General features: G+C 39.6%; 2 protein-coding genes across 4 annotated transcripts; both read left to right on the forward strand.

The window, feature by feature from the left end:
* The first annotated feature begins 68,380 nt into the window (after positions 1-68,380).
* Positions 68,381-212,654, forward strand: CARMIL1 (capping protein regulator and myosin 1 linker 1). 3 transcript variants are annotated; one of them, XM_083359139.1, is made up of 37 exons: positions 68,387-69,246; positions 76,934-77,031; positions 124,307-124,357; positions 139,895-139,954; positions 141,812-141,933; positions 145,487-145,584; positions 145,950-146,020; positions 146,186-146,259; positions 147,390-147,465; positions 150,295-150,383; positions 151,638-151,732; positions 155,535-155,621; positions 160,643-160,746; positions 161,314-161,391; positions 161,485-161,561; positions 162,905-163,009; positions 164,018-164,087; positions 167,299-167,380; positions 168,008-168,107; positions 168,199-168,253; positions 170,966-171,138; positions 176,056-176,124; positions 178,415-178,508; positions 179,496-179,594; positions 180,079-180,207; positions 180,397-180,528; positions 182,187-182,362; positions 183,444-183,531; positions 184,856-185,005; positions 193,531-193,597; positions 193,841-194,037; positions 194,637-194,743; positions 200,237-200,666; positions 202,566-202,632; positions 203,726-203,959; positions 206,681-206,821; positions 211,435-212,654. In XM_083359139.1, exons 1-37 carry the CDS (start codon positions 69,207-69,209, stop codon positions 211,569-211,571), a joined length of 4,122 nt encoding a protein of 1,373 aa, XP_083215265.1. In that variant the 5' UTR covers positions 68,387-69,206; the 3' UTR covers positions 211,572-212,654. The 3 variants fall into 3 exon arrangements, with proteins under 3 accessions (XP_083215266.1, XP_083215265.1, XP_083215267.1); XM_083359140.1 differs by lacking the exons at positions 206,681-206,821; positions 211,435-212,654 and adding an exon at positions 204,777-204,921 and having other exon boundaries at positions 68,381-69,246; XM_083359141.1 differs by lacking the exons at positions 68,387-69,246; positions 145,487-145,584 and having other exon boundaries at positions 76,941-77,031; positions 211,435-212,653.
* Positions 212,655-224,716: 12,062 nt separating this feature from the next.
* Positions 224,717-252,977, forward strand: SCGN (secretagogin, EF-hand calcium binding protein; the record flags this gene model as incomplete). Its single annotated transcript, XM_083360394.1, has 11 exons — positions 224,717-224,789; positions 225,587-225,657; positions 238,348-238,440; positions 239,019-239,108; positions 242,211-242,267; positions 242,743-242,820; positions 249,327-249,382; positions 249,676-249,721; positions 249,813-249,872; positions 251,788-251,856; positions 252,849-252,977. The coding sequence occupies 11 exons, from the start codon at positions 224,717-224,719 to the stop codon at positions 252,975-252,977; spliced, it is 822 nt and encodes a 273-aa protein (XP_083216520.1).
* Positions 252,978-288,358: the final 35,381 nt, after the last annotated feature.

The raw sequence follows: 288,358 nt of genomic DNA on the forward strand, positions 1-288,358 counted from the left end.
CTGTTCAAATTTATGACAGTTCTGAACAAATGTTTGATAAAACTGGACCTTGTACTTCTGGTCCTCGCAGCATCCAGCAGTCACAATTGCAATTTGCAACTTTCCCTGCTGGTTTTCCACAAGCAAAGTCAACGAGGAAGCTGGCAGGAAATTAGAAGACATGGGCACATGAGGTCCTTGCTTAATCACCTATGTGATCCTTATTTAATGAGGACAACCAGTACTGCCAGAACTGCTGTCATTAAGTGGTGTAGTCATGTGCTTTTTCGACTTAGAACCAGGTTGCTTAATAATGACGTTTATGATACTGATTAGCACAGTAAAACGAGGACTATATATAATATTATTTGGTTCGGAGCCTCTTCATTTTTTTAATTTTGAGGCTCACAAGTAGGCTATGAAGGCAATTAATTTTGTTTTATCAATAATCAAAATCTGATATATGGAGATATGATCTGTCACTTTAGTTAGTTTTGCCAACCAACTAGTCGAAAAGTTTTCTCCAATACTGTCTTCAGCTGTTTTTTCCCCACTTCTAAACTGACTGAAAATAAGATGATTTAAGAAACTGCTTCCCAAATTACAACCTCTTCCTATGTTTTGGCTACAGTGTTCGCTTGATGTTCTCTCCAGATTATGTTTATGAAGGGTAGATTTTCATCTTTCATATTCCCTCAAGACCACACAGGCTAACAAAACTGATCCATCTTCTCATTATTATATCAATGAACTCACAAAAATGAAAACCAAGCACAGGCCATACTTTAACTGTTCTAGCAGTGAATCTGACGAAGGAGAAGAGGAAAAGATGATGGCGCCAGATTTTTATCATTCCTCTGGTAAACTTGTTAAAAACATAGCCATGGAGAACAGCAACCAGTAATTGAATGGGAGAAACCATGCACATTAACCAATTAGAATGAGGCTGTTCACCAACAATGAAACACATGCTAGCATGTGTGAGAAAGCCCCTATATTTGACATGTAGTAGAGGTTGTTTTCCTGGTGGGCTGGTTTGGGGTAAAAGATATCATTATGTATTCCTTTCCACATGAAATAATCAGTAGTATATATCATTCTGGAGCAAATGATCACAAGAATCAACTCTGTTAAACTGACTATTAATGATTTAATATATTTTCTAAATTAAGCTGGACTTCTACATTAAACTGGCTGAATACTAGTTATCAATAGAAAAAACTCAGTAGGTCAGGAAAAAACAGGAGTCATCTACAACATACAGTGTATCAACTATAGCACGGCTTTTCAACCAGTGGTATGCATACCACCTGTGGTACATTGGCACCTGGCAGGTGGTACACGACCATCCTAGAAAAGTGGTAGTGGGGGAGGGGAATGAGCTGAACCTGTGGCAGCACCGCACAAGCCTGAGCGAGAGATGGCTGAAGCTGCAGGTCTGTCAGGGCTCAGCAGAAGCACCAGGATCAGCTCTTCTTTGGGGCTGTCAGGGCTCAGCGGAAGCACCAGGATCAGCACCAGGCTCCAGCTGGAGCTCGGTACTTGATCCTGGCGCTTCTGAGCCCAGAAGAAGCGCCAGTCAGCTGGAATGTTGTAGCATCTCCAGGGTCTTGTGATTTACATTCAGATGTTTGGCAACTGATTCATATTTATGATGGTCAGTGTCCCAGGGTCATGTGAAGTGACCAAAACCTGCTGCAACCACCCAGTAGACGGGGGGAATAAAAACCAAACACGCCCCCACCCCACCCCCGCTGCCAACCCTCAACAGAAATGCTCACAACAATGAAAACCTCAGATTGGAGGAAAGAGGGCCGTCGGGCAGGCAGGTGTCTTGCTTGGCTGTGGCTTGGGGGGCTCTTTTTTCAGTGCCATTGTAACTTCGAACAGTCACTAAGCGAACTGTTGTAAGTCGAGGACTACCTGTACATCACTTCCCCTTTTTTTGGTCATCAAGTTTTTGACACCTTGCTAGGCGACTGGTGGTACTCGGATGTTGCCATATCCTAATCGTGGTACAATGGGTGAAAAGGTTGAAACGCCCTGGAGTATAGCACCCATTATGTAGGACAGGCAGAAAATTAGCACAGTATATCCATGAACACCAACTGTCAGAAGACACAATGAAAATTCCTTAATTTCAAAACACAGAGACAAACATAACCATACTTTCAACTGGAAAACTGTGAAGATCCCAAAAAGTTAGTGAGTTCCTAAATGTCTATGGAGATTCTCAGTCATCCAGGTCATGGTTGTCCCAAAGGTACTTTTTTCAGGAGGTAACTGGACTTTCTTGTTTTTCTTGAAGATGTTTCGGTTCTTATCCAACAATGGGGATTTCTCACCATTCAGACAGAGCTGAAGAAGCTTCTTGGATGAGAAGCAAAATGTCTTCAAGAAAAACAAGAAAGTCCAGTTGCCTCCTGAAAAACACACCTTTGGGACTAGGGAGTTCCTAGAAATTTGGCACTCAAATAAATCAGCCATCAACAGGCACGTAGAGATAAACCACATTTACACATCATGCAAAGAGATAATAAAAAAAGCTAAGAAGGAAACAAAAAGACAAGAACACCTCTTCAATAGGGATTAATACCAGACACACAATCAAGCAGTAAACAATACCCTAATGAAGGAACTATCAATTCAGACAAACAAGCAGTAGACAACAGCCTAATCAAAGAACTATCAAGGAGAAAAACACACAGGATGCTGGAGGCAGCCATTTCTTGGCTGTCAGCCTCGCAGCTCTGTAGAGCCACCGAAAACAGCGCTGATCAGCTGTTCGGCGGCTCGGAAGCCCCCACCTCGGGAGAAGAGGAGGGGGTGAGCGTCCAGGTAGGGGTAGAGCTCTCCGGGGCTGCCAGAACTTATAGTTTTGGCGGCAGAAGGATTGAGCCCCCCCGAAGCCTGGGCATGCTCCGGACTGCGAGGCGCCTCTGCTCCAGGTTTTTTTGGAGCAGAACAGGGCGTTCGCAACCATCCCTGCTAGCAAGGAAGAGCTTTTGAGAACGAGGACACAGGCAGAGCGATGCAGGAGATTTTGGTGAAGATGATGCTTTGATCTTTAACTCAATGGACTTTGCTGAATCTGCATGTGAAAGTGCGTAGTTAACAATAGAGGGTGAAAATGGCGGCTATATCTTCTAAAGCTCCTGTCCTGAGGCAGCAGTCTTCGGTGAAAACTTCATTGTCCTCTGCATCTGAATCTGTATTAGCTTTTACAGCAAAAGATTTGCAGAGTCTTTTGCACGAAACTATGGAAAAGCAAATGCAGCAATTTGTTGAGATAATGGAGAAAAAGTTGGAGGAGAAGTTTACAGAGAAATTAAAAGAAATGAGAGCAGACATCACATCTGCAATAGAGGGCATGGTTAAAAGTATTGAGATTTTGGATGACAGAGTGGAAGATCTTGCTCAAAATGATATTAGATTGGAAGCCAAAATGATAGAAACTGAAAATGTAATAGAGAAAATGAATTATGATTTGATTTCGACACAATATTCTCAGATGGAGTTTGCTTTAAGAATCAGAGGCCTAATAGAAAATCCTAAGGAAAATTTGGAGAAAATGGTTTCTGAGGCGACCAGCAGATGAAATAATGCAAGATATAGATAAAATCTTCCGTGTTAATTCGTGGATCGCAAGACAAAAGAAACTACCTAGAGATGTGGTGGTTTATTTTACAAAGAGAATGATTAGAAATGAAGTTATCCAGGCCTCCTACAACATTGATTTTGTAATTGCTGAGCAAAAAGTTCTGATTTTAAAAGAGATCCCTGCAAAGATTTTAAGGAAAAGGAAGGAATTTGCTTTTTTGACACAAGAATTGAGACGACGTGATATTAAGTTTAGACGGCAAATACCAGTGGGTATGGTGGTGACCTATGAAGGTACAAGGTACTGTTTTACCACGGAGATTCAGGCACGTGATTTCTACAGTAATGTTTTAAAAGCAGTCCCCATACCATCTTTGGAATCTACAAAGAAAAAAGATGAGAGAGAGTCTCAACGTTCCAGAGAGAACCTGCAAGTTGCTGAAGGGTTAACGCAGGCAGATGTGAAAGATACAGGAGTGGGTCAAATTTCATTATCACTGGAGAAGGCCAGAAATTGGAAGAGGCGTGTTACTTCTGGACGAATGAATCAAGCCTGAAGATTTAGTCACATACCGGTAACTGTAAGAGACAATAATGTAATAAGGATTATGGGAATTGGAATTGCTAGAAGGACTAAATATTTGGGGATATATTTTTTACCCTTATAAAATAATTATGTAATATTTCGTGTTGCTTTAGTTCTAAGATGATTATGGAAAGTTAATTGGGAAGATTTGTAGTAGTGTTTATTGATATTCTGTAGGTTATGATTTGTTATTTGGATGAAAAATTTTAAGCTTTTAGTTGGATAGAAGAATAGTTTTATAAAATTGATATAAATTGGTTTTTTTGTGATTGAAGTTAATTTGTAATATTTTTATGGGTAATATTGGAATAGGTAATAGAATATAAGAATATAAGAATGATGTGATTATATAAAAATTTCTTAAGTTTGGAAAGTAATCTATGGTATTTTAAGTTGTATAACACATTAGGATAATGTGAATTTAAAGCTTAGTTGGAATGAGGAATAGTTTTAGACAATTGTTATAAATTGGTTTATTTGAGATTGTTTTTATTGGGTATCAGATTGGAAGGTATTATTTTGTATTTGAATAATCATTGATATGATATATATATGTATGTTTGGAATTTACCTATATGAGTTAAAGTCTGATAGTTTGAATAGTTTAGGATTGTTTGCGTAAGTTAGATCATGATTGTTTGTATTTTTATACCCTATGTTTTGGTATTAGATTGGAAAGTATTATTTTGTATTTGTATAATTATTGATATGATATATATATATATATGTGTGTTTGGAGTTTTCTTATATGAGTTAAAGTTCGGTAGTTTAAATAGTTTAGGATTGTTTGCGTAAGTTAGATTATGATTGTTTGTATTTTTATACCCTGTATTTTGCTCTGGGAAGCGGGGGGGGGGGGGAAGGGGAAAGGGAGGGAGGGGTTGGGGAGGGTTGGGGAGGGGGAAGAGGGTGGGGGGAGGGGGTTGGGAGGGTTTTTTTTCTTTTTTTGGTTGGTTAAAAATAAAATGTATTGTAAAACTTTTTAATAAAAAAGAAAAAAGAAAAACACACACACACACCTACAATGACAGCAAGCTATTCTATATAAACAGAGAGCAAACACCTCTCCCTTCTAGCATCGAAGATGTTACCTAGTCAGGTAATGAAAAGCTTATAAGCAAATAACCAGGACATCTATTGAGCTGTGATTAGTCACCTACTGAATGAATCCTGGTTGAATGGATTCATATAACAAGTTATATAATACAGTTTAAAACTACTCACGGCTGGGTTAGTGCAACAAGTTAGACTAAAAGCAAAACAGCCACATTATGTCATAGCATGGCATAGAAAAGTCCAGAGGCATTTAAAATTCTAGATGACTTCCAGTATCCTCCTTTTGAAATATATTTTCTTCAAATTTTAGCTTTTGTATTTCTGATTTAATTTTTAAATTTGACTTCTTTGTTCTGTTGCAGAACAGAAATCACCATGCATCATGTTCAAATACAGCACAGAAGTGTTTACACATTTTACATTGTTCTTAAAATGTTAAAGAATGAATTAAGTCTTGGAAGTTCTTTCCTTATTATACTAGTTCTCCCTTGGATTTGGACCAGTTTTCTATGTACACCCCTTTCAAAGCACCAGAGATCTATTCTCTTGACAGCCCCTGTTGCTATTTTTTTGCAACTTAAAAAAGCATCAAAAGGTTGTTTTCTTTAGGGAAAACAACTGTCACCTACATGAACACACACAGCCCTGATGACGAATGTCCTGACTCAAGTTCTTTATTCAAAAAGCCCTTAAGAAGTCTCTCTATTCCAGACATGTCAAACTTGTGATGTCACGTAACATCGCGCAACGTATCAGAGCCTTTTCGCCATTGCCGGCAATGTGGTGGATGCGGCTTCTGGATGATGCGTTCGGCCCGTAGGCCGGCAGTTTGACACCCCTGCTCTATTCCTTTCTTAAATAGCGACCTTATCTACAATATAGGAAACCTCTCTCTCTCTCTCTCTCTCTCTCTCTCTCTCTCGCACGCACACACACACACACACACACAAAGACACGAAAAGAGGACAGAGGCAGAGAATATGAGATGACATTGTGGACAAAAATGTTTCACAATTGTAATTATCTGCAGATTGTTTAAATCTGTCTCTTTCCTTGAACTGTTCATTTTCTTAGTGGTTCTAACCAGAATAGCTGTAGATTTCTCTTTTATATGCTGCTCTAAGATTTTCCTGGTTTCAAGCTGTTGCAATTCTTTTATACCTTAAATGAAATGAAATAATGTGCATCATATAAGAATTGACTGATGAATATATCTAAGTAAGCAAAAATAGATTTTATATGAAAATAGAGCTGGGAAGTTACAAGCATGTAAAATAGAGATGGTCAGCAAGGTATATGGAAAGACTTTCTTTTTTATTAATATTAAGTTCTTTTTGTATTGTTTGTTGTTAATACTCTGTCCACCTCCCAGAGTTCCTGTCATGAGATGGATGGCTATATAAATAGTTTAAATAAATCAGATTGTGGGATGGAGAATGATTACCTATCATAATGTATCATTTACAATTTCTTAAAATCATAGCAATTTGTAGAAGGGTGCCTTGAAATTTATTGTTGATCCTTCTCTTAGTATCACACAACTTGCATAATGGAAATGAGCATATATACATTTCTTAAAAACCAAACAAAGTTTCTATTTAAGAAAAAACGTGTTTCAAATTAACTGGCACTTTCCCCTACTATTGTTTTATGCATACTCTGGTTGAAAAGGGGAAACTGCCTCACTTTTTTTTTGTGGTACATTTTAAGAAGTTACATAAGATATAAGCAATACCTGCACTACAGCTATTAGGCCAAGCCTTAAAATCTTAATCTTCTTTTTTTTTATTGAAAAGTTTTAAAATACATTTTATCTTTAACAATCCCCCCTCCCCCTCCCCTACCTATCCCTCCCTACCCCTCCCCCCCTCTCCCCCCTCACCCCGACTTCCCAGAGCTAAGTACAGGGTATAAAAACAAAAAACAATCATAAACATCCATATGCTACCAACAACAAATTCTTAAATCTATCACTCTCTAGCTCATATAAAATAACTACAAACAATAATAATATTTCATATAGAAAAAAAAAGAAAATAGAAAGGAAGACTTATTCAAATGCTAAATGAAACTTTTTAGTCCCATATTTCTTCTGGATATATTCAATCCATTTTTTCCACTCCATAATATAGCGTTCTTGCGAGTGATCTTTCAAATAAGCCGAGATCTTTGCCATCTCTGCCAGGTCAGAAACCTTTAAAGTCCATTCTTCTATAGTCGGCAATTCCTCCTTCTTCCAATACTGACCTATTAAAAGTCTTGCTGCTGTAATTAAATTCAACATCAACTTAGTGTCCACAACAGTAGCTTCTGTAATTATACCCAACAAAAAGAATTGCAGACAAAACTTTATCTTTTGCTTGAAGATCTTCTGCATATTCCACCAAATTTTTATCCAAAAAGCCTTAACCTTTTTACAAGTCCACCATATGTGAAAATATGTTGCATCTTCGTCCCCGCACCTCCAGCATTTGGGCTGATAATTCGGATACATACTTGCAAGCTTTTTAGGATCTAAATGCCATCTATAAAACATTTTATAAAAGTTCTCTCTTAAATTTTGAGCTTGTGTAAATTTTACGTTCCTCACCCAAATCTTTTCCCACGTGTCCATTGTAATAACTTCTTGGATATTTTGGGCCCATTTTATCATACAATCTTTAACAAGTTCTGTTTCTGAGTCAATTTCTATCAATGCAAGATATATCCGTTTGCGATATATCTTAATCTTCTTAAACAGTATTTTTTTCTCTATGTAATGCCTAGGTAAATGGAAATTTTCACATGCACATTTCCCTAAATCTTTGAAGTAGTTCCATTACTTCCATGACAGTAACTTGGGAATAAATGTTTTAAACACTTTCATTAGTATTTGTATCAAACTTCAAAATGGTTGTGGTGCAAAATGTCCTTTCCCTTTACCAATGATTGCTACATCAAATGTCCACAGAAACTTCTGAATAATTTCAACAGCGCTGTTGTTTCCTTTTTTCATGAACCACAAAATAAGGAGTACACATGAGAACGGAACCTGTGGTAAGGGAACCCAACCACAAGTAATGCCCCCCCCCGCTCAATTTCCATTCTGACCAAAAGAAAAAGAAAAAAGAAACCTCTGAATGTAACAAATGTGCAGAAAAAGAAACTCTAATTTCAGGGACTACTGCAATCCTAAAGCTGGATTGCTTCAGACTCAAGAGGTTGAACAGCAAAACTGATTCTTACATTATATATTTGGAAATGTGAAGCAGAAGAAATTTTATACATATGTTGTCATAGATCAGTGTCTCTCAACCTTGGCAACTTTAAGATGTGTTGACTTCCAATCCCAGAATTCCCCAGCCAGCATCTTAAGGTTGCCAAGCTTAAGCTTGAGATACATTGCCATCGATAAAAGATAACAGTGGGGGAATCCATGTTTAATTAGGCTCCGTTTAATTCCAAGGGGTAAGCACTTTAAATTATGCCAAAGTGATATAAACAGAGACTGAGACTGATTTAAAAGGAAGATTACAATACCTAGGCATAACCTAGCCTAGTTGGACCAGTCAATTAATGGGTTGTAGGGCTTTACATATCATGTTATTCACAAACCACAGCTTGCTACTCACACATTATGTAGCTGTTTTCACAATTTATACTAAGTGAAAACATACAAATCTTATTATGGCTTAACATGACGTATTAACATAACGATAGCTTCTCTAATAAGATTTGCTGTACCTTGTTATTATATATACTGTACCTTTCATCCAAAGACATGTGAAAATTAAGATGTGTATATAAGAATACTAGAAAAAACATTTTTCTACAAATGTGAGCAGCATTTTTATGAACTGTGCTTAAACAGAATGAGGAATAAAACTGTTACATCATATCTGGAAAAGGTCTACTTGCATATAAGTCCAAGTACCACACTGTAGCGCCCTTCGCCCCGCTGCCTTCTGCACTTCTAAAATTGGCTCAAATAGTGGTAATGTCAGAATCCATTTATATCACATTCATAAATGTATGTTTAAAACATTATTCCCCCCCCCATACGGATTCTGCCATCTCGCGAGGAAGGAGGAGCATATGTGGATTCAGCCTGCCTTAGGTTATTTCAAAGACCAAGGAAACCTTTTGAACTAGGGGGATCAAAAGGGAGGGGGAGAGGAAGAAGGCAATAACCATAAAGATTCGAAGTTCCTTTTTTTTCTTTTTCCCCCCACAAAAGGGTTGACACGAAGTAGAAGGATGGGGGCTGACCAAATGGGGTTGAGGGAAGGGGGGTTGAACTGGGTACCCTTTATAAAATTTCAATTTGTAAAACAATACTAAGTCCTGTCTTGTATTCCCACAACCAAGCATGTCCTAGTAAAGATTCCTTTTGGACTAGAACTGACTCCAAGAGTTTTTGTCTTCCTAAGACGTGGTTTGGGGTGGGTCCTGACAGGTAAATTTGTTCAGATATCTATTCAATTCTTATACCAGCAAGCTCACAGGTGTTCAATTTAGGTTGCCTTTTTAAGGGTTATGTTGACAGAAAAAAAATAGAAGGAAAATGCATCCATAACCAGTTACTCTAAAATATTGAAATGTTTGTACAGAAAGCAAAATGGTAGTTTTATTTATTAAATTCAAAGTAATATTAAATAACAAACAGCAATAACTAATAATCCATTCCCCCCACCAAGCATTAAAACAATAATAGCAGCACTGTAAGAATTAACTACGGTAACTTTCTGAAGTGAAGGGTTCAGTAGGCACAGAAACCTTTTACAGAAAGGGCATTCAACAATAAAGAAGTGTTTGATGCCAGCATGAGTACTTTGAGGATGGTCCATAGGACATTTGGAAGACTATAAAGCTTACCTAGCCTCTACACAGAGCATAGCATTTAGCATAGAGCATTTTTGATTAATAGGTACTTTGAGTATGGGGTTAGGAGCTCTATGCTCACATAACTGTGGCCAATTTCTTGAAGTCACCTCTTGGCCTTGAAAAAGACATGTTTGGTTTAAAGAGCTTGAGGAAGTTGTATGCAAATGCCACCACTGAGCATCTGCTGATCCCCCCACATCCTTGGAAGGATCTCATCAATGTCCTCTGCCCCTCCTCCCTTTTACCCCCCCCCCCGCTTTTTAACACAGATAGTAAAATGTAGCTATCATTTTTATTGCTCTAAAAAAATCAATACAAAGAAGTAATAAAATATTAATGGATACAAAGCAGAAGAGACACTATTTGTAGAGAGTGAAATCTATGGGATCTGCCATTCTTTTAGAAGATGGAATCCATCTTCTAAAAGAAAGGCACCCACAGATTCTTTTCCCCTTGCAGTACCTTCAAAATGTAATCTCAAATATTTTATAACTAGTGTTCCCTTCCTGAACCACTTTTATGCTTGTCTTAAATAGCTATTTTTAATAGTTATATGATTACTTGTATTGTTATTTATTGACTGATTTTAACATTATTAGGTTTCTTGCATATTATTTATTTACGATAGGTCTATTTGTTTTATGCCACCTTATTATGCAATAATGTAAAATGCAAGGGCTGGCTTTGCCAGGAGCATGTGGATACAAATCTGAAACTAAATACAGTGAAAACAAAATACAGTATAATGTTTTGTGCTTCACTTTCCATGAACTGCAGCCAGAAGGCCAATAGCAAGAAATTTTGTGAGTGGAGTCCAAAACCTCAGGACAGCAATGGTTTTGGAAATATTACCAACTGATTAAATAATTCTGGAGACAACTTCAAATAGAAGAACTGTTTCTTCTATGACATGCTACAATCTTAGGAACAATGCTCATGATATAATTGGAATTGCAAAACTGTTTCCAGTGAAGTCTGGATCTCTGAGAATATACTAAAGCATTGAAATGATAAAAATATTTTAATCATTTTTTTAAACTGTTAATTTTTAAAACTGATAGATTTGCAAGTTGACATGTATGTGTATATTGTATAGATTTTATAGTAGGAGCTCAATTGACAATACAATTTCTTCTTTTCCAATGGCAATCAGGCATCCAAACATTTTCTTATCTACCCCAAATTCAACGGCTTTGTATGCATATGTTTATCTCTCAAATGTTTTCCTGTGATGCATTCTTCTATATGATGATTACAGTCCCAATAAATATCAGCTATCATGGCCTCTGGTTCATATAAAGCAATGAGACTAGGAACATGTGGTTTAGAAATGCTTATAACTCTTGGGAGTCAAAGCAATTTTGAACCATACAGTCCAATTTGAAATCTTATGCAGGAACAAAATATTCTAGTTATAGTTTATTGTACATATCCTCTAGCCATGTTATCTGTTTTTAGAACACACACATATAAGATAGGAGGAGGAGGGGATTAAACATAAACAATGCCTAATTTTCTTATGAAATATTTTGGTCTGTAAAACTGAAAAATATACTTTATTCAGACAATAATTATACATTGATTCAATTTACTTAAAATGTTTTCAGTGGAGTTAAAAACAGCCAGATTCAAGGGATGCAATAATTCCTGTCTAGGAGAAACAAGTAGACAAAAAGTTAACACCTTATTGACAAAGATTGGGGCAATAAAGTACTATATATAGGACATATAGACTCTGATTAGACAACATAAATTAACTCACCATATTTTATCAATGTGTTGGATTAAACCTAACTATAAGACTGTTTATGTCCAATTCTTTGTGACCCCATGGATCATAGCACATTAGGCCCTCGTCTTGAGTTTAATCATCTCATCCTCTGCCATCCCCTTCTCCTTTTGCCTTCACTCTTCCCCAACATCAGTCTTTTCCAATGGGTTTATACAAATACTCTGCTTAATTATCATTTGTTCAGTGATTGTTCCAAGTTACAGCGGCACTGAAATGACAGTTATGACCCATCCTTGAAGTTCCAGCCATTGCAGTTCCCCATCACGATCAAATTTCAGGATTCCCATTTTTCTGAGCACACTGCACACTTTGACTTGATCGACACAATCTAAGGTGTTTTTTTTCTAATCAATAACGCACATACTGACTTCTGTTTGGTATTTTTTGACTTTCTCAAATTTGTTAAAACAATAAATAAAACCACGAGAATGAGGATCTTCAACTGAAAAATTTAAAATATACTAGTTTTATTCTATTTATATAAAATATTTAGATATAAATCATAAATCATACATAAAGAACAAAAGCTGATGTGAAACTACAGCACAGCAACTTTTGTTTCCCTCAGGAATCTGAAACTCTTAGGCTCCCACACATATGCTGCATATAGCACAGCTAAAAACTGCCAAAGGTTTATAAGAATGGAAGCTGAAATGTCAAACCATCAACTTAGAATGTAAGGTATTTCTACCCTTGAAAAAAATGGAAATATCAACTTCAGATATTCATTGTATATATTCATTGTATATATATATATATATTCCAAAAAATACAACAGGTTCTTTTAGAAATATGCAATGCAGCAAATTCCAAATTCTGTAATTGACAATTTACCTTGAAGCAGAAAATAAAACTGTTAACCATTGTTAGTGCAAAAATATTGTAATGTGGTAATTTAACTAGTATAAATAACAGTAAGTTATTAGTGTGAAACACCTAGGGGGCTTGTGTCTTCAAGTCCATGCTGACTGAGGTGACTGCCTAGATCAGGGCTTTTCAACCTTTTCACCCATTGTACCACTTTTAGGATAAGGCAATGTCCGAGTACCACCAGTCGCCCAGCAAGGTGTCAAAAACTTGACCAAAAACAAAAAAAGAAAAAACAATTCGCTTAGTGACTGTTCAGTTACGATGGCACTGGAAAAAGTGACTTATGACCATTTTTCACACCTATGACCACTGCAGCATCCCCAGGGTCATGTGATTTACATTCGGATGCTTGGCAACTGATTCATATTTATGATGGTCACATTGTTCCAGGGTCATGTGATCGCCTTTTGCAACCTTGTGACAAGCACTTAACCACGTTACTAATTTAATCTCTCTCCCTCTCTCTCTCCCTCTTTTTTTCTCTCTCTCCCTATTTCTCTCTCCCTCCCTCTTTCTCTCCTTCTTTCTCTCTCCCTCCTTCTCCCTTTCTCTCTTTCTCTCCTTTTTCTCTCTCCCTCCCTCTCTCTCCCTCTCCCTCTATTTCTCCCTCTCCCTCTCTCTATTTCTCTCCCTCTCTCCCATTCTCCCTTCCTTCTTTCCTTCCTTTCTTCCTTCCCTCCCTTTGTCCTTTCCTCCCTCCCTCCCATTGTCATTTATTTCCTTCCTTCCTTCCTTCCTTCCTTCCTTCCTTCCTTCCTTCCTTCCTTCCTTCCTTCCTAATCCATTTTTACCAAGAAACCTGATGCCCACTTAACTCTTTATGAAGCACCCGAGGAAAGTTACGGAAGATCTATCAACGATACTCAGAGGTTGCTAGCTCATTTAATAAGCTTTATTCCAGCAACAGAAACACCTTGCATTTGCTCACAGTCAATCTATGCACGCCAACAATGCTGCTGTGGACCACGGGGCAGGAAGGCGCCCTTCACACAGGATGGATGGAAGACACGCCAAAGCGCCCTTCGCCCCGCTGCCTTCTGCAGACGCAGCTGGAGTCCCGGGTGGGGGGAGATCCGGGGCTGAGGCACACTCAGGGAAGCACACAGTGGCAAATCACAACCAGCTGCTCTTGGACGGAGGCACAAAGCCGGCCAAACAGGGCTCGGAGTGGTTGACCGTCCCGGACCACAACTGTGCTTCCACCTTTCCCAAGGCGGCCCCCGCAGACAGAGCGCAACACAGGGAAGACGCGCCAAAGCTTGTCCCGGAGTCTCCCACTGATGGAAGCCTGCGGCAGGGCTTGCAAAAAGTGGGGTGGGCGGCGGCAGCTGCTCATGGCGCCACCCAAAAGCAAGCAGGGCAAAAGCAAGCAGGCGGAGCCTCCCGCTGCTGGAAGCCTGCTTGCAAAAAGTGGGGCAGGCAGCAGCAGCTGCTCATAGCGCCACCCAAAAGCAAGCAGGGCAAAAGCAAGCAGGCGGAGCCTCCTGCGGCTGGAAGCCTGCTTGCAAAAAGTGGGCTGGGCGGTGGCAGCTGCTCACAGCGCCACCCAAAAGCAAGCAGGGCAAGGCCGCTATCAAGCCCCGGGCTCAACAATCAACTGGGGGTGTGTGTGTGTGTGGGGGGGAATCTGCGCAGCAAACCAGTTGGTCGGCAGAGCAATGAGCAGCTGGCTTTGATGCGTCTTCCCTGCACTGTGCTCTATCAGCGGCTCAAATCCAGAGTCTCAGCTTCCCAGCTGATCGGCGGAGCAATGATTGCGGATTGCAGGGGTGGGGTGGGGAGGAGGCGGGGGTGGGAGGAAGGCGACACCGCGTACCACCAGCCAGGTGCTCGCGTACCACTAATGGTACGCGTACCACCGGTTGAAAAGCCATGGCCTAGATTAATCCCTGAAATTATTTTGGAAAGGTTTTTCAGAAGTGGTTTGTCATTGCCTTTCTATGTCTGAGAGAGAAAGGCTGGCCCAAAGTCAACCAGCTGGCTTTGTGCCTAAGGCGGGACTAAGATTCCGGCCCAATGCCTTAACTATTAAAGCTAATTGGCTCAGTGTAAAACACAGAACTGTGTAAAATATATTTTCCAGGCAAAACATTCATTTCCCCAATAAATTATCCAAGGCAGAAAGAGAAGAACCTCTGGCTTTTCTAACTAGAACTCTCTTCTGCTGCTGAAGGGAACTATCACAATGGATTTTTAACAATATTCACTTCACCAAAGAAATGTGATTAATTTGTTTGTAATAGCAACTAGAGCTGAAATAACAAAGGGAACTAATTAAGATGACCCAGATTTAGTATACACAATATATTTTCACTAGAAAATGCTAAATGTAAACAACCAAAACATCTTTCACTATGTCTTGCTTTTATAAATATATTATAAAGCAAAAACATTTCTAAATGCTTAGTATCATAACCATTTCTATCTGGATCAACTGCCTTTACAGATATTATATCAAACAGGCAAACCACAGAGGGTTGTTTTGTTTTTTTTTACTTTGGGGACTGAAACTCACGGTTGGTTAAACTGCTTCCTCCATATGTCAACTTGGTTCACACATAACATTTCCCAATGACATGATATTCCTATATTGTGTTGAGATCAGAAGAATGCTGGTTAGATTGACACCTAATTAGTGTGAAATGGAAAACAAAGGATCTCTAATGATAGCGATTTCTAAGTATCTAGTGTTTCATTCCAGGAGTCTTTAGCTTGGAAAGCATATCTTAACACAGGTTCATTAATTGCTTGTCTTAGAGTAAGGGGGTCATTCTTGGTTTGTGCTTAAATTGTAAGCCGCCCTGAGTCTTCGGAGAAGGGCGGGATATAAATGGGATTAAAATAAATAAAAATAAAAAATTCTTCTTTCTTTTTTTACTGAAAGTTATGAGTTAATAATCTCCCACTTTTAAATGATTTCAGAGTATCACACAGCTTCTGTATGGAGCAAGGGGCTGAGTATGAAATAACAAATAGTTACTCACTTAAGAATAGCTCAGAATAATTTTCTTAAGAAAATTCTTGTTCTTCCACAGGATACTCCTGTGGAGCACTTAAGAATAGAAGTGGAGCTCTAATCAGAGACCCCTTTAATTATTTTCAAAAACTTAATGCATTTCTCAAAGGTTTATAAAATCTTGCTATTGTTAGTATTGAATCATCAGGTGAATGTATTCTCACACATATTCCTCTTTGGACACATTCGCATGTTCAGCGCACTACTGCTGATGTACCCCATATTAAGTGTCCAGTGGATTGGTCTTTCTCAAATCTTCTCCCAAGTACCAGGAACAAGTTACCCATTTTCATCACAATTCTCAATTTCTGACTATGATCCAGTGGACATCATCTTGCCAGGATTAACTGTTACTAACTGCTACTTTGAGTCTTTTACGTTCATACCGTTTTCTTTATTTTACATGTTTTCAGCACTGAAATTCTACCAGCATGTTCATTTCATTCTGTAATCCAGCTATAGCTAACCTAGGAAAGGAAATGTCAGTCTGTGGGTATGTTTACCTGGCAGATTTATCACCAACCCACAGGTTAGTTACAAATACACCTGGTGACTGCTTCCACAAGTGACATGGCTACAAGCCATCCACCAATAATCACTTGGGATTCACACCATAATATTAAAACAAAATGCAAAACTATTAATTCATGACCTACAAATTAGAATGCTTGGATTCAGAGTTTACTTTTAATAAAAATGACATTATGGACTCAGTAAATAAGGTAGTTAATCAATAGGAGAGGGATAAGAATGCAATCTAGTCATCTGATGATAAGAATGTAATCTAATTCCTTAAGATACATTAATACAATGGGGGTGTGGCACTTTGGAGGTGCTTAATGGAGTAGGTAACAGCCCACCTCCTTGTGGAGTGCATACTTTGCTCCCTTCCTCTCCACCCTGGTTAGTTTTATTTTAATTGAATTTTAAGTTTATGATCCTTATTTATGGTTTTAATATTTTATAGTACATTTTAATTGGGTGTCTGTAAGCCACCTAGTTACCTCTGGCAAGATGGGCAACATACAAGTTTAATAAATAAGTAAAATTCAGAAGCATAAAATTCCCTTAAACTTAAGGTAATGGGTGCTAGTCGTTTCCAACTCTAGGGGCCGGTGCTCATCTCCAAAAAGGCCAAAAAAAGTAAATGCATCGATTTAAGTTTCCAATATGTGTGTAAATTTCCCTGATCTATTGTGAATGATGATCATCATCACCACGTTTGTTGTGATTACAAACATGCCATTTTTATATTTGACTCCATTGCTGAACACACGAGATTAAATGTTGCAGAACTATTCCTGAAGCTGTGCAAAAAATATGTGAAAGTACCCTTAGAGCAAGTATGCGTTAGTCCTCCTTACTCTGCCCTATTGTGCGTTTTTTCCTTATTTCTTTTATTAAACTAATGAAAAGGAAGTGTTCGGGATACTTAATTTCAGAGTACAATTATGTGTAAAATGCTAAGGAGAAAGGGCAGCTGCACTGGGTGTGTTAAAAAACTTTGAACAAGGGTTACAGCGAACCATCATTACTAGTCTATCCCTTCCTTTTTAGTTTTTGCATCTTTTATAATGGATAGATGGAAGGAAATCAATTTTTGGCAGTCTGCCACTTGATAAAAAGACTATAGATTTTAAAAATCAGGTTAATATTTCATTCATACTTCACATCTTATTTAATGCAATAATTTATATAAGAAATCACACAGGCTCCAAAGAAATCTAACACTGTGACAGAAACTATTAAAATTATGTTATAACTGTAGTACAATCTATTGTACTATTACCGGTATGTTAATAGTACAATCTATTTAAAATCACAATGCACTTGCACATGTGACTTTTCTATGACTAAATTTATCCAGGATGATGATAACGATGATAATGATGATAATACTCACTTCATCAGCTTATAATGAAAACTGCTAGGTGGGCAAGAGCTGGGGAAAGAACAGGACTCACCCCATCTCATGGTGCTTTGTCTTGAATTGCTAACGTTCTGGTCCACAAGTCCAGCATCTTAACTGCACCACGCCCCCTCCCATTTACCACAGATGAAGAATATCCAGAATGCAGATATCAAGTTTAGTAGTGGAGGAAATGGAGAGTGTGGAAACCGGACCACTTCCTGAGGGACAGCATTTTCTCTCAGCCACTCACTCATTCAACTCAGAGCATGTAAGATTGAGCATCATCTATTGAGGTTGTTGAGAACCATTCATTCATCATTCTTCCCACGCCGATTTCGAAAAGGAAACCTGATGGCCCACCAAACAGGAACAAGGTGAAGGACATATCTATCCCCACTACAATGTTGATCACAGATAACAACTACAGCAAGCTTGCATCTCCCTCTTCCCCCCACCCCAATTGCCTAGGTTCTATAAACGTGAAATAGGCAAATGGTGTTTATCAGATATGTTCAGTTCTATACTGCAGTCATTGGCGAATAAAAGTAAAAATCTATAGCTTCAAATATCCAGAAACAACGAAGTTCTTTATCCATGTTCTTGACTAGAGAAACTTAAGCCCATTCCTTGTAAAGTGCCACATACATTTCAAGAAATATAAATATTTTTTTTTATTTTAATCTCATTTATATTCCGCCCTTCTCCGAAGACTCAGGGCGGCTTAAAATTTAAGCACAAACCAATGTGCTTAGCAATAGCCTTCATTCTATGTATATGCCTGCTTATTAGGGCTTTCGCCCCCCCCCAAGTGGCATTATTACAAAGTCAGCTTATTGCCCCCAACAATCTGGGTCCAGATTGCCTCTCTGCATGATTATTTTTGTTCTAAAACACTCAGTTTGGTTTGTATAAAGCAGGGGTGTCAAACTCAATTTCATTGAGGGCCGCATCAGCATTGTGGTTGCCCTTAGGGAGCCGGGTGGGTATGGCCAGGGTGGGTGTGGCCTACTGGGTGGGTGTGGCTAGAGTGCGTATGGCCTACTGGGTGGGCATGGCCAGCTCCACATCATTCACATCAAGGGTGCCTATGGGGGCCTGGGCAGGAGTGGGACAGATCTGAGGATCTCTAGCAGGAGGAGGTTCTCTGGGCCAGGGCCAAGGCAGTGGGGGCCGTTCCCTCACTGTTTCCAGGATGGCTTCGTGGGCCACATGAAACCACTTCACGGGCCGGATCCGCCCCCCCCGGGCCTTGTGTTTGACATGTCTGGTATAAAGCCTCAGAATATGTGATTTCAAGGTTGATGCACCGTAGGGACATATTACTTTTATGCTCTGTGTGCCAGAATATAATTGTTACAGGTTATTCTATCATATGATCCCTGACCTCCTTCTGCACATCATTAATATGGGGAGAAGACACTGTCAATAAACTTAACACGGTCTTTGTGAGACTATTAGGTGATGTTATATCTTATTTCAAACTGAGTTACTTTTGCACTGATGTTTCTGGTTGAATTATAGGATATATATATATACATTATCCAGATGCTTATTGTTACAGATAAACTGGGCAAAGGATTGTCCTTTTAGAATTTTAATTCAATGGACAACTTTGTTATTAATCTCTGCTTAATATATCTAAATATCTGATATATGTACTGCATATTCAGTCATCCTTTTATAGATGTTTCAATGCATATTATGTAATATGCATATCAATAAAACTTGTGCCACTGCTTTTTAGAGTTATACAACTATAAAATTAGAGATGGTTTTATACGTATATATTTATATATATCAACGACTTTACATACACTTTTATGACTGAATTTTTCAGCAACAAGAAAGGTCAGACTATATCTAGCTGACAGGTTTAGAGAGCAATTTATATCTACTGTTTTTATTTGAAACTATATGATAATGAATTAGCAATATTTTTTTCACTTTGAGCTGAGGCTTTATTCACAGGTAAATTAAAAAATATCTGCCTAGAATTTCGAAATACTGTGAAAATCTAGCATTCCGTATTAGTCAGATACTTTAATTTATAAACTAATTTTAAGGGAAAAGCTTTACTAATATACAGATGCATTAAGAAATACTAACTGTAATTTCTATTTCATTTACTATGTATGTGCATACATCATACACACACTCCTACAAACACATGCATATACATAATAACATTTGATAACACAAACAATTTAAACTAAGGTACAAGTATTTAAATACCGGTACCATCAAATTTTTGAATTCAAAAATTATTCCCAGAGTTTGATACATTTTCTTTTCCTATCTTCTCATTTCATCTACAACATTCCTATGCAATGTCTCTAAATCCAAATTCAAATACTGTTTTGTAACTCTAGTTCATCTTGTTTTCATTTGATACCAATACTATAATAATGCCCTTTCTGCTTCTCTGTTTAAATCTGAGGAGTTAGATGCTATTTTACCACAATAGCCAGTCTGTTTGGTCACCTCACTTCATATCAAATTTAATAATGAAAAAAGAGAGAAGAGGGTACCCAATCAGATGTCTCGTCCCTTATGTATGCCACCTAGCATAGCCCTATGGTGAAGTAAGTGGCAAACAAATTTTAACAAATAAATAATGCTAACTTGTAATGCAGTTTGATCATCTGTGATCTGGATCAATGTGTGAATCTAAATATGAACATTGAAAACCATAGATCTCTGGGAATATTTAGACGCAATACATTGAAAAAGGAACCAAAATAGAGAAAGCATCTTTAGCATTTCAAGCATGGCAAACCTTTTCCAGTCATAAAATGGCTGAAAATCCAGAGGTACCAAAGATCAAATCTGGAATCTCTTGCATGCAAATTATATCCTCTACCACTGAGCTGTTCTATAATAAGATTTCTTTAAACTTATTATATCCTGCAGTTTCTTTGAAGTGAATATTGGAAGTGATTATAGTACAGTAAATTTACAAAACAGTTTCATATCACCAATAGTCTTAACAGGTTCAGATTAGAAAATATACCAACAAAAAGATTTTCCAAGTAAGTATTTAAAGCCAATAGACCAAAAACTTTAAATGCAGCAAAAGTCCAAGAAGGAAAATGAAAACAAAAGCAAAATATTCCATATAGCTGAACAGATGCTAAATAGTGGTCCTCTGGCACCACCTTTGGGCCTATCCCTCCAAGCTTCTTCCTGACAACTTCAAGATTAGTGATAGAACATATTATGGATTAAAACAAATATATATTCTGCTTGCTGTTCAGCCCAGACCTTACCTTCTTTTTGGAATTCCAGCTCTGATCCCTTCCAAGGCAGGAAATAAGCACAACATGTCAAAGCCTTATACAATAACCTCCCCCTGCCCCGCCCTCGTTCTCTCTCAATTGAACAATTGAACTTTTCTCATTCACTATTTTCTTTCTCTGACTCAGCACTACAATTAGAAAAACATCAGGGGAGCAACATGTTTGAAAAATATGTATCTGCCTTACCCAGCACATAGGCAGGTGTATGAGAAATAAAAAACAAGCAATTGAAAAAAGGAAGCTGCTATGAGAAGAGAAAGACATTGAAAAGATTCTACTATAATTTAGCTTGCAACGTTTGTCCATATATTTCTCCTACATGTCTATTAAATGAATATTCTTTTAGAGAAGCTTAAGCTATGTTGGTGGAAGAAAGTTATTGTGTGGCTGCTTTTGCAAATGAGTTTCTTTTTAGATACACACGCATTCATCCTATTAGCCACCCAAGGATTGGTGAGAACAGTTAGACTGAGCTACCATAGCAACTAGCATATGCAATCCTTTGAGGTACATGGCAATCCAGAACAAAGCCTGTCAATGAATATAAGTAGCTTTGTTAAGAATGGAATGTTTCTGCAGAAAAAACTATAATGGAACAGAGGGCATCTCAATGTTGGGTCTTTGCTCCAAAAACTCTCCCCACCTTCCTGATCTCCCACTGTCATCTATATTTGGCAAATAAGTGGTGTTTTTAGAATACGGTAACTGCAAAGGCAATTTTTCCATTTTCAAAACTGAAACTCTGCAGAGTTTGTGGGCAGGTCATCTTCTATTGATGGGAAATCTAACTGGATTCCGCTTCCTAACTTTATAGATAGTAAGGGAGTTGACCTTGACAGAGATATGCAAGGTTGTTGCTAGAACAATGAAGGATGAAAAATATTTTAAGTTCACAACAAACTAATAACATTCAGAATTGACTCAGATACATTCCTCCCTCATTCACTAGTGTATAAAAGGGGGATTTGCTATAGGAACAATCAAGACTTGCAAAATTCTATTATTATAGCCAAGGTTTACAAGATCCCAAAGTCTTTTTAACACTGTATTTAATCACACATAAACAGGTAGATGCCAATATTTTCTGCAATATCAAGGATTAAATCTGGAATCTTCTGCAACCACAAATAACCTCTACCATTGAACTGTTCTACAATATTTCTTTAATCTACCATTCATTTGAAGTAAATATTGGGAGGAAGTTGGTATTCATTTACTGTAACTGTTGAACCTGCCTATGTTATGGGGAGTAATAATATATTTCTTGTAATACTTTAGTTCTTTTTTTGTTCCAGGTCAGAATTGAGATCAGGTAGTCCACTTCTTGTGTCATTGTCCCCTTACAGATGAACAGTACAGCTCTCACATTAAATGCTTCTCTTGTTAGCTTTTCTGTATTAATTTCTAGTTCTATGATAAACCAAATGTTCATGACATAAATTCTGCTACTCTAAGCACAATCTCTCTTTAATGAAAACTTGTCTCATTAACTAATTTTGCATGAAGACTGAAAATCAGTCTTTAACTATTCTAAGAGTCAACCTTTTATATTAAAATGCATTTTCAACCTATCTGCATATTCTCCTTTGCCATAGGGAACAAAATAGGTCATTCGTTCAGTGACTGCTCACAGTTACAAAGGTCCTGAACAAGGGGACCTACAATGGATCCTCATAAATGCAGCCACCATAACATCGCTTTGGCAAACGGACCACCATCATAATGGTGCAGTATCCCATGACATTTGTGACCTTCACTGCTGGTTTCCAACAAGCAAAATCAATGAGGAAGCTGGCAGGAGGTTGCACATAGTAATCACATGACCACCAGATGCTGAAGTTCTGCAGGATTCACCTAATGATGGCAACTGGAACTGCCAGAACTTCCATTGTAACTTCAACATGATCATGTGACACCATGCCTTTTAACAGTGTCATTTAATGACAGAATTCCCAGTCCCAAATACTATTAGTAAGTAAAGACAACCTGCATATATATGGTACATTAAACAGCTTTCTACTCTTGATCCATGCAAGGCCTCCAAGACTGCACTGCCAAAAATCAGCAAAACTAATACTTCATCAAAAATTGAGAATGTAAGATTCCAATTTTAAGCAGAAATCTAAAAGAAGCTGTTGCATTAAGCCTCTAATAAATTTAACCCTATTTTAAAATATTAATCCACCTTAAAAGCTCTGTAGAGGCTGAAAATCTAGCATGCCCCCCTCATGTAACATCATTGCCCTACATCATCTGCTTGCTAAAAAAGTAATTTTAAAACCCTGCTGCTCCCCCCTTTTCTTTAAAAAACAGGTGCACAGGCAGCCTCTATGAGGGGAGGGAGCAAACTGATATTTTCCTAAACCCTTTTTTGATGCCTCTAGTCTCATATGTCCTTGAGGAGAAAATAAAAAGCAAAACACAGACAAGATTGTCTTACAAAAGGCTTCCTATTTTCCTTTTTTATCTCTACTGTACTTTGTACTATTTTCTATCAAGATTAATGAGTGCTTAACATAAGCTACCCTTTAGTCTAAATTCTGATGACATCTGGAATTAAAAACACAATATTTGCCTTTAAACTATTTAAACGTAAAGTACCTTAATTATAATCTAAAACCATTTATTTCAGTTGTCCGGTTTAGCAAATTAAAACATTGTGAGATGTGGACCACTTCACTTTCCAAGAAACACTCTGTGTACACTCCTTTTTGATCAGTGCCCAATAGCAATTTCTGTGCAACTGGTTTCCTGACCAGAGAAAAATAAATGAGACTCCAGTATAACCAATCTTTCAAACTGTGTGTAACTCCTATTGATCTAAAATTTAATCTGACTAATGGGTTAAATTATCTGATTTGGGCAAACGGGTTTATTCTGATCACTTGTATTATACATAATGCTACATCGTAGCATATAGTAATATAGCAACCAAAGAGACTATGCAGATGAGCAAACTAAGAGCAGAGATCAGCTACAAGAAATAGTTTCTACTGTACCTCTCATGCATCTGCATTATTCACTAAAGTTTGATGTCTGTCTGTACCTCATGCAATCAAAACTACCCAACTACATTTTAACCTGTGCAGTATGAACCCAGACCACATGATGAATATATAGTTCAATTAATTGTGTAATTACAGATTTTATATTAAATTATAAAATCAAATCATGCAGATATAAACAATATGATTTGTAAATTACAGTTTAGTGTGGCATTATCAACAACTTCATTGCTTAGTGCCATGTATGAATCCAACTTTTCTTCTGTAAGTAATGCAGCAAATTATTCTTAACTATTGCATTGCCCAAGAGGAAATTACAAGTGATTAAAGAAATATCACAGCCACAAGATGCTTCCAACATTTTGCCTATGTTTACCCAATGCATCTAAGTCAACAATTACAGTTAACTAACATGCATTGCCAACTTACTGCCTTTTCCTTGGGCTATTTACTCAAAGTCCTAGTTTACTAGGATATAAACTCAAAGCAGCTGCCATTTGAAATTTACAGTAAGCAGAGCTTGCAAAGATTATCATATTATTAAGAGCCTTGGTGGAGCAGTGGGGTAATGCCTCCTTAAGTAACACCAGCTGCCTGCAATTAGTGCAGGTTTGAGTCCTACCAGGCTCAAGGTTGACTCAGCCTTCCAATCCTTCCGAGGTAGGTAAAATGAGGACCCAGATTGTTGGGGGCAATTAAGCTGACTTTGTAATAATGCCGCTTGGGGGGTGTGTGTGAAAGCCCTAATAAGCAGGCATATACATAGAATGAAGGCTACTGCTAAGCTTGTAAGCCACCCTGAGTCTTTGGAGAAGGGCGGGATATAAATGGAATTAAAATAAAAATAAATAGAAATATTTGAAATATCAAGACACTTTTGACTGTTGTGGGATATAAATGTGATACACCTAAATTCATGGCTACTCTGGGTTTAAAGGGCATTATGCTTAAAAAAGCTCATATAACAGAAAGAGCATCATGCAACTTTGTTAACCTGACTTTTTAGATTAATGGGTTGTACAAGCACAATGTGGTATCTTTGGCTGCTGGACTGGTTCACTACGTTTTTCAGAAGCCAGTACTGACTAACCACAGTTGCAGTGCAAGCATAGCTGGTATCAAATAGGTTGGGCTTTCTTTCCATAGACTCAGTCAGCATGGCCAATGGCAAGGATAGTGGGAGTTATAGGTTAGTAGGTTGCTTATCCATCAAGGTGCTAAGATTGCATAGAGCAAAGGTGCTTTTTCCAAAAGGCAACTGGACTTTGTTTTTTTGTTTTTTTAAAAAAAGTTTTCCTCCTCATCGAAGAACCTTTTTCATTAAAACACCTTTGGAACAACCACAACCTGGAACCTCAATAGACATTTGAACAGACCAGTGTTTCTCAACCTTGGCAACTTTAATCTGTTGACTTCAGCTCCCAGAATTCTCCACATAGAAACAGTGGAATCGGTATTATCCTAAGGCCCGCCTTTGTGTGTCAACAACTTCTCTCTACCAAACATTAGATTAGCTAATAGCTCCAGTTTCAACCACTGCATCCCCTTCTCAACCACAGGAGAGAAACGAAAAGGTAGCTTACCATGAGGTAAGATAGGCGGCTTATAAATTTTACAAGTAAATAAGGCGGCCATGGGAACGGAGGCTGGGCACAAAGCCACACCTCTCTACTATCTCTTTACAGATAAGTAGCACAGGAGAGTAATCGGAAGTAAGGGCTCCTATGGGTGCCATGTCTGTTTCAAAGGAGGAACCCACTATCCCTCCACCTTTGTGCTGCGCTCTTCTTTTAAATTACTTTAAACCTCTGAGGAGCCTTAATGTGGCTTAAATTAGGCGGCCGTGTAAGGCGAGGCTACATTTCTCTTCACAACCGCACTGAGGGGCGAAAGCCACCTTTCCCAAAAGGTCGCCACCGGCCTTAAGGAGGAAAGGAAAAGCCATTTCCCGCCTTCTTGCGAGAGGCAGCAAAATGCCCGCCTCAGGGGCCACTTACTGCAGAAACGCCGGCGCTCAGTTCTGCGCCTCCGAAGTCTGTTCCTCAGAAGGCAGCGACAGCGTTGGCCGGGCCGGAGCTCCATGGGCAGAAACGCGGAGGGTCTAAAGCGGCGGCGGCGCCAAAAGTCGCGCGGAAGTCGCGGCGAGGAGGCACGTGCGGAGGAGGAAGAGGAGGAAGAGGCCGGCGCCCAGCGAGAAGCTTTGGCCCCCAGCTTTCTCCTCGGATATGGCGGAGCGCACGGCTCGCCACCGACAGCTCCAGGGAAACGCCAAGAGCGATCCGTGCCGGTTAGCTGGCTCTGCTCTCTGGGAGCCTAGCTTCCACCGCCTCCGGCGCCATGTTTTATGCATGAGGGCGAGAGGCGCGTAATTTCATCCCATCTTCAGAAGCCCGGCCCGCGAGCGCACTTTTCAGGTTTCGCCCGGTGGGTTACACCAGCGCAATCTGAAAGAGGCCGCCCTTTCAAAAGAAAACGTTTCTGAGGGAAAGGGGTGGTGTTTCGTTTCGTTTTGTTTTTTTTTCCCCTTCTCCCGGGCTTCTGAAACGGACTCTTTGAAAGTCCTTCCAAAGAGAGCGGCTTTTTCTCCTCTTGCGAATGACGGGCGCGATTTTTTTTTATTTTAATTCCATTTATATCCCGCCCTTCTCCGAAGACTCAGGGCGGCTTACAAGCTTAGCAGTAGCCTTCATTCTATGTATATGCCTGCTTGTTAGGGCTTTCACACACACCCCCAAGCGGCATTATTACAAAGTCAGCTTAATTGCCCCCAACAATCTGCGATAGAGCAGCCGCCTAAGCACATCTTGCTGGGTAGTTGCCGTTTGCATGGGACTTGTCCCCGGGTGGTAAACTGCGAGCCGTGTTTTGGAAATGGTCGTTAAAATGGGCTTTTAAAACAGCAGCAGTTTAAATCCCGGTCGAGGATTAGGATTTATTAAATTTATATGCCGCCCTTCTCCCTAAGAACCGGATGATCGAGCCCCAAAGTCAGATCTCAAGGTTTCTCTGGTGAGCTGAGACAAAATGATTTACTCAAGACAGCGGCCCTAGAAGAGGCCATGGCATCTGGCCTTTCGAGACTGATACTGATTTATTTTGTTAAGAGCATCTTCCCTGTCCTTTTTTTCCGTTGCATCGTAATTTGCAATGGCGTGGTTACAAATGCGCCTTATTATTTGCGTATATCCGTTTCTGCAAGAAAAAAAGTACATATGCAATTAAATACGTTTAGTGTCAGAGCAAAAGAAACATTTAATTGTGTGTCCCCTCCCATTAACGGGCCCTAAAAGGAACAACTAACCATCCCCTCCTCACTCTACTGTTTCAGGAGTTTTGGATTGGGAACGGCTTGGGGTTATTGTGCTGTGCCTTTTAAAAAAAGACTTCTCAGCTGGTGAAAAGAGCCTATTACTGCCTGGCCCACTTCCTTTTTCTTTTTGCAAAGATTGAATGAAATGAGGGAGGAAAAATGCCAGAGGAAAGTAGTGGAGAGACTGGAAGACAAAATAGCGATGAAGTTAGAGCACATACAGTTCTTCAGAGCACATTCTGCTTTCCCTAGTGCCAGGATGGCCCCCAGCTGTCTCTTGAAGATCAGAATGCAGGAAAATTTAATAAATACTTGATAACACAAAGCAATCTCCACTTTTTTTTTCTTGTTCCACATCAAAAGCAACTCTCTGCTTCTGTGCGATTGGCCTGTGCCAGTTATTTACTGTGTGCTGTGCTCCTTCCCTCCAGTCAATAGTCACTTGCAAGTACAATGGTACAAAGTCGGTATTGTTGATACAGTGTGATCCTCACACTGCTCTTTGTAGCCATTTTTGTGATGGGCTAGCTGGACCCACACTTTTTACAAGTTCACCAGTGTAGCTCTAGAAAAGCTGTGAGTTGGGAGGGTTGTTTTGAGGTTTTCCCCCAGTTCGCTTGTAGAACAGGCAAGGTTGGTGGAATTATCAAGAAATCAGTTTTCCCTTCTAAATCAAGCAACAAGAAGACTGGTAAAACTTTTTGCTTTTCAGGACTCCACTAATGGATGGGAATATACCACATACATAGGGCTTAGGTCTTTGAGGACATGTGGTGTCCTCAAAGATTGAGAGAAAAGTGATTGGTGCTTGGGTAAGTAAATCATGAGAGAATCTACCAATTGGAGTGTTTGGGAAGCCCTCTTTAGACAGGACAGCTCATCAGCATTATTGCCAGAGCTGAATGGTTTTAGTGTTGGAGACCAGCAGTTTAAGGCTGTCATATAGAATTATTCAAAGAGAAATTGTGTTTGTAGGATCATCCTTCACCTTTTTAGGAGTTCATCTCTAGGAGGCAAAGTCAGCAGTCACCTTATGGAAATTTACTTTGGGCTGGTTTGGAGATCAATGTAATCATGCTAGTTAGCTGACTAGGTAAATTAATCTATTTTTGGAATTCATACAGTCTACTAACCCTGATCCATCTCTACTAATTCAGGGAATAAAGTCATTGTGCTGAAACAGTTTAAATACGTTCAAAGTGTGAACAGGATATAGCATATTCAGAATTTTCTTAAATCAAGTGAGAATCAATCTATTCATTTAAAGCTAATTTGATGGCTCTAATCCCTGTGTTAGTTGTGCAATTTGGAATTGGAAGTTCATCAGGACAGAAGTATATACTTTTACCTTAGTTGGCATGATAAGGAATGATCTGCATTTCATCAGATATGTAATAGTTGGCCTTGCTTTCACAAATAGTCTTATTTCCAGCTAGTCAAGGTTTGTATTTTGAAGGAGTTGAGCTTTGGGGAAATCAATATATGTGTCATGCCTATTGAACAGGATACTCCAAATATTTCTTCAGCTGCCCCAGATGTTCAATGAATAGAACATTGTTTTTATTTCCACATCTTATCTGCAAGCGTTTTACTTGTATTTTTTTATCAACAAGTATAGGTTTTGATATATTGAATGCCCTTTTCTTTAACAAAACATAATTTAAATGCCCTTGAGAATTTTCTTCTTTGGTATCTAATTTATAGATATCAATGAAGAAAATTCTCAAGACCATTTACTATAAAGTTTTCACAGTCTTCTGTTTTGCTGTCATTTAAAACTGTTTTGCTGAGCAGAATGTTTCTGATGAAACTTGAGAACATCACAGACTCTTACTGGGTACAGTTTTCATTTCAAGAATCTAATACCTGGTTCATTAAAAGATCCATTGTCTTACTGCTGTTTCTGTGTTTAAATGAGCATGTTTTATTTTGAACCAAATGATATGGCAAGATTTTATTTTTTAAATTAATTTATTTAAATGACCTACTTAGCTCCCCATCTCTCAACAATGGCTCCGGGCAGCATACAGTCCAACACCAAGAAAATATAACTTGTAATGCCAACTTAAAAACAACTTCAAATCAAGATGATCACGTCACCAGCAGAATTGGCTAGCCCAAATGCTGCAGGTTAAGAGCTCTATTCCACCTTTTCTTTAACTCAGTGGTAAAATGTGTCTGTTGTGTATATCACCAGATTGGAAGAAGCATTGAGGTGTTGCTTGCTGCATTGGCAAGATTGAGCTAAATGGATACAAATTGATATATTTCCTGCATTCTGGAGAATCTAGTTCCACAATAAACATCTGCTTCCTATGTAAGAAGATTCCAGCTTCGGTCCTTGGCATCTACAATCAGTGCAATTTGAAACCCGGGAAGCCTGTTAACAGTATCACTAAGGCAGAGGTCCCAACCTTTTGAGCATCAGGGACTGGTTAAGTGGAGAGAGGTTTTTTTTGTGGACTGGAGGGGGTGTGGTTTTGTGTGCTGCCTTCATCCCATGGATGGGGCTGTTTGTGCAGACTAGTTGCTAGCATGCCGTGGCCCGGTATTGGTCCACAGGGACCCCTGCTCTAAGGGACTTTACAAGAATTCAGGCCAATGCACAAATTTTGATTTTAGTCATTTAAACTAGTTTATATTTGAATTTGAATTTGAATTTATTAAATTTATATGCCACCCTTCTCCCTAAGGACTCAGGGCGGCTCACAACAATAAAAAGTTAAAAAACATAAAATACAAAATTCAAAAAAGAATTAAACAAAATATAATAAATACATAACAATTAACCCAATAAAGCCAAATTTAAAACTATAGTCAGTCCAGGCCCAATTGTTGGAACATCCATGTCTTCAGGTCACGGTGGAAGGACCGAAGGTCAGTGGCCATCCGCAGCTTCGGAGGCAACTCATTCCAGAGGGTCGGTGCACCCACAGAGAAGGCTCTCCCTATGGGGGTCACCAGCCAGCATTGCTTAGCCAACGGAACCCTGAGGAGGTCAACTCTGTGGGAGCGAACCGGGCGATGGGAGGTTGACAATGGCAGCAGGTGGTCTCGCAAGTACCCGGGGCCTAAGCCATGTAGGGCTTTAAAGGTAATTACCAGCACCTTGAATCGCACCCAGAGGGCAACCAGAAGCCAATGCAGCTCACGCAGGAGTGGTGTAACATGGGAGTACTGAGAAACTCCCATAAGCACCCGCGCGGCCGCATTTTGCACCAGCTGAAGCCTCTGGGTGCACTTCAAGGGCAGCCCCATGTAGAGAGCATTGCAGTAATCCAGGTGAGAAGTGATAAGGGCGTGGGTGACCGTGCATAGGGCATCTTGGTCCAAAAAAGGGCGCAACTGAATTCAGATGAATGAATGCTATAACTAGCTATTTTTATATAGAAGCAAAGCTTATTACAAGTCATCCTCAATTTATGACTGGTCAACTAATGACTGTTCAGAGTTATAACAGATTTAAAAAGCTGTGCTGACTGTAGATGCCAAGGACTGAAACTGGAATTTGCTACATGGGAAGCAGATTTTTACCATGGAACTAGAGTTTGGGTGGTAGGGAAGCAGCCGTAACTTCAAGGATGGTCTGTAAGTAGCTAGAAAGCAGCCCACAGCCCATAATTTCCCAGTATGCACATGTGTTTCATACATATATGGAACATGAGAGAACCTAAACACATATTTAACTTGGGTGAGTGTTAATGTGTTTAATGTTGTAAGCTGCCCAGAATCACCTTGTGGCGAGATGGGCAATAAACAGATTTAATAAATATTATTTTGTCACACTGAAGAAATAATGTGGGCATTACTGCTAAAGCATTTTTTAAAAATCCAGAGGTCAAGCTCTAAAGGCTTCCTCTCCCATGTTTATTTAGATCTTTAAAATGTTATGCAATTGATAGCTTTACATAAATAGCAACTTTTATTAGTATGTGACTGAGATTTACGATAGCTCATTCATCTTTTTCAGCAGTTTTAATCTGAGATCTAGATGTTAAGCAAACATAACAGACCCCTCACTTTATTAATGAAGTCCCACTTATCTATGGTAACAAGAACTGGGCATCCGCTGTTTCTTTCACTTTTCACAGGTTTGGGGGTTTTTTCCCCAGAATACAACATTTGCATTAATAAGATGCAACAGCAGGTCTGTGTGAGTTGGGATTAAAAAAGAATCTTTAATTAGATTTGTTGACAGGAACGATTTCTTTCTTTTCTCATATTATCATAATATTTTTATCAAATCATGGGAAGGAAGAAAAACAGTGACAAACATACGTTGGTTGGCTTGCGCATTTATCTTAAATTATATCTCAAGATTCCAGTTACCCTGTTCATAGAGTACAGGAGTCTTTTCCAATCTCATCAGTCAGACGTGATATCAAATGCTAACTGAGGAACTGTAAGAACAACAGTGCATCAAGAGGGCATTGAATTTTGGGATTAAATTAAAAATAACTCTAGCACCGCCCTATTGTTTTCTTTCTAAATTGCACCTCACCGTTATCTCTCTTCATTCTTAATTTCTGTTTATTTTTTTTCAACCTTAATACACCTATACAGTACGTGTCCTTTGTTGTAGTGTTTTTATTCATTTCCATTTCCTCACTAAATCTTTAGGTTTGTCAACCTCCAGCTCCAATATCCAAATATTCCATTGTTTCATTCTTTGGCTCACCCATATCTATGTTTTTCTTTGCCTTCCTGCCAGTTTTAGTTTCATCTTAAATTTATTTACAGTGTTCACATTTTGATCCCATTTGTCTTTCTTGCCAACATTTCTAATGATCTTGTTGACTCCTAGCCTTTGCAGTTGTTTTCAAACAGTGTTTGAAAATAACGTTTTAACACGTACGTATATGACCATTAATTCCTCAGTCTCATTATTTTGCTCTCTTATCTCTTCTTCTTTTTCTTCGGTGTCTCTTTTGATGCTGGAGGCTGTGCAGATGTGGATGGTAAGGAACTGTATTTGATTTAATTTAATCCTACCAAGATTGCCCCCCCCCTCCAGATCTGGGGAAATTCCACTTTCTCTCTCAAAAATGGTGAGCATCTGAGGGTCTTCCTGGATTCAAAGTCTTTGCTCAATGAACAGATGGAAAGGCCTTCCTGTCCACAACTTCACGTGTGCCAACTGCAGTCTTCTAAATCAGAAGGCAATCATGCCCTGGTTATCTTGTGGCTTAACTCCTGCAGTGCAATTTCCATATGGCTGCCCTTGAAGACCACCTGGAAGATTCAATTGGTCCAGAGCGTAGTGGCACAGGCTGTCACTGCCGTTTTTTTAGTTTTGCCAGCAGCTCATTTCTATCTGTACATTTTCCCCTGCTCTCTGCACCTGTGTGACTATCTTATCATGTAACCATAGTGAATCTCACATGTCCAGCCATGTTATGGTTTCAAACTTTTTTTGTGCGCATGCCTAGAAAAAGTTTCTCACAGTTACTCTGTTACTTTTCTTTCTCTTCTGCCTGACAAGTGATGTAGTCAGCTAGGTTTTGCTTTCTTTTCTCATTAAAGGTTTTACAGTAGAATATGCCTCGAATTTCTTTCTTTGATGTTCACCATGCGAATGAACCACAGTCCATCCTCCTCTGATAGGAGGATTACATCTTCCGTGACACAGGCTGTGATAGCCATGCCTTGGCATGCCTCTACTCCACAACTGCATTGATTCCTAATTTGGTTCCAAGTGCGATTCAAGGTGTTAGTTGCTACCTATAAAGCCTATGTAGTAGTATAGGACCTGGCTATTTGAGGAACTACCTACTGTATCTCCCATAACATTTGCCTAGCTGATTTGATCCAGCAGCGTTGATGCAGTCTAGTTTCCTTTGATTAAATAATGCCAACTATCAGGACACTGGAATTGTGACTTCTCTTCTGCACAGCCTGCGCTCTGGATTGAGGTTGCCCCCAGGATCCAGATGGCCCCACTCTGCTAGTTTTTTGAAGGGCCTTAAGGACTTAGCTCTTCTCCCAGGTCTTTGGCAAAAGTAATTGAAGCCCCCTCCTTCATGCCATTTGTCTCCTTTTTTGGCAACTTTTAAAAACTCTGTTTTCAATGTTATATTATTTTATTGTTCTCTGTGATTTTATCTGTGAAGCACCCAGAATTTATTTATTTTATTTATTTATTTTATTGGATTTGTATACCGCCCTATTCCCATAGGACTCAGGGCGGTTTACAGGGCAGTTAAAACCATGAATACAAAAAATTAAAAACAATTAAAACAATTAAATTAAATTTAAGCCCCGAGTAAATCTAAAACCCAGTTAAATTAACAACCCCACAGTCTGGACCAAACAGATCGAAGAGCCAAGTTTTCAGGTTCCAGCAAAATGAGCAAAGGTCGGGGCAGTCCTAAGTTCTGTGGGTAGTTGGTTCCATAGGGCAGGCGCACCCACAGAGAACGCCCTTCCCCTGGGAATAACCCGCCGGCATTCATTAACCGGCGGTACCCTGAGAAGGCCCTCCGTGTGGGGGTGCACAGGACGATGGGAAGATGATGCCGGCAGCAGGTGTTCCCTTAGATAGTCCGGACCCAAGCCATTTAGGGCTTTATAGGTCATTACCAGCACCTTGAATCTCACCCAAATTGATGTTCAGAATGAACCTGAACTGGAAAAAAAATCAATGTTTGTGAAATCATTTCCACTCGTAGTAGATGAGATGAGAGAGGATGCCAATTCCTACATATACTTCCCAGCTTTAACGGCACAAAACCAATTTTACAATAGATGAGAAAACTAAAGCAAAAGTACATACTTTTCAATGCTATAGTTATACCAGCAGAGATCTATGGCTATGAAGTATGTAACCTAAGTAAATCAGAAGATGGAGAAATCGGAAGGAGAAGCTTTCAATCGCAGCACGCAATGCAGAGATGAGTACTTAGTCTTGCTCGGAGAGTGAATCTAATGCAGAAAAGTGCCATAGAACCAATATGGAAGAAGTTATTGAAGTAGTAAAACTAGCATATATGAATGTGCAAGACATATCATAGACATGCTTGTCCATGTATTAAAACAGATGGACCCACTACTAGGTGACATAATGCTGGCCCCATAACTTTGTTTTGTAGCAACACAAAAAACATTTACCTATGAGATGGAAAGAGTAAATACGGACACTTGGATAGCAATAGCAATACCAATAGCACTTAGATTTATATACCTCTTCATAGTGCTCAAGTGGTTTACAGAGTTAGCATATTGCCCTCAACAATCTGGGTCCCCATTTTACTGACTTTGGAAGGATGGAAGGCCTGGAGCCACTCAGGATCGAACTGCTGGCAGTCGGCAGAATTAGAATTTGACATGCACCAAACACTGTTTTTAATCATCCCTTTGGGCAATAAATCTATCTTAATGACAGGTTTAAGCTTAGTTTGGACATAGCTTTAGGTGGAAAGATTACTCCCCTCACATTACTAAATTAAATGGAATAGTTAGACGTAGTACTGTGTAGGGATTTGGACGAGGAAAACCTCCAAGGTCTCCTCCAATTCTGTTATTCTGTTATTGTATGAGGCAGTTTTGTATGATCCTTGTATTCTAAAAAGTCAAAATATACAGCTATCCTTCCAGTCTTAAGCTTTTGAAATTTTGCAAATATTTTCATAAGCAGGGTAAATCTGAAGTTCTGTGTGACGTTTTGGAAAGAATTCTCCTTTGTACTAATGAAAATGATCCTTTGAGTATGGAGTGATATTCGTAACATTTGTAAGGAGTAATTCTTGTAACATTTAAAGTAAATTTATTCATAATCATTACCTAATTTACATATTTCTCCAGTGCTTACAGTAATTTCACACTTAAAAAAAAACTTGTTAACAATCACCAGATAGGTAATCTTGTTAATCTTGCCACATTAACTCATGGTGTTAAGGCTTAGTGTTAGCATCATATAAAAAAGCTGTGCTCCTATTTAAAGGAATTGTAGACACATAGTTTTACATAACTGCTATTTGCATCTGTAGAGCATCTTAATCCATACCTTCAGCTCATATGTGCCCAATTCCTATGCTAGTCTATGATTGTATTAAAGGTTGTTTGACATTACAAATTAGCTTAGTAATATTGCCCATTTGTATTATTTATTTATTTATTTTATTTTATTTTAATTCCATTTATATCCCGCCCTTCTCCGAAGACTCAGGGCGGCTTACTAGCTTATAGTTGAAAACATAGCTTTTTAAAAAAATGATGAACACATTACACTATCTGCTGAACTGATATTTTGGGATGCAGATGTTTCATGCAAATTTGCCCAATAAAGTGTCTGGTACAATATCATAAAAATACTTGGTATTTTTCAATGAAATTATTTCACTTATAACATTTACAATTTTTCATGATTTATCAGAAAGGAGTCCCCTTGTTCTATAATTAATTTCTTTTTTTTAAAAAAAGTGGTGAATGTTTAATGGAGAATGGCTATTAGGTTTGGACTGAGTTCCTTTAGTGGGGAAAAGAGAATTGGACAAAATTTTGTTCCAAGGAACCCACACAGTTCACTTTGATTTCCTGTTGTCAATTACTTCTTGTCTTATATCAACCAAAATAATTTTTGTATGACCCTGTTTTTTGAAACTGCGTTAAAGTTATTTTGGAACTGCATTTTTCTCTGTAATTCTACATTTCCCCAATAAGTGTTCATTTGTTTTTTGGTGCACATATTCTTGAAAGCCCTGGACACTGTAGAACAGACATGTGAAACACAAGGCCCGGGGGCCGGATCCGGCCCGCGAAGTGGTTTCATATGGTCCTTCACTGGAAACAGTGAAGGAACGGCCGCCACTGCCTTGGCCCTGGCCCAGAGACCCTCCTTCTGCCAGAGACCCTCAGATCTGTCCCACTCCTGCCCAGGCCCCCATAGGCACCCTTGATGCGAATGATGTAGAGCTGGCCATGCCCACCCAGTCGGCCATAAGTACTCTAGCTACGCCCAGCCAGTAGGCCACGCCCACCCGGCCCCCTGAGGGCAACTGCAATGCTGATGCGGCCCTCAATGAAATTGAGTTTGACACCCCTGCTGTAGAATAAGGATAATAAATTATTTCACTATCTACTAAGACCCCAAATCAGAAGGGAACAGACAAACTCTCCAACAAATTTCACAGTCACACTGAGTAAAAATTATAGAGAATACATGCATGTGTATTGATGTATATCTCTTTTTGCAGCTTGCAAAAAGATTTTCTTGGTAACTGTTTTGGTTGTTCTCTATTTTTGTTTTTGTAATAGATGTTAATCATGCTGAGGAATATTTAGTTTTGTGTAGGCAGAAGTTACTCATTCTATACATAATTGACTCTAAGCCATATTTTTTCATGTAAAATATTTGATGCACGTTGTATTAAATATTTAAGTTCCAGATTGAAAAGGCAATTTCAGAAAAGCTTAATTACAGTATATCATTCCATTTTTTTTACTTCTACCAACTCGCTTTTCCATAATAAAATGTAAAGAGAAGAAAAGGTTAGAAATACCATTGTGTTCACTTACTATAGTTTTACTTTTAAATATGTGCCAAATGAGACTTTTAGTCACTGAGTGAAAATTCAAACTGCTGAGCCAAGTTACACCATCTAGATTATTGTGAAACTTAAGTAAGCATTAGAAAACCGAATAATCTCAATAGTGGTGCTTTTCAAGCTGGCCAGCTGCTAAAAATTTTATCACATTGAAAGGTCTATCAGAAAAAAATAGCAAGTAAAACAGTTACTGCTTACACACATATGAACTAATTCTGCCTTGTACTGCGTGTTATCTTCATATCTTTTCCTTTTTAAAATACCATACATTTGAGTCAGTAATGGGCAGAAGGAATAACCTTGAGAAACAGGTGGAAGAGCCGCAACCAAGACAATGTTCTCACCAAAGAAATCTAAGTCCAGGCCAGAGCTGTAACATGAGAAAGCATCTCAGACAAAACCCTATTGGGGGGAGGGAAGGGGGAACGTGCATTCAGACTTTCAAGATTGAGTTTAATCTTTCACGGTAAACCAGGCTAGGAAACCGAAATTATGCCTGCTAATGCTACTTTTATGATGATGTTATAATAACAGAATTTTGGGGGGAAGGGTCTGTCTAAGATGCTACTTCTGCGAATTATATCTTGATATCCATTAAGGGACACGGTGGCTCAGTGGGTTAGGATGCTGAGCTTGTCGATCAGATGGTCGGCAGTTTGGCGGGTCGAATCCCGAGTGCCGCTTAACAGAGTGAGCGCCTGTTACTCGTCCCAGCTTCTGCCAACCTAGCAGTTCGAAAGCACGTAAAAATGCAAGTAGAAAAATAGGGACCACTACGGTGGGAAGGTAAGAGCGTTCCGTGCGCCTTTGGCGTCTAGTCATGCCGGCCACATGACCACGGAGACGTCCTCGAACAAGCGCTGGTTCTTCGGCTTTGAAACGGAGATGAGCACCGGCCCCTAGAGTCGGAAACGACTAGCACACATGTGCGGGGCAACCTTTACCTTTACCTTTATCCATTTATTCCTGCCTTATGTGCCGGATCCGGCCCCCGGGCCTTGTGTTTGACATGTCTGCTTTATACACTCAAATAATGTCCAGTCATGGCAGGCAGTAAACAAAACAGAAAAGTGGAATTTGTCTTGCTGCTAAAGCTGTTGCTGCTGGACTTGCTAACAGTGAGATCCAGTATCCCACCAGTTGTGAAGAATTGCAGGAGGCTCTAAGACCACACCTTCTCAGACTCTCCACTAGCAGTGGAGTGGTAGCATGGTTGGGTGCTTCCCAATCTGGCAAGCAGGGTAGGACATCTTCTCTGTGACCTTCAGTGATGGATGCCTAAGCAGAAGGCACAACTATCTATCAGCAGTCAGCTGGAAACAACCTGTCAACCAACAAACATGCTCTGATCTGATATCTGATTAAGTAAGGTTGGAGGGGGAAAGTTAAAATAACAGCAGAAGGATTCCAATGCTTATTGTTACTTTCAAATGTGAACGTCATATATGGGGATAAGTAAACCGTGGGGTGACGCAGTGTATCAATCCTAAGGAGTTCTGAAGATCTTTTCTTCAGCTTTCCCCCCATTCTATCGCTTGCTTTCATCACGGACAGAAAACAGTTTGCCTAAGACAGGGGTAGGCAACCTCGGCTCTTTTATGACTCATGGACTTCAACTCCCAGAATTCCTGAGTCAGCTAACTCAGGAATTCTGGGAGTTGAAGTCCATGAGTCATAAAAGAGCCGAGGTTGCCTACCCCTGGCCTAAGAAGCAGCATAGCACTTTTTCTTCCTTCACCCTTTTCCCCTCCTTTACTTTGAAAAAAAACCTCTGATTCTGATGAAGATGGCCAACTACATACACACCCAGGGAGGAATCTCTGAAGAGTTTTTCCCTGGGCTGTAACTCTTCAACTATTAACTGAAGAGACTGGTAATTCCTTCAGTTTTTATGATCCACCTGGATCAGGGAGAATCTAAGAATTACCCTTCAAGAGCCTCCGAGGCCTGCTTAGTGTTAAACAATGAAGAAGGCTGCTAAGGCAAGCCAAAATGAAGTATAGAGCAAAGGAAAAAAAAAAAAGAAAAGCTGATGGAGAAATATCAAGACTGAAAGCTGTGGTTTTAGTTTATTATTGTAATAACTTGTAGCTTGGTCTGCTTCGCTGTGGCTGGCTAAAACTTTCTGACTTTTATGATTCCTGAGCTGCTAGTAATTCCTAAGTGACTTAACAAAAAAAATAAAAGCTATCCTTTTACCAAAGAGGGAGTCAAGATGGAGGAGCAAATTATTAGAGATACATTTGAAAATTCTCTAAATAAAATCCCTCAAGGCTAATAAGGCACCTGGTGCTAACAATGTCCTGCCAGAAATAATAAAAAATAATGCCAGTTGGCGGGCTCCACTTTTAGCGTCTCTGTTTACATTTATAGATAGAACTGTTATGTATGCAGGCATCTGCATAGCAACAGCCATCAGGGGGCGTGGCCTGGACAGTTTCGGCGGGAAACCTAGGGCCAACCCCATTGGCTGTTAGCTCACCTGGCCAGGTATATAAGGAGGCCAGGTAGCCCTCATTCCTCAGTTCACTTCCCCTTCCAATAAAGAGCTGAACTCACACACCGGCTGGCGTCTCTCTTGCGTTGGACCCACTACACAATAGTGGCGACGAGGATGGGATTGCTGCCGACCAAGAGCTGAAGTCACTGGGGAAACGCTCCGCGAGCTGAAGGGAAAGGCATTTTTCCTTCTTCCCCTCACGACCGCCAGCCGAACCGGCAATGCCAAGCGCCACATCCACGACCAACTGCCGCCATGGCTAGAGCCGGACAACCCCGCGAATTCGAGACCCGCCGCCCCGAAACCTGGACCCGTTACCTGGCTCACGTTGAACTGTACATGAGGTTCAATCAGATATCGGAGGACGGTGCAAAGGCGGCCGCCCTGCTCTGCCTTGGGGGACCAGCGCTGCTGGAAGTCGCCGCGAATATGTTCCCCCAGGAGGCCATCAACACCGTCGCGTACCGAGACCTCATGGCCAGGCTCAACGCACATTTCAGGCCCCGGCGCTCCAAGGTGGCCGCACGGTCACAATTCGAGAAAAGGGACCAGCGCCCCGACGAGACCGGCGCCGACTTCCTCGCCGCCCTACGGGAAGCTGCTGTTGCTTGCAGGTTCACAAATTTGAAGGAGCGACTACGGGACCGGCTGATTTGCGGCCTATGCGACAGGCGGTTGCAGGAGCGCCTGTTCGAAAGAGAGGAGGTCTCTCTCCAGGAAGCCGAGGACGCCATCCTAGCCCACGAAGCGGCCTGCGGGGCCGTCCAAGCCTGCCAGGGAACTCGGCCCGGCAACCAGGCAACCAGCGTCCACCGGCAAGGGGCCACAGAGGAGGACGACCTGAGCATCGACCTCCTCCAGCGGAAGTCGACCCCCGACCAGTGAGCCAGACGCCCAGACAGGCCCAGGCCTCCCAGCAACACTGCCGTTCCCCAGAGGTGCGCAGGTTGTGGTGGGAACCACATGCGCAGCCTCTGCAAGTTCCAGTCCGCCACGTGCCGGGCCTGCAAGAAAACAGGCCACATAGCCGCCGTCTGCCGTAGCCGCCGCCCCCGAGAGGAGATCCACGAGCTGCAGCCGGAGGAACCGCCGTTCGAAGGTACTGGGGCCCCCACCAAAACAAAAATTGGCTATGTCAAGAGCCGGCTGGCCATTAACCACACGGGCAGCCGCCGGCTGCTCAAACCCAAAATTAGATTAACAATCCGTTTGCAAGGTGTCCCTTGCAGCATGGAGTTTGACTCCGGATCAGCGGTCTCGATTATTTCAGACGAGACCCTTAACCACATAATTAGCCGGAGCAAGCAACGGATTAAATTACGGCCTACTAAATTAACCCTGACCGATTTTCAGAATTCGCTGGTCAAGGTGAAGGGGGAGGCCACCATTTCAGTGGGGTTTAAGGGTCGCGAAGGGCACCTGGACGTTGTAGTGGTAGAGGGCCGCAGAGCCAGCCTGGTCGGGCTGGACTGGTTTGAGGCCCTGGGAATCTCAGTATCCGGGATCCATCGGATCCAGGGGGACTCCGTTGAGGCCGTTTGCCGGGAGTTCGCCGACGTCTTCGACGGGTCATTAGGCAAGTACACCGGGGCCCCCATATCGTTCAAGCTTAACTCGAACGTCTCCCCCGTTAGGGTCCGGCCGCGGCGAGTCCCGTTTGTGCTCAAACACAAAATCAAGCGCGAACTAGACAAGTTGGTGGCCCAGGGAATCTTAGAGCCCGTAGATGGAGGGGAGTGGGAAACCCCCATCGTGACCCCCCTCAAATCCAACGGGGAAATAAGGATCTGCGCCGACTATAAGTGCTCGGTGAACCGCGCCCTAAACCCGCACGCTTACCCGGTTCCTGCGGTCAGCCACGTTCTCGCTTCCCTCCAAGGCGGCGCCATTTTTGCAAGGCTCGATCTTGCACAGGCGTACCAGCAACTCACGGTCACTAGGGAAACAGCTGACATCCAAACCATAGTAACCCATAGGGGGGCGTTCCGGGTGAACAGGCTGCAGTTTGGAGTCAGCGTTGCTCCCGGCATTTTCCAGGAGGTTATGGAAAAGACACTCAAGGGCATTCCAGGAGTCTGCCCCTATTTTGATGACATCCTGATCGCAGGAGCATCAGCAGAGGAACTGGCAGGGAGGCTTAGGGAAGTGCTGGCAAGGCTGCGCACAGCTGGCCTCAAACTCAAAAAGGAAAAATGCAGCATAGGCGTTCCTTCCACAGAATTTTTGGGGTTCAGAGTAGACGCCAGGGGAATCCACCCCACAGAATCCAAGGTGAGGGCCATCAAACTAGCACCCACACCCAAGAACAAAGCAGAGCTTCAGGCATTCCTGGGTCTGCTGAATTTCTACCATACATTCCTCCCACACAAGGCAGCCATCGCTGAACCGCTCCACAGGCTGCTAGACAAACAGGCAACATGGGCCTGGACGGCCACCCATGATCAGAGCTTCAAGGCCCTGAAGGCATTGCTGTCGGACAAGTCCACAGTAACCCATTTCATCGAGTCCAAGCCCATTTGTATCGCCTGTGATGCATCCCCTTATGGTGTGGGCGCTGTCCTAAGCCACCTTGAGCCCAACGGGGCACAAGTCCCCATAGCATACTATTCTAGGACACTGTCTGGAGCAGAAAGAAACTACCGTACGCCCAAATAGACAAAGAAGCCCTGGCAATCGTGGCAGGAATCAAGAAATTCCACGATTACTTATATGGAAGGGAGTTCACTATCTTCACGGACCACAAACCACTCCTGGGCCTGTTCACCACAGACAGGCAAACCCCCCAGATTCTGTCCCCCAGGATGCTCCGGTGGTCCATCTTCCTTGCAGCATACAATTGCAAGCTGGTACACAAGCCAGGGAAGGAGATGGGCCACGCAGACGGTCTAAGTAGGCTCCCCCTAGACACACACGACCCAGACCCAGCACCAGCCACACAGATCCTAGCCCTGCAGGAACTACCCGAGTGCCCAGTTCTTGCCAAGGACATTGCCAGCCACACAGCCACAGACAACATCATGGGCAGGGTGCACTCATGGGTTTGCACAGGGTGGCAGGACAAATCCCCGGGACCAGAGTTTCAGGCCTATTTCATTAGACGCGATGAAATCTCCACACACAAAGGGTGCCTCCTTTGGGGTAGCAGGGTCATCATCCCACCCGCACTACGCGCCAGGGTATTGGACTCCTTACACGAAGGGCACCCGGGGGTGGTCAGGATGAAGGCACTGGCTAGGAGCTACCTCTGGTGGCCCGGGTTGGACAAGGAGGTTGAGGATCGGGTCAAGGCCTGTTATACGTGCCAGAGATCCAGGCCAGAAGTGCCACATGCACCAGTACACCGGTGGGAGGCCACACACACGCCATGGTCCCGCATTCACATTGACTATGCGGGGCCATTCCAGGGTCAACTATTTTTAGTAGTGGTGGACAGTCACTCCAAGTGGTTAGAGGTAGTCCCTGTCCCCAACATGACCTCGGGGAGGACAATCCAGGTGCTCAGAGCTCTCTTTGCCACACACAGCCTCCCCGACGTAATTGTGTCTGATAATGGGCCTCAGTTTACTGCTGCTGATTTCCAGGCGTTCTTGAAGGCGAACTGGATTAGGCACGCCACCTCTGTGCCTTTCCATCCATCTACCAACGGGCAGGCCGAACGGATGGTAAGGACAACCAAAGACGCACTCCGGCGCATCATCAGCGGGGACTGGCACCACAGACTGGCCAAATTTTTACTAGCCCAACACACAACACCATGCGTGGCTACCGGCAAGAGCCCAGCAGAACTGCGATGGGGACGGCGCCTCATCACCAAGCTGGACCGCCTACACCCAGACCGGGTAGCAGCCGAAACCGGTAGGGCATCATCACCATCATCACCATCACCACCAGCATCACTACCATCACCATTGCCATCATCACCCACACACAGGGTCCTCAATCTGGGGGACCTGGTCTGGGCAAGGAACTATGGGGCTGGACATCCTTGGGTTCCGGGGACAGTGGTCGAAAAAACAGGACCCCTTTCGTACATTGTAGGGGTGGAGGGGGACAGACGCATAAGGCGACACATCGATCAGCTCAGAGGAAGAGTCCCTGAGCACGTCACACACGCCCCTGAGCGCGTCACACACGTCCCTGAACTCAACACACACGATCAACAGGAGGACCACACTCCAGGAGGGGTCAACCCAGCTGAGGACGTCACAGGGCAGGGACCAGAGGAGGAGGACTTCCTGATGCCGGCTCCTTGCAGCCCTGCACAAAGGCCTCAGGAACCCACGGTCAAAGCCCAGGGGCCAAGCACACCCAGACGATCCACCCGTCCACACAGGACACCAGCCTACCTGTCGGACTATGTGTGCAAGTGACCCTCACACAAGGACACCACTGTTTTTTATATATATATACTTTTAGTTATAGTAGTTGCATGTTGTTGTTGTTATGTGGGTCTTCTCTAAGGGGGGTGTTATGTATGCAGGCATCTGCATAGCAACAGCCATCAGGGGGCGTGGCCTGGACAGTTTCGGCGGGAAACCTAGGGCCAACCCCATTGGCTGTTAGCTCACCTGGCCAGGTATATAAGGAGGCCAGGTAGCCCTCATTCCTCAGTTCACTTCCCCTTCCAATAAAGAGCTGAACTCACACACCGGCTGGCGTCTCTCTTGCGTCGGACCCACTACACAATAGAACGGGCCATATGCCAAGAGATTGGGGATTAGCAATTATCATACCAATTTATAAAAAAGGTAGTAGAAATGACCCAGGCAATTATCAACCCATTAGTTTTCTGAGTGTTATTAGTAAACTGTATGCCAAACACCTAAACTATAAACTGCAGGATTGGCTAATTTCAGGGGGGGGGGGGATAATCAAAATGAACAAGCCGGTTTTAGAGAAGGAAGATCTATGGTGGATCATATCTTGGTACTTCACCATCTAGTACAAAAATACATGTATAAAAAAAATCCTCCCTTTTCGTGGCCTTCCTTGATTTTAAGCAGGCCTTCGATTCAATATCTAGGAACACCCTCTGGGAGAAATTAAAATACACTACTATCGATAAATGCCTCCTTTTCCTCGTACAAAAATTGTATGCCAATTCCACCTTGAAAGTGAGGTGTAATCCCCATGGGACTTTAACCGGCCCAGTAAGGGTATAAAAAGGGGTACACAGGGTTGCATCCTGTCCACCTCCCTTTTTAACTTCTATATCAACCCCCTGATTGATCTTTTACAGAACCCTGATCTGCATCCGCCTAACCTAGCACAATGCAAAATCCTGATTCTCCTATATGCCGACGATGCTGCTATTATCTCACAAACTCCTGTAGGACTGAAGAAAGCAATTAGGCTATTGCAGACAGAAGTTGGTCCTTAACTTTGATAAATCAAAAATTTTAGTTTTTGCTAAAAGACCCAGGCAATACTCCTGGCATGCCTCAAATTCAGGTAAGAGCCTGGAAAATGATGATCATTCATTGGCTTAAAATGCATTTCTTTCCAGAGGGACTGTCCCCGCTAGTGTTGACTGACAATATCCCCTCCCCCTGGAAACAGGCGAAAGATCACAGGCTGGGCTATTATGGGCTCTCATCGGTATTCTTAATGTCCCTAGGCTTTGACCAAGCAAAGCAAGTAGTAATCAATAGAATGAAGGACATGGAATTCCAAGAAGAACTAAATAGGTTGCCTCTCCACAGTAGGGATAGAATCAAACATGGGAATTGGCAAGATATCTAAATGATCTGACTTTACCAAAACAAAGAATAGCTTTCTTCAGAGCCAGATTTAACATTCTCCCCTCAGCACTCCTCCAGGGCAGGTATAAGAGAACACCAATAGCAGAACGGGTATGTATATGTGGTAAAGGAGAAGTCGAAGATATCTCACATGTTTTATTGTACTGTGAATTATACAGAGTTTATAGGTCAGCATATACTCTCCCTTTATTAAAGAGATTGCCAGGGAGGGCAGATAATTTTTATGTAGGCTTTCTCCTCCAGGACTGAAACCCTTCTACCACGCATGCAGTGGCAAAATTCTGTGTTGCTGCAATGTCCACAAGAAAAAATATGGTTACAGAATTATAGCTGTCAGTTTGTGCCAAATTTTTTGGAGATATCTCTAACAATTTTTGGAACATTATATTTACTCACATACTTATCGGCTTTTCACTCATGTAAACCAGGGAGTGACCCTAACATTTTGAGAACATTTTCTTAACAGATGTTATTATTTACTATTAATGTCAGAACTATTTTTTAATATATTGTAAAAAGTGACACTGGTCTACGACCATAATAAAGTTATTCTTCTTATTCTTCTTCTTCCCAAAGACGGAGTCAAGATGGAGGAGCAAATGATTAGAGATATATTTGAAAATTCTTTAAATAAAATCCATCAGTTTGTTGACCAGCTATGCTCCAATGATGATTAAAAAACCTGGTTAATAAAAATGGTGATAGTTCACAAAGATTATTAGGTGCAAATAGAAATACACACTATTTCCATAGCAAGGAAGATAAAGCAGGAATGGTAAAATTGACCATTTTGTTCAAAGAGGAGAATATATTTAAGTACGTTTTTCACTTGGATATCACTTCTGGATTTTGTGCTTGTGATGAAAAAAATAATAAAATTTTGACTTTGGTTTTGTCAGTTAGATTTGTCATTATAGAAATGGCTAGTTATATTGTTGTTGTTAGTTGCGAAGTCGTGTCCGACCCATTGCGACCCTATGGACAATGTTCCTCCAGGCCTTCCTGTCCTCTGCCATCTTCTGGAGTCCATTTAAGCTCACGCCTACTGCTTCAGTGACTCCATCCAGCCACCTCATTCTCTGTCGTCCCCTTCTTCTATTGCCCTCAATCTTTCCCAGCATTAGGCTCTTCTCCAGTGAGTCTTTCCTTCTCATTAGGTGGCCAAAGTATTGGAGTTTTAGCTTCAAGATCTGGCCTTCTAAAGAACAGTCAGGGTTGATCTCCTCTAGGACTGACCGGTTTGATCGCCTTGCAGTCCAAGGGACTCGCAGGAGTCTTCTCCAGCACCACAGTTCAAAGGCCTCAATTCTTTGGCGCTCAGCCTTTTTTATGGTCCAACTTTCACTGCCATACATTGCAACTGGGAAGACCATAGCCTTGACTATACGCACTTTTGTTGACAGGGTGATGTCTCTATTTTTTAGTGTGCTGTCTAGATTTGCCATGGCTTTCCCCCGAGAGCAAGCATCTTTTAATTTCTTGGCTACAGTCCCCATCTGCAGTGATCTTGGAGCCCAGGAAAATAAAATCTGTCACTACCTCCATTTCTTCCCCATCTATTTGCCAGGAATTGAGAGGGCCGGATGCCATGATCTTGGTTTTCTTAATGTTAAGTTTCAACCCAACTTTTGCACTCTCCTTCTTCACCCGCAGCAAGAGGCTCTTTAGTTCTTCTTCACTTTTTGCCATTAGAGTGGTATCATCTGCATATCTTAGGTTGTTGATATTTCTTCCGGCAATCTTAATTCCAACTTTTGATTCATCTAACCCTGCCTTTCTCATGATGTGCTCTGCATATAAGTTAAATAGGCAGGGCGACAGTATACAGCCTTGCCGGACTCCTTTCCCAATTTTGAACCAATCAGTGGTTCTGTGTCCAGTTCTCACTGTCGCTTCTTGGCCCACATATAGGTTTCTCAAGAGACAAATAAGATGGTCTGGTACGCCCATCTCTTTAAGAACGTGCCACAGTTTGTTATGATCCACACAATCAAAGGCTTTAGCATAGTCAATGAAGCAGAAGTAGATGTTTTTCTGGAACTCTCTAGCTTTCTCCATGATCCAGCGTATGTTGGCAATTTGATCTCTAGTTCCTCTGCCTCTTCAAAATCCTGCCTGTACTTCTGGTAGTTCTCGATCTACATACTGCTGGAGTCTAGCTTGTAGGATTTTTTTTTTTAATTGAAAAGTTTTAAAATACAATTTTCCTTTGAAAAACCCCCCTTCCCCCTCCCTCCTCCCCTCCCTACCTCCCCCCCTCCCCCTCTCCCTCCTCCCTCCCCTGCCTCCCCCCCCTCTACTTCCCCTCCTCCCCCCCTCCCCCCCCGACTTCCCAGAGCAAAATACAAGGTATATATCTAAAAAGCAATCATAAACAATCATATACTAACAATTATAAACTCTAAAATCCATCACTCTCTAGCTTATATAGAGTAAACCAATCCTTAACAATACTAAATATGTATAAAGAACTAAAATAAAAGAAAACTAGCATCATTCCCATCTATGTTCTTCCACAATTCACTATTACCTAAACATATTCTCACTTACACATCACAAGCACCTATCCCTATTAACCTCTCTAGCCAAAATAGTCTATAATAGCTAGTTCTTAGACAAATTAACCCGCATTAACCCACAAAAGTTTCTTCCTCTTCCTCTGTAGTAAATTGTCCATTAATTCCAAATTAAAAATTCTGTTACCATACATATCATCCCAAAACTCTTAAAAACACAACTACCACTTAACTATAAGTATATTGTGGAAGTTCCATAGATTTCTACTGGTCTTATTTTTTTATCTTTTTTGAGCGTTTTAAGGCAGCACGCGTCACCCTCTGTTCTCTAGGATCATCCAAAAGAGTTGCAGCTTGATCTCCTCCTGTACCCTTCTCGTCTATCTGTCCATCTTCATCCTCTTGATGTTCTCCTTCTCCAGATCCCTCTGCAGCTTCCAGAAGTGTTGATGGGGTTGCTTTTAAAACATTGTTGTAAAAATCATGCGCTTGCTTCACAGTACCCAAACAGTACCTTTTGCCATCATACATGAAGCTCAACCCAGCTGGGATCTCCCATCTGAACCTTATATCTCTTAGCTTGAGCTCTTGCACAAGAAATATAAAGTCCTTCCTTCTCTTGTAGGATTTTAAGTATAACTTTACTAGCATGAGAAATGAGTGCAATGGTGCGATAGTTTGAACATTCTTTAGCACTGCCTTTCTTTGGAATTGGAATGTAAACTGATCTTTTCCAATCCTGTGGCCACTGTTGAGTTTTCCAAATTTGCTGGCAAATTGAGTGTAGCACTTTTACTGCATCGTCTTTTAAGATTTTGAATAGCTCAGCTGGAATACTGTCACCTCCACTAGCTTTGTTGTTGCTCAGCTTTTCTAAGGCCCACTTCACTTCACATTCTAGGACGTCTGGCTCGAGGTCAGTGACCACCTCATTGTGGTTATCAGGGACGTTAAGCTGATTCTTGTATAGTTCTTCTGTGCAATTTTGCCACCTCTTCTTAATCTCTTCTGCCTCTGTTAGGTCCCTGCCATTTTGGCCCTTTATCATGCCCATTTTTGCATTAAACGTTCTCTTCATCTCTCCAATTTTCTTGAAAAGATCTCTGGTCCTCCCTATTCTATATTGTTTTGTTCTATTTCTTTGTACTGTTCATTTAAGAAGGCATTCTTATCTCTTCTAGCTATTCTCGAATTCTGCATTCAGTTGGGTGGGCTGGTTTGCTGAAGGCAACCGCTTGGATAGTTCGTGTTTCTTAAAGCTCCGGTTTCTTGGTTCGTGTCTTGTTTGTTTTTGTTTTTGTAGCTATAAATTTGGCAGGCGTAATTCCAGCCTCTTGCCTTATTGTAAAAGGGGTTGTCCCTGCCTTTTCTGCAGGGCCGGTAGCAGGCTGGTACAGAACACAGTCAGCTCCTGGTCTTGTTTTTACTGACTGTATAGAGCTTCTCCATCTTTGGCTGCAGAGCATATAGTCAATCTGATTTCTGTGTTGACCGTCTGGTGATGTCCATGTGTAGAGCCGTCTCTTGGGTTGTTGGAAAAGAGTGTTTGCTATGACCATCGTATTCTCTTGACAAAATTCTATCAGCCTGTGCCCTGCTTCATTTTGTACTCTTAAGGCCAAATTTGCCTGTTATTCCGGTTATCTTTTGGCTTCCTACTTTAGCATTCCAATCCCCCATGATGATAAGGACATCATTTTTTGGTGTTAGTTCTATAAGGTGCTGTAGGGCTTCATAGAACCGGTTAATTTCATTCTCTTCAGCACCGGTGGTTGAGGCATAGACTTGGACTACTGTGATATTGAATGGTTTGCCTTGGATTCGAACTGAGATCATTCTATCATTTTGAGGATTGTATCCCAGTATTGCTTTTCCTACTCTTTTATTGACTATGAAGGCTACTCCATTTCTTCTGAGGGATTCTTGCCCGCAGTAGTATACCTGATGGTTATCTGAATTAAATTCACCCATTCCTGTCCATTTTAGTTCGCTGATACCTAAGATGTCGATATTCAGTCTTGTCATCTCTTGTTTGACCATGTCCAGCTTTCCTTGATTCATGGATCTTACATTCCAGGTTCCTATGGAGAAAGAATCTTTACAGCATCGGACTTTCCTTTCACCACCAGACACATGCACAGCTGAGCGTCCTTTCGGCTTTGGCCCAGTCGCTTCATTCTTTCTGGCGCTACTAGTACTAGCCCTCTGCTCTTCCCCAGTAGCATATTGGACGCCTTCCGACCTGAGGGGCTCATCTTCCAGCGTCATATCGTATTGCCTTTTGGTATTGTCCATAGGGTTTTCATGGCAAAGATACTGGAGTGGGTTGCCATTTCCTTCTCCAGTGGATCATGTTTTGTCAGAACTCTCTGCTATGACCTTTCCATCTTGGGTGGCCCTGCACGGCATAGCTCATAGCTTCACTGAATTATGCAAGACCCTTCGCCACGACAAGGCAGTAATCCATGAAGGGGGGCTAGTTATATACTAATGTGTAAAAGCAAAAAGTTGAGGCTGGAGTGTTTATATGTTGTACTGTGCTAAAAAGAAAAATGCCTTTTCTTTTTTCCCGTGTACCTCACATTTCATTTTTCCCCTTTCTTTTTCCTTCCCCTAATTTCTTATTTCTATTTTTCTTTGTATTTTATATATTAAATAAATAAACATTAAAAAGGGGGGGAAAGAAAAGAACTTCTTTGACAGCAAAAGTCTGTTTTTTATCTTTTCTCTCTAAAGCAGACATGTCAAACACAAGGCCCGGGGGCCGGATCCGGCCCACGAAGTGGTTTCATGCGGCCCGCAAAGCCATCCTGGAAACAGTGAGGGAACGGTCCCCGCTGCTGTGGCCCTGGCCTAGAGACCCTCCTTCTGCCAGAGACCCTCAGATCTGTCCCACTCCTGCCCAGGCCCCCAAAGGCACCCTTGATGTGAATGATGTAGAGCTGGCCACACCCACCCAGTAGGCCACACCTACTCTAGCCACACCCACCCAGTAGGCCACACCCACCATGGCCATACCCACCCGGCCCCCTGAGGGCAACCACAATGCTCATGCGGCCCTCAATGAAATTGAGTTTGACACCCCTGCTCTAAAGGCTGGTTAAGCATAGTAATATATATAGTGACTTCAAGCTAAAAAATCTCAAAGTTAAAAGCTAAGGAGAAGGGGGAGTAGAAATAGCAAAACCACCATAAAATATTGTATGGTATAGAAATGCAAAATAACATTTTGAATGTGAGGTGTCTGACATGTAAAATAACATAATACCTAAAATAAATTAATACAACTTTGAAACAAGTCAGATGTCTCTTGACATGGATTTTATCTAACCATACTATGGTATTCTTTTGCCACCTAGTGACCAGTTTCTATATTGTTGCTACCATGTTAAAACTCCATTAATATTAACCTTTTTGCAATGATATTATTATACGTTTGTATAATATTATATATTAAACAATAATCATTATTATTAAATTTATTTGCTGCCCATCTCATGGTTTGAGGCAATTCTGAGTGGATATCATAAATAAATCAGTACACCACTTCAACTTGAATTTTAGTCTAAAATAATCCTAATTATTGCTTATTTTAAAAATAAACTCATGTTTGATATCAAGCACATAAATAAAGTATCTTGAGGTTTAGAAAATGACAGTGTCCAAGATAGGTTGTGTTATTATCAATTTGTCATTATCAAACAATTCCAATGACTGACACTCTCTATATATTAATAGAAGTCAAAGAAGTGCCTATTACATGAATCATTCTTAGCTTGGATGCATAAAAAATGTAATTACTTGCCAACCTTCATTTTTATAAATACAGGAGCAAAAGGAATGATCTGTAGCTCACAATACTTTGTACAATTAACCCAGCAGCAGAGAACTGGCAAATGACATAGTTGAATTCAATTAGCTAGCTGGTATTTGTAGGTGTAGATATGGAGGTAGATGCTTAGATGTGAAACTAAGGCAACCATTACAATCACCAAATGCTAATGAGTTAAATTTCTTGAGCCTTTTTCTAAGATACTAGTCTTCAAAGATTCATATTTTATTTTCTTGCCTTTTCTATGTATATATTCAGTAACCAATCTCTATGAGGAAATTTAAAGTACTGTAGGAACATCTCAAATTCTTCCACATGGTAGTCAAATGTTCAAAAACCTGCAAAGTTTTTAAATGAATGGTTTTCAAGCTCATCTTTTTTTTAATTCCCAATGATATCCTGCCCTTCTCTGAAGACTCAGGGCGGCTTACAATCTAAAGCACAAATCAATGTGCTTAGCAATAGCCTTCATTCTATGCATATGCCTGCTTATTAGGGCTTTTGCCCCCCCCCACAGCGGCATTATTACAAAGTCAGCTTATTGCCCCCAACAATCTGGGTCCTCATTATTTGCTTCAGACTTGTTCTTCATGCAGGAGAACCATTCATTATTTGCACTAGTTATGTTTCATTTTCCATAATTCCATGCAGTAGTGTTTATGTTTTGATTTTACTAACACTTTTTTTTATAACTCATCACCTTCTATATTATTGGAACTTGATTGCGTGGAGTTAGTTACTACCATATTAGATTTAACAGAAACCAAATATTTATCTTCTGTTTACAGAAATTCTTGAGATAGTTTTTATGTTTAAATATTGTGTTCTGATTTATACCACTTTGGCATCCAGCATAGTTATCAGTCCCTATATTTATTTTATTTGTTCAACTTACTCAGTTTCCTGCCTTTGATTGAATATATGTCAATTGTGGTAAAGGGAGGTGAGAGCTCACAGTGTACAATATAATACTATTTTGTGCAATAATCCTATTGACTTTTGCATTTAGTTGAACGCTACGTACCATTTCGGTGAGTATTAAAATATGTTGATATACTTTCTTAATTTTGTACCATGTAACTTGTATGAAAATAAGGAACTCATTTTTACAACTACTGTACAGCTATAAAAAATAATGTATGTTTTATAAAATGTGAGTTATTAATTACTAATATAAGACCAAAAGATTTTTTAATGCTCATAGAGCAAGATAGAAATTATTTGCTTGCTTAATTTATATACTGCTTTTATCCAGGAGTTCAAGGCAGCGTGCACGGTATTCCCTCAGATTTTCTCACAAATCCTGTGAGATACGTTTGGCTAACAGAAAGTAGTTGGATGAAAATCATCCAATAAGCTTCTATGGCTGAATACATCAATATGTACAATTATTACATATTATAATCTTATAATCATTTATTGTTAAAGCAAATTGTAAGCAGTAGGGTCATGGGAATAAAACATGGATTGTCTAGATTTAGGGCATACAATGTGATTACTAAGAAAACAAGGTTTATTTTATTTTATTTTCAACTCCTGGTGAATACCTGGACAGGTCCCTGGCAAGATTTAAGAAGTGGTTTGCCATTGACTAGGACTAAGAGTGACTGGCCCAAGGTCACCCAGCTGGCTTTGTGCCTAAAACGGAATTAGAATTCATGGTGTTCTGTTTTCTAGCCTTCTGCTTTAACCACTACAACAAACTGATTTTAAAAAAAACAACAGAATAAATTCATCCCACAAAGCTATCCAAGGCACAGGCATTTCAAAGCTGAAGTGAACTATTTCCTCTTTCCGTGAGGCCATTATCAGCATCCTGCAAGAATAACCATTTATATGTCAGGCAGAAAAAATGGGTTTAGAGAAACGAAAAGATTAAGAAATTTAGAGCTGAATGAAAGCTGATGAGACCATAGCAAGGAGAGAAGTACAATAAGAAGCTTAAAGAACTAAAAAAATAAAAGAAGTCATTTGCATACTTCAGCATGTAGCATGAAGTCAACAAAATTTTAAATTGTATGTAGAGAGACTTATTGTCACATTACTGAAAAACTGATGATCTCTTCTAATATTTTTAAATCAGAAGGGGTTTCGTTTTTAAGATCTCATGATAAGAGAACGATAATGATCATTAGTTATCATTCTCTTTGCAGCGTATTCACCAAATGACAGCTGTCATAGGCCACTCCACGTGGCCGCACTGACAGCTGTCAAAAGAATCGCGCACGCGCAGTCACATTCCACAGACTGTCAAAATCTCCCTACACGGCCGTTTGACAGCTGTCAAACGGCCGCGCATGTGCTCCAGCCCGCAAGCTGTCAAAACAACAGAAGCCGCGAACTGTCAAAACGGCGGCAGCCAAAATGACGCATGCGCCTAGGCCGCACATTCTGACAGGCACTAGCTGTCAAAGTACCGACTGCTCGGGCAGCCAGCTGACAGGATTTCCCCAGCCAACGCGCACGCGCTGTCACTGGGGAAATGACAAAAGCTGCCAGCTGACTATTGGCACAGGGTCCCTCGGCGGGAAAACACCCACCCCTGATTCGTCAAGTTGTTTTTCTGTCGCCTATATAAGGCCGTTGTAATCCCCCCGATTTTGTCCGGGCTATGTTAAATAAACTGTTGAACTGAAGACGCCGACTCCCTCGTCCTTGCCTACGCTAAACCACTCTTGGTATTTGAGAATGTCCTAGAGCAGGGGTCGGCAACCTTAAACACTCAAAGAGCCACTTGGACCCGTTTCCCAGAGAAAAAAACACTGGGAGCCGCAAAACTCACACACGCGCACGCAAGCACGCGAGTAGGGGAATTTGATTGAAGAGTTTAATTAAAAAGTAATAGAAGCTGCTGTGCATGAGTTTTCTCCCTCTCTCCCTCTCCCTCTCCCTCCCTCTCTCCGATCTTCTGCTCACCTGGCAAGCTGGCTTCACGCGGTTCTGGACAAGCTGACACACATTCTTATTGGGCTGGCTCTCCTGCCCTTGAGAGCTGCTGCTTTTTACTGCTTCCTGCTTCCTGTGGAGATGCAGCAAAGGCAGGAGCCCCGCCCAATAAGCTTGTCAGCTTCTCTCAGAGCAGTGTTTTATACACACACACACACACAGAGAGAGAGAGAGAGAGAGAGAGAGAGAGAGAGAGAGAGAGAGAGAGAAGGGAAGTGCAAGTGCCTCTCTCTGTCACTGTCTCTCTGTCTGCAAATGGCTGGGAGCCGCAGAAGGCTGAAAGAGCCGCGGGTTGCCAACCCATGTCCTAGAGGGACAGGGGAAGACATGTTGCCTAGGAAACAATCAGACAAGGGAGGGAGGAGGCCGCAGTGGCTTAACCTTCAGAGGAAGAAACCTAGGAAGGCCCCACCTTGATTGATTAGGCAATTAAAAGTGGTAGCGGGAGATTTGTATCTTCAGGCTTGCAAAGTTCCATTAATGTAACCTTACAATAAAATAGAATTAGCTCATTTAGTCAGGTTTCCTGTCTGATTTACCAAGGAAGACTGAAAATTCAAGTCAATATATGTTGGTTAATTTTTTAAATTGACATGCTACTCTTCAAAGCCAAGATTTCCCAGAGCACCTTACAACAAGAGAATAAATTAAATAAAACATTACATCAACTAAAATAGACAACAAAACACTAAATCCATAACAATAGAATAAAAGCAGCAGCTTGGATGAAAACATTTCTACAACCCAATATATTAAAATTCAGTGTACAAATTGATTAAAGTGCATGGAGAAATTAAAGCATCTGTCTTTGGTGCTGAAAAGACAATACAATCTAACTAGGTAGACACCAGGTTGACCTCACCAGACTATTCCAATGCACTACAAGTGGAATTCACTTGCAGTTAAGAAACTCTTTCATCCTTTCAGCAAATGATATCATTTTCTTATTTAATTATGTAATACATGTTCATAAAGTTTCAAAGAGTATCTAGGCTATCTGTTGGCAAATAATTTTCTCCTACTGAAAAGGTTCATTCAGAATTCTTGCTTCTGTGATAATGTAGGAGAGCATTTAGGGTAAGAATTCATCAAAAGAGCTCTGGATATGGCTATAGTTAGTCTTCATTTTCTGATAAAAATTGGGACCAGCAATCTGATTGTTAAGTGAAGCAGTTGCTAGGTGAAACTGTGGCTATGCTTATGATCTTACTTTGCTTTAGAGGCATGCAAAGACTGTCAATGTGAGGATTGGTTGTAAAGCCAGTTTTCCATCATTGTCAAAAATGCAAACGGTCCCTAAGCAAGGCAATCATTAAGATTACATATATGACAAAGAAGCATTTCTCCTTCTCCAAACTGAAGAGAACTTTATAGCATCTGCTGACACTGTAAACTGCTTAGAGAAGGCTGTAAAGCTCTGTGAAGTGGTATATAAGTCTAAGTGCTATTGCTATCTTGAAATGTAACCAGAAAGGAATTGGGATGCAATGAAGATAAATTTCAGAATTCAAACTCATAAATAACAATAAATCACATATTTCTAGATAGTATAATTCAGTTCTCAACAAGACTTGGTAAGAGTCCCAGATACTGCTTGAGTAGTTTAGAATCTTTATTGCAGAGAAAAATGTAGCCTTAAGTGTAGCAATTGAAGTGTTGCTTCAAAATAATAGAAATGCACCAGAAACACCACCAGACTTTTGAGACAGCGTAATAATCCCTTTCAGAAAGTTAAATGACACTCACCTTACCTGATAAACCACATACCATCTCTCTTATCTGTAGTTTGCTTTCCCTTACCTAGACCATTATCGTAGTCATATCATGATTCAACCACATGAAAAGGAGAGACAGTTGCATACTAGTTACACTTTAATTCTCTGAATGATCTCAGTACTTTCATGTAAATGTTAAACTACACAGGGAGCTCAATGGAGCTGCAGCATAACTGCTCCAACTGCCAGTTATCTACTGCAGAGTTGATTCACTTGCACTTAGCTAATCTTTCCAGAAAGATAAGATGGACAGAAAGTTACTGAGAAGTCCAAGAAAAATCAACACATCACACTGTCTCTCTTGGCCAAGATCATTCCACTCAAGGAAGTTTCAGTGCCCTACCCAGGTCTAAAGGATGAAGACAGTTAATATTTGGCAAAAGCTTAAACCTTTTCTTTCGTTTATACATTACCTTCAAAATACCAAGTCTAGTAGTCACATATCTCTGTGTGGTCAATAAAATGTTTTAATTCAGAAAATACAGAAATTTGAAATCATTTGGATAAGCTCTCTTTAAAGACCACAGTGGGTGGGAGAGAAGGGTTTTTAGTCATTAAAAGAGGTGATCACATGGCACCTCAGTTAATGACCACCAATTGTAATTGTAAGTTGAGGACTACCTGTGTATAATTAGCTTCACACTAGTACAAGTCTAGTACCAAGGATAATTAATGCCTGATAGCATGATTATATGTACATATAATGTACATAGAGCCAATTTGGTGTGGTGCTTAAGGAACCAGGCTAGAAAGAAGGACACCGTGAGTTCAGGTCTGGCCTTAGCCATGAAAGCCAGCTGGGTGACTTTGGGCCAGTCACTCTCTCTCAGCCCAACTCACCTCACGATGTGGGGAAAATAGGAGGAAGGTGTGTTGGATATGTTCACCACCTTGAGTTATTTGTAAAAAATAATAAAGGTGGGATATAAATAATAAATCTCCTTCCAATAGATTTGCAGAATGGGAATTCTGTAAATTGGAGACCAACTCATCTGAAGAAGAGTTGCCTATAAAATAGGGCTAGATCAGGGGTAGGCAACCTCGGCTCTTTTATGACTCATGGACTTCAACTCCCAGAATTCCTCAGTCAGCATAGCTGAGGTTGCCTACCCCTGAGGTCCATGAGTCATAAAAGAGCCAAGGTTGCCTACCCCTGGGCTAGATCAACACAAAGGCTATTTTATCATAACATTAGGCCTACTTAGGAGAAATACGGTTTTCCCTCAGGTGGTCACTTCAGTATAGAAGTAGAGCTCCCTTAGACACTGACTAATATACACAGTACAGTATCTAGTAAGATATACAGCTACCTGCTGTTTCAAGCAGGGGCATCATTTAGATTTCCTCAGTGATTAATCACTGGAATTCATTTCTTAATCTTTTATTCAATAATAAGTTTATTAATTCAGTAACTGCCAATATGATTAGTACTAATTAAAAAGAACTGGACTACATATCCTATAAAGTAGAATGTTACATCTGTTAATTAGTATCACAATTATCTTATTAATAATGATTCCACAGAAGTTTTTAAAAGCACAACATGTATTCATTTTTCTTCTTGAAAGCAATCTATGGGGTTGTCAATCATTCTGCATTGCTCATAGAATTTTATTGGAAGTGGGAGGTCTAAGACATTGTAATTCCTCTGTAACACTCCTTTTTTCCCCAGTTCTTTGATTTTTATATTTACAAAATTATATAATAATGATGGAAAAAAGGAATAATTATGTGGTGTCTTTGATTGGTAAGGGACACGGTGGCTCAGTGGGTTAGGATGCTGAGTTTGTCGATCAAATGGTCAGCAGTCTGGTGGGTCGAATCCTGAGTGCCACATAACAGAGTGAGCGCCTGTTACTCGTCCCAGCTTCTGCCAACCTAGCAGTTCGAAAGCACGTAAAAATGCAAATAGAAAAATGGGGACCACTACAGTTGGAAGGTAACAGCGTTCCGTGCGCGTTTGGCATCTTGTCATGCTGGCCACATGACCACGGAGACGTCCTTGGACAAGCGCTGGCTCTTTGGCTTTGAAATGGAGATGAGCACCGGCCCCTAGAGTTGGAAATGACTAGCACTCAAGTGCGGGGAACTTTTACCTTTTACCTTGATTGGTATCTTTAAAAATAGGCTAGACAAATTTACTGCTCAATAAAGTGCATACAAATACAAGTAAAGGATACTAACATTATTGTACATTATACATCCTATTTACATTAGATATATATTTTCATAATTTATACATACTTCTGTAAACTTCAAAAAATGCGGCAAAATATAGGGTACAATACAAATGCTGTCAACACAGCAGTCTCCTACATAGGTCCTTGCAATGTCATTAGCAGGTTTAGAGGAAATCTCTAAAACTCAATATGTTTGGGAATATGCAGCAGGAAAAAAGGAAGACAAACTCCCATGGATGGCAAATTCTATATAGACAACAAAAAGAACATTGTATCATTTTGGTTAATTGTTTAATGAAAAGTTTCTTATAAAAATAAAGCATAACATATCTTTATTTACATTGCAGCACTGTATGTAAGTACGCAGGAGCAATTCTCATTGGATTATATAGTAGAAATCAATCTCATTGATCTTCAGACCCTTCAAAATTTCAAGACCGAAACATATATTACTTAAAGGTGAAATAGAAAACATTACATCAAATGCAGTAGCTAATTTTGAATGATCAATATAATATTATACACCTACACTTTAAAAGATAATGTTCTAAATATTAAAACTAGGAGCAATATTTTTTAAAATCCATTTTAAATGTTTCCCAATCAATAAACTACATGCATAGACAGATTACATTTTTCTTTCTTTTGACACTGTTAGACCACTAGATGTCAATCCTTCCTTAATATTCCATTTGTTTCCTTCTCAGAAAAGAATATGTTTAAAAATCAGACAACATAATACCAACTGTTGCCAAAAAAAGGTTGGAAAATAAAAAAATATTTATAGCCCAAGCCTGCAAGAGAGATAATGTTGTAACTTCCAACTGTCCCCAAACTATGGGTCTCCAGATCAGCTTAAAGTGCAATTGTTGGGAATTACTTGAAGTTCTAATACCAACATATTTGGAAAGCATTTCAGTATAGTTTATATTACATAAGGTAGTCTTTATTGATCAGGTGGTATATGAATAATTTGTACCCTTAGCACAGATCTTCTTTTCTAATAGTTCAACATTAAGGTCTATCATCTTTCAGGAAATGCAGATTAAATTAGCCATGCTAAGCTGTTGTCTTGGTTAGATTCATAAGACTGCATGGCTAGTCAGTTTTGTTTTTGTTTTTAAGTATCCAGGGTAAGGACAGTGACAAATAGCTTCTGTTCTACATCTATTGACAAGAAAGATACCTGGTTCTATCTATTAAGTCAATCACACTCAACTTGAAGACTTTATTGTCTAATGAAATAGATTTAATCACAGTCTAGTACTTTATGCTACTATAACTGTTTTTGTCAATTGTCCCTTGATAATAGGACTGTCATTGCTTGACTTTCTGTGATCCATTTCCTCTGACCCTACTATAACCATACCCAAAATTTCCAAACTACTATACATGTACTTATAGGTAAATCTGATAAGGTAGGCTAGATTGTGCTCCATTATACCTTATTCACTATTTTATTGTGAGCCTTTAAGACTCCTGTCAAGATCTTATCAGGCTGTCCTCATGTCTCCTTCTCATCCTTCCACTTCCCAGCAACATAGCTGAATACTTAAGAAACGTCTGCTGCTGGGTCCATTTGATTGGCCACCTCTCTAATGCTTTCTCCTCCTCCATTTTGCATGTGTATAAAGAACTAATGGAATTTTCATACATGTGCAAAATGGATGCTGATTCAATAGGCATTTGGATTGAACAAACACCCCTCCTTCCAATGTCCATTAAATTGAGGTTTTGCTATAATATCCTACAATCAAAATTTTGTCTATCCCAAATTAAAATATATTCCTTAAAAATCAGTTCTGCTGGGATACATAAACCTGGTATCTCTAAACGTTTAAAGTGGAAGTATCACTCAAGGGTTAACTATGATGGGAGCTGAAATCCCACATATCTAGTCCAACCCCTCCCTATTTTAGAAAGAATATGTTTCCTAATACCTCCAACTGCATCCCAAAAGATGGCTGCTCCTTAAGCAGTGCAAAATGATGAATATTTATATTTGCTTGAATGTAACCTTTTATCAAATTCTGAATCCATTTTAGTTATTTTAATGGATTTGTCAGGTGTGCTTCGTTCTCTGAAAATTGAAAACTCAAGGAAGGCATTTTTTCTTTTCTCTTCTCTTGTAATTATAGCCAAGAAATTTTTAAAAGCCTTTCCCCCCCCCCACCGCCCCTTGAACAATCCAACCAGCATTGCTGATAAAATACTAATGAGCTTTGTCAAGAGTCTAATTGTATTCCTGCTCATCGTGAGCTTACCACCTGCCTCAGTTTGATATTGGGGGGGAAAAATCCACAAATCTCTATAAAATTCAGTGGTATCCCAAGTTACAGTATTAGTAAACAGTACCATGTTAAGAAAGATTGGCCAGCAAAATTTGACATATTGAGAGCACACTGTGGGTGTTCTCACAGAATGACAGCCAGGGGAAGATATTTTGTCACAAAATAGCTGCCTGGGAAAGGGTATGTCAGGAAGGCTGTGGTATTGCTGAATTGTTATGTGATTTTTGTGTTGTTATTTTTTGTTCTCTGAGGCCTAGGCAAATGAAGGGTGGAAACTTTCCTATTTCCCCCATTAAGTCTCCCGGCTCAAACTCTGCAAACTCAAACTCTTTGACATGACATAATAAAGATTCTTATCTAGCTGTGCATTAGGATTAAGCCAGTTGAAACAGTTGATCGCCCTCTGTCAAAATGGAGACCCTTTTTTTATATGTGTGTCAGTTTAATTACACTTTTTATTTTGCCATGAGTTAATGAAGTTAGCTTTATGCTTTAGCCTAGGACAGGGGTAGGCAACCTTGGCTTTTTTATGACTCGTGGACTTCAACTCCCAGAATTCCTGAGCCAGCATGGCTCAGCTTGGAAACCACTCCCTTTCCCCTCAGCGTAGCTGGCTGAGGAATTCTGGGAGTTGAAGTCCACGAGTCAGAAAAGAGCCAAGGTTGCCTACCCCTGGCCTAGGAGGTAGGTGATAGTTAACTACCTTTTCCCCCCTGAATAATTCTAACTTTTAATGCAACTCCCATATGCAGTGTAATGATGGGTAGGTAGGTATGAATTGAATGTCAGTCTATATGAAATATTAATTAGCATTGTTTGTTTATAAGAAATAAAAAGAGTTGAAGATAGAAAAGCAAAAGCTTATAAAAAGATATAGAATGGATGTATTTATTCATTTATTAAATTTGTATGCCACCATCTACCCATAAGGCGACTCCGGGCGAGATACAAGTTATAAAATAAGTAAAAAATAATAATTAAAACATTCAAACTACACAAATTATCTTAGGGAGCACCTGCTGCCAGCATCAACTTCCCATCGTCCTGTGCGCTCCCATAGAGAGGGCCTCCTTAGGGTGCCGCCGGTTAGGGAGTGCCGGTGGGTGATCCCCAGAGGGAGGGCATTTTCTGTGGGCGCGCCTGCCCTTTGGAATGATTTACCTGTGGAACTCCGGACCGCCCCCGATCTGCGTTCATTTCGCCGGGACCTGAAAACCTGGCTTTCGATCTATCAGACCTGGACTGAAGGGATTTTAGCTTTTTAATATTTTATTTTTTTTATTTTTTTATTTTAATTCCATTTATATCCCACCCTTCTCCGAAGACTCAGGGCGGCTTACAAGCTTAGCAATAGCCTTCATTCTATGTATATGCCTGCTTATTAGGGCTTTCACACACACCCCAAGCGGCATTATTACAAAGTCCGCTTAATTGCCCCCAACAATCTGTCCTCATTTTACCTACCTCGGAAGGATGGAAGGCTGAGTTAACCTTGAGCCTGGTGGGATGTGAACCTGCACTAATTGCAGGCAGCTGGTGTTACTTAAGGAGGCATTAGCCCACTGCTCCACCAAGGCTCTTATATTGTTTTAATTGTTGGGCTTTAATTAATTTAATTCATTTTAATTTTATATTATCTTTTTATATTGTCTTTTATACGCTGCCCTGTAAACCGCCCTGAGTCCTTCGGGAATAGGGCGGTATAGAAAACTAATTAAATAAATAAATAAATTGTAATTATAAACTATACTAAAAACTGAATCAAAAAAATGGATGGGACAGGGATGTGGACTTCTTAGCCTGTCAGCCACCTCCAGTGGTGAGCACCCCATTGGGCCCCAGGCCAAGCAGCAAAGGTAAGTTTTGATATCCTTCCAGAAGGTCAAAAGGATGGGAACAGTTCTCACCCCCAGTGGTAGAGAGTTCCACAGGGGAAAAGGCTCTTTTTGAACCTACCTGCTGGAATTCCTTAGCACACAGGATCCGTAGGAGACCTCTTCCACTGGTGTCAGGGGGATGGCTTCCATTAGGGAGAAGAAGACTCCTCAGATATTTTAGTTTGTGCTATTACCATGCACTGAAAAATAATATATTTTGTTCATACCACATTGTAAACAACACTACATTCTATTCAAATACATTATGAATGCAGTGGTTCCTTGCTCCTGGCATTTCTTCTCCAAAGTATTAGTTTTATTGTACACATCTTAACAAATTGGGGCAAAAAAACTTATGGAAAATACTTAGAAAAATATTATAAATTGTAACAGATGATAAAACAAATAAATGATAAAAATTATCTGACTTTTCTAAACAGATAAGTTTTTGAGCTTAAAGAATTTTTTTTGTAAAAACAAAACAGAATAAACTACTAAGCAATTTTTGGTTTTCCAGTTCTAAATGTTTTTATAATTTGCTGTTGCTATTGTATTCTAGAATATTATAATGGAAGTATTATATATCATCACCTTAAAACTAAGTAGATATGAATAGACACTTGTATATTCTAAATTGAATTAATATTTTCATTCCAAATTTTATTGATAGCATTCACACACACACTCATAAAATGTAGGTTCTTCAGAAAACTGTTCAGGTTTATGCACACTTACTTAGAATGCGTTTTGAACTGAATAGAACTTTTACTTACAGATAAATATACAAAGGATTGTCCCGAAAAAAACAACTCAAAAAATTCCTATTAACTATCTTTAAGCATGTAACATACCCCAAAATAGCTAGCCAAAGAAAATTCACTAAAACTTTGTCATATAGTGTGATTGAGGTATTTAAGAACAGCTGCATGTTAGCATGACCTCTTTTTATGGAGTGTATACAACCTAATGATGCAGATACAGTTGTACATGAGAGAAATAGAGTTGACAGTGATTAAGTAAAATTGAAACTGTTTAAAAGGCTTTGAGTGATTCAGGTAAAATTTTCTTAACCAGCTTTAAAGTTAGTGTGTGTATTTCTAGCTGGATCACAAATGTCAGACTTCATTGCCTAGTGAAAAGATTGATCTGTTTATATCTATTTGTATTTCACACATTGCTAAAAAAAGTCTCTCTGCTGTGCTAATCTTGCTGGCAGTCCAAATATCTGACATCAGAAAATAAATGAATTTCCTAGAGTAGAAAATTCAACAGGACATTGCAAAATCATTTTGATCTCCTGCAAAGAACTTGTGCCAATGTCTGCTATCAGTAAAGAACTCTTAATGCATTGAAAATTTAATGATGCTTCCTTGACAGCGGTGCAAATGAATTAGTGCCAGAAAGAGAGAACTGTCATTGTTTATTGAAAACCTTATAATTTTGCTGTCAGTGGAACAGCTTAGAATTGTGCCCTTAGTTGATTATGCATGGGAGAGGGGGAAAATGAAGAATAAAGTTGCAAAGGAAAGGCAAATGATAGATAGGTGCAGCCAAGAAAGATAGGAATGGAAGAATAAAATACAGCTAGCTGTTTTATGATCAGTAATATAAACTTGATCCTGGCAGAAACCAATTGAGGATAAAGTAGGCACTTTGTTCATGGATTAGTCATCTATTTAACCAAGATATCAATTAAAATGGTGGAGGAAAAAATCTTCAGAGGTATAGCAACAGATAATAAATATAAAATATGCCTCTTTAGATTAATATGTTCCTTTCCAGTATTACATACTTGAACAAACAGCCACAAGAAACAGCTGATGGGAACACTCAGATTCAGAATGTTACGATAATGATCCACTTCATTTTTCAATGACTTTAATCAAATAAAATGTGGCAGATATATCTGCCACAAATAACACAAGCTGCTAATTTCAATTCAGTTTGCCAGTTCCTCCTCCAAATGTAGCTTAGTCCCACCAATACATACTTACCTTCCTATAGTATTATAGGATAACTAATACATTGAAAATAGATTGAAATATATTGAAAATAAAAACTCTAGCTGAGATGAGCAGCATATAAGTTTACTAAATAAATAATGAAACTTGATTTATCCAATTTTCTTCCAACCCATGTCTTGAAGTTAGAAGAGATAACAAGCAGAATCAGATCGAGAAGCCAATATTCTGTGAGGCAAATTATTCAGGATAAAACAAAGTGCTATATGAAAAATTCAAGTTGGTCTAGGAAATCATGCAGCTGAGATTTATCTGAGAATAAGCCGTAATAACTTAATTATGGTGTATATCTAAGTAGACATGAGTAGTTCTTCTGTTAGTGTCTTTTGTTGAGTGCTTTAAGCTTGTAATATGCAGTAAGAGGACCCCCAGGTTGCAGTCTTCTTCTTTTGTTCAATTTTTTAAAAACTTCACGTGCAGTCTGTTCCAGCTTTCACAGACTGGAAAATTTTTCTGCATCTTTGACAGGAATTGCTGTCTATTCATTTAGACACACATTTTGGCCTAAATGGACTAATACAAAATTGTAAATCATAGGATTATTATTCACTAATCACATTAATACATTATTACATTATAAATGTAATCATTTACAACAAAAAAGCATAAATCAGCAACTTGTTAAAAACAAAGGTTTTGATAAGGTTGATAATACTGACTAATAAAATAAAAAAACTACATACATACAGAAACAGATGATGTAATATTATAATAGTGATCTGGTATATATGTAGAGTAGGTATTTTTTCAGATAATAGGGGAGCAGATTAATCTTCAAAGGTTGAACTAAGAAAAAAGAACACAAATATGATGCCTAATTTATGGATTCAAATGTTTTGGCAAAGTTATCTAGTTTGGTAATGAAATGTTTATAAGAAGAAAAGTGCAGCAAACATCAAGCTCTCAGTGTAGACTGAGATCATCACAGAAGAGATTACAATAAATATGAAGGTTTATAAAGTATGCTTATATATTTCAAGTTCCTTCACACAATCATTTAATCTTATTTCATACTCAGATTGGGTTCCACAAAAGTCAGGAATTGTACAACACACCTGGAGACAGTCCAAGATTGGAGAAAACTCTTCAAGATGTATTGGGAAACAGAGATGCTCTGAGTCTCATAGGTAACCTGATGATAGGTCCCAAGTAGTGTGATTTCTCCGTCATGGAACGTGTCTTGTAGAACAACCTCCCCAAGATACAGACACCCCAAACCTTTTGGCTTCTGGAAGCTGATTATGATCTATGACACAGCTTTTCCAGCAGACACTGGTGCCAGGATGTGGAGTTCTGCTGCGACTGCCATTTTATTTATATGTTGATAATATGTTGGGAGGAAAGCAATGGCAAACCTAGACGGCATATTAAAAAAAAGCAGAGACATCACCTTGCTGGCAAAGATCTGTATAGTCAAAGTTATGGCTTTCACAGTAGTAGTGCATGGCTGTGAAGAGTTGGACCGTAAGGAAGGCTGATCTCCAAAGAATTCTTTCAAATGGTGGTGTGGGAGAAGACTCAAGAGTCCCTTGGACTTCGAGGATGTGAAATCAGTCAACCCTAAAGGAAATCAACCCTGATTGTTTTTTAGAAGGACAGATACCGAAGCTGATGGCTCAGATACTTTGGCCACCTAATGAGAAGAGAGGACTCTTTGGAAAAGACCCTGAGGTTGGAAAACATTGAAGGCAAAAGGCTAAGGGGATATCAGAGGATAAGATGATGAAATAGTGTCACTGGCACAATGAATGTGAATTTGGGCAAACCCTAGGGCAGGGCTTTTCAACCTTTTCACCCATTGTACCACTTTTAGGATATGGCAACATCCGAGTACCACCAGTTGCCTAGCAAGGTGTCAAAAACTTGACCAAAAGAAAAAAAAGAAAAAAAAGGAAAAAAGTGATGAAGTACCGGTAGTCCTTGACTTACAACAGTTCGCTTAGTGACTGTTTGAAGTTACAATGGCACTGGAAAAAGTGCCCACCAATCCACAGCCGAGCAAGACACCTGCCTGCCCGTCTGGTGGCGCTCTTCCTCCTGTCCGAGCATTTCTGTTGAGAATTGGCAGTGGGGGTGGGGGGGTGTTTGGTTTTTATTCCCCCCCTCTGCTGGGTGGTTTCAGCAGGTTTTGGTTACTTCACATGACCCTGGGACACTGTGACCGTCATAAATATGAATCAGTTACCACGCATCTGCATGTAAATCACAAGACCCTGGACATGCTGCAACATTCCAGCTGATCGGCACTTCTTCTGGGCTCAGCAGAAGCGCCAGGATCAGTGCCGAGCTCCAGCTGGAGCCTGGCACTGATCCTGGCGCTTCCGCTGAGCCCTGCAGCTCTAGCCATCTCTCGCTCAGGCTTGTGCGGTGCTGCCACCGGTTCAGCTCATTCCCCTCCCCTGCTACCATTTTTCTAGGATGGTTGCATACCACCTGCCAGGTGCCAATGTACCACAGGTGGTACCCATACCACTTGTTGAAAAGCCCTGCTTTAGGGGACAGTGGAGGACAGGGGGAGCCTGGCGTGCTGTGGTCCATTGGATTGAGGAGAGTCAGACACAATTTAGCGGATGAACTACAACAAATGTAATTTGATCCAGTTTTCTTTTATACCAGTTTTTAGTGTTTTTATTTCTCTATGCCATCTATAGCTCCCCTGGGTAGATGAGCAGTTATATACATTCATTAAATTAAAAAATATATAATCCCAAATAAAACCCCACTCCTTAGCATAATTTAAAAATCCTGTTACAAATTGACCTGTTGCTAACAACTAAAGCTATAGATTTTAGGGAAGCAACTGATACTCCTTGCCTTCAAAAATTCTAAACGGAAAGGTTAAAGTCCAAATTTGGCACGGCTAGAATTTCACCCAAATTCATAAAATATTTTCTAAGGTGTATCAGTGATATCATAGCGCATCATACCTGGAGGACACCAAATGAAGGCAAGCTTATAAAAAGCTTTAGTAAAGCATTTCAAGTGTCAGCAATGGGCAAGGAAATGAAGGTATTTGCTAAGTCTTAAATTACCAACTATCACCAAATTGCTACTTGTATGTCTGTGAAAATAGTATTTACAAGCTACTTCTGAATCAGCCAAAAGCAGCAGAAGAGTTTCACTACCAACATAAAAAAAGCAATTCAATAAATTCATTTCATGTTTCCTAATGAAACTAAGATACAGAATAAATCTGAAAGTGCACCACTGTGTTTGAGGCAATTCTTTCAAACTCCATATTGCTAACAATACTTCAGGAAAGCTTGAGATTAAAACAGTGCTTCGTTGAAGAATACTGGTACAAAGTTAGTGCCTCCCAAGTTCCTGGAACTGGTCCTATTTTATTAATGCATTTCCCCCCCTATAAGAATCCGAGCCCATTCTTTAAGGCAGTCTCAGATATCTGCATGGAATCACATTTAACAAAGCCTTTTTCTTCTGTAGACGACAGCTCCAGCTGGGTAAGTTGTAAACATCTCGTCAAGAGTACTCAAATGAACTGGAGTTGGGTTGTGAACGTGGCTAAATGAAATAAAACCGCATTACAAAACGACCATTCGGGTAATCCGGATCCAACCTCGCTTGATGGCTCGGGGCTCCTTTTCAACAAGCGCGAATAACCTTAAAAAGAAGCTTTTCTTTTTTTTTTAAAAAAAAAAAGAAAAGATGGTGGGAAGCACAAGGGAAGGGAGGGATCTTTTTTTCCCTCCCCAGGCTTAGTAAATCTGAAACCGGTAGATGGCTCCCGATCTCTCTCCGTAGTTGTCGTTTTGGCCGCTACGGTAAGATTCTGCAATTCGTGGGAACGAAGGAGGGACCAAAGGGAGAGCCGCCAGGGTCCTTTATATGTTACGCTCCAGCTTCCCTGCCTGGTTGCGCGCATGGAATCCGTGAGCTAACGCAGGGGCTGGTGAAGGGTAAAAAAAAAAATTCCCTTCTGCCCAGACGAGCTTTCTCGCCCAAAACTCGGGCATTTCTCGGGCAGCCGTTCAGACCGCGGCCGGCTCTCACGAGGGGGAAGAGGAGGCCGCCGCTTGGCCGGAGCGGGCTGTGTGTGTGTGCGCGCCTGAAGGGAAGCCCCCGGCCAGGCTGGGGTCCGCTGGAGCCAGGAATGCCGCCAGCGCCGCCTCCACCCACGCCTTCCGCTTGCACCTCAGGCCGGGAGGTGGCTGCGTGAGGCTGGAGGGGAGCCGGGCAGAAGAGAGCCGAGCTCGTCCGAGGCCAGGAAGGAGGAAAGAGGAAAAAAGCGAAAGCGAGGAGCGCAGACGCGGCAGGGGGAAGGCGAGGCGAGCCGGGCGAAAGACGGTCTGGGCTGCGGTTTTTTCCCTCGCGGAGCCCGCCTGCCTGCAGCTGAGATGAAGAGGCGTCGCCTGTGGCAATAATCTCCTAACTCTCCTTCGGTTTTCCAATCTTTTTCAATCCTCCCCTCCCCACTCCTCCTACTCCGAAAGCGGCAAGGAGACCAGCCCCGGCGGGATTGCGTGGCCTTTTTTTTTTTTCCTTTCCTTTCCTTTCCTTCCCCTAAACAGCTGATTGGCATTCATTCGCGTCGCCCCGAGGGGGGCACCTAAGAAGGTGAGGGCGGAGAGCGGGGAAAGGCGAGTTAATTGCCGCCGGCAAGCGACGCCTCCGCCTCCTCGCTCGCGCTCCAGAGAGGGAAGGCAAAAGCGCCGGCAAGGATGACCGAAGAGAGCGCGGACGTTCCCAAAGAGTTGCTGGGTAAGCATGTGCGCTTCCTTCTCTTTTCGGCGCCCCCCCCCTTCGGGTGAATGGTGGACACTGGAGCGCGGGAGATTGGAAGGTGGGGGGGGGGTGGAGGAGGAGGAGCCGTTTCCCCGACAGCGATGCGGAGGTGTGGGATGAAATGGCCCCCTCCCCCCCGGTAGTCCCGCAGTCTCTTAGCCTTTGCGTGAAATGCTCTATGGGGGGGGGGGGAAGGGGAAGGAAGGCGTGGCGGGAAAGATAAGGGACGGCCGAAGCTCTCGCTCGCCCTTTGGCTCCTCTGTTCCTGGAAGAGATTTAACTTGTGGACGGGAGGGGGAGATGCGGGGCAAAGGGAGATTGCGCAGCCTTTGCAAAGCCTCGGTGATAAGAGGCCAGTGTTTTTCAACCTTGGCCACTTTAAGATGGGTGGACTTCAACTCCCAGAATTCCCCAGCCAGCGTTGCTGGCTGGGGAATTCTGGGAGTTGGAGTCCACCCATCTTAAAGTGGCCAAGGTTGAAAAGCATTGTAATAGGCAAATGGAGCGGAACGCTTGGCGTCTGTAGGAAAACTTCAGTCTAAAAACGCTGTTAACCCCTCGAGGCGGTTGCTTGAACGCGGCTTGCTCCTTCGGGCCAAGAGTTCCTTTTCTTTCACGTCGGAATGGCGACCGGTCAGAGGGAGAAAACTTAACAGCTTTCCATCGCCTCCAAGTGCTGGTGTGGTATCTTCCTTTCCCGCCTCAGTTGGATGCCTTGGGGAGCTTTTCTCCACGGAAGACGCGGGCAGAGGTTTTCCTTAACTTAGGAATCCTGGGTGTACTTCTCCCGCTTGGCAAATCGTGATTTAGGGCAAATGGTTGCCAGTGCTTCAGGGGGTGTAAAAGCCAAGAAGGAAGATTGTCAAAGCATCTGTTGCTGGTCCCACTGTGGAGGGGGGGGGTCATCTTTGCCTACATCTTGTTATGAAAAGGAATTGCCGATGGACAGATCCGGTGTTCTTGGCTCTTTCAATCTTGTTTAATTAAAGAAATGTTTCCTCTGTTATTATTTAAAAAGGATCTGCTGCATTAAAACCTTTTGAAGAACACACAGTTTGCTTATTGTAGGCTTGCATATGCTTTCCTGTAGTCCAAAATCAGGGCAGCTGGTGAATATATAATGCTGACAAAATAATTAAGTATGCATCATGTCTTTTCCTGTACTGATTACTGTAATTTACTTTCATATTGTTTGTTGCTCCTCTTATTATGCCAAATTCTGAGAATGCTCGTTGAACAGATTAAAACCATATTAAATTCTGAGTCATAAAAATACCCTTTTTTGCATAGTCCACTCATATATGTGTACAGGCTAAATATTTGGAGAAGGGTGTTCTGGATTGCCTTATTCATTTCTATGTTTACTTGGAAGAAATCTCACTCAGTGGAGCTTTCACACAAGCAAATATGTACAGTATAGGAGGTTTTCAGACATTGTGAAAGGACGGCTGTTCACCTTCCAAAAATACAGCATATTATTTTGCCCAGCTATGTACTATTTTTCTTCCTTTTCCACTTTTGCAATACTCGTGCTAATAGATGTAGAAGGGCTGTTTCTTGAATTAGGTGGGCTTAACAAGCTGTCCAAGTAGATTTACTTGCAAATGTTAAATTTTAGTCCGACTGTTACAATAAAAGCTTTTGAAATATGTTTATATAAAGAAACATGGTAGTAGTGCAAAGGCACAGTTTAATTTATTCCAGTTCAGAACAGTAAACGGAACACTGCCCAGGAAATGGACTGAATTTTGATTGTGCAGGCATGCATGCAGAACTTGGGGGAAATTTTCTTAGCTTCTAGCTGTGTGGCAGTGTGTAGTGTGGTCCATTTACCTCTTGGTAGAACTCGGTGGAATCTAGCATAATGTAAAAACTGAGCTTGTCATATATCTGTGTTATTGAACAATATACTGGTAAATGATTCTGTAAGCAGATTTGCTGATACGGAAACACTCAAAATATCTCAAGAACACTGAATGAGTAAATGATGCTTCACTGAAAATCTGGTAATACATATGTAGTTAAATACACAATAAATGGATCAGATGGGAAAATGTGCTCTTTTTATAAATGTATCAGTTGGGGAAAAAACCATTTCCAAGTGAATGTGTGAGCTTGCTCTAAATATTGTAGAAAAGTTTATATATATATATGTATGATATAAACTCATTCAGAATAATTGACTATTGAAGAACTTGTAGTAGAAATTAATTATATATTTATTAGATTTTTAGACCATTGTAATCATGTGCATGTCAGTTTACAAAGGAAAACATCTACACTACAATAATGTAAAGATAAATACAGTGGCAACAGTTATTTAATTGTCTTAAAGCTGGACAATAGAAACAATTTCTGTGGTGCTATCTTAAGTAATTAAAAAGATCCTTTAGATGAATTCTGGTAGAAACTGCTTCTGGGAGGCCAGTAAGTTCAAAGCAAGCATGACCTCCAGTAAATAGCTATTTCACAATATGGAAGTTATAATGAACAAGCAATTTGTAGTCACAGTCTCTAATCTTTCAGGAGGAGGAGTTACTATCAACAATTTCCCCTAAATTACATGATCAAATGGATTGATCCTAGATAAAAAGAGATGCAGATACCTTGACACCAAGCCAAATAGAATCATTTTGATTAAAATTAGCACTTTATATAATTTATTTTAAGCCATCAACATACTTCAGTTATGCTCTGGGCAACTTCTAGAGAGAGATAAACTTACGATACAAATTAATATACAATAAAGCATTAGTATATTGCATATTCTGAATAAATTTGAATTATCTAATGTTGGAAGCATCAGTTAATTGCTTTGAAGTTTATATTAACCTTAATATTTAGAGTTAAAGCTTAATAGTATATCTGTGGGTGATTTGGAGGTCATTCTGTATTTTTAGAACTGAGCAAATTTCCCTTTAGTTTTGCTTTCAGTGGCCACCTCCATCATTTGTGTAGATCAATTTGCAGATAGGATTTCTTTGCTAGTCTTTGTACTCCATAAGTTAATGCATTGTAAAGACCTAATATAAAGATGCATTAATTATGGATGGTCTCCCCCAGTAGGAAACAGGCACCTTATATTAGAGCATTGGAACTGAAATAAGAGCAGAGATGTATTATCAAACTTTTATTATATGACAGTCTTAGACTTGTTAAAATAAAGTACAGCATGCAATATAAAATATAACACAGCATGTATGATAAAAAGGCCTGTAAAGATGCTTAGTCTAATTTGTAAGAAGACCTGATACTTCATTGCCCTTCTTATTCCCACAATGTACACCCAAATATGAGTTGTAATTTATTTCAGTTCCAATATATTCATTTCCTGCTTTTGTTTACTGGCACCTGAAGAGTTGCTCTTCATTAAATCTAGCAGCACCCCACAACTGACAAACAGAGTTGCAATTTCACAGGTGGCATTCACATCCAGCTGTTGGCCATTTCTTTGTTCGAGAATTTCACCAAGCAATTGACCTGCCTGCCATATTGATGTGTGGCCCAGTTTGGTAATGAAACATTTGCAAGAAAACCACCAAGCTCGGAGAACACCCTCATAATTATACTTCAGTCTATCTAGAGCAGACATGTCAAACACAAGGCCCGGGGGCCAGATCTGGCCCGTGAAGTGGTTTCATGCGGCCCGCGAAGCCATCCTGGAAACAGTGAGGGAATGGCCCCCACTGCCTTGGCCCTGGCCCAGAGACCCTCCTTCTGCCAGAGACCCTCAGATCTGTCCCACTCCTGCCCAGGCCCCCATAGGCAGCCTTGCTGCGAACGAGGTAGAGCTGGCCACGCCCACCCAGTAGGCCATATGCACTCTAGCCACGCCCACCCAGTAGGCCACACCCACACAGGCCACACCCACCCAGCCCCCTGAGGGCAATTGCAATGCTGATGCGGCCCTCAATGAAATTGAGTTTGACACCCCTGATCTAGAGGCATGAATAGCTGGGGGTGAAGGAATTGTTTTAATCTGGCCTATTATCCTACGTGGGTAATAAGGCTTGTATGAACCAGGCAGTGATCAGATCATGGCAAAGGACTAATAACAGTGTTCTTCATCTTCAGATCACAAGCCAAATGCTCTGCTGTAAAAAAACATAAGGTTTAATGAGTGACCACCAGCATGAGTCAAACCCAAGATTTTCTGGGAACAGGTTAATGAACTCCTCCTCCCCTCCTAAACTTCCTCTTCCCAGCACCAGAAGTCAAGGAGATTTCACTGTCAGCTTGACCCCAGGATTGGACTCGCAAAAGGAAAATCTGTTAGGTTCAAATGCAAGGGACTTGCAACCCCCAGCTTACAAAGTCAAACCAAAATACCAGCCTCTGTGCAGCCAGCCATTGAATTAAAACTATTAAAGGATCTGACACTCCTTCATTTCAGTCTTGCAAGTGCTTCTTTCCATCATTTCATTTTTATGAAATAGGGATGGGCCTGTCTGATATGTTTGCCCAATTTAAATTTCTTGGAATGGGCTCAAGCCACACGTATCTGAGCATTGTCTTGATAGTAGCTGTTCCTTTTGTTTCAAAGCCATTCCTTATTGCTTGTACACTACCACATCTGCTGACTCATCAACAATGAAGTTGTGAATGAATGTGACCTTAAGAAGCTGTTGTTCTTATGGAACAGTGGAATAATGATTTGAGGCAGTCGCCATTCCCCATAATTGCTAACCCAATCAATGTCTTTGCAATTTGCCATCACCACTAGCCCCAATTCAGCTGCTTACCACTTGCCCTGTCTGCTAACACATACATTCCAAAATAGTTCTGTCTTTGTATGTACTCACGTCTTTTCTGCATTCTCCTTTAATCCTTATTCCTTTCTCCATAACCCTTCCAAAGTTCCATAATCCCATCTCATCTCTATTTTTTCCATTTCTCCTCTTTGCTATTCCCAACTTCACTTTCTTGCACAATCCTCCACAATTCCAATCCCTATTCTACCCATCTGTCTTTTTCTCCATGTCCTTTTTTGCCTCTTTCTGTTCTCCTTCATGACCTTCATAGCCTCTTATCCTGCCATCTAGACTTCAGGGAATCCTCTGTTCTGCTGTACCTTCTTCCACATTTATTCACATATCCCTCTGCTTCTTCTAGCTTCCAGCTTCCCAATCTAAGAGAACCACACTGGCTAGGACGGATGGAACTTTTCTCGTATCTCTTCCTCTCCCAGCATTTCCCCATCTTCTTGTAGGTCATCCATTACCTCTATTCACTATTCTTGCCAGCCTGCAACCACCTTTCCTCTCCTCCAGATTAATAGAAACTGCCAGGCCATCACTGCTTTTGTTTCTCTTTTTCTTCTCCCCAGGAAAGCCTGTAAACGCCACACAACCACACACCCTATCTGTATAACAAAAGCAAATCCAAAGCTGCTTGCTTTCCATTGCACAAAAATCCTAAAAAAATTCCCCTAGACAGTCAGACCACCAGACTCCATCTTTTTTAAAAAAAATCTTAAGTTTACTTGTTTAAATTTTTTTAATCTCGCGTTTATTATTTTCATAAATAACTCAAGGTGGCAAACATACCTAATAATCCTTCCTCCTCCTATTTCCCCCCCAACAACAACCTGAGTTGGGCTGAGAGAGAATTATTGGCTCAAAGTCACCCAGCCATCTTTCATTCATAAGACAGGACTAGAATAATTTCCTGGTTTTTAGCCTGGTTCCTTATCCACTAGACCAGGGGTCCCCAAGCTGGTACTGGGCTGTGGCATGCCAGCAACCGGTCCACACAAACAAGCAAGGCCCCATCCGCGGGATACAGGCAACACACAAAACCACATCCCCTCTGGTCTGCGGAAAAACCTCTCTCCACATAACCGGTCCCTGGTGGCCAAAATGTTGGGGACCTCTGCATTAGACCAAATCAGTTCCATTAGAATAATAGTTAGGGCTGGTTTTGGTATTTTGCTATGCTATTATTTTACTATTGTATTTTATTTGTTTATTTCATTTTATTTATATCTTCTTTCATGAGTTATGTATTTACTTATTTGTTTGTTTATTAAATTTCTGTGCAGCCCATCTCTCCTGCAAGGTGACTGGGCAGCTTACAAATTAGCACATGTGATTTATCCTTGTATAAGATGACAAACGTATTAGTATAGATCTGACCGTAGGCACTTTCATGGCATTGTAAATAGGAGGGGGGAAAATGAAATGCTTCAGGGCAGGCCGAGTACAACACTATTGCACAAGTGAAGATGAATGATGTAACCTCTTTCATCTGCTAAAGAGCTAGCTAGCCTGTGCAAGAAATCCCCTTTCCCTAAGTCTGAGTTTTAAATATAGTTCTGCCTATGACCTCTAGTCTACTTCTTATGCAGAGAGAGAGCAAGAAAGAAAGAAAGAAAAACAACGCATGAAAAGTCTTTGAGAAGGAAGTTGTTTGTGACCTGTGACAGATGGTATTAGAATTGAATGAAAATTTGGCATCAAACTATGACAGCAGTTTGAGTAACAGTTCTGTGAAGCCCATTTTGGAATGGCAGCTTTTCATGTTCTTGGCTCAGTATTTTGGTATTAAACTGGAATACCTAGAATACAAAAATATTACAGGAGAAAATTATTGTGCTTAGAGTCCACCACTGTAATCTGTTTTGTGCATAGTTCAAGGACAACTATGTTGATAGGCCATAAGTCAGAGATTTGATTGCTAGAGGGAGTGTCATTATATATTTTGGAGATCCCATTTTAATTCTGTCGGAGAAAAATATTTGGAACTATTGTGGTATTCCGATGTGTGGATGGGAGGGACAGTGATGGTCATTTTTCAAAAATTATATTTACGTATAGAGTGAAAATGGCTGTTATGTAGAATATCTTAGTATAAATAAAATCAAGCATTTAGTTATATAAAAAGTACACCTCATTTAAAGTTTTTTAAAACAGATATGGGCATATTAATATTTTCTAGACAGTGGAATCATTGATGTCTAATTGTTTGATAATCTTTTGAAATTCATTCCCAGACTTATAGGTGTTTATAACCTTTCTGAGGGTTGTAGACACCTGTAAGCAATTTCAGTCTAGAAATGGTGATACCATGCATTTCAGCAACAACGAACAAATCAAACCAAAAGTCTGATAGGTTCCTCCCAGATCCTCCCTAACAATATTCTAAACATTTACATCTGATCTGATTCTAATTTTAGGTTATCTGAGGTAATGGTTTATATAAGTATGTACTTACATTTTCATATTCCAAATTTGCATTGATATTTAAATTACATAGTGGACTACAAAATGAAAATGATGTGTGGTATTTGATATATCCCTCTATCTGTAGTGTTGAAATGAAAATAAAATTATGTTGAAATGTGTTGAAACAGGAAAAGATTTAAATGGGGTATACTTATTTTTCACATGACAGTAAGGGGGGCCAAGTATGTTATAAGGAGTAATTTTGTTTTGGTTTACCATTCCTTAGTCTTTACAGTCAACCCATAAACACGGGAGATTTTTAAAACGGAGTTCATGTAATATTTCACTTTGGAGCTGTTAATAAGAGAGGAAGAATGTTATTTGTTTATTATTTACTTTGATGAATTTTTACTTGGGGGGATAAAATAATAGTATAAATATATAGATTTTTTTTCAGATCCTGGATACTTGAAAGTATTTTATGCTCTCTACTATTTCAGAAAGCGTCAAGGATGTGATTGGAAGGAAGATAAAGATTTCTGTGAAAAAGAAAGTCAAACTTGAAGTCAAGAGCGATAAAGTAGATAATAAAATATTGGTAAGCACATTCCATTTTTTCTTCAAAAAATTTATTTCTTGATTTAATCTCTCCCCTCCCCAATAAATGAAAATACTTTAATTTAAATACTTGTTGTCTTCTAAATCTTGTTCCTCTTATACAAGAAAGTTTGCATAAGCATTTCTGGATATAATATTAGCGTGACTGGGTGAAAAATTAAATATGGAATGTATCCAAGTAAGAAACTTGATTTGTCTAATCAAGTGAAGAAACATTATCATACAAACGTTATCCAAAAGAGGCAGTTATTATAGGTTTCTTAGGATAAAAATATAATTACAGTGCTTGCAGACACCAATAATATCACAGTGTATTTGAGATGTTATTTTTATAAAATATGAGAGCGGTTGTTTTGTATTTTACATCCATAAATTTTGTAGAATAAGACCTTTTGAGTGAGCCATAATTTGTTGTTCTACATGTGTCTGTGAATGTGGGGGAAGAAAGGGAGATAAGATCTAAAACAGTGCTGGAATTTAAAGCAAGCAGAAACTATCAGTCTCTGGCCTTAATAATACCTGTTTCTAGAGCTCAGCACTGTAATTTTCAAAAACCTTTCTTCTATTCTGCTTTGGCAGCGGGGAGGGGGAAGAGACAGCAAAGCAGATGTTATGCTTGTAGTCCTTGACTTACAACCATTTGTTTAGCAACCGTTCAAAGTTACAGTGACAGTAAAAATAATGACTTAACAACTGGTTCTTGCTCTTACAACCATCACAGCATCTCCATGGTCTCGGGATCAAAATTTAGGCACTTGGAAACTATGGTTGCAGCATTTTGTAGCTGTGTAATTGCCATTTGTGACCTTCGCAGCCAGCTTCTGACAAGCAAAGTCAGTGGGAGAAGCCAAATGAACTAAACAACCGCATGACTCATTCAACCACAGTGATTCTCTTAACAATCATAGCAAAATGGTCGTAAAATCAGGCCCGACTCATTTAACAACCACCAGGTTTAGCAACAGAAATTCTGGCCCCAGTTGTGGTTATAAGTCAAGGACTGCCTGTAGTATTACAGTATTATGAGTAATTGTTCTTGTTGGAGTAATCATGGTTGACTGAATTTATCACTATTGCTACATTTAATAGAAACAAAGCCATAAAAACGGTTTGCAAATGAAGATGATTTCATGTCTTGTTTTACTGTGGCTAAGTGTTATATTGTGGGTTAATCAACAAATCATGGTCGAATGAAGCATGACTTAACATGAGAAATGAACCCATTTTACTTGCTTGAGAAAAATTGAACAGTTGCCTCATCTGCAAATCTGTAACTGTTTTGATTTTTGTTTTGGACATTTAAGGTAATTGTTGAGTAGCAATAGTAACTACAAACAAGTTCATTGAGTCATCAATTATTACTTTTCTTAAGGATCTATGAAATATTTGCTTGGATTACAATGCAACTTTCTCTGTCACTGATGTTTGTTTATTCATTCTATTTCTGTGGCTGCTCAACTCAGTTGACTCTCAAGCCTTCATATAAAGTAAAATACTTAATTACCACAAGGCATAATCACTTAACAGTCTAATCTAGTGTAATCCAATTATTTAAGATTGCTGACATACTTAGAAACGTTAGCTTTCTTATGGCTTGATACAAATGAGTATAATTTAATAGAGTTCAATTTGAGATGAAGGTGACAATAATATGTTCTATTTAAAATCCAAATCTAGAAGATAGTTCTCCCAATTCGTAATTTATTTTAAAATAATAATCCATATAAGTAAGACCAGTATTACTAATGAACAAACTGGTCATAGGGAGTTGGCTATTGTAGTGCTATTGATATGATAGGGTGAACATCTCCATAAAACAGTTAAACTTGATTTGAGATTGTAATATAATGCAGGCCAAGCAGCTTTAACACAGTCTTCCCCTTTTTATGGCATCTAGAACCTGGCAAAAACCACTGCCATGCTCTCCCCATCAATTACCTAAAAACAAATGTATGAAACCAGTAGTATAAGCACCCAAACCTTTAAAATATCTCCAGCCCAGGACCAAAAAATCTTGAAAAATCCCAGCTCCACTTCATATAACTTATTTGGTTTACATCATAGTCACCTCTTCTGGGCTCTAAGCCCCACTTAATGTTTCAAATAATTTCTGCAGTTTTAGCAATACCGTAAAAAAGACCAAAAAAAAAGGAAAAATAATGTTATTTAAACTAATAAATGCTCATTACTTTATCCTCCATCTGTTTTCTTAACCTTCCAGTCAGAATAATTTGAAATTACTTGTTAACTTGCAGTGCTTTATTGTGAAAAATTCAAGAATGGCTGAATGATAAGCATTTTAAACTGCAGGCCACAAACATTATAGCAATATATCTATATGCTTCAACCTGAATGTGGCTAGTAATCTGTGAAGTGTTTAGAGGCCAGTTTAATTTGAAGGGTAAAAAAATAATATGAATGCAAAGGTGTGTATGTCTCTGTCCTTTCTTTATCATCCAGCCTTTGATACATGAAGCCTGTATGCTTAGATGATGGGAGCAGGGTTGTGTGAGTAAAAGCCAGGTGCTGTGTCCTAGACTTAGATGCAGTGTATGTTTAAAGACAGGTGCCTGCTGATATTTGATATAGAGCACTACATTCTTTGTTATGAATGTTCTTTTATGCTGACATGATTTATTTATTTAAACAATTTATATATGATAGAAGACAGGGGTCCCCAACCCCCTGTCCGTGGACCGGTACTGGGCCGCAGCATGCCAGTAACTGGTCCACACAAACAAGCAAAGTCCCATCTGTGGGATGCAGGCAGGACACGAAACCATGTACTGGTCCCTGTTGCCCAAAAGGTTGGGGACCTCTGTTCTAAGAGGTATAATACATTTTTTTCAAATTAAGTATACTTTATTCATGACATCCTGCCTACAGTATTTAATGCAGCACAATTTCCTATAATTTTTTTATGGTTGTCATTTTGCAGTTAATGAAGTTAGTAAAATATTGTATCCATTTTTATCCTTCTTGTATACCTTGATATTTTGGGACTTTGAAATTAAGGATAGTGAGGTTAGGTTTTTAATTTTTTTTTTTTAAAAAAGTTGCACATCTAAATCTTGGAAACATTGCTGCGTTATGGGTTGGCCTAGTAGTATTTTTTTAAATGTAGAAGGAGAAGAATTTTTACTTTTTAGAGTGTCTTGCTTTTTATATTACGTTCTCAGGAATAGCTGGAAAAGTGTGCTACGACATTTTTCATAGATTATATCCTAGCATCAGTTTTGAATAACTGAGGTTTATGCCTGATTTAAGTTTGAAATACACTTAGACATTGTAAAGAAACTATTGGGCTTTTCCAATACACTAGTTTTGATTATTCATGTAGGAGGGAGCTACAGTTTTATTTTTATGGCATTCAGAGTTTCAGGATTACACTATTGAAATTCAGCAGCAAAACAGTGATATTTTTCCTTTTTTTCTTTTATACAATATGATCCAAAATACACATGAAATCCAGAGATGTTTTACCTTTAATTTAGGCTCTGACCCTTATAGATTCTTATTTTAAAAGTGAGGCCTGGTGTTTGTTGGTAAAGTGAGGTGTTTGTTGGTAATATTCAAAGATATGTTCTTCGGTCTGCAGATCAAGAGGTAAAATATAAGAGTGAAAGAAGGAGTAGATAAATACTGTTTACCATCCTGAGATATGATCCTCCAGACATAGAAGCTGTACTTTCAGTTGATAAACTGATGCTGGGAAAGAGCTGGGAGAAAATTAAAGTTTTTTTATGCATGCACAGAGTGTCTTGTTAAGGAGCTTGCAAGGACAGAGAGAGTTATTGTTGGAATCAAAGGAGGAGGAGGAGGGGAGGAGAAAATGGCTAGTAAGGAAACATGGCATTAAACAAATTCAAACTACAGAATAGATCTGGATTCAGGGAGGATTCAAGATCACCAAAGAGGAGACAGCATAGAGATCACTGAGTAGAGATGAAGATAGTCTGGCATTGGATGATGGCTATTTGATGCAGATTCCAGACAGGGAGAAGGTTTGAAAATTTATTTATTTATTTATTTATTGATGGGATTTATATCCCGCCCTATCTCCTGAAGGACTCAGGGCGGCTCACAATAAAACATATAATAAGTACATAAATCAAGATAAAATGAAAATTGAGAACATCAGTGCAATAAAAATTAGAGAATTTTAAAATGAATTAAAAATACTAAATATAAATTAATTGAAATGCCTGTCAGTCTAGGTCAGCTTGGTGGAACAGGTGTGTTTTGAGGCCGCGGCGAAAGGATTGGAGGTTTTGGGCTATCCGAAGCTCAGGGGGGAGCTGATTCCATAGGGTTGGTGCTCCCACAGAGAAGGCCCTCCCCCTGGGGGTCGCCAGCCGACATTGCCTAGCTGACGGTACCCTGAGGAGGCCTTCTCTGTGTGAGCGTACTGGACGATGGGAATTTGTTCCCGGCAGCAGATGGTCCTGCAAGTATCCCGGACCTAAGCCATGTAGGGCTTTAAAGGTAAGTACCAGCACCTTAAATCTCACCCGGAGGGCAACTGGTAGCCAATGCAGCTCACGCAGGAGGGGTGTAATATGGGAGTATCGGGAAGCTCCCATCACAACCCGTGCAGCTGCATTCTGCACCAGCTGAAGCCTCCGGGTGGTCTTCAAGGGCAGCCCCATGTAGAGAGCATTACAGTAATCAATACGGGAGGTAACGAGTGCGTGGGTGACTGTACGTAGGGCATCTCGGTCCAAAAAGGGGCGCAATTGGTATATAAGACGAATCTGGGCAAATGCCCCCCTAGCCACGGTTCCAATGTGATCTTCAAAACTGAGTCGTGAATCTAGGAGGACGCCCAGATTGCGTGCTTTATCAATGGGAGGTAACATCTCTCCTCCTATAGTCAGAGATGGAACCTCTTGGACTAAACGAGATGACGGTATGTACAGCCACTCAGTCTTGGCCGGGTTGAGTCGAAGCCTGTTTTCTCCCATCCAAATCTGTACCGCTTCCAGACAACGGGACATCACATCAAGGGCATCACTGGGTTGGTTCGGGGTGGAGATGAATAGCTGAAAATTAACATTCTGGTAGCTGAGAGCGGTAGCTCCCTAAGTTTAATTAAAGCTCTTAATTAATTTCCCCATAAACAACAGCTTACTTACAATTTACATAGATCAAAAATCAGTTTGGTGCATTCTACTGTCTTCTAAAATGAAAAATAGGAAAGAGAATGGATTTATTTGCTTTAGCTGGTACTGTTTTCTATCAGTTAAAATAGAGCTGATGCTACCATGTTTCCCCAAAATAAGACCGGGTCTTATATTCATTTTTGCTCCAAAAGATGCATTAGGGCTTATTTTCTGGTTAGGGCTTATTTTCAGGGAAATACGGTACTAAATTCATGATGATTCACTGAGGATCTTAACTGGGGCTTATTTTTGGTGGAGCTTATATTACGAGCGTCCTGAAAAAAATCATTCTAGGGCTTATTTTCTGGTTGGGTCTTATTTTCAAGGAAACACGGTATCTAGTGAAGGACTCTGATTCTTAGAGAAATCAATCCTTTTCTATCTTACACTGTTACAAATAAAGAAAAAATATTGAACTGGGTCAAAGAATCTTTGGACATACATTGCTATCCACTCTTGAAAGCTCTCACAATATCCTGTGACAAGATAGAAACAGACAAATAGAAGATTTTTGTGAAACATGAAAATATCAAGATATGGCAAGCATACATTTATTTGTTCTTTTGCGTCTGTCAGGATGTCACACCAACATATTCTCATTAAGAGACTTGATTAATATAAAATTGATTGTACAGAGCATGTACTATGAAATCCTGAGACCTCTGCTTATTTAGATTTTTTTTTCTGTAAAAGGCCATATTTTCTTAGGATTGATATCCATTGCTTTGCTCTTTCTTCCCTCCCTCTGTCTTACAACAATTTCCAATAAAGGGATAAAGTGCTCTTCTCAAAGGATCTCTTGCAATTGATTTTTTAAAATTAAGGTGAGAGTTACATAAAATTCAACTGAGGCCTATGTGTTGCCATAAAAGTTTGCTACTCTGATTCGTAAATTCAAATAAAAATATTAATGTCTTAAAATTAAGGCATATTAAAACCAAAGTTGCACAACAAAATGCTTTCATTTCTCTCTCTAACCTTTGGAGTCCTGCTTAAATTTGTGCTATGTTACAGAAAGTGCTTTGTAGAGATATGCAAAATATTGTGTGCATGAACTGTACATGGAATTGCTTGTTTTGGGTGATCTGCGCCTGTCTGGGATCTTTGGACCCATGCATGGAATAAAATGATAGGAGTGGAGTTGTGATGGTGGGAGCATGGAAGAAGCTAAGAACCTCAATCTCTGAGAGATGGAAGGAAGGGAAGGGGTGATCAAGATCTAGTGATCTAGACAGCCCAGTTAGCTAGACCACTCTGGGAAATTAATGGTCACTGGGAAGTTTGTGGAACAGGTGACCATTGGATATATCATAGTGAGGGACTGGTGATAGCTAAAGAATATAGGGCATTATGAAGACTTTAAGGCACATGGGCCAGTGGGTTATGCTGCACTTGAAAAAAACAGAGGGGAATGGTGGGGGGGACAGTCTACATCACCCTAACTCTACTTTCTCCTCTGGGTTTTGTTTTACCTTAAAGTGTGGTTAACTGAAAATGGTTTCTCAGAACCTTTGGAACACTGGATTGTTTTTTGGGTTCAAAGCAAAAAATTTTCCCCATTCCTGACTGCATGAGTATATGTTTTTATATGTTTGTTTTTTAAATACAAATTTACAAAAAAAAGAAGAAAAGGATTTGGAAAAAATCAAAGAAAGAAAAAAGTAAAAATTAAGGGGAGAGGGAGGGAGGGAGGGAGGAAGGAGAAAAATAGAAAAAATGATTTCTGACTTTTTGGTACAGATGTAAGTAAAAAAAATTACATCACACCTTATTCTAAATTTAACATTAGTTTACATTATTTCCAAAAACCAATATAATTCTATCATCAAATCCCAAAATTAACTTTCCATTTCTTTTACTTTCTTGCAAAAAGTCCAAAAAAAGTTTCCAAGTAGAAATAAAATTTATCAGTCTTCTTTTTCATCAAGGCTTTCAATTTCATCATCTCCATCAATCATATCAACTTTATTATTTGTAAGTCTTTTCACCTTAGAGCATATACAGGTAGTCCTCATCTTACAACAGTTCATTTAGTGATCATTCAAAGTTACATCGGCACTGAACAAAGACCGTTTTTCACACTTATGACCTTTGTAGCATCCCCATGATCATGTGATCAAAATTCAGATGCTTGGTAACTGATCCATACTTATGACATTGCTGTGTCCCAAGGTCATGTGATCACCTTTTGAAAACTTGACAAGCAAAGTCAATTGGGAACCCAGATTCCATTAACAATTGTGTTACTTACTTATCAACTGCGGTGATTCACTTAACAGTGTGGTAAGAGAGGTCGTAAAATGGGTAAAATTCACTTAACAGATGTCTCACTTAACAACTGGCCTCAACTGTGGTTCTAAGATGAGGATTACCTGTAAAGTCTTTCGGCTGTTAGCATATATAAAAGTAAAGTTCCATAAGATGTCTCCATTTGTTTGTTCATTAAGTCCCTCAAAAAAGTTTCTGATGTCAATGGTACATTCACTTTTAAATTTTCTATATCAAAACACATATTTCATCTCAACATTTTCTAGTTTTGTTACATGTCCACCAAAGATGGGGGGGGAAAATCACCCAAAACTGGGAGACTTCATGACCTAGTTGTATAATTCCTGTGCTTTGTTTGGACACTCTTGAGGTCTGTCATTATCATAAGGAAATGCTAAACAGGAGATGGAATTTTAAATATGTGTCGGAAAATGTTTGTCTCCTTTGCTTTATCTTTGTCTTGTAGCTTTATATCCCAACTTTTACTGTCCCTTTTCCATATTTTGAATGTGATGGTTAATTTTTTGTTATCTCTATCCTACATCCCCCCCCCCTTCGCAACTTTGCAGTATCAGAGTCTTAGTAGCATTTTTTTTTTGGTCTGTTTTGGGTATTCAGGAAATGACTAGTACAAAGCCAATCTAAATGTTCTTGAAACTTTATATCTTGTTTTGTTGAGTCTCTTTGCATAGTCTGTTAGCTTTTCACTCTATTCTGATATTCAGACCCAATGTATTTTTCATTGCTATTGTCTACGTGTAGTAAATACAAATGGTCTGCTACCATGACTGGCAACTACATAAACTTGGCACAACTACTGATAACTACTTTGGTTCTATTAGGCCAGGGGTCAGCAACCCAAAACAGCAAGAGTCACTCAGAACCGGTTCCGTCATACACACAAAAAAGTGGGAGCCGCAAAATGTGCGCGCGCATGTAGGCATGCATGTGGGCACTCACACGCATGCGCAGAACAAGCAAAAACATACACCACCCCTACACCCGCACCACATCCTGAGCCGCATGCACCTGTCGCTGCCCAGTGCCGCCAGCTTACACGGGGGGGGGTGGGGGGAGGGACGGACTCGCAGGCGACGGGCACTGGGTTGCTGCGGCACCTTCAGCCCGGGCGCCGCCGGAGCCACCTGAATGCCTTGCCCCTCTCCTGGGACCTCCAAACCTCTGATGAATGCAGCAGCTCTCCAAACCGCCGCCGCCCCATTTGCAGAGCTGCTGCATTCCTCCGTGTTTGAAAGAAACTGAAAGAAACACGGACGAACGCAGCAGCTGTGCAAAGAGGATGGTAGCAGCTTGGAGAGGTGCGCGTGCACTCTCCAAACCGCTGCCATCCCGTTCGGAGGTCTGCCACGCTCATCAAACATGAACGAATGCGGCAGCTGTGCAAACGGGACAGCGGCGGTTTGGAGAGTGTGCGCGCACTCTCTCTTTCTCTCTCTTCCCGTCAGCCGGCTCTGGTGGGGTTGCCTGCCATCCTCTCTTTGCTCGGCTCCGCTCTGCCCAGCTCGCCTCTGCCTCCCTCGCCCGCCATTACCTCAGGCAACATCCTCGCTAGTCTGGAGGCGGCCACTGGAGCGGGGGTTTTAACGCCTCGCCCCCTCCCTTATCCTTCTCTCTCTCTTCCCCGCCGCCGCCAAAGAGAGAAAGAGACAGAGAACTTCAATCTACATGTGCCACTTCTTTCCCATCCCGCCAAAAGCACCCGAGCAGAGTGACAGCACTCCGTCCCAACCACCCCAGGACTAGCGCTGGCGGAGATTCCCGCAGCGCCTCGCTTGCTCTTCCGTAGACTGAGGAGGGCCTGACTAGGCGCTCCCTGCCCAGAGCGGAGTGGAGGTGGCCATGGCGGGGATTTTAGCGCATGGGTCCAAGCAGTCCCACACTGGTCCAAACAGCAAAGGGAGAGGCGAGACGTGGCAGCAGCAGCCCCGGCAAGCTCCTGCTGCCTCCCCTCATAGGAAGGGGAGGGCAAATCGCCCCTTCTCCCTGCCGGGGCTGCTAACCACAGCAGGGAGAAGGAAGGGGGGGACGCGCCTTCTTTCTCACTGGGGCTGCTAGCCACGGCGAGGAGAAGGAAGGGGGGGAAATCGCCCTTTCCTTCTCCCTGCCGAGGCTGCTATCCGCGGCAAGAAGGGGGGGGAAACGCGCCTTCTCCCACAGCGAGGAGAAGGAAGGGGGGGAAGGCGCCTTCTCCCCGCCGGGGCTGCTAGCCTCGGCGAGGAGAAGGGGGCAACCTTAACCCTAACCTCCCCCACCGCAAACGAAGGGGTGGCGAAGGCAGCAGATTTGCAAGCCTCCACCCCCCCCCTCTGCTCACCTTTTTACTTCTTCCTCTCTTCCTCCACTCTGCCAAGTACAGTTAAAAACAGAGGTTTGTGGGCGGTCCCACAAACCAACCAATCAATTTAAACTTTTCAAGTTTTTTGTGAGAAGTTTAAATTGATTTTTTTTTTGAAAAGTAAACATGGCAGAGGGAGGAGGCCTGGGAGCCGCAGGTTGCCGACCTGTGTATTAGGCATTCATCCAGCTGCTAACAATGAGGTCAATCTGTTGTAAAGCCCAGAAGTTAAAGGATACAAAGAGAAAGATTATGGGAGGAAGGTCTCAGGTTATTTAAAGCTTCAAGAAAGGTAGAACCGTACAATTCAGCCCGATTTTCACATTTTCTGCAAAAGATTGGCTCAAAGCCTTAGTAAGAGCAGCTTTTGGCCGCCAAATGAGAGGAGGGGATGTCAGAAAGAAAACCGATGATACCGTTTATGTTTTGCCCTGGCTTTATGCATTACATGCCTGTGAAACCTGTTTTGTTCGGTAGAAAATTATGTTGTTATAATCTCACAATAGATAGGAGAATCTGTGTTACCTTATAATTTGACGCAGTATTATGTTTGTTTGAGAATGAGCTAAGGATTTAATAAGTAGTTTTAGAAAGAGAAAAGGATGGTTTTCACAAAATGCTGCAACAACTTCTTTCTGTTTTTAATCAGTGATCCGTGCACTGATCTGAAGCATAATGCCAAATATACAAACCTCTGGTAGTGCCGTACTAAATGCCAATATAATGTAAAATGCGGTAAGTTCACATATACTATCAAAGAGATTTGATATATGTATTTCTGTGTACTTCAGCCATTTGTTTACATGCAATATCATATTGGAGGATGAGATCAAGCAAATCTGTTGCATATATTACACACGCCAAATAACAGATTTGTCCAAAATTAGGAGTTTTATTTGTTTGTTTTGTATGACATAAAGTGACTGGGTTTGCAATAATTCATTAAAACCTACCAAATTTTCACAGTTCAGTGGGTGGGGTTATTTATGTAGAAAGCTATATGAATATAGGTTTGGAGTTGAATGAAATTGAAGAAGTAGAAACTTAAGACAAGACACCTCTTGTAGCTAGTTAAATTAATATGGATGGAGATTTACAATAGAACCTCAAATTACTATGGTAGCCAGCAAGCTTACTTTAGGAGCCTCTGTTGCTATGCCCATTGATGATAAAGTTTGCTTTAGTGATTTATTGTATGTACTATACTAACATCCAGTCAGGCTTCAAAGACATTTGAAAACTTAACGCTGCAGTTGGGATGTGGTTCTATAAATTCTTTATTTAAAAGCCATATATTTTTACCTTACGATTTAAGATCTTTCCATTTCTACTCGTCATGCATCAAAAGGCCAACAAACTGGAATTTAAGTACTTAAAACTGCAGAATTTAAACTATAAAGACTTTGTTGCAGTTTATATAATATGGGTTTCTGTTGCATTTCAGTTCCAAGTTTCAGCTGTGCAAGTTAGTGCTAGCTGAAGGGGACATCTATTTGTAGAGGTAGTCCTCGACCTACGACCACAATTGAGCCCAAAATTTCTGTTGCTAAGCAAGACAGTGGTTAAGTGAATTTTGTCACATTTTGCAACCTTTCTTGCCATCGTTGTTAAGTGAATCACTGCAGTTGTTAAATTAGCCAGATGGTTGTTAAGTGAATCTGGCTTCCCCGTTGACTTTGCTTGTCAGAAGGTCACAAAAGACGATCACGTGACCCTGGGACGCTTGAAACGTCATAAATATGAATCAGTTGCCAAAGAACTGAATTCTGATCACGTGATTATGGGGGTGTTGCAATGGTTGTTTGAAAAACGGTCATAAGCCACTATTTTCAGTGCTGCTGTAACTTCAAACGGTCACTAAATGAATCGTTGTAAGTCAAAGACTATATTTAACTTTTCCTCGCTTTTTATTGCTCATGCTGCCTGAAGCAGAGTCCTGGGATTGTCCATTAAAGTTTCTGCTGCCCACTGGGTCAAAAGTAAAGAAAGGCAGTTGTCACCATTTTCTTCCCTTTTTTTTTTGAAAAGATGGTGATAGTGGCAGCTGTTCAAGCCCCCTATGTAGCATACACAGATGGTGGCACTACAGGAGCTTCTTCAGATATTTAGCTTGCTGAGTTTGTGGCTTTTAGAAATGTTTATTTTTACATTAATTTCCTTCTAAGATACATAAGTAGTTGCTAATGTGAGAAAGGGAAATACATTTTTTTTCAAATAAGAGGAGATTTTGGGGCTGTTAATAGTGGTGAGAAAACTTTTAGAATTTCTTTTTCCCCCAAAGATTCTGGACTTTTCTTTACATATCAAAAAGATGGCTTTTTAAAACCTTATCTGTGTATGATTTTTACAATTATTGATAATGGCTACTCTGTATTTGTTGAAAGCTTCATTGATAATTATTTTAAAATATTACCTGTAACTTTAAATTAGCATGATACAGCACGATACAGATAGACAATGGTGTTTCCTTCCACTAGCTATGTTTCCAAAACGATCCTGGACAATAATTTCCCACATAAAAAATGATTTATTTATTAAATGTATTTGCTGTCCATCTTGCTGTGAAGCAACTCTGATCACGACATATGCGTTATTAATTCACTTAGGGCATTTTAATTTTCTAATACATTTAAATAATAAGACACTGTCTACTCTTCTGCTTAGCTTATTCGGTATTTCTGTTTTCCTTAGTTTTTATTTAGAAGGATCAAAGAAAACTAAGAAAACTCAGCTAAAATAGTATGGCAGGTAAAAGAAAATAAATGTTGTCATTCCTGAATAACAAGTTCTGACATTCTTTGCTTTGTTTTAGAAGGTGCTCATTTAATAGAGAAAGAAAAGTACTTTCTTACATTTTTGAAGGGCTACTCTATTGGGACTTTTTAAAAGGAGAATAAAAAGCGAAAAGTGGTTTAGGCTTTGTCAGATATCTGACAGAAATGAACAATAGCCTTAGCAATACATAGATTTTGCTCTGTACTTTTTTTTAAATTGGAATTTTATAAGGCCTAGATGTCCAGTAATAAGAGAAAAGCATTTAAACAACATGGATTAAAATTAAATATTTATTTTAATATTAATAGTGTCTGAATGTATTCAGCACAATCATTATATAGGAATAAATTCAGTTTCTTGAAAACATACTACTAAAATTGCCAATTTATTATACTTACATTGTGGTCTTGAATTTGAAACAACAATATTATCCAACAAATCTTGGATGCCATTTAGAAAATCTAATTTTTTTGCATATTGAGAAAATTTCCATCAGTCGATTACAAAAAGTCATAATGCTTGGATCAGCACATATGCTTTGCCTATAGGTTATGACATGGGTGTCAAACTCGATCACATTATGTGATGTATCGTGACATTTTTTCCCCTTTGCAGAGCTGGGTTGGGCGTGGCCTGCGCATGATGCATCCGGCCTGCAGGCCACCAGTTTGATACCCCTGCATTATGACATCCTAGGTTCCTGAGAAGAGCTTGATGTGTATGAGGGCCAGCACCAATTAAAGAACTGTGACTTCACACTGCTGTGTGTAAGACCAAACTTGATAGGTGGGAAAAAAGGCAAATCCAATCTAAACTGTCTGACTGTGCCACCAACCATAATAATACAGCTTTCCTTGGAACAGCTTACATCTGCAACAATATCTTTGACATCATCAGTCAACAACATCTGCCTATCCCAGGTCCTTTGGTGGATAAAAATGCCAAATGTCTGGCTGACTATGCCAGGGCTTTTCAACCTTTTCACCAATTGTACCACAAAAAAGAGGAAAAAAATGAAGTACAGGTAGTCCTTGACTTACAACAGTTCACTTACTGACTGTTCGAAGTTACAATGGCACTGAAAAAAGTGCCCCGCAAGCCACAGCCGAGGAAGACACCAGTCTGCCTGCCCGGCAGCACTCTTCCTCCTGTCCGAGGTTTTTATTGTTGTGAGCATTTCCGTTGAGGATTGGCAGCAGGGGTGGGGTAGGGGGGTGTTTGGTTTTTATCCCATCCCCCCCCCCCTGCTGGGTGGTTTCAGCAGGTTTTGGTCACTTCACATGACTCCGGGACACTGTGACCATCATAAATATGAATCAGTTGCCAAGCATCTGAATGTAAATCACAAGACCCTGGAGATGCTGCAACATTCCAGCTGATCGGCGCTTCTTCTGGGCTCAGCAGAAGTTCCAGGATCAGCACTGAGGTGCAGTTGGAGCCTGGCGCTGATCCTGGTGCTTCTACTGAGCCCTTACAGCCCTGAAGAAGCATTGATCTTGGCGCTTTTGCTGAGCCCTGCAGCTCCAGCCATCTCTTGCTCAGGTTTGTGCGATGCTGCCACCGGTTCAGTTCATTTCCCTCCCCCGCTACCACTTTTCTAGGATGATCGCGTGCCATCTGCCAGGTGCCAGTGTACCACAGGTGGTACCCATACCACTGGTTGAAAAGCCCTGGGCTATGCAACCAACCATAATAATTGATTACAAGAAGGCATTTGACTCCTTGCCACATGATACGGTTTCCTGAAAATGTCAGAAGCTTTGTGCAAAGATCAATTGGATAATGAAAAGCATAGTTGTTGGTCACAGGTGATAGCCTCGGAGAGGTCAATATCTTACAAGGAGATTCACTATCACCATTACAGTTCGTCATTGCATTGATTCCTCTGTCAACAATACTGAAGAAGTCAGGTCATGTCTATCAAACACCAAAAGCATCTGCCAGGCTATTCCCACCTCCTTTATATGGCAACTTTATGAAAAAAAAGCACCAGCTGAAATGGATTTGCTACTCTGTCCAAATATACGGCCCAGATACTGCAAATGTGCTACCCATTTCATCGACAGGGAAAAATATTGAAATCTGAAAGAATCAAACTGCCCTATGGAAATAACATCTGGAGTCTAAATAAAGATCACTACAAATACTTGAGCATCTTTCAGACTGACAACATTAAGCACGCTGAAAGAAAGAAGATTAGTAGTGAATAAATCAGAATGAAGAAGATCTTAAAAAGTTCAAACTCAGTGGTGGAAACGCTTATCAAGATGATTAATACCTAGGCAATTCCAGTCACTAGATATACAGCATGCATTCTGCTCTCAAACCTCCTATTGTTTCTCAAAAATTACCTGGCTCACCTCTGTTTGAGGGATTGATTGAATCCTCCACCTCCTGGAGAAGACTTCTAAGTCTCTGCTGCTCCATTAGAAGTGCAGAGGACCTCCCTTATTGAGGATTCAGAAATATATAATAAGGCTGGCTTACCCAGCTGCAACTACAGCAAAATTAAAAAAGGGCCGAAGATGCTGTTGCCCTCCTAATTTTTCCAGACTTAGCTTTAGGATAGTGTTCTGCTGTTTCTGCCCCTGCTTCCTGATGTATTCATTGCGGTCTTTCCTCACTTGTTTCTCTTCAAGTACAAAACTTTTTTTTATTTATCTGTTATGCACGATTATCAAGATATACAAAACAACCACTGTAATAAATCATTTACAAAATTCCACCCAATAAAATTTCATAATTTAACAGCCTAAACTAGATTAATTTTAATAAATAAGTAAAATCAAATCAAACATACATATTTAAAGCAACCTGTGATATGACCAAGCACGTATCGTACATAATTAAAACTATAATCCTGGGAATACACAAGAATATTGATAGCAGGGTGGAATAATCAGTCTCTACATTCATTCATTCATTCATCATATAAAAAGATTTTTAACTTCTTTTAATGGCCATCAGACTTTCACTTAGATAAAGGGAAGGAGGGAGCTGATTCTAGAGTTATAAAGGTAGGTCTATGAAAGCTCAAAAGAGACACCGGGAAGAAGAAAGAAGGCCTATTCAGGGGAATGTGAAGGCAGAAGAGGATTGTAGTGAGAAATAAGGGCAAAAATCATGTAAATTTATGTATAAGGATTATAAACTGGGAAATGATGCTGTAAGTAGTGATAGTGCTGCACATAAAAATATTTATTTAAAAGATTTGCATGGCTGCCTATTTAAAAACAATAATAAAACTCAGAATTATAAAAATCATGAAACATAAAATCAGAACAAAACCTGGGGCCTTAGTCATCTTGGGATACCCCACAACAACTCCAGACACCCTCATTTTAACCGTGAACATGGGTAAAAACTCCAGGTCTTGATGGCCTTCTGAAAGCCTAAAAGTGTATCAAATATATTGTGGGCTCCATTTTTTTAAATGCTGCTGTGTGGCACAGTTGGTAATTTGGAAATATAAAAGTTCAGGCTTCAGAATGCTAGTTATGTTGATTCAAGAAGAGCCAAGGTAAAGACAGACTGATAAAAGTTTGGACTGAGTGTTCTTCATGTATAATAAAACAAGTCCGCATACCTTGGAAATACTAACATTTTGATAACTAGCATTAAGATAAACATTTTCAGATCAGATAGTTTTAGATTAGAATGTCTCTAAATAATGTGTTGGTACTTTTCATCCATAGTTTTAAAAATGCAAATATGAAAATAACAGAAAGATAGGCTGCTATCAAGCTAGCTAGGAATGGAAGAGAATTTCCAAATTTCTGCAGGAATTTAAAAAAACCCTCTTGGAATTGGAAAATTCTTGTCACTTGCTCATACTTTTCAGTATTATCTTTAAGTGAAAATTGCCCCAAGTAGAATATTTTCAAGTTAAAGTTGTAATATGCTTATGATCAAGCAATTAAACTGACTCTTCCCAATGAATACTGATGCACCAGATTGCATAAGCAGGTTTTCATAACTGTGTTTTTGGTTGCAGAATACTTGGGGAATGGTTGTCCATACAATGTTCTTGAAAAAACTTTGCTCTATGGTGAGATGTCCTAAATATGAAATAATTTCTAGGATAATTATATAGTGCTGAACTTGTGTATTAAGTTTAATTTTATATAATCTTAAACCTAACACTAAAGATTAAGTAGCCTCATATAATTTACCTTCACAACAGGAAATGGGATTCCTTCAAGATAAACAATAATTCTCTTAAATCAAAACAAGATAATCTAGGAGTCACAGGTGAGAATTGCAAATAATGTTCTTGTGAGGTAAACTCAACAATTTAAGTTTAATCGCCCTGAATCATACACCTGCACACTTACAAAACTTCTGTATGTGTTGGCATTGATGCGTTTGGCACAAAGATTTTATTGTGCAGTACAGCATGTCATTCCAATGATATTCAAAATATAAAAGAATAAATAATTGGTGCTGAGCACCTTACTGTTAAGTTTTGAGTGAGGGTAGCTTCCCCGCCGTCTTGAAAGAGGCGGTGGTGAGGCCTCTCCTCAAGAAGGAGGTTGTTGAGAGTGTGGTGGCGCATCAGCTCCCTCTGGTCCTGGATGAAGCGGATTATCTAGACCCGTACCAATCGGGTTTCAGGCCCGGGCACAGCACGGAGACGGCATTGGTCGCGCTGGTGAATGATCTCTGGAGGGCTCGGGACAGGGGATATTCCTCTGTTCTAGTCCTATTAGACCTCTCGGCGGCTTTCGATACCATCGACCATGGTATCTTGCTGCGGCGTCTCAGGGGACTGGGAGTGGGAGGCACAGTTTTACAGTGGTTCTCCTCCTATCTCCAGGGACGTTCGCAGTCGGTGTTGGCAGGAGGGCAGAGGTCGACCGCGAGGTCTCTCATTTGTGGAGTTCCTCAGGGGTCGGTCCTCTCGCCTCTCCTGTTCAACATCTACATGAAACCGCTGGGTGAGATCATTCGTGGCTTTGGAGTTGGGTATCATCAGTATGCTGATGATACCCAACTTTTCCTTTCGACCCCAAACCACCCCAGTGATGCCCTCAACGTGATGTCCCGGTGCCTGGAGGCGGTTCGGGTCTGGATGGGGAGGAACAGACTTCAACTCAACCCCGACAAGACTGAGTGGCTTTGCATACCTTCATCCCGGGTTTATTCGGATATTCCACCTCTGGTTATGGGGGGTGAACTATTACCCCCCATAGATAGGGCTCGCAACTTGGGAGTCCTCCTAGATTCACGGCTCACCTTGGAAGACCATGTAGGAGCTGTGACTAGGGGGGCCTTCGCCCAGGTTCGCCTGGTGCGCCAGTTGCGGCCCTATCTTAGCCGGGATGATTTGTGCACGGTCACTCATGCGCTCGTGTCCTCTCGTCTGGACTACTGCAACGCTCTCTACATGGGGCTGCCCTTGAGGACCACCCGGAAGCTCCAACTGGTACAGAATGCAGCCGCGAGAGTTGTGTTGGGAGTCTCCCGATACTCCCACGTTACACCGCTGCTCCGTGAGCTGCATTGGTTGCCAGTTGTCTTCCGGGTGAGATTCAAGGTACTGGTAACGGTGTTCAAAGCCCTCCATGGCATGGGGCCGGAGTACCTTAGGGTACATCTGCTGCCGGCATCAAGCTCCCTGCGCCCTGTGCGTTCCCACAGAGAGGGCCTCTTCAGGGTGCCACCGATCAGAGAATGTCGATTGGTGGCCCCCAGGGGGAGATCCTTCTCTGTGGGCGCTCCGGAGCTGTGGAATCAGCTACCGGTAGAGCTCCGGATGGCGCCCGATCTTCGCTCCTTTCGTCGCGATCTCAAGACGTTTCTGTTTGTACAAGCCGGCCTAGCCTGATGGGGATTGGTGGGGTTTTTTATTGTCTTAACTTGGTGTTTTAGAATTTTATTTCAACTGTTTTAACATGGGCAATTATTTAATCTCTTTTTAATGTTTGTATTTAGTATTTTATTCTGCCCTGTGAACCGCCCTGAGTCCTCAGGGAGAAGGGCGGTATATAAATATTATTAAATTAAATTAAAATTAAATAATGGATAGATAAACAAAAGACTAAGGGAGAGAGAAAAAACAATGAAAAGTTTAATCTTCTAAAAAAACTGTCAAGCCGGAACTCACAATCCAAAATTGTTTGGCATCAGAATTCTGATGTTCAACTATAATTAACCAGATTTGTTTGTTGGGGTGGGGTGTACTTTGGTGTTTAAATCAGTCCTGTGGGATTTTTTTTGCCATATTTTCCATTTAGTTGTGTCATATTGTGCAGCCCAGAAGTTTCAGAGTACTAGAGTCTTTTTGTCAGGGAATTCATGCCCATACATTCATCACTTGTGAATATGGGATTTCTACTCTCATTCCTTCTCTTAAGATGCTTTAGTTCAGGGGTCTTCAAACTCGGCCCTTTTATGACTCATGGACTTCAACTCCCAGAATTCCTCAGCCAGTGTGCCTGGCTGAGGAACTCTGGGAGTTGAAGTCCATGAGTCATAAAAGGGCTGAGTTTGAAGACCCCTGCTTTAGTTGAAAAGGAGACTGATTGACTTTCACGAAGGCTGTTTACAAAGAAGCTGTGCAGTATCAAGAGCAAGGAGTATAATCTTTATAAACTATCTGTTAAGGGTTTGTGACTATCTTGAGCCCATTAAAATAAGCGAAGAGAAACTTCACAAAAAAATTTTTTAGTGGCGTTTACACTCGAATACTTCACAGGTGATTTTTTTTTGTAAACTTACTTAACAGGGAGGCTTACCTCCGTGTGCTGAATGAAGATTTTAATACAACCACTTTATGGAAATAACACGTTTCTGACCTTATTTAGATTCTAATTTAGCTGGAGGAATGTGTTTTTGCCACAAATTTGTTTTGGGAAAAGATTTTAACAGGGAAAAACAAATCTAATTAAGATCACGCATCACCAAAATATTTTGCCACATTGCTATCTTTCTAACCTTGTAAACCAACCAACCTTGCTTGCAGCACACTGAATATATTATTTTATACACTTGCCTTTTGTTCTTTAAACCTTTCACCCTTTTTTAATGATTCATCAGCTTTATCTCTGACTTCCTGAGTTTTCCAGTTTCTCTAGACTCATTTGTTCTTCCTGCTGTAATTTGATTCTCATTCATTCACTTTATATAACCAAACCTCCTCAATGTATACTTTTTATACTAATTATTCACTTTCATAATTCAGTCCATATTCACTCAGCATTCATTCATCGTAATTGTATAGTTCCTGGTACTTATATTTCTGATATAGATATTCACAGCTTAACTCCTTCCTTGTTTATTCTCCTGTAGATTTAGGGCAGGGGTAAGCAACCTTGGCTCTTTTATGACTCGTGGACTTCAACTCCCAGAATTCCTGAGCCAGCATATCTTTTAAAAACAATAGTAATCAGTATTAAGCTGAATATTAATTTCAGATATATAAATTCTTTGTCAGATGTACTTTTAAATTGCCATGTTATTTTAGTCTGTGTTGAGGCATACTCCCACAACTTAGTCCTTCTCCCACAAAAGGGACCAAATATTCTTTCTGATGAGAAGCTAGGGAATCCTTGCAGAAATCAGCATATACAATGGTAGTTCAAAGAACCCTTTGTCCTATTAATTGTCAAATTTTATAATCTGTACAGTTATCTCTCCACTAAGCAAAATTCTTTGTGTTTTCCTTTTTATAAAAATAAACATTTAAGAGCAAAGCAAGAGGAGATAACCTGATCTGGTTTTTTCCTGTTTATATCCCAGAATTTCAGTGTACTATTTATTATTGCATAATCTCTTATAAACTGCTTGGTTTTATTTGTATAAATCCAGAGTTATTTATGCAGACCATCTGGAAGTCCTTATCCCTCCATAGAGATAGCTGAGCAATAAGTGTGTGTACGCCAAGTTGGGAAACCACTTTAGCAATAAATTTAAAATTTGGAGCTGGCAATTCATCTTGCTAAATCTTGGTAGAATATTTTTTTTAACAACTGCAGTTCCTCTAACTGAGAGAATTTCAGATTTCTCCATCTTGAAGATCTATTATATATTACAAATCTATGAATAGTTATTTTTAGAAAGATCATCATTATGTTTTCCCAAATTAATTCCAAGATTGACTGAGAACCGCATTTTTACACATAAATGTCACTTATCTGCCTATATCAGTTTCCATCTCAGCATTTGTCTTTATTGAACTGAATAATAATAATAATTTAATTTCTAGACCGCCCTTCTCCCGAAGGACTCAGGGCGGTGTACAGGGCAATACAATAAAATACAATAGAATACCTGACAAAAAGCCAAGCTTCTGTTTATATTGTATTAACATCAACTGAATAAGTGTGACATAATCACCATATTATTTCAATTTATTGTACTGATTTGCTAGTTCGATTCTTGAAATTTTACTTTCTTGATGTACTTTCATTGCTAGCAGCTCAGTCTTTTTTATTTGGATTGTGTAACATCATTTAAGAGCTATAATACAGTCTACATTTCTGGCCAGTGATACTTACAAATATCAAAGATTCTTAGGATTCTTTTTTAAGCTGTCAATATTGGAAGACAGCTGGCCATAAGTTAGTTAAAAAGTCTGTTAATTATTAATTAAATTGGAAAACAAAAGGATAAGGAAATAGTTTTTATTATGCCTATTAGCAATAAATGAAATGAGTGGCATTTCCTGCCAGCATTGAATCATTTCATTGAGCAGATCCTGCCGGCCACTTCCTTGTTTTTTTTCCTGAAGTTTGCTCAGGAAACGGAGAACTCAACCAATAATTTTAATACAGCATGAAAGATTACATTAGTTTGAAGTTCCTGGCAGTCCCTAATGGGGAATTTGAGTTTGATAATTAGGTTGTTGACTAATTTATCCCATAAGGTTATGACTTTCCTCCTGCGCTGTTCAATACCTATATGAAATTACTAGGGAAGGTAATTTGGAGCCTTACAACGACTCTGTAAATAATCTTACAATTGAGTAGTCTTTGTTTTACCTCTCTTCATCGCCTGATTCTAAGGGAGGGATCTGTACCTTGAACCTAATGAATTTATTGATGGAGAACAAGCTGAAATTATATCTGGACAAAAAAATAGAACCTCTCAAAAAATAGAGCCCATCAACATGACTGGCTGAGGAATTTTGGGATGTCCACAAGTCTTAAGTTGCCAAGTTTGGAGACCCTTGCTGTAGGTAGGTTGAAAATTATACTTCCCCAGAAAGAGCTAGTTCACAGTTTACGGGTTTTTCCTCCTGGTCTTCCTTCTTGTCCCAGAGCTTCCACTCCACAAGTGGTGTCATCTCCAACAGGATATTCTGCAACATCTGAAATATCATAGTTTCCCTTTCTTTTCCTCACTCTTTTTAGATTTTATATCTGAGGTATATGCATGCATTTTACAGATGCACTTGAGACTTTTCTGGGTTGTTTTTTTTTGGGGGGGTGGCTCTTGGTCTTGTGCTAAGTCATCAGCCTTCCCTAAAAAAAAATCCATAACCTTGGCATGGACCCAACTATTTTCCTGCAGTCACGGGCTAAATGCAGCCCTTTCTTACTTGCTCAGATTAATTGATTGTTAGCGCTCTTTAATTACAATTTGTCTTAACCACTTCAATGCACATTATATGCACTTACAAATTTCCAGAAGTTGTAACTGAGGCAAAATAACAAGCAGCTAACCAACACAAGTCCATATCATTGGCATTGGCTATCAATTGCCTATGGGAAACAATTTAAAATTTATTATTGCCTGAGGTATACTTTTTGTGAGGATCTCCTCTGCTTTTCTAGGATGTGTTAGACATTACATCAAGACAAAAGATCAAGACATATTTCTCTTGTTCAATTGTTCAGAATATGGCATAATATGAAGGGCAGATTCTAGTTGAATAGAAGAAGAGCATAGAATAGATGTGTTCTGGGTTTGTCTCCGAGCCTGGTTGTTTTCAATTTTAAGGTAGGTAATATCATCAATGCATAGTTTTTGATGACTAGGATATTGTTTTTTGCTTCATTATTTATCTGGTGCTGTTTTCTTTTTATTGGCATGCTGGCTATTAGAGAGGATGTAGTCTGAGCCATTTGTTTCCTTCCTTGACTTTTGGCTAAATGATACGCAGATTGGAATTAACCCTGTGTGTCTGTTGATGGCTGATTTGTCAGAATGACAAGCTTCCAGGAATTCTGTAGCATTTTTGGATTTGGTTCAGTCTAAAATATCAACAGTTTCTCAAGTGAAATTGTAACTGAATTTTTTTTTATGTGTTGAGAGGTTAAAAATTTTTCACCCTGTCTTCTTGACTGCCAGTTGATGCTCATGAATGAGTTCTGCCAATCTGTTCTTACATAGTAGCTATTATAATCCTTAACTGTATGTTGTAAATGACTCTTATTTTTTCTTCTGTGGTCTTTAGGTCACTTAAGATATTTTGAAGAGATTTTGTTGATCTGCATACTACAGTGACAACAAAAAACTGTAGTAATATGTTGGTTATTTCATAATTAAAGTAGCTCAGTCCAGTGAAAGTCTTTATACTGGGGAGGGCTGAAAATCAAATAAATAACCAAATACAGAGAGATGTGCTGAATTTTCTTTACTATTTCAAAGAAAAGCTGGACAGCCATCCTTATGCAGAGGCTGGCCTTAAATGACCCTTTCTATCTTTATGAGATATCCTTATTTAATGCTTACACAACAGCACATAAGCTGTTTCTTTTTGTAGCAAACTGTGTTACTATCACTAGGAATGGTTTTTAGTAGTATCCAAAATCATAATTTGTTGTTATGTTAATGTAAGTGTAATAATGACAAGCTTTATATCAATTCATCATGAATGAGCTAGATGACAATAACAACAATAACAACAACAATAATAATAAGAGTTGGAAGGGACCTTGAAGATCTTCTAGTCTAGAGGTCTCCAACCTTTCCTGGCTCACAGCCCGGAAGGAAGGAGAGCAGCTTCCAAATTGGCACCATGTGTGCCGGCGCGACACTAGCATGTGCAAATGGGCCGCACGCACACACACTGCGCAAGTAGCCCTGTTCACGCCCGCATACATGCGCAAACAGGGCTGCGGGCACTAGCACAACTGGGGGAGTGTGCGTGCACCTGTGCTGCGCCAGTCAGCCATTTCCGCAGCCTGCTGGCCAAGAGGCCATGGCCGGTAGTGGGCCACGGCCCATAGGTTGGGGACCCCTGTTCTAGTCCAACACCCTGCTCAGGCAGGAAACTGTATACCATTTCAGACAAATGGTTGTACAGTCTCGTCTTAAAAACTTCCAGTGTTGGAGCATTCACAATTTCTGGAGGAAAGTTGTTCCACAGATTAATTCTTCTAACTGTCAGGAAATTTCTCCTGAGTTCTAGGTTGCTTCTCTCTCTTTGATTAGTTTCCATCTATTGCTTCTTGCCCTGCCTTCAGGTGCTTTGGAGAATAGCTTGACTCCCTCTTCCTTGTGGCAACCTCTGAGATACTGGAACACTGCTATCATGTCACCCCTTGTCCTTCTCTTCATTAAACTAAACATACCCAATTCCAGCAACCGTTCTTTATATGTCCCCTGATCATCTTTGTTGCTTTTCTCTGTACTCTTTCTAGACACTTTCTGACACTAAAGGTTAGTAGTAGGGAAACAGCCTGTGTTCATTTATGTATAACGTTCATTCTCCTTTCTTGCACATTAAATGATAATTTCAGCTGTTTTCCCTACATATGGCAATTTTAAGAACTAGTAATCCTTTTGTCATACATTGATGCAGCAGCTTATTGTAACAACTGGTTGAATAACCCCCCACATCAGATAATAAAAAGCTGCATGCCTTTTGTCCATATTTAAACAATGTTATCTATTTCTAATTACAGCAGCAGTCCAGGAAAGGAGCAAAGCAGGAAAAAATGGGACAGTACATCAACTTCTAGTGGTATCACAGCATAGCTCTGATTGTTACAAGTGTGATAACGAGGCTACTTGGCATGCAAATAGAATTGTGTAGAACATTCCCCTACAGTTATTATTTGTTAAAAGATAGATCAGTATTATTATCCAAATGTTGCAAATAAAAATAGAATAAAGCTGTCAGAATAACTTATCCAAAGCTCCTTAATAGGAAACTGGCAAAGCAAATCATTGAGATAAGGATTTACGGGATAGAGAGAGAGAGAGAGACAGACAGACAGACAGACAGACAGACAGACAGACAGACAGACAGACAGACAGTCTTGTATTCTCAGGTATGTTGGGAATACTAGCTAGGAATATATATCAGTAAACATTCTCTAAGTCTGTATTCTCATGTATATTGGGAATATACACAGACACACACAGACACAGACACAGACACACACACACACACACACACACACACACACACACACAGAGAGAGACAGTGTTTCTTTTGTAAGAAAAAAGGTGCCGTAACTCACATCTTGTTTATCTTTTATTTAAAAAATTATATATTCAGTCTTTAACATAAATTTACCTTTCGCACGTAGTCAATCACTTTATACACACCCACACACATCAGTTGTTTAACGAAACATAACGGTCACCGCCCGCAGTAAGCACTCAGTGTGTGACCACACAACCAATCAAAGCCGAACAGTGCCACAAGCCGAGCAGCACCATCACAATCAGTGCAGATGAAGTACGCATGTATCGGACTTGACAAACAAGCAGCCCGCATGCACCATTTTGCCGCCGACCTGCTACGCTCGACAGGGTGATTCAGGTCCATGTGAACCAAACATCAAATTTTCAAAAGTTACTTTTAAAACTTGGAAAATCCGTCAAAAAAAGGGGCCGGAACTCTGTTCCAGTGCATTCTATGACAAAAAAGCACTGTAAATCAATCTATCTATCTATCTATCTATCTATCTATCTATCTATCTATCTATCTATCTATCTATCTATCTATCTATCTATCTATCTATCTATCTATCTATCCATCCCAATAGATAGATAGATAGATAGATAGATAGAGAGAGAGAGAGAGAGAGAGAGAGAGAGAGAGAGAGAGAGAGAGAGAGAGAAAGAGATAGACAGGTAGATACATACATTTCTAGCTAGTATTCCCAATATACCTGAGAATACCAGACTTAGAGAATGTTTATTGATTGATTACTTTTTCAATGGAAGACTTGTTAACAGATTGTCATAAAGCAAATACCCAGACTGTCAGGTCCTAACCCATTCAGGCCTTTTAAAGCTTTGTATCTCCAACCAGTAAATTTGATGGATTTTTAAAAGCAAGGCTATTTTTTTCTTACCAAATGTGCCCATGTCATCACAACGTAAATAATAGGAACATTTTATGCATAGTGCTTTTGTTCTGCCTCCCAGTGCATTCAGCTAGATAGAAGTTGCTGGCTTGTTCATTTTTGCATCGTCCAGCAAGCATCATGGAATATTGGAGCCTGGCTTTTAAAGTATTCTGAAATTGAATTCAAATAGAAGAAAAGTAGAACTGCAAAAATTGGCAACCTGTCATACTATAATATAAATAGGATTTAATTTCTATGGAAGTTTGACTGACATTCTCAGTGGCAAAGTATTTATTTAAAATGTCCATCCTACTTTTTTTAAGTTTGCAAAAATAATAGTTTATCATACAAATGAAGTGCATAATGCATTTTTGTTCTTTTGTCTGACCCATTCAACTATTACAGCCAGTTGATTTTCAAAATGGGGGATCTTCTATAAGGAAGCTTAGTACTTGTCATTCTACTAGTGATTTTAAATATATATTCATAATATCATTTATAATATTGCATTGTTGTATCTACAAAATCTAGTTATGCTCTGGTTTTGGGGATATTCAGGCGGTTCCTGTGCTTTAAAGTCTGTGAATGTTGACTTCTCAATGAAATGTTGTATATTGTGTTTTGAATTTGCTTTAAATAGCCTTTGCAAGATGAAGCCTGAGTGGAAATTGGGTCTGGTAAATATATAGCTTTGATAAGCAGACACAAAAGGAAATCTATTGCTCAGAATCAAATAGTTCTAGAAGATAGAATGATTTGGGGGGGGGGAATCCACTTCGTTCTCTTGATCACTGGGTACTGTTGAGGAGAGAGAGAGATAACAGAGCTCATATAACAGGATCCAATCTGGGTCAGTCACCGGGACCAGAGGTTTTTGTCTTCCAAGCTTTTGGACTCATGCTGGAGCCCATCGTCAGGAAACCTGTCTCTAGCAGAGTGTGTGCTGTTCTGGGTGTGGTATTTATATGGTGCCTGTTATATGTGGCTTTTTTAGATGTTGATTAGGATGTATTGATGGCTGTCTATTAAGTCGTTGGCTGTCATTTGTTTTGCTGCCTAGCCCTCACCTTCTAAGTCAGTGATGGCAAACCTTTTAGAGACCGAGTGCCCAAACTTCAACCCCAAACCCACTTATGTATCGTCGGGTGCCAGGTGGGTGTGGCCCATTGGCTGGGTGTGGCCCATTGGCTGGGTGTGGCCAATTGGGTGGGCGTGGCCCATTGGTTGGGCGTGGCTGTGGTGGTAACAGCAGACTGGGAGGGACTAAAGTTCAATCAATCAATTCCAACTTTGTGACATCTTTTTTTCCCCCCGCAAGACATTGAAATTGATTGATTCATTGAACTTTTTTTTTTTTGCACACAGTGGCGGAGGCCTAAAGTGAAAAACTTTTATAAAACCCAGCTGGGGGCTGGGCGGCATCACGCTTCTCTTCGTATTCACGCCACCCGGCTCAGCCTCTCAGCACTGTGAGCAGAGCGCCCCGCTGCCTGCCAAAACCGGACAGGCTGGGGGCTGTGTGTCACCGTGCTTCTTTTTCGATTTGCACCACCCTATTGCTAAGGAAGCTTTGGATACAAAGCCAGGTCTCCTCCCGTGGAGAGGGAATGGGCCTCCCTCTGACTTTGCCCTTGTACCCATCATGAGCAACCTGGCTAAGGAGAGCAAGCACAACAGCAGCAGCCTTGAGGAGGAGGTAAGTGCAGCTGGGCACTCCCTTGGGGAAGTGGGGCTGGGCTTGGTGCTGTGGATGCCTGAGGGCCGGGCTGGGCATTTGACCTCTGCTGCCTAGGGCTCCGGGCACCATCCAGCCCCCCTCCCCCCGCATGGCCTGAGAGGAACATTGAGGCTCCTCCACTGGACCATGTCTAGGCACTTGCCCTAGTCCCACCCCCTTTTGCCAGAGACCCTCAGATCTGTCCCACTCCTGCCCAGGCCCCCACAAGCACCCTTGATGCGAATGATGTAGAACTGGCCATGCCCACCCAGGAGGCCACACCCACTCCAGCTACGCCCACCCAGGAGGCCACGCCCTCCCTGGTCACACCCACCTAGCCCTCCGAGGGTAACTACAATGCTGATGCGGCCCTCAATGAAATTGAATTTGACATCCCTGTTTTACCAGAATAGAAGAGCAGACTAATTTGGCATGATAAATCTATATGTCGGCTCCTGCAAAATAGTGTCTTTTTTTCCTAACTGCTCACAACTCATTCCTTAATCAGCTATTCCAAAGTTTTGCCCACTGTTAATGTGTAGTTACTTGAGTCTCTATTTTGAAGATAAGGCATTTGCCCTTCTCCAATTCTCTGGCATTATATTCAACTCAAAGGTCACAGAAAAGGCTTTGAGATAGTACAGCCACAAATTCCTTCAAGTCTCATGGATGTAATTAGTCTAGTCTGGAACTTCATTAATGGTAGCCAGATACTCACTAACCATTGCTTTACTTGAGTTTCCACTTTCTGCTTGTATCAATTAGAAGTAGTCCTCAACTTACGACTGGTCACTTAGTGTCTATTTGAAATTGCAACAGATCCCAAAATAGATTCAAAGTTCCAATGGTTCACATTTACAGCATCCCATGTTCACATGACTGTGATTAACAATGCTTTTGCCATAAACCGGCATCTACTTCCGTTTTTTTGGCAGTGCGAACAATGGGTTTGCTTTATGGTCATTATATCTGCTTAACAACCACTGCAAAAAATGGTAAAACGAGGCACAATCATGTGTTGTCCTGTTTAATTACCGTCACATTGTCACAATTGCGGCCTCAATTACAATCATACATCGAGGATTAACTATATTCAGTTTAGTTCCATCTGAACACATTTCATTGTAAGATATGCCTTAAAAATATGTTGGCACTTCAACTTGTGCAAAATTTAAGGTATTAGTTTGATTGACTTACCTAGATGAAAACATGTTTTTTAATAAATGAATTATCTTTCTAGCTGCAATCAAATCATCTCATCTTTATAGCTCTTAATTATATGAGGTTCAGTTATCTAAAGGAGTATCTCCTCTTAGGTATTCCTACTCATATGTTAAAACCTTCAGAGAAGTTCTTTTAAGCAACATGGAGAAAAAGTTCTCTGTGCTAACATCTTTATTTAGAAATGCCCTCTAAGGAAAAGGCGATAGGTGTAGATTTTACTTGCACTCATTTTTTCCCAATGTATTCCAAAACTTTTCAATTATTTTTGTATTGTTTGATAATTTTTATGCCTGTTTGAATTTTTATACAATACCTAGTTTTGTAACAATAATTACAACAATCCTGAGATCTTGTGGATGAAAGGTGTTTTTTTTAAAGAATTTTTTTAAAAAAAACTATAAAGCAAATGGAACACTTTGGACCTGTTGTTGACAATACAGTAGTCTAATTGAACTAGTACAATGCAATATGTATGGGACAGCTTTATAAATAATTTGACACTGCATTTGGCCTAAGATAGGACTACAAGTATTTACTGGAATTTGACACTTTGATTTATTATCAAATCAAAGCTGCACTGACTTCCAGTCCTTTTCAGGTCCAATTTAAAATACAGGCTAACTCTGTTTCAAACTCTCTGAATTTGCTTTTCATGTTGTTGTTTTGTATTTATTATATTCTAATATAATGTTTTTTATTAATTTTTGAATTTGCATTTCAAGAATTATTTTTTGCAACTTGGGTAAGTAATGGAGTTTCTTACAATATTCATAATAAAATAAAATTCTCTAAAGTTTAAAACTTGTTTCTGGACTACACCAAAATAAATAATGAGGAGAATCACATAATGGTCCACCACACCAGGAAAAAATCCTGCATATAGATCACCATAACGTTCTTTCTCACTTAATCACTGTATGTTGGGATTTTTAATGACATTTTATATGATGGTACATTTTGTGCCCGTATGTGATTAAATCAAAATATTATATTGTTGCTAACAGAGCAGGCATTCCCTTTAACAGCAGAAATGTTTTAGAAAAATTTGAATTGTGAAATTATGAAAATAAAATGAGTAATGTTCTCTATCAGTCTTTTTCTTGGATAATTGATGTGCTTTAAAGAGATAATTCATGTAATAATTTCAAGACAGCAAAACTTAATCTCATAATGTTATGATTAGTAAGGCCTTTGTATGAGCCACATTAGTTTATTTAGACTACTGCGTTTTACTGGAAAGAAACAGGGAGTGAAATATGTTGCTACATATCAGTTTGGTTTAAAAATCTTTACATTTGAGCATATTATAAATGTGATCTTTTTTTAAAATGCATACATGTGTTCAATGTCACATTACTCAATTATTGTTTACAGGTGTGTCTTATAGTTTCTTCCATTGGGTGGAACAGAGGTTTATTTCCTGTCTTTTGTTTATTTTGAAATGGTCATGATCTTTTCCACTTCCTTTGCTTCCCTCTAATTATTTTTATGCCACTCTCTATTACCCAGGTAATTGCGTCCCATTTGGAGTAATAGGCAATGTTTCCAATTCGTGAGAAAATATCAGAAACGGGAGGCAGCGCAGCCCTGTTCTCTCTTTTTATCTCATTGTACTAACTTTTTGCAACATGAAGGGGAGCAGGGGTGGGGGGAGAGCTAGAATTTGGTGGGAAAATGGCAAAGCTGCTCTTCTATTCAGCAGGGAAGTGTGGAAAAAGCCAAGGCACCAGAGTGCTTTAGCTTCTGGAGATATGGAGAAATTCCAGAAGCAGGAAATGTATTGTGATAGACTTTCCATTGCTGAATTACACTTCCAAAGGAAATACTCTGTTGAGACACTGTCACTGCAGCATTTATTCTGGATCAGGATTAATTGGGCAGTTTCCTACAATGACCAGAAATCCCACAGCTTCCGAGGTTGGTAAAATTAGGACCCAGATTTTGGGGACAATATTGTGACTCCATAAACTGCTTAGAGAGGGCTGTAAAGGAGGGGTCCCCAAACTTTCTGGGTTAGTGGACCAGTGGGAGAGGGAGGGGCAGGCACCTTTATGCATGCACGTGCACACACGCAAATGTGGCTGTGCACACATGTGCATGAACAGGGCTGCGAGAATGCGCTCTACAAATGGGACTGCTAGCACAGGAATGATGTTTGCAGCGAGGCTAGTGCCGGCATGAGGGTCATTGCAAGGCTAGTGCCGGCATGGGAATCACAGCTCATAGCAAGGCTAGCACTGCTGCAAGAGGAGGTGAGTGCATGTACACTGGTCAGCCACTCACGCGGCCTGGTGGCCCAGAGGCCATGTCCCAGTAGTGGACCGCAGCCCATAGGTTGGGGACCTCTGCTGTAAAGCACTATGAAGCAGTGTATAAGTCTAAGTGCTAAGGAGCCGTGGTGGCGAAGTGGTTTGAATTCAGTATTGCAGGCTAATTCTGCTGGCTTCCAGGGGTTCGATTCTCATCGGCTCAAGGTTGACTCAGCCTTCCATCCTTCCAAAATTGGTAAAATGAGGACCCAGATTGTTGGGGGCAATATGCTGACTCTGTAAAACTCTTAGAGAGGATGATAAAGCACTGTGAAACTGTATATAATTCTACTATTAGGATATACGAAGGTAATTCCCAATCTCAGATTGATCTATTATTATTATTATTTTTGTAAGTGCGAGGCAGTCTCTGATGTGCAGAGAGTTGTTTTGACCTCAATAACTAGAGTTTACCCCCATGGAAGTTTCTTTAGTTATGTTGTGATTCAGGGTCAGCCTGTGGGTTCGGCAGTTGGGTCGGACGACTCAGAGGAGGAGGGGGGTGTTGAAGAGCTTGCTGAGGGGATTGGACAGCTTGATGAGAGCCCTCAGCCAGGCCCCTCTCATCTGGTCACGACGCAGACCCAGCTGTGTGAGCCTGACAGCGTGGATGAAGATGACCCACAGCTGGCCCTGTTCAAGGACGCCCGATGCAGGAGGAAGTCAATCAGGAGTAAACAGAGGAAGGCAATGGGGCTCCTCGGAAGGAGGCAGAGAGAAGCCATGCCCTGAACTGTATTTAAGGGGGAATGCGTGGGAGGGCTGGTTTGCTGAAGGCAACCGCTTGAAAAGCTCTTGTTTCTTGGTTCGTGTCTTGTTCTATTTGTTTTTGTAGCAATAAATTTGGCAGGCGTAATTCCAGCCTCTTGCCTTCTTGTAAAAGGGGTTGTCCCTGCCTTTTCTGCAGGGCCGGTAGCAGGCTGGTACAGAACAAGTTAACACAAGAGCTACCTGCAAACAGCTTCCAAAAATAAATCACAGAGATCGTTGCTTAGTAGTGCCAATTCATTTGCTGCATGTGCATTATATTACATGTAGTCCTCAACTTACGACCACAATTGAGACTGAAATTTTGGTCACTAAGCAATGTGGTTATAAAGGGAAACATCACATGACCGCACTGCTTAGCGACTGCACTTCTAGCAATCCCTGTTTCCATCATTAAGCGAATTTTCTGGTTTTTAGCTGAGGACACATCCCAGTCTAAGCCATTTCAGGCTTGGTCTCTCCTCAGTAAAGGGAGGCACTGTTCCCCCCATTTTTCTCACCTACCTATCTCTCCCCACCCCACATCTCTGCTCTTTTGGCTGCTCAGCCTTGCAGGGTTTTAAACAGTCCTAGAACTGCATGGGTCTAAGCCTGCTTACCATGCAGTCGTCCCAGCCCAGTCCCTTGCCATCCTGCACTCCAACACCCCTGCAGTTCATTGCTGCAGCTGACGTTCCTTGACATCTTCTTGCTGCTACTGTTGAGGTATGCCTGGCCCATATGGTTGCTAGGTCATATGAGTCTGGTTTCATGCAGCAAAAGAGTGGGGGGGGGGAAAGCATACAGCAATTTAAAAGGCCCAAAGCATGTCAAAATGTCCCCTTTCACTATGTTATTCTCAGCTGTATATGGCTGAATTTGTGCTGCAGAAAAGGGAAAAAAATAGCTGTTGGTGCGTTCCAGCTCAGGGAAGGACAGTTCTGTGTTTTTGATGCCTTTTTCGGCATCTGAAGCCAGCCAGCCCTATAAAGATCAGCAACAATTGGGCATGCCTCATCAGCAGTGGGAGCAAGAAGATGGCAGAGGTCAGCTGGGCTGGCAGAGTTCAAGAAGGCAGGGGGGACTGAAAGGATGTAGATAGGGGGTGATAGGCGTGTGGGGAGTTGCAGCGCCTTGTAATCGAAAATATGGGCAAGTTGCCAAGTGTCTGAATTTTGATCACATGACCGCAGGGGTGCTGCAGTACTTCAGGCATGGGTTGCAAGTTGTTTCTTCATTCAGTAACTTTGAATGGTCAAGAACAAATGACTGTAAGTTGAGGACTACTTGTATTCAATTTGTTGGACACATTCCCAGTGATATGAGCAGATTTGGTGGTGTATAAAGCCTCCTGGGACAAAGATGTTAACTTCGATTGGAGGCAAACGGGTGGTCTAACTCTATAATCACCAAAGTTCTTGCAAGTTTATAGATCTTACAAAAAGACAACACTGTTGATAGTGCTGAACAAAAAGGAAGAGTGGAATTTTTCCCCAAATAAATAGAGGAACCAATTGTTTGATAAGCTGACTGACTCAGCTCCCAATTACCTGTTTCCGACCTTTTTGTACAACCATAAAAAGGTACAGCATTAGCGTATTTTTCTGAAACAAAACCAGTTTTAGCTCTTCTTAGCCTGCTTTCCCAGGATAAGGATAGATGAAAAACCGAAATTGCTCAGTGCCTTTTGGAGAATTGCTGCTGTAGTACTTCTCTGAAGAAACATTATTACTCCTGGTTAATTCATAGCCCGATAGTGCTATTCTTTAGTGGCAGAGTTTCAAAGATAAAGGTGCTGGCTGAAAAAGTTTTATATGACAGTTCTCTTTCCCAGTTCTAGCTGACCTGATTGCTCAGCAGAACTTGCTGTAAGGGGTTCTACTTTATCCTTCATTCTTATAAGTTGGTAAATAAGTATAATTATATAGTGAATAAGTATAAGCAAATAAGTAAAAGCATAAGTTTACCTGAATAATCCCATAGGGGCAAAATGGAACATTTCAAGCAGCTACAGAGCAATATCTGCTGGATTATACTTCATCTCTTTAAAGCTCCTTAACTGTTGCTCCAGTTGAGGGAAGTACAGAAGAAAGTGGTTGCAAGATGATATTCTGCAATTCTAGCCACATTCCCATTTTGTTAGGATTCATTGTCACTTTCTTGGCCCTTATCAGCTCACCACTGGTTCAGATGCTGGTTCACAACATATGCATCCTGTTCACCCTGATCCATAGTGTATGTTATAGAGATGAATTGTTAAACATTACCAGCCACCCTCTAGTAACATCAATAACATCAGGTAATTGGGAACAAATGAGGGCTCCGGGTAGCTTAAATAGCTTTCAGGCTGCAAAAATCATATAAACATATATTGTTAAATTCTTGCTAGAAGTATGAGTAATGTTCCAGCCCCAATTAACAAAGCCAATCTAGGAAGATACAGTAATTGTGAAGAGATGCATGCACATATGTATACGTTTGTGTATGTATACATGCATACAGCATGATAATTACATTTCTTATATATTGAAATATTTATGAATAACCTATTTCTAACTTAATAATTTTCTTTTATGATAACAGTGCTTTTTTGTTGAAAATATCTTTGTGACTTGAGATGTGAGGATTTTTCACTTGGGTGCACTACTCTGTTGTTAAACTTTATCTCAACACACCAACATATTTTATGTTCGTCTGAGTGTTATTCTGAGTGTTATCAAGGGGAAGTCAAGGAAATGAACAGGACAGTTGCAGTATTTACAATACAGCCATGTCTTTCTGATATGCATAAACATGAGTACCACAAAACAAAAAAGGAGGAAATGATTCATGATATACAGTAATGGCTCAGCATGTAATGGGATGGAAAATTAGTGTATAAATAGCTTTCTGATTTATCAAAGATCTAGAATAGTCATATCTTTTGCAGGCAGTGGATAGATAGTATAGGTAAAGGTAAAGGTTCCCCTGCACATGCGTGCTAGTCGTTTCCGACTCTGGGGGCCGGTGCTCATCTCCGTTTCAAAGCCGAAGAGCCAGCGCTTGTCCGAAGACGTCTCCGTGGTCATGTGGCCGGCATGACTAGACGCCAAAGGCGCACGGAATGCTGTTACCTTCCCACCATAGTGGTCCCTATTTTTCTACTCGCATTTTTACGTGCTTTCAAACTGCTAGGTTGGCAGAAGCTGGGACGAGTAACAGGCGCTCACTCTGTTACGTGGCACTCGGGATTCGACCCGCCAAACTGCTGACCTTCTGATCGACAAGCTCAGCGTCCTAACCCACTGAGCCACCGTGTCCCTTTGGATAGATAGTATATTGCCATGCTATAAACAGTTTGAGAAAACTAGAATTAATAACTTCCAAACTAGGAGAAAATTCATTTGCTGTAATTTAATACAATTTGATTATATAACCTCAATTTGGATTTTGTAAGCTGCCCAGAGTTGGTTAGAGTGGGCAGCCATAAAAAAATTAATAAAATCGATATCATTATTGTCATCAACATTGTCATCAAAAGAAAGATATCAGACCCCCTTCACTTTTGTCAATTTTGTTATGCTGCAGCCTGATTCTGTAGTTATTGAAATTTATTTTTTTCTCATTAATCTGCTCTCAGTACCTCATAATGACAAAGTGAAAACAGAATTTTAGAAATATCTGTAAATTTATTAAAAAGAAAAACCTGAAATATCACATTGGCATAAGTATTCAGACCCTTTGCAACAACATGTAAAATTGCCATTTCTCTTGATCGTTGCCGACATGTGAACTATAACATCAGGCTGCAGCATGACAAAAGTGAAGGTTGTCTGAATACTTTCTGAAGGCACTGTAAATGGCTGTAATATTTCTTTCTGACAATGTTAGTATACCATGAAATGGGAATTGCTGTAACCAAATTTCTCTTCTGCTCTCAGATTTTTTTCCACCTTAAATGCAGAATCTGAATTAAACGTGAATTACTAGTTTTATAATTACATGGCATAGCCAGCCATGATTGAACTAAGGAATGACTTAGTTTTATCCGGTTTATAAAGGCCTTGATAATTATTGAAAGAGAATGGAATGGAATGGAATGGAATGGAATGGAATGGAATGGAATGGAATGGAATGGAATGGAATGGAATGGAATAGAATAGAATAGAATAGAATAGAATAGAATAGAATAGAATAGAATAGAATAGAATAGAATAGAATAGAATAGAATAGAATAGAATAATAATTTTAGTGTCACTTTGAATATACACTAAACATATATTACAATGAAATTTCGTTGCATACAGCTCTCAAAGGGTCACCACTTTCAATATACACTACATAAATATGTCAAAAATAAATAAATACAAAAATAAATACACCCACATATATGACACAGAGAAACAACAGTCTAGTTCAGACTATATATACATGTGCACGGCGAGAAAAATGAATCGTGTGAGTTTACCAGACAGATGGCATAGGGAACAAAGTTATTACAGAATCAAGTAGTCCTGCTAGAAATACTTCGAAACCTCCTCTCAGAGGGAAGCAACAGACTATAAAGTGGGTGTGTGGGGTCTCTAACAATGTTTTGAGCCCTAAGCACATAGTGCTTATAAGCAGCATCCTGAATACCAGGAAACGAGCTTCCTATGATCTTCTTGGCTGTCCTTACTACTCTCTATGGCCGTGGTGGCGAACCTATGGCACCCGTGCTACAGGTGGCACGCAGAGCCCTCTCTGTGGGCACGCACACCATCGCCCCAGTCCTAGACCTTCAGCTGAGTTTTATAAAACCTTTTCGCTTTAGGCCTTCGCCACCATGTGAAGAAAAAGAAAAAGGTTCAATCAATCAATCAGTTTCAACTTCTGGGGGAAAAAAAGATCTTGCAAAGTTGGAATTGATTGAGTGAACTTTTTAGTCCCACCCAGTCTGCCGTTACCACCGCAGCCACACGCACCCAATGGGCTACGCCCACCTGGCACCTGACGATACATAAGTGGGTTTTGGGTTGCAGTTTGGGCACTCAGTCATCACTGCTCTATGGACTTTCTATCTGAGGCACTGCTGCAACCAAACCAGAAAGTGATGCAGTTTGATAAAATTGTGCCTCTACAAAATGGCCAGGACAGAAGGAGAAAGATGTGCTCTCCTCATCCGATGCAGGAAATGCAGATGCTGATTTGCACGCTTCGCTAAGGATGACGTGTGGAGAGACTAACTCAGATTGTTAGTTATCTGCATCCCCCTATATTTAACACTGTTGACCACCTCTACAGCTGCATCCTTGATACTGAGTGGAGCATGACTATGCCGGCTCTTTCTAAAATCTACAATGATCTCCTTTGTTTTATCAACATTTGGAACCAGGTTACTTTTATTGCACCAGTCCACCAGAGCCTTAAGCCATCTTCGTTGTCATCCCGGATAAGACTGGATAAGATGCTGAAACAACTGTTCAGTTGCTGAGAATCCTGCTTGTAGCTCTAGTTCACATTGTAAGATGACATGGCTGCCTCCCCAAATCAGTAATACTTGTAAATGGCAGCGATTATCAGATCTTTGAGGTTTTGAGATTCGTATCTGAAATCTTGTAAGATTTGTGATTCTTCGGGATTTTGAATATATTGGGGTGGGGGGGAGGAAGAGAAAGAGAGTGATAGTGTGCAGTCCCCACTGATGCCATCTATGGGCTTTGGAAGCACTACTAAGTGCCACATTGCCAATTCCTACACAAATTTTAATTAAACATTGTTCTGCCATGCCCATCTAGTTTGCAAATGTCCAATCCATAACTGAATTCCTTGCAGTATTCAGGCAGAAAAATGCTGATGCAAGACAATAAATAACGGATGGAAACTAATCAAGGAGAGAAGCAACCTGGAATTAAGGAGAAACTTCCTAACAGGGAGGACAATTAACCAGTGGAACAGCTTGCTCCAGAAATCGTGGGCACTCCATCACTGGAGGTTTTTAAGAAGAGACTGGACAACCACTTGTTTGGGTGGGTATGGGTTCTCCTGCTTGAGCAGAGGGCTGGACTAGAAGACCTCTAAGGTTCCTTCCAGCTCTATTCTGATTCTAATTCTAAGAGTAGTTCAGAGGACAGCATGTGATAATCTGAAAAGTAGTTCAGAATATCAGTTTAGGGAACAGTTTTGCAAGAGACAATCTCCTTTAGGATCAGGATGCATCAAAAAATATGACCATTTTTAAAAGAAATAATGGAACTGATTGAGGTTGGGGAGTCATGAAATACAGTAATTTGTGGGAGTAGATAAACATGTCCTGTGAATTATCAACTGAGAACACAACAATGCAGGCAATATAGAAAGAGTCTAATGTTTAGCTGCTATATTATGAATAGAATTGCAAGTGTGTATGCTTGTCCTGGAAAGCAAATGAAGATATACAGTGATCCTGAGTCAGACAAAACTATTGAAAATCCCTGTTTTCTCAAATACTTTCCATAATTGATACTTCATTTTCATAGACAGACAGACAGATAGATTTCTGCTTTCATTTTAGGGTTTGAAATACATTTTGTTTTCTTTCCCCCGCAAATCTAATCGGTGGGATGGTGCAGAATAAAATCAAAAAAGTTTTTCGAGCTGGTTAGCATTTAAAATTCTAGCCATTTTCTAAAGTGAAGTTTTCATCTTCGTTTTCCCTTTTTTAGTAGGCTGCACTTTCAAAAAACAAGCATGGACCTGTACTGTTAAGCCTGAAAAAGATCCATAGAATAATCTCATCTCTTTGTATAAATAGCTTCCTGGTTAGTAGTTTATATTTCTTGTGAAATTATTTTTATATTTTTGGGGACAGTATGAAGTTAAAGAATGCAAAATAGGTTATGTCAGGGCCTTACCTGGATTTGCAAAAAAAAAAAATTCTCCTATGTACTTATCAAATTTAGCAGCTGTACTCACTGCCAAAATTCAAGAAAGCTGATTTTTGGTTTTGAAGTTTCTTTTCAGAATATTGGCTTTGCTCAAAAAGTGATGTATTCTGATCCAGAAATAATTAATTTTATCAATGCTGTGTACAGAGGAAGAAAATTTCTAGGTGAGATTGGTGGCATACAAATCAAATGAATGAATAAATGAAATACATACATACATACATGCATGCATGCATGCATGCATGCATGCATACATTTTGTGTTTGAAGCCTGATATTGCTTCAAGCTACAGCCATATCATAATGAAATATTCAATAGAGCTTTCATCTGTTCCTGCTTTTACTTTTTGAATGTTACTGATGTTCAGAGAATCAACCTATTTGCTTTTCTAAATCCCCACTAAGCACTTTCTTTTACCATTTTTAAATGATAAATTTACCAAGCTTTTGCTATAAGCCATAGGCTACCCAAACCTCTTTGCAAGACCTTTTATTAAACTAACTAATGATACTGGGATGTATCCGAACTGAATTCAAACCTAGGTTTTGTTGAAATCTGTGAGACAAGTCAGTCATGATTCAAATTTAATTAAATAGATGGCTAGTTCTGCTAATCCTGTTGTCCCATGTGTTTATTTTTGTTACTAAGCAATAATCAACACTGTTACTGCTGACCGAACCATCAGTCTGTGGTGCTCATTGTTAGAGATCTTTATTTTGAAATTCTTGATTTAAACTAGGAAAACATTTCTTACTTATATAGAGATATCCTCAACTTGTGTCTATTTGTTTAACAATGGTTTGAGGTTATGATGGCCTCAGAAAAAATGCTTCATGACCTGTACTCACATTTACAACTATTGCAACACCCTCATAGTCACATAGTCACAATTCAGGCACTTGGCAACCAGCTCTCATTTATGACCAGGTGTAGAGCCTTTGTGACCTTTTTTGCCAGTGGTTATAGGAACAGGGGGCTAGCATCAGAAGTATAGGACTGAATGCTGTCCCCCCACCCCCGTCTGTCTCCCCTCCCCTCCATATTTCTCTTTCTTTGAAGTTGCATGGTTTTTCAATATTTTGGTATCATTGTTCCCATGATATATAGATTTAATTCAGGAGATATGCGGGCTGGACATACTTCAGAATAGTTTATGAGTTCTTAGGAAGATGAAATCATTTGTGGCCGAGATTTTATGAGTCATGAAAAGAGCCCAAGATTAGAAGACCACTTTATGAATTCAGTCTTTAATTGTGTATGACAAACTTTAAATATTTAGGGACTTTTTAGAATAATCTTCAGTTTAGTATTAGAGGCTATAGCTGTAAAACAACCTAGGAAATCCCCAGTATTTTCTTGGAAGCATTTTGTCAAGGAAGTTCTTTGATAGCAGGTCATTGTATTTGGGAAAACTAATCATACAAACATATTCTTTGTTTATTTACCATGCTTATAACGATTAGTGTGACACCTTTATTTTAATATTAAGGATAAGCTTCCTTTGACCATCATGCCTGGTTTGTCTGGGAAATGAGTTATTTTGATTGTGGATGATTTAAATGAAAAATAGAGGAAACTATTGGAACAAGCCAGAGGAAAACTGTATAACTGAGCTTTTTGTGCACAGTCTGTTAACCCATTATTAATCAGCTAGTTAGATTTATATCTGATATTTGTGTTGCCTACAGGTGTGAGTGGGTGGGTGTGGTCAGTCAATGAGGCGGGTGGCCATATAAATTTGTTTTGTGTGTGTTTGTGCGTGTGTCTGTGTGTATGTATGTTGTGTGGGTGTGTGCCAGAAAAATAATCTTGCTGGGTTGTGTGCAGCTACTATAAATAAACAATTAGAGTACAATGTCTAGCACTACTAGACATTGTAGAGACACTTTTTCATGGAACCAATTGCTTTTTTGTGTTTTCTTGTTAAGGATTGTTCCTCTGAAAACAGTAATAAGTAAGGAATGTTAGATTTTTATTACATTCCTTGCTGTAACAATGAATTGTGCTTGGAGTGGAGAATTATGTCTGAAGTTGATATAACTTTCCCATGTCCGTTCATTAAATTCTTACACTGAAGTAGGAAAGTATGCTCTTCAAGTATTAATGTAGCACTTTCCTTATTGTTGAGCTAGTCTGTAAAGCAAAGAAGTAAAACTTGGATCTGAGGACAGCTTTTAGAAAAATATTAAATTTATCTAATTCCTATGAGATTATAAAAGTAGGATATATACTCTGTTCAGGGTGGTCTGGAAGTGGTGGATTATATCTGTTGATTATTCTCAATCAGTTACAGATTCATGGTTCCCTGACTAAATGCACAATTTACATATTCAGAACTGGTAAATGTGGTTAATCATTTTATACCCATTTTTATGAAGATGTCAGAAAAAAATGTGGATAACCTTATTATTTAATAAATCCATCCTTTTTTGAACATTTTGTTTTCATTTTTAAGAAAAGTAAAACCTAGTTCCGTGTTTGCTGTATATTTAAAACTCAGCTTGTATGCAACTCAGACAGTGCTGTGCTTTGTAAAATATTGAAACTGACATATTTAATCAGACACTAATAAGGAATAAAAGAAAAGTACTGAACAAGCAAAAGCTATTGTCATGTTCGTTTTTGTGTGGAAATAAAATAGCATATAGTATGTTGAGAGTACTCAGACTTGCTGGAAAAGCTATCAACTATTTGTTAATTTATTTTAATTTAGAAGGAAGGTTGACCAACTTGCCCTGGAAAAAAATGTAAATCTATCATAGTTGTCTGCAAGACCATGGGCAAAATTTGTTTGCTCTATAAGAAACATAATTATGGTTTCAACTTATGCAGTTTCAAATTAAGATTCTGAAAGCAAAGCAAGAAAGTGTTCAGACCAATTATTTATGATGCTTTCTTAAAGAGAAGGTTATTGATAATATCTAACTATATGCAAACATATATGGATGCAAATATATATGGGAAGAGAGAGAGACAAATGGAGGCAGAATTGCTATTTAATTAATGTTACAGTATAGGTTGCTATTCTTAACTTTATTTCTAGGACAGGTAAGGGCAATGTGTGGATCTTGTTGAACTTCATTTCCTATCAGTCCTTACCAGCATGGCCAATAATGAGGAATATAGGAAATTTTGTCCAACAGCATCTGCAGGTCCATATACACCACCACAATGTAAAAGAAGATGTCGAGACTCTAGAAAGGGTACAGAGAAGAGCAACAAAGATGATTGGGGGACTGGAGGCTAAAACATATAGGGAACGGTTGCTGGAATTGGGTACGTGTAGTTTAACGAAGAGAAGAGTGACGGGTGACATGATAGCAGTGTTCCAATATCTCAGGGGCTGCCACAAAGAAGAGGGAGTCAAGCTATTCTCCAAAGCACCTGAAAGCAGGACAAGAAGCAACGGATGGAAACTAGTCAAGGAGAGAAGCAACCTAGAACTAAGGAGAAACTTCCTGACAGTTAAAACAATTAACCAGTGGAACAACCTGCCTCCAGAGGTGGTGAATGCTCCAACACTGGAGGTTTTTAAGAAGAGACTGGACAGCCATTTGCCTGAAATGGTATAGGGTTTCCTGCCTTAGCAGGGGGTTGGACTAGATGACCTCCAAGGTCCCTTCCAACTTCTTCTTCTTCTTCTTCTTCTTCTTCTTCTTCTTCTTCTTCTTCTTCTTCTTCTTCTTCTTCTTATTATTATTATTATTATTATTATTATTATTATTATTATTATTATTATACCATGTCCACAGCTTTTCGCTGGTCTATTAATTTACTCACTTTGTAACGAATGAAATAAGATTGGTTTGGCATGATCTGTTTTTAACAAACTCGTGCTGGCTACTAGTTATAACTTTGTTCCTAGATGTTCACAGATTTTTTTTTATTATTTTCCCCCAGTATCTTTCCAGGTATTGATATCAGGCTGATTGGTCTGTAATTTCCTGGGTCTGTTGTTTTTCCCCCCCTTTTTTGAAGATGGGAACCACATCAGCTCTTCACCAATCCTCTGGTAGTTCCCCAGGGCTCCAAGATTTTTTTAAAGATATGATATAATGGTTCTGAGATAACATCTGTCAGCTCCTTCAGAAGTCTGGGATGTAAGAAGGATAATGTTTTCCAAAGATCTAGAAGTTCCTTATTTTAATGGTTTTACAATCCTCTAGAATCAGGACCTCTAGAGGGCTAGGTTGAATTATTATCACTTCTCTAACCTCTTCCTGTAAGGCAAACATAATTTTCTCAATCCATTTAATTTAATAAGATATTCAGAGAATTGTATCATTGGAAAGACTGTTCTATTTTCCTTTACCCTCACAGAGCAATCAAGACAATATTGAATATAAATTTCAAAATAAAAATGTTGGGACTCAAACCTGGTGTTCTGTAAAATCACTAATTCATCTACAGATTATTGGAGAGTGGTAATAATTGAGAGTTATTGTATTGCTGCCTACAGATTGATAGTCTACTCTGAATTGAAGCAGTATCAGCTAAATTGCTGGAACAGTTGCAAATCTGATTAGAATAACATTGGTGGTTTTTTTGGGTTTTTTTGTGTGAGATCAACTCAGTCTGTCATATTCCCCAAAGTTTGCTTTGATTCTGATATCTTGGCAGTTGTAATCATATATCTAGAAGGCACTAGAGTGGAGAAAGGTGCACTATGCCTAAATTTTCTTATTACTCACATTATAGGGACTGAACTCTGTACACCAAGTAAATATGTATTATATTTGTAGAGTTCCTTGTTACTAAGATGTCACCTTAATTCTAAACTCATTCAAGAAAAGTTGTTAATTTGAAAATAGGCTCTATTTTAAGTAGCATAATTTCATTGTCTCATTCTAATGTGACATAACTTGTCCTGATTGAGTGAAGATTGGTACCAATGCCAGTGGCACTTATATGCTTGTATGCTATAGTGCAAATCTATACAGTTGTCCTAATAGCAGATACGAAAGCAAATCCTTAGTCTAGACAATGCTTTAGTATATTTAGCATTTTGGTTATGTGCCAAGGAGAAATGGACAGATGTCAACTAAATTATTCGATTCAAATGGATTCAAATGATAAAACAATAACAGTTTCTACCAATAATGGGGTTCAGAATATAAGTAATAGGATAAATGTAATGCTTTAATCAGGAGTTTTTATTGCTTTGGAATTTTTGCAATAAATATGACAGCAGGACATTAGTTTATCCTCTTTCTATAAACTGTAAAAACCCTTGATTGACATACATGAATAAAAAAAATACTCCCAAGTTCTCCAATATTTTTATTCAATTTTATAGATACCTTGATTGGTAAAAGCTATAAGTGAATGTTCATTAAATATCATGGCCTATTAATGGCTACTTATTTCATCTTTATATACATATCAAATGAGATGGATTTTTTTCAAGTTAATTCTGAAGCAAGTCAGTTCTCTTTTTGTCTCAGTATATTTTGCTTTCTTTTGATTTTTATCTGTCAGCCATCCAGAATTTCTCTGGGGTTAGACAATCTCAAAGTTGAAATAATAAAGTACAATAAACAGCTATAAATCTGATAAAAGGTAAAGGTTTCCCCTCTCCAGTGATTTCTGACTCTAGGCAGGGCATTGATACAGGGAGATATTGTATAGGGATCTTTGAATTTTATAGGGAGATAAATTGAATGCTAAGTTACATATATTCTTTTCACATTCATTCACGTTTATTCCTTGCAACAGACCATATACTACATACTATCTTTCTGTACTTCTTAAAATTTCATAATTTCCTATGTTCAGAAAACTTTCCACCAATTCCCTCACTTTAATTTCATTGTACCAAAAACAACAACTTTCATTAAGATGTACCTGCAGGCAATATTTTATGTTAAATGTTATGTTAAATTGAATTTTAGAGAGAAGTAGGGCCAAAGTGGAGGAAAAAAAGTATACATAGCTCATAGCTGTTCATACTTATTCTTTGCCAGTTGAGGAAAATAAGACAAAGTTAATGATAAAAACATGATAGTGCTATTTGATCGCACCAAAAATAGTTCATCATTCTACTTTTTAGAGGAGTCAGCCACAAGTACACAAGAAAGCAAATGTTTGGTATTCTGCTTTTTGATGTCGTTGGGTATCTTGTCATTTTAGTGAATTCAGCAGTTCAGCTTTGCCCACTGTAATGCCTCCAGATGTGTTAGGAAAACAAATGTCCAAAATGCTATTATAGTGTAACAATACAGTAAATGATATATTTCTCTTTGTATGGAGTAGTTGGCAGTCAGTTTCATTGAAGAATCATGAAGTTGTTGTTGTTGTACAATGGCTCATACAGAAAGGATTTGTTCTTCACTTCTACCCTTGCAGCAATGATATGTGAAAACAGGGCACCAGAATGACCATTTTCTCCCTTGTGAATATAAACTTTCTCCTCAGCATGTTCTATAACTTTGTATCTATTTCAAGTATTTTCATTTGTGGGATTCTTTTCCCCACATAGTCTTCAAAGTTGTTACAATTAAAAGGTAAAACAGTCAACAGAATGGCATGAATATAACAGACAGTAATTACAGATTAAATAAAAGGCTGTCATTCCTTCTCAGTTCCCATTTAGGTCTGGCAGCCCACAGGGTGGTTACAAACTTAAACTAAATCTTCATCCCTTTTGCTCTTTCTGTCCCTAATATTTTGAGGTTTTATCTGATATTTCATCATGTTATTTGTCCAATTCTCTTAGCTCTTGTTACGGATTGTTCTGAAGCATGTAACATCATAGGCTGGGATAACATTTCTGATAGCATCCTTTGATTTAGGTTGGGGTTTTCAAACTTTACAGGGTCCTGATCTTGAAAATGATACATGGATTTGTGTGACATTCATCACCCCCAAGAATAAAATTAATTATTTCCTTGGAGTTTAAAGTTGGACGAGAAAGGGATATTCCACTGACTTTCAATAGTTAAATTCTAATCTAAATATCCCTCAAGTCCAGATCATGTCATCACTGCCCCATAAGAAAAAACAAATCCAACATGTGGCCCATACTGTATGTTAGATCCTTGGTGACTTGGCTCAGGTCCTTGGTTACAATGATGTTCACAAAGCTGTTTGTCTCCCAATACTGTAAGTTTGGGAAACTCCACTGCCAGTCCAACCAGGGTGTTCAGCAGCTCAGGCAAGGAAGCTACTACATAACAGGAAGGTCAGTACAGTAGTTGCAAACTCATCTGTTACCTAGAGCTGAACTTTACATAGGTCTTATGTCCAGTTATCTGAGGAGTAGCATCTCTGGAAACCTTGAAAATTATATGGCTGTTTGCTATGCAACTTAGCACCTTTATTGGTTCCATAATTTTTGTGGATAAGATGTACATAGGAATGACTCCCTCTGCTCTCTGCTCTAATACAGACTACTAATATATACTGTAAAAGAACTGCACAGCTGGTATCCAAGTGAAGTCAGAGACACTAACACGAACTTGCCGTTTTATATAAATAAACATATTTTACATCTCTGTTTACAGCAAACAAGATAGTCAGGCAAACAGGAGCATCATGAGGTAAAATCACAGAGCATACAGGGCATCCAGAAGAAAATGGCAAGGGGGGGGAAGGGAAACTCTCCCTCCACATCCATAGCAACCAGTCACAGCGCAGATTGCCTCATGCAGGAGCCAGCACGCTCAAACCAATCAACTATAACTGTGTGTTCTGGGTCACTGCAGTGGGCTAATGCCTCCTTAAGTAACACTAGCTGCCTGCAATTAGTGCAGGTTCGCATCCCACCAGGCTCAAGGTTGACTCAGCCTTCCATCCTTCCGAGGTAGGTAAAATGAGGACCCAGATTGTTGGGGGCAATAAGCTGACTTTGTAAAAATGCCGCTTGGGGGGGGGGGAAGCCCTAATAAGCAGGCATATACATAGAATGAAGGCTATTGCTAAGCACATTGGTTTGTGCTTAAATTGTAAGCCGCCCTGAGTCTTTGGAGAAGGGTGGGATATAAATGGGATTAAAATAAAAATAAAATAAATAAAATACTCCACTGCTCCAGCTACTAAATTTAAATATCTTAACATCTACCCAAAAACATAATAGAGAAGAAATGCCTCATGCAGTCTTAGCTGTTTTTTATTCCGTGCAAAGTACAAAATTATGCCAACCAGCAGGGATGGTTGAGCTTTAAACCAACCTTCCACTAAAATTCAGCTTTTTAGTAGTTTTCATGTACACTATATGAACACCAAGATCCCAAAACACAAAAGGATCAACCTGGCTTCATATTCTGATTTGTAAGTAGGAGATGTGTAATTGCTCATAACTTGAGTGTGAACCTGCAATATGATAGGGCTCTTGGAAGAATCAGTACAAGCTGTTTTGACAAAATAAATTCTTCCAGTTCTATAATTTTATGCAAACTATTTGTTTACATTCAGGGGATACCGAGGGAATATAAATAGAATTACAAAACTCCTATAGATTTGTCTGTATGTAGCTATTAGGAAATTACAGCATGAAAACATTTCTGAATGTAAATGTTTCAGGATTTTTTTTTACAAAGATAAACATTTGTTATTTATTTTGCAGGTGCTAACATCATGTCGGGCCTTTCTGTTAACTTCCCGTATTCCTACCAAGGTAAGGCTGGATTTTACCACTTTTTTCCCTGTAATCTAGCAAATTTCACTTATTTTTAAGATAATATTTTGGTCATAGTCTTGGAATTTAATAAGGTGATTGAGAATAGTTAATAGAACACATCTAAGAGAAAATGCTGTGCATTCTTTCCTCTTTTTTCTACGTTGTTTAAACCAGCGTTTCCCAACCTTAGGAACTTGAAGATGCGTGGACTTCAACTCCCAGAATTCCCCAGCCATGCTGGCTGGGGAATTCTGGGAGTTGAAGTCCACGCATCTTCAAGTTCCTTAAGGTTGGGAAACGCTGGTTTAAACTATTAGAATTGGAACAAATGTATGCAGTCTTCGTGGACGTATAGGGGCACACTTTACCTTTTTTTCCTGTTGAATGTGAAATTTTGTGAAGGTATCCATCCATGTGTCTGCAAGATAATTTTAACTTCACAATGTTTCTTAAGTTCTAAGTTGTTGATAATATGAAGCAAGAATGACACATGGTGATACTTCCAAACTGAGTTCTTTATTAAGACCTACAAACAAAATCTTTCTAAACTCTGCTATCTGCATCTACTATATACTGTGTGAACTATTAGGGAGGAGCTGTCTTCATCCTCTTTGTCTCACACATAAGATTGAGACTGAGTTGCCTGAGACTGTTGCCACTTAACTCTTCCCTCCCTCCTGGGAATCCATCCTAGAAACTAATAAAGGAACATTCAGACTACTGCTTTGCAACTATATAAAATCCAAATGAGTAGAAATCAGTTTTTATTATAGTAGCCTTCTGGGACAATTAACAAATAGTTGTATAAAAATTTATGTAAAGACTATTTCAGATCATATGGCTGGATTATCCCCCTTGCTTGATTCTTAAATGAAAAACCCTCTTGTTCATTTACATATATCAATATTTTAAGTAGGTTCACTAATTAGCGTTATGTCTCTGCAGAATTCTTGAGACATAAGTTATAATTGAGCTTCTCTTTATAATGGCCACCATGGTGGTATTCAGAGTTGACAGACTTATCCAAACAAAATTCTTTGAAATAATCTTCTGCAGTGGAGTTTGGAGATGTATTATTTTACAGGGTGTGAAGGAAACTGATTCTGAAATGATTTTGATTCTGCTGGCCAGAACTTGTTAGTTCCTTTGTCTTGTGGGCTTTAGCAGGTCTGAATATAAACATTGGGGCACAATGCTGATTTCAGTAGTATTACTTCCTGGTCTAATCTTACTGCCATTTTCACTATGAAGACTGAGTTTGCCAATATCTTTCTAGCCTCATTCTGCTCTGTATTCCCATAACAGGGGATAATAATGGCAATTCATTGTAGAATTTTCCAGGGATGGATTTTTCACTAGTGGGAGTAAGGAAATCGGGGTTGACCTACAACATTGTTGATTTCTCATTTTTCTAGAAGTGGTTCTATTTAGAACTTGAAAATGAGTGGTGTAAAGCAATGTTATGTAATTTGCTATATACAAGTAGGCCTCAACCTACAAGTAATCACTTAGTGACTGCTGACCCCCAAAAAGGGGATGTATGACCTGGATTTGAAGTTCAAGTGGTCAGGCCCCCTTTGTGGTGACATAACTGAACTTCGGATGTTTGGTAACACAGCTGTGTTTATAGCTATTTGCAGCATCACATAGTCATCTTACCGTGTTTTATGATGGTTTTTACCAAAAATTCACTTCTAGTTTTCAGCCAAACTGCACCCATAGCAAACCATTGATTCACTTAACAATCATGGAGTTCAGTTAAAGATTGCTACAGACTTCCGGTAGCGCTGCCGCGCCGAATGGCGGCGTTCTGAAGCCACCCGATCCTGGGAAGCGTCAAAACACCCGGAGGCAGCGAAAATTAGCTGTTCCGTGGCGCTGGAGCTTCTCCCTCGGGAGAAGAGGGAGAGGCGAGCTTGCCTGGGTAGAGGTAGAGCTCCCCTGCGATTCTCCCAAGTAGTTTGGGGGATAACAGGGTGAGCCCCCTCGGAGCCCAGGCTTTCTCCGCTCTCAGGAGAAGGAGTGGAACAAGACGCGACAACTGCACCTGCTGCTTAGAGGGGATTGTGAGTATTTTGTTCCTTTGGAAAGCAGGCAGAGCAAAGCAGGAAGATCTGAATTTTCAAATTGGATTTTAACTTTAACTCAGTTTCATTATCTTCTTCAAGTTTCAAGTTTGAAATGGAGTAAAAATGGCGCTGGAATGTTTCTCTCCTGTGTGAAGTGACTGTGTTTGAAAATTGTTATATTTTGCTACAAAGCAAGAGACACAATTTGCAACTGACTTTATCCAGTATCGGATTTTGCTTATTTGAAAGCCTGTTCCCTTTTCTTCTTATTGAAGGTTAAGAACTTTGAGAGAATTGTTATTTTTTCTTCCCTTTTTTTTTCTTCTGAACTTTGATTCTGCTGGGTGAAAGAGGAAATCGAAACTTAAGAGATGGCTGCGAGACGTGGGGGAGGGCCTCCACTTTCTAAGAATGTTATTTCCTCACCTATACCATAAGCTGCAGGGCAGACCTCGATGAAACCTACAGTACAACCACCCTCTCCCCCACCTCCTGCATTTACACTGACAGACATTCAGCAAGTTGTGATGCAGTCTACACAAGTTTTGCAGCAAGAAATACAGAAAACAAGGGAAGAATTTGTTAATCAAAACAACCAGATTAGGGAAGATATGGGATATGTTATCAAAATTAACAGGTTTTGAAATAGTGAAGAAGGTTAAATATTTAGGAGTATATATTGCAGCCTCCAATGTAAAATTGTATAAGAATAATTATGAAACACTATGGTCGAAGGTACAAGGGAACTTAAATAATTGGAAAAAATTACAATTATCATTACTGGGAAGAATTGCAGTTGTTAAAATGAATGTTTTACCAAAGTTTCTCTTTTTGTTTCAAATGATACCTATATTGAAAAAGGATGCCAACTTTGATCAATGGCAGAAGGGTATTAACAAATTTATTTGGGTGGGGAAAAAACTAAGAGTTAAATTTAAGATTTTACAAGATGCTAGGGAAAGAGGGGGACTCAAGGTGCCGAATTTGAAATTGTATTATGATGCGGTTGCCTTGACGTGGGTTAGTGATTGGCTTAATTTAACTAACAAGTGAATACTTCATCTTTTTTTTTATTGAAAAGTTTTAAAATACAATTTTCCTTTAAGCATCCCCCCTTCCCCCTCCCTCCTCCCCCCCCACCTCCCCCCCCTACCTCCCCACCTCCCCCCCTCCCCCCCGACTTCCCAGAGCTAAATACAAGGTATATATATAAAAAGCAATCATAAACAATCATATACTAACAACTATAAACTCTAAAATCCATCACTCTCTAGCTTATATAGGATAAAACAAGCCTTAATAATATTGAATATGTATAAAAAGAAACTAAGATAAGAAAAAAAACACGAAAGAAGACTTATTCAAATGCTACATAAAACTTCTTAACCCTATACTTGTTCTGGATAAACTCAATCCATTTTGTCCATTCCATAATATAGCGTTCTTGCGAATGATCTTTCAAATAGGCCGAAATCTTCGCCATCTCTGCCAGGTCGGAAACCTTTAAAGTCCACTCTTCTATGGTCGGCAGTTCCTCTTTCTTCCAATATTGGCCTATCAAAAGTCTTGCCGCCGTAATTAAGTTCAACATCAACTTGGTGTCCACAACTGTAGCGTCTGCAATTATTCCCAACAAAAAAAGTTGCGGACAAAACTTTATCCTCTGTTTAAAAATCTTCTGCATATTCCACCAGACTTTTATCCAAAAAGCCTTAACCTTCTTACATGTCCACCATATGTGAAAATATGTTGCATCTTCATCACCACACCTCCAACATTTAGGCTGATAATTCGGATACATACTTGCAAGCTTTTTAGGATCTAAATGCCATCTATAAAACATTTTGTAGAAGTTCTCTCTTAGATTTTGAGCTTGAGTAAATTTTACGTTCCTCACCCAAATCTTTTCCCACGTGTCCATTGTGATAACTTCCTGGATGTTTTGGGCCCATTTTATCATACAATCCTTAACAAGCTCTGTTTCTGAATCAATCTCTATCAATGCAAGATATATCCGTTTGATATGTGCTGGTCCCTGATTTCTAATTTGCTTTATCAAATTTTCATCAGTCATTGTAAATCCATTTTTCTGGTCTTCTTTCCACCTGGCCCGTAACTGAGTATATTGAAACCAATTTTGAACAACCTTCTCTTCTCGCAAGAGGCTATATGATTTCAAACACCAAACATTTCTTTCCAAACTGAGAATCTCCTTGTACGTAGTCACATCATGTTTGAAGCCAGCATGTATATTTTCTATTGCGTGTTTTGGAATTGCCCACAATGGTATCTTGCAACTTAACTTATGTCTATACTTCTTCCAAACTCTCAGCAATGCATGCCTTAAAATATGCACCCTAAACACGTTGTCTACCTTCTTATCATACAACAAATATGCATGCCAGCCAAACAACAAATCATGGTCCTCAAGATTTAATAAACTCCCTTGCGTCAAATTAATCCAGTCACTTATTCCTACTAATGCAGCAGCTTCATAATATAATTTAAAATTAGGCAATTTAAGGCCACCTCTCTCACGAGTATCCTGCATAATCTTAAGTTTAACTCATGTTTTTTTTCCCTGCCCACACAAATTTATTGATACCTCGCTGCCATTCCTCCAAATTAGAATCTTTCTTAAGAATCGGTAGCATTTGAAATAAAAATAAAAATTTAGGCAGGACATTCATTTTTACTGCTGCAATCCGTCCCAACAAAGACAATTGCAATTTTTCCCAACTCTCCAATTCTTTTTGAATTTTCCCCCATAGTTTTTCATAATTATTTTTATATAGCTTTGTATAAGAGGGCGACAAAATCACCCCCAAATATTTAACCCTTTTAACAATCTCAAATCCAGTTAATCCTTCTAAGAGGGCCTTTTGCGGTGTTGTCATATTTTTGGCCAAAATTTTTGTTTTTTGTACATTAACCTTAAATCCAGAAACCTTCCCATATTGTGTTATTATCTCCATCAGGTCCACAACAGAGTTCTCTGGCTGGGTCACTGTAACAACCAGATCGTCTGCGAATGCTCTCAATCTATAATCCTGATCTCTAATTTGTATCCCCTTAATTTTTTCCGAATTCCGTATTTTGACCAATAATATCTCTAATGTTAACACAAATAACAAGGGCGATAACGGACACCCTTGCTTTGTGCCCTTCTCAATATTACATGCCTCTGTCAGGCTATTATTAACTATAATTCGGGCAGTTTGTTTTTGATATAATGCCCTAATCGGTTGCAAAAAGTTTTCCCCAAAATCCATTTTGTCTAAAACTTTCAACAAAAATTGCCAATTCAATTGATCAAAAGCTTTTTCAGCATCTAAAAAAATTAGCGCCGCAGAGATCTGGTTGTTCCTTTCCAAAAACTCTAACACATCAACTATATGCCTCACATTATTTTTCATTTGCCTACCACTAATAAACCCCGTTTGATCCCCATGAATCACCTGTTGCAGAACCCTCATCAGTCTATTAGCCAAAACCTTAGCAAATATCTTGTAGTCTGTGTTTAAAAGCGATATCGGTCTATAACAAGTGAATACTTCATCTTGAGGGATGGGATTTGGTATATGGATGGCATGCATATTTGCTTTACGATAAGAAGGTGGACAGGGCTTTTAAATCCCATATTCTTAGAAGTGCTTTATTGTGTGTCTGGAAAAAGTATTATTAGAAGTTAAATTATAAAATACCGATTTGGGGAATTCCTGGACACGCGATAGAGGGCGTATCTATGGGAGTGAGTATGGATATGGTTTCTTATAAGGAACTACTTAGATTGCAAGGGACTGATTGGCAACTTAAATCATTAGAGGAGTTAAGAAAAGAAAACATAAGTTACTCTTGGTTTCAATATACCCAATTGAAAGTTAGGTGGAAGTCAGATCAAAAGGTTGGCATCACAATTACAGATCAAAATTTAGTAAAACAAATTAGAGACTTCCGGATGGCAAGGCGACGCCGGAGGCAGCCATTCTTCGGCTGTCAGCCTCGCGGCTCCGTAGAACCGCCGAAAACAGCGCCGATCAGCTGTTTCGGCAGCTCGGAAGCCCCCTCCTCGGGCGAAGAGGAGGGGGTGAGCGCCCAGGTAGGGGTAGAGCTCTCCGGGGCCGCCAGAACTTAAAGTTTTGGTGGCTGAAGGTTTGAGCCCCCCCTGAAGCCTGGGCATGCTCCGGACTGCGAGGCGCCTCTGCTCTGGGTTTTTTGGAGCAGAACAGGGCGTTCGCAACCATCCCTGCTAGCAAGGAAGAACTTTTGAGAATGAGGACGCAGGCAGAGTGATGCAGGAGATTTTGGTGAAGATGGTGTTTTGATCTTTAACTCAATGGACTTTGCTGAGCTCGTAAGTGGAAGTGCGTAGCTAACAATAGTGGGTGAAAATGGAGGGTATATCTTCTAAAGTTCCTGCTCTGGTGCAGCAGTCTTCGTTGAAAACTTTATTGTCCCCTGCACCCGTATCTGCATCAGCTCTTACAGTAAAAGATTTGCAGAATCTGCTGCAAGAGACTATGGAAAAGCAAATGCAACAATTTGCTGAGATAATGGATAAAAAGTTGGAGGAGAAGTTAACAGAAAAACTAGCTAAGGTTATGGATGAAAAGATTACAGAGAAATTAATGGAACTGAGAGCAGACATTTTATCTGCATTGCAAGGCATGGCTAAATGTATTGAGAATTTGGACGAAAGAGTGGAAGATCTTACTCAAAATGATATTAGACTGGAAGCAAAAATGACAGAAACTGAAAATGTGGTAGAGAAAATTGATTATGATTTGATCTCGACACAGTATTATCAGATGGAGTTTGCTTTAAGGATTAGAGGCCTAAAAGAAAATCCTAAGGAAAATTTGAAGAAAATGGTTTCTGAGGCTTTGGAAGGGGTGCTGAGACGACCAGCAGATGAAATAATGGAAGATATAGATAAAATTTTTTGTGTTAATTCTTGGATTGCAAGACAAAGGAAATTACCTAGAGATGTGGTGGTTTATTTTACAAAGAGAATGATTAGAAATGAAGTTATCCAGGCCTCCTATAATATTGATTTTGTAATTGCTGAGCAAAAAGTTCTGATTTTAAAAGAGATCCCTTCAAGAATTTTAAGAAAAAGGAAGGAATTTGCTTTTTTGACACAAGAATTGAGACGACGTGATATCACGTTTAGATGGCAGATACCAGTGGGTATGGTGGTGACCTATGAAGGTACGAGGCATTGTTTTACTACGGTGATTCAGGCACGCGATTTTTACAGTAATGTTTTAAAAGCAGCCCCCATACCATTTTTGGAATCTACAAAGAAAAAAGGTGAGAGAGAGTCTCAACGATACAGAGAGAATCTACAAGATGCTGAAGGAATAATACAGACAGATGAGAAAGTTACAGGAGTGGATCAAATTTCAGTACCACTGGAGGAGGCCAGAAATTGGAAGAGGCGTGCTGCTTCTAGACGAATGAACCAAGCCTGAAGATTTAGTTGCATAACTGCAGGAGATAATAATGTAATAAGGATTATGGGAATTGAAATTGTTAGAAGGGCTAAATATTTGGGGATATACTTTTCACCCTTATAAAATAACTATGTAATATTTTATGTTGCTTTAGTTTTAAGATGATTATGAAAATTTAATTGGGAAGATTTGTAGTAGTGCTTACTGATATTTTGTAGGTTATGATTTGCTATTTGGTTGGTACGTATATTTACGGTGTGATAAGAAGGTGGATATTGTGTGCTAGGTATATACTTTGTGATATGCTCTGGTGCAACTTTGGGAAAAATTATAGATGAAAGTTAACTTGTAATATTTTTATGGGTAATAATGAAACAGGTAATAGAAAATATAAGAATGATGTGATTATATAAAAAAATTTAAGTTTGGAAAATAATGTATGGTATTTTAAGTTGTATAATATATTAGGAGAAGGAAAGGTTGTATAAACTTGGTTTTAGTATGGAAATTTAAAGCCTAGTTAGAAAAAAGAATAGTTTTTAATAATTGATATAAATTGTTTTATCTGTGATTGTTTTTATTGGGTATTATTGATATTCCTGTGGTGGATATTAAATGGATGTTGAATTTAACTATGGTAGTAAGATTTCTAGTAAAAAGGTAAAATTACCGACTACAGAAGAATGGACTGTAAAGTGTTTTTTTTCTCGAGGATATGGTAAAGATCTTAGTGCACCTGAAAGATTATTTGTAACAGAGAGATACTACGGAGCAAATATGGGATTAAAAAGTATTATTTTGCATTTGAATAATTATTGATATGATATATATATATGTTTGGAGTTTATCTATATGAGTTATAGTGCGATAGTTTAAATAGTTTAGGATTGTTTGCATAAGTTAGATTATGATTCTTTGTATTTTTATACCCTGTACTCAGCTCTGGGAAGTCGGGGGGGGAGGGGAAAGGGAGGGAGGGGTTGGGGAGGGTTGGGGAGGGGGAAGAGGGTGGGAGGGGAGGGGGTTGGGTTTTTTTTTGCTAAAGATAAAATGTATTGTAAAACTTTTCAATAAAAAACAAATTAGAGATTTAAATTGTGCTCATATAAAGAGGATATATAATGCTTTAATTGAATTGGATTCGGAAACGGAACTGGTTAAAGACTGTATGATAAAGTGGTCACAAAATATTCAGGAACCAATTTCGTTGGACACTTGGGAGATAATTTGGGTTAGAAATGTTAAATTTACTCAGGCTCAAAATTTAAGAGAAAATTTTTATAAAATGTTTTATAGATGGCATTTGGATCCCAAGAAGTTGTCTAACATGTATCCTAATTTACAGTCTAAATGTTGGAGATGTGGTAGTTTAGAAGCTACCTATTTTCACATGTGGTGGACGTGTAGAAATATAAAAGTTTTTTGGATCAAAATTTGGTGGAACATTCAAAAGATTTTTAAGAGAAAGATAAAGTTTTCTCCGCAATTGTTTTTATTGGGTATTGTGGTAGATTGTGATGTTAAAGAAACTAACTTGATGTTGAACATGATAACAGCAGCACGGTTACTGGTGGGACAATATTGGAAGGATAGTTTGCCCACTATAGAAGAATGGGTGTTTAAAGTTTCGAATCTTGCAGAAATGTCTAAGATTTCTGCTTATTTGAAAGATCATTCACAGGAAAGATATATTTCAGTTTGGAGGAGATGGATAAATTATATTCAGAACAAATATGGGACTAAAAAGTTCCATTTAGCTTATGAGTAGATTTAGTGGGATATTGTTATTGGTACTTTGTTTGCAGTTATGTTAAAGGGGAGTTAAAGCACATTATGAATTTGGTTAATTGTATATTGTGCATAATTTTTATTTAGAATATGATTATTGTAACTATAATCCTGTATTTAGCTATGGGAAGTGGGGGGGGGGAAGTGGGTGGGTTGGGGTGGGAGGGATTTGGGGATATAATGTAAAATTTTGTTTTTGTAAAACTTTAATAAAAAAAAAGATTGCTACAAAAACCATTGTAAAATCAAGTTGGTCATATGACCAATGCACTCGGGTACTCTGTGGACTCTGGCTAACATGTTACTGGCATACGTCCCTGTTTTTTTTTTTTTATTGAAAAGTTTTACAATACAATTTTCCTTTAAAAACCCCCATCCCCCTCCACCCTCCCCTCCCTACCTCCCCCCTCCCTCTTCCCTCCCCCCTTACCTCCCCCCTTCCCCCCTCCCTCTTCCCTCCCCTACCTCCCCCCCTTACCTCCCCCCCACCCCCCTCCCCCCCGGACTTCCCAAAGCTAAATACAAGGTATATATATATAAAAAGCAATCATAAGCAACCATATACTAACAACCATAAATTCTAAAATCCGTCACTCTCTAACTTATATAAGAACAAACAAAACTTAACATTATTAAATATATATAAAAAAGAAAATAGGAAAAGAAAAGAAAAAACACGAAAGAAGACTTATTCGAATGCTAGATAAAACTTCTTAACCCTATACTTATTCTGGATAAACTCAATCCACTTTCTCCATTCCATAATATAACGTTCTTGCGAATGATCTTTCAAATAAGCCGATATCTTCGCCATCTCTGCCAGGTCGGAAACCTTTAAAGTCCATTCTTCTATGGTCGGCAGCTCCTCTTTCTTCCAATATTGTCCTATCAAAAGTCTTGCTGCCGTAACTAAATTCAGCATCAACTTAGAGTCCACCACTGTAGCATCAACAATTATTCCCAACAAAAAAAATTGCGGACAAAACTTTATCCTCCTTTTAAAAATCTTCTGTATATTCCACCAGATTTTAATCCAAAAGGCCTTAACCTTTTTACATGTCCACCATATATGAAAATATGTTGCATCTTCAACCCCGCACCTCCAACACTTAGGCTGATAATTCGGGTACATACTTGCAAGCTTTTTAGGATCTAAATGCCATCTATAAAACATCTTATAAAAGTTCTCTCTTAAATTTTGAGCTTGAGTAAATTTCACATTCCTCACCCAAATCTTCTCCCACATGTCCATTGTAATAACTTCCTGGATATTTTGGGCCCATTTTATCATACAGTCCTTAACAAGCTCTGTTTCTGAATCAATCTCTATCAATGCAAGATATATCCGTTTTATGTGTGCAGGTCCCTGATTTCTAATTTGCTTTATCAAATTTTCATCAATCGTTGCAAATCCAATTTTCTGGTCTTCTTTCCACCTGGCCCGTAACTGAGTATATTGAAACCATGTTTGAACAACCTTCTCTTCTCGCAAGAAGCTATATGATTTCAAGCACCAAACATTCCTTTCCAAACTTAAAATTTCCTTGTAGGTAGTCTCATCGTGTTTGAAACCAGCATGTATATTTTCTATTGCGTGTTTTGGAATTGCCCACAATGGTATCTTACAACTTAGCTTATGTCTATACTTCTTCCAAACTCTCAGCAATGCCTGTCTTAAAATATGCGTCCTAAACACAGTACCTACCTTCTTATCATACAACAAATATGCATGCCAGCCAAACAACAAATCATGGCCCTCAAGATTTAATAACCTCCCTTGCGTCAAATTGATCCAATCACTTATTCCTACTAATGCAGCAGCTTCATAATATAATTTAAAATTAGGCAATTTAAGGCCACCTCTCTCACGAATATCCTGCATAATCTTAAGTTTAACTCGTGGCTTTTTCCCTGCCCACACAAATTTATTGATACCACGCTGCCATTCCTCCAAATTAGAATCTTTCTTAAGAATCGGTATCATTTGAAATAAAAATAAAAATTTGGGCAGGACATTCATTTTCACTGCTGCAATCCGTCCCAACAAAGTCAATTGCAATTTTTGCCAACTCTCCAATTCTTTTTGAATTTTCCCCCACAATTTTTCATAATTATTTTTATATAGCTTTGTATTCGAGGGCGACAAAATTACCCCCAAATATTTAACCCTTTTAACAATCTCAAATCCAGTTAGTCCTTCCAAGAAGGCCTTCTGTGAGACTGTCATGTTTCTAGCCAAGATTTTAGTTTTCTGTATGTTTACTTTAAATCCAGAAACCTTCCCATATTGTGTTATTATCTCTATCAGGTCCACAACAGAATTCTCTGGCTGGGTCACTGTAACAACCAGATCATCTGCAAATGCTCTCAATCTATAGTCCTGATCTCCAACTTGTATCCCCTTAATTTTTTCCGAATTCCGAATCTTGTTCAATAATATCTCTAAAGTTAACACAAATAACAAGGGCGATAACGGACATCCTTGCCTTGTACCCTTCTCAATATTACATACTGCCGTCAGACTATTGTTAACTATGATTCGGGCAGTTTGCTTTTGATATAATGCCCTAATCGGCTGTAAGAAATTTTCCCCAAAATCCATTTTATCTAACATTCTCAACAGAAATTGCCAATTCAATTGATCAAAAGCCTTTTCAGCATCTAAAAAGATTAGCGCTGCAGAGATCTGGTTGTGCCTTTCCAAAAACTCTAACACATCAACTATATGTCTAACATTACGTTACATCCCTGTTTTTTGTTTTGGCAACAACTACTTCAGAAAGACTTAACAAAATGAAATAGGAGAGGCACTTGATTTTCCCTTTCTTAATTATATGCACCATATATAGAAACATTAGTCAGAGTCAGCTGTAGTGGACTAACATTACCAAAGTTTGAGTTGTGGCAAACATGCCAAATTAAATGTTCCACATTAGGAAATAAGAAGATATATTGAACTTTAAAAATATATTTGGAAATTTAAAATCTGTAAAGTAGTGAATCCTGAGGGGGGGGGGCGGAAACTGAGCTCCATAGAAAACCATGATTAACACAGAATAATCTTTTAGAAAAATGACTTGCAGCAAATTTCTATTCAGATACAGAAGAATTTCTTCTTGTTGCAGTGTCGAAGGTGTGAATGTTTTAAATTAGTGGGTTGTCCATTTGAATGCGTTCAGTAAGGAGGATCTTATTACAGGTAATCCTCAACTTACAACAGCTCATTCACTGACCAAGTTACAACAGCACTGAAAAAAGTGATTTATGACTGTTTTTCACACTTACAACTGTTGCAGCATCCTCATGGTCACCTGATAAAAATTTAGATGCTTGGCAGCTGACTCATATTTATGATGCTTACAGTGTCCTGGGGCCACGTGATCACCTTTTGCAACCTCTTGACAAGCAAACTCAATGGGGAAGCCAGATTTACTTAACAACTGTGTTAGTAACTTAACAACTGCAGTGATTCACTTAACAACTGTGGCAAGAAAGGTCATAAAACGAGGCAAAATTCACTTAACTGTCTCTCTTTCAATTATTGAAAGAATAGTTGAATAATGGTATTATATCTCCTCAACTTCTCTTCTGAAGATTAAACATTCCAAATTCCTTCAATCTCTCTTCATATGAGTTTGCTTTTTAGTCCCTCGTAATCCTTGTTTCCCTCTTCTAGATAAACCGTGCACAATAAACTAGAAATTTTATTCTTCTTGTTTACTTCTGAAATTGCAGCCTTTTTTTTTGCTGCCACATAGCACCACTGAATCATTTTCAGTTGATTATAACTGTTATTCCAAAATCTTTTTCACCTACCATTCATTACTAAGCCAGGATTTCCTAGCCATAATCCCAGCCCTGAGCATTTTATTTCTGTTTCCTAAGCAAGGAACTTAGTATTTATTTCTGTTAATTTTTTTTCCCAGGGCTCTTTCTCCGATCAGGTTTTCAATTTTATTTTTATTTTCCAGCCCTTTAATTTTGTGTCATCTGCAGATCTAATCAACATTTCTTCTACTTCTTTGGGCAATGAATAAAAATGTTGTACGGGATGCAGCACTGAATCTTGTGGTGCCCCATTTGACGCCTTCAATTTCAATGAGAACACTATTTGAGTACATTTTTCAGACCAGCTATTCATTTAATTTGTAATCTCATGTTTGGCAGCTTCTCCTTTTCTTTTGCCAGATACTCAAGAGTCTTATTTCTTCTCTCAGCCTGAAAAATGTTTCAGAATTCCAGCTGTGCAAACCATCATCTCTGTCTCTTGTTCCTACTTGTCCACTAGATTGGCCTCTTTAATTGTTTTTCTTTCTTATGCAATGATGTTTTCCAATGTTAGAGATTTCCATTCTATCTATTCTAGCATGTCCTTTGTTTTATATACTTCCTTACGTTAGCTGCTGTGAATTGATGGCATACAAATTAATTCAAAGCAATAAATAAGTTTACTCTTCACATGAAGTGTGGTCACTTGTTACTCCAGTCCATCAAGTACTGCTATAAGTTAGCCCTTGTCCATTTGAATGCATTCAGTAAGGAGGATCTTATTACAGGTAGTCCTCAACTTACCACAGTTTATTTAGTGGCTGTTCAAGGTTACAACGGCACTGGAAAAAGTGATTTATGAGTGTTTTTCACACTTACGACCATTGCAGCATCCCAGTGGTCACATGATTAAAATTAAGATGCTTGGGAGCTCACTCATTTTTATGACCGTTGTAGTGTCCTGGGATCACATGATCACCTTTTGTGACCTTCTGACAAGCAAAGTTAATGGGAAAACTAGATTCACCTAAAATTATGTTACTAATTTAACAACTGCAGCGATTCATTTAACAACTGTGTCATATAATGGGCAAAATTCACTTAACAAATGTCTCACTTGGGTACAAAAATTTTGGGCTCAATTATGGGTGTAAGTCGAGGACTACCCGCATATCAGATTGTTTACAATCAGAAGCCCAAACCCCAAAAATTGCACGTTAATACTGCAGATTCTGCCTTTTCATCTGTGTTTTTATTTTTCATTGCCAGCAGAAGGCTATTTTTCCTTTTTCTTTTCTGATTAGTTTAGTTTAGTTTAGTTTATTGAATTTATATACCGCCCTTTTCCCATAGGACTCAGGGCGGTTTACAAAGTATTTAAAAACGTCAATACAAATACAAAAGTTAAAGACAGTTAAAATAATTAAATTTAATCCCTGAACAAATATAAAACCCCATTTAAAAACTCTCAGCCTGGGCCGGAAAGCTCAAAGAGCCAGGTCTTCAGGTCCCGGTGGAATGACCGAAGGTCGGGGGCAGTCCTAAGCTCCACGGGCAGCTGGTTCCAAAGGGCAGGCGCACCCACTGAGAAGGCCCTCCCCCCTGGGTGTTATCCGCCGGCAGTCTTTTACCGGCGGCACCCTGAGAAGGCCCTCCATGTGGGAGCGCACAGGACGAAGGGAACTTGATGCCGGCAGCAGGTGTTCCCTTAAATATCCCGGACCCAAGCCATTTAGGGCTTTATAGGTCATCACCAGCACCTTGAATCTCACCTGGAGGGCAACCGGAAGCCAATGCAGCTCGCGGAGTAGAGTAGATTAGGCAAGGACACACTGTTTATTTGATGAAAAACATGAAGTTTTCATTTGTGCTGTCAGGGGAAATAAAATTATGGCAAATCGGTTATAAAAATGATGGACAGAAGACAAGCATGCTGAAAAGAGGGGAGCAGATAGTCTGTTACACTGAACGGCAAAGAAAACCCTTTGTAAGAGATCGCAGATGATGGGTTATTCTTGAGTCACATCAATTGCTGAAATTCTTTGATTATGGTTTCCTTCTTGATTAACTAATGCTTTTCTAAACTTCTTGGCTTTCTTGTGAACTTGCCTAATTGTTTCATTCTTATTTGGAAGATGAAGCTTGATAGTGAACAAAACAGATTGTGATAGAATGGAGCGTATATTTATGCAGACAGACTCTAAAATGTACATTTTTCCTTAATTATCTCTGCTGCCATCTTCCTCTGTTACCTAGGTCCCAAATTTTAGCCCCTTAAACCTGGGTTGTTTTGTGTATGTTTTATGCCATTCAAGTGAGTGATGCTCAAAGGGCAAACCATTACAATCAATTACATGTAAGTTATATGGTCAGTACTCTAATCTTTGTTTAATATGTATTTTAATCCATGTTTTGATATTTCAAAATAATTTTCTGTTCTCTTTGAATTGCAGCTAGAATTAACTTTCAGCTACTTGGAAATCCAAGGAATCACTTGCAATAAACCAGGCCAGGTGAATATTTAGTTATAAATAGACACAGAATTACATAATGCCAGAATATTTTAATCATCTTGGTGGTTCTTCTACAAAGCTTTGTCCTTCAGAATGAACTAAATGAGTGATATGAAAGAAATTTTCTGGATTATGTTGAGAGGAATATTCATAGGAACTTAAATTGCATATTTCTGCAATATAGATATAACAAATTAGATTTTGGTTATACAAAAAGTAATGCTTCCCTTCACAAGAAAAATAAGGACCAGTTTGAATGTAGTTGTAGTTTCCATGTTCAAATGAGGTATTCAAAATGCTGTGAATGTAAAACGTAAAAAATATTAAAATGATAATTAAAAAGAGAGGGAGGCAGCAGAAGTCCATTCTGCTGTTTGCAAAGTTTTCTTTAAACAGCCCATGGTTTTTTATTTGGTTTATCTGCAACTTATTTTATGCATACGTATTTTCTACAAATGTTTTTCTCAGTAAAAAGCATGATTGGGATATAATATTTAAGAATACTTTCATGCCCAAACCCCAGGCTTCGATAAATTCTTAATTTACTTATTTGGATAGACTCTTAACATTCTAGATCTTAACTGTCTGTGGCTTACTATTACTGTTCATATGAGCTAGGTAAACCAGGGCTTCACAAACCACTACTAAAAAGCAGAAATTGCAAGAAGTTAATCAATAGAAGATATCAAGTAATACCTTTGTTTTTCATTCAGGGTTCTTCAAACTTGGCAACTTTAAGACTTGTGGATTTCAACTCCAAGATCTGTGGACTTCAACTTCCAGAATTCCTCAGTCAGAATTCTCCAGCCAGCCATGGGAGTTGAAGTCCACAAGTCTTAAAGTTGCCAAGTTTGGAGATCCCTGGTTTAAGTTGATTTTGCACTATTGTGATGATATGAACTTGCATGTTTAATGGAATCAGTTGGAGATAACTATAAGAGCAGATTACTTACCAATATTTCTTAAATTCAGAAGGGGTGTTACTGAAATATTTACTTCATAGGGAAGCATTTCCTTTTCCATCTTCTTTAGGAGTGGGAGGCCATGCTAAGGTTTGGGAGAGATTGCCAGATTTTCTTTTGTCCTGGGATGACCCAAGAGTTCATTGCACTCTTCTCCATTTTGTTCCATTTTCAAAGTATTAGCAGTGCTCATCTGTGAACATTTTCCTCTTTCAAATATATGGAGATGGTTTGCTGCAACAATCTCCCTTCCTTCACAGACTCCAACACTATGGTTGGCACTGAAAGCATAAATATCATATCTGTCTGTGAATCTGTAAAGCAGCTAAGCCTTTCACATGGCAGCTGAGAGATCCATCATGTGATTCCAGGGGGGGAAAGAGCTGCTTTAAAGAGCAGCAGACAGATGCTCAGTTCATACTCATGTGTGTTCCAAAGCCCTTTTTTAAAAATCATATCCAAGGTACTGCACAGGGCTAATAAGCATATAGATGCACAGATCCTTTGTGATGTCTGCCGTTGTAAAAAAAAAAAAGATTCAGAAAAAACCAGTGCTGTAGGTTGAAAAAGCCACTTACAGAATGTGTAAATCAGAGATCTTTTCATAACCAGTTTATTCACATATTTATATGTCCTGATAATATCAGGAGCTATTAAACTGCAGTTTTTCCATGGATTAGAGTGGGGCAGAAAACTGATTCTGGCTTGACAGAGCAGATCATATACGGTAAGCTGCCTGTGTTAAGCGTCAGCAGCCTTTCCTCCTTTCAGACAGGTGAGCATAGATTCTAACTGATTATGAATGCATTGTTACTCACCGTTGATTTGTAATTTTTAAGGATTTTATAAAGGTTATATAAAGGCTTACCTCACGTCTCCCCCATTTTTTATGCAGCTGATTATAGAAACTGAAAAGTGCAACATTTCTATGAAGTTAACTTCCTCTGAAGATGTGCATGAAGTGTTGGCACATATTGGAACATGCCTTAGGAGAATATTCCCTGGTCTGTCTCCAGTGTAGGTACATCTTGGTATAAATGTTTACCAAAATAGACTCCATCTCTCTCTCTCTCTCTCTTTCTCTCTCACCTGTTGTATTTGGGTGCATCAGTGATGCTGATTTGTCTTCTCTACATTTCTGAATACATTTTTGAGAATATTTATTAAATTTATCCAAAGGAGATAGAATGGGATGGATTTCCATACATTTTCTATCAACCCAGTGTAGTACCCTGTGGACAACATAGAGCAAGTTATTCTTTGGTATAATATACTAGATGTATTGACTCAAACCACTTGAAATGGTAGAACACAAAGACTATGCAGAATTTTAGATTCAAATAGAAAAGGGTGTTTTGTAGCATGGAGGGGCACTTGTGTAATATCTGTTGGCTACTTTTTAAAGCAACTGCATCTTTTCCCAGAATTGTATTGTTGTTCATAAGTTAAGCATTTTTTTCAGGAAAAAAGGTGTTTGCTTTGAAGAAGTAGTGGGAAGTACTATGTACACTATGTACAAGTCAAAGCATTTTTTTCCTTTCAAATCCAAAGCACTGCACAATCCTTATGAAAACTTAATAGGCTTAATATTGGGAGTAGGAGATAACATCTACCTAGGGAACAATTGACATTCTTGAGTTGTACAGCTGTTATAGTTGCTGCTATTTTGCAGGATACCAGTACAATAACTTCTTTGGCAGGATACCAGTTAATACCATCTTTGACAGCTTCTGATGATGATGTTCACAGTTTAGAAAGCACTGAGTTTTCAAAAATATCAGTGCTGTTTCAGTGAAGATTTTAAGAGTTCATTATGTGTAATCTTAATTACTAGATGTTTCATTTTATCATAGTCAAAAAATATACAATGTCAAATACCGTATTTTCTGGCGTATAAGACGATCCCCTACTTTTAAGTTTTTCAAGGTTTTTTGTCTTATACGCCGGAAAATACTTACATGCCCTGCCCTCCCTGTCCGTCATAATCCAAAATTCCGTTTGGATCAATCAAATACAACTCAGTGATGCCAGACTGGATTTGCAAACAGATCCAAAACTGTCACATTCAGAATCACCATGGTATCATGTTCTCCCAGAGTCCTCCATTGAATTCAACAGACTGAAGTAATGAAGGAGAGGTTTGAATGAAAAATACGCTAGACAGTTTTAACTGGAGTGTTAAATCACCACTCTAACACTCACGCCCCCCCCTTTCAAAGGATTGTTTTTATGGTCCTGTCTTTCGATGTTCTTAGCCCATCTCTTTCCATCTGCAATTTTTGGACAGCTTTTTGTTTAAATAAAAAACGTATCCCAAGAGTTATCGTTAGTCTTTACAAAAAACTAAGGCCCCTCGAGTTCAGAAGTCTGCTCCCCCCACCAAAAAAAAAAAAAAATCCCAGGAGGAAAAAAACATTTTCTACCCTTCAAATAAAAATATAATGGCTCTCTCCTCTTTCCTTCCCCCGTTTCACATACCATTAAGCAGAGCCGAAAACCCCGTGCCCCTCCTGTTTAAAAAGTTTTGATCTTTGCAAATGACCATAGCAAAACTTCTGCGCAGCAGATGTGGGAACAGTGGGGGCGTCTCATCCTTCCTCCCGCTCCGGATTGATCCCCGTCCCGCCGCCCCTCTTTCTCCAATTTGAGGCCGAAGCCAGTTTCTGAACCAAGAAAGGGGAGTTCAGTGCAAGGCGCCCCAGGATCGAGCTAAATTGCCGGTTAATGCAGAACGGAGAAGACGGGAAAAGTTCCCCAAGAGTTAGAGCAGGAAAGGCGAGGCAACCACTGACCAAGGAAATCGTCCGAATCCACGCAAGCGCTCCTCGCAACTGCTTCTTGCCCTGCTTCACCCTCCCCAAATGAAATTAAAACAACCTCTTACCGCCTCGCCTGAGACACAGGCCGATAAGGCGATGGCGAGCACCATCCACACGTTCCACATTATTCCTGCGTTTGCAGCTCTCGCTGCGGCTGCTGCTGCGCGTGGGGCTGCTGGCCGTCCTGCAGGCGCTGGGCAGTCCTGCCACTGCCCCTCAGTGCCGTGCTCACGGCGGCTGCCTGCTGGCTCGTCTCGGCCAGCACCGCCCGGCGGAAGTGCATCCCCGTGGGGGGGAGAGCGGTGCTGGTGACAGGCGAGTCCGGCAGGCGCGAGGCCCTCCCTATTGATTGATTGGTGATTGGCCCAGCTTTGCTCCTTTCCCGCCAAAGGGGCACCTCGCCTTATTGTCTCTGAGCTCTCTCGCCTGCTGCGCTGCTGCTCTCAGTTCCGCACTCCGAGCAAGCATTTCTTGTGGTCAGTGCGAGTCAGGCGGTGCCTCGGTGGGAGCAAAGGCTCTCCCTTCCTATGGTCGAGCGGGGCGCCTCTGGGGACCGCCTGCCCGTCCTCTCGTCGGGGACCTGACAGCCAAGCATTGGAGGCGCTAGCACGGCCAGTCCTTGAGCGAGCAACGGCAGCAGCTGCAGTAGCCGCCCCAGAAGCTGACGAGTTTGCCTTCCATCACCCATTCGCCGTCGGCCGCTTAACCACGGGTCACCATCGCCTGCCTCCATTCAGCCCAAGGCTCCAGCCGAGCGGGAGTCGTGTTTCTGCGAAGAGGCGGCTGGAGCCCTGGGCTGAATGGAGGCAGGCGATGGTGACCCGTGGTTAAGCGGCCAACGGCGAACGGGTGATGGAAGGCAAACTCGCCAGCTTCTGGGGCGGCTACTGCAGCTGCTGCCGTTGCTCGCTCAAGGACTGGCCGTGCTAGCGCCTCCAATGCTTGGCTGTCAGGTCCCCGACGAGAGGACGGGCAGGCGGTCCCCAGAGGCGCCCCGCTCGACCGTAGGAAGGGAGAGCCTTTGCTCCCGCCGAGGCACCGCCTGACTCGCGCTGACCACAAGAATTGCTTGCTCGGAGTGCAGAACTGAGAGCAGCAGCGCAGCAGGCGAGAGAGCTCAGAGACAATAAGGCGAGGCGCCCCTTTGGCGGGAAAGGAGCAAAGCTGGGCCAATCACAGAGCAGGCGGAGCAGGGAAACAGGGAGGGAAACAGGGCAGCGGCTGCTCGAGATGACGGGCGCGGGCTAGTCCCGCTCCTCTCATCATGGACCTGTCAGCCAGCATTGGAGGCGCTAGCACGGCCAGTCCTTGAGCGAGCAACGGCAGCAGCTGCAGTAGCCGCCCCAGAAGCTGACGAGAGTTTGCCCTCCATCACCCGTTCGCCGTCGGCTGCTTAACCACGGGTCGCCATCGCCTGCTTCCATTCACCCAGCGATCCCGCCGCCCAGCAGAAAAAACATCCGAAGGTGTTTTTTTTCCGGCGTATAAGACGACCCGGCGTATAAGACGACCCCCCCAACTTTTGAGGTGATTTTCAGGGGTTCAAAAGTCGTCTTATACGCCGGAAAATACGGTAGTTTTTCTAAAGGATCAGATGTCAACATTTATGTTAGCTAAGGGATAATTCCTTCAAATTTCAGATCTGGGACACAATCCCAATGGAAGCTTGCAGTTCAAGTGCATAAGTACGAAATAGCAAACTATATTTTGATGAGTTCTAATTCATGTATGCATTTACTTCTGGCTTCTAGGAGAATAATGAAGAAAGTAATTATGGAGCCCCCAGACAGACTGGCTAATCTGCAGACTCTGTGGGACAGTCAAACTGTAGGAGAATTAGGCCCATGTGGTGAGTGTGTGTGTTTTTTCAGCTGAAATATGGAGTTTCTGGCATCACCAGTACACGGAAGCTTAATTCTATTTATGGTGTAGGATTCACTTTGAGGAAAAACATAATTAGTCCTAAGGTGTAGTTAGAATGAAGAGCCATTTTGAGCAGTGTGGGAAGATGCTATTTTTATGCCGTATCCTGCCTGCTGTATATTATAGAGGAATGTGCTGCAGGTTCAGTTAGTTGCATATTGTGCTTGAGGATAGCGTGCATGCCAAACAGAAATAAAATCAACTTACCATCAGGATATGTGTATCAGCGGTTTTAAGAATTATTCCCAACAGTGATAGGTTACTGGGATTTTTCTTTCTGTTTGTTTTTAGGTGGTTTTTCTCAAATGTATGCATGCGTTTGTGACTGGCTGGGCTCTCCCTATAGGGAAGAAGTGCAGTGGGTAAGTATGGAAATAAGATTGGGAAATCTTACTTGTGGTTACTGAGGCAAAAAGAAACAAAAAAGCCTTTATTAGAGTCTATCAATTATATAAGCAATTTGTGCTAAGAAATTAAATAGTTTTTCTCTAAAATGTATTATATTCTTTTTTTTTTAATCTAACTAGGATGTTGATACCATTTATCTGACTCAAGATACCAGGGAATTAAATTTGCAAGACTTTAGCCATCTTGACCACAGGTAAATACTATGATCCTGAATAAATGAAAGTGCATGGTAGTCATCTAATGTGAAAGATTATCTGTCCAGTAATAATCTTTTGATCTTATTGGGTGATAACAGAAGAACCTTTTGTTCAGCAGGATTGTAACAGCTGCAAAGGGCTCATCTTGCTCAGGGTTTTCATTAGTTTGCAATTATGAGATGAGATATACATGAGTAGAAAATACTTTCATTCATACATTGGGTGAAGCAGTATTTCTTCTAGTTGCAGCTCTTCATACTTTACGGAATGCAGTTTTATAAGGAGGGGGTGGAGTTGCTCCTTGATTCAAACAGCTGACTTAAACAAGAGCTTAAAAGACTCCAGTGTGGATCCTTACTATCTTTACAGATTGTGAACTATTGGTTCATATGTAAAAGACTGTTTAAATATATGTATTTTATCAGTCAGAAATAATATTGTTATAGAAAGGGGCTCATTGAAATTAAATACTTAAAATTGAATTGGAAATTAATTGGAACTCACTGAGATTTTCACATAATCAGAAAAATAGCTCCTTGTTCAAAGGAGCTAGTGAAATGTTAAAACATATTACAGGTAGTCATTTAGTGACTGCCTTGTTTAATGACCATTTACAGTTAACAATAGTGATGAAAAAGTAACTTTGAAACCAATCCTCGCTTTGTTGTGGTCAGCATAGAAACATTTAACATATGTTCATTCTAATTCAGGGGTCTTCAAACTTGGCCCTTTTATGACTTGTGGACTTCAACTCCCAGAATTCCTCAGCCAGGTATGCTGACTGAGGAATTCTGGGAGTTGAAGTCCACAACTCATAAAAGGGCCAAGTTTGAAGACCCCTATTCTAATTGAATGAAAAACTTATAAAAGGAACCATTTATCAGATTAAAATGTTGTATATGAGATTAAATGAAGAAAAAAACCCATTTTAACTTGATTGCTGAAATCATTTCTTAAGCAGGCATTTGTTTTAGGGAGGAATGAAATGCCAAAAGTCAGGTCATCTTATGGTTTAGGAATTAATGCAAGAGAAAAATGATGATTAAAAAAAAGCTCCTTCAACCTCCCAAATTACTTCTGTCTAGAAATTTTTCTTTCAACATATGATTTTTTTTTCTTCCCTTAGAGATTTAATACCAATAGTTGCTGCCCTGGAATACAATCAGTGGTTTACAAAGCTTTCCTCTAAGGATCTAAAGTTAGTAAGTATTAGGGTGCAGAATGACTGTATCTTGATTCAAAGTGTTTGGGGGAAACTTGTTGTGTAGAATATATAATTATTGTAGAAGAGTAGTTGTTCAGGCCTTCTGACATTTCATGACCTGATAGACTGGGGGTGGACAGTTAATTATCCCAAGTGGCCACAGGGGAAACTGTGACTGTTATGGAGGGCTGAACCAATGTAATCTGATTTGATGTCCTCAAACTCTGCTACCTCAGCTGTTCAGGCAAGGGGCAAGGCTTTCTGTCCTCACCCTTCCTTGGCCGCCATGAAAGAGCATGAGCTGGACCCGACTCAAATTCTTCTTCTGCTCCCTTGCAGCGCATTTAGTTACATTTGATTTCTAATTTCCAATTACCGTAACCTCCTGCAGGCTGGACGGAGACAGCCAAAGGCTGGATGTGGCCTGCAGGACATAAAATGCCCAGGTCTGTGATAGACACAATTACACCAGGATTATCTGTCAGAAAACTTCTTTTAGTTCTTCTAAACCTATCCTTGTATCATCGAATAATATCTAACCACTGTGTTTTTATTGCCCCCTTTTTTCCCAAGGATCACAATCAATAGCATTTGCTTTTTATTATTTGTACTGAGTATTTTAGCTTACATTTTGTTATTAATATTTCTAGTGAGCAGTCTGGCTTTACTTTATCCATTATTATAAATATGCTGATGTTACATACTCAAACTGGCAAATGACTCCACTCAGTGATTTCCTGCAGACATTGAATAGGAGGGGAGAGAGTCAAGAGTGAGAAATATCACTTTTGTTTGCTTATTGTATTTTGAGACATTTTTAAAGTCCCCCCCCCGAAAATTGATCCAGAGTTCTTAAAACACTATAGTCCTAATAAAAAGAAAAAAATGTAAGTAGATCTGTTTGAGAAATAATTCTGCTGCAATTAAATTAACTAAATTGTGAAAATATTACTGACAAGCATTTAACCGTATCAAATATTTCAGAGGATGAAGTAGAACATTTCTTGTTTAAACAGTCTGGAAATCAAACAGCCCTTTATAAGGAAATTGGCCTTCTAGTCTAATTATATTCAAAAAACCAAGTTATACCAAAGTGTACTATTGTTTAAGATGTCGCTGAAATGTTTACAGTGAACTTACTTTGTTTAGATGGAGCTAACAATTATATTTTACAAATAGGTGTGCATATTTAAAATGGAGTTAACAAAATCAGCAGAATAATTTGTATTTTGATTCTGATTTTTAAGTAAGCTTACAGTAGGATTCCTAAAGCCGCTATCCGCATATATAACTTAGTAACAGTGGGAAAAATGTATTCCAGTTTCTGCATTATCTTAATTACCGGTATTTGGGATTCTTAGAAGCTATAGGAGTAGTTCAGAAAACATTTTGTGCAGGTTTCTACCGGTGCTTTATTCATTTTTAATTTTGAATGAGGCAGTTTTATATAGATAGTAGGATAAAGTTGGAGAATATTCGGAGAGGATTAAGTCTTACTAAACTTTAGATGCATTATGGACTACTTAATCCAACATCAAACTAAAGGAATAGAAGAGTAAATATATTAAAAATACATCTGGCCTTGTATTAGTTTTGACATTACTTTATGACTGGTTAGAATCACTGTTCTAATACGAATAAGGTAGGAGAAACAGTTAGGAGAACCTGCCCCACTTTACATCGGGGAGGACTGTGTAGAGAGAGTTCCCTCCTTTAAATTTCTGGGAGTCTACCTCTGTGAAGATCTGACCTGGAAAGTTAACACAACCCAGGTGGCTAGAAAGGCCCAACAGAGGCTTCACTTTCTTAGGATCTTGCGGAAGAACAGGGTAGAACAACAGCTAATGACCCTCTTTTACCGGTCTACCATAGAGAGCGTCCTCTCATATGGTATTGTGGTTTGGTATGCCGGTCTGACAGCCGCGGATAGGAAAGTATTACAGAGGGTAGTGAGCACAGCACAAGACATTGTGGGCTGTTCCCTGACACCACTGGATGACATCGCCAGGGCTCGTTGCCTTGGAAGAGTAAGGAAGATTCTCAGGGATGACTCACACCCTGGACGGTATCTCTTTACTCTCCTACCATCCGGTAGGAGATATAGGAATATAGCCAGCCGTACCAACAGGCTGAAGAATAGCTTTTATCCGTGGGCTGTTAGGCTTTTGAATGGGATGTAATCTTATGCAGAGTTGACTTGGGAGGCCGGTGTGTGGTGTAGTTGGTTCACATAGTGTGGTGGGATGGAGGGTTTGTTGTCACTGTGTGTTGGGGGGAGAGAGCACAGGGGGAGGCTCAGCTAATCTCAATGTACACATGTTGTACTTTGACAATAAAGGTTTATTATTTTATTGTTATTAAATACTTGATTCCTTTACATTGTTAAGACTTCTTTCTGATTGCATACATTATAACCAACTTTTTATGTTTCAGTCATATTTTTGCAATGTGTAGTGGTGACAGTTGGGTAAATATACATATCAATAAGTTCACTGAGCTCTTCATGAACTTGCCATCATATCTTGTTATTAAGCTGTTCTAGAAAAAATATGTGTGATATTCTTACCTTACATGGTAACATTGCTGACAAAACATGGTTCTTTGTGGTGTAGTAGGGGGCACCAAACTGAATTTGTAGACTTTTGTGACTAGATTTCTGAATGAACATGAACGAATTCATTGTCTGTAATTTTCTGTAATTCATGCTGTCAGTTTCTTGCACCACTGTTAAGACTTTTAAGAGGTATGACCTCACCAGTCTCTCAATTTCTTATATTGCTAATATGTTTTTTTGGTTCTTAATGTTGTACTATTATTCTTATGACAGTCCACTGATGTTTGTGAGCAGATCCTAAGAGTTGTGAGCAGATCCAGTAGATTGGAAGAGCTAGTACTAGAGAATGCTGGTCTTAGGACGTAAGTCATTCTTTTTAATTAACCAACACTAACATTTTTTAATAAAATCCAATAACATCAGAGGAAGTTGTAAATTTGAAGCTGCAGTGTTATAATATATTTATTGGCAGTTAACAGCATTAAACTGTTGGGATATTTATCTATTGCAGTTATTTCCAACCATATTGCAAACTGTCTATTTGAGGTTTATTTTCCAGGAGTCATAGTATGCAAATATGACATTAGCATTACTTTTTGTTAACAATTTTGTGGGTTACCCTTTTGGTTTATTCATACTAGAAGTATATATAGGATTTGGCCTTTTAGAAAATAAATTTCTGATGGAATGCTTGCCCTTTATCCACTTAGGGGTGGTAGGGAGGAGCCATTATGTAGTCATAAAAGAGAATATTTGTAGCTCAGGGATTGAAATGAGGGGTCCTTGGTGCTTAGTTTAAGTAATGAAATCTGCAAGAAAACAACCAAGCTCAGAGAGAACCAAGGACACCCCCCATATATTCATAACTTAAACAATTGTTACTAGCAGCTCATCTGTGTGATTGTATAGAATAAGGTCTATTTCTAAGTAGTTGTACAAAATATACAAAATCAAGATTATATCTTCGCAACATAGCTTAAAAAGATACAACATTCAAGTGTATATGTCTATAAATGAGATTAGCAATCTTAAAAAAAATTAATGGACAAATGTAATCTAGGCCAAGTGGGCTACTCCTTTGGAGAATCTATCTGATGTTGAGCAACTTTGCTGATATGTATGAATATATTTTTATTTGCCATTAGGCAGCATAGATAAAATAAAAATACCATGTCTCTTCTGAATGATTCAATAATGTGTATTAGAGGTTTGCAATGAAGTTTCAGAGTAATGGTGATGGGTGAATGTAGCATCTGGCTGCAAGTCTTGTACTGGAATCACATGAAATACTGGGTGTGAATTATTTCCAAAGTGCTGTATAATTCTAATGTTTATTACCTCATCAAAAATAGTAGAAAATAGGATATTAAAAGTAGACATGGCATCTTTCCTGCCCAATGCACTAGGTATGTTTCTCACCATACCTAGTGCAATATCCCACATATAAATCAGTTGTTGCAACTAACACAACATATGTGCAAATCCATGTACTTGAATGTAATATTCTAAATAGGCTCTTCAATTCAGTGTAACCTATTGTCAGTTCATATAAAACTCATGAATATGGTATAGTGCAAAATACAGTATAATTTTTTATGGTTTTCTTTGTTTCTTAGAGATTTTGCACAGAAGTTGGCCAATGCTCTATCCCACAATCCCACCTCAGGACTTCATACAATTAATCTTGCTAACAACCCTCTAGAGGACAGAGGTACTGTAATACTTTCATTTCCCACTCATAATATAAGCCCAATAGGAGGATTAGTATATTTCTTTCATTTTTTATTGAAAACAAACAATATTACAGATTCTATTACTGCATTCTAAATACTTACTATTGTTAATGAAGAACCTTTCCTCTTTCATATATCTATAATCTCTTATGGTAGTTTGTTGACAGATGATGCTTAATAACTACATGGGACATGAATATCTATGGGAGTAGAGGGACTGTATCGCAACATACATAATAAAATGTATGTTGTGATACAGTCTTCAATCCTTACCTAACAGCATGCAACACATGATGCAAATCTAAAAGGATAAAGTTTGTATCATAATGGACATTTTGTTATGTTTAGGTCATGATGGCTAGCTATGGGTGCTGTGAGAAGTAGATAGAAATATTATAAACGTGTATTTTATTTTTACTAGCACTTACTCTGTTAAGTTCAGAACAACAATCATTTTGAATAAATTGAAACCTTGCTATAACAATAAATGTACAAACTGTTCCACTGATTTAATTCAAAAATATTTTCTGTAAAATCTGATCGTAGTCATATTTTGAACATAACGGCCTAAAAGAATATTGGCAAATTAACTTCAGGTTCATACATTTGTTCTTTTATTACCAGTATAGTTTAAAGACTTTATACTGTAATTAGTATGCTGAGGAATCTATATTAGATACCCTTTCCAGTGAGGAGAAAATATTTATTAAAATCTATGTTGTGGAAATATGCATGTATGTATATGTATGTAGAAACACAAATATTTTTATTTATTTATTTATTTATTTATTTATTTATTTATTTATTTATTTATTTATTTATTTAATTTATATACTGCCCTTCTCCCGAAGGACTCAGGGCGGTGAACAGGGCAATACATAAAAACTAGATACAAAAATTAAAAATTATTAAAAAGTAATTAAACAATGCCCATAATAAATTAATACATATTAAAAATTGAAGTCCATTTATAAAATCCCACCCCGTCCCATCAGGCCAGGCCAGCTTGTTTAAAGAGATGGGTTTTAAGATTGCGCCGGAAGGAGCGGAGATCGGGCGCCATCCGGAGCTCGACCGGAAGATGGTTCCATAAATCCGTTGCACCCACAGAGAACACCCTCCTCCTGGGGGCCACCAGTCGGCATTCTTTGACCGGTGGCACCCTGAGGAGGCCCTCTCTGTGGGAGCGTACTGGGCGGAGGGAAGTTGACGCCGGCCGCAGGTGCTCCCCAAGGTATTCCGGACCCATGCCATGTAGGGCTTTGTAGGTCATTACTAACACCTTGAACCTCACTCGGAAGACAACTGGAAGCCAATGCAGCTCGCGGAGCAAAGGTGTGACATGGGAGTGTCGGGAAACTCCCAATACAACTCTTGCGGCTGCATTCTGTACCAGTTGGAGCCTCCGAGTGGTCTTCAAGGGTAACCCCATGTAGAGAGCATTGCAGTAATCAAGACGAGAGGTCATGAGCGCATGAGTGACCGTACGTAAGGCATCTCGGTCTAGATAGGGCCGCAACTGGCGCACCAGGCGAACCTGGGCGAAGGCCCCCCCTAGTCACAGCTACTATATGGTCTTCTAGGGAGAGCTGTGAATCTAGGAGGACTCCCAAGTTGCGAGCCCTATCTACAGGAGGTAATAACTCACCCCCCATAGTGAGGGGTGGGATATCCTGAATATCCCGAGATGCCGGTACGCACAGCCACTCAGTCTTGTCAGGGTTGAGTCGAAGCCTGTTCCTCCCCATACAGACCCGGACCGCCTCCAGGCATCGGGACATCACGTCAAGGGCATCACTGGGGTGGTTTGGGGTCGAAATGAAAAGTTGGGTATCATCAGCATACTGATGATACCCAACTCCAAAACCACGAATGATCTCACCCAGCGGTTTCATGTAGATGTTGAACAGGAGAGGCGAGAGGACCGACCCCTGAGGGACTCCACAAACGAGAGGCCTCGCGGTTGACCTCTGCCCCCCTGCCAACACCGACTGCGAGCGTCCCAGGAGATAGGAGGAGAACCACTGAAGAACCGTGCCTCCCACTCCCAATCCCCTGAGACGCCGCAGCAGGATACCATGGTCGATGGTATCGAAAGCCGCTGAGAGGTCTAATAGGACTAGGACAGAGGAATATCCCCTGTCCCGAGCCCTCCATAGATCATTCACCAGCGCGACCAATGCCGTCTCCGTGCTGTACCCGGGCCTGAAGCCCGATTGGTACGGGTCTAGATAATCCGCTTCATCCAGGACCAGAGGGAGCTGATGCGCCACCACACTCTCGACAACCTTCGCAAGAAAGCGAAGGTTGGAGACCAGATGAAAGTTATTCAACACAGCTGGGTCCAAGGCAGGGTTCTTGAGGAGAGGTCTTACCACCGCCTCTTTCAAGGCGGCGGGAAAACTACCCTCACTCAAAGATGCAGATATAACCGCCTGGAACCAGCCTCGTGTCCCCTCCCGGGCTGCATAAACCAGCCAGGAAGGGCACAGGTCCAATAAACATGTGGTGGAGCTCAGCCTCCCCATAATCCTGTCCACTTCCTCCGGAGTTACAGGATCGAACTCCTCCCAGGTAACATTGACAAGACCGCTCGTGTCCTGATCGTCCGATGCTGCCCAGTCGGAGTCCAGACCGGTCCGAATCCAAGCTATTTTGTCCGACAGATGTTGACTAAACTCCTCGGCACGCCCCTGCAAGGGTTCCTCACTCACCTCCTGATTAAGGAGGGAGCGGGTCACCCTAAACAGGGCGGCCGGGCGATTATCTGCGGACGCGATGAGGGCAGCGAAGTAGTTAGACCTCGCCACCCTCATCGCTGCGAGATAAGACCTAATATGGGTTCTTAGTCGCAATCGGTCGGATTCAGATCGGCTGGACCTCCAAACGCTCTCTAGGCCCCGTCTCCGATGCTTCATCTCCCGGAGCTCCGCGGAGAACCATGGAGCCCATTGGGATCTGCGCCGGGTCAGGGGCCGCAAGGGTACAACTCGGTCAAGTGCCTCCGTGGCCGTCCTTTCCCAGGCTTCCACTAAGGCATCTGCCGAGCTGTGAGCTGAGGAGGAAGGTGGGGACCCCAGTGCTGCCTCAAACCTCTCAGGGTCCATTAAGCGCCTGGGGCGGAACCATCTGGTGGCTCAACAGCCCCACGGTGGGGAGTGGCAAAATGGAAGACCAGCCGCAGGAGATGATGATCGGTCCATGACAGGGGCATAACAATTGGGGAGCCCCCACCAAGATCATCTAACCACCGACCAGATAAGAAAACCAAGTCAAGGGTCGGTCCATGAATTACTTGCGTCAGGTCCATGGCCGTCATGGAAGCCATGAACTCCCGAGCTAACTCAGATGCTCTTCCCAGGGATGGTACATTGAAGTCTCCCAAAACCATAAGTATGCAGATAAGTTAAATGTTGAGGACAAATTATCATTGTTATTGCTATTTTTAATTGGCTAAACAGCCCAATTTTTGTGCTAGTAGACTGCTGAGTTTCCAGTAAAGTAGACTAAATGGTGAGAACTTACCATTTGAGCTCAAATGATAACAGTAGAATCATATCAACATAGAAAGAGGGGAAGGGTATGTTGTAGACCCTGTCGTTGAAAGAATTCTGACTGGTGGAGTCCAGGAAGATAGCCTTATTCTGTCCCACCCTCCCCACCCCCTTTGGAACAGTTTCTAAATTATATAAATAAATAAAACTAAATAGAGTAAAAAGTAATTACTCTGCACATATGTTTTCACTTTTGATGTGGGCCTCGTTTGTTATTCTTTTACAGGAGTATCTTCATTAAGTATTCAGTTTGCCAAACTACCAAAGGGGCTGATGCATTTAAGTTTATCTAAAACCTCATTATCACCTAAAGGTATATAACATAATTGTGCTTAATTATAATGAAATATATTTCTTTTTAGGCTCTATTGAATATTTATTCATTTCATAGCTTTCCAAGGGTAAGATAAATAATAAGCTTGAACAGTGTCCTGCATCACATTACTGTTTGTCTGTGGCAGCCAAAAATTAGCTGCAATGCAGCTTCTACTTGATATATTTGACAGGTGGGCATATTGTATAATCTTGCTATCAGTGTAGATTTTTACTAAACAAGTCCATGAAAAAGTCCATGAAAAATAACTTGACTGGATTAATGGTGATTTCAGCACCTAAAGGCTCCATTGCTCAGACTCTTTGCCATTTCCAACACCTGGCTATGGTCAACTCACTACATACACCAGTGCACACTAAATTTCTCATCATAGCAACACCACCAGATTCTCCAATCTCTGTCAAGCCATTTGTTATTTTAAGCTGTTACCTTAAGCAGTTAATAAGGCCACTTTATCTTGAGAAGTTTTCCAGTCTGCTTCACCGATTCTTTCTCCACAAGATTTGACACTTCTGACTGGCCCAGTAAAACTAGACTTTCCACTTCCAGTCATCTGTTCCATACACATGATATTCAACTCTATGTTAAAAGAGAGAAAATGTGAGTAACTGTTCTGAATCTCATAAGCATTTTTCTTCAGGATCCTTTTTCTGTGTCCTCTCAAGTTTTTTTATTACATCCTGAACAGCACAATTACACCTTCCCTGAAGGGTTCAAACTGATCAGTTTCTTTTTGCACATCATCATGACACAGTAAGAATCCTGTATTTGGTTCTATTGTTGTCCAGCTTTTTTCCCCTCATTGTATTATTTTCTTGGTCCGTAAGGTCCAAGAGACACCCATCTTTCTCCATTCCTCTCCACATTAAATGGAACATTCCTGTTCACCAGGTTCAGTAGTTGTATCAAGCTCCCAGGCACTCCCATACCTGAGAAGACGGTCACTCCGTTCATCTCAAGCCTCCTCCAGTAGCTCATCCCAAAGGACCCCTTTTGACTGTCCACATTTTGACTTAACTATAATCTCTTCATGCACCAAACAGAGTCTTGGGAATGGCTTGTATACAGGACAAGAATTCTTATGTGAGGCATTATAATTTGAAAGACAAAGTTTTAGATGAGTGTAATTGTACTATTGCTGTATATCTTAACACCCCTTCATTGTCCTTGCCTAATATAGAAGTAGACAATCAGTCCACTTTTCAACTTTGAAAGATATCTGCAATGAAATATATAATACATTCTCTTTGGAAGTGGTACAGCCTAGCCCACCAATTTAGGATCTCTTCTTTGAATGTGTCCATGCCAGTACATCGATGAAACCATCTTTTGCATTTCCCATTTTCAAACACATCAAAAATTCCTAAGAAATCTGTTTCTTTTTCATCATCTTCCAAATTCTAGTGCAGTGTGTTGTGGCTGAAGCATTACCATAATACAGGTAGTCCTCGACTTACAGCTGTAAAAGTGGCTGCCCATTTCTGTCATAAGTCGGGATAGTCATGGACATCACATGACTAAACCCATTCATAAAAACAAACATTGTAGTGAATGTGAACATCACGGTCATTAAGTGACCCCATTGTTCACTATGGGGCATTTTTGGCAACAACAGGAAATAAATGCAAAATGTCATAAATCACAGTTATGCTACTGGGATGCTGCAAACATAAATCCATCACCATGGAAATGGGATGGCTATCAAAACTTCAGAATTGGATAATAAGTAGCCCCGGAGCTATCTGTCACAGTGTTGAATGGTCGTTGAAAAACCAGGCATAAATTATGGATTGCCTGTATGAATAAGAAAGGCAAGAAACTGGGAGGCAATAACAGAAAATTCTTCAGTGGCCTGAATTTCAGTTGTGCTAGCTAAGACTGTCTCACTGTATGCTAAAAAAATTTATGGGAAAAATCAGCTAATTTATTTTCTTAAGCACTTGAGAATAAGTGCACAATTTTTTAAAGATCTTTTAAGCTGAAGCCACACAGCAAGCGGTAAATAAGCACTGTTATGTACATGCAGGTGACTTAGCTCACAAATGGGACCATTTGTTGCTCTTTTGTAGTACATAGCTTTTTTCCACTGATCTAATAACTCAGGGATCTCCAAACTTGGCAACTTGACAACTTCAACTCCCAGAATTCCCCAGACAGTAGGGCTGGCTAGGGAATTCTGGGAGTTGAAGTACACTAGTCTTAAAACTGCTAAGTTTGTAAACCCCCAATTTAACCCACTATGTCCAAATCCATATGGAAAACTTAACATTTGTTGGCAAAGCGTTCCTTAGTTCCAAGCCTGACAGGGCAGAAAGATCTATCTGTGAAGCATTCTAAGTGTCTTCCTCCATTTCTGGGATTATCTCTTTTCCGTTTTTGTCACTTCAGCAGTTGACTTCCACAGATACCTGGGTTCCTTTATCGTAATTTGTGGTTATTATTTCCAGTTACAGCCAGAGAGGGTCAACTCTACTTCCTTGGTATAGGTATGGGATTGGTTCATAGCCAGGCATAGGCATCTCATATTACCAGGCAGAACACTCTTCTAGCTTCTTTGAGCTACTCAGACCACACCTATATCTTCCTGTCTTTCCCATTGCTTATCATAATCTTAATGAAGATTATTTCAAAATCAATATTTATTATTTATGTACTCATGCCAGTTTTGGTTTGATTTCTCATGCAGGCCCAAGGAGATAGTATTAATAATTTTTTCTGCTTCTTGAGTTGTGAATTCCTACATTTATTCTATTTTCATGCTTTGAGCTTTTCCTGTTTCTGTAAATGAAAATGAGTGCCACTTCTATTTTCCAAACAGTTTGAACCTATCATCTTATACTTTTATTATTCCGAAGGCCTGCTTTTTAAGTTTAAGTTCCATCCACCTGAAAGCTCTGCGATCTTAGCGGCACTCTTGAGAAGAGTAACATTTGCTAAGCTCCACCATTGTTTATCTTTGATTTATTTCAGATCCAAGTAGCAAGGTAGCAGAATTACCTTTGCTATATACCTAGCTTTCTACTTCCAGTCTGATAATGATAAATGACCTAAGTTTATGAATCACACAGATCATTTTCATATAACTATGGTTCTTTGAGATGGTATTTGTAAATTCACAATATTTACTTATCTACCCTACATTATTTGCGTTTCATCTAAAACCATTACTCTGATCATTCCCACTGGTTTAATGGACATGGATGCAAGAGGATTCATGTCTATAAATTCAGTGATGACCTTTCAGAGACCCATAGTTACACATTAATTTAATTTAATTTAATTTATTAATATTTCTATACCGCCCTTCTCCCGAGGGACTCAGGGCGGTGTACAGGGCAAGAATAAAACATGAAGTTACAAAAATTAAAAAGTTATTAAATACATGCCCATAAATAAAAGCAATAAATACGTTAATAAAACCCCCGATAAAATAGTAATAAAAACCCCAGCAATCCCACCCTCAGGCCAGGCCGGCTTGTTCGAACAGGTATGTTTTCAGATCGCGGCGAAAGGAGCGAAGATCCGGCGCCATCCGGAGCTCAACCGGTAACTGGTTCCATAGCTCCGGGGCGCCCACAGAGAAAGATCTCCCCCTGGGGGCCACCAATCTACATTCTCTGACCGGTGGCACCCTGAGGAGTCCCTCTCTGTGGGAACGGACAGGGCGAAGGGAAGTTGACGCCGGCAGCAGGTGTTCCCTAAGGTACTCCGGCCCCCTGCCATGTAGGGCTTTAAATACCATGACTAGTACCTTGAATCTCACCCGGAAGACAACTGGCAACCAATGCAGCTCACGGAGCAGAGGTGTGACATGGGAGTATCGGGAAACTCCCAACACAACTCTCGCGGCTGCATTCTGTGCCAGTTGGAGCTTCCGGGTGGTCCTCAAGGGCAGCCCCATGTAGAGAGCGTTGCAGTAGTCTAGTCGTGAGGTCACGAGCGCGTGAGTGACCGTGCATAGATCATCCCGGCTTAGATAGGGCCGCAACTGGCGCACCAGGCGAACCTGGGCGAAAGCCCCCCTAGTCACAGCTCCTATATGGTCTTCCAGGGTGAGCCGTGAATCTAGGAGGACTCCCAAGTTGCGAGCCCTATCTACGGGGGGTAACGATTCGCCCCCCATCACAAGAGATGGAATGTCCGAATAAACCCGGACATTAGCTACCATTATTACAAATTAAGATTACCATTGAATCTTGCTTATCTTCTTTTTTCCCCTCTTGAGTTTTTTCTAATTTCCAACATCTTTATATCCGTATTGAATTATCCAGTCGTCTCCTGTAGAATATTTAATGACCTGATTTGTCATATAACAAGCCATATATTGATTTGTTTCATTGGAATTAATCTATTCAATAAACCATTGTTAAGTAGACATACCTTAATGTGACTTGTAAAAACAGTTAATGAACCATATGATTAGCCCTCTCTGCTAATACCCTTCTAGGTTTATTCTTACTGATTTTTTTCCACTCATCAAAGCCTAATGGGACAGACTAGACCAGTTCAGTAGCTAGTGTAGAAGGTATTCCTATTGTATTGTACTTAATCCTGAATAATTACAGTCTTGACATTGTCCTCTCATTATTGTTTTCCGACTCCATTTGTGAGTTTCACATACTTTGAAGATCAATTGATATTAATATTTGTACCTATGAGATTGAAAGGCGATGATTGTACAGAAAGTATTGCTTCTTCTCAAAGTACTGTTAAAACAGGCTTGTGTGAAGCAGCTATACTTTGCTTACGGAAACAACACACAAACTATTATTTGTTTCTGTAAGGTATAACAATATCATTTTCCTTCTGTAGGAGATTGGGAATTGTGTTTTTTCATGTAATTTTGGAGCCTCCTCTTGGATAGCTTTAATAATATAGTCTTTTGTCTAATAGTCTTTTGATGAGGTCCAGAACAAAACAATCAGTTTGTCATGGAAATTTGCAGGAAATATACTAATTCATTACTGGACAAAGAAGCAATTTTGGTCATTTTGTTACAGGGGTGAACAGCCTTTCACAGTCACTGAGTGCCAACCAGCTGTTAGCTACCACTCTCACCCACCTTGATCTCTCAGGAAATATTCTTCGAGGTGACGATCTTTCAGTAGGTGTTCCAGTTTTGATATTTTATAAATCAAACTTTTTCCATCTGATTTTTTTAATAGTTGTGGTAAAATTGCAACTTCCAGAATTTCTGCCAAGAATGGACATTTCAAGTTTGATGAAGTGCTCTATTTCACCTAGGTGAAAAGGACATGCTAGCCAGAAAAAAAAATGTTGCAGATGAAATAAATGTCACTCTTGTTTGCTTTTGCCAATGTTTGGCTTTAAATGATAAGGGAACATTATGCTATTTGATGGAAAGATGAATGATACAGTATGACAGTACAATTATTTTTTTCCTTTCATTATTGGTTTAGTAAATACAAGGCAAAAGATGAAAAAAAGATGATTAGTACTTTAATATTTTATTTTAATTAAAAATCATTGTTAGTTGAAAATGAAGGAGGATAGATTATTTAACATCGAGGTTGTTGATCTTCCAAAATAAGCTGTTTTGTAATGTCCATATGTTAAAAAATGAGTTATTTATCTACTGTTTTTTGTTCATGGAGTTAAGATAGAAGTAATAAGAAAGCTAAACTTATTTCTTTCTCTTTCACACATCTAGTCCCTGTGTAATTTTTTGGCTCAGCCAAATGCCATAATTCATCTGGATTTATCAAATACAGAGTGTGCATTAGACATGGTAACATTTATTAATTTATTATAGAGAATCCCCACTTTTATATTCCAAATTGTTTTATAAACATACTTACTATCTTATTCCTTTCTGATTTAGGTGTTTGGAGCACTTCTTCATGGCTGCCTTCAGCATCTTGCCATCCTAAATCTGTCAAGAACAATTTTTTCACACAGGTCAGCATTCAAAATATTATGCTTTGGCATGAACTTGGTACTATAGGTGGAATTCTTGTTGCTCTCTGAGCTTGCTTATTTTCTTGCAGATATTTCTTTACCAAGAACTATCAGTACTATGAACAGCACTGATAATGTTACCTAGCTTAGTAATCAGACATCTGCAAGAGAACAACCAAGCGCAGAGAACGCCAAGTAATCCATAGTTCAACTTATCAAATTATCAACACATCAACATACACAGACACATAGACCCACTCAGACACACACATACACAGGGGCATTTTTTTGTAGATACAGGTATATCTGTGAAGCACATACCCCACACTAACATTCAAAGAGCATCCCCTGGCTTGAAAAAGCAAACAATGGAGGATTTGATTGAAATGAGAAACTAAACTCTTAGTTCAATCTCAAAATATAGATTAAGGGCATACTTAATTGTAAAAGTAGTCCTTGACTTACGACCAGTCACTTAGCAACCATTCATAATTATGATGGACCTCTCCAGGGCTGCTTACAATCCAGTTCTGTAATTTTGACAACCGCCCTTCCCCCAAGGCCATATGGCATGTCAGACAGTCAGCAACCAACATGCAGTTTGGGCCATTTACAGAGTCCCACAGTCATATGATAGCATTTTACGATGTTTTCGGCAAAACCAGCCCATAGCAAGCAATTGGTTTGCTTAATGATTGTGGTGGTTGCTTAATAACTGCAGCATTCGCTTAATGACCTACAAAAAAGGTCATAAATTAGGGTCAGTCACATGGGTGATCTATTTTATGACATCACGACTTACAAATTTGATGGGCAGGCTCCATTACAATTGTAAGACAAAGACTATCTGTACAGAGAATGTACTTCTGAATTTATAATATGTATTCTAATGCATGGTACTGAATTTAATGGAGCATTTTAGTTCCAGTTTGCATCCTTTTATCAAAATGGATACATCTTTCTATGGTGACTGATGGAGGATTTTAGTTTTGATGGTAAAGTAACATTGCCATTTTTCTATAACACAGAGATAGGAATACTGGATCTAAGATTTATCAATTTGAATTTTCTCAAATATATTAATTTCTTACACTGACACGGCAGGCATGTCAGTTCATTCATCCTACTATGATCATTGATCCAGGTATTAAAAGTGGTTAATGAATGTTATTCAAATATTGTATAAAATATATGTAGCTCTTTAATTTCTCTTATGTATAATTAATGTTGCCTTTTTATGGGAAATAATGAATAATAACTGGGGATTCTTATCCCTGCTTTGAAGATCTTTTGAGCTTATGGAATATAACCTGTGTTTTTTTAAAAATCTCTCTTCTTCAAAGAAAGAGCAAGGAAATTCCCCCATCCTTCAAGCAATTTTTCAGCAGTTCATTTGCTTTAATGCAAATCAACTTTTCAGGAACTAAACTTGCACCTGAGCCTCTAAAGTAAGTAAAAAAAAAATTTTCTTTCAAGACTTTGTTTTGTTTCATTGAGAAAGTGTTTTATGACAACTTTACTGTGGTTAGGAAAATGACCCATATATTTTGTGAATTTGAGAAAAGCTATTTGGCTTTTGAATGGAGAGTTAATGTCAGAAGTAAAATATTCAGTATGAATTTGCTTTGACTTGACTTTTGATGTCCAATCTTCACTCCTGTGCACAGGAGAAAGGGTTATGATTTAAGCAGTCCTATACCTAGATTTGAATACGACAACTTAACATATTATTTGTGTAGAAAAAAATCTTTAATTCAGATTGAAAAAACCCTGTGGGATACTTTACAGCATGGATGTCCAGTCTTTTGGCTTGCCTGGGCTTCATTGAATGAAGAGAAATAGTCTTGGGCAGCATATAAAATATATATTTAATCTATATAAATCACATAATAATGTTAAAAATGTATGATCTTGAAGGGCCTTATTACTAGCTGTCCAGGGCTGTGGGTTGGCATGCCTACTGTACAAGGTTATTTGTTCTTTGATTTCTGCTTTATAAATTATAAAGTATAGCAATTTCTCCATCTTATATTCTAAGTTGCTAATTTTTTGAAGTATTTGAATATTTTTGTACTGTTAACAGTTAAATGTAATACACTTCAATAAATTAATATTAAATGTTTTGGCTTTATTTAAATTAAACACATTGCAGAATGATGTTTTCATAGCATTTGTTTCTCATTATGTCAACATATGAGACTTTGCTTGCTATGTTCCTCAGTTTTCAAACCATGAAATAAAGAAGAAAACTTGAGTGCTCTCTAGCTCTCCATTGCATGGTTTGCCCTGAAATAGCATCATTTATCTAACATATCCCTTTCAGATTACAAATAAGGGATAATACACCAAATGACTATATTCTTAAAGAACAGCAATATAATTGAAATGACTTCTCTGATTTGCTGGTTTAGTAAACTTTATAGTGGTATTCCATATAATTCCAATTTATTTTTCAGAGCTCTCCTACTTGGTCTTGCTTGTAATCAAAATTTGAAGGAGGTGTTTCTAGATCTGAGTAACTGTGAGGTAGGAAATATTTACAAATGGCATCCATGTCAAAATAATATTGCCCTCCTTAGATATATGTTCCTTATACTTTGTATGTGTTATCATGCTTAAAAAGTAATATGTAGTCTTTAAAAGTACATTGAATTTACAAAACCTGAATGTCTTTGATGCAACTGTGTGCATGAACAGCAGTTAAGACATGGCACTCTGTTCTGGAATAGGAAAGATTCAGATAGAAAATTTGATTCTACATGTAAGTCTGCACTAAAAAAAATTATTAGGTGTTTAGAAGTTCATGGGCAAAATTAAAATCTTTCTTGCAGTTATTGGCTGGTATAAATCTGTTTTGTTTCTTGTATTCTTAAGAATAAGATCTCTTTAAGTTATTGTGAAACCTTATTTTTTATCACAGGTGCAATTAGTGTCTTCAGTTAAAACGGCAAAGTACACTTAATTATTGATATAAATCCATTCTTTATTGAGGATTGCATGCATATCAAACAGAAAGCACAGTAGCTCAGATTTCTCTGTCCAGACTCTCAGGACTTCACTGAAACATACAAAAAGATTTCATCTCAAATATATCCAGCAACAAATATCTAGCATACTAACTCTGAACCAAAGCTTCATTCCTTTGTATATTGTTAATTTTAATATATAAAATATTTTAGTTCCTCAGTGCTAACATTTTTCCTTTCTTTCTTTCTGCTTCCATTAGCTTGGTCACTGTGTAAGTACACATCATGGCTTAAGTAGCAACCTCTTAATTATTTACCCTTAGGCATCTCACTTCCTGCCTATCCATTATACAGTTTTTTCTCCCATGCCTTCAGCTGATAAAGATCTGGATGCTGATATTTGGCCACAGCATAACAGGTTTAGAATGAATGGTCAAAAAACAGTTATGGTCAAAAGAATAGTTATGATCACTGCCAGCTATTTCCTGTGGTAGAACTGGACAATATACCAATTTTTAAACTGCCCTTTTCTAGGAATCCCTACTAGGCTGAGAATTCCCAAATGCATATGTACAATTTTATTTATTTAAAAATGACAGGCTTTCGTTGTTTAGTATTCCAAAGTAGAATGAAATTTTTGCAGAAAACTTCACCATAATTCCAAAGAATCCACAACAACTTTTGTAGTGTTCATGGTTATTCTAGCAGGATCCAATCCGGGTTGGTCACCAGGACTAGTGATTTTGTCTTCTGAGCTTTCAGACTCATGCTGGAGCCCATCTTCTGGGAACTTCTCTCTATCCCATTATTCTGGGTCACGTATATTCACCGTCATTCATTGTTAAATCTAAATTATGAAAGTGACATTTGGGGTTAGTTGTCCTCATTCTTCACCCCATCCTTACTAGGTAGAAGATAGTATCTTAATCTAAATGTCCATTGGCACCTTTTTTTAAAAAAAAAATCACAGCCTAATCAGCAGCCCTTAGATTTCCTGTGATCTCTCAACCAAGTACTAACCGTATCTAACCCTGCTTAGCTTTTTCAAGAGCAGAGAAACAGGAAAGAGCTGGGAAGCTAAAAAGTGGTTAAAGGTTCTTGAATAGTCAATATTTCTACATAAAAATAAGCTAAAATGTGATCTGCTTTCCATACACAACACCTAAAAATTGGTAAAGAAAATCCAACTAAACAAATCAATCAGAAGCATTGTATTTGTTCATTTATTCATTGAGGAAAATTATACAGGTTAATGTTCGAGTGTGGGCATTTTTTAGCCCATTCCTCCTTACAGAACAGCTTCAGCTCAGAGTTATTGGTGGACTTCCTTGCACAAAATGCCTGCTTTAGGTCCCTTTACAACAGACATGTCAAACACAAGGCCCGGGGGCCGGATCCGGCCCGTGAAGTGGTTTCATGTGGCCCCCGAAGCCATCCTGGAAACAATGAGGGAACGGCCCCTGCTGCCTTGGCCCTGGCCCAGAGACCCTCCTTCTGCCAGAAACCCTCAGATCTGTCCCACTCCTGCCCAGGCCCCCATAGGCACCCTTGATGCCAATGATGTAGAGCTGGCCATGCCCACCCAGTAGGCCATACGCACTCCAGCCATGCCCACCCAGTAGGCCGCGCCCACCCTGGCCATATCCACCCGGCCTCCTGAGGGCAACCGCAATGCTGATGCGGCCCTCAATGAAATTGAGTTTGACACCCCTGCTTTACAACATTTCTACAGGATTAAGATCAGGACTTTGACTTGGCCTTTCTAAAATATTAACTTTCCTCTGCTTTAACCATTATTTGGTCATACGATTTGTGTGTTTTGGGTCACTGTCTTGCTGCATGACCCATATTTTCTTGATCTTCAATTCCTGCTTAGATACCCTGACTTTTTCCTATAGAATTTGCTGGTACAATTCAGAATTAATACATCTGTTAATGATGACAAGCTATTCTGGTCCAGAGGCAGCAAAGCAAGCCCAAATCATAAAACTGCCATTACCATGTTTCATAGATGGGGCAAAGTTATTATGCTGGAATGCATTGTTTGCCTTTTGCCAAACATAACACTTTACATTCAAGCCAAAAGTTCTGTTTTGGGCTCATTCATCCACATTCTTCCAATAGCTTTCTGGCTTATTCACAGGGTCTTTTGTGAACTGTAGACTGGCAACAATATTCTTTTGGGAGAGCAATAGGGTTCTCCTTTGAACCCTGCCATGCACACCATTGTTGTTCACTGTTCTTCTGATGGTGGTCTCATGAACCCTGATATTTCCCAATGCAAGAGAGGCCTTTATTTTGTATACTGAAGTACAGATTTATACTTGCACTTCAGAATTCATCGCAATATTGTATGGCTCTGCTTGTTCTCTTTTTCTTGTTTCAATGGACTGAGTGTCAGGTAAGCAGCTTGGGGGCCAAGAGTCATGTAGAATATAATTAAGTCTTGATTAAAGAGATTGTAAAACTTTAGGAACTGGTATGTAGGCACAAACCTGAATGTTGTTTAGATCAGGAGACCATTGGACTATCTATGGAACTGCTATAGACTTTCTTTTAAAAGAATGTTCCTTAAGAGGACAGTAATTACACTATTTTTAATCAGCATTTATCATTTGTATTATATATGCCTTATTAAATGTCAAATTGGTTAAACAACATATTAATAATTAGTGGACAGATGAACTACTGAAGCATATTTGTAACAATTCAGCCAATTGTTCCATATTGTCTAGCTGCTAAATTATCTAATATTTTCTTTTTTCCTCCAGCTAAGATCAGCTGGTGCACAGGTTTTAGAAGGATGCATAGCAGAAATTCATAACATTGCCAGCCTTGATATTTCAGACAATGGTAAGGCAGCATATTGACAGTAATTCAAATATTGTACAAAGAGAAAACTGTTTAAAGAATATGAATCATACAAAGTGACTGTATTGGCATCAAGCAGAATGGTTCTAGCTGATAAAACCTTTTGTGGTTTGCAAAATATCTAAAGAAGTTATCAAAATGTAGGATAATAATAGTGTGCACCTAGTGGTGCACTAGTTTAATCTAAACTAATTACCATAAATCAAAATGGATAGTTTTTAGGCAACATTATTCCAGCTGCTCATGGATAGTTTAGATATTATGTGTGTGGTGTTAAAATTGTCTATTTCCTAATAGTTAATATTTTATGATTAAGCATGCTATATAAATGCCTAGTGTAATCCTGTACAACTTAGAAAGAAATGTTATAGGGGTTCAAATCTGTCATCCTGGATGAAGAATCTCTCTGAAATCAATTGGACTCACATACAGGGAAGTTGTAGTTCAACAACTCAATGGCTTCCAACTCTCTTTATCTACTATGTATCACCAAACAACCTTACTGTTGGAAACAGGATCATATGATCTAATTTTAGTATGGTTAATTCAAATTCATTTGAAAAAGTTCTCCATTATTTTAATTTTATATTTCAATCTAATTCTTAACAGGCCTTGAGTCTGATCTTTCAACACTTATAATCTGGCTTAGTAAAAATCGATCAATAAGACACTTGGCATTGGGCAAAAATTTTAACAACATGAAATCCAAGTAAGACATTTTTTCATTTTTTTAAAAAAATAAAAATATATAAGACAAGTAAGTAACTTTACTTTTTTCTCTTGCTTGCTGCCTTCTTTAGAAATCTGTCTCCTGTACTTGATAATTTAGTACAGATGATTCAAGATGAAGATTCAGTAAGTATTTTTATTATTTAATGTCACCTAATGAATCATAACATATCGCTGAGTTTTATTAAGCTATCATAATATGTGAAAATATTGCTCATATGAATTTACCATTTTTAACCTCTAGCATTCTTCTCTAATTTATCAAATCAATATAATCAGAGAATATATACAGGGCCCAGATTAATACCTACTATGATTTACATTGAATTAACCTGTAGGTGAACAGAATAACTAATCCTGTTGGGGAAAGAGAACCAGATAATGAAGGATACTGTGATCTTTCAGGATAGCAAATGTGGATCAGTCAGCATTAATGTTCAGAGACATATAGAAGCAGAGAAAACGTGTTAAAAATAGGCATGCAGGATTGTAGAAAAAAGAGCACATATCCAGAGGATCTATGTAATATGGAAAAAAAAAATCAAAACTGATCACATATGCACTTTCCATAATGAGGGTGAAGCCTACATTTTCTACTGATATTTTTTTAATGTTTAAATGTGCTTTGCCATATACAGTAAACACGTTCTACTGCACTCATTGAAAGAGGAACCTCTTATTATTTTATTTTGGAAGCATCTCAGTTAAACTGCTACCATTCCCAAATACCATAGCAATCTGAAACTTAATCCTTTCTAAATTATGTACAAAGAAGCATTCATTAGGCAAATGAATGTTGCCGTCATTTAAACTAAAATGTTTGCATTTCTGTACCAAGTATAGGCATTTCAATTATGCAGTTGCAGTCCAGTGGGTTTCTAATTTGCATAATGTTCCAAGTTAGTGTCTAATAACTCACTTAAAGGTTGTATGGAGACAGCAAGAGATAGTAATCTTTCTTTAAGCTATCAAAAAACTGCAACAATCTTGTTTTTTTTTCTTCTTAATTTAGGTTCCAATTCAGTTTTTATCCCTATGGCATGTGCTGTTGGGGAAAAAAGGAACCCCTCTTAATTGCTGTTGCATTTTTCAGTATTTGCACTGGATTTTTAGACATTTTTTGTTATGCAATAAGTAGTGTGCCCTGCCACATTTTGAACACATCTAGGCAACCAGTCTAATATGCTTTCCTTCTGTCCATGAAACATTATAAAATCTGTCAGCATAATGTGTTAATTTGCTTTGTCTTCATAGCTGGTTTCTATTCTGCCTCTAATGAGGAAGTTAGTGGTATAATGTCTTAACAGATTAAGATGCAGTGATTACTAAATTTTCGTGCCAGTGGAAAAACAATTGCACAAGGGGTGGAAATTGCACAAGGGGTGGAGCTTCAGCTGGAGGAGGACACGGTTTTTGATAGACACCTAAAGCAGTGGGTTTAGCCACCTTTAAATATAAGTAATGTTCTTGCAATTTTTATGCAACCTGCCTGTCAATTCTCTATAGATAAAAAAGTGCATCAAGCAAGTCACTTTTGAGAGCTACCCTGTATTTCTTGTAGCCAAGGTACAGCTTTATCAAGAGACCTTTATTCATTTGTCATATCTGCTAGGCAACGGATGCCCTCTTCAGGATTCCCCAAAGGATTTCAGAGAGCAAGTTTGGTCTATAGTTAAGGCACTAGGCTACAAACCTGGAGTCTGTGGGTTCTAGTTCTGTTTTGGTGACTTCGGCCACCCACTCTCTCTCAGCCCAACTCACCTCACAGGTTGTTGTGGGAAAAATAGGAAGAGAAAGGAGTTTCAGATATGTTCACCAGCTTTAGTTGTTTATAAAAATAATAAAGACACAGAGAGAGAGAGAGAGAGAGAGAGAGAGAGATGGTTATTGCCCCGAACATCAACCAGTGTTTGAGAAGTAAGTCATTACAGGATACAGCAATACTAGAAGAAACAATAGTCCAGTGCCTTTCTGAAGCTGCCTTTTTCTCAGGCCTCTGGCACCCATCACTTTAGACAAGTCCTGGTCTACTTCTTTCTCTAGTGATATACAGCTAAATGCTGCTGTGCCTCTCCTCCTATTACAATAAAACAAACTAAAATAGCCTTAGAAGAAAAATAGGCAACTAGAGAAGAGGAGGCAGCCTATAACTGGATGGATTCCAGCCTTTTAGACATCCGTGTGCTCACTGCCAAAACAATGGAAATTTTGCTAACAGCAATGTTTGTTTTGGAGAAAAAAGCAGACACTATTAGAAGACCAGATTAGAAAAATAAAATTTACAAGGTCTCAGCTATGGCTTTGGTATAGGAGGAAGTCTGCAGCATATAAACATGTTTTTAAAAGAACGGTTAATGGGTTATTTTCAGAGTTAAATAGAGAAGAATTATATTTTTTCCTTTTGATTTGTGTTTATTCATTCATTCATAAAGCTTGCAAATGAGACTTCTGTTGTTGCAATCTTCTCATATTTGGGGCTGAACAATGTCAAGTCATGCAAGCTGCCTGTGAGATTAAGACTGCTAACTTCAAGGTAAAGGTGATCTTAATTATTTTAAAAGTCCCATAACAATTTAAATGTGACACATTATGACAAACATTTTGGGACAACACTGCAGTTCATCTGGTTAAACAGGTCTGTGTCTTATATCTGTTAAGATAATATAACACAATATTATAATGACCATTTTTTCTTGACCTCGTTCTGTATTTTATTTGTATATTATTTGTTGGACATTATTGGGGATTTCATGCACATCTGATTGGATTTTATTTTGAATTGATCTGAGATTTTGAAAAGAGATTTTTAAAAAGTGATATTATCTTCTTATTTCCCAGCCTTTGCAGTCTCTCTCCCTAGCAGATTCTAAACTGAAAACAGAGATTACTATCATTATCAATGCATTGGGCAGCAATACATCTCTTACAAAAATTGATATTAGTGGAAATGCTATGGGTGACATGAGTGCAAAGATGCTTGCAAAGGCTCTTCAGATAAACACCAAACTCAGGTACTGAATATCTGTATTAACATAATTGTCATCATCAATATATCTCTGTTTCAAAGCCGAAGAGCCAGCGCTTGTCCAAGGACATCTCCATGGTCAAGTGGCCAGCATGACTAGACACCAAAGGCGCACGGAACGCTGTTACCTTCCCACCGTAGTGGTCCATATTTTTCTACTTGCATTTTTACATGCAAGCTGGGATGAGTAACAGGTGCTCACCCTGTTACGTGGCACTTGGGATTCGACCCGCCAAACTGCCAACCTTCTGATCGACAAGCTTAGCGTCCTAACCCACTGAGCCCACCCCGTATATGTGTGTGTGTTTCTGTGTGTGTGTGTGTGTGTACCTGTTTTTCTGCTTTTATAGACTCTTAAGGCTTTCACAGCAATAAAATAGCATATAAAACAGCAATGTGATCAATGTAATTGATTTTTTAAAATGCATCATTTTAACTTGTTGGTTCATATTCAATGAATCCAGATTCTTGTGAAAACCCTGTGGTTGTTTTCAAATTACTAGTTGAAACAGTGTACAAGATACTCCAATTTGGAAAAAATAAATTGTGATTTAGTGCTGAGTAACTCCTTTTGGTTTCTATTCCCCCTTTCATTCAAAAGATCTACCCCAGATTGTTTTTGCATTCATGGTCTCATAATTCATAATCTCATAATTTTATTGAAGGAGGAGAAAAATTCCTTAGTTAAGATAAATTTGAATAGACCACATAGAAAAGTTTTAGACCTGCCCATTTTTACTCCTCTGTTTTCCCATATATAAGAAAACAATGAATTGAGGAATTATTTGTGCCTATCCTCTATAGCAACTAATTTAATTTTGGACACCATTGCCAATAATCATTTGAGCAGGTTTAGGTTTGGGGAATGAGTGATTAAAGGACTGCTTTCTCCTGTTTATATGATTTCAGTGCAGTAAAAATAAAATAATAAAATAAAATAAAATAAATAAAAAGATACTTGAAGAAGGAGGATCTGCCTACTATAGAAGAGTGGACTCTAAAAGTTTTGAACCTAGCAGAAATGGCAAAAATTTCAGCATATTTGAAAGATCACTCGCAACAAAGATACGTTCCGGAATGGAGAAGATGGATTGATTACATTCAGAATAAATTTATTTATTTATTTATTTATTAGTTTTTATAAACCGCCCTTCTCCCGAGGGACTCGGGGCGGTGTACAGAGGAAGGAAGGTATACAGATGAACAATAAAAAGTAATAAAAACAATAGTGAAAACAAACTGGGACCCCAATTAACGCTATCATGCCAGGCTGGACTGCTGGAACAGGAAAGTTTTTAAGTCGCGACGGAAGGTACGGAGGTCGGGGGCCATCCGGATTTCGGTTGGTAAACTGTTCCAGAGGGCCGGCGCACCCACTGAGAATGCCCTCCCCCTGGGGGCCACCAGCCGACATTCCTTGAGCGGTGGCACCCTGAGGAGGCCCTCTCTGTGGGAGCGCACAGGACGGTGGGGTGCTGACATCGGCAGAAGGTGCTCCCGTAGGTAGTCCGGACCCATGCCATGTAGGGCTTTGTATGTCATTGTTAGCACCTTGAACTTCACTCGGAAGGCAACCGGAAGCCAGTGCAGCGCACGGAGGAGAGGTGTGATATGGGAGTATCGGGAGGCTCCCAAGAGTGTCCGTGCCGCCGCACTTTGCACCAGCTGAAGCTTCCGAGTGGATCTCAAGGGCAGCCCCATGTAGAGAGCGTTACAATAGTCTAGGCGAGAGGTCACAAGGGCATGGGTACGTAAGGAATCCAGGTCTAGATAAGGCCGTAGTTGGCGAACTAGTCGAACCCGGGAGAAGGCCCCCTTGGTCACAGCTCCTATGTGGTCTTCTAGGGAGAGCTGCGAGTCTAGGAGGACACCCAGGTTGCGGGCCCTATCAACAGGGGGTAGTAACATGTCCCCGATGTTAAGCAATGGGACATTCTGAATATCCTGGTTTGCCGGAACGTACAGCCATTCAGTCTTGTCCGGGTTCAGTTGAAGCCTGTTCCTCCCCATCCATTCCCGGACCGCTTTCAGGCAGCGGGACATCACGTCTAGGGCATCACTGATATTGTTTGGAGTTGAGATAAAAAGCTGGGTGTCATCAGCATACTGATGGAACCCTACTCCAAAACTGCGAATGATCTCACCCAGCGGTTTCATGTAGATGTTGAACAGGAGAGGCGAGAGGACCGACCCCTGAGGGACTCCGCAAGCGAGAGGCCTCGGGGTCGACCTCTGTCCCCCTGTCAGCACCGACTGCGAGCGACCCTGGAGAAAGGAGGAGAACCAACGCAGAACCGTGCCTCCCACTCCCAGTCCCCTGAGGCGTCGCAGCAAGATACCATGGTCGATGGTATCGAAAGCCGCCGAGAGGTCTAATAAGACTAGGACAGAGGAATAGCCCCTGTCCCGGGCTCTCCAGAGATCATTCATCACAGCGACCAATGCCGTCTCCGTGCTGTAGCCCGGCCTGAAACCCGATTGGTACGGGTCTAGATAAACCGCTTCATCCAGGATCTGAGGAAGTTGGTGCGCCACCACGCTCTCAACAACCTTCGCAAGGAAGCGAAGATTGGAGACTGGACGAAAGTTATTTAAAGAGGATGGGTCCAAGGTGGGCTTCTTGAGGAGAGGTCTCACCACCGCCTCCTTCAAGGCGGTGGGGAAGTGACCCTCACTCAGAGAAGCAGAGATGACTGCTAGGAACCATCCACGTGTCCCCTCTCGAGCTGCATAGGCCAGCCAGGAAGGGCACGGGTCCAGTAAGCATGTGGAGGAGCTCAACCTTCTCATAATCCTGTCCACTTCCTTAGGAGTTACAGGATCAAATTCATCCCAGATGACGTCGACAAGACTGTCCATGTCTTGTTCTTCCATCTCAGCCCAGTTGGAGTCCAGGCCAGTTCGAATCCGAGCAATTTTATCCAGCAGATATTGACCGAATTCCTCGGCTCGACCCTGCAAGGGTTCCTCCCTCACCTCTTGGTTTAATAGGGAGCGAGTCACCCTGAACAAGGCAGCCGGGCGATTATCTGCGGACGCGATGAGGGTGGAAAAATAGTTGGATTTTGCCACCCTTATCGCAGCGAGATAAGACCTGGTGAGGATTCTTAGTCGCAATCGGTCGGATTCGGATCGGCTGGATCTCCAACGGCTCTCTAGGCCCCGTCTCCGACGCTTCATCTCCCGGAGCTCCTCGGTGAACCATGGGGCTCGCTGGGATCTGCGCCGGGTCAGAGGCCGCAAGGGTACAACTCGGTCCAGAGCCTCCGTGGCTGCCTTTTCCCAGGCTTCCACTAAGGCATCCGCCGAGCTGTGAGCAGGGAGTGCATGCGTGTCCCTAAGCGCTGCCTGGAACTTATCAGGGTCCATTAGGCGCCTAGGGCGGTACCATCTGACTGGCACCGTGCACCCACGGTGGGGGGTGGCAAGGGGGAAGTCTAGCCGCAGGAGGTGGTGATCGGTCCATGACAGGGGCGTAACAGTTGTGGTGCCCCCACCGATATCATCACGCCACCGTCCAGACAAGAACACCAAGTCTGGGGTGTGGCCTCTCTCATGAGTCGGTCCAGAAATTATTTGCGACAGGTCCATGGCCGCCATGGAAGCCATGAACTCCCGAGCCAGTTCTGACGATCCTCCCAGGGACGGTAGATTAAAGTCGCCCAAGACCATGAGTCTTGGGAATTCAACCACCAACCCTGAGAGGGCATCGAGTAGCTCGGGCAGGGCCGCCGCTGCACGATTAGGTGGTAGGTACGCCAGCAGCAGGCCCAACTGCGCCCCTGGGCCGTATCTCAGTAGGAGAGACTCACACCCGACCATCTGAGGGACGGTGGTCTCTCGCGGGCTAAGGGATTCCCTGATGATAACTGCCACTCCCCCACCCCTCCCATGAGCCCGAGGCTGGTGCAGCACCTGGAAACCTGGCGGGCAGAGGTCAACCAGAGGAACACCACCCTCTGGGCCCAGCCAGGTTTCCGTGATGCAAGCCAGGTCCGCATGCTCGTTCTCCACTAGGTCACGAATGAGGTGGGCTTTGTTAGCTACGGACCTTGCATTCAGGTAGACCAGCCTTAGCATGGGAGGGGGCGCACCTTTGCTCCCGGGTCCTCCGGGGGAGAACAGAGGGTCGGAGCGTCTCACCGCTTTTACAGAGCGGAGATGACACTCCCGGTGATGATATGGCCCTCTGTCTGTGCACCTTCTGCCATTCCCCACCATCCTAGGGATGGGATGTTTTCATTTAGCATATGAATGAGTATTAGAATTTAACAAGATGTATTATTATTTAGCTGTGTCTAATGGGAGTTAAAGTGTGTTAGGATTTTAAGTGTATTCATAGATAGTTAGCATATTCTAGTTCAAGTTTCTTAGAGGCGATACCCTGTGTTCAGCTCTGGGAAGTCGAGGGGGAGGGGAGGGTGGGCTCTATGGGGAGGTGGGGGGAAGTTGGGGGGAGGGGGAGGGAAGGTTTTTTTTAAAATGTACTGTAAAACTTTTCAATAAAAAAAGAAAGAAAAGATACTTGAGGGCCTCTGATCAATTGAAGCCATTTCACATTCAGGAGTTTTTAAAGCTCTATAGCAAGCTTTTTCCATTGAGATGCTTCAGGATTAAACTCTGTTTAATTTCAGAAGCCAATAATTTGTTTTGACATCTTTTTGGCTTGCAGAGATGTTTATAATGATACTGATCCTTGCTGGTTATTATTACTTTGGGTTTTTTTTGTTGCTTCTTTACTTTAACTCAATGTTATGCTTTTATTAGAAAAGTATTATTTTGGTTTTTTTATTGCAATATTTCCTCTCAACTCAGATGTTGGAAATACTTGTGTAACATTAATGCACGTAGGGTTGTTTTCAACATTTTCATCAGTCAATCCATAATTTCCATTTTCATACAGAACCGTTATATGGGACAAAAACAACATCACTGCTCAGGGATTCCACGATATTGCCGTGGCACTGGAAAAGTAAGTTCTGTGTGGCTCTTTGTTAGAATTCTCTCAAATGTAGATAGAGTAGTTTTGGACCCATGGTAATCCGTGTTATGAAATTGCCACCAAGAAGACCTTTTGCTGTCTTCGTCCTCCTGCTACTTACAAGGCACACTCAGCCTGGCTCTACACAAGGCACCTGTTGGCTGTACTGGACCTTCTTCCTGAGGCCACATATTCCCTTTTCCAAATGGTAAACAACCTTCTGATAGGCTTCTGAAGACTTCTGACATCTTCTGGAAGCTCACAAGAAGGTCATCCGCCATTTGGAGAAGCGTGCGTGCAGCCTCAGAAAAAAAGGCCTGGCATAACCAGCAGCTGCCTCCCATCAAGCCTGACTCATCAGCAGTAGGAGGAAGAAGACAGCGAAGGTTGGCTGGGGACAGCAGCGTTGGCAGAGCATAAGGCCGCTGTGTTGTTTGGGTAACTGGCCTCTACTTCAGCTGAGGGCACCATCGCTTAGGAGTGCCACTGTGCAGGGTGGGCAAAAGGGTAGAGATGGGGGGGAGATAGGTGAACAGGAGGGAGTTCAAGAGGGTGTAGTCCCTTACCCAGGCTCAGGGCTTGGAGGGCTCAAACCAGGAGTGGCTTGGATCAGATGGGACCTTGCCTAATGACCAGTGGGATTCACTCAACAACAGCAGTGATGACTGACAGGACTGCTGCAATTTAGTGTTGCAGTCCTGTCACATGTTACAACCACATTGCTTAGCAACAGATATTCTGGTACCAATTTCTGTTATTAAAAATGTTACTTACTGATGCAGAACTACATGCATCAATAAATAACATTTTTAATCCTGAAGTAAATTTGCCAACCTATCATTCTTGTGTAATTAAAATTAAAGCCTAGTCCCAGTTTATTTATCAAAGCATTTAAGCTACAGAGGACAATGACCAACTTAAGGGGGGGGGGCGATAAATCAGTCTGACAACATACATCTTGTTGAAAGGAAAAGCTCACTAGCATCCTGTTTCAAATTTTGATCTTTTCCTTTGACCTCCCAAGATAAATAAAAACGGAGCGGAGAGAGAATGACAGAAAGCGGAAATGTTGGTAGCTATGATTTTATGAAGATGACAGCTCTAGTCATAATCTGTATTTTTCACTTCTAGTACCAGAGTCATTGCTGGAAATCATTTGTTTTATTAAAGTGCTAAACTGAGAAACTGTCGCCCACTGTCTGAATACATGGCTGCCTTTCATAAAATATAGATTTAACTTTAATTTAAACATTTTCTTTATCATATATCCCAGCAAAATTATGTACATTGCTCATTATTCTGTTCTTAAAATAAGAAACAATTATCCGTAGAAATAACCCAACTCATTTTTAACAACAAATAAGAAACATAAACTATTTCATTTGTAATATCAAAATCACTGATATTGGGTTTTTAAAACTATTCTTCTTATAGACATCTGTACAATAGCGTAAAGAAAACAAAGAGCGTTGCCATCTCATGCTAGTTACTTTATTCAATAAAGTATGATCTGTTGATCATTATATTGCCACAGCAAAATGCATCAAATATATACTGAGAAATACTCTTGAGTGCTATGATGGAAATGTTCAAAAAGCACTTTCCAAGAGTATATTGATTCGACAGCTAAGACTTCTATCAAGTCTTATTTGAACAAGGGTGCATTTTCAAGTTAGGACTGCAAAAAAACCCAACTAGTCTAAACTGGTTTAACATAAAGCTTTGCATTTTTAAAATGGGTGAATCATAGTTTTACATTACCTCCGTCTTTAACTATTTTTCATAAATTTCACTTTCAGATTATAAAAGCCTAATGGCTACAATTATATTTATTTTTTTCTCAGGTTAAATAGTTTAGTGGTAAAGCTGTAACATATTTCAGTGGTACTACAGCAAGAGCCAGTAATGAATTTGGACTTGGAAAATTCAGGTTCAGAACCCAAGTGAACCATGAACCCACTGGGTGACCTTAGGCCATTGCCTCTCAAGCCAATCACTCTCAGAGAACTGTAATTCTGAACCTAAATTTAGGGGAGATTCTTGCCTGAAGTTTTTAGACAAAGGGCAGGTTATAAAGACACCTAAATGGAGCATTAATTTATGAATTTATAACATTTCATTGTAACTTTGATTCAGCTGTATTTTAATGTGACAGAAGATAAAACACAAGCTGATTATCATATGTATACATATACAGCAAAAGGATTAGAATACATACAAGAACATGCTAAGTAGTTATTTCTTTTGTGCATCTAATCTTTTTGCTTACATTTTGTAAAAGGAATTATACTTTAAGATTCATGCCTATACCAGTGAATGATGCTTCGCAAGCACTGAAAACAAACCCTGAGAAAACAGAAGAGGCACTTCAAAAGGTATTTCCTACATTTATTAATATATGTCAAGTGCCGGGGAAATCAGGAGATACAGGCAGTTCAAAGGAATATAAAGATTTATTGCAAGCTTAAGTTATCTACAAGAATCTGACCAACTAACAGCTAAGGGAAATGAGTGGGAGATAAGAAAGGCATTCAAGGTGGGCTGGACTTAGATTTTTTTGTGGGCACACAGACTTGTGACTTATGACATGTTTGACCCTCCCTTGGGCTCAGCCTGATCATCTCTTACATATAAATTGAAGTGGATAAATAAAAACAAAGTTGGACTTTCATGGCTGCTGAAGCAAATTCTCCAATGGTCTTGCTAAAGTCCATACTCACCTGCACTCAGGAACAAATAATGAAGAATCACCGTGATAGGGAGATGTCTTTCTTCTAAATTAGGCATGGAAGGTGAGAATAGAAGCAGTGACAAAATTATAAACATATGCCATATGCCCTTTACCATTAAAATATTTATGTGCTAACTCAGACCAATCAAAAGGGGTTATCTGGAGTTGCTTATAATATGAGATATAACTTCTGTATGGGAAACAGTATGACAGTAAACTGAGGTTTTTTGCTTTGATCTTGAACTTGCTTTGAACTTAGCAGTTCCTCGGGAGATTCTAGCTTTAAGCAGATCACTATATTCTTTCTAGAAAATAGCTCCTTTGTTGTTGTTAGAATTCAGTTTCGATAATCTGAAATCAGTCTTATATAATATCAGTTGCACTGATTTCAGTTAACATTATAAGATTTTCATAATATACCAAGAATTGAGTTTCAGTCCTTGAAGAAAAACCTAAGGCTGTGGTCCAATAGTAGTGATCTTGAAATCAGCATCACAGAACTCAGTGGAATCTACTATTTATTATGCAAGCATATGATTTTTATGGTTAAGCACTATTTCTATGTTAACATGTTTTTCTCACTTAGTTTTTTAAATCCAGGCTTGTGTCTGACTTTAATTTCTGCTCTTAGATAGAAAATTATTTGCTTCGAAATCATGAGACCCGAAAATATCTACAAGAGCAAGCATACAGACTACAGCAGGGCATAGTTACTAGCACAACACAGCAGGTACCATTCGCTCTTTTATGACTAATAAAACTTTCAGTGGTTGGATTCAGAGGTACCCTTCCATTCACAGGAGAGGTTTGCATTTTGAGAAGGCATCCTATAAATAACATAGGATAAAGGCAATTCTTATAGATTTTTCCCAGATAACCTTCTCTGCTACTTCCCCCTTTTGCCAGAAGACCCTAAACTCTATGGAAATAGGAGAAACCATGAGGGAATCGTGTTATATATTTCAAAAAATAGGCTCTGATGTTTCTCAGTAATGAATAACAAGAAATAGAAAGAAGTCAGAACCCCAGAAATGTGTGAACATGTGTTTGTGTGTCTGTGTCTGTGTCTGTCTGTCTGTCTTTGGTTAAATATTTAAATGTGCAATCTCGCAAGCCTGTCGAGATTTATTTATTGTTATTTTATCTGTTAACTTTATATACCTTTTTCTATGTGTGTAAGTATCTCTTTCCTTTCCCATTTTATTCTTGTGTAGATGATAGACAGAATATGTGTCAAAGTACAAGATCATCTCAACTCTTTAAGAAACTGTGGAATTGAAACAATACAAGAGGATCTGAAATCAGCTGAAAGACTTATGAAGGATGCTAAGAATTCCAAAACGGTAAGAGATTGCAGTTATTTATAATGCTAGGGTTACAGTCCCATTAGAATAAATACTACTAATAAAACTTCTACTTTTAGAGTTTTCAGAATTTAAAAAAGTACACTAAATTTATGCTTCTTCGGTTAAGTCATGATAGATATTAACAGTAACTCTTGTATATATATGTATATATATATATATTTACAGTTATTACCAAACCTGTATCATCTTGGTGGAGCTTCATGGGCAGGAGCAAATGGTTCATTATCCAATCCGATTCAGGAGATCCTAGAATCTATGGCTGGGGAAGTTACAAGAGTTGTTGATGATCAGATCAAGGTATTAATGATTAAAAAATGTTATCCTAAAATGAAATGTGGGAAGCATTCTAAAGAGGAAGGGAACCAACTTAGTTCTTCTTTACCTGTCGTGGGTAAACTATAGGCTAAATACACATCATCATAACCTACTTTGCTGCTCTAAGGCCAGTCTCAAATTATACCACAAAAATTTGGTATTTACATTTTGGGTTTTGGAGGGGGGGAAACTAAAGAGAACAAGATGTCTTAAGATTCTGGAAGGTTTAAGGCATCTATTTTTCTTCTTTAACCCTGCCCACTTCCCAATCTTCCACTAAAAAAAATCCCTTTATAACATAGTTGTCCAAGTTTTTGGCTTACCTGGGACCCGTTGAGTGAAGATAAATTGTCTTGGGGCACATATAAAATATATAATATAGTTAATCTATATAGATCACTTATGGACTTACATACATTCATTTAGTGACCATTTGATGTTACAATGGCACTGCAAAAATGACTGTTATGACTATTTTTCATTCTTACAACCATTGCAGCATCCTCATAGTCACATGATCAAAATTCAGACACTTGGCAACTGGCTCATATTTACGACAGTTGCAGTGTCCCAGGGTTGTGTGATAACTTTTTGTGACCTGACAAGCAAAGGAAACAGGGAAGCCAGATTTACTTAACAACCATGTTAAGAATTGCAGTGATTCACTTAACAACTATGGCAAGAAGGATCACTTAACTACTGTCTCGCTTAGCAACAGAAATTTTGAGCTCAATTGCAGTCGTAAGTCGAGGACTACCTGTAATGTTAAACGTTTATAGTTAAAAGTTTATAATCTTGTGGGGCTGCATTTCTAGCTGTCCAGGGCCACATGTGGCCCATGAGCTGCAGGTTAGACATGCCTACTTTAAAAGATAAATAATAAAAGCACATTTTTACTCCTTTAAATTATAAAAAAGGATAAAAATATTGGTCCCAATGGAATTATCACATAGTTGAGCAAGCTTTATATTGTAAAGCAGTCAGTTCTAATGTGCAATGGACTTTCAAAGTGATGGCAATATGGTGAATTATAACTTTCAAAGCACACCCAATTGAAAATTACCTACTGTATCCTTTGATAGTTTTATTACTCCCATAGAGATCTAAGCCCACAGATTGAAACTTTTACCATTTCCAGGAGTCTGGTGGGTACTGCCTATCCATTCAAGATGGTTAAGCTATGATGCCAGTTTTGGTTGTTCAAGGCATCTCAGGTGCTGACCAGTATGGTGACCCTAGCTTATGGGCAATTTCTGTCATATCGTAGGCAATTTGCCAACAATGCTATCTTGTCTATCTTAATCAGGCCTTTAGGTCCATATTTTTGAAGACTAAGACCTCATCTTGTCTATCAGTTAGTCTACCACACCTGGCTCCTGATAAGCAGGTTTTTTTACAATTTCGCCTCCTATTTTTAGAATAGTTTTTCACCCTAACATCTAAATTTTCATAAAGACAAGTCACTCTTGTGAAGCAAATTGGGTATAAACTTAGTGCTAAAGGATATTATTGAATTTAATGGCCTTTATATTTGTAATTCTGGATTTAAAACACAATGCATGAGGTGTTATGAATGAGATGCTTATGTCGCTCCTATACTTTTTTTTTTAAGTTTTCCTACCTATTACTTTCTGCTGCAGACACTGCTTGAGTCAATGGTAGATGCAGCTGAAAACCTCTGTCCAAGTGCAATGAAGAAAGCACATATAAGGCAGGACTTGATTGAGGCATGTACTAAAAAAATTTCCATTCCTCGGACTTTTGTTAAAAATGTTCTTTTGGAGCAGTCTGGAGTTGATATCCTTAATGAAATTAGGTAAGCCAAACTACTTTCTAATTCATGGACTGAGTGTATAACTTATTTATTTAAAAAAAAAAACACTTCTCCCTGGAACAATTACCTTAATATAACTGTCCTAGACTTTAAAATCTGTTCCCATCTTTATTTTCAGTCAAGAAAAAGCATTTTTTTCTGGCTTCAGCTTATAATTTTATTTTTGAATTATGATTTTTTAAAATAAAATAAAATAGTGCATGTCGTGAGAGATGTGATAGTGAAATGATGATGGGCACAAGAAATGGGCAAAAAAAAAGATATTTCCACTACTCACTAAGAGTCAAACTGGATTCATGAGAGTTTAATTATAAACAACACTTGTTCCAATTATTAACAAGAAGTTATAATTAATTGTGGGTAAATTGCATGTATTCGTACCATGTGTGGCATTTTGTTCATTTAAATAATACTATTAAAACAAATAGATAACTGTGTATCCCCCCCCCATTTAATAGTTTTGGAAACTCAACAAGATAATGAAGTACTTAAGCTATTGCTGATGTAAATGCAAGTAATTCAGCTTAGGATGTTGCTCATTATATAGTAAAATAATTTGCCATCATGAAATAATGAGTAATAATAATGAAGCAGTAAAAAAAATTTCCTGTACAAATAAATAGCTATGAAAAAGAGGAATGAAATACATTTAGGATTTAATCCTTAATAGATTTAGATTTTTATAAGCTGCCTAGCTTCTGTTAGAGTTGGCAGCTGTAATAAGTTTAATGAAATAAATAAATATTAAAAAATGTGAACACACCAGGTTTATTGAAGTGGCTGTAGCGTATGTTTTATCGGGTGCTATATCTTATATTCATTGATACCTCTTGTGTTTTAAACCTTAATATTTGGTGAGAGATAATGCAACATTTGTCTAAGAATGATAATTATTTTTGAATTTTTTATATGTTACTTGAATATGTATTTCTGGAGAACCAAGTATTATATGCATTTTTGGAGAACCAAGGATATCTAGCTAATGCATACATAATATAACCTGTAATATAAATTTTCTACTGTAAATTCATATTTTGTATTCTCATTTTCCATTTTTGCATAGTGAAGTAAAGCTGACAGTTGCCTCGTTTCTCTCAGATCGAATAGTAGATGAAATCCTTGATGCTCTGTCTCATTGTCATCATAAACTGGTAAGCATTTATAAAATCTCATATATTTAAGTTGATTCTACAGTTTAGCATGATTTGCTTGCTTCAGTGCATTCATCTGCCCTATGCAACAAGAATGCTCAAGTTCCATCTATATAGATCTATCTATATCTTTCTATTTATACTAAATGAGATAGCTACACTGAATGTGATAACGTAGGAAGGAGAATCCTATGAAAATTCAGTTTATTTTGATGTCAAACTGAATTGTTACTTTAACATTTCCTAAAAAATGTATTAGGTTACTGGTCAAAACTAAACATGGTCAAGCTTACATATTGGATTTCAGGAAAACTGATATTAATAAAAAAACAATGCAAAACTACTAACATGGAGGGCAATTTAAAGAGAGCAAATTTCTGGGTAGTTAACCTTATTGAAGCATAAATAAATATAATGTGCAATCATAGCACAGGAGACAGTGCAATATTTATGCACATGAAAAAGATCTCAGAATCCTAATTGATTGTAAGCGGTGCAAGAATTAACCATTACAGCATATATAAAAATTTGTTAGCGCAATTTTAGGCTGCATTACTAGAAAAAGGGTTTCTAAATGCTAGGGAGTAATAGTTTTATACTTGCCATTTTGAATTACATACTTTAGAAAAGAGGAATATATATCCAACATGCAGGTAATAAGAAGATTTGGTTGTACAGAAAACAAATATTAAGAAGTTGATAAATTACAGAAAAGTTTGAGTTTAGAATATAAGCAGTTTTAGGATATAAGCATGTACCTGAACATCTGTAACATGGAACTATTTTCAACTTCTTTTCAGAAAGCTGAGAAGATAGGATTGGAACTAATAGGTTTAAGTTACATAAGCCAGAGGTCCCCAACCTTTTGGGCAGCTGGGACCGGTTCCGTGGAGAAGGGTGTTTCCTTGGACTGGGGGAATTGTGGTTTTGTGTGCTGCCTGCATCTTGCAGATGGGGCTTTGCTTGTTTATGCAGCCCGGTTGCTGGCATGCCCTGGTCCACAGACTGGGGGTTGGGGACTCCTGACATAAGCCCTGGGAGAAGTTTATAAGAACAATTTAATAGTGGTGGTTTATGGCAATTGCTCTACTTTGTTAGCGACCATTGAAATTGAACAGCCCTGCTTTGCAAATAACTCTTAATTCTGAATTCCGAAGCATCTAACAAGGTGTTGGATAAATGGTCTTCAAGCCCATCTCATTTTTGTCGCAGGTTAATTGTGCATCTAATTTGGCTTGTGTTCCTTGGAAACTTTTATTTAGAATTATTTATTATTGATATTTTTATTTTATAAAGAATGCTTTCACTATAACCTTTCCTCTAGGCTGATCATTTGACCAGGCGAGGTAAATCCTTGCCTCACCAAGAATCATTGGACATTGAGTTAGCCGAGGATAAATCTACTAAACGATCTGTCATTACAGTTGAGGAGCTAACTGAACTGGAACGTTTTGAAGACCTAGATACATGTATGGTAAGACATCTGTAATCTTTGACTAAATCTCTTAAACTTTCTAGCTTGTTCAAACACCCCCTTTCATCACTGAAATATACAATAGCAATTATAAAAAATGATATAGATAGACAATAACATTTTTTCACATTTACTTTCCTAAATGTTTATGATACCTTTTATTTCGTACATTAACATCTAGTATACATCTGAATGTTGACATACTAGTATTGATTGCCTCCATAAGTCAGTCCATATTATTTTCAGTACCTGTTGATTTAAGTGGACTTAAAACTTTGTATATTTATAAAAGTTATCACCCAAATATTGGTAATTTGTTATTAGAAACCCTTATAAACCCTATTTTTCATTATTTTTTAATTCAGGCATACTGTATGTTCTTGCTCATAATACTAAATGAATTAAACTTTATGGATATAAAGTTTAAAAAAAAATACAGAACATAGCAAATGCTCCATCAACCTGACTAAATGTGATTTTCTTTGTTTCTTTCTTTTATATACACAGGTAGTTGTTCTGTGTATTTTTATTTGACAATAAGTAAATGTTAATTTGAACAGAAAGCACTTGACAAACTTCATGTTAAATAGATTTTATTTCTATTTACCCTTTTTAGCCGTTGTTTGTAATTCTAGTAGGGAATGTTTTATTTCTGATGTAAACTTGAGTTCACCTTTTGTTTCAAGACATATGTATGAAGAGGAGAGCACAGCAATCATTTGATAAAGCACCCTGGCCATCTTTTTTGGTTAATAGTTATATATTGGGAAAATATCATAGGTACTCTCAACGCAAAATGACTCAAACGGCGATATAATCAATTATACAGCATGAATTCATTGAAAGCTGCAGGCCACACTAGGTCAGCCATTTCATAGGACATTCCTATTTGCGCTCCTCTTGACCTTTTACAGAGTACAGGTAATCCTCGATTTACAACAGTTCATTTAGTGACCAAAGTTACAACAGCACTGAAAAAAGTGACTCATGACCGTTTTTCACACATGCCCATTGGAGAATTTGCTTGGTTACGTGATCAAAATTCAAACACTTGGCCACTGACTCATATTAGTGACGGTTGCAGTGTCCCAGGGCCATGTGATAACCTTTTGCAACCTTCTAATAAGCAAAGTCAGTGGGGAAACCAGATTCACTTAACCACCATGATACTAATTTAATAACTGTCGTGATTCTCTTAACAACTGTGACAAGAAAGGTCATAAAATGGGGCAATATTCATTTAACAACTGCTTTCTTTAGCAACAGAAATTTTGGGCTCAACTGTGGTCATAAGTCAAGGACTATCCATATAAGGGACACGTACCAGCAAAGCATTGGACTGTAGAAATCCAATATTTAAAATAAATAAATAAAATAATAAATAAATAAAATAATTATTTTTATTAGATCCATTTGATGACTTGAAACATTCCTTCAGAAATGAAGAGGATGCTATTGTTTTGCTTTCCAGTATTCCAACTTTTTTAATGTTATCATTTTTATTATTTAAAAATGGTTTTTCAGTTGTGCACCTCAGATTTAGAAACACTTGCAAAACAACATTTGATTACTAACATTAGGAGAAATTCCATGCAGTGCTTCTAAAGCTAAAGTGAAATGCTTTAATGTCAAGGAAGCTTTGTTTAATAGCTTTATACGTTGCATTTTTTAAAAAATACATTCCTAGCTTTCCTTATAATTAGTGTTGTTCATGATTAGAGTGGCCTTGGTTAAACGTAGGGTTATTGAGAGCAAGCCAGTTTGTCTGGAGGTTTCATTCCTTATACTAAAAATTGGTTGTTCTTGATTCCATTTTGTAACAGAATTCCACAGTTCGTTTATTTTGATTGCAACATTAAATCATACGAATAAAAGTGTGACTTTTTGTTCTTTCTTTTTGCTGTGAATATGTATCTTTAGGCAAGATAGATTATTTGAATGACCAAATAAAATTTTATTTGAGGATATGTGAAAATAATCAAATTCAGTCTGAGAAAACAATAATACCTCAGTAATTAAGTGAATTACTAAGTTCCGTTGTCAGGTTTGAACATAGCAAAGTTTTGCACCTTGGACAGTGAATTCAGCAATTTAAAGTTATTTTAAGGTGCTTATCTTTCAAGAAAAATTCTAAATACTATTGTCTGAACAGCCAGACAGGCTATCTATTAAAGGTTGAATTAGTTGAGAGCACAATTCATTGTAAAAATCTACTTCTCAGAAAGAAAGCAAACTCCACTGTAATTGCTCCAATATTATATAAACAGGATTGCTTTTTTAATATATGCAAATAGCAAAACACCATTTCACTGCTCATTAATTGCATGTTTCTAAGGTTAAACTGGAACTTCTGGATCTAATCTCGAGCGTGTGGGTCAAATTAATCCAATAATTTGGTTACCACCAAAGAGGATTATCTTGTTTAACTTTCCCAGGAGTTTGTATAAGATGGGCAGATTCTGTAAGAAGAGATTATTTTAAAAGTAGCAAGAAGCCAAGTCACGTTGGTCTTTCTATACATTTCTGAGCAGCAATTAAATCATATTTTTGATGCTTTGTTTGTTTTTGTGCGAGGTTTTGTTTTGGTTAAAATATAAATCACACATCAGATCTTAAAGGCCAAAGGAAAGGAAAAAATAAAACAGGTAAAAGATATAAAGAGTTAAAAAGAAAGATAATTAGTACAATATTTTTAGAACCAAGGAGATTTACAATAGAAGTAAACTTATTTATTTATGTCCCACCTTTATTTTTTATTTTCTAGTAAATAACTCAAAGTGGCGAACATACCTAATACTCCTTTCTCCTCCTATTTTCCTCACAACAATCCTGTTAAATGTTAGATGGCTTGGGTTGAGAGAGAGTGACTGGCCTAAAGTCATCCAGCTGTTTTTCATGCATAAGAAAGGACTAAAACTCTCACGTTTCTAGCCTGGTACCCTAACTTATGTATGTTTCAAGAATGTTCATATTCTTTGTAAATAAATATTCTCATTACTGTATAGTACATTCTTGTCCTTAAAATTTGAATTCAGGGACTGATCTAAGAATATTTGTTATAAATTACCTGTTTGCTTCGATCTCAGGTTGCTTTGTTATAGACTTACTGACTCATTTTGAATACTTAAATAAGAATTATCCTTATATGTATGGAATCAAATGAAATTTGCAAGCATTGCAACCCCGTTAATGAGGTCTTTTAGAAAGTTTCAGAGGAGCAGATTCAGAGGCATTTGGTTCAAAATTATATTTATAGGTTTGAAGGTTCTAGAAAGGATGTCTTGTCCCTTTTACATTTTTTTCTGATCAAATGTTATGTAAATGTTATATAAATGAAGCAAATTTGTGTATGAAAATTCTTGCATTTTCCCTTCAATTTATATGAACATAACATAATGCAAGACTAATCCCCAGAGAAGTTGAAAAATAATTTAGTTTATTTTGTGCTCAAAATCATTAAAAGTACCGTATGTGAAACTTGCATATTGCACTTTTAGTAAAAGGCAGACTTGATCAGAATTTACCAGACAAGCACTCAATGTATATTTTACTGCAAAATCCTTTTACAATGCATGGTAGATACAACATAAGTAAATAAAAACTGTTGGAGTTGTGTGATTTGAGAGCCTTAGTAAAACCCTTGACTCTTACTAGATTCTAATATTGTCATCCATATGCATTCATCCCATTAAAAATTAAGATTTTCAAAAAGTTTGTGAAGAGCTATGAAATTCTACATGAAAAATCTTTATATCCCCCTGCAAGTAATGTGGAATCCTATATGAAAGATCTTTATTTAACCTTTCCGCTTCTGTTCACCTGTAAAGTTCAATTTACACACTCTTCAAAGAATTAATCTGGATGGAGATTCTTTGTTTCATATCTCCATACGGTACATCTGACGTAGAGCTATTGCTATTTTTTTCTTAACCTGAAAAGTTTTATCTCTCATTTTTTCACAGCTCTGCTTTTATATTTTTCATTTGCCATGTTTTGTCACGGCTTGCCCCCTCTTTCTCTCCTCTAAAACTGACTCTGCTTTTCCGCTGTCTATTCATATTCTTTTATCTTTCTCTTTTGGCTGCATGGAGACTCTCTGCTGTACAAGTGTAAGTATTTTTTTTTAAGTTCTGCTGTTTCTAGCCTACTTTTCTTTCTTGCTCCATTTGCTTTTCAGCTGTCTTACAAAACTCTTGGGAACATACACTGTGCCCTTACAGGAGAAATAAGCATCTATTTGGAACCAAGTTCGACTTTACAGGAAGTTTTAGCTAGCTTGATGTGTAGTGCATTTAAAACGTACTTCACAAGGCAGAAGTCTACAGCCAAGCAAAATATTCACATAAAACTGTTTAACATAGATTAAGTTTTTATTAATATTCATATCTGTTTAATGAAATGAAAGTTTTAAAGAATCAGAAAGTATTATTTCCTGTCACTGTATGGTCATTTACTTTCAGTTACATAGAATTATTTGTGCTTGGCATGCTGTATTTGCTTCTTGGAAGAGAGGAAAGAAAAACTGATTGCATCTGACCAGAATGAAAATCCATTCAGCAAGTTTGAAAGGCTCCTGGAACTGGGCCCAAGAAGCAGCAGAAACAGAGAGCGTACTGTATTTAATTGTTTTGCAGTAACTTCCTTAAAACCAAAACTGATACTCTATTTTAAAATATAAATTACAGTTCATTTATAAGAGTCATAACAGAAAAATATTTATTTTTATAAATATAAGTAAATTATTTTATTTAGAAATAAAATGGAAAAGGAAGAACTTGCTTATGTTTTTCACTGAAGTAGCCATGCTAACTGAAACCTTTGGTTTTCAGTATTTGTCAGTTTTGCATTTGTTCCTCATATATTGTTTTACTTTTTCTTCTTATAAAACTTTTAGCGTTAATCCACCTTAACACTTATATGCTCTTTCTGAGATTACACACGATCAAGCTGTCACCACAGTTTGGTATCTTGATGGTTATAAGACATACTGAATTCTTTCCCCAGTTCTATTGAAAGTCTATAATTATGCCTTTCTAAATGAGATTTTTCCATGTTCTATCAATGAGGCTTTTATAATTGTGATTTTGAAGGCTAATAAACTTCCCCTGACTGTGCAAGCTGTTGTCTGATTTGTTAAATCCTGATGCGTAAATATTGACAATCATCCTGACGTATAGCTTACAGTGCTAAGTCCAATTATCTATTTAATCATATTGTACAACAGTTCAGACATTTGTAATAATTTTAATTGTTATTTAAATTCTTTTAAATACCTGTTTCAAAGATATTTTTTCACCCGTGGATGTATAAATATCAAACTTTTTATTTCAGATAAATTTCTCTGAATAAATCCAGATAAATTATAACAAATACATACTTAAAAATTCATTGAGTTATAGTAAAGGATAAATTCTGCAGAAATGCTTTTTCACATTTGAGGGATACCCAAGGGATATTTTAAAAGTGTTGGCAATTAGTCTCACTATTTTGGAAGTATAAAATAATCTAGCAATATTTATTCATATAATACAGGTTTGTTCTCCTAGTGTTCTGGTTTGAGTTGATATCCATCAGGTTATTATTATGCTGTGTTACAAAAAATATATGTAATCAATGTGAGAATGTACTATTTATATATTCCAAAACCTGTAAATGTATTACCATAGGAAGAATTATGAATTTATCAAGCATGGTCATAAAGGCAGCACAGCCCCAGTTTTACAATGTTGATATGTGTTCCCTTTTCTTATGAACTAGATAAAGACCATTACTTGTCAGTGTTTGAAAGACAGAGTAAAACCCACTCTATAATCTTGGCATTTCAGTTTATATTTACTTTCTGTTCTAAACTGATGCTATAATAATGTAATGGAAAGATTATCAATATTATTTCTTGTGTTCCAGACTTAATGATGTGTTTAGAAATTTGGCTATACGATTCTCGACATGCAATTTTTTTTTCTTCTTTCCTTTTTCTTGATTGCTTTTCCTCTTCCCACCTCTGTTTTCTATATTAGATCAGTAAATGAACATTAAAAATGCATTTCACTTATGCAGTTATTTTAGAAGATGACAGCTTAGGCAATCAGATTGATTACTTAGATTAGGAGTCCCCAACCCCTGGGCCGTGGCCCACTAGCAGGCCCCAGCCTGTTCAATTCACTTAGCAATAACTAAGGCTTGCTGAAGTTGATTTCTACATAATTTTTATTATTTATTCTTTCACTCTATCTTTTTAAGTTTTATACAGGTAGTCCTCAACTTATGACCACAATTGAGCCCAAAATGTATGTCGCTGAGAAATTTGTTAAGTCGATTTTGCCCCATTTTACAACTTTTCTTGCCACATTTGTTAAGTGAATTACTGTAGTTGTTAAATTAGTAACATGGTTGTTAAGTGAATCTGGTTTACCCATTGACTTTGCTTGTCAGAAGGTTGCAAATGGGGATTACATAACCCTAGGACACTCCAACCATCATAAATATGAGTCAGTTGCCAGGCACCTGAATTTTGATCATGTGGCAATGGGGATGATGCAACAATCATAAATGTGAAAAATGGTCATAAATCATTTATTCAGTGCTGTTGTAACTTCAAACAGTCACTAACTGAACTCTTGTAAGTCGAGGACTACCTGTACTTGGGTTTTCATTGGTCTGGAAAAAGGAAGGAAGACAGGCATGCCTCACTGACAGAAATAAAAAAAAAGTTTGAATAAATAAATAAATACCCTCAATCTACGTATAGTATTTTTTAAATGCTGGTCTTAAAATTTGCAAAAAACATGATATGCAGTGCTGGATATTTTATTTGTATAAAATGTAGTTTGCTAAAATTATATCTCAAATCTGTACTGTTTCAAATCATTTCTTTCATCTTTATCATAGTAGCCTGAACTATTCAATTAAGGCAGGGGTGTCAAACTCACAATGTCACGTGACATGTCGCAACATATTGCGACTTTTCCCCCATTGCCGGAGCTGGAGTGGGCACAGTTTCGGCATGATGCATACAACCTGCAGTTTGACACCCCTGAATTAAGGTATGCCTCACAAATAATATTTTGGATTAGGTCTATCTGTATCCCCATTTTCAAAGTTAGGAAATATAAAAACTTTATCGTAATATAGAGGGACCTCATTAACATAGTTATAATGCTTTATTATAATTGGGTAGTAATGTATTATCTACTTATTTGTTAAATATCTTTTTCAACCAATTTCATTGAATTTCACTTTAAAAAATAAGCGCAGAAAAAAGAAAGTGGTCCATTGTTCAAAAATAGTCTTCAGTACAGTGAATATTAAAATATTTTGCTCCATTCTGTATTAGCAAGTCAAATTGAAATGGTTCTCCTTTCATTGTAATCTTTAGCTTCTTCTAGTTTCCTCTAGTGTCCAATCTTCAAAGCCCCATCCTGTCATATATTTTTTTAAAAATAGTTCAAAATAAAAGTATTTTCCCATGAGAAGGATCCTTACAATTAATTCCAAAATCTTATTTCAAATATGTCTGAACCATTAGTCCACTTACAACTTCCTAAAAATAAAAAAATCTCCTTTTTGCTGTTTATTCTATAAAAATTGTTTTAAATCATTCAAATTGTAATTAAAACTTATTTTACTAACAATTGAAGGAAACTCACCTTGTGCTGTTGCTGTAAAACTGGTCAATCCCAAAATTGCCATTAGCTGAAAAGCAATTAACAAGCAATTTCCAAAAGTGATTAGAAAAAGAAGTAGGTGAACGCATATTTCCCGGTATCCTTATAAGTGCGAGCACTAGGCTTTTGTCTAATTTGCCAGAGCTCTAAAACCTCTGGAGACTGCTGTCTTGCAGTCTCATTGAGAAGAGCAACAGTAAAGAACTTTTGGGTGATCTTAGCTTCTCTCCTTTTCCAGAAAAGGATTACAAAGAGCTGGTCTACTCACTGGCTTTTCATTGTGCTGTGGTTGTCAGCTCCATTGTTAGCTTTTAGTGGAGCCATCTTCAATTTGCTATTTCTTTTCAGAAGTCCCAGATTTTCTCAAAACAATACTCTACGAATTTATGATGGAGATTATGTTGCATTTTAATACCTCAGAAGTGTGACTTCAGTTATTAAATATAGGCACAATATCAACAAACAAAAAGCATACCTGAAGGGTAACCTGATTATTTAGCATAGCATTTCTGTTTTGTTTTTTTAAAATAAGGATGCTGTAAAATTTTCTTCACTTAAAAAAATTCAGTAAAGATGCAGGACTTCGGTAATGGTCATTTTTTAACCACATTAATAAACAAAACAGAATGTTGCATTTCCCTTTGAAATTTACCGTCAAGCTTGGACTATTTTCCAATACTACAATCAATATAAATATTAATTATTGACAGCTTACTTAACAGCTTACTTGATTTGTGATCCAAATGCTATTTTGCTCAATCTTTCATGGCTGTTTTGATCATTGCAGTACGACAGTTAATTTAACTATTACTACTTTATATCCCAAAAGGCAATTATGTCATCTTTCCATTTTATTTATAGATGACTCCCAAATCTAAAAGGAAGAGTATCCACAGTCGAATGTTAAGGCCCGTATCCAGAGCTTTTGGTAAGCTTGATTTTTTGGAGTGATGTTTTTTGCTCAATGATTTATAAGACTATCACTACAACTCAACCTGGGAAAATGAAAAACATCCCCCAACAAGCTACTTTCATACTGTTATTAAGAAGATTACTTAGGCACATTAAAGCAGCCTTTCATAAGTTGAGCTTGACTTGAAAGAGTCTTTACAAAAAAGCTATGACTGGAAAGAGAACTATAACCCTAATATGTTTTAAATATTTTCTTTAGAGATGGAGTTTGACCTTGACAAAGCATTAGAAGAAGTTCCTATTCATGTAGAGGACCTACCTTTCCATTCTGGGAGGTTTGACAAACGGACTTCTGGGTTCATTTCAGAACTACCTTCGGAGGAAGGGAAAAAGCTAGAGCATTTTACTAAACTTAGGCCTAAAAGGAATAAAAAACAACAGCCAACACAATCTGCCGTGAGTTAATCTGTTACTTAAGAAATTATACTCCATATGAATGTAAAGATTGTTCATGTCTCAAGAAATCTACATAAAGCTTTGTTCAGATACTTCATATAGAAACTGTTTGAAAACAATAGACAATTCTGGTTTTAACCACCATATCAACAGTAGCATAATTTAAAATTTCTAGCATAACTACAAACGCAAGGAAGTTGCATTGTATTCTTTATTCTTTTACAATTGATTTATTATTATTATTATTATTATTATTATTATTATTATTATTATTATTATTATTATTATTATTATTATTTGGAACAGAAGTTTATCTTCATAGATCAGCTTGGAAGATGTCTGAATGAAAATGCTGGTATATACTGTATATTGGCACTTTCAGCCCTCAATGGAAACATTTTTTGATATTGTTGATCTTCATTCACAAAATGTGATTGTTCTTTTATTTTATAACTGCATTATAAAAGTTGATAATATAGAAAATCAAAAATTGGTTGCATTATGGTTTATATATTTGGGAATTGAATATTTAATTGGCCAATATTCAAGTGTCCACCAAGCAAATTCCTGCACATCCTTAAGGTTGTACATTTTATCAGGTGAGTCCTGCAACTTTTCAAGAGGGAGAACAGAATGGAATGATGGGAAGAGTAGATGAAGGTGTTGATGAATTTTTCACCAAGAAAGTGACAAAAATGGATTCAAAGTAAGTTATCTATATATTCTTAACTTACAATACACATAGACGTTGATGTACAGTATTTGAAAAAAGAGCCTTTTATGTATATTTTAATTCATTTGTTTTATATAGAAAATGATAGCAAATTGCTAGAAGTAAGGCAATACAGGTAGTTTTTGTTTTACAACTTACCATGTTTCCCCGAAAGTTAGAACCAGCCCAATAGTAAGCCCTAGTCTGATTTTGGGGGTGGGCCTAATATAAGTCCTACTCCAAAACTAATCCCTAGTTTTGGGGCGAGGTGCACCCCTAAAAATCAAGCTAGGTGGGGGGGTGAAGTTACCCCACATGCCCCACACCTGCTTACCTTACCTGTAGGTCTTAATTTTGGAGAATGTCTTACCTTAGGACCACCACAGCCAGGCCTCTCACACCCCAAAACCTGTCGCGCTACTGCTTGACTACTTCGGCCGCTTGCCGCCACTTGCGACTGGATGCCATGTGGCGCATTGTGCCATTGCTCCTCCAGGCAGGATGCCACATGGTGCTTCGGGCCACTTCCGCTGCTTGCACAGCACTTTGGGCTGCTTACGTTGCTCACGGCAGGAGGCCACATGGCGCTTCAAGCCATTTCCGCTGTGGAAATGGCCAAAAGAGCCACACGGCACCCTGCCGGGAGCAGCAGAAACGGTGCAAAGTACCATGCAGTGTCCTGCCGGGAGGAGCAGCAACGGCACAATGCACCACATGGCATCCAGCCGCAAGTGACGGCAAACGGATGCATAAGAAGTCAAGCAGTGGCGCAACAGGTGTCGGGGGTGTGGGAGGCCTGGCTGTAGTGGTCCTAAGGTAAGACGTTCTCCGAAATTGAGACCTAGTGCCCCTTTTGGAGGCAAAAAAAATATAAGACTGGATCTTAATTTTGGGGAAACACGGTCGTTGTTAAGCAAAGTGGTTGATAAGTGAAACTATAACTGTATTTATGATTTTACTTCAGCTTTCCTTTGCTTTACAGACCTGAAAGTCGTAAATGTGAGATTGGTTGTAAAGTTACTTTTTCATCACCACTGTAACTGCGATTGGTCGCTGAATGAGACAGTTGCGAAAGAAGAATTACCTATAGACTGCAGTTGATATAATTGCTAATCTTTAAAAATTAGTAATATCAGTTAAGATCAATTTTTAAAAACCAATGTCTCTGGACATAATTTTGGAATTTTCAGTACTACTATAAACAATTTTTCTTCAATATTATTTAATTTTGGCTATGCTGGTCTGATAAGTTATCAGGATGTGATCAGATAGCCTCTGTTTGACTCAATAACATAATGTAATAAAGTTAAAGATATTGAATGAACGATAAGGAGAGAAATACTGAAAAGTTGCATCTAAGAAGGTAAGAAATGTGCCAAAAATGCAAATATTAGGGTGTGTGAAGAGGAAGATGTTATTTGTTCAGCTGCATTCAGTGTATTCTTTTTGCCGGTATGTATTTTGTTGTGACATGGCATTACATTCTTTTTTGTATGAAACTGAATATAATTTTGCTTGGTTGTATGATTTTCCTAGTTAAATATGCATTGTATATACATTTTACTCTTCTGATCATATAATTTACATTTTTATTCATAATCCATATGTATAGGGAACTAAATTCATGCAACATATAGAAGCAAGAAGTAACCTAAAGAATATAACAACTGAGCTAAATTGTAGTTATTTCAGAAGCCACTTTATGTGTTTGACATTCACTTATTAAAAAACCCCACTGATGCTGAGAAAATAAGATGCCTTAGTAATTAAGGAAGTGTGAATAGCCATTAAATTACAAGCAGATGGCAAAAATCAAGAAAGTTAAGTGCAGAATCAATGTGCTATATGGCAAATAGCTAGTGATGCAAAAAAAAAAAAACACAACTGCAAAATTGTTAATTGTAAGTTGCTAATGTCACTTTTTGTCCAATCAAATTTTCTTCTAACTTGCTATTAAAAAAAACTTTGAGAACAAGATATGTTGAAAAGTCAATTACAAAAGTTAGATTTTGGGCAATAGTCATTCTATCCTAAATACTTTAACATTGAAATAAAAAAAAAACAGTGCATACCAAGAAATAACGACAAATAAATCTTAGGATTCATCCTCATTTCCCATTTACTGCAGCACAAAGAAAAGTCAGTAACTTTTTAACAAATGTGTCTTCTGCTCCAGAAACAGACTAAAGTCATATTTAACTCTCCCAGTGTGATGCTTTCTGTCTTCTCCCAGCCCAGAATTTACCATGTGGATAATCTCAGTGACAATAGTGTGATGATGTGGCCAAGGTTAGGAATTTACCCAGCTCCAATTGGCTATTTACAATGGCTACAGGGGCAACCCTCTCTATTCAGTTGCTAGGTGATGGAAGTTCTGTTTCGTTTGTTTTTTTAATGGGTATGTTGATAATCCAGTGGAATTCACTAGGTGGGATCCTTGTTACTTTGCTGCTGCTTTTAGGTTTGGCTGGTTGGCTGATAGCTGGGTAAGTGGAGATGTTGGGGAAATTATAAAGTATGGAACATACATGAGACATAAGTACAGATACACAAACATTAATGTGGAAATGTGGAGGGAAGAAGAGGCTCTCTGCCTGACCAAATTGGCTTCATGGGAAATGGCAGTAGATTAAGACCACCTAAAACACCATGAGGGACGCAGTGGCTCAGTGGGTTAGGACGCTGAGCTTGTCGATCAGAAGGTCGGCAGTTTGGCGGGTCGAATCCCGAGTGCCATGTAACAGAGTGAGTGCCTGTTACTCATCCCAGCTTCTGCCAACCTAGCAGTTCGAAAGCACGTAAAAATGCAAGTAGAAAAATAGGAACCACTCCGGTGGGAAGGTAACAGCGTTCCGTGCGCCTTTGGCGTCCAGTCATGCCGGCCACATGACCACGGAGACATCCTCGGACAAGCACTGGCTCTTCGGCTTTGAAACGGAGATGAGCACTGGCCCCAGAGTTGGAAACGACTAGCACGCATGTGCGGGGGAACCTTTACCTTTACTAAAACACCATAGGAAAATTATTTTATTGCCTGAGGTGAGGCAATATTCAGTTAGATTATTTCAAACCATGCCCTAAGAATCTTAACTGATTCTTGTGGCTGCAGATGCCTATCAGAACTCATTTGAATTAATCAGAATTTGTCCAAGGAGAGATTTGCTTGTTAGTCCCAAAAGTCTGGATCAGCCATTTGGTAATTTTTTAGGCAGAATGGTTGCTTGCTTTCATTCTGCCTGTGCATCAATACAAAATAAGGTGGACAAAGAGAGAAGAGAGATTAGAGTCACCCCAAATGAGGGGCTGAAATGCAACATCATGGAAAAGTTGCTTGGGTAAAGAGCAAAATGTGCATTGCAACCTGGAAAAAAAGAAAACGGCCCTAGAAACAAGGGAAGGCAAATCCAACAAAGACTGCATATCTGGATAGAACCAAAATATCCCACTATTGTCAGATTGGTGGAGACAAGTGTTTGAGATGAAACTTTAGTACAGCCTTCCTAAAACCACAACATTTCTTCATATAGGTTCCCTGTTAGTGGGACTAGGAAAGAGAAAAGGATATTATTTTTGTGGAAGTTTTCTGAGAGTTGGCTTGATTTAGAGAAGTTGAAGTATCCAGAGCTGATCTAAATCGGGGGTTTCCCAAAACATACCAGCAAGAGTAGGAAAACCCTCTTATTTTTCCTAGTTGCAAACTACTTGGCTATGGAATTCTCAACACCTCACCATTGCCCCCTTTTGCCACACATATGAGGCGGCTGCTTTATTTCCAGCAAGTTATGTATTATTATTTTTTAAAAAACCAGCTTTTTCCTAGTGCTGAAGCCACAAAGAAGAGCGCTCTTTTCTTTTGCCAGTCCATATTATTGGTATTACTTAGGGCTCACAGGGACGCGGTGGCTCAGTGGGTTAGGACGCTGAGCTTGTCGAACAGATAGTCGGCAGTTTGGCGGGTCAAATCCTGAGTGCCGCATAACAGAGTGAGCGCCTGTTACTCATCCCAGCTTCTGCCAACCTAGCAGTTCGAAAGCACGTAAAAATGCAAGTAGAAAAATAGGGACCACTACGGTGGGAATGTAACAGCGTTCCATGTGCCTTTGGCGTCCAGTCATGCCGGCCACATGACCACGGAGACGTCCTCGGACAAGCGCTGGCTCTTCGGCTTTGAAACAGAGGTGAGCACTGGCCCCTAGAGTTGGAAACAACTAGCACACATGTGCGGGGGAACCTTTACCTTTACCTTAGGGCTCACAATTCAGTTTTCTTTTGTGCTTATGTTGGGTCTTTTCTTTTAAAAATAGAGAGAAAGGGGGGGGGAGATTGAGCACTACAATCTCTCAATCTTCCACGTTTTACAGAGGATTTAAAGATCAATAAACATTAAAAAAATAAGGTTTGGACTTTTAAAAAGCCATTATCCTCAAAGATAAAGTAAGAGAACAACTGGTGGATCTTTTTTCCACTGTTAGATGACCCTGGGTGAGGAGGATCAGGGAATCTGCAAATCCCTAATGTGAAACTTTACTGAGTGCAGTAAAACTCAGCTATGTGAGCAGCACAATTTATGTCCACTTATTTTACTGAAGGACAGGACATTAAACAACTGTCTGAACGAGAGTCATTATCGTAGCTGTTTGATATGCCACAGCAGCATATCCATTATTAGTATGTTTGTCTTCATGGGTAACTCTTTAAGCTAAATCATTTCAAAGAGAAAGAGTAAGGTAGAGTTCAAAATCTGCTTTGGGACTAAAGGTGTGAAGTATCTTCATGACTAAACCATATGTCTAGGTCATTTCTTTTGTCTACTGAAAAGATCCCCCCTTTTCTTAGCCAATAAATCTTTCAAGTCAGCTTAAAAGATCAATAGTGTAACGGTCCTTGTTATCAGATATGGTACACTAGAAAAAGGGAGGGAGAATGGGTAAAGTTGTATTTCTTACAATGATTTACTGATAGAAACAGTACATCTTGCCTGAAGACCTTGCATAAGAGCTGAGTGAAAGCAAAAAAACAGATGGTTGGTTAGCATAGGGGACAGAATAGTTCTGCTTCTCTGCCCTCCCTTTGATCCGCATGCTCTTGAAATATTTCCTCATTTCATCATACTTATCAAAGTTTTTCCCAATCATACATTATCCTGGAATCATAAATATCCTGGAATCACAGTGAAAGGAAATGTTTCTAGGAAACAAAATGCAATTTCTAGGATCACATAGTTAATCCTGAATGTAGCTTATTTAATCAACCTGCAGGAGAAACTTAAGAAACCAAGTTAGTTTTTTGAATAATTAAGATTAACCTTGTTTAGGTTAATACAATAAAGATATACTTCATTTAGTTAAAGCAGAAAAACTTCCAGTCTCCATTCAGTATGCTAGTAGAGGAGTGTGGAAGGAAAATTTAAGGATTCATAGTTTGCTCAAGTTCATTCAGATAAAGTCTTTACTTCCTTACATGTATTTGATTTTTTTTCTTTATTAGGAAGTCCTTCACAAAAGGCTCAGACAGCAGTGATTCTGGTGAAGTATGTGATGAAAAGAAAAAAAGAGATTCTCGGAAAAGTGGCTTTCTTAATTTAATCAAACCTAGATCCAAAACTGAGCGTCCATCAACTGTGTTAATGCCTGAAGAATCTTCATCTCCCAGAAGTATTGCCAAAGGCCCCACAGTAGACACTGCAAAGAAAGATTTGAAGTCAGCCGAACAAAATGGCACCTCTGAAAAAACTGAGGAATTAAAAACACCAGATTCAGCAGATGAGGTTCTTTTGGAGGATGCTTCAAAGCTTGAAAAGGGTGACAGCAAAGGCAGTCCTCAAGGAGGACGTAGGTATGGGGTGCAGATGATGGGTAGTGGCCTTCTTGCAGAAATGAAAGCCAAGCAGGAACGGAGAGCAGCATCAGCACAGAAGGTTAGGGATATTTTCATTTTAATATGACTTTTCTCTTGAGAAGATGTTTCCTCTTATAACGTTACTTACAGTAAAATGGCCAATATTGGAGGTCATCTGGAGCCATTTTATATCAACGATTGAGCTTTTCTCCATCAAAATCTGTGATAGAATCTGCTTTAAATTCAAATCCACGTAGAAATGAAACCATAGGAATTTACTACTTGACACATAACTGAATGCAGTGTTACTGTGCTTACAGATGATGTTCCATAGACAAACGATGGCAAGTGCTGAATGTTGTACATGTGAAGGTTTGCTCTGAATTGGATATGTGAATTGGCATAAGTGTTGCAGATAAATGGATGTGAATTAACAAGCTATCTGAGCAAATATATAGTGGAGATCTTGCTCCATCTAGCGTTTGATGAACTAAATACTAACTCCAGAAACAAATGCATGCAAATGAGACTATGTAGAATAGATTAATTAGTACATCAAAGGATTATCATATAAACATGGGGCTATTGTGTCAGTACAGCAGTTACTTGATACTGTATGGCATACTGTTTAGAAGAGCTGCTAAAGCCATATAAATACAGGACATGATGATCTAAAGCACACAAAAGATTTCATAAACCTTCATAGAGGCATTTTTATAATCAGTTTGCAACCTACTCAGTACAGTAATAACTCCTTAAAGGAGATTTTAACTGTTTTATTAGGATTATAATGTGATATTATCATGCAAAGAAGTACCATAAAGGTTGGTGGTTCAATTTTTTTAGTAAAATTCATGAAGAAAAAGACCTAAATAAAAGTTTATCAGTATTCCTACAAAGCGTACTTTCTGATAAAGAATATGCAGAAGTATAGACATGCTGCTAGATTTGGATTAATATTTATGTTGCTTAGCCACATCTGCCTCAAGATAACTTAAAACCAATCACTATTAATAACTCAACAGGAAGCAATAAACTCATGGTAATACGTTAAGTGATTATTATTAAGTAAAACAATAAACTTGCAAAACATAGTTAAGGAATGCTTCTAAATAATTCAGGAAAACAAACAGCTTTGTGGAATCCTTAGTGCTCTTTGAACTTGTTTGTTTGTTTGCAAATATCTGTGATAAACAGAGATTAACACAAAAATCAGGGAGAAAAAAAAATGTCCTAAGCAAGGGACTCTCAAGAAAGCCGCACCCCCACCAAAACTCACAGGGTAAGCCACTGTATATAAACGGAGCAAACTCCACACTCACTAGCACTGATGATGTTACTTACTTGAGTAATGAAACATCTGCAAGAAAACAGCCAAGCTCAGAGAGCACCAAGAACTCCACAGTTCAACCCTGAGCTACATTTATTCTTTTCTAATTGGAACAGACACATTTCTCCTATAGTTGGAAAGATAGTTGAATTGGCAACAGAACCATATGTGTGTAGAGAGGAATCTCCCATCATTACATTACCAGAAGATGGAAACAAGAAATATTTATTTAAGAGGGAAATAGATTTATGGAGCACTTTAGTGATCCTAATTTAAGACAATTGCTTCCAAGCTTTTAGGCCATTTAATGTTACAGACAACAAAATAAAACCAGAAATAAACTACAGTTAATTTAGCTGTTTTAATATCAACAAGATACATGGTATATATCAGCGTTTAGTAGAGCTTCGGTATATGTTCATGGTATATATCAGTGTATCATACAGTTTCAAATAGCAATCTGAATATTCAGTCCTAACAGGAATTCCAAACCCGCTTCAAAGGTAGTACCATGGAGCACTATTTACATCATTTTAATTTAATACAATTCTGGGTTTTGAGACATATGATTCCCAATTCTTGTTGAATTTGCAATCTGCAGTTTAGAAAGAAGACATACTAATTTTGATGTATCCTGTTGTTTTAAAGAAATTAGGGAATGATGTTAGAGATTCAGCAGATCTTTCACTGAATTCAGAACGACAGGATGGAGCTGGTGAGTTACTCCAGAGTATTCTGTATTCTTTAAGGCTAGTAAAATGAAACTGCACCAATACCTTTAAATTTCCTAATGCGCATATATTAAATCTTACTTACTGATACTGAATGACTCTGTCAAGGCACAAAATGTGCTGGAGATTGCAGGGACACACGTTATTAAATCTATTAAATCTAAGCACAAGTTCTATATGATTGTAATTATGCCATATCTCATTTGAATCACTGTCTTCATTTGATGTGACCTAAATTTACCAAACCTGATGCCAAATTTAAGTCATATTTTGACCACAGGTTATTGCCAGTGGATGATTTCCATTTCTAAAATGCCTGCCTCTCTTTCCTCCCATAGCTAACTCCTCAATAGACTGGGAAAGTAGTTTTGGAACACTGTTTATACAATTTTTAGTACTCCATTTATACTCACTCACAAAGGTGAAAGCAAAAGAAAATATTTAATATTTTTTCATTAATTTGACTTACTTAACATCTTAAAATAGCTATAATAAAGGAAACAGGTATTCCTACTATAGGTCTATTAAAATGCCCCAAAAATCTGTCTTATATTAATAAGTCATATTAGGATTCCCAAAACTATTTTCAGATAGCAAATATTTAACGTTATTCTGCAATTGCATGCCACCTTTTTATCAAGTTCTTGGTAAGTTTCTCAATAGCTTAAGGTACCGATTTTCTTCCAGATACACGGATTATAGGATTATCCTAGTCTTTCTAAAAGATACATTCTGTGTCCTCTTGAATTGACCAAAGCTTTTCCAATGGCACCAAGCCAGTTACCAAAAAAAAACCTATAGTGAAGTATAGGTCTAGCACTCATAATGTCAGCATGCTTCTCCTCCAACAATTATTCTAAAAATTGGGAACTTATTGGATGCTTCATTAGAATTGTTGGTCAAAGTAGCATTGTTCTAACTAATAAGAACAAAGGGCAGTTCAGACAAAGTTAGTTTACAATCGGCACTCCTCCATACACTATTTTTATTTACTGTTATGGAGGGTGGAAACTTTTTATATTAAAACCGACAGTGCCTTTGACCTCTGTCTTTGTTCCCTGGTTCATTTTGTTTCAGTAATGAAACTTCATCAGTCTTCTCCAGAGAATCAGTTTGCTCTTAGTAGGGAAGATTCTATCACAGTCTCGACAGACAAAAATTCAAAAGCTGAACCAAAGATAGAAATTGGAGCTAGGACAAAAAATTCTTCTAGCGCCCCTTCCAGTCCTAAACCTCCATTGCAGTCAACAAAGCCCACCCTAACAGGACGACCGACAGTTCCTCAGAAGCCACGGTCTGCTTCGCGGACAGGTGAGATTATTTTGACATTGCATCAATTTTAACAGTGTATGGAAATTAATAATTAAAATCCTTGAGAGGTACTTTTGGAAAGAGGGCAGCATATTATTCAATTTTTAACTAAATCATTTTCATGCTAGAAACTGGATTTCAGTGGTAAAGTATAAAAGACTGAACACTGATGTACTTTATATGTTAATTAGGAATGCATTTAGCAGTGCCTTTTAATTGTCCTCAAGATTCCAACATTTCCCTTCTCTATTTCCCTTAATTGCCAGTTATTAAACTTTTTTTAAGCTTAATTTGAATTATTATAACCTTTAAATAACTGAGATCAGATTGCATGAATGTGTTTCTGAGTGGAATTTAAGGTGCTAATTTCAAGAGAGAGTTCAGGACTTAGATGCCCACGAGATTTACTTTTCCAGGTGTATTCTGCCCACCTAGTTCATCCAAAGGAAGATTGCCTGTTGAAGATCCCCACCTACCAGAAATTGTTATGAAAAGGGACCAAGAAAGAAAATCCTCTTGAAATTTTCTTCCTTTGGGTCACTTTAGTTTCCAAGGATCCTTTCCCATAATAGGTCACTTCTACTCTCACGGCTTCTTAAAAGCTAAAGCCCAACTGTTTTAGTGTCCAAAATCCCTGTCAAGGAGATCAGAAACCACTTCTTTAGAATCTTCTTTTAATCTTTCCTTTTTCCCCCCCTCTTTGCCGGCTCTTTGTCAATGTTTCTTTTTCACTTTCTTATTACTTTTCTTTATTCTTTTGTAATTCAAAATCTGTACTGTTTTTATTTCTTTGAAAAATCTCTTTAATAAAAATTAGTTAAGAAGAAGAAAGGAACTTGGCTGTTTCAGAAGACCTCAAGAGTCATACAAGTAATTACATATTCTTGGCACAATTAGAGGAAGAGTTATGGACAGATAATGTTTTTACTAGATTCATAAATGCATTGATATTGCATTGCTGTTGCTCATATGTGCACCATTTAGATGGGATAATTTATACACTTTATAAAACATGTTTATAAATTACGTGTTAATATAATTCAGTGTTCCAGATATTCATTAAATGTAATGAAATGCTGTATTTAGAAAGAGAAGCCTTAGATGTAGTGGAGATACAATAGTTATCGTCTACTTAATTGCTTCTATTATTTGCAAAAAAATATATTCTTGGTTGTATTAAGCATCTCAAAAGATGCCACTTCTTAGTATACTTGAATCCGAGTTAATCAAAAACAGGATTAATCAGAAAAACAGAAATTTTGTATACTAGGAGGGAACAAAATTGATCAGAAATGTCATCCCTGACATGACCAAAGGAGGATGACAGTAGAAAAATCACAGCATCTTTTGTATTTACTTTGTCTATCTTAATAGCATTTTACAATATAGCTTCGTTTGAATAAATATTATGCCCACATAGATATAATGGGTAACTTTGTGTTGACATTTCTTACATTGAGGGTGAAAGCTTTCCTTTCGTTAACAACTGAAAGCATTGGGGACAACATGGAACTTATATGTTGTGCCATGTTCTTTTAAACATTTTTCTTGTAGCCTTTTTAGAGATGATTCAGCATGATTGTTTGGAGAACTTGCCATGTTTTCCTTTTTATCATATAGGACAGATATATAGATTTCTGACTGTCTCACTTAAGATTCAAGGTGCTGGTGATGACCTATAAAGCCCTAAATGGCGAGGGTCCGGGATATCTGAGGGAACACCTGCTGCCGGCATCAAGCTCCCTTCGTCCAGTGCGCTCCCACAGGGAGGGTCTTCTCAGGGTGCCGCCGGTTAAAGATTGCCGGCGGGTAACACCCAGGGGTAGGGCCTTCTCAGTGGGTGCGCCTGCCCTGTGGAACCAGCTGCCTGCGGAGCTTAGGACTGCCCCCGACCTCCATTCATTCCGCCGGGACCTGAAGACCTGGTTCTTCGAGCTCTCTGGCCCAGGCTGAGAATTATTTAATTTTAATTGGGTTTTTTATTGTTCTCAGGGTTTTATTTAATCTTTTTTAATTTGTTTTAATGTTTGTATTGACTCTCTTTTAAATGCCCTGTAAACCGCCCTGAGTCCTTCGGGAAAGGGCGGTATATAAATCTAAAAAAATAAAAATAAATAAATATATAAAAGTTAGTTCCTATTCACATGAATGATATTATGTACAAAGTATTAACACTGGTAGCGTATGTGTACGATGGGTGAGTTTGACTGGTTTATACTTATTCAAAACATCATTTGTTTTCAGTTTTGTGCTGGTAATCCTCAACTTACAACCATTTGTTTAATGACTCTTTGAAGTTACAATGACACTGAAAAAAGGGATTTATGACCATTTTTCACAATTAAGACTATTGTAGCATCTTGATGCTCACGTGATCAGAATTCAGACACGTGGCAACTGGCTTATATTTATGACGGTTGCCGTGTCCCAGGGTCATGGGATCACCTTTTGCAACCTTCTGACAAGCAAAGTCAGTGGGGAAACCAGATTCATTTAACAACCGTGTTACTAACTTAACAACTGCAGTGATCCACTTAACAACTGTGGCAAGAAAACTCACTTACCAATTGTTTTGTTTACTAACAGAAATTTTGGGCTCACTTGTCAAGGACTACCTATATTTGCTGTACTATCACAATGTTTAAGCAATACACCAAGTGCACGAAATACATAGATAGCTGTGCAGTTTTCAACTGATTTATCTTTCTGATATTTCCTCAGATGATGTCCCAGAGTCTCAGTCCAGTCCTGGTTCCCCTAAAATTGCCCTGCTTCCCCCTGTTTTGAAGAGAGTTCCTTCTGACAAAGAAAAAGATATTCAAAGCAGCCCTCAGGCGGCTCTCAGACCTCTTTCACATGAAGGTAGGGATGTTATTTTATCTTCCTGGTATCCTTTTCTGGTATAATGTTTGACATCCACACTTACCGGAAAGCAAACATTTGTTTCTAGTTATTCATACATTTGTGTACACTGATGACACAAAGAAAAGATATGTTTCTGCATAGCCTCCATTTAACTTCATAACCTTTTCTTCTGCCATCTTTTATCATTTATGTGTTTCTCATTCACAAGAGTGAGGCAGCAGTGAGATTACATCTTTGCATTTAACATTCCTTTCTTTTTTAAAAAAATGTTAAGCTGGGAGTTGTAACAATTTAAAGTAGTAACAGGAAAAGTTTAATTTAAAAACAATGCATTAAACCAATGAAAGCAAATCTCTAGACCTAAAGAACTTGTTTGAAAACAAAAGAAGGCAACCTAGACAAAGAATCTTAAATAAAATCATCCTCCTGGCTAAAATAGGTACTTATTGCCTCTTATGTTTTAGAACATGGTGTGAGATCAGATCAGAGAGTATAGTTGTAATAGCTAGGCTTCTTCATACAGTATTGTTTGGTAGCTCCATTTTGATCCTGCTCTCAGTTGTATGGAACATCCAGGGCTTTTTTTCTTAAAAAAAAAGGTGCCAGAACTCAGAGGTGCTGTCACTGGGAGTGATGCCGGTGTCTGTAAGAACCCCCACTTGCTACGGCGTCGCCACCTGTCCTTTGCATCCCCTGCCCCTGCGGCTTGGAGCCACAGGCCATGGGGATTCTCCTCCCCATAGCCGCCATGGGGATTCCCCACCCTGCAGTTGCTACGCCACAGCCCATGCTGAGCCGCCACCCGGAGTTGCTCTGAACCCCGATCCAGAGCTGTGTTCCTCGTGGCAGCGGTCTCTGGCACTGAACAGCTGACGGCCTCCGGCACTGCCCCTAACACCAGCTGAAGAGGCCCTGCCACAGAGTGCTGCATCGGGCCACCTGGCATCTCCAGCAACAAACAGCTGATGGCCTCTGGCCCCGGCACTCGTTCACTTACTGCCCCATCGCTTCCAAACGCAATAAGTGAGCGAGCAAGTGGCGTTTGGAAGCATTTAGAAGCGACGGGGCAGTGAGTGAGTGAATGAGCAAATGGCATTTGGAAACGTTTAGAAGCAACGGGGCAGTAAGTGAGTGTTGAATGAGCAAATGGCGTTTGGAAGCGATGGGGCAGTAAGTGAACGAGTGAGCAAGAGGCCTTTGAAAGAGATGGAGTGAGTGGGGGAGAGACTGAATAAGGTGCCTTTGAAAGAGACGGAGGAGTGAGTGAGAGCGACTGGAGACTTGTGAGCAAAGTGTGAGTGAGTGGGGGCTTTTGCGAGCAAAGGGTGAGAGAAAAAGGGAAAAGTGAAGGGGAAGAAGGATAAAAGAAAAGGCAGTGACTTCTGACTTCCTCTGTTGCAGGAGTAGAAGGAAGCATTACCATTGAACCTCAACTTTTTACTTTTCTATAACATTATAAACTAGCCATTTCTATAGTAGCATTTTCAAAATAGAAGACATTATGGGTGAGTGAGTGAGAGAGAAAGAGGTGAGATTCTTAACTGAATGTACAGTTAACATTATCAGGAAGTACACAGAAGATTTATCCCTTTTCTCCCCAGTTGTGATGCAGACTAAAAAAAATCCTATGTGTCGCTAAGAGGCTTATATATAAAAAAGTTTCCATTGGAGCCTATAGGAAATTTAAAAAAACATGTTAAGGTATTTTTATAAAGTTCATAGCTGCAGAGAAGGCTTTCCAGCACACTGATTCTAGGAAAATTAAGACATCCTGCTTACATAGACCTGTAATTAACAAACGAAGAGCTAAATATACAGCTGTTTGGACTCATTTACAAGTAGTCCTTCATTTACGACCACAATTGAACCCAAAATTTCTGTTGCTAAGTGAAACATTTGTTAAGTGAGTTTTGCCCCAGTGTGCATGGATTCACAGTTGACTTCAGAGTCATCCTGGTGAGATAGTCAGCATATAAATTTAATAAATAACATTTTTTTTTCAAATGCCCCTATCAGGAATTGAATTTGAATGAAGTTTCAGAAAAGCAAATGTTCTGTGCTGGTGTTACTAAGCTCCCAAAGATCTAGCATGGGATAAATGAATTCTTCCTAATAAAAATAACTTCCTGCCTTTTTCTAATCATCATTTCTTCCCTACAGCAATTTGAAAAGTAAAATGAAGTGAAACAAACCACTACTCCCTCCATGCAGGGAAAATTTCCTTGAGTCATACTTGGATATCCTATTTGCAAATAATATCTTACTTACCTAGTTGAGATGGTGTAGTTGGGGAGCAGGGAGGGAGTGCAAACTTCCTGCCTTCGCTGCAACTTGCCTGTGCAACATTTGCCGGCAGGGTCTTTTGGCAAGCTCAGCAGCAATTCTGATTGGCTTTTGAAAGCCAATAGCATACCTGACTCAGGAATTCTGGGAGTTGAAGTCCATGAGTCATAAAAGAGCAAAGCCTGCAGTAGGCTTAAGCCAATAGCAGTACAGCTTGTGCAAAAGCTTTTTTTTTTTTTTTTGACAAAAAAAAGGTGTCGGAACGCCGTCCTGAGCATTCTATGAGAAAAAAAGCCCTGGGAACATCATTTCCCAACTTTTCCATGTTGGTCTGGCGTGGGAAGGGTGCGGGAAGAGGGAATGGTTTTGTGTTAGGGGCAGGTGCACACACATGCACGCACACACAGCTCCATTTCTGTGAGTGGCAGGGGTGTGTGCCTGCCAGTCATGAGTGGGGCTGTGGGCATCAGCACCCACAGCTTGCATGAATGGGGCTGTGTATGCACTGGCCCACTACTCACGTGGCCCAGTTGCAAATAGGCTACACCCTGGTAGTGGGCCTTGGCCCACAAGTCAAGGACTCCTTGTATAGAATACAGAAGTTAATGGAAAACCATGATTTTTGGAAACACTGGCCGTCATCTTGCCCAGTCACATAAAATATTCCAGTTCTGCTGCCATAGGTATAACTGAAAATCAAAATGACAATAAAGATTATCTTATCTAATAGTAGCATTAAAGATTCACCATACATGATTTATACACCCTTTCTTAGGAAATTAATAAAAGCTCTGTGTGTATGTAGGATATCTGCATGTCCTCCAGGATACTAGTTTTGATGAGTGGCAAAAATTGTTGGAGGTGCTAATGATTTGAATGAGTCTTATAAAAATTGCTGTGCATTTTACTTCATCAATGAAACTGTAAAATGTTATTTTTAAAGTTTTTGAAGAAGCATAACTTTTCATGCTTTCTTTCCCCCTCACGCCTCTTTAATCCTTCATTTGGTTTTCAGTGAATAAGTTCTGATTTATTAATGAATAGAGCAGAGTTCTATTTTTGGTGAATGCTGAATAAGAAATAAGCAGATGTTTTTGTTGCCAAATATAGAAGAATTTCTGGTGTGGTCTGTTGGAAATATGTCTCATTCATTAGAGTTTAAAGAAGAGCTGTTTCATTTATTATATTATGGAAAGATTCTTATATCATTTATTTCTATATTTTTGAAATAACAACCGGTAATGTAAAATGTAATTAATTTTATTCTGTAAGTAGAAAAAGAGGATTGTGGTTTTAGTTTATTTAAATTTGTATAGGAATTGTATATGTACAGCTATAGCAGCTTCATGTCAATTTAGCTAATTCATAAGCTAATTGTGGGAAAGGCAGGGTTTTTTTGGGGGGGGGATGATAATTTTAAACTTCCTGTACCTTGTGCCAAACATGTCATACTGTTATTTATTAAAACTCTTTGAATAAATATTTAATTTAGTATAAACATTGAAGTTGGTTTTAAGAATTTTCATCTGGGCTACTTTATTTGTCATCCTTCTGATAATTTTTGTTTATTTGCTCATTAGTACTTATGTCTCTCATAACCGTGAGCAAGCATGAGCCAAAATAGCTTTAACTTTATTTTGATTGATGGGTTGTAATTCCATACACTGATTTATCTAATACTTATCACCTTAGTGCCATTGCTTATTACCCTAGATTTTTCCCCCTCTTTTATGAACCACACACACAGTGCAGGACATGTTTTTGAGCTTATTCATTAACTGTATATTCATTTTAAGACAAGTATTGTCTCTCAAAGTGGGTCACATCAATAAAGAGAGACAGATTCAGGCTCACAATCTGAAAATATAAAATGTATAAGAGAAACTGGGAATGGAGAGGAAATGGGAAGGAGTGAAACAGTGTTTCAGGCCAGAAAGACATTTTAAACAATAGGCTGGCATTTATATGCAATGCACATTATTTTTTTATGTAGACTGTATATTATCTTCCTGCAGCTCTTGCTTGAAAGCAACTTGTGGCAGTTTGGGATTGTTGTTGTCATTTGACCAGTGGGAAGGGGGAAACTTTTAGGATCAGAATGCTGTTTCTGGCAGAGAAGAGCAAAGCCAGTTACAGAGAACTATAAGCAGGCTTCCTGCCTCCCCTTGCAAGCTGGAGTGTGCTGTTTTTCAGATCTCTAGTTCCAGAACAGCTGGAGGTCCAAGATGATATTGTACAAAAATTGAAGTAATGCTTTGTTTTTTGCAGGGATTATTTTTGGAGAAGATTTCAGCTCGCCTAACAAAGCTTTCTGTCTCACAATACAGGTCCAAAGAAAAGCACAGGACATCAGATTCCTGAATCCCAGGAACAAAAGCAGAGACCTTTAAGGAAAAATGGCCAGCAAGGAAGCAAGTCCAGTGACTCTGGAGAAGAGCCAGATAAAGACTTTATTTTTATTTAATTGGTTGGTTAGGGGCTTAACAGTGCAGATTCTTTTGTGATAATGGAGTCCAACTACTACTGACCCCATTAGCTTTTCCTTTCTATTTTTTTTTAAAAGAAGCTTTTCAAAGGTCAATATTTGCACTGGTAATCAGATTAAAAAAATAAATTTGGGGTTTTTTTCCTAATTATTTCCAGATATTCTCTATCATGCCTTTGCTAAAGCCAGCAACTATTCCATGTCTTCTACTTGAATTTTCTGAAGCAGCTACAGAAATAATGCCTTGCATTAGAGCCGTGTGGTTGAAAAAACTCTAAGCAAATAGATTGGTCATTTTCTTACACTAACCCATTACTGTGCAGCAGGAAAAGTGTTGGACTGCTGAATGTAAATTTGTCAAACTTGCACGCGACTTCCTTTATAAATATATTCTTGCTGAATGCAATTGCACATTGTAATTATATCAACAGAGCACACTAATAAATGAGTTTGTATAAATAATATATATTAGATTCTTGGATATGATTTTTACATTCTCCTTTGGGAGAATTTACCCATATTTGTTGTAACTCTGTATTTAAGAACAAAATCATTTACATTTTGTGTACTGTTCAAGAGCACAAAAGTAGAAAAACAATTACTAACACTTTGCCATGCCTCCATATCCATAAGTAAACATGTTGAACTGAAATGAAGGCGATGGATATTTTATCAATATTGGTATTTTGTAGAGGTCACTTTGGGATCTGTCTGCATCCTCTCTACTTTTATCACGTACTTCAAAACAAATAGTAGTTCCTTGTCCGCAAAAGCAATTCTTTACTTTTTTCAATATTTTACATGCATTTGCTTACGATATGGGCAGAAGGAATTTTATTCATAATGTATATTTGTACCAATAAAATGATTTTACAAATGAAATAAGAATTTCTATTTTTTAAGATGTGTCCTCATTTTGCCATTGCATTACAATAATGAGGCAACACTTGTTCAGTCTGTTATCTCTAGGTAAATTGGACTTTGCCTTCCATAAAAGTCAGCTAGCAAGGCCTAATGCATCTGGAGGGCGACCAGACTAAGGAAGATATATTTTGAATGTTATTCTCCAGAGCTAAAGTGTATCTTGATCAATTAATTTGTTTCTTTTAACTAATACATGTAATTGGTGGTAACGGTTCGATAGTTTGGATGGAAGGAGAGTCCAATGGAATAGTTTTTCTTAGGGTTTTTGCTTGTCTCCATCCTCATCATGTCCATCCTATTTTTCCCCTCCAGGATAAATAATGTAATACAAAGCATGGAAAGGGAGTAAGAAATAATAAACAAATGATGGCAAACCTATGTTAAATGTGTTGATAGATAGCACACCATGATGTTTTGTTTGACACACCGGCTTTCACCAACACCCAGTGACAAGTGCTGGTGTTCAGGGTGGTCTAGATGGGAAGAGATAGAGAATTGTTTCTCTTTTTTTTGGAACAGGAAGTGACATGCCAGCAGAGTCAAGTTAGGCATTTTCCAAATTTTTGACAGATTGAGCCAAAAGGTTCGCCATCATTGCAATAAGTCAAATATATGAAAAAATCGTGAAGAAAAAGAAATGTGGCTAAATGTAGGGTACGTCAACATTATTCATTTAAGCTCTCCAAACCTTTTTTTCCCATTGCAAACCATCCTTCCTTCCACTATACTTTTACATCATATCATTTCATATATTGTTTTTCTTCCTTTAAATTTCTTGCATCTTTTTCAGGATGTGATTAACGCTATTTAGTCATGACTTTCTCATTCTTCCCCTTCCTCTCAATACACCCTTCATGTGGTTCAATTGCCATTCATTCTCTGTATGACAAAACCCCTCCAAGTGCTTCTTTCAAACAGGCCACTAAGTTTTCTATTCAGTCCTCATTCATTTATTATCTATTCATACCATATCTAGCTTTGTTTACCACACACACACTACTTTGAGAATTTTCACTGTATTCTGCTTATGACAAAACGTTGATTTCATGGACCCAATGGAGGAAAGGATGAGGCTTTAAATCCAAGTGCTGATTGTGTGACCAAAAAATGTACTCTGATATGTGAGAAAATCAATTTGGTAATTGACTTTCTCATGTGTGGGATGTAGGGAATGGATTTAGGTAACTTTAAAATCTTTTGGTTGTCAGAATGGTTCTCTGGTCCATGAGTTAGACTATTGATGTTGTATTTGAAGACAAATATATCCATATCAGGTGTCCCATCTTTTGTGCACAAAATTTTTGCTGATGGGTGAGTAGGAGCACCGTCAAGAACTGAGAGATTTCATGTTCTCCAAAGGCATTCTCACACCTCATATTGGTAAGAGATATGGTACAAAAATAAGTGAAGAATCAATCTTGTAAAATTTGAGAACATGGCTTCTGTTAATTATAATATATGTCTAAAATTTGATATATGATGTCTTTCAACACCTTCAGAAAACAGACTTTCTGATCATGATTGGCATTAATCTCTGTCATCCATTGGCACAAAGTAATGGTAAGACTGTCTTCTTGATGTTCTTTCATCCTGCCATTGATATTTCATACGAAACTGAGGGTTCTTGGAAATAGAGCACCAAAAGAAACCAATTTTGTCAATATTATGAATATGGAACAGTACTAGCACTCTTAGTGAATGAGTTGATTTAACATGTTCGGCTATATCTCCTTCCTTGGTGCACTCAGTTTTACTGAGTGAAAAAGGAACATCTAATACTCTCTTCATTCCTACCTCTCCCTCGAAGAGAACGTTTATTTTAATATTTCCAACTCTGGCTTCCAGTCTCCAGTCACAAGCAGCACATCTTGCTTACATGTTCTGTCAATTTCAAGTTGGACTTGATCATAAAATTAATCAACATCTTCTTCTTTTGCATCAATGATTGAAGCATAAACTTGGATGACTGTCATATTAAAGATTTGTTCATGAATTCTAATTGATATTCTTTCATCACTGATTGCACTGTAGCCAAGTACTGTTCTTGCTATTCCCTTCCTGTCTATGAAAGCAATGTAGTTCCCTCTTTATTTTTAATGTCCTGAATAATAAACAGTGTGGTCATCTGACTGAAAGTGTCCAATGCCATTCCATCTCAATTCACTGATTCATCAAATTTCAATTTGTAATCATTTCATCTTTAAAGTTTAACAGTTCTGAGCTTTCCGGTATACATGAGTCTCATGTTCTATGTCCCACCATAATTTCAGGTTTTTTTCTTCCCTATAGCAACATCAGCAACTAGATGTCTTGAAGGTTCATCATCTGGCACTAGATTCACAATAGTTTTATATTGTCTGTCTATATGGTTTTCTTGGTTAAAAAAATGATTTACCTTTACATTCTCCTGCATAGTATTAATTGATGTTCTTGCCATTGTCAATTAAGTAATATCTCCAGCATTTTCCTGTATTACCATTGGTCAGTTTAGTCCCTGATAATATGGCTGGGTAACTGGAATGACCTTCACATTTCACATGACCCCATTGAGAATATATATATTCCTGATGTTCTTTGCTCATCCCTCCCAGGACCACCCACCATGATGAGAGAGCAAAGCAGGACTTGTGTGAGACAGAATAAAGAGACAGGATGGAATCCAGCCACCTAATCCCAAATCATATCTAAAAAATACATCCAACAAGGAGCTCCATTCATCTTAACCCAAAGGAAAACAGCCAGGACTTCAAGATCACATGGAATCCCTACAAAGTGGGAGTCACATATTTCTCATAATATGTTGTTCATGCAGCTGAGTTCATGTGATATTGTTTATGCAGCTATATATTTTTTTAATCCCATTTATATCCATTTATATGGATATTGATAATATCCAGTACTGCATGAGGCAACTAAGTTATGCTATGATGTTTTTAGCTTGATCAGAAAGTGAAGAAATGTATTCTTATAAATATATGGTGAAAAAAATACCAATATTTCTTTAAATGAAAAACTCTTGTTTTTATTGTATGTTTAAAGTAAAGGAGAAAAAAAGCTGTGCTTAATCCATTCTTTCTCAATATTGTCCTTTTAGATCCCTTCTCTACATTCTAGTTTACCTCTGGACACCTCCCCCTATCATCTCAATTTTGGAGTTTCAAGGAAAAATACTTAGAGCACTTTCACACCAGGTCTTTGCATCAATTGCAGAGCAACTGTAAGCTAATGCCATTGCCCAAAAGTGTCGGACAGTGGACCTGATTAACTCTCAGCTCTCCTGTGGTGCAAAAGGAATAATTGGAAATAATTTTGCCAGATTAATACTAAAGGTTTGGAGCAGATAGTCTCAGCAATTAGCTTCTCCAGTTAATAAACCACCCTAGGACCCCAATATCCTTGCACTGGTGTTCTTAAATCATTTTGAAACTCACATTCATATGAATAATCTAATAGAAAATTGCCCAGCATGAACTAAAGGTGAGGACGGAGATAATGCAGTCTCAATGCAGTTTTTGTTGTTGGTTATGTGGACAGAGCATTGATTGCTTTGAAAATTATTCTGAGACCCTTGGGTTGAAAACAGTGGCTTTTAATAAGTTTCAATAGTTTCATCTCACTCACTGCTTTAACAAAGAGACAATAAGAGCTCCAAAAAAAGAAAAATAATCTAATGAATGCAACATTTCAGTCCATCTTGAGTTGTTGCGTTTTGGATGTGTTGGGATTTTCAGAATATGTTGGTTGGAGATTCTGAAAATTATGTTTCTATTGCATCTGGAGAACACATCAACTTCTAACTATCTTAAGAAGCCTGAAATAATTCAGGAGCGGACACATTAACTCTGCATTATTTTATGTGGATCCTAGGACATTTAAGGGACGCGGTGGCTCAGTGGGTTAGGACGCTGAGCTTGTTGATCAGAAGGTCGGCAGTTTGGCGGGTCGAATCCCGAGTGCCGCGTAGCAGAGTGAGCGCCTGTTACTCGTCCCAGCTTCTGCCAACCTAGCAGTTCGAAAGCATGTAAAAATGCAAGTAGAAAAATAGGGACCACTACGGTGGGAAGGTAACAGCGTTCTGTGCGCCTTTGGTATCTAGTCATGCCGGCCACATGACCACGGAGACGTCCTCGGACAAGCGCTGGCTCTTCGGCTTTGAAACGGAGATGAGCACCAGCCCCTAGAGTTGGAAACGACTAGCACACATGTGCGGGGGAACCTTTACCTTTTTAGGACATTTAAGTTGGTTTGAGAGAATTTGAAATTAAGCATTGGGAATCTTTAGAGGTTCTATTAACTTGGGCAAATCATCAGTCATATCTGGCAAGGAGGGGGGAAAAAAACCCTGACCCTTCGTCTTCTGACATTTTATTCTTTTAGTAAGATAAGGTGAACATGAAAAAACCCAGAAGGATAATAGCTATCTTAGAATTGTTTTAATTAGATTGACCTTGCCCAGGAAAGAGAAGGAAGGAGCTGCTCTCTCAGAAAATCCAATTTGCTTCAGCTGAACAGCATTAAGCTTCTCTAATTTCTTCTTACTGACACAGTGAAACTAAGAAGAATGAAGTCAGTGTATTTTCCCTTCCTCCAACGGTTTGATTTTCTAAAACTTTGTTTATGGAGAACTCCTTTGGCAACATTGATTGGAGAGAGACATTTGGAAAGAGATAACTGCATACACAGTGCATACATGCACAGTGGCTCAGTGGTTAAAGATGCTGAGCTTCTCAGCTGGAAAGCTGACAGTCCAGGTTCGAGACCCAGCACCACACAATGGGGTGAGCTCCCATGATTTGCCCCTGCCCACCTAGTAGTTCAAAAGCATGCAAATGGTGGGGAGGTAACAGGGTTTCATGCACCTTGGCCTGTAGTCATGCTGGCCATATGACCATGGAAGTGTCTTCAGACAACAACATTGGCTCTCTTGGCTGAGAAGCAGAGATGAGCACTGTCCTCTCGAGACAGAAATGACTGGATAGGGGAAACCTTTACCTTCACAGGCATTGATCAGTATTCATAGTGCAAGGGAGATTCCTATATTCAGTTGCTGTACTTTGGCATTCCTATTGTTAATAATTAAAAATCCCTTGCTTGGGTTTGCCCCCATTGGATTGATACACAAGTAGTTATCCATTAACGACCACTCATTCAGTGACCATTCAAAGTTACAAAAGTGCTGGAAAAGGGGCACTTACAACCGGTGCCCAAAGTTCTCATCTTCACAGCACCCCTCTGGTCATGTGATCATGATTCAGGCATTTGGCAACCAGGTCACATGACAATTGCAACGTCCCACAGTCACATTACCACCATTTGTGACTTTCCCTGCTGGCTTCCCACAACAGAATCAATGGGGGGGCTGACGGTGAAGGTCACAAGTTGCTCCTGCAGCTTTTTCTCCCAATTATTTCAAGGATCTTGTACTCCATAGCATGCACAGGCGTGTTTGCAGCATCCCCCACCGCCTAGCCACACTTGCACCAGGCCACAGCACTCTCAAACACACCCACCTGCCCTCTGCAGCCACCTCCTGATACGTGGCCATGCATCTTCCCACACACCTGCCTGCACTTCATAGAAATCTCCCACCTGGTCATGTTTCGGTGCCCTCTGCAGCACTAATCCACTCACCAGCCTTTCTTGCAAGCCACCTAAGTAAAGACTTGTGACTGGGAGTTGCAATTTCCTGCCAGCTTCCCTATTGACTTTGCTTGTTGGAACCAGAAGGAAGTTGCAAGTTACAGTCATGTGAGGTCCTCGCTTAATGACCCACAAAACTCATATAATGATGGCAGGGGGGACTGCCAGGATTACTGTCCCATTATGTCACACTATATGATCATGTTGCTTAGCAATGGAAGATCTGGCCTCAATTACATCATTAAGCGAGGATTAACTATAGAAGAAAAAGGGGTGAGTAAATGTTTTGCTCCAAATGTCGAGCATTCGAAACCTGCTTGCTCTCAGTTGCAGAAATGCTTTCTTCTTCATTCATAAGTTTCCTATCTCTGCTGCAGCCTCTTTTGAATTGCTGGGCATGCCTACTTAATTTAGAGTTAATGAGGAGAAGGAAAGAGCCTGGTCCTTCTTTGTAAGCCTGATGCATCTTTCCCTGCACATTCAGCTCCAGATTATTAATCATGGTGAGAGTAGAAGCTCTACTTCTAAAATTGGAATAAAGAGATATTGAGCAGCCTGACCTACTTTTCAGGATTAGAGAAAAGAGCCTGTTTATCACACAAACAAAAGTATCGAAGCTTATGCTGCTGGAGAAAAATGGTAGCTCTGTTTCTGCTCAAGTCACATCCTTTATGAAGTGTGAGCTTGGAATTATAGTTCTCCATAACTCCACTTTGATAGGACAGAGTACAAATGCCAGAGGCTCTGTATTGCCCTGTTTTTGTAAAAGATCCTTGAGTATATTGTACGTTTACAAGGTAGCTTGTCCCTGCATGTTAGAATAGATGCTCAGTCAGCTGGAAACAACTGCTGTTATATCTGGTGGCCCCACGTGCTAGGTTGAGAGGGGCTGTTTATGATGCAGCATTAGAATACAACAAGAATCAAAGGACAGCTTTGAAGTCCATCTTGTAAGCTATCGAGGCAGTAATGAATCTTTGATCATTCTGAGAAATGGTACTCAGCATAAGTGTTTTGAAGAATTGGATTTGCTATTGTTTAACTAAATTGTGCCCCTCTGAGTAATACATAGCAACCTTCACAAGTGCAAAGAAAAGTATTTATTAAGTATCAGAATAGATAAAGACTATTTTCCTACAGCAACATTTTATTGGCTGCAGTACAGGTTTGCAGATCTTTCTGTTCTTCAAACCACAGCTGTTAAGAACAAATATTGTAAATGAGAATAGCCCTTATTAAAATGTCAAGGTCTGAAGTGTATATGGAAAGAATCATCTAATTTTTCTTTTTTCACTTGTGTTCTTGCATAGCAGGGGCTGGATGAAATGCACCATGGCAGCCTGGTCAAGCTATCAACTAGCCTTTGAACTAGCTCCCCATAAGGAAATATTTATTTCAACATTCAAGGATAGTTGAATTATCTGGCAAATATGCAACTTTATATTGTTTAGCATTCTTTTTTCCATGTATGAACAGCAAAGCAAATGGTGCATAATTTCTTTCTGTAGCAGTGCCTGAATTCTGGAACTTCAGCGAGATTTTTATCATAACAGATTTTTTCTTGCCTTATTCAATACATCCATTGGAGAAATGACGTTATTAGCATTGATACTCTAACAGCCTATCTTTTAAGCCATTGATATAACCCAGAAGTCACCAACTGTAGACAGCACTTGACCCCACTTCAGATATCTCCTTGTTCGGGAGGCTCAATCTGAAGACTTTTTTGAGATGCCTGTTCCCAGAAAATCATACATAAAAAGAAAGAGAATGAAATGAATGAGAATGAGAAAATGAGAGAGAATGTGATGCTGAGAGAATCAGACGAGGAATAAAGAATGGAGAGAGATCTATGGAGCATGTAGTGATGTGAGCCCTGTGTCTGTGGATAGATGCATGAGATTCTGGACTAGTCTAAAGAAGAGTTCCAATAATAAAAAAGTCAGTTGATTTCTGGCATATCCAGGATGTTCTACACAGAGGGTTGATATTGCTGCCATTATCTAATACCAAAAATAAATCAACTCTATTTAATGTTCATTAGAACTTTTGATTCATGCCTCCAAAAGTTTATTTATCTTGAGAAAAGTCCTTTCTGCAGTTGTGTATCCTGTATTCCATCTCAGGTAGTTGAGGCTCAGAAGTAACTATTTCCTCATGTCCAAATGGTAAAATTGTAGCTGAAATGAACTTGGAATTAAAGAAATAAAGCAATAAAAGAGATATGGGGGTTAAAATATGGGCCATCTAGGAATAAAGTGATAAGCCTGTCAAGAGTGGCAGTATGGTTCTTTACATGTTTTTGAGTTCAAATGTTTTGTGAGTCAATTATTGCTGTAAATGTAATTTGATTTTCTTAGGTATTTCTAGGAAATCCTGCACAGCAGTTTTCTCCAACAATGTGCCATTAAGGTGTTCTGACTGTAGCTCTGGCTTTTGTTCTGGTTTTTGAAGATCACCCTGAATCTTGATTCAGGATATTTGCTGTCCTCCTTATCTTGATGTCATCCATGAGGCTGATAATCTTGTTTGATAAGCATGATACTCGTGCATATTTTTTGCATACAGGAACAATGATGGCTGTACAATGAAGCCCTGTAATACTCCAGTTGACATCTCATTCTAGCTTGACACGGACCACTGACTAAGGGTTGTTATTGTAAGCCATCACATTCTTAGACAAAAATACAGTATATTTTACTACAGTTTGATACAATAGTGCCCTTTGTTAGAAGTAATGGGTTTTGGCTAAAGGGAAGGAGGCTATAAAACGTCTTCTCAGTGTAGCTTATTGTATTTAATTTTTATGAGGACTCACAACCTTCTACTGGAGTGATATTGTAGAAATCAATCTATAGAGCTATGCATAAAACAGGATAGATATATAAGCCACAATGAAACTGGAACACCTGAAGAGATTTTAATGTTTATGCTTAAATGCTAATTATATGAGGAAGGAGAAAAAGATAGATTGTCTTAAACTCTGATAGATTGTTGCTTACTAGTATCCATTGGGGGCATAAGGAAGCTAAATGTATTCAGAGCCAGAATTGGCTGTTTTGTCATCTGCATTTGCCACAGAATGACATTTTAATACTTTCCTCTGATAATGAACTGAGCAAAAATAATATCTTATGGATAGATATTGAGTTTCCTTACCCAGAATAAGACAATCTTAGCAGTTCTAAAGCTGTCAAAAAGTAAGGCCAACTCATTCCCAGTCCTCCCTTCCTTTCATCTTTATTTATTTCCTTTCATGTCCCCTACTGAATCTATTCTTCTACTTAGAAAATTAGAAGAGGGTAATAAAAGGGTTTGCTTAAGCCTATTCATTAGATATGGAGGCAATTCATGCTTTAAATATCACATTTAACATTTCATAAGCCTTTATCCAGAGCATAATAATTATTCTCGTCCATTCGGGAGTTCATAGTGTTAATTAATGCTTCAGCTTTAGTGGTAGTGCCTTTCATTTTTAATGGGCTTACATATCAAAATGTGCAAGCCCATAAGAATGTTGATAGATTGTATTGATTTAAGATTAGCTTTATTGTATTCTGATGTAATTATAGATATGAACATAGCAATGTAAATGTAATGTTACACCCAAAAGTATGCAAAGGAAAGGTGGATGGAAAATAGACCTCTGCATAGATTAGAAACTTCTAAATTTGATCAAAAAGTTCAATCCTCTAAGTTGGGAATGTTAGTATCTCTGTATTTCTCTCTCTCTCTCTCTCTCTCTCTCTCTCTCCCCCACACACACACACATATACACACACACAAATACACACACACACACACACACACACACACACACACACACATAATAGATAGACTAGGGACGCGGTGGCTCAGTGGGTTAGGACGCTGAGCTTGTCGATCAGAAGGTCGGCAGTTTGGCGGGTTGAATCCCAAGTGCCGCATAACAGAGTGAGCGCCTGTTACTCGTCCCAGCTTCTGCCAACCTAGCAGTTCGAAAGCACATAAAAATGCAAGTAGAAAAATAGGGACCACTACGGTGGGAAGGTAACAGCATTCCGTGCGCCTTTGGCGTCTAGTCATGCCGGCCACATGACCACGGAGATGTCCTCGGACAAGCGCTGGCTCTTTGGCTTTGAAATGGAGATGAGCACCGGCCCCTAGTCGGAAACGACTAGCACGCATGTGCGGGGGAACCTTTACCTTTACCTTTATCATAGATAGATAGATAGATACAAATACATACTTTATATATACATACTTAATATATACATAAAACATTTTATAGATAAGAAAGACAGATGCAGACCTCTGCAAGGTATTTAAGAAAAAGCTAAATTCTCTCTTACTGTTTAATCTTATGCATGTCTAGTAATCTGATTAGACTATCATTCATTTAGTGATAGTCTTACCTGAGAAATATGGGCAAAATGTTTCCTTTTCCCATAATTTATATCCAATTGCGGGAAGGGTTCATTTTACTTAGCAGTTCCAAAAGTAATCAAAAATAATCATACCTAAATTAATCACAATTTTAATATTTTTATAAATAACTCAAGGTGATGACCATACATAATACTCCTTCCTCCTCCCATTTTCCCCAACCCCGTGAGGTGGTTGGACTGAGAAACAGTGACTAGCCCAAAGTCATTCAGTTGACTCTCATGCCTAAACTGAGACTAGAACTCACAGTCTTCTGGTTTCTAGATGTGCACCTTAACACTAGACCAAACCGGCTCTCTGAGCCTGCTGATATATTGGTTTCAAGAACACTGATACCTTGAACCTGCAGTTTTAAAGATGATTATATAGTTTTTGTCAGAAATCTGATGACAAATTATAACCAAACTAATAATGGCACCACTGTTCATCATTCTCTTGCTTGGCATAGTAATAGCTCCAGTATTTAATATCTGTATGTATTGCTAAGTTCTACTTTTTCAAGAAATTCATATCTAGCTCAGATCAGTTTCCATGCATTACAGGACCAAAATTTCTTTTCAAGTTAATCTCTTACTCTACAAAAAAAATGGATGTTGATTACTGCAAAGCCAGCCAAACTATTTCTCTCACCACATTTTTTAAATTTATTCCTACAGTAACCTACTCTTCTCCAGAGGTGTTAACTATTAACTAATTAACTATTCCTAATAGCACGAGAGTTGATACTCAGTATATCTGTAGAACACCCAGGTGGGGAAAGCCATGTTAGATAAACCAAAATTGACACTACAATTGCAAATCAAGCTGTCATTCGTATATGGAACAAATGAACAAGCAACTGAACAAATATGGACATTTTGTCTACTTTCATTTTCCCAGAGTTTTTAGAAAACCTTTGGGTTGCTGCCTCAGCTGTTATGCAATCCATTCAAGTCTTTGCAAGTGATTCTCATTGTAAAAATGAATTTTGTAAGCAGAATGGGAAATTGGAAAAAGTAGAAATAAGAGTATTTTTCTAGATATGAAATATCACTAGGATAAATAATCAAAGACTGAGCCTTATTCTCTCTGGTTTCTTCTTTTCATCATATTATGTTGTCTTATATGGAGGAGTATAAATAAAGTTTTCAGAAAGTAATGATTAAAGGCTAGCCACATGCAGTTAATTGCAGGATCTGAGAAAAGACAACAAAATAGCTAATAATTTTTTCAAAAAAATTGGAAGGTAATGGATAGTGCTAATAATTACCATCTTGCGCAACTGCAGCCTCAAAAGCACCCAACACTAGCTTTCTGTCAAGGCTTGAAACCATTTAAAAACCCTAATTTAACATTCTACAAATAGACTGCTTCTATGAGAGGCAGCGGAGCCTTCAGACCATTTTGAACACAGAAAATACTGATTAATTAACCATGGATAATAAAAATTATTTCCTTTTCATATCCCTCAACAATATTAAGCGTGTAGGAAATCTTTTTGAAAACACAGGTGACGCTTTAAAATGTCTCTGGCAGAATAGCTGTAATTCATGAGAACCACTGTAACCACGTAAGATTGATTTGCCTGTAATTATTAGGGTTAAAAAGTTATCCGACAAATGCACCCTAGCTTCTGATTAAATAATGAGAGGTTGCTCATAGTCATTTCTTCAATTCTTGGTCTAAAGTTGGGGTGCTTTCCCCACTCACTAGAAGCCACTTTGGGTTGTTGTTGTTGTTGTTGTTGTGTGTGTGTGTTTAATAAAAAGACCAATGCCAGAACTTTATCAAATTTCCCAATAGAGACGTTTCCTCTACAGCCCCCAGTGTAGTAGCTCTTACGCTGTTTGCTCTGAAGCCCTCGCAAGTAAGGAGAGGACAACTTAATTTAAAGCACCACTTCGGTTCTCTTGCTTTCTGTTAAGAGTGCAGTTGTCTGTCACCCCTACCAATTAATCACTTCGGAAACAACGATCCGTGCAGTTTCGTTTAATTCCCCCTCCTCTTTGAGGTCGCTCTGACCGCCTCTCGAGGCAGCAGGTGGGAACTTGGGAGCGCTGGGCGGCTCCGCGGCTCCACACTCGCTTTCCTCTTCCAGTCGCCGCCGCGGGTCGGTTCAAAGGCCGGCGCCCCAAAGTTTGGCCGTCGTAAGCACCATGGACAGCGACCTCCTGCCCCGCTTGGACATTGCAAGTTTCCAGAGCCTCTGGCAGCGCTTCGACGCTGACGGTGAGTAAGAGGCGGGGGCAGATGATGGAGGGAGGGTGCGGAGGGTCCTCGGGCAAAAACTTCTTTGGGATATGCCTGTTTCGCTCTTCTGTAGGCCCCCCCTCAAACGGGCCCTACGTTTGATTGAAATCCACGCTCTTGGGGAGGGGTGGTGGTGTTTCCCCCTTCTCCTGAACTTTGTAACCGACGTGCTTCACTCTCGGATACAAGATGCCCTGTCAAGCTGCGAACGTTTTTGTCACTGGTTGAGACAATTAATGGACGACCGGTTAGTGTTGTTTACACCTGAGTAGTATTTAATGACTCATTACTCACAGGGGAGATTTGTCACCCTCGTGCCATGACTTTGCAGAACACCTAACTCTTGCAGTTTTGACTAATGTCTATGTGTATTAACCCACACGGCGTGGTTGAAGTATTATTTATCCTTCTTATTTACTTGCCCCTTTTATTGGTGGTGTTATTATTCTCTCTGTGGCTTTGCATTTACACTGAGTGCTTTGTTACCAGAGTCAAATTCTTTGGGTGTCGAATCACAGTTGGCCAAATAAAGCATCCAATTCAATTCATTTGAACAAAGTAAATAAGTCATACATTAATTGCATATGTAGGGGGGGGGAAAGGCTTTAGCAACAGAAAGGAACAAATCCAGGGCTTCTAGAGCATCTCAAGCAACTTTGAAATATAGATTTGATCAATTTATGAAATAGGAATTGGTGATGTAAAGCATTGGGCTGGGGATCCATACACTAATATTGCATACTCAGTAATATAGCTTATTTTATTTTTATTTTTAGACAATGGCTACATAGAAGGAAAAGAGCTTGATAACTTTTTCTTTCATCTGCTTGAGATCCTGGGCAGTAAAGTAAGTACTCCATCATCTTATCTGCATGTAAGGATGACACGAACGAAAGCTTGTCCAACCTATTCCTGGCTGGATTAAATACAGCAGAGCTGAACATCTGTTCTGGAACTCAGTTGTTTACCATGAGCAGTTGGGAGGAGAGGCTGAATTCTTTTCTCCACCCATCCTCCACTGAAATGGCAGGCTGACTTTTTAAGACTCTCTGTGCAGAGCCTTGATTGTTCTATATACTATTGCTTGATCATGATGAGGTTATTTGGTCCTTACATGTACCTCCTACTGGTAATTCCTACTGCTAAAAATCATTTGCTACCTCAGAGTCTACTTCAGTTCCTTTCAAACAGTGTCATTATTGATGGCTCTGTGTTGACTCTCCACATTTGCCGCCAACTCAGTGGTCATATTTCAGGCATAAGGCACACCTGTCTTTTTCAGGAAACTGTACCACCTGTTTAGTTTGATTAATGAGGATGAGCCAAGAGGCTTGTGTATCCATGGAGTGGATGAAGGAGGTTGTAAAGCAGGTGTTCTGAGGCCTATGGAATCTGTAGTAACATTAGTTTTGTAGATGTTGTATTCTGGGTTCTAAAATAATTAATATGGGATTTCTTTGGATTTATACTTGGATGCAAAGATCTGTAAATAAGGTACTGCATGGTTATTTTATTTCAACAAGTGAATTGTCCTTTTATTTTAGTTTTGATTGCTTCCTGTTCAGAGTACAAAAAGAGATACACAGCCTCCCTCTATGGTCTATTTTGCCTGTCCTTGAAAATGTATAATTTTAATTTAAAAAAATTATAAAAGGCATAGGCAATACTTTTATTACATTAACTGTGTATTTATTTATTTACACAATAGTGAACAGACTTTCCAATTTCTAACCATTGCTAACCAGGCAACTTGTTGAAAAGCAGAAATGAGGGAAAGCTAAATTTGGGGTGTGTGAATGTGTTTAAATCATGCCTGAACTAAGGCTCCACTTTATATGGAATATAAGAATAATTTGCAAATATGTAAACTGAGATTACCAGGTACAGAAATAGGTTGTACTAAGGACCTTCCTCAGGGTTGCCTAAAATAAAAAATAAAATAAAAAAGGTTCCCAACTGTTAAACTCTGAACCATTTATTAGAAGGCTGGTGTAAGCCTATGTATGTGATCAGTTATTCTAAATTGGTAACACTTTAATTTAATGATAACTTTGTATTTCCATGTAATACCAAAAAATAAAGGAAGGCTATAAAGGGATAAATATTAACTGATGTAGTTCAATCAGTGGTTGAATTTTATTTTTTATTTTTCTTTAAAAGTGAGGACACATTTCTAAATAGATGAACAGTAGGTTAGTGTCTGTTGCCCTCTCTGGAAGTATATATCCAATTTTATTTTTGACCTCTCTGTTTTCAGAGGTGAAATCTACATGAAAACTGGCCATTTTCGCCGAGCATGTTTACTAAGCTTTGCATGAAATGAAAGTTTGTAGAAAGAACAATTTTCCATTTGACTAAATGGAATTATAGTATCACTGCAGACATTTATTTCCCCAGTCATGAAGGAGCCAGAATGACCAAGCTTCTATTTTTCAATGCCTTAAGGTTTCTGGTAATCTTATTGCAATTGCAGGATCCTGGTTTGTTAGAATTTTGAGAAGAGAGAAAAAGAAATTAACAGGTGAAAGGAGAATACAACATTTCTTTCTCATTTACCAATTGCATTATGAAGAGAATTAATACTAACTAGTTATGCTGGGAAAAGTTATGTTATGCCTACCTTCTAAAAATTAAAATCCTGGCCTTCTTAAGAAAGGAAATGAACGGTTTAGATTTCTGGGAACTGATTTTCTGAAATGGACAAGACAACCTTCCACAATACAATTATTTCCTATAGAAGCCGCATTTGTGAAACAGGCAATCAGAGATCTAGCTGGTCATATTAACCCAGAACCTTGGGCACAATAGGGTTAAGTGGAGCATCTTATCCAACTTTGTATCTAAGGGGGGATTTACTTTATATATCTCATCCAGAGCTTTTCATGTCGTCCAAATCCAGACAAAGCAGATTTATTTATCAAATTTATTTAGTTAAATTTATAAATCAAATTTAAAAAGAGCTCACTTGAAATTAGTTCTTTCTTTAGTCGAGATGGGAGACCATAGCAGCTGCAAAATGGAACCTTCTAATTGCTTTCCCCCCTGTTTTTATTACCACTGCTATTCCACCTTACTCAACCTGTAGGCACATGGGGCAGGTGAAATAGGCACAATGCACCACATTTTAACCCTATTGAGCCACTGTGAGTTAAGGCAAATCAGAAAGGAAATAAGCCCATTGCAAAAGTAGTAGGGTGGTGGTAAAACAACCACTTCTGATGTAATCGTAGTAGCCCTTGGTTTCTTAAGTAAACTGTCACCAAATCACAAGGTTAATTGGCCTACTTGAGGCTTGAGCTAGGTTGAGTCAGCTTCAAACATGGAATGTAAACAAGCCTGGAGAGAATACTTTTTAGGGCCACTTCAGTGATATTTCCAATTAAATTTTCCAATTTAATTCATTAAATTCAATCCCCAAATCTTCCTGAAGATGCTTTCAGTTGAAGAATTTTTACCAAGATCCTGGACATGATATTATGGCTCCAATAGTGTCTCTAATATTTTTCTTTGGCTTTTTCTTTTGAGAGTTATTTAGGATAGAAAAATTAGGATTACCAATTCTGAACTTTCTACTAATATTAATTGTGAAGACTAAACAAAGGGGAGGCTTCTAGGGGCAAAATAAATCAATTTTAATAACATTTTCTTGTCCCAACCAGTTCTGTCTTACAAATAAAGACATCTTCCCAGCCAATTAAATAAATATAACTAAATAAGAACTTGGTGTGAATGAAGGCCAATAGCAGCTAAATAACTGGCAATTATGATTTCATGTTGATTGGTATCGGTGGATAGAAAAGCCAAATCCAGTGGTGGGATTCAAATATGTGTACAACCAGTTCTCTGTGTGGATGCTGCTTCCGGAAGTCCATTCTGGGCCTGGGCAACAAAAAAAATAGCTACCAGTTCTGCCGAAGTGGTGCGAACCAGGTGAATTCCACCACTGGCCAAATCCATACTAAATATCTGATTAACTTTGTGACCAACCTTACTAATTAGATAAATGGACAGGCTGAAAGAACATCTATAGGACAAAATCATTTATACAGGAAGGATTAAGTAAATTTCACCACACCTGATCTTGACCTATCTGTGCCAGTCAGTCTATCAGCTTGGGATATAGGCTTCCTCTACCATATCTGTTTGGTGGGCCAGTCACATTTATGCACATTTTCAATATTGTTAACTGTAATAGACATTACCAATGGCTATAATCCTATAAGTGGAGAGTGGGAGATCTCCCCTCTTCTTTACAATGATCTAGCTATTCAATCTAGGACTATTTTGTAGACTATTTTGGAAATATCAAAGTGATGCAAACATGCTTACCAGGGTTATTGTGAGAAAGAATAATTAGCTTCTATTTCTGTGCTTTGGAAATTTAAAGGGCATCAAGCAAGCAAATAAATACTAATGAGTACACTGAAAGTTATCTCTGTTTGAATAGCTAACATTTTCATAATTATTATTTTTAACCTTTCCCTGTTGTTATTTTTCCCTAATGACCAATGGAGTCTCTACTTGTTGGTATTTTTCCCATTTCACTACTCTAATCTGTTCTCATTTTGTGTAAGACACGCAACTCCAGCTGGGAAAACAATAGAATGACAGAATTTGTCTAGCGTGCAAAATGGGAAAAGAAACAATTGGATGTCAGAAGACAAAATGGGGAATTGGGGGTGGTTTTTAACTGGCAAGATGCACTAAGCAATCTAGGAGTTAATTTTGAAATCTGGGTCCAGAGAAGAAATGGACTATTCACAACCAAGACATTCAGAAAGTTTCTTCTTGTGGTTTTTTATCTACATTTAGCAAAATTTCATTATATTTCCCTCAGGGTTGTTGAGGGCTGCCCCTCCATTAAAATTGCCAATCTTCCATTTTGAAAACTTGATAGCTGGACTCAGCTTTTCCTAGTTACTGTTTCCATGTATTTTAAAAGAAAACCTAGCTATTTGTTTTGAAATGAGAATAGTGGGTTAACTAAACAAATATTTTGCACGGCCTCACTAAGAGGCTCACCCATTATTCAGAGTTCATACAAAACACATAGACTGGCTTCGTCCAACTTTCTTCATCAATGTCAGCTAATTAAGTGCACCTTGTGCAATATCTACCAATATGGAACTTTTGAGCTTTTGAACTCTGAACATATAGATTAATGAAAAACACAATGCATTTTATATTAATATAAACAATTTTAACACTAATATAGAAAAATATGAAGGTATCATATTCGAGAGAAAAAAATCTGTTGCCCATACTATGGACAACTTATTGGCGGAGTTAAAAGAGAGAGAAATAGGATTCCTCAAGAATATCACACAACATACACAACAGAAAGTTTAAGTAAAGAAAATTGCCTAAAGCAGGGGTGTCAAACTGCCGGCCCATGGGCCAGATGCGTCATGGCGAAACTGCGCCCATCCCATTGCTGGCAATGGAAAAAAGTCATGATATATCGCGACACGTCACGTGACATTGCGAGTTTGACACCCCTGGCCTAAAGAATAGCAGTACTAGAACTCACAATCTCCTAGTTTCTAGTATGGTGCCTTAAGCACTACAACAAACTGGTTCTTGACTAATGTTATTAGAAATCTAATTTTGTAATTAGAATTAGCTAGATATAATAATATGGTTTAACAATATTGCTTGCAAACAGTAACATTGCTAACTTGTTGATAAATTCTGTTTTAAGTAAAGAATTAATATTTGCTTCAAATTAGATAAACCAACACATACATGCACACACATAAAAGGGTAAATTCTTAGTTGGCTATATACTTTGGAGTTAAAACATATGAGCTATTAATTGCTTAGCAATTTTATTAAAAAAGGAAGCTGATTGAGTTCAGCTGAATATGTTCTATTCTGTTATCCCTTTTATAGTATAATTTTCAAAGCCTTAAATGATCTTGAACTTCTTTTATAGTTTCCATTTGGAAAGTCAAGTTGGAAGTTTAAATTATAATCATAGGTGATATTTTTAAAAATCAGCCATGGAAATCAACCTAATTCTTTGTTCTACTTTCTGTAAGATCCTTCATTTGAGATAAAAATATCTGGCAATATTGGGGTTTTCAAAATCTTGTTTCCATATCTCTTGGAGCATAGACAGGTTTTAGCAATAGATAATACTCCAGTTTTGATGTTCTCTTGAATAATTTAAAGGCCATGTATCACATGTTTGCATTGGCTTATTTCATTTCTGTTACCCTTTTGTCATCCAGGATATTCTATTAATCAACAATTCTCAACTATTGTTATCCAATGCACTTGGCATCAAAGCATCAAAGTAAACGGGTCCATGGGTCTCCAGTGGAGGGCTCATGGGCAAATAACGACATGTGTTCAATGGCATCACACAAATGCTGTGACTTGTGCCAGCTGTTGGGAAGCAAGTTTGTAGCTGTGGCATTTAAGTCATGGTATTATTTTTGGCATCATCATGGTTTGCTGTGGATACCACCAATCTCCAAGGTCCCTTCCAATCCTTACATTCAATGGTTCTATGAAATGAAGGAGGAGCTATAAAAATGTGTCTTAGAATGTAGAGCCATATGGCCTCCTTGTGCTTTTTGCATGACTTTAATTCATACACTTTTAAAGTTGCTCCAAAAAATTCCGCCTAGGATGAAGTTCACCTGATTTTGCAATCAAATATCTTCAAGTTGAGGACAGGAAGCTGTCATTTTCTGATGGCAAGACTACAATCACTGAAGAGCAGAATCCTCAGTGACAACCCCCTCTCCTCCAGCCTGAAGAAAACTGACTGCAAAATAAGAAAAAGACTTTTAATGTGCCAGCCAGTGACTCCGTGGTATAGTGGTAGATAATACTACACTATAACTCATTGCTATTTCAGTTCACTACAGAAGGGGTCCCCAATCTCCGGACTGTGGCTCACTACTGGGCCATGGCCAGTTCGGAACCAGGTCGTGCAAGCTGCTGGCCTGTGCACACATGTGCACAGCTTGACTTGTGCAAGAAGCGGGCCAGAGCACACAAACACAGCTCAACTTGATACCCCTGCCAGGCTACCAAGCCATAAAGGTTGGGAACTGCTTCATTATGTGACATTTTTTTATGGTTCTCCAAAAAGGGAGAATGTTTTTGAGTTCAACTACATAAAAGGATCTCTCACTTAAACAGCCCAACATGAGTGATGTATTTACTTACCTTCACTGATTTCTACATATTTAAGGCAATATTAGCCTTCTAGATTTGAATGAACTGGAATTTTCTATGCATAGCCTTCATCCTGAAATTTAATTTAATTAATTTAATTTATTGAAATTTTTATACCGCCCTTCTCCCAAAGGGACTCAGGGCGGTTCACAGGGCATAAATATAAATAACAATACAAACATTAAAAGACAATTAAATCAATGCCCAAGTTAAAACAAGAATAATAAAACAAGCCTATAAAAAACCCATGTACCCCCATCAGGCTAGACCCGCTAGTTCAAATAAATGGGTCTTCAACCCGCGACGGAAGGATCAGAGGTCTGATGCCATCCGGAGCTCAACCGGCAGTTGGTTCCATAACGCCGGAGCACCCACAGAGAAGGCCCTCCCCCTGGGGGCCACCAGTCAACATTCCTTGACAGGAGGCACCCTGAGGAGGCCCTCTCTGTGGGCGCGCACAGGGCGGAGGGGAGTCGACGCCGGCAGCAGGTGGTCCTCGAGGTATCGCGGACCCATGCCATGTAGGGACTTAAAGATCATAACCAAAACCTTGAACCTTACCCGGAAGACAACTGGTAACCAATGCAGCTCACGGAGCAAAGGTGTAACATGGGAGTACCGGGAAACTCCCAAGACAACTCTCGCGGCCGCATTCTGTACCAGCTGGAGCCTCCGAGTAGTCTTCAAGGGAAGTCCCATGTAGAGAGCATTACAGTAGTCTAGGCGAGAGGTCACGAGCGCATGAGTGACCGTACATAAGGCCTCCCGGTCCAGATAGGGCCGCAACTGGTGCACCAGGCGAACCTGGGCAAAAGCCCCCCTAGTCACGGCCACTATGTGATCCTCCAAAGTGAGTCGTGAATCTAGGAGGACTCCCAAGTTGCGAGCCCTATCCACAGGGGGTAAAAGCTCACCCCCCATAGAAAGAGATGGAACATCCCAGGTGTCCCGGGAAGCCGGAATGTACAGCCACTCAGTCTTGTCAGGGTTGAGTTGAAGTCTGTTCCTCCCCATCCAGACCCGAACCGCCTCCAGGCAACGGGACATCACAGCGAGGGCATCACTGGGGTGGTTTGGGGTCGAAATAAAAAGTTGGGTATCATCAGCATATTGATGATACCCAACTCCAAAACCACGAATGATCTCACCCAGCGGTTTCATATAGATGTTGAACAGGAGAGGTGAGAGGACCAACCCCTGAGGAACTCCACAAGCGAGAGTCCTAGGGGTCGACCTCTGCCCCCCTGCCAACACCGACTGCGAGCGTCCCAGGAGATAGGAGGAGAACCACTGAAAAACCGTGCCTCCCACTCCCAATCCCCTGAGACGCTGCAGCAGGATACCATGGTCGATGGTATCGAAAGCCGCCGAGAGGTCTAATAGGACTAGGACAGAGGAATATCCCCTATCCCGAGCCCTCCAGAGATCATTCACCAGTGCGACCAATGCCGTCTCCGTGCTGTGCCCGGGCCTGAAACCCGATTGGTAAGGGTCCAGATAATCCGCTTCATCCAGGACCAGAGGGAGCTGATGCGCCACCACACTCTCAACAACCTTCGCAAGAAAGCGAAGGTTGGAGACTGGACGAAAGTTGTTCAATACAGCTGGGTCCAAGGCAGGCTTCTTGAGGAGAGGTCTCACCACCGCCTCCTTCAAGATGGTGGGGAAATAACCCTCGCTCAAAGAAGCAGATATAACCGCCTGGAGCCAGCCTCGTGTCCTCTCCCTAGCTGCATAAACCAGCCAAGAAGGGCACGGATCCAATAAACATGTGGTGGAACTCAGCTTCCCCATAATCCTGTCCACTTCATCAGGGGTCACAGAATCAAACTCCTCCCAGATAACATTGACAAGACCGCCCGTGTCCTGATCGCCAGACTCTGCCCAGCTGGAGTCCAAACCGGTCCGAATCCGAGCGATTTTATCCGACAGATGTTGACTAAACTCCTCGGCACGACCCTGCAAGGGATCCTCCCTCACCTCCTGATTAAGAAGGGAGCGAGTCACCCTAAACAAGGCGGCCGGGCGATTATCTGCGGACGCGATGAGGGTGGAGAAGTAATTACACCTCGCCTCCCTCATCGCAGCGAGATAAGACCTAATGTAGGTTCTTAACCGCAATCGGTCGGGTTCAGATCGGCTGGACCTCCAGCAGCTCTCTAGGCCCCGTTTCCGATGCTTCATCTCCCGGAGCTCCGCGGAGAACCATGGAGCTCGCTGGGATCTGCGTCGGGTCAGGGGCCGCAAGGGTACAACCCGGTCGAGTGCCTCAGTGGCCGCCCTTTCCCATGCTTCCACTAAGGCATCCGCCGAGCTGTGAGCAATGGAGGCAGGTGGGGACACCAGCGCCGCTTGGAATCTATCAGGATCCATTAGGCGTCTGGGGCGGTACCATCTAGTTGGCTCCATACCCCCACGGCGGGGGGTGGCAAAATGGAAGACCAGCCGCAGGAGGTGATGATTGGTCCATGACAGGGGCATAATAAATGGAAAGCCCCCACCAAGATCATCCAACCACCGTCCAGATAAGAAAATCAGGTCAAGGGTGTGGCCTCCCTCATGAGTTGGCTCAGAAATTACCTGCGTCAGGTCCATGGCCATCATGGAAGCCATGAACTCCCGAGCAAGCTCAGATGAACCTCCCAGGGATGGTAGGTTGACGTCTCCCAAAACTATAAGTTTGGGGAACTCAACCACCAACCCCGAGAGGATATTGAGCAGCTCGGGCAGGGCTGCCGCTACGCGACTAGGCGAAATGTACACGAGCAGCAAGCCCAACTGCGCCCTAGAGCCAAATCTCATAAAGAGAGACTCACACCCGACTATCTGAGGGACGGTGGTCTCCCGCGGACATAAGGTCTCCCTAACGATCACCGCCACACCCCCACCCCTACCCTGAGCTCGAGGCTGGTGCAGCACCCGGAAGCCTGGTGGGCAAAGGTCAACCAAAGGGACCCCACCCTCTGGGCCCAACCAAGTCTCCGTGATGCAAGCCAGGTCCGCATGCTCACCCTCAACTAAATCCCTAACAAGGGGAGCTTTGTTAACCACGGACCTGGCATTCAGGTACACCAGCCGGAGCTCAGGAGGCTGCACATCCTCGCTCCCGGAACCTCGGGAAAGAAGCAGAGGGTCGGAGCGCCCCACCGCTTGCAAATAGCGGAGACGGCGCTCCCGGTAACGATATGGCCCCCTGTCTATCCGCCTGCTGCCATTCCCCATCGTGGGAATTGGTAATCCCACGACCCGCTCATGAGCCCTGGAGACAACGACCCCTCGTTCTCCCCCTGCGCGGTCAGACCCAAGTCTGGCCTGAACTATGGTTGATTGGCCGCCCCCCAAAGCCAGACAACCCCTATCTCCCACCCCTCTCCCCAACCCCGTAAAATTTTTTGATAAAAACATAATCAGGGGCCTCTTATTAAATTTATGTTGACGGCCCCTGCACCTGCCCAGCCATCTCTCAGAGACCCAAAACTCGGGCCCTTCATCGAGGTTAGAATTTAAAGAGGCGGGTCGCACCCAGGCGAGGGGGGCCCCCCTGAGGGCGAGCAAGTCCGTGCTAGTATATTGTCGCATGTTAGTCCAGCAAGTCCAGAATAGGTAGTCCCGGAGATGATCATGTCCATAGGAGGGTCGAAGGTCGGAAAAGAAAATATCTGGATCCACACCCAGTTGCACTGCCACTTAGCTGGGTGCCCCAGTAAACAGGTCACCCCCGCCCTCTCACGGCAGGTTGCAACTCTGTACCTGGGGATGGTCAAAGATATACTCTGGGTAGGCATGCCCCATAGAGCTCCCACCTCTATGGGGCTGCAGATGTAAAAGTCAGCCACTCTCCCACCATGGCTGGTACCCAGGACCGACCGAATCCAAAGGGGAGAGGGGGAGGCAGACAAAGTTATATATTCAGGCAGAAGAGTAGACGGGCCAAAATGGAAGAAATGGTCTAAAAGCGTCACCGCCGTTAAAACGGTCCAAAAGCGGTATAAAGACCACCTGTTACTCCATTGAAGCGGTCCGAAGACGCCGTTGCCAACACAAGCGGTCCGAGGCAGCACAGCAAACATCATTGCCGCTAGGATAACTCTCAGTCGCCCTCTCCGCCGCCAAAACGGCCCGAGGACGATAGCGTCACTAAAAGCAGCCTGATGCAGTCTGGGGTAAGATGGAAGCACCACCGCCGACGAGAGGGGCCAAGAGCCCGAGAAACATCGCAGCCAATCACTGGCCTCCACAAGCGGCCCAATAGGCCAGAAAACGCTGATGCCGCCGAAGTGGCCCAGAAACAAGTCAAATGTTGCCACTCGGGCCAAAAGGCCCCAGGAATGCCACCGCTTAATGCTGGTCGCTGAGAACGGCCAGAGCCCACTGCTGCCGTCGCCGGATGCAGGCCATCTCCGCCGTCGAATGCGGCCCCAAGGGATGCCACTACCAGCGGGAACGCCAACGCCCACGCCGTCGCCGCCATCGCCGCCGCCATCGCCGCCGCCAAGTCGGACCCACAGGCGTCTCTCTCGGCAACCAAAGGCAGCCCGAAGGTGTTAAAGGCAGCCCGAAACGGCCCGGGGAAGCAAGAAACGCCGCCACCGAGCGCGGCCCGAGAAACTGCCGCCGCCAGCGCCGAGGCCGCCGCCCACGCCGCCGCCGCCATCACTGCCACCCAAACGAACCCGCAAGCGTCCTCCTCGTCCTCCTCGCCGACCAGGAACAGCCAAGCATCCCAAACCGGTCCGGAGCAGCAGGGAACAATAGGGAACGCCGGAGGCGGCCACGAACAGCTGAGGGCGGTCCGGAGAAGGCGGCCACGAACAGCTGAGAGCGGCCCAAAAAAGGCAAGCGGCAAGCGACAGAAAGCAGAAGGCAGAAGGCAAACAAAGGCGAACAGATGGAAGGGCTCGCAGGCTACCGACTGTTCTCTGCCCGTTTTCGTCAGCCACTAGCTGCCCCATCCCCCAATCCACATCCCAGACAGCCCGAAGGCTCCTGAGGGGCTCCAAAGGGACGCCTCGTAACTGGAACTCACGGAGCTCACGGAGCTCGATCAAGCTCATCCGCCATCTTTAAAAAAAAGATATATATATAACTATATAAAATATAACTAGCTTCTCCCACAAGCCTCTGGTAACTGTAAAATAGGAAAATAATAAACTTATTTTTATTTTTTGATCTGCTTTAATTTCAAAGGTGGGCCCTGCCAAGCAAAATCAGTATTAATTACAGTACTGTGTCCTTATGCAGCCAATCTTTTCAATTAACTATCTACTGCTTTATATAATTCTCACATAAACTTTATAAAGCTCTTAGAAACGTCCAAGAATTCACATGTGGGGCATCAAATATAATTATTTTCCAAACATTCCAGTAATATTTAAATTTACTCAGATGTCTGCAGGCACACTGTTTGACCTTAACAATAATACCATAGTTGCTTTGGAGACAAAATGCAAACACCGTTTGTGGGTGTTGGGATTTCAGATTCTTACTGAGTATAACTTTAATCTGTTTATCAATAAAATACAATCAAAGTCTTGGAAGTCTAATTATTCATTCTGAACACTAAAAAATGTGCAATACAGAATACCTTGGGGGAGGGTTAGTATGTGAAAAAATGGAAAGGATTTAGACTGCACGTAATCCTTGACATAACCATTCATTTTCTAACCGTTCGAAGTTTCAATGGCATTGAAACAGTAACTTAGGACTGTTTTTCACACATATGACTGTTGCAGCATCCCCGTGGTCACATGATCAAAATTTGGATGTTTGGCAACTGGCATGTATTTATGATGGTTGCAGTATCATATGATCACATTTTGTGACCTTCCAACAAGCAAAGTCAATGGGGAAGCCAGATTCATTTAACAACCGTGTTGCCAACTTAACCACTGCAGTGATTCACTTAACGGTGGCCAGAAAGGTCATAAAATGAGGCAAAACTCACTTAACAATTGTCTTGCTTAGCAGCGGAAATTTTGGGATCAAAGTCGAGGAATACCCGTAATTGCAGAGGCTGTGATTCTCTACAACTTCTTATTCTGTACTACATATGTGGATATATGGTTGTGTGCTGCTCCTCCATTTATAAATGCCTACAAGACAAGATAGCAAGTATATTTAATCTTTCCTAGAAGAGTAGATTAAATTTATTTTTAGACTTTTAAAGTTGCTGTAACCCTTTTTCTCTCAGTAGAGAATACCAATTGGAACTCTTCCATGGGTGATCTTAAAGAAACATAAATAGGCCACAATATTGTATGAATGTTGTATAATGTTATATCAGAATAACAACTGTAGCCATAGTCCTTTCACCTATAGCCCATTAGGTTTGTTTTTTTTGTGACAGAACACTCTTACAGAAGAACAGCTTGAGAGGGTGAAAAAACAATTAATGTCAACCTACAATGTGACTGATGATGGACGCTTACAAATACAAGAGGTATCTCCCTCTTTTCTTCTTTTGGGACTTTAGAAAATGTAGCATAGAGAATTGAACACACCCAAGTGCCAGTTTTAATACAAGGAATTTATTGTATCTTAGATGTTGCTGCTGTTTTCTTATTTCAGCTATGCCTGATTCCTATTTTTGGAAATAATCCTAGCAGGAGTGCTCATAAGATGTGATAAAAAAAAGTTAAGATGGCAGTCACAGTGATATGAAGTCTGCCCACATTTTACGTGTGACACTCATATGATACCAATTAAAAAAAAAGAGATAAGAGCTTTGAACTCCTCATTGTAGCTGTCATCTTGATTTTTTGACCAAACTCAAGCAGCCCTGAGTCCATATAAACATACAGGCCAGGGGCATTGTGTAGATGGGGGTGGGAAAATAAAAAAGGTTAAAAAAATCAAGATGATGTTTGCATGATTGAAGGCCCATTTCTTTTTTCACATGTGCCACAAGTGTGAGACATATTCAAAAGGGCAGGGGAAGCCCTCTCAACCTTTTTTTGACCCTGGTATAGGTTGAGGACTCTGATTATTAAACAATAATAATAATTTATGTTATTTTAGCTTGCAAATATGATTCTGACTGAGGAGGACAACTTTCTGCTCCTTTTCCAAAGAGAAACTCCTTTGAATAACAGCGTGGAGTTCATGCGGGTGGGTAAGAGTTCTTGCTGCATGTTCTGTTTTTGAAGTCACATCTGTCGTCGATTTTTATTTCACTCATTCCACTGCCTCAAATAAAGTAAGTCCTGGAGGATTGGGCTTTTAAAGTGCAGTGTATTTCTGAGATGAGAGGAGCTAAACCTCTTTTTTTTGGTACTAAAAAGTAAATTTATCAGGAACAAATTTATCAGTCCTTGATTTACCACAGTTCATTTCGTGACTGTTCAAAGTTACAACGGCACTGAAAAAAATGACCCGTGACCATTTTTCACAGTTGCAATCTTTGTAGAATCCCCATGATCAAAAGTGATCAAAATTCAGATGCTTGGCAACTGGTTCATACTTAGGATCACTGCTGAGTCCCAAGGTCAAGTGATCCCCTTTTGCGACCTTCTGACAAGCAAAGTCAATGGGGAAGCCAGATTCGCTTAACAACTGGATAATAACTTATCAACTGCAGTGATTCACTTGAACAACTGTGGCAAAAAAGGTCATAAAATGGGGCAAAACTCACTTAACAAATGTCTCACTTAACAACAGAAATTTTGGGCTCAATTGTCGTTGTAAGTAGAGGAACTACCTGCATAGTGTTATTGAAAAGCAGGGAGGTAAATCATATGTGGGCATGGAATATTAGCATCTTTTCTTCTACAAAATTTCCTTGAGATGCATCTTGAACCCTAGACCCGGCTCTTTTTGTGTTCTGTAACATATAATCTCTTGTTTGTGTGTGCTTTGCTGTGAAAGTGACAACATACGCTTCTTGACACAGGTAATTATTTTTTTTATTTTATTTTAATTCTATTTATATCCCGCCCTTCTCCAAAGACTCAGGGCGGCGTACAAGCTTAGCAGTAGCCTTCATTCTATGTATATGCCTGCTTATTAGGGCTTTCACACACACACCCCAAGCGGCATTATTACAAAGTCAGCTTAATTGCCCCCAACAATCTGGGTCCTCATTTTACCTACCTCGGAAGAATGGAAGGCTGACTCAACCTTGAGCCTGGTGGGATGCAAACCTGCACTAATTGCAGGCAGCTGGTGTTACTTAAGGAGGCATTAGCCCACTGCTCCACCAAGGCTATTATAATTATATTATAATATTATATATATATATATCATAATATATTATGATATTATAATTATACAATTATAATATCATAACCTAACCTATTCCTTTCTGCAGCTGCTTATTCATTTCATAAGTTACTGCCTTATCTTTCTTTGAAGCAAATACAACCACACAAGGACTGTGTGTTTTGAACTGTGAAAATGTCAGCCTTTGGCTTAACAAGCTACAGATATCAGAAGGTTTAATGGATAACTCAGGTTTACTTCACATAGGAAGAAATAAAAGCTGTATCATGTCCCCGGTTTTTCCATGTAGTTTTATAGTCAGATTTCTCTTATGAAATACATCTTAGCAACACGTTTGCCCTGTGAGCCATATACTCTTACATTAAAAAAAAAAGCTAGTAAACAAGTTTTTGGTCAATAAACTGAGAAAAACTCAACAGCTTTTAACACATCACCAAGAAGATGCACAACTTAACCAGCTTTTGTATTATAATTTCTTATCCGATGAAGATAATTCTACACCTGGTTAGAACAGATTTTATGGTTTATCAGTTTCAGCCTCAAAATGCAGTTTGAGATAAGCTATGTTGTTTGCACAGCAATAACCTGGCCTGGATGAGCAGTCATGGAAACCACACGTCCAGACTGAACTAGCCTGTCTATAATCTGACCTCTTTTCAGGCGGACAAAAACCCCAGTTATACACAGGTTGAGCAGGGAATATTCCAACCAGTTTTCAGAATCCTATATCTCTCGATCTTTCAGGAATGAACATCAATTTTGTCTTGTCACTGCTGAAATAAGCCATATGTGTGCCTGTGTGAGATTACATGTCTGCAGGTACAAGTGTGCACAGTAACACAAACAAGTGAGAATTGTAATAAAATGGGATAGTGTGTAGGGTATGTCGTGGACAAAGTAAATGTCGTAAACAAAATGGAGGCTGCACCCTTTTCTTCCCTGTATTTTAGATGTGACCAGGATCAAACCCAGTTTATTTCTTTGCCTAATCCTATTAGGCCAAAATTGACCCTCCCTGCCCCCAGACAAAGCCTCTTGCAATCCCATCCATCCCGAAGAACAGAAGTCTCCGTTGACAATGAAATCTGAGGGAAGCCCTAATAAGAGAATGACACACAGAGAAACTACAACCATCTCTCTTCAACAATGGACACCCCTCATTTGCTCCATATGCCGAGTCCTGAACAATGGGCTTCCCAAGAAGGGATTTGTCACATTCCTTGGCTATAGGACCCTCCCTGATCTAACAAATAGCGTGCATGAAATATTTCCTTTCCAAACCATTATGAGAAGAAAGGCGTGATATGGTAGTATAGGTAATCCTCAACTTATAGCAGTTCATTTAGTGACCGCTCAAAGTTACAACGGCCTTGAAAAAAAGTGACTTACGATTGTTTTTCACATTTACGACCATCGCAGCATCCCCATGGTCACATGATCAAAATTCAGATGCTTGGCAACTGACTCATATTTATGACAGTTGCAGTGTCCCGAGGATTGTGTGATTCCCCTTTTGCAACTTTCTGACAAGCAAAGTCAATGGGCAAGCCTGATTCATTTAACAACCGTGTTACTGACTTAACAATTGCAGTGATTCACTTAACAACTGTGGCAGGCAAGGGCATAAAATGAGGCAAAACCCACTTAACAACTGTCTCACTTAGCAACAGAAATCTTGGGCTCAATTGTGGTCAGTTGAGGACTACCTGAATATCTAACCTTCTTTGTCATATTATTTATTGTGATTTGGCGACTAAGCAATATAGACAGTTCCATGAAACTCATCTAATGAACCAGTTTAACAGGACATGTTCGATGTTACTTATTTTGTTTTTTAGTGGTACAACTACTTCCTCGGGCTTCTGTATTCTGAACCAGTAGCATTGTAACGGTCCTGAGAGAAATCTACCAAAGGATTTATCAGTGAGGTTAGGGTGTTAATTCAAGAATGTGTCTTGTAAAATATCACACTTTTCTTTTTCTTTTCTACAGATTTGGCGTCATTATGATGCTGACAGCAGTGGGTTTATTTCATCCGGTGAACTCCAAGTAAGTTCTGGGCTTGCTGGAACTTTATCCAGATGCTGCTTTTGTTATTAGTTATTCTTTGATTACCTTTGCACATTACCTGTGCTAAGCACAGTTCCAGGTAAACCACCTTTCCCAAGGGTGTCTAGAAGCTGCAATTAAATTTCCTTGGGGGAGTGACAATTGTGGATGGGGATAAGACCCAAAATGAATAGGCCCACAATGTGCAGATAGACAAGACTTTCCTTTTGTGGCAATATTTGCGGGTTAATTTATTATTTCTTTCCCCTTTTTAGAGGAGCTATTTTCTCTTTAAAATAGTGGAAACCTGCTGTGCCTATTTTCAACTACAGAGACAGAAATACCTCTGGAAGCCAAAACAAAGTTGGCCATCCATAAATTATGCTTGAGACTTATAGGAATCAAGCTCTTGAGTCATCCATATTGTTCTAGGATGAAGCTGAAGCATAACTTCTGCTCTCTTTCCTGAACTCAGGACTTTCTGCAAGACCTGTTTCGGCAGCATGGGAAAAACGTTTCCAAGGCAAAACTGCAAGAATATACTGATACCATGGTAAACTGAAATTTCTTAGTATTATACTAATTCCTAAATCTCTGAAGCAGCCTGAAGATTTTCACACTATTTGGATGTGTGTAGCAAAAGATGAAAAAGAATATTATACATACAGGGTTTAAGGATCATTTCAAACAGCAATCTTCTACCTTCAGAAATATAATGCAAAGGGGGGGAAAATGGAAATGGTAGAGCAAAAGCAAAGAGAAAATGAAGTAAGGAGACCTCTGAGAAGGGGGTTGAACTAGATGACCTCCCAAGAACCTTCCAATTCTGCAACTCTATATCAGTGGTTTTGGGTAAGGAAGGAAAAAGCTTGGGAAGTCCTGCTTTAAGGAGGCAGAAAGCTTGCTAAGATGTTGAGGAGGGATGCTCATATTCTTGTTCTAAATCAAAAACATTCTTTCGGGTTTTGGGGCTGTGGCAACAGCTTGAAAGTGTCAAGGGCGAGTTCCTTGCAGAATGTCAGCAACCAAAAGTAAATTATCAGATGCAGGATATTAATTCAGGCTGACTCTGCAACCACATTAGTCCAATGTTATTGTTATTATTTCGTCTTTATTGGCTGCCAGTTTATTTCCATGCTCAGTTTAAATTGCTGGTTTGGTGTTTATAGTGCTAACAGAACAATATATCTACTTAGCCTTAAAAGCCACTAATTTCAATGATTTTATATTCAAGTTAAGTGCATATAGATTACCATTTAAATGGCCTAAGCATGTAAGCCTTTTCCATTTCAATATTTCTTATAACCTATTTTGTAAAAAAGCTCACTCAGGAACACTTACCCCAAAGTAAATTTGTTTAGTCCTAGGTTTTTTTTTCTCCTTCATTATGTTTTCTTTCCATGCATCTAGCAATTTTTGAGATATTTTACCTCAATTATGTTGAACTCATTTTAAATATTATAGGTACATAAAAAGTTTAGTGGATTAAGGACTAGGATTATTAGCACACAGAGAGGAGAAGTCTTGAGTATCGTTTATTACATTTCACTTCCAGAAACAGAATAAACCTGTAAATAACAATTGATTAAATGGCCAATTTATGGCAGGCAAACTTTTCAGACCTAAAGGCCATACACAGCAACATGCAAACACATAGATAATCCAGTCCTTTGCTAAGATCATTGGAGGAGACTTTTCTTCTCATGTTTCATTAAAATACATTTGGTGACCATTCAAAGGATAGTCTTTTTAGTAGTGGGCCCCTTGGAGATCCAGCAATAGTGTTCCCCCAGCCACTAGGGGGCATTCCTTAGCAAACCTTTACATGTCCGTGGGATCAAAGGATGATGAACAAAGCCATAGTGCCATCATCCTAGGAGTGATCAGGAAAAGTTTAGCCAGTGAACTAAAAGGACCAAGTTAACATGCTGCAAGTCTATCACCCAGCACTCACCGTGGGGGCATCATGTCCTCTAAGCATAATGCAAGACTGTGCAAATCCTTTTTTTATTTGTGGCTAGCTAACCATGTACATTGTCCATATTGAGTGGGTGCGAGTTGAGAGTATTTTGAGGGTGCTAATTGGCTGATGATTTGCCAAAATATGTATTTCCCCCAAAGTCAATGTAACTTGTGTAATGGCAATCAAAGAGAGTCTGATCACATTAATTAATATATCTCCCTAAAAAAAGGAAACTTAATTTGTAGAAGTTCGTCCTTGCTGATGTTGATGAAGATTCTCACCATCCGGGTAGAATTGTATCATTGCTGGTCTTTCTAATATGGCTCTCTATTGTCTCTCTATAAATCCTGTGTCCATTAATTTGAGCATCCAGCCTTACAAGCCGTCCAGATATATTTGATGGCCAAGTCGTTGCTAACTCTATGGTATGACCTGGTAGCATTCTGCAGTTCACAAAGCTACATTTTGTCTATGCCATGTGCAAGGAAAGCTCATTACTAGGATATTCATCTGCAAATCACACCACCTACCCTGCCAAAATAATCATTCAGATTATTATTCGTTGGCTAAAATAGCAAGTCATGATAATATCTATCCAGCTGTCAGCAATGGGCTTTCATTTCCAATGGCAATATGCTGCCATCAGATATAGGGGCACCTTTTACCCATGTGCAATTTAAAGAAAGTGCTATAGATTAATTCTCAGCTACCTGGATGATGAGAACGTTTCCCACATTTGTCCAAATAGTTGACGAGTAATTTAGTTTATCAGATCCCTGCTCAAAAAAAAAAAATAGTTTTCAACGATAAATTCTTTGGGTCCTTCATAATCCATGGCATCATCTATTTAGCTTTTCTTTTTAAAATTATTCTAGTGCAGTAGGAGAGCACATCCTATGTACTTTAATACATTACACCTATCAAAAAATTTTGAGAGGAGTTTTCAAAGAAAAGGAAAGGGTACATTAGAAAACAACTGTGCTCTTTCGGACATGATGCTAAAACACAGCTTAGCTAGCAGTTAAGGCATCAGGCTAGAAAGTGGGAAACTGTGCATGGTCCTGCCTTAGGCGTGAAAGCTAGCTGCATAACTTTGGGCTAATTTCTCAGCCCAAGCCATGTCACCAGCTTGTTGTTGTAGGGAATATGGAAGGAGTATTAGGTACATTTGCCACCTTGAGTTATTTATAAAAATAATAAAGATGGCATATAAATGATAAGGGAGGGCGTGATGGCTTAGCAGTTAAGATGCTGGACTTGTCAACCGGAAGATTGGCAGTTTGAGACCCAAGTGCCATGTGACAGGGTGAGCTCCCATTCTTGCCCCAGCTCCTGTCAGTTCAAAAGCTTGCAAATGCAACTAGATAAATAGGTACCACTTCAGTGGGAAGCTTAGTGTTCCATGGGCTTCAGCGTACAGTCATGCCGGCCCCATGACCACAAAATCTTCTTTGGACAAAGCTGGCTCCCTTGGCTAAGAAACTGAGATGAGCAGGCCCCCTAGAGTCAGAGATGACTGGATAGAGGAAACCTTTACCTTTTTAAAATAAATGATTAATAAAAATAAAAATAAACCTGGCCTCTCTGCAGGCTACATGTTTTTCTTATTGCACTGGTATGAGAGGTGACTTTTGCTTTCAGCTCAGTTCAGCCACATGTTGCAGTAATGACAGAATTGACAAACCTAAATAAATCTCAGGGAGAGGAAAGCACATGTAATGAGTAAAATTAACTGTTTATCAACAATTGCCTATAAACTATACGGTATCGTAAAAGAGAAGCGAAGGCTTTTGAGCTTGCCAGAAGAAGAGAAAGGCAAAGAAATTGTAAATTGTAGAAGAAGCTAAGTTCATCCTCGCAGTAGTTAATCATGATTCATACAATGGAATTGGGTGATGATCTCAGACAATGAACCAGGTGCCAGAAAAGATACAATAAAACTCTTATCTCATGCAGTGTTGGTATGATTTTATATCAGATTGCTGAAATGTCTTGCTAGAAACGGCCAAAGTCTTGTAATATCTCGTTATCTCATATGATTTAGGCATTTTCATAGGACAGCAAGTGAGTTTTCTCATTACTATTTTGAAGATTTAGCAATGCCCTTGGGAATCTGGTGAGCAGCCATGGCATCACCGACCCCTAGTTTTCTGTCTTGGCAATGCCATTCTGATTACTGTATAAAAGTCATCACATGTCAATTCCAATAGATCAATGAAGGCGCCAATAGAAAACAGAGTTGCTCTCCCAGTTCAGTCAGGCATCTCAATTAGTCATCTTTTGTGAAATGAGGCTAGCTGTACCCTTTCATTGTGGTTAACAGTTGAGATATTTCTGATTAATAATCCAAGTTCATTAATGTTTCGTCAATGGGAACTGCTAGAAAGTTAGAGATCTCACTATATCAGAGCACGACTCCTCCTCCAATTGAGGGTTTGTGCGGCACATGTTGAGTGGGTATGAGGGAGAGATAACAAGATGCAGAAACTGGCAACTTGTAAGATGCAAAGATAAAGAGAGAAGCTGCTCACTTGATCTTGGGAACACCTTTGTAGAAGGACCTTTCTAGATACCTCTCATATACTGTACAGTATTTCTTAAAAAAGCTTAAATATCCATTTGGCTACATTAGGAGTGTCCAACCTTGGCAACATTAAGACCTGTAGATTTCAACTCCTAGAATTTCCCAGATGGAATGCTGGGAGTTGAAGTCCACAAGTCTTAAAGTTGCCAAGCCTGCCACCCCTAACCTAGATTGTGCACTCATCTGAGAAAAAAATAAATCGTATGCTGTAGGAGTGCAGGGTACTGAGTGTGAGATGGCACTTCTAATCTAAGCCACCGAGCATGAAGATTAAAGGATAGAAAGATGAGGTACTATGCAACATATGGATACGCTCACATTTTCTCCCATGGGTTTTTTCCCCCAGCTTTCCTAATGGTAGCATTAATAAAATAAAGATTAAACACTATCCCAGTTTTGAATATTTTAGAACTGGAGCTAAGCTGTGCAGTTTGCCAAGTCACCTTCCCACATATAAAAAATTAAATCCAGCTTCTCAACCTCCTTTTATTATAGTTTATTCCATTCACTATTTCCTTCACTTTCTTCCTTTCATTCTGAAAAAGCATTGCCCTTTCCCCTCCCCCCTTTGTTGTTTTGTGATATAATAGCAAGAAAAGGGCAAAAAAGGTGGGGCAAAAAGTAAACCAATTAGCAAGAAAGCAAATGATAAGAATACACTTAAGTGAAATCAGAATATACTTCAGGGCACAGAGAAAGCTTTTTACATTAATAGATTTTGATACCAAGAGGCTGAAATTTTTTAATTAAATATGATTTCTACAAGCAAAGCTTTTTGGTAGTCTCAGGTGTTTCTGGACGGCTCAGCAAGATGATGGATAAACACCATTTTTCTGATGGCCTATGACAGGGCCCTCCAAACTTGGCAGCTTGAAGACTTGTAGACTTCAAATCCCGGAATTCCTCAACCAGCCATGCTGAAGTTTACAAGTCTTTAAGTTGCCAAGTTTGGAGAGCCCTGGCCTATGGTTTCCAAGGACAAGTTCAGAAGACCTGCTCCTGCAAACGTCTCCCCAATAGTTCCCCCCAATGCACAAGAACTGCTTCCATCAGAAATGTTGGCCAGTAGAACTTTTGGCCCTCCTGGTAGAAATGTCTGGGAATTGTAGTTTCAGTACCTAAGGATGTATGTCTGGGACAAGATGCTGTTGACAACTTAGGCCTATAATATTACCCATGACTCCCAAACAATATATAATAAAGTCTTACCATAAGGATGTCAAAGGGACGCGGTGGCTCAGTGGGTTAGGACGCTGAGCTTGTTGATCAGATGGTCGGCAGTTTGGCGGGTCGAATCCCAAGTGCCGCGTAGCAGAGTGAGCACCTGTTACTCGTCCCAGCTTCTGCCAACCTAGCAGTTCAAAAGCATGTAAAAATGCAAGTAGAAAAATAGGGACCACTACGGTGGGAAGGTAACAGCGTTCTGTGCGCCTTTGGTGTCTAGTCATGCCGGCCACATGACCACGGAGACGTCCTTGGACAAGCGCTGGCTCTTCGGCTTTGAAATGGAGATGAGCACCGGCCCCTAGAGTTGGAAATGACTAGCACACATGTGCGGGGGAACCTTTACCTTTTTATAAGGATGTCAAATGCAAAAACCTAAATTTTCAGCACTCCCCCATCAATTGTTCCTTTATGACTTACATTTAATTCTTGATTTGTCCCTACAGTTTCTTAGGTAAAGGTAAAGGTTCCCCTGCACATGCGTGCTGGTCATTTCCAACTCTAGGGGCCAGTGCTCATCTACGTTTCAAAGCTGAAGAGCCAGCGCTTGTCCGAGGACGTCTCCGTGGTCATGTGGCTGGCATGACTAGACGCCAAAGGCGCACGGAACGCTGTTACCTTCCCACTCGAGTGGTCCCTTTCTACTTGCATTTTTACGTGCTTTCGAACTGTTAGGTTGGCAGAAGCTGGGACGAGTAACAGGCGCTCACTCTGCTACGCGGAACTCGGGATTCGACCCACCAAACTGCCGATCTTCTGATCGACAAGCTCAGCGTCCTAACCCACTGAGCCACCGCATCCCTCACAGTTTGTTAAGGCTGACCAAATTATCTTATCCTAAAATTACATTTTTCAGATTTTTAGCCTAGCTCATCCTCAGAGGCTTTTGGGCTGCAGGTTTATACATGCTTTCCAGGGACCAAACACTACTGAAGGTAGTAGCACCTTGTTTTGAATCAACCTAGACTAAAAAAAACCACCACATTCCATCAGTGGTTAGGAAAAAGTTGGAAAGTGAGAGAAAAGAGGTAAATATTTTGCTTATGTATTCAATAACTGCTAGCTGAAAGAAGAGTCACAAAACGTTCTTTTAAAGTTATGACTTGAACAGTCCAAATATCCCTGGGAGAAATCTAAGATGGACTTATGAACATCTTTGGATCACAATGTAATTCTGCCTGCTGTAAATCAAAGTAACTTGAATGTATTATTCTGATTAGTAAAATACTATTGGTTTGGGGTTTTTTTCCCCCTAGCTCTCATTTCACTTCCACTATTTGCTTTGTAGATGAAGCTCTTTGACAAAAATAAAGATGGCCGGCTGGATCTGAATGACCTTGCAAGGTAAATATTAATGGTTCTGATTCGCTTGGAGTGGCTTCAGCAGCTTACTTCTCCATTCTGCCCCCAAACCAATCTTGGTTGTATTTACACCTGTTGTGCTAAAAGCTTGAAGCCTCAGGACTTGCTTTTCCTGGAAGCATGGTGACAATGCACCACATCACAAACTGCTGCTTCCAGAAATGTCTGCTAATTTCCTGTGAAATTTCCTCTCTTTCTGAGCTCTGTCAAGCACAACTGTCTATTTCTGTGGAAATGAAGTCTCAGAAAATAATGGTTTAACTCTTTTCATTCAGGATTTTAGCTCTTCAGGAAAATTTTCTCCTTCAATTTAAACTGGATGTAAGTACTGTAATTTGCAGGGAACTTGATTATTCCTTTTTTTCTATATATACTATTTTTTTCCAAAATTAATTCCTGTTCTTTGATTCAGGCTTCGAGTGCAGAAGAAAGAAAAAGAGATTTTGAGAAAATCTTTGCACACTATGATGTTGTAAGAGTTTTATTATTACTATTTGGGATTACTGACCCTGCAATACACCAAATTATAGTTGCCTGTTTTATGAATGTTGTTCTTTATTGGAAGACATTTCAAACACTCTGTATCTAGTTTAAAGATAAGTTAATCTATGAAGGGGAAATAACTCCTTGAACTAGTCCATCATTAATTAGTCCTATTTAGGTATGCAAGGGATGTGGTGGTTCAGTGGGTTAGGATGCTGAGCTTGTCGATCAGAAGGTCGGCAGTTTGGCTGGTCGAATCCTGAGTGCTGCATAACAGAGTGAGCGCCTGTTACTCATCCCAGCTTCTGCCAACCTAGCAGTTCAAAAGCATGTAAAAATGCAAGTAGAAAAATAGGGACCACTACGGTGGGAAGGTAACAGTGTTCCGTGCGCCTTTGGCGTCTAGTCATGCCAGCCACATGACCACAGAGACGTCCTCGGACAAGCACTGGCTCTTTGGCTTTGAAACGGAGATGAACCCCTAGAGTTGGAAACGACTAGCACACATGTGCGGGGGAACCTTTACCTTTACCTTAGGTATGCAAATCATGGGTGTCTGTGGGTGTTCTTATGCAAATGGCTCAGTAATGTAATTTGCATTGAAATTACATAATTCACCTTATTTTCATAATCATTGCCCATGTGACATTATTGTGACCTGTACCAGACAGCTAGACTAAAAGTCACCTGGTTATAATTCTTCACACACTGTAGAAATGGATATTGCTTTATTTAAATTATAATGATTATTTTTAAATATGTGTGTATACAAATCCATGTTTTCTGTGGCAACATAGTGACCAATGTCACATGTCATGCCTTTCATATTTAAAATAATTGTAAAGATTATTATAGCTGTTTTACTGGGCAAATGGGTCAACAGGGTATTATCCAAATAAATGCTGCTCTTGGTGGAAAGCATTTTCTGCCTTCCATTTCTTAAAATGTCAAAATAACATTTTTTAAAAATTTGTTAGGGATGTCAAAACTTTTCAAAGAGGTATTTGGCAACAAGCAAGAATGTGTATCTATTTTGTAATCATTAAAGCAGCAGTATTTTTATTTATTTTTTTGGCAAGGATCATGAGTTACTTCAGAAGCCGATCCTGGCTATCTTCCATTCATAGTAATTTTTGTCCTCTAGGTCATGGGTGTCAAACTGCTGGCCCACGGGCCGGTTGCATTATAAGGAGGCCACACCCACCCCAGCTCCGGAATCCAAAAAAAATCACGATACGTTGCGACACGTCACGTGATGTGGCGAGTTTGACACCTGTGCTCTAGGTCTTCTAGGTACACATGTAGATAATTCTGGTCTCTAACAAATAAACTTTAACCGGGTACAGATGAAGACTATAGGCAGTGGAAAGCTTCTCTGTCTGTGAAGGTTTCTTATGTCATATTTCATTTCATTTTTATGGGCAGGGATTGCACAAAGAATCTCCATGGATAGATGAAGATCTCTAGGTTTCAAAGCCAACTGTGTACAATAAGAAGCAGACCGACAGAATTAAGGAGGACAGCATACTTGCTTCCTCCTTTTATTTGCGCAGATGACACACATTTAATGTGCTTGTAGAAAGTGTAAAACTCTTATTGATCTAGTCCATGTAATAGAAAAAGCTTGATGCTCATATCCCATTAGTCTCTAATATTCCACAGCTCTTGTGAGAGTTATGAGTCTACTTGTTCCCAAAGCTGAGAGGACAGGAATAAGGCAGTAATTTTTTCCCTTATGGATTCTGGTACTTTTTATTTCCCATTAGATCCTTCTTATTGTTTAATGTGGCACAAAATATCCACAAGGATATAGCTTTTAAGGTTGAGTATATTATTGACAGAAAGAGAAGAAAAGTATGCTGATAGATATGGCAACATTTTTACTCCACAAATTTATGTTCCAGACTAAGACAGGAGCTCTTGAAGGTCCAGAAGTTGATGGGTTTGTAAAAGATATGATGGAACTTGTCAAGGTAAGTTCACTGTTTTTTATGTTTTGTGCACATTATTTTTTTAACTAAAAATTGCTCTGTCCTAGATCAATTAGACCACCTGTGAATGTTTCCATTCAGCTGCTTAATGATTGAACAAAATAAGCTGCTTACATTTTCTCCTTTATGGAAAATAAAGAGAAGAATGGGAAACTGTGATGTAACATGAACAACGTTTGCGTAGGCTACAGCTTGTCTTGTTCAAATTATCAATAGTTCCTCAATTATTGCCCTTCCTCATCCTTCCTCCCAGACATAAATATTTGCTGGTAATGTACTAACCATGTTTTTCAGCTCCACAGAATATATTTCTTCCAATTTTCCCCAATCTGATAACTTCCTTTATGCTGGATTACATCTGCCATTACTCTCAAAGATCAAGCAATTACCTAGCTCAGTTAGGGATAATAGTAGTTAAGGTTCAAAACATCTGAAAGAGCCACAATTCAAGAAGCCTGTTTCATGTTACATGTTTTTTTTTAAAAAAAATTAAATCTATTACCCTGGAATACAACTCCATTATTTCTCATTAGCTCAGCAAATGACACCGACTGTATATAACCTTGCTGGGCTAGGAAGCTAAGTAGGGACTCAGGCCTTGTTTATATTTGAACTTTGAAGGAATAGTTATACTGGACTTTGAAGGAATAGTTAGAGGCTAAGCTGGGAAATGAAAAAAACAACAACATGGAAGAGGTAGAGCCAGGCTCTGATATTGACTGATGTCATGCCTACTGGTGTGTAATTCATTTTGGCAATCATGTGTTGTTCCCCTGTGTTGTGTTCAATTGTATGTTATTTTAATTTTTCTAGATTTTTTTAGGTGTTGTATTGATTTTAACTGCATGTTGCTAAACTTCTGGTCTTATAAATTAAATTAATCAAATAAATAAATAGATTGCCTTATTGCTAAAAATGACTATTTTGTTTTCTGCAGTGTGCTTTTATCTCTTTCTCTCTCATTATTGTTATAGCCCAGCATTACTGGTACAGATTTGGATAAATTCCGAGAGATCCTGCTTCATCATTGTGATGTGAACAAGGATGGAAAAATTCAAAAAACTGAACTTGCCTTATGTCTGGGAATTAAAAATACCCCATAGGCATCAATATACTTTTCCTATGGTCTACGTTTTTTTTTCTTTTGTGAAAACCTGTGAAAACATTTGTGAAACCTTTTTCAGTACTATGTAATAATCTGCTACATTAAACTTAGAAGATAGGCTCATAAAGGATAAGGATATTCAGTTAGCAAGTATGTGTTCAGATAGAAAATGTGATGAGTAGCAACTGGTTCTGTGTTGTTCAAAGGAGATATTATCTCTCGTAGTCTTATACATTTCTGATCAATTTGAAAGTTCTGTGATTGCTCCAGCAAGAAATGTTTCTGCTACAAGGTTTTTTATTTTTGCTTTAATATTTTCATTCCCTGGGCTGTGTCCTTCAGTGTTCCCTTTGTTTTGTCCCTTCCTACTTTCAAGTACAGTAGAGGTAGTCCTCAACTTACAACTGTGATAGGGCCTGCCCATTAAAGACATAAGTTGCAACATTCATAAAATGGGTTATCATGTGACCAATCCAATTTTACAACATTTTTTGCCGCAGTCGCTAAGCAAATGTGGTTGTTAAGTGAACCCATTGTTGTTATGGGATAGTCTTGCCCAAAACCACATATGTTAATTTTCAGCAAAAACATTGTAAATCATGGTCATGTGACTATGGGATGCTGCAAACGGCTGTAAATGTGGTCTGCTTGCCGAGTGCCCAAAATGTGGTGACTTGATTGTGGGGGAAGGCACTATGGAACTATGTCATAACTTCAAATGATCACTAAGTGACTGGTTATAAGTTGAGGATTACTTGTATGGCCTTTGAAACTCACATTGGGTTTTTGTGTAAGAACATTTACAGAAAAATAAAGCTCAACATTTGATAACACAGAGTACAACTGGAATCTATATTATTTATTACATATCCATAAGTTCCTGGGTATACTATGTGTGAAAATTCTTTGTCTTTTTCATGCCCTATCTACAAAGACAGGAGATGACATAGCTGGGAATTGGGAAGTATTGCTTTATATAGGTAGTCCTTGACTTACAGAAGTTCATTTAGTGACGTTTTAAAGTTACAACAGCACTGAAAACGTGTCTTATGACCATTTTTCAGTTATGACCGTTCCAGCATCCCCGTGGTTACGTGATCAATATTCAGATGCTTGGTAACTGACTCATATTTATGACGGTCTCAGTGTCCCAGGATCACGTGATCCCCTTTTGCAAACTTCTGACCAGCAAAATCATTGCAGAAGCCAAGTTCACTTAACAACCAGGTTACTAACTTATTCACTACAGTGATTCACTTAATGACTGAAGCAAGAAAAGTTGTAAAGTGGAGCAAAATTCACTTAACAAATGTCTCAACAACAGAAATTTTAGGCTCAATTGTGGTTGTAACTTGAGGACTACCTGCAAATATTTATTTTTAAAAGCTATTTCATTTTCCTACCATTAAAAAGAATTCCCAAAGCTTTGTTTGGTTTATAACAGATATAAAGGTAAATAAAAATAGCTAACATGCTCTTTAGTACTGGTTTTGCTTCCATTTTTTTTATTCTGCCTCCAAATGCCTTTCTGATAAGTTCGTGTTGTGGAATATTATTTACATTCTAGCAAGATTAGAAGATCAAAATGAATTGCTAATAGAGAGGAGGAGGCGGAATATTTGTATTTAATGTGCACTTATACCTAAGCAAAATTATACGAGGAAAAACAAAAGTCACAACACAGTTTTAATCGATATCAACAACGTAGCTATTTTAATCAGATTTTTTTTTAAAAAAATCTCAGGGCTGTCATCATTTAAATTCCCAACAGGTTATTGCACTGAAAAAAAAGTACTTCCAAATTTATAAAGGACCTGACAAAAGGAACAAATTAGCTTCCTCTTTAAACCTAAGGAGTTGCATACTTAGGAGAGCCATACCAAAGCTTTTCTTAACTGAAATACCAAATGCTCACAACACAAGAAAAAATGGGGAAAACAACAGTATTTTGAGCCACTATTTCATACTATGGTTTGTTGTTCCTTTCCTATAATTAGCCAGCTATACCTCTTTTTCTTTCTTCCATCTTTCATTGTTAGCCAAACATACCAGCTACAATTTTTTTTTAAAAAAGTAAGTGCTTAAGTACTTAATGGAAGAAAATAAGCTCCATTTTCTTTGTACAGTGAGCTTTGTTAATGCTTCTTGAACAGAAGCAATGCCAGCTAGAGAACCCAGAGTTTACAAACACTGCTGCGCATCCCTTTGTCAAAACCGTTCGCACTGGAAAGAAGACGACGACAACGTGGCATGAATGACGGCAAGGATCTCTTTACTCAAGAAAATTCCAATAAGTTACAAAGTCAGCGTTGGGAGCTAATCGCCCCAACGCGCCATTTAAACTCTGAGGGTAATCGGCCCCACCCACCCCTGGGCAGACCAGCATCCGGCTGAGCCTGCTTAAAACTCCGCCCCCTTCCCATCTCCTCGTGCGATGTCCCATCCTCTGGCCCCGAGATCCACACGGATTGCAGGTAGGTGTGTGCCCAAAACCCTTCTGCCATGCTCCCCTGGGCCCCAATTGTGCTCCCCTCCACCATCCTGTCTCAGTGCTGCAACCCCCCACAATGCTCTGCCAGTCGAGCGTGGTTTTGGCCCGCTTGGCGCCGTCGCCGAAGAGCAGGCAGCGGAGAAGCCCCAAAACAAGATGTGGCTGTCTTTCTGTTTGCCTGCGGGTCTTTCCGGCAGCTTCGTCGGCGCGGACGCTCCACAAGGTCCCAGAGCAGCTGCCCCTCAGGAATGTGGCTGTGGGCTCTGTGCGGCTGCCCATGGTGGCTGGCAGCCATTCCGCCGCCGGTTGTGCTGCTTCTGGGTGGCATTCGCCATGGGGCTTGTGCGGGCGGTGTGCGTGGTGTTCCCCCAGCTCCCCTCATGTTGTCAAGCCCACGGGGCTGGACACCCTTCAGAGCCAGTCTCTGATGTTCACTGATATAGATTTCTTTCTAGCATTAAAAATGTTATTGTAACTCAGGATGGTCACTCACTATTTTTCTCCCTTTCTGTACATATGTTATTAATGCACTTAACTGTGGGCATCTTTCTCCATCAAAGCTGACACCAGACACAGCATAGAAAAACTCAAAGTAGTTGTGTGAGATCGGAAGATGTGGAGAGACCAGGCCACAGAATCACCAAGTCAGGCACAATTGAATGGTTGTTGTTGTTGTTAGTTGCGAAGTCGTGTCCGACCCATCGCGACCCTATGGACAATGTTCCTCCAGGCTTTCCTGTCCTCTACCATCTTCTGGAGTCCATTTAAGCTCATGCCTACTGCTTCAGTAACTCCATCCAGCCACCTCATTCTCTGTCGTCCCCTTCTTCTATTGCCCTCAATCTTTCCCAGCATTAGACTCTTCTCCAGTGAGTCCTTCCTCCTCATTAGGTGGCCAACTGAATGGATAACACCATTATCATCATGATCACAATGGGCATCTTTAGCATGTAGTTTTATGACATGTAATTTTTATAAATAGACTAGTTCCATGTGCAGAACACAAGATCTTGACTATTGATATATGTGCTGGCTAAGAATCCTAATACATGATTTTAACATAGTGATGAAATGCCTGCCTCCCTGTATTGCTTAGAATAATATATCTTCAGAGGGTACTGTAAAGGTAGGTATGTAAATTTTATCCCTGAAGCAGACTTAACACATATTGAATGAACATAGAAGTCAGTCCAATTTCCACTGGTAATTGCAGGAGCAACTCTGTGGCTCCCTCTAACTGACAGACCAAATTGAAATTGCTATTTGAATGCCACTTTTAGAAAACAAAACTTATGATATTTTATTGGAAATGGTTCTGAATAATTTCTCAAGGCCACTGGAGAAATTGCCACTAGTTTTAGACAATCAAAAATACCAAATTTCTGAAGGGAAAGGAGTGTGGGGAATGAGAAAACACATTAAAAAAATTATCTTGGTTTCCTTGGTAGCATGAATTTGCAATGCACAAAGGAAACGTAGCAAGGGAATAGAATGCAAACAGCTTTTTAGGTTGATCATTATTATTTTTTTGGAAAATATAACCGTAGTCCCTTCCTCCCTGTGGTTTTGTTTATCGATTTCTCTCTATCTCCTTGTCCTCTTATAGAGAAATAGAAGGGTTTTTTATTTTTAAAGTTGGAGCACATTCCAAATTTCCATTCATTTTTGTATTGCTTTCAGATTTTCTAATCAAGCAAGCGTTCATGGCAACGTTGCTAACAGTTACAAAACTCAGCCAAAGCAAACTGGAATCCTGTTTTGGCTCTCTCCCTGTACCCATCATGGCACATTTTTATATTCTTCACAATTTGCCATCAGCTGCAGGTGTAGATGCAACTATTCCAGAAACAATGCTGGGATTATGCTAGTCATGCTGGCATAGAAGACCTTTTCTCCAGGTGTTGATTAACTCATACATTTCATTTCTGCAAGCCATATAAGAGCATCTCATCCTTCAAATCCACCAAAGTGAATGCATTCACAGTAGGAACTGCTGGGGATGGAAGGAGAGAGAGGGAGAGAGAGAGAACATTGATATATAATTTCTAGTTTGTCTTCTGCTTTGTTATTTTCAATATTGGCAGTTACTGGACACAATATTGGACACAGTGATGAGGAAGTGTGCCTCCTTCAATGCCCCATATATATATTTGTAAATAAGCATTATAAAAATATATATAGTAAGTTTACAGTGACTTTTCACTAAGGAACCTAAACCTGAGTCATTGCTCCATTTGGGGAGCAAGCATAGAAGTATTTTATGGATTGGTACAACCAGCTGAAGTCAATTTCTGCAAGAACGTTGAACCATCAAAATCAAGTCATATATCACAAGGCTAGCTCTTTCTCTTATTCATGCCTGCTAAAAAGAATTTTATAGATTGTACATTAGCCTTCACAATGCTGCTACTGTTGTATTAATCTTGACCTACAAACTGAGCCACAGAAAAATTGATTTCATGCCAGATAGGTATTTCCGTCCTGTTTATTGCAAACTGAAGGTATTGCAATCCCCAGAGAATCTCTTTTATACCCCCAAATTCCTTGAAGAGCCCCCAAGTGCATCAGTTAGTCTTTGAAGCAGTTAGAAGTACATTGACAATCTTACCCCTCTGAGAACTGGCAACTGGCTAGTTTCTGTCTAATATGCATTTCAGACAGCTATTCTAAATGCTGGGGATTTGTTCAAACACATAACGTCTTCAGAAATTCAGACGCCTGATGTTTTTAAGCATCAAGGTCCTCTCTCACAAAAGAATGCATACCGGTATATTTTTAAAGTTTGGAGAGCTGGGCTTTAGTTGATGCTTGCAGGTTTTGTGTAAATCTTTTCTTGTTTTCAATTTGCAGTGCTGTGAGGTTTTAGCAGGAGGTGGGGCTGGTAGGCAGAAAAACACCATGTTTTGGCTGTTTTTTTTAAAGTCGAACTGGATGAAAACACTCACAGTGCCATATGTGTATGTCATAAAGGTTTTATTTCCAATCCTGATCTGATGTGATTCCACTTATTTTACTGGAAATGGAATTATAAAAATGCAATCTTCCATCTAGGCATTTTAACATGCCTCCATTTTATTTCCAATTGTTTACTGCCCTGATCCATTTCATGGACTTCTGCTCACTGCAAACATTTTTTGCCCCAGCCTGTCACTTGCTCATTAACAATGTAGTACATTCAACAACCATTACTTTGTATCAGCTTTTGTGATCATTTCATTTTCTCTTGATGATAGTTTGGACAATGTTTTATCATAACCTCCACCACTTCTGTGTTACATTTTCCAGTATACTATTGTAAATTTTACCACCATGATGGTTATATATGCTCCATTGGCTTCTGGCAAATATTGCCTTCGTAGTTTGGAACTAATGTTTACATTTCTGAAAGACAAAAAATCTGTAGGTAAGACAAAAAAAATGTCTCCAGGACTACATTAAACTAATTTTGATATCAGTCTGTTATGATTCTTCTTTCTTTAGACCTACATGCAAAACATATCACATGTGTATTGTAGGTACATTTTTATCCTAAGAAAAACTGTTTCACAGGCACATCTCTGAGCAGCATCGGTTACTTGAAAATGAAAAGGATTCCTTGTAAATAGAGAAGGTCAGAACATCTGAAGGCATAAAAAGAGCTGGCAACTCCTGGATATTTCTACTTTTGCTCCTTTTTTAAAAATATGGTATCAGAGTTCTCTCAATGTACTGTTTTTATTGCTGAGTTCTTTTGTTCTTATTCATCCACTGAATTACATTTGTTCCAAATGTAAATGGGAATGGGAATGATTTCAAGCTATAAAACCAATTTTGTATTTCATCAAGAAGTGTTGAGGGGAAGATATTTGCTTATTTATTAATCAAGTTTATATAGTGGCCGATCTCTCCAAAAGGGATTCTAAGCATTCCAGACAACAATCAGATGAAAACCACAGATATAAAAACAATAGATGTAAAACGCATAGAAATCTACATTAAGAAATAAATAGGATAAAAACAAACATAAAGACCCTTAGGTGAAGAGAGAATTTTTAAAAAATCACCTGAACAAGCAAATCTCCAGTTTCCTGGGAGCCCAAGCCTGACTACAAAAGGGAGGGGGTTAGTGGTAGGTGAGGAGAAAGACACACTTCCACATACCCATGCATACTGTATACAAGCATTTATCTACACTGTCTTCTATTTGCTAATGCTGGCCAATTTATTGTCCAAACTGTACATTGCTTCTTTTGCAGAAACGTTACAGGTAGTCCTCAGCTTACAACAATAATGAAGCCTGCCCATTACAGTTGCAGGTGGCAATGACCCTTTAAGTGAGATGGCCTCACTTAACAATCACCACTCCCTGTTCTCCCTGATGGGACCATTAAATGATGGTCCAGGATGTTAAGCAGAGCACAAGGTGTTTCAGGGTGGGAGAGGTCCTGGGAAGCCTAGTGCAGGCCCAGGCCTGCCTTCCTCGGGCAGTCCAAGGTCTCCCCCCCCAAGGAACCCTGTGGTCCACTCTTTGCCCCTCATTGTTCTCCCAGGCCCTGGCCTGCTCTCAACCATGCCACTCACCATGCAAGGGAGAGTCAGCAAAAGCTACTGATACATAGAAGGCTAATAACGTCTATTGTGTCATGGGTTCTGGACTGCATGGACCACATGGAAGACGCCAGGCAGATGAGTGCAGCATGTCAGCTCTTTATTTGTAGTCAGACTGAACTGGAACAATAGGGCTGACTGACCCCTTATATACCTGGCCAGGTACACACAAGGCCAATCCCTTTATCTGAATTTCCCGCCGTCCGCGGGCCAACCAATCCTGTCGCAGTACAGTGCCACTTGGTGGTGTCAGTGGCCGCTGCTATCATGATCACCCATCTATATACATAACACCCCTTCCCCCAGAAGAACAAACAATAAACAACAACACAAAAACGAATACACTGTTGTACTGGTTATTTCTTTTGAGACACCACGTGACCCTCCCCCTCATGACCTTACATAGTTCTCTAGATACACGGGTGGCCTATGAGTCCTGAATGACCGTCTCATATTTTGCTCCCTGGCTTGGTCAGCAGAGTCATTAGTTGAGTCCTGGCCCTGGGCCCTAACGACCACATTGTCATGGTGGGCCTGTGCCTGTTGTTGCACAGCCCTGCCAAAACTGTCTGGCAACTGTTTGATGACTGTGAGATCCTCCTCCTTCCCCGGACCCACTGTTGACGGTTGCTGGGGTTGGTCGGTTTGTGACTTTTCAGGAGCATACTTCCTCAATTGGTCTATGTGTCGCCTGACCTGGCGGCCTCCCTCCACCTCTACAATGTATGACAAAGGCCCCGTTTTGTCAACCACCACCCCCTGAATCCACAGATGCCCCGGCCCATAGTTCCTAGCCCAAACCATTTTGCCAATGTTTAGTTCCCTGGTGGGTTTTGATTGTTCTGTCTCTGAGGCCACTCTGTTGTGATGGAGTCTGTCCAACTTAGTGATAAGCTGTCTTCCCCAACATAGTTCTGCAGGACTCTTGCCAGTAGTTGTGCATGGTGTGGTGTGGTGTGTCAGAAGGAATTGAGCCAACCTTTGGTGCCAGTCTCCACTGATGATGCGTCTCAACGCATCCTTAGTCGTTCTCACCATGTGTTCTGCTTGTCCATTGGACAATGGGTGGAACGGTGCAGATGTGACGTGCTTAATCAAGTTGGCCCTGGTGAAAGCCTGGAAATCAGCAGATGTGAATTGTGGGTCGTTATCTGAGACTAACACATCAGGCAGGCCATGCGTGGCAAATAGTCCCCTGAGCACCTGGAAAGTCTTTGCTGTGGTCATACTCGCAACCGGGACTACCTCTAGCCATTTGGAATAGCTATCTACCACCACCAAAAACAGTTGTCCTTGAAATGGTCCAGTGTAATCGATGTGTACCCTTGACCAGGGAGTGTGTGTTACTTCCCACTTGTGTATAGGGACGTGCGGTTGCTCTGGCCTGGACCTTTGGCAAATGTAGCACCCTGTTACTTGTTCCTCTATAGGGCCACCACATGTAAATCTGTGCTAACGCCTTCATCCTGACTATGCCTGGATGACCTTCGTGTAGTGACTGCAAAACCTTCTCCCTCAATTTCTCTGGAATAATGACCCTGCTACCCCACAATAGGCATCCCTTATGAGAAGACAACTCATGTCTCCTCATGAAGTATGCCTGGAACTCCGGACCTGGACTCTTCTCTTGCCACCGAGACTACCCACGTTAAGATCCTGCTCAGGACCCTGTCTGCTGTGGTACCGGCAGCAATGTCCTTAGCCTGGAGAGGGCACTCTGGTAGATCTTGGATAGCCAGTATTTGTTCAGCTGGTGCCGGATCAGGCTCGGTCATGATTAAAGGTAACCTACTTAATGCATCTGCGTGGCCCATATCCTTTCCTGGTTTGTGAACCAGTTTGCATGTGTACACAGATAGAAATATGGACCACCTTAGCATCCTCGGGGATAGAATTTGTGGTATTTGTTTATCTGTCGTGAACAGCCCCAACAGAGGTTTGTGATCCGTGAAAATAGTGAATTCCCTGCCATACAGGTAGTCATGAAATTTCTTGACTCCCGATACTATTGCCAGGGCCTCCTTATCTATTTGAGCGTAATTTCTTTCCGCCCTGGACAGTGTTCGGGAGTAATAAGCAATAGGCCTCTGCTCCCCATTTTTCTCTATGTGACTCAGAACAGCGCCCACGCCATAAGGGGATGCATCACATGCGATGCAGATGGGCTTATTTTCTATAAAATGTGCGACAGTTGAATTACTGGACAAAAGTTGTTTTAAATTTTTGAAACTGTGTTCATGGACTGTGGTCCAATTCCATGGGGTTTTCTTGTCTAACAATCTGTGTAAAGGCTCAGTAATTGCTGCTTTGTGGGGCAAGAAAGCATGATAAAAATTAAGTAATCCCAGAAAAGCTTGCAATTCAGCCTTGTCTTTAGGGGTAGGAGCCATTTTAATTGCTCTTACCTTATTATAAGTTGGGTGAATTCCTTTGGCATCAATTCTGAACCCTAAGAATTCAGTGGATGCCACTCCAATGCTGCACTTTCCCTTTTTTAGTTTATTTATTTATTTATTTATTTATTTATTTAGTTACATTTATATACCGCCCTATTCCCTGAGGACTCAGGGCGGTTTACAGGGAATTAAAAAATCCACCATACAAAAGTTAAAAAACCAAATTGAGCCCTGCAGAGCGGAATCTGTTTAAAACAGCCTGAAGCCTGTCAGCCAAAATCTCCTCAGACTCCCCAGCAATCAGGACATCATCAAAGTAAGGGCATACTCCAGGTATGCCCTTCAGAGTCTTTTCCATCACCTCTTGAAAAATTCCAGGAGCTACAGAGACACCGAACTGCAAACAGTTAACTCTGAAAGCCCCTCTCTGTGTTACAATTGTCTAAGTGTCAGCTGTCTCCCTGGTAATCAGGACCTGCTGGTACGCTTGTGCAAGATCTAACTTGGCAAAGATGGCGCCGCCCTGGATTGCAGAGAGGATGTGCTGGACTGTCGGGACCAGGTAAGCATGCGGATTTAAGGCCCGGTTCACCGTAGCCTTATAATCTGCACAAATTCTAACCTCCTCGTTAGCCTTTAATGGGGTAACTATGAGGGTCTCCCAATCTCCCCCCTCCACGGGCTCTAACACCCCTTGTTTAACTAACTTATCCAATTAGCTCTCAATCTTATGCTTGAGCATGAATGGAACTCTACGGGGCTTAATTCGTACCGGCAGCACATTTGGGTTTAGCTTAAATTTAATGGGGGGCTCTGTGTATTTGTCAAGTTTGCCATTGAAGACGTCTGCATATGCTTTGCAGACAGATTTGAGGCTTTTTGGCTGGGTATTATGGATCCCTGAGATCCCTATGCCCAAAGCCTCAAACCAATTCAGCCCCACTAAACTAGTCCTCTGTCCCTCGGTTACTAGTACTTCCAAAGGACCCTTGAATTCCTTAAACCCCACTAACATGGTGGCCTCCCCTTGATTTCAATAGGGGCGTGCTGGAAATCGGACAACTGTATGCTGGTGGGTTTCAATGGAACCCACTGCTTGCTCCGGCTGCAAACCCCTTTAAAAGTCTCATAAGAAATTATTGAGACTGCGGAACCGGAGTCGAGCTCCATCCTGCAAGGTACACCTTGCAGATGGACCTCTGGTTTAATTTTTGGGGTGAGCAGACGGTGGATTTCCGTGTGAGACACAGTCCTCCTGCTCTCACAAAAATTAGGAGGTGTGCGCTGGGGGGGCTCAGTACCTTTTAGCGCTGCATCCAAAGATTGAAGTTCATGCAGGCTGTCCTGGTTGCGATTCTGTCAGACGGCTTGGATGTGTCCTGTCTTGCTGCAGGAACGACACTTCGCAGTTTGGAACTTGCTCTTGGGTGATTCCCTCTGCAGCTGGCACATTTTTGGATGTTTTCTCTGCAGCTGCTGCAGCTGTAGCCGGTGCATTTGTTGGCCATTGTGGTCTTCCACTGGCTTCCATCATTGTTGCGCCACGTTAGGTGTTTCCCTAGCCTTTGAAGTACGGCATCACTTTCTTCCTCCTCGACCGCTTCCCTGCTTCCGCCGTATGCAGCGCTCTCCTGGTGGACTGTACCTTCTGAGCTGCTGCTGGGTCATGTGGGCTGGTCTGAGCTGCTGGATGCCTCATGGGCCATTACCTCATCCAGGAGCTCTTGCAGACTCATGGATGGTTTTGCAAGTATTTTTTGATGCAGCCGGTTGTCCCTTAGTCCTAACACGATCTGGTCGCGTATTCTGTCTTCAAGATCGGGGAACTTACAAAGACGGGCAGCTTGTCTCATGGCTGCAATGTATTTAGCCATCACTTCGCCCAGTAACAGCATCCACTGGGTGAAATGGAATCGCCAGAACATTTCAGACCTCTTTGGCATAAAATGCCCACTAAGTTTGTCCATGAGGTTCTTGTATGAAACGGATGTGATGTGTGCCAGTGAACACAACCCGACAGCCACATCGTATACGTCTGGTCCACTGAGGCACAGCAAGGCTGCCGCTTTAAACCGGTCTTCCATGATCCAGTTAACCAGTAGGTACACTTCAACCTGTCCCAGATGCGACTCCCAGCGTTCGGGCTGGCTGACGTCGAATTCACGGATCTGGCCAGGTTTTGCCATGCTGTGTCCGATCCAGCAGATACTGCTTCGTTAGAATGGATTTAGGGAGAGGTATCTCTTCCCTCGGTCCCTAGTGACTTCAGCTAGTGCATCAGCTAGTGATTTCAGCTCTGAATGAAGCAGCATCCCACCCTCGTTGCCACTATTGTGTCATGGGTTCTGGACCACATGGACCACATGTGTTGTGATTCAGTGTCAGCCTGTGGGTTCGGCAGTTGAATCGGACAATTCTGAGGAGGAGGAGGAGGAGGAGGAGGAGGGGATTGGAGAGCCTGCAGAGGACAGTTCTGAGGCATCGCAGAGCTCTCAGCCAGGCCCCTCCCATCTGGTTCCTCCTCAGAGCCAGCTGTGTGAGCCTGACAGCTTGGACGAAGACGACCCACAGCTGGCCTTGTTCAAGGATGCCCGAAGCAGGGGGCAGACAAGCAGGAGTAAACAAAGGAAGGCAATGGGGCACCTCAGGAGGAGGCAAAGAGAAGCCACGCCTTGAAACTGTTTAAAAGGGGAATGTGTGGGAGGTGCTGGTTGCTGAAGGCAACCGTTTGAACAGCTTCTGATTTAGTCGTGGTTCGTATTTGTTTTGCTCTGTTTGCTCTGTTTTGGATCTGTTTTGTGTAAATAAATTTGGTGGGCTTACTTCCAGCCTATTGACTTTTGAAAAGGGGTTGTCCCTGACGTTTCTGCAGGGCCGGTAGTAGGCTGGAACAGAACAGCATGGAAGATGCCAGGCAGATGAGTGCAGCATGTCAGCTCTTTATTTGTAGTCAGACTGAACTGGAACAATAGGGCAGACTGACCCCTTATATACCTGGCCAGGTACACCCAAGGCCAATCCCTTTATCTGAATTTCCCGCCGTCCGCGGGCCAACCAATCCTGTCACAGTACAGCGCCACCTGATGGTGTCAGTGGCTGCTGCTATCATGATCACCCATCTATATACATAACAACGTCTGTCTGTAGGCCAAGGCCTACTTCCCAGACACTCAGCCAAGGGCCTCCCAAGGGTTTTTTTTAAGGAGGCTCCAGAAAACATAAAAAGATAAGAGACCATTACAGGCTCCAAAAAGTATGACCTACTGGCAGAAAAGCAGAAGGTTGCCATGGCAGGTAGCCTTTGTGACTCACATTGTATCACATTGCATCACATCATCCTGGCTCCTCTGCAACAAAACATAAAGTTCAGTTGGTTGCTGCTGGCCTTGGGGCTGAGAGAAGAGCAGGCTGAGTCCTGCAAGTCCTTTGGGTGGCTGGATGAGAAAGTAAGCCTTGGCCTATAGGCTTGTAACTGTCCTCTCTGTGCAGTTGCTTCGGCTGACTGCCTTTAGTCTCCCTTGTGTGGTTAAATGGCCACTTGGAAGCAGGCTGAGGCCTGCAGAACTCCCAAGGAGCAGGGGAAGGTAGGCCTTGGCCTACAGGCTGCAACTGCCCTCCCCGTGCCTTCACTTCTGTTTACCGGCTTTAGGCTCCCTTGCATGGTTGTATAGCCAGTTGGGAGCAGGCCAAGGCCTGGGAGAAACCCAAGGGCCTGGGGGTTGAAAGTAGGCCTTGGCTACAGACTGTAATTGCCCTTTGTGTGGTACGTAGCTTTGCAGACTTGTGTCAGAAGGAAAGGAGCTGTAGAAATCAGCTGAAGGCAGACCAGATTTTGGAAAGGAGGTCTCTTTATGTAGTTGCCAGAAACTTCAGTGGCAGCGGGATGTTTCTGGGGTGGCTGACAAAATGGAGTTGAGAGTGGATGGGTTTTTATACCTTCTTTGGGGTGCCTGTTCCTGTTCAATGTACTTTTGACCTGTGCCTTTTTGGTACTCTAATTATTCTTGCCTGACTCTCATTGTGGCTTGGAGGTCATGTCCTGTCCTTGAAGCTGGGTGGTGGGGGTGGGGGTGTTTAGATTTTAGGAGTCTTGGTTTTTCTAATCTCATCAGCTCCAGCCTTCATGGCCCCATTCTTCCTGAATGGATTACCAAATCTGCATTTCTAAAAGCTGGCCTCCTCAGTTTCTGCCTAAGATTTTTCTCCATTTCTCCTTCAGGAGACTGTTGGAAGTTGGTACCCACCCAGCCCCCAGAGAAGGAAATGTTTGGGAGAATATTAAAAAAGGCAGAATATTATATTTCCCCAAAGGAATAATGAAAAAAATTCTTAAAAGGTTTTTCTGCCCAAGTTTACCCAGGCAGAAACTTTTAGAAATGCAGGTTTGGGGCCACCTATTCATAAGCAAAATGCCTTCAGCCCCAGCCCTAGAGAAGGTTTGAGCTGATAGGATTAGAAAAACAAAGACTCCCAATGACAGAACATCTAGGACATAATAGGATTAACTCACCATCATCAGAATATCAAAAGCTCAAGTCAAAGTACATGACACAGGAACAGGAAATACAAAGCCACAGGAACAGGAAGAACCTCAGATACAAAGCCCAAAGAAGGTATAAAAGCCTACTATCCCAACTCCATTTTGTCAGCCACCCCAGAATCGTACTGTGTCACTGAAGTTAGTCTGGCAACTAAATAAACTGAACCTTCTTTCCTAAGTAGTCACCATTTTGCTTATTCCCAGCTTGGACTGGACCCTGATGATTTTTTTTCAACAAGGGAAATACAGTATAATCTGGCTCTTCAATATTCCCCAAAATATTTCATTTTCTTGGGGGGGGGGTGTTTGCTGACTTCAAGGTACTAGTAATGGTGTTTAAAGCCCTACATGGCAGGGGTCCGGAGTACCTTAGGGAACACCTGCTGCCCGGCATCAACCTCCCTTCGCCCTGTGCGTTCCCACAGAGAGGGCCTCCTCAGGGTGCCACCGATCAGAGAATGTCGATTGGTGGCCCCCAGGGGGAGATCCTTCTCTGTGGGCACCCCGGAGCTATGGAATCAGCTACCGGTTGAGCTCCGGATGGCGCCCGATCTTCGCTCCTTTCGCCGCGATCTAAAAACATTTTTATTCGAACAAGCCGGCCTGGCCTGAGGGGGGATTGGCGGGGTTTTTACTGTTGTTTTATTGGGGTTTTAATATTGTATTGATTGTTTTTTAGTGGGCATGTATTTAATCCTTTTTTAATTTTTGTAACTCGGTATTTTTATTCTTGCCCTGTTCACCGCCCTGAGTCCTTCGGGAGAAGGGCGGTATAGAAATATTATTAAATAAATAAATAAATAAATAAATAAATAAATAAATAAATAAATAAATACACTGGCTTTAAGCTTGGCTGAGTGGCTGTGTTGAAAGCAGGCCAAGGCCTGCAGGGGCAGAACAAGTGGAGGGCGCTGCAGTGTCCCAGCGGTCATAAGGATGAACAATAGCAGGGGCAGTAACTTTGAAACTGGATCATAAGTACCTTTGGGGCGGGGGGGGGGAAACTGTTCAGAATTTTGAGTGGTTGCCTAGCGACCGATTGTAAATTGAGGACCACCTGTAATTATTGTGGGATCTTTTCGTTTTAAAATCTGTCCTGTTCTATAGCTATGCAGACAGATCATACATTATATGGAAAACTTTTGAAAGAGGCTTTGAATGAGCTATGCAGTCTCTTGCATCTACAGTTGCCATACTAGATGTCTAATTTTGATGTGCATTCTTGCTACAAGCCCAACTCTCCTTACTTCTCTTAAAAATCAGAGTTCTGCTTTTGGATGTAGCGTTCGATACTGTGCTATTTTCATTAATGTGTGTTCTCAAGAAAACTCTATGTAAAATAATATTAATAGAATAGCTTTACCTTGGAAATGAAGGAGGCTGTGTTGTAGTTTGCACCTTCTTTGTTTTTAAAGCAGTGCTTTGAGCGGCAGCCAGAAATACATAAAAAACAACAAAATGCTACAATATTTTGATTGTGACATACCGTACTTGGTTGTGTATATGCTTGCATTGCAAGAAAATATTATTGGTATTAATTGAAATACTTGTCTAGAGAGGTGCCAACAAGAGTACTGCTAAACATCTGCCACCTAATAATAATAACTCGGTCATGTGGAACACTCTAATTACTGGTATTATCTGTTAAAAGGGACAGCTAGTGGTAACAATAATCTGATTGGGAACAGAAAGTTCCTGTTGCATAGCGAAACCTTTAATGGGGTGTTATTTTCTAATTGTATGGTGGAATATAGCTTTGATGTCCCCCCCGCCTTTTTTTGTCTTAAGAGACATTAATAGATAATCCATTGCCATCATTTTTCAGCCATTAGCTGGATCTATATTTCTTTCTTTTTTTTACTAATTGCAAGAGAAAAGATGGGTTGCAGCGCAGGCTGTTTGGAAATAGGAAAGAAGAAGCTGGTTACATTGATAAATATTGGTAGAAAAGAGAGAGAAGTCAATGGTGGTGGATAGCAGAACTGACTCAGCCCAGTATAGGTGTTAACTGTCAGTGTCTTAAAAATAAAAATTTAGAAGATGGGGGAAATATGGTAACTATAGGATTCAGATGTTATCCATCAAAGTGAGTTTAGTTTAACTGATGGTTCAGGATAGCCTTACGTGCTAGTTGTTAGCCTGATAAAAGAAAAATACCAGCCTAATTTAATGGACATGCTAATGCAAGAAGTAATACTGTGCAGAGTAGTACTGTGCAGAGTAGCTCAGTGGGTTAGGACGCTGAGCTTGTTGATCAGAAGGTCAGCAGTTTGGCGGGTTGAATCCCGAGTGCCGCGTAACAGAGTGAGCGCCTGTTAGTTGTCCCAGCTTCTGCCAACCTATCAGTTCGAAAGCACGTAAAAATGCAAATTGAAAAATAGGGACCACTACGGTGGGAAGGTAACAGCGTTCCGTGCGCCTTTGGCGTCTAATAATGCCGGCCACATGACCACGGAGACGTCCTCGGACAAACGCTGGCTCTTCAGCTTTGAAACGGAGATGAGCACCGGCCCCTAGAGCCTTGGTGGAGCAGTGGGCTAATGCCTCCTTAAGTAGCACCAGCTGCCTGCAATTAGTGCAGGTTTACATCCCACCAGGCTCCAGGTTGACTCAGCCTTCCATCCTTCTGAGGTAGGTAAAATGAGGACCCAGATTGTTGGTGGCAATAAGCTGACTTTGTAATAATGCCGCTTGGGGGGGAAGCCCTAATAAGCAGGCATATACATAGAATGAAAGCTATTGCTAAGCACATTGGTTTGTGCTTAAATTGTAAGCCGCCCTGAGTCTTCAGAGAAGGGCGGGATATAAATGGGATTAAAATAAAAAAATAAAATAAAAAATAGAGACAGAAACAACTAGCACACATGTGTGGGGGAACCTTTACCTTTACCTTAATGCAAGAAGTACTACTGTGCAGAGTGGCCAAAAGGGCAGAGATGGCCGGGGGATAGGCAGATGGGGAGAATTCAAGAGAAGGCAGTCCTTTGCCTTATCAAGGCTTGGGGCTGGGGAGTCCTTACCTAACAGTTGGTGGCATATAGTTAATGATGGCAACTGGGCTTGCTGGAATTTCTGTCATTAAGCTATGCAGTCACATGATGTCATGCTTTATTTATTTTTATTTATTTATTTTAATTCCATTTATATCCCGCCCTTCTCCGAAGACTCAGGGCGGCTTACAAGCTTAGCAGTAGCCTTCATTCTATGTATATGCCTGCTTATTAGGGCTTTCACACACACCCCAAGCGGCATTATTACAAAGTCAGCTTAATTGCCCCCAACAATCTGGGTCCTCATTTTACCTACCTCGGAAGGATGGAAGGCTGAGTCAACCTTGAGCCTGGTGGGATGCGAACCTGCAATAATTGCAGGCAGCTGGTGTTGCTTAAGGAGGCATTAGCCCACTGCTCCACCAAGGCTCTTATGACTTCATGTCTTAGCAACAGAAATTCTGATTCCAGTTAACGATATTTACCAAGGATATCTGTATTAGAAAAGCCAGAATCAGGACCATAATGTCCCCACTATGCGCATGGCAGAAGGCAAGAATGTAATTTGGTAATATTCTCCTGTGAATCTGGTCACTCAGTATATAATATAACTATATCCTTTATAATATAAATATATTAATAGTATATTTAGAATAGAATACACCTGGAAGAGACCTTGGAGGTCTTTTAGTCCAGCCCCCTGTTCAAGCAGGAGAACCTATACCATCACAGACAGGTGAATGTCTAGTCTCTTCTTAAAAATCTCCAGTGATGGAGCACCCATGATTTCTGGGGGTAAGCTGTTCCACTGGTTGATTGTCCTCACTGTCAGGAAGTTTCTCCTTAATTCCAGGTTGCTTCTCTATTTGATCAGTTTCCAAACATTTGTTTCCCTTTCACATGATTTGGGCTTATTCTAGATCAGGGGTGTCAAACTGCCAGCCTGCGGGCCAGACGCATCACCAGGAAATGGCACCCATCCCATTGCCGGCAATGGGGGAAAAGCTCGGATACGTCACGCAACATCACATGATGTTGCGAGTTTGACATGCCTGTTCTAGATCATCCTGCAAGTAAAACTATTGAGAGAGCACAACTACCAAATATGATATCATAATTGAATAAAAGGAAAACACCTGGAGAAAGGAGGAAGGAATATTCCATAACATTATACTATCATTACAAATGCTGGCAGTAGCAACATTGATATTTACAGGTAGTCCTCCACTTATAACCATAATTGAGCCCAGAATTTTGGTCATATATCAATGTGATCATAAGTCATCACCATATATATATAAATAAATCACCATATATATATATAAATAAATATATATTAAATAAATAAATAAATATATTATTATTATTATTATTATTATTATTATTATTATTATTATTATTATTATTATTATTATTATTATTATTATTATTATTATTTGACTGGACTCGATTTTACAGCTGTTTCTATGATGATTGTTAAATGAGTCACTATGGTTGTTAAACAAACCAGGTGGCCATAAATTCAAATCCAGCTTACCCATTGGGTGTGTTTTGCTGTTTTTTGCCAGACAGTGGGGAAAAACTCCACAAACAGATAACATGTGACTACGAGATGCCGCAACCAATCATAAATGTGAGCCAATTTCCAAGCGCCCAAAATAGGATCTCTTGACCCCAGAGGTAGTATAACAGTCATAACTGGGAGGATGGGTCAAAACATGTTTTTAGTCTGTTGTAACTTTGAATGGTTGTTAAGCAAACAGTTGTAAGTCAAGGACTGCTATATTAGTGGTAACTTGAGTCTTGTTTACATCCAAATTGAAAAACCTGCTCTTGAATTCAGATGAGGAGTAAATGAAATGATTGTGTGAATTCAGTTTCTTTCCTCTGCTTATCTAAAACATGTAGAATTGTAAGCAATCTTAAAGGATGTCCACTACAAAACAAAAATGCTCTGCTTTTAGATTCTCCACAGGAACTGATGGCTTCATTACGCTAAAAATATCAAAACTCTATTACAGTGTGTTTGGATTCCTTATCAGTTTTGCTGTTGAACTGAATTGCTGTCATCTCTCCAAGGTGCCAGATTTTTATTATCCTGTGATGCTGCAATCCATAATAAATGTCTTCCTCTCTCGAAAATGAATTCTGCAATGTACTCAAGAGACAGTACGTTTAGAATGAGAATGTCAGTGTGAAATATGCAGCTCTTTTGCTTTCAGAAATTCAACACATGAGACTAAATTTCTTCCCCTTCCTCTAAATTGATTTTGCCTCTTGCCTGCCTGTTTTTAGAAAGATGCTTCATAACAAGATGTCTGGTCTCTGGTTAAACATCAGTCTGAGCTGGGACTTAACAATTTCATGCATGAGTCTCTCTCATTTCAGAATTTAGGTTGGCACATGTTTCTGGTTATATGTTCATTGACTTCAATGGGGGGAAAATAATATAATTAAATTGATTGATATGAGATGAGAAAAAAAGAGAACAGGCTGAAAGGAATATTCTGGCTCCAGGCATCTCAGATTCTTATTTACTTTATTATCCAATTTATAATTTTGCTTTCTACCTATACAACACTCATATTAGTAACTCGAAAATAAATCTAATCAACTTTTTAAAAAAATGATTATTTGGCCAGCTCAAAAGGCCTGTTGGAAGAGGAAAGTCGTAACTCTGTTCCTAAAAATGGAAGGATGAGAAGGCAAACACCATCTCTTTGGGTGTGTGCTCCATAACATGGTATTGTATAAATCAGGAATGATGTCTTTGCATTGAAATTCCAAGTGACATGAAGAATATAAATGAAAAGTGAGATATTTTAGCTCTTATATGTCTAAATCAGGGCATGAACCAAGAACTGTCAGCTATTATTCATAAACCACAACATGCAATAGATTTATTTTTTTATTTATTTTATTTATTATTGGGACATCTATGCCGCCCTATCTCCTGAAGGACTCAGGGCGGCTAACAACAATAACATACAATAATACAGAAGTTAAAAGAAAATTAAATTAATGGCCCCTGTAGAATAAATTAAAATTAAAATAAGTTAAAAATCAAAGTTAAAAATTAAAAACATAATTAAAATCTCTGTCAGTCCAGGTCAGCCTGATGGAAAAGGAGTGTATTACTGTGCTAACAAAGATATTCTGAGTTCTTTAAGCAGGTTGTGCTTAACTCACTAGTGGAGAAAGGTTTATAACGAATAGACTGTAAAACAATATATTATTAGAGCTAGTCTCACATTTTTTTCTCCCTTTCGGTCATGTCTAATTCTCAAAGTTCCTGCAGATTCCTTGGCAAGGTTTTTGAGAAGTAATTGGCCATTGCCTTTTTCTTCCTGGGGCTGAGAAAAAGTGACTGGCCCAAGATCACCCAGCTGATTTTATGTCTAAGGCAGGACTAGAATTCACACTCTCCTGGTTTCAAGCCTGGTGCCTTTATCACTGCTCCAAATTGGCTCTCAGTTCTCATATGGTCAAAAGTAAACAGCTGGATATGAGATCTGCCTGTTATCAAAACACAAGACAGATGGAAACTAGCTCTCCCATCCAAAAGAGAGGGCTGTTTTGTCCAATGTGTGGCTCGGATGGGAGAAAGAAATGTTTTCAACCGTGATTTCACTATAAATAGGGCTTGCACTAGATATCTATCAGTTACCAAAATTCTTTTGTAATGATTTCATAACTTTTCTACAGTAAAGCTGTTTATCTGATCTTTTGTATCATTGGAAATGTTCTTGAAATATTTATTATTTTTCCATTGCTACATGTGGCACATTTGCTGAGAAAGGAACCAGTTAAGGAATAATATGCTGAGTATTAGATAGTTGTATATGTCAGGATCATGAGCCAAAGTATTTCTAGGAGATTCAGAACTTGTAGACTTCTGACTCCTTTTTCCTGTCAATAATCTACTTATTTTGTTGCCAAAGCTGGTGCTTTGGCAGTGCTGCTTCCTGGATTTGAATGGGAGCACTTAGGAATGATCCAAGACTGCTTTGGGATGGCTGTGGACGCACCTGGGAAGGGGAGTCTTGAAAATTCCAGTTCCCCATGGGAGCAGTTGGAAAGTCACCAGTCATCCATCTTTCTCTCAGCAACTTGTTTTCTAAAGCATACCTAGGTTTAACTTCACTTTTTGAATCTTTGTTTCTCTTTGCTTTTTATCTTTAAAAGTTGACCAGCTGGCCAAATGCTGATTTATTTTAACCCTCTGCTGGATTTTATCTATTCTTTTTTATTTTTCCTTTTGATTTATGTTGTTTTGAATAACATTTGCTTTTCCATAAGGAAACATGGCGTGTTTTGGGGTAGTGGAAGTGCCTGCATTTGATTTACATCTATATTGGACTCTCACTACAGGGTTTTTGCATTTATCTGAAAAATATTTGGAGTTTATTTTTTAAATTTTTTTCTTTTAATGTTGGATTGAAATATCCAGACAATATCTTCCCTGTTTCCTTATCTGTTTCTTCACTTTGCTTCAATATTCTATTTCCTATATTGTCCTAACTATCGTTGCTAAGTTACACAGAGCAACAATATATCATATTTCAGACAAACAAATGTGGCTGATATCTGAAAAAAAGACATTTGGTAACATGCAATCCTTAGTTGAAAGCTTTTTTAAAAAGTTTGATGAAATGATAATGGGTACGGAAAATATTCAGATGCATGTAGCTCTGGATAAATTAGATTCACAAAAGGAATGTGACCTGAGAGCAGCAGATTCATCGGAAAGAAATATGGATTGTACAGACTTAAAACTAAGTGAGCTGATTGCACATGTTCCTTAAACTTCAAGCATGCATTCTTTTACAACAGCAGAAATCTGACTGAGTGGAGAAATGATAAATTGGTTTTCCCTAGCAGGATTGAAGATTGGGGAATGGCTCTATACTTACGGTAACTGGAAAACAATTTTGTCCAGAATTTTTTTGGAAGATAGATCGACTTTGGAGATTGAATTTACCAGACAACAATTGAGAAGAAATGGTATTGGGAAACAAACATGGATATTTGAGCCAGGATGAATCACTGTTAACTCTTGGGACAATTTGGGATAGGTAAGATGCCGTAGTAAATTTTCTACAAATTGATTAAAAAACAGTTTATTAACAGAAGGTTTTGAAACTCTAATCTTGCATTTTTATTATTATTGTTCTTGTTAACTACTTTGTCATTAATATAGCATATACAGTAGCTGACAGGTTAATAATTTGCAAATAGATTTAGTAGTTTAAAAATTCTGGGGGCTTTTGCCAGGGGTAGGAAACTAATATTGTAGTAATATATTAATCAGTATTCAACTAGGGGGAATAATATATGTATATATCTTAGTTTTTTTCTTTTTTAATGCACTTTTTAAATGTCTTGTGTTTTTTACTTAATTTGCTTGTTTTATTTTAAAAATGGAGTTTTATATTTTAACTTTTTTTAATAAAATAAAAATAGAAACCAAAAAAACTTGTACATTATTTGAGTGGTGGATGATACTTCCAAAGATTACAATATTAGCTGTGCTGATTATGAAAACAAGGGTCAGATTAAGTATTTGACACAAAATGTTATTAAAACTCACTCTGTGATTCTTTACAAAGATGGAATGAAATGGGCAGAGATGCTTTCCTTGTTGTCTTCAGGTGCAGCAAACAAAGAGTGTCAAATATTTTTATCTCTCAATTTTAGAAAGTTTTTAAAGACCTAAGACAACATCTGACGGAGCTAGTAGGGTTAAATGTATTTGAGGAAATTTGCATGCATCACCAGTGGACCTTGTAAGAAAGAAAGCTAGCGTTCTTGAAATAGGACTATATTACAAGAATCTGAATAATTTAACAAAGAAAGAACTTTATCCATTATCCCAAATAGTAAAAAAAAACCTATTGCATTGCTTGCATGATCTAATGCTTTTCTGTACAGAAAGAGTATTAAGGAAGAGTCTGCAGAACATCCCAGCATTGCTTTCACTACACTCTTTAGAAAATTAAAATATTGCTAGAGGGTTTAACAAGTACTCCAGCTACTTTTCAAAGAATGATGGGGAAAAAACCTGTCCACTTTTCAAATCTTATTGTAGTTGCCTTTTGAGACTATTTCATCATCTTTTCAGCTAGCAAAGAACAACCAACGAGGATCTTCTGAAGTTCTGAAAGTCTCCAAAGCTTTGTGTTAAAGTTGGCAGTTTCAATATGTAACTTTTTCTAAATGCCAGGAAAATGTCTAGTCAATGTAATGTCAGCACAAGGAATAGAACCAGATAAAAAGAAAAGAAGGGGTTTTTTTTGTAATTAACCTGTAGCAATTATTCATTTGAGAATTTCACAAGAGTTCTTGACTTTGCTGGATATTACCAAAGATACTTTATTTTTTTTATTTAAAAAGTTTTACAATACATTTTGACTTTAATCCCCCCCTCCCCCACCCCTATCCCTCTCCCCCACTCCTTCTCCCCCCCCCCGACTTCCCAGAGCTAAATACAGGGCATAAAATCAAAAAACAAACATAAACACCCCTATGTTATCAACAATAAACTATAAATTCTATCTCTCTCTAGCTCATATAAAATGAGTACAAACAATATTAATATTACAAATAAAGTAGAAAAGAAAAAGAGGAAAACAGAAAAAGATCTTTACTCAAAATAAATTTTCTTAATCCCAGTCCTTATTCATATTAATTTCAAAAAAAAAGAAAAAAGGAAAAGAAAAAAAAAACTTTCACCTGCTATTTGCATTCTCCCACCTTTCTCTAATTTCCAAACAAATTCTCAGTTACGCGCCAAAAGCGCTTATCTCTGTTAATCTTAATAATCTCCAACCAAACTAAACTATAATCAAAAATAGTTCTTGCATGTATCACGCCAAATGTCTCACAGTTCCAAATCATCCTTAAGTTCAAATAAAAGTTCAAATAAGAGTATATAAAAAAAAAATTAGGCAATCTCTAAGACAACTTGTTGTTAATTAGGAGCTTACATACCCACTCTTAGTTCAACACATACTTTAAGTCCATAACCCTAATATACTTTTCTAGCAAGCAAATAACATCAATCTTAAATTGTGTAAAATATTAAAAAAGAGAAAAAAAACTTTCTTTCTCCTCTATAATAATTTTACTCCATTGACATTCTAATCTAAAAATTTAATCAGCAATCTTAACGCCCCAAAACTTTTGGAGCACCTCTGTCATGACCCCCAAAACTTCTTTAGACCGCTCTCCTCCCACATCTTCACTGTAAGCACACTTTGAAGATTCCATAACTTTCTACTGGTCTTGCTCTTGCTCTCGTCTCGCTCTTCTTAGGGCGGCACGCGTCATCTTCTGGCCTCCTGCAGCAACCGATGAGACTGTGGCTTGATCCCCTCCAACACCATTGTCCTCTGTCTGTCTATCTGCAACATCTTGAAACTTTCCCACACCGTATCCTTTTGCAGCTTCCAAAAATGATAGGGGGGTTGCTTTTAACACATTACTATAAAAATCACGTGCCTGAGCCACAGTAACCAAACGATATCTTTTACCTTCGTGCGTCGCCACCAACCCAACTGGAATCTCCCATCTGAACTTAATATCACGTTTCTTAAGTTCATGTACTAGAAATGCAAAATCTTTCCTTCTCCTTAGGATCTTCGGAGGGATCTCTTTTAAAACCAAAACTTCTTGCTCAGCCACTACCAAATTAGTATCATAAGCAGCTTGAATGACTTCATCTCTAATTACTCTCTTTGTAAAATAGACCACCACATCTCTGGGTAACTTCATCTGTCTTGCAATCCATGAATTTACACGAAAAACTTTGTCCATATTTCCCTCAATTTCAGATGCTGACTGGCCCAGTACCCCTTCCAGAGCCTCAGAAATCAGCTGCTTTAAATCTTCTTTACCATTTTCCTTTAAACCCCTGATTCTAATAGCATACTGCATCTGATTATACTGAACAAGGCTCAATTCTTTGTCCATTTTATCCCTTATATTTTCATTTTCTAATACCTTTGCTTCTAATATAGAGTTCTTTTGACTGAGATCCTCCACTTTTATATCCAGCTGTAGCACACATTCAGCTACGGATTCAACCTTAGACAAGATGTCCACCCTCATTGCTCTCAGCTTCTCTTCCATCTTCTTCTCCAATTTCTCCATTTTCTCCTCCATTTTCTCCTCCAGCTTTTTCAACTTTTCATCCATCATATCAGACATCAGTTGTACATGCTTTCCAAGAGCGTCTTGTAAATCCTTAAGCGTCAATACCGGGGGAGATGCAGGAGGAAGCAAAGCTTGCAGTGAGGTCTCTTGCACCAGGGAAGACCCCGCATTCCGAAGAGCTTTAGAAGTTTTAGCCGCCATCTTCCCCCACTTTCACTTATTATGCACTTTCACTTTAAAGCTATAAAATCCATTGAGCTAGAGAGTAAAAATAAAGAGTCCACTTCACCTTGACCTCCTGTACCGCTCTGCCTGCATCTTGATAATCAAAAGTATTTCCTTTTGGCAGGGGTGGTTGCTAACGCCTGGCTCTGCTCCAAGAATCCCAGAGCAGAGGCGCTGCGCAGCTCGGAGCAACCCAGGCTTCGGGGGGGCTCATCCTTCAGCCGCCCAAGCTCTCAGCTCAGGCGGCCCCAGAGAGCTCAACCCCTACCTGGGACCTCACCCCCTCCTCTTCTCCCGAGGAGGGGGCTTCAAATCCATCTAAACAGCTGATCGGCGCTGTTTACGATGGAAAAACACAGCTGCGGAGCGGGCAGCCCGAAAACGGCTGTCTTTCGACGTCGCGTCGCCACCGGAAGTCCAAAGATACTTTATTATAGCCAGGTCTGTGAATTCAGGATTAGCTTGTACTCCAAAAAGAATTAACAAGAGAAGAAACTGGTCCCTAAAAAGTACGGCTCAAGGAGTATTTAAAATATTACATCAATATTTGCGAGATATGCGAGCTGAAAATTGCCATTTATATTGCCCACAAATGCCAGCACCACTCACATATAGCTTTGTAATCAGGTCCAAGAAAACCACCATGTGTAAATTATCTAGTTGTATGCAGCAGAAGGCTAACTCATTGGGGAAGAAACCATCCAACACATAAATTGTAGTGGGGCAATTTGTGAACAATTTCGTGATTTGTTGAATGGAGATGTTAAAGTAATGAATGGCAATAATCCATTCCCCTCTGTTTTAAGCTCAGCCAAATTAGATACTGCAAGACACAGGTGGCTATCAGCATTGCCATTATATGATTTTAACCTTTTCATAGTTTTATACTTAGAAATATAGTTGTTCCAGTGACTGCTTTGCAAATCCTCTGTTGATTCTACAGACTCACAAGGGTTATTCTAATAAACACAGCCAGTATTTAGGTAGGATTGGAGGTAGCCTACATTCCATTTTTTAAAGAGTATGTGGTACATCATTTTTTTAAACTTATTGTATACTGTAATTATATGCAGTTGGGCTGATTTTAAGGAGAAAATAATATTAGTAAAAGAGGTGACTTTTTCTTTCACATTTCAATGTCTGTTTTTCAAGGTTTTTCCCCCCACTACGTCTACTATAATCTCTAAAATTCTTTTTTTCCATCTTTTCTATTTGGAATAAATAAAGTATTTTCAGACAGAAACATGTAAAAAATTTTTACTTTTTTTAGAAGTAATAGATTTCTCTAAAAAAGCTTTAAGCCTTTAATTGTAACAAGTAGCATTTTTTCATATTCTGCAATTCCCATCAGCTTTTCATATATCTTTTAAAAGCAAAGCAAAATAAAATTTATTTATTTAATTTATATAGACACCCATCTTACCAAAACCGGTGCATTATTTTGCTCAATCAATCTGTTTTGATCACATTCCTCATATTGGGGATGAAAAATAAATGCAATGCATATTTGAGTTGTCTGTTCGAGTATATGAGCTGAAAACTGATGACACATTGTTGTAAACCAAAATTTTAAACACTAAACCATTCTTAAAACCAAAAAAGAGACTGTAGTTTTATTGTTATCATAAACTCAAAATACAAAATAGGTAAGGCAAAACGAAGGCGATCAAGGATATCTTCTCATACCTTTCTTTGGTTCATTGTTGTATCACTTCTTCTCAAGGGTCAGTACAAAAAAAAAAGCTACGTATCTCAACGTCTTATATGCACCATCACATTTAGCATAGTTATATTAGACTAACCTTTACTGAACACTGGTGTTTTTTTTTCCCCCTTCAGAATGTGCTTATAAGAGGTGGTCTTAAAATGCCCAATATTAAATTATACTATGAGGCTGCGGCATTATCATCAATTAATAATTGGTTTAATTTAACACAAGGGAGATTGCTGAATATTGAAGGATATGATTTGTTATATGGTTGGCATGCTTATTTATTGTATGATAAAAAAAGTGGATAATGTTTTTAAGACACATATATTAAGATATGCCCTGTTGCGAGTTTGGAAAAAATATCGTTATAAGTTGAATTTTAAAATTCCAATTTGGGCAATACCTAAACATGCAATAGAAAATATAAATGTGGGATTTAAGCATGATGTGACTACATATAAATAAATTCTTAGATTGGAAAGAAATGTGTGGCAATTAAAGCCACTTAATATTTTAAAAGAAGAAAAGATAGTACAAACTTGGCTCCAGTATGGGCAGTTACAAACTAGATGGAAACAGGATCAGAAAATTGGTATTTCTATAGTAGATGAAAATTTGGTCCTGCACATATAAGAAGGATATATAATGCATTGATAGAATTAGATTCACAAACGGAACTTGTTAAAGATTGTATGATAAAATGGGCCCAGGATATTCAAGAACCAATAACGATGGATACTTGGGAAACAATCTGGGTCAGAAATGTAAAATTTATACAGGCACAAAATTTAAGAGATAATTTTTATAAGATGTTTTTAGATGGCATTTAGATCCTAAGAAATTGGCATCTATGTATCCAAATTATCAGCCTAAATGCTGGAGGTGTGGTTGTGATGATGCAATCATATATGGTGGACTTGTAAAAAAGTAAAAGCTTTTTGGATTAAAATTTGGTGGAATATGCAGAAGATATTTAAGAAAAAGATAAAGTTTTCTCCACAATTATTTTTGCTGGGTATTACTATAGACTCTACTGCTATAGAAACTAAATTGATGTTGAATTTAATAACAGCAGCAAGACTTTTGGTAGTGCAATATTGGAAGAAGGAGGATTTGCCTACTATAGAAGAATGGACTTTAAAAGTTTCGAACCTGGCAGAAATGGCAAAAATCTCAGCATATTTATTTATTTATTTATTTATTTATTTATTTATTTATTTATTTATTTAGTTATATTTATATACCGCCCTATTCCCTGAGGACTCAGGGCGGTTTACAGGGAATTAAAAATCCAAAATACAAAAATTAAGAACAAATTAAAAAGTATTAAATTAACCCTGTAGTCAGTTAAAAAGAACCCCAAATTAAAAATTCCTCCTCAGTCTGGGCCCGAGAGCTGAAAGAGCCAGGTCTTCAGGCCCCGGCGGAATGATCGGAGGTCGGGGGCAGTCCTCAGCTCCACCGGCAGCTGGTTCCAGAGGGCAGGCGCTCCCACTGAGAAGGCCCTATCCCTTGGAGACTGGATGATAGTTGTTTAAAACAGCCGGGTCCAAAGCAGGCTTCTTGAGGAGGGGTCTCACCACCGCCTCCTTCAGGGCGGCAGGGAAGACACCCTCCTTCAAAGAAGCAGTTATTACTGCATGGAACCAGCCTCGTGTTCCCTCCCGAGCCGCATAAGCTAGCCAGGAGGGCACGGATCCAACAAACAGGTGGTGGAGCTCAGTCTCCCCATGATCCTGTCCACATCATCAGGGGAAACAGGGTCGAACTCAGTCCAGATAACATGCTCAAGACCGCCTATTTAGATTTAGATTTATATACCGCCTTTTTCCCGAGGGACTCAGGGCGGTTTACAGGGCAAATTAAAACAATACAATATATATACAGGTTAAAATAAAATTAAATTAAATAGCCCCAAAATAATTAAAAATTAAAACCTTAACCCAAAAACCCTCAGTTCAGGCCGGCAAGCTCGAATAGCCAAGTTTTTAGACCCGGCGAAACAAGCGAAGGTCGGGGGCCATCCCGAGTTCCACAGGCAGCTGATTCCAAAGGGCAGGTGCACCCACAGAGAACGCTCTCCCCCTGGGGGCCGCCAGCCGGCACTCCCTGACCAGCGGCACCCTGAGGAGGCCCTCCCTGTGGGAGTGCACAGGATGATGGGAAGTTGATGCTGGCAGCAGGTGCTCCTGAAGATAATCTGGACCCATGCCATTTAGGCCTTTATAGGTCATCATCAGCACCTTGAATATCACCCGGAGGGCAACTAGAAGCCAATGCAGCTCGCGGAGAAGAGGCGTTACATGGGAGTATCGGGAAACCCCCATCACAACTCGCGCGGCCGCATTCTGCACCAGCTGAAGCCTCCGAGTGGTCCTCAAGGGCAGCCCCATGTAGAGAGCATTGCAGTAGTCTATCCGGGAGGTCACAAGCGCATGAGTGACTGTACGTAGGGCGTCTTGGTCCAGATAGGGCCACAACTGGTGCACCAGGTGAACCTGGGCAAAAGCCCCCCTGGCCATGGCTCCTATATGATCTTCCAAACTGAGCCGTGAGTTCAGGAGGATGCCCAAGTTGCGGGCCCTATCTACGGGGGATAACACCTCACCCCCCATAGTTAACGATGGAATAGACTGGTTAATCTGAGATGCTGGTATGCACAGCCACTCAGTCTTGGCAGGATTAAGTCGAAGCCTGTTTCTCCCCATCCAGACCCGGACCGCCTCCAGGCAATGGGACATCATATCGATGGCATCACTGGGTTGGTTCGGGGTGGAGAGAAAAAGCTGGGTATCATCAGCATACTGATGATACCCCACCCCAAAACCATGAATGAGCTCACCCAGCGGCTTCATATAGATGTTGAACAAGAGGGGAGAGAGGACCGACCTCTGAGGAACTCCACAAATGAGAGGCCTCGGGGCTGACCTCTGCCCTCCTGCCAACACCGACTGCGAGTGGCCCAGGAGGTAGGAGGAGAACCACTGTAAAACAGTGCCCCCAACTCCCAACCCCCTGAGACACTGCAGCAAGATACCATGGTCGATGGTATCGAAAGCCGCTGAGAGGTCTAATGGGACTAGGACAGAGGAACAACCCCTGTCCTGAGCCCGCCAGAGATCATTCACCAGTGCGACCAATGCCGTCTCCGTGCATTTGAAAGATTATTCGCAACAAAGATATATTTTGGAATGGAGAAGATGGATTGATTATATCCAGAATAAATATGGGACTAAAAAGTTTCATTTAGCATTTGAATAAGTATTAGATTTATAAGATTTGTTATTATTTAGTTATTTTTAAGGAGAGTTAAAGTGCGATAGGACTTAAAGTGTTATTATAGCTTGTTAGCATATTATAGTTTGTTAGGGTTAATACCCTGTATTTGCTCTGGGAAGTCGGGGGGGGAGGGAGAGGGAGGGATGGGTTTTTATGTTTAAAATGTATTTGTAAAACTCTTTAATTAAAAAAATGTGCTTATAGCGCAAAGGGAGATTTCTCTCACGCACAACCTTTATTAAATATGTGTCTGACCAAGTGGCGAGATATTATCTTAAATTCAATTTTACATTACAAAAATCAGAACGTTGGCTGCAAGGAAAGAAAATATTCACCTTTGGAGCCAGAGTTTTAGAATTCTGTTACAATATTTTAAAGTGTCCCCTTTGAAAGATTAATACAGCTCTAGACGCTGAGCTTGTTGATCAGAAGGTCAGCAGTTCTCGAGTGCCGCGTAACAGAGTGAGCGCCTGTTACTCGTCCCAGCTTCTGCCAACCTAGCAGTTCAAAAGCACATCAAAATGCAAGTAGAAAAATAGGGACTACTATGGTGGGAAGGTAACAGCGTTCCGTGCGCCTTTGGCGTCTAGTCATGCCGGCCACATGACCACGGAGATGTCCTCGGACAAGCGCTGGCTCTTTGGCTTTGAAACGGAGATGAGCACTGGCCCCTAGAGTCGGAAACGACTAGCACACATGTGCGGGGGAACCTTTACCTTTTACCTTTTAGTCCAAGTGGCTTTTCCATTTCTTGGACACAAAGTTAGACAATCCTTTTGGACAGTGGGCACGTTTGGAAATTTGAGAAGAAATCATGGGATATAATGGTGTGTGGAAATGACCTTGAGGGTTGAGGAGAAGAGATGCTGCTTAGGAAATGATCAGACAAGAAAGGAAGGGCTCCAGAAAGAAAGGGAGGGTGATTCCACAATTGCTTAATGGTCAGAGAAAGAAACTGTCAGAATTAACGAGATTCTGTTAGTGTAGCCTTACAATAAAATAGAATTAGCTTACCAGGTTATGTTTCCAGCCTGATTTACGTGGGAGCAGTGGCAGGGGACAAAAGCACCGTCATGGAGATGTTGCCTTATTGCAAAATGCCTGCCACAAAGTATCCCTTTATTAGAAATCAATCACCTGAAACTTCTCCCTGCCATCTCCTCTGGTCTCCAGAATTCTCTCCAGAACTCCACTGGATTTAGCCATTTTGATTTTGTTGTTCAGCATAAGTGGCCAGATTTCCAAATGATGCATTGGGCAGAATTTATCCCCTATTATTATTTTGTTAGAATGCTTCTAGGCTAGGGCCTTATATGGGGTTGTAGCACTACAACAAATATAGGTAATATTGGAAGATAATGCTTTGCTTGGTGGTAAGAAAGTCTTTTTATCACAGGTTAGTTTTTAAAAAGTAAAAAAAAAAATTAAAAAGATAATGAATTTATGTAAGGGCCTTGCTCTAAGTATGCAGGCTTTAGCTCAGCCCAATTTCCTCTTTTTTACAGAGTGCATCACATGGTAAAACTAAACTTAAGATCATCTGTGGCCTTCCCGGGGTACCTTCCGGGAGAATTAAAAGAGTTAAGACGGCAATGTTATTGAAGTCCTGCCTCTCTTCTAAAAGTGTACTGCATTCATGGGACTTCAGTTGCATAACTGAAGAGCCTTGGTGGAGCAGTGGGCTAATGCCTCCTTAAGTAACACCAGCTGCCTGCAATTAGTGCAGGTTCGAGTCCCACCAGGCTCAAGGTTGACTCAGCCTTCCATCCTTCCGAGGTCGGTAAAATGAGGACCCAGATTGTTGGGGGCAATAAGCTGACTTTGTAATAATGCCGCTTGGGTGTGTGTGTGTGTGTGAAATCCCTAATAAGCAGGCATATACATAGAATGAAGGCTACTGCTAAGCTTGTAAGCCGCCCTGAGTCTTCGGAGAAGGGCGGGATATAAATGGAATTAAAATAAGATAAATAAAAAAAATAACTGTAGCTGCCATCTTCATTTTTTTTTACCTTCTTAAATGCTGTTTGGACTTTCCATAAGAATCTAATTAACTAGTGAGGGAACCAAAAAGTGAACTATATTTTTCTGTGCTGGTGTGGTTGATTGCTAAAGCATGTGTGTGTGTGTGTGTGTGTGTGTGTGTGTGTGTGTGTACTTTGAGTTATTGTTGACTCCTGGTGACTATCTGAACTAAACCCTTCAGTTTTCTTGGCAAGGTTGTCAGACGTGCTTCTGGCAATTGCTTCCCTCTTCTTAGAGCCAAGAGAAAATGACTGGTCCAAGGTTTCCCAGTTGGCTTTGTGCCTAAGGCAGGACTAGAACTTCTCATCTCCCAGTTTCTGTTCTGGTGGCTTATTCAACGAAACCTTCCCAGCAGTAGGTATACAACACCATCAAGTTGCTTGTCAGAGTTGTTCCTCCCAATGGTTATTTTTACATTGCTTTTATTGCACACTGTAGTTCTGTGCACACTGCAATTTTCACGTTTAACAGCTGACTTATTTTGCAATTAAAATAGACCTGGTTAAAGTCTCCTGTTTTCAATCACCACTGGAAATACCTCTTGCAACACAACAGGCTTTTAAACTAATGCATGCTCTCAAATCACACACACACACACACACACACACACACACACACACACACCAAACTTTACAAACTAGACATGTTTTACAAACTCTATTCAAAGCAAAATAAATTATGCATATTTCAGATTTGAGTGCCTTCTTATTTTAACTCAGTCAGAAGTGACTGACGAGATTCAAAACTTATTACCACAACAATAAAAGAAAATGGCAACAGCTGCAAAACAGGACAGTAGCTTTATGTTCTGCATGCTCTGTTTTTGTCATCCAAGTCGATTCAATTGTTTGGTTTCATAGCTGCAAATGATGCTGAAGGAAAATTGGCTGGCTCTTATATTTCTTCAGCATCTGTCGTCTTTCTTACCTGGGAGCAATCATTTTGTGCCAACATTTTGTGGCTTTTTGTAATTGCAAATCACAGAAAAGAAAGGACCTATTCGATGCGCCAGAATGAATAACTGCCCTGAACATCCTGTCTTAATCATCACTGTTGCTTTTTCTGTTCACCCTGTAGGTACTCAGCACTTAGTGATTAATTTGGACTTTAATTGTCAGGAAATATTAAGAGCCTATGCATGATTGGCTGTGCCTTGCTTCACCGTGGCAAAAGAGCCTCTTTCTTTCCATTACTGATATTAGATGGCAAGGAGGAAAGATAGCTAAGAGAGGGATAATAATCATTGCAACCCAATATTGGGAAAGGAAGAAAATATAACAGATTTAAATGTCCACTTCATCCCCGGGCCCCACCTACATTTCAAATGAGCATTTTGGCTGGAAAAACAAAAAGGTCCCTGTTCCTGAATGCAAATTAGAGTGATAATGATCAACGTATCAATATTTAATTGTGTCATCCATGCACTATTTTTCTCCAGTACCGTAAGTTCAGGGAGGCATGAAATGGCCTATCCAAGTTTGTCTTGGATATGAACAAAATTCAAATAAAATCAAAACAGTATGAGGAAATAAAGCAGACAACTTTATAAAGTAGGCAACTCGTCTAAAAATGACCTACATGATCCTAGTTCACTCTAATGTTTGGAATCAGTGAATATTTTATATTAGCTATTTCCTAGCCCAAGGCTAGGCAGGAGGCAGCCTAATTCATGATGTCTCTGGGTAATGAACAAAAATTAAAAATGGGACCCAATACAATAAAACAGATAAAAGACAGCCAGAACTAGCAGCCATATACCCCAACACACTGACATTGTCCCATTACTCAGGAAAAAGCAAAGTCTTCAAGACTTGTTTAAAGGACCTCAGGATTGGAGCTATTCAACAGCTGAAGAAGAGCAGACAACACAACAGAAAAGGAGGCACACAGCACCTAGTTCCCATCACATGACCCTGCTTTAGTGATAGGACCCGGAGCATGCCCATTCTGTTGTCTATTACAAACCAGAGCAGAAACTATAATATTCTAGCACCTGTTTGGATTTTGCTATAGAAACTTAACACCATTCCATTTTTTAAATAACCTTTCTTTTAAAAATAAAAGAAAGACTGTTTCCCCGTAACGGGCTTTTTCCTAAAAGCAGAAAATGCAACGCAAGGACACCTGTCACCATTGCATTTATCAGTTATTAAAATTCATAGACTAATTAAGAGGATAATTTCCCTGATCAAAGGGAGGACTGCAATGCAGTAAAAGTCTCAGCATCAGCGCTATCAATTAAAACGTTGCTCCAGACAGCAAAGTAAGCATTAGATTAGCATAAATAAACTGAAAGACAGAGAAAGATGCCAGGTACGTGGTGGCAACTAATTAACCAAGAACATCACTGCAACTGCAACTGTATAAAAAGGTGCATTTGATGGGACAATGCAACCACTCCTAGGCAACAGATGGGTGAGAATCAAGTGAACTTAACTGAACACAAGTGAGAGCCACTAGTAAGATCTGCCTTGTGGCGGGAAGGGTGGCAAAGCATCAGTATTTCTCTACCTGTATTACATTCACACATAGCCAACTAGTAATCCTATTTAGAATGACCTGGACCTTCCTGGGTAAGGGAGCCCTGAGTTCATCTGAAGGATTGTGTTAAGGAATTTGCACAGAATCTCTTAGATAAAATCATTTGGATATACTCTCAGTGTTTGTCCCTTTGCCTCCTAAAAAAGCATTGGTTTGTCCCCTTCTCAAGTGTCCATCTTCGGACCCATCTGTGTTAGATGACATTTGTCAACCTTCCTTTTCAAGGAACGGTTGTAGAGCAGGTGATTGTGTACCATTTTCAGAGGACCCTGGATGAAATTGATTATCTGGGCCCTTTTCAGTCAGAATCTAGGCCCTGATTATGGGATGGAAACAGCATTGGTCACATTTCTGGACGATCTCTGGTGGGAGTAGGATGGGGGGGTAATATTAAAAGATGCTTTTCCAGAATGCTGACTCAATGATAGGTTGCACCAGTTTTT

This window comes from Vipera ursinii (genome assembly GCF_947247035.1).
Source record: "Vipera ursinii genome assembly, chromosome: 3".
Classification (NCBI taxonomy): domain Eukaryota; kingdom Metazoa; phylum Chordata; class Lepidosauria; order Squamata; family Viperidae; genus Vipera; species Vipera ursinii.

What these genes read in the sequence shown, in the direction of transcription:
- CARMIL1 (XM_083359139.1), top strand. Translation starts at nt 69,207, where the DNA reads ATGACCGAAGAGAGCGCGGACGTTCCCAAAGAGTTGCTGG. An exon ending in CAGAAGAGGCACTTCAAAAG is followed by an intron (nt 178,509 to 179,495) that starts GTATTTCCTACA and finishes TTCTGCTCTTAG; the next exon opens with ATAGAAAATTATTTGCTTCG. An exon ending in CAGACCTCTTTCACATGAAG is followed by an intron (nt 206,822 to 211,434) that starts GTAGGGATGTTA and finishes CTCACAATACAG; the next exon opens with GTCCAAAGAAAAGCACAGGA.